General features: G+C 31.8%; 12 protein-coding genes across 34 annotated transcripts in view; 3 read left to right on the top strand and 9 right to left on the bottom strand.

Moving 5' to 3' along the window:
• The window catches only part of LOC139487912 (sodium/calcium exchanger 3-like), a 34,647-nt gene extending 13,713 nt beyond the window's left edge, over nucleotides 1–20,934 (top strand). For 3 of the 7 annotated variants that reach the window (XM_071273141.1, XM_071273139.1, XM_071273140.1), the window contains 9 exons: nucleotides 4,177–4,194; nucleotides 9,514–9,746; nucleotides 10,709–10,914; nucleotides 12,031–12,269; nucleotides 13,560–13,792; nucleotides 14,027–14,132; nucleotides 16,739–16,917; nucleotides 18,291–18,620; nucleotides 19,718–20,934. In XM_071273141.1, the coding sequence (XP_071129242.1) occupies nucleotides 4,177–4,194; nucleotides 9,514–9,746; nucleotides 10,709–10,914; nucleotides 12,031–12,269; nucleotides 13,560–13,792; nucleotides 14,027–14,132; nucleotides 16,739–16,917; nucleotides 18,291–18,620; nucleotides 19,718–19,957 (1,784 nt within the window). In that variant the 3' untranslated portion in view covers nucleotides 19,958–20,934. Of the gene's footprint in view, nucleotides 1–4,176; nucleotides 4,195–6,422; nucleotides 6,474–9,513; nucleotides 9,747–10,708; nucleotides 10,915–12,030; nucleotides 12,270–13,559; nucleotides 13,793–14,026; nucleotides 14,133–16,738; nucleotides 16,918–18,290; nucleotides 18,621–19,717 lie in introns of all 7 variants that reach the window. The other 4 variants (XM_071273136.1, XM_071273137.1, XM_071273138.1 and 1 more) reach the window with 3 other exon arrangements.
• Nucleotides 20,935–28,598: 7,664 nt separating this feature from the next.
• Nucleotides 28,599–39,213, bottom strand: LOC139487911 (Ig-like V-type domain-containing protein FAM187A). Its single transcript, XM_071273135.1, has 2 exons — nucleotides 38,148–39,213; nucleotides 28,599–29,059 (listed from the first exon to the last, which is right to left on the bottom strand). Exons 1-2 carry the CDS (start codon nucleotides 39,179–39,181, stop codon nucleotides 28,642–28,644), a joined length of 1,452 nt encoding a protein of 483 aa, XP_071129236.1. The 5' UTR covers nucleotides 39,182–39,213; the 3' UTR covers nucleotides 28,599–28,641.
• A 1,606-nt stretch (nucleotides 39,214–40,819) lies between these two features.
• Nucleotides 40,820–65,928, top strand: LOC139487910 (protein rhomboid-like). Its single transcript, XM_071273134.1, has 10 exons — nucleotides 40,820–40,926; nucleotides 44,986–45,601; nucleotides 46,247–46,270; nucleotides 48,966–49,130; nucleotides 57,554–57,775; nucleotides 58,358–58,500; nucleotides 59,337–59,449; nucleotides 60,070–60,170; nucleotides 61,569–61,623; nucleotides 64,173–65,928. The coding sequence occupies exons 2-10, from the start codon at nucleotides 45,086–45,088 to the stop codon at nucleotides 64,403–64,405; spliced, it is 1,572 nt and encodes a 523-aa protein (XP_071129235.1). The 5' UTR covers nucleotides 40,820–40,926; nucleotides 44,986–45,085; the 3' UTR covers nucleotides 64,406–65,928.
• A 7,883-nt stretch (nucleotides 65,929–73,811) lies between these two features.
• LOC139487909 (UPF0764 protein C16orf89 homolog) lies at nucleotides 73,812–95,859 on the bottom strand. The gene is made up of 7 exons (XM_071273132.1): nucleotides 95,116–95,859; nucleotides 88,444–88,605; nucleotides 82,134–82,284; nucleotides 79,332–79,449; nucleotides 78,212–78,371; nucleotides 76,295–76,420; nucleotides 73,812–74,278 (listed from the first exon to the last, which is right to left on the bottom strand). Exons 1-7 carry the CDS (start codon nucleotides 95,294–95,296, stop codon nucleotides 74,058–74,060), a joined length of 1,119 nt encoding a protein of 372 aa, XP_071129233.1. The 5' UTR covers nucleotides 95,297–95,859; the 3' UTR covers nucleotides 73,812–74,057.
• Nucleotides 95,860–127,295: 31,436 nt separating this feature from the next.
• On the bottom strand, nucleotides 127,296–147,086 carry LOC139487908 (ubiquitin conjugation factor E4 A-like). 5 transcript variants are annotated; one of them, XM_071273127.1, is made up of 19 exons: nucleotides 147,013–147,086; nucleotides 142,064–142,197; nucleotides 141,206–141,310; nucleotides 139,964–140,067; nucleotides 138,571–138,738; nucleotides 138,039–138,186; nucleotides 137,585–137,796; nucleotides 136,636–136,821; nucleotides 136,282–136,399; nucleotides 135,571–135,786; nucleotides 134,920–135,177; nucleotides 134,149–134,405; nucleotides 133,590–133,747; nucleotides 132,367–132,559; nucleotides 131,680–131,793; nucleotides 130,943–131,194; nucleotides 129,684–129,935; nucleotides 128,999–129,156; nucleotides 127,296–128,312 (listed from the first exon to the last, which is right to left on the bottom strand). In XM_071273127.1, exons 1-19 carry the CDS (start codon nucleotides 147,069–147,071, stop codon nucleotides 128,198–128,200), a joined length of 3,207 nt encoding a protein of 1,068 aa, XP_071129228.1. In that variant the 5' UTR covers nucleotides 147,072–147,086; the 3' UTR covers nucleotides 127,296–128,197. The 5 variants fall into 5 exon arrangements, with proteins under 5 accessions (XP_071129228.1, XP_071129229.1, XP_071129231.1 ...); XM_071273128.1 differs by lacking the exon at nucleotides 147,013–147,086 and adding an exon at nucleotides 146,163–146,199; XM_071273130.1 differs by lacking the exon at nucleotides 147,013–147,086 and adding an exon at nucleotides 146,096–146,176.
• Nucleotides 147,087–148,002: 916 nt separating this feature from the next.
• LOC139487907 (HAUS augmin-like complex subunit 2) lies at nucleotides 148,003–165,035 on the top strand. Its single transcript, XM_071273126.1, has 6 exons — nucleotides 148,003–148,204; nucleotides 153,623–153,736; nucleotides 155,460–155,529; nucleotides 161,984–162,116; nucleotides 162,708–162,816; nucleotides 164,835–165,035. The coding sequence occupies exons 1-6, from the start codon at nucleotides 148,082–148,084 to the stop codon at nucleotides 164,949–164,951; spliced, it is 666 nt and encodes a 221-aa protein (XP_071129227.1). The 5' UTR covers nucleotides 148,003–148,081; the 3' UTR covers nucleotides 164,952–165,035.
• On the bottom strand, nucleotides 165,000–170,726 carry LOC139487905 (gigasin-6-like). Of its 2 annotated transcripts, none has more exons than XM_071273122.1 (5): nucleotides 170,323–170,726; nucleotides 168,432–168,602; nucleotides 167,896–168,156; nucleotides 167,193–167,452; nucleotides 165,000–165,831 (listed from the first exon to the last, which is right to left on the bottom strand). In XM_071273122.1, the coding sequence occupies exons 1-5, from the start codon at nucleotides 170,613–170,615 to the stop codon at nucleotides 165,197–165,199; spliced, it is 1,620 nt and encodes a 539-aa protein (XP_071129223.1). In that variant the 5' UTR covers nucleotides 170,616–170,726; the 3' UTR covers nucleotides 165,000–165,196. The 2 variants fall into 2 exon arrangements, with proteins under 2 accessions (XP_071129223.1, XP_071129224.1); XM_071273123.1 differs by having other exon boundaries at nucleotides 167,305–167,452.
• A 4,136-nt stretch (nucleotides 170,727–174,862) lies between these two features.
• On the bottom strand, nucleotides 174,863–186,581 carry LOC139487906 (gigasin-6-like). Its single transcript, XM_071273125.1, has 5 exons — nucleotides 186,243–186,581; nucleotides 182,794–182,964; nucleotides 180,597–180,841; nucleotides 178,797–179,056; nucleotides 174,863–176,076 (listed from the first exon to the last, which is right to left on the bottom strand). Exons 1-4 carry the CDS (start codon nucleotides 186,548–186,550, stop codon nucleotides 178,977–178,979), a joined length of 804 nt encoding a protein of 267 aa, XP_071129226.1. The 5' UTR covers nucleotides 186,551–186,581; the 3' UTR covers nucleotides 174,863–176,076; nucleotides 178,797–178,976.
• Nucleotides 186,582–197,652: 11,071 nt separating this feature from the next.
• On the bottom strand, nucleotides 197,653–202,783 carry LOC139489886 (uncharacterized). The gene is made up of 7 exons (XM_071276731.1): nucleotides 202,703–202,783; nucleotides 202,270–202,496; nucleotides 201,526–201,539; nucleotides 200,950–201,130; nucleotides 199,275–199,423; nucleotides 198,085–198,267; nucleotides 197,653–197,783 (listed from the first exon to the last, which is right to left on the bottom strand). Exons 1-7 carry the CDS (start codon nucleotides 202,781–202,783, stop codon nucleotides 197,653–197,655), a joined length of 966 nt encoding a protein of 321 aa, XP_071132832.1.
• A 2,962-nt stretch (nucleotides 202,784–205,745) lies between these two features.
• On the bottom strand, nucleotides 205,746–214,693 carry LOC139487904 (uncharacterized). The gene is made up of 5 exons (XM_071273121.1): nucleotides 214,362–214,693; nucleotides 212,672–212,842; nucleotides 210,098–210,358; nucleotides 208,331–208,590; nucleotides 205,746–207,171 (listed from the first exon to the last, which is right to left on the bottom strand). The coding sequence occupies exons 1-5, from the start codon at nucleotides 214,667–214,669 to the stop codon at nucleotides 206,537–206,539; spliced, it is 1,635 nt and encodes a 544-aa protein (XP_071129222.1). The 5' UTR covers nucleotides 214,670–214,693; the 3' UTR covers nucleotides 205,746–206,536.
• A 3,484-nt stretch (nucleotides 214,694–218,177) lies between these two features.
• LOC139487902 (protein flightless-1 homolog) lies at nucleotides 218,178–264,631 on the bottom strand. 7 transcript variants are annotated; one of them, XM_071273116.1, is made up of 38 exons: nucleotides 264,543–264,629; nucleotides 257,826–257,936; nucleotides 257,375–257,527; nucleotides 255,175–255,260; nucleotides 254,447–254,523; nucleotides 252,777–252,861; nucleotides 251,884–251,960; nucleotides 250,933–250,959; nucleotides 249,156–249,272; nucleotides 248,527–248,585; nucleotides 247,274–247,431; nucleotides 246,708–246,792; nucleotides 246,165–246,318; nucleotides 244,089–244,171; nucleotides 243,595–243,662; nucleotides 243,091–243,111; nucleotides 242,635–242,717; nucleotides 242,172–242,222; nucleotides 241,709–241,726; nucleotides 239,929–240,041; nucleotides 239,367–239,552; nucleotides 237,383–237,439; nucleotides 236,982–237,097; nucleotides 236,376–236,502; nucleotides 235,807–235,891; nucleotides 235,249–235,336; nucleotides 234,885–234,998; nucleotides 234,355–234,463; nucleotides 233,768–233,851; nucleotides 232,685–232,781; nucleotides 232,203–232,383; nucleotides 231,567–231,783; nucleotides 231,044–231,081; nucleotides 227,712–227,835; nucleotides 226,818–226,907; nucleotides 225,592–225,684; nucleotides 221,119–221,232; nucleotides 218,178–220,495 (listed from the first exon to the last, which is right to left on the bottom strand). In XM_071273116.1, the coding sequence occupies exons 1-38, from the start codon at nucleotides 264,603–264,605 to the stop codon at nucleotides 220,361–220,363; spliced, it is 3,744 nt and encodes a 1,247-aa protein (XP_071129217.1). In that variant the 5' UTR covers nucleotides 264,606–264,629; the 3' UTR covers nucleotides 218,178–220,360. The 7 variants fall into 7 exon arrangements, with proteins under 7 accessions (XP_071129217.1, XP_071129216.1, XP_071129215.1 ...); XM_071273115.1 differs by lacking the exon at nucleotides 250,933–250,959 and adding an exon at nucleotides 250,867–250,893; XM_071273114.1 differs by lacking the exon at nucleotides 250,933–250,959 and having other exon boundaries at nucleotides 251,857–251,960; nucleotides 264,543–264,631.
• Nucleotides 264,632–271,612: 6,981 nt separating this feature from the next.
• LOC139487901 (uncharacterized) lies at nucleotides 271,613–279,351 on the bottom strand. Of its 6 annotated transcripts, none has more exons than XM_071273111.1 (4): nucleotides 279,164–279,351; nucleotides 278,092–278,174; nucleotides 275,988–276,156; nucleotides 271,613–273,963 (listed from the first exon to the last, which is right to left on the bottom strand). In XM_071273111.1, exons 1-4 carry the CDS (start codon nucleotides 279,257–279,259, stop codon nucleotides 273,943–273,945), a joined length of 369 nt encoding a protein of 122 aa, XP_071129212.1. In that variant the 5' UTR covers nucleotides 279,260–279,351; the 3' UTR covers nucleotides 271,613–273,942. The 6 variants fall into 6 exon arrangements, with proteins under 6 accessions (XP_071129212.1, XP_071129214.1, XP_071129213.1 ...); XM_071273113.1 differs by having other exon boundaries at nucleotides 271,613–273,041; XM_071273112.1 differs by having other exon boundaries at nucleotides 271,613–274,298; nucleotides 279,164–279,346.
• Nucleotides 279,352–288,358: the final 9,007 nt, after the last annotated feature.

The raw sequence follows: 288,358 nt of genomic DNA, 5'->3' as shown, positions 1-288,358 counted from the left end.
CCTTTTATATAAGCTTTGGATTTCAAATATTTTGGCCCCGAGCATCACTGAAGAGACATGTATTGTCGAAATGCGCATCTGGTGCAACAAAATTGGTACCGTTGATTTTATTATAATCCTGTTTATACTGTACAGTTTGATTGATAATAATTGAAAATCATTTATATCTCTACCTTTTGAAGGTTTAATAGAATATTTCTCCAGAGTGATAACCTAAAAATTAATTCGTTGAAATTCGTCAAAAGGTAATATAAAAAAAATAAACAAACTTCTTTACATATGTGAAACCTTTATTAGACATATAAAACCATTTTATTCATGATAAAACATGATAACAAAGATATTTATTTTATGAATTTCCACTTCAAAAGGGCACATTTTCAAATTAGAAATAATGAAAGTACATTGTCTTGTTAGGGCCACCTTTTAATTAACTTTCTCAACACACTAAAGCATATTTTACAATTTGACATTTCTAGCTCAAAAGCAGTTTCGGATGTAAAATCTGATATTATATGCAAATAATCCATCATTTTATTTCAGTACTACAATTGGCACTGTAAAGGCGTCTTAACAGCCTTTTTATGTTTAGTTGGCATAGGATACTAGACTCAACAAAATCAATATGATCTGCAACATTAAATTTTTTCTGGGATTTATATTGTTACCGAACCAATTATAAGAGGTTCATTATGGGTAACATAAATATAGTTGATTACAAAATAATGGAATCGAATCTAACATGACTAAAACTTCGTCAAATAAATTTCTATGAGAGAAAACACATTTTATAACAATAAATAGATGTTAAGAAATGTTCTTTATTGAGGAAACAAGTGTTCGGCAATATTTATCTGAATAGAAACCCCAATGACATACTATCGGTATTATACAAGATCGATTCTGATAACTGGGCTTTGATTTTGATGGTTTCATGTGAGGTTTTATTTGTAAATCTATTTAAACGTGACAACCTGCAATGTTTATTTGTTTTTGTCAATTGTCTACGATATTAAAAGGTGACACGTAGCAAGATAGACGAGCTCTTTTGCACTGATTTCTTAGAAGTGTAAATGAAACGTGTCGTCACATTAAGGATAACGGAAATTGCATTATGATCACAATCCTCAAGACTCTTGAGGGTCATAAAATATTCATGAGCACGAAAGTCTTAAATACTCGATCAATGACGTTGCACAACATAATGTAACGAGATAGCGTAATGGTAATGTTTCTTTTTAAGTAAAAAGATAAAAAGGATAGGGCAACAAGGACACATTATACAACAAATAACATTATCATCGAAACAATTGCATAATGTAAGAAAGCAAATGCATGAACACACCATAAAACAATGACTAAAGGCATCACAAAATATTGATTTAAAAGAAATTGAACTGCAACACCTTGGGATCACTTTAGATCACTTCCGTTTTTGTTGGAGTTTCGCGTTGTTAATTCTTTAGTTTTCAATGGGTTGTTTTCCTAGACCTATTCGTCTTTTCGTCATTTTTGCAATGACGTTCTAAGCTTTTGTTCGACGTATGAGCTATGAATGGCCCTCTTTTATTTAAGGAACTGACGAATAAACTCATCATAGATAACAGAATTAAATTACGTATTTACGCCAGACGCGCGTTTCGTCTGCAAGACTCATCAGTGAGGCTCGAATCCCAAAAAGTCAAAAATGCAAAATAAAGTACGAAGTTGAAGAGCATTGAGGATAAAAATTCCTTAAAGTTTTGCCAAATACTTTAGTTATTGGTTCCCTTGTATATGTTGATTACTTAGTTAGTTTTTACTCTACTGTTTTGTTTCATTGGTTGTTATAACTTTTCAAAATTTGTTTAATGTTTTAATCCAAAATACCATGTTTTCTCTCGAGCAGAATCGAAAAGAAGTTGTTTGTCGAAATGCGCATTTTAAAATAAATTAAAACTTTTTTCTGTCAGTAAATAGTTTGCCCACTAAAAAACTATAAATTAAATAAAAAAACAACCTTAAATTAAAAAAAACAAAAACAAAATATAGGAACTTAAAGTAGGCATATCAGGTCAAATTTCAATGTAAGTTATATACATGAAAACATATGATCTAGTTTAACAATTCAAACAAAGTCGGGCGTGTTATTCAACAAACTATCGGCATTACCATGGGAACCAATTATGTCCCTCTTCTTGTCGACTTGTTCATTTATTCAAATGACATAAGAAAACGCCTATACTGAGCCAGGAATAGGACACAGTTGTTTTTCCATTCGTTTGATTTGTTTTATGTTTCAATGAAACAACTCTCAATCAAAGCCACAATTTATAAAAGAAAACCATTACTTTTTGATTTTGAAATTTATAAAGGGATATCTGTTTTGAATTTTCCTTGAAGTTCTGTATTTTTGTTATTTCACATTTTTCATTATAAAACAAAATGATGTTTTAGATGAGTCTTTTGTAGACGAAACGCGCGTCTGGCGTATATACAAAATTTAGTCCTGGTATCTATGATGAGTTTATTTAATGAGATAACTTCTGCCTTGCTCAGTTTAACAAAACAGTTGACCGAAAAGTCACCTTTGGAATATAAGAAATATGGTCCTAACTAAATTAAAAAAAAAAGAATCGTTCCATTTCTTGCTCTGTATCTAAATTTCTACTTTAAGTACATGAGTTTTTTGTGTTCGAACGCAGTTATAATGAAGACACATCATACTTAGGAAAGGTTATCTAGGAGTCACTTAATTTATTGGTCCGACGTTAGTGACGTTTTCATTACATATGTTTTACGTTATTTACCGATATTTGGAGATCAGAATTTGTTCTTATTTTGACAAAGAAGGTGTTACAGTGAATCAGGAAGTAAAGATCTGTTGTGAGTTAACTTTGTTTTGTATTATCCTATATCTTTTTGATGAAATACAAAAAAGAGTCATACGCCGAAATATCATTGAACTACGTAGAATACATAGTCTATGCCCCTCAAGGAATAGATATGAACGAGATAGATAGATCAGTTCTTATATCAAAATGTTGAAGCTTTCGATTAGGCTTTTTCTAAATAAAATGACAGATATATGAGAAATTGATAAATATAATTATCTTGTTTATCATTAATTTATAAATTTGAAAGTAGCACAATGGGAACACTTATGATGAATCCCCAAAATATGATTTATAGAAAATAATTTGCGGCTGGATCCTATTTTATTTAAACTGAGAAAAAAAGGATGAGTTTGATTACACTTTTTTTACTATACTTGAAATAATATCTACATAAACATGTCGACCATTCTTTAGAAATTGAGAGATCGGAGATTGGTAAGACACTTTATTTTTATACATCTAGATATGCGTTGTGGTATTCAAATAAAACTATTATATATGAGTAGTAAATTCAATTCAACGAACTTGGTTAATGTCATCACGGTCTTATGTTTATGATTTGTCATTAACTGTAATGACAAGAAATGTGTGGTGGAATGGAATATTGGTTTTAAGATTGTTGCAATATAATGCACAAAAATAAACAGCACTGTTGTATTTTTAATGATACATTTTCAGTTAAATCATTGTCTTTTCAGTTTGAAACATTTGTTGGTAAACTGACATTTTTTAGATAAAAGATAAAAAAAAAAAAAAAAAAAAATTCTTATGAAATAAAACTATACAGACCTCGTCTAAAAGCTTAAACGTAAACGCGATTCAATCGAAACTTGAATTGTAAACTGAACCTTTTTCTCAAACTTTAACTCGACGAACTTTAGTTTGATTAGAAGAGTACCAAAACTTTTAATTTTCTGTTTAAATTTCATATGGTATACTTCGTACACTGTTGGATGTATTATTCATTAAGTGTTGAAAGTTAATAGTATATTAGCAAGAGTAAAGGGAATCTGTTCAAGGTTAATACGTGTGATTAATCAAGGAGTGTAAAAAAAGGTATTATCACAAAAATACTGAGAAAAATTCAAAACGGAAAGTCCCTAATGAAATGGCAAAACCAAAAAATCAAACACATCAAAAATGACAGTGTTGTGAAAACAAGTGTGCATTCCTTATGACTATTGAAAAGTGGTATACTACTGTTGCCTTTATGTCTTACGTCAGCAGTTTACCCAAAGTACTCTCGAATTATGTTGATCGTTCAGCAGTATGACATGATACCCCTCTACATTCATTTCAGGACCTAAAGCGGTAGAAGGTAAATAATTGACATCATATATTAATCTCTTTTTATAATACTTCCTATTTCAATTAACAATATAGACATGGAACTTGCACAAGTTTTTTTTTATGAATTTTTCTCTATATTTCTGACTAAAATATTTACTAATTGTTTGCACACAGGTAGATGTTTAGAATACTACACTTTAGTGGTAGGAGTTGTTGCGAATATCTGTAATACTTAATAATGTTTGGACCGCAATCATCTGGTGACTGGCTCATTTCTTGGCATTGCAAACATTTCATTACCACTTTGATTATACAGTGGTAAAATAGATTAAAAACCAATGATTGTAATTTTTTATATATATATTTTGAACTCTTCGGGATAAATAAAAGATATTTGGTGTATTTTTCATTTCATCTTATTCTGCAGTGCGAAGGTCTAGTCGTTTGTTATAAGGCCAATTTATAAACCTACTTTAAAATCATATCTGTTACTACAAAGCATTATATAATTCAGATGTTATATCATTCTTATGTCAAGTAATATTTACTCAATCAATATCTTACAAGGACCTATGCACTCGTTTACTATAACTGATTTAAAATGTACAACATGAAATCCTACACATTTTCCTTTATCTGCAACGTAAATTTATTTGTGCTTATAAGTGTTAATCGCTTAAATCTGAAGTTCTTAAGAAATGCGACCTTTCTTGTTGTTAATGAATCTCATAGGTTAGAAATACCACTAACTTGAAATGGAAATTGAAAGGACCTTTGTCAGCATACCGATAAATTGATGATTTAAGGTTTTTTATAAGGTCATATTTTGGGGTTGTCAAATTGGAGCAATATCATTTATCATACCGTATTATACCGTTGTGTTCATTGTTGTGCGAGTTAAACCCTCTTTTAATGAAGTTTGTACACTGTGAATACGTTCGAAACAAATCAATTGAGATAAATTATCGCCATACGAATTGGCAGAGTATACTATGAAACAAATTGTCTATGGGAATGAATGGAATTTAAAACCATAAAAAGTATGTTAGTCAAAATCTAAACATGTTAATCCTAATATATGACACAGAGATATCATATGAAAATTTAAAAATATCTACTGGAAAAAATTCGAATTCAAAGATTACAATACATTCCCCATCACAATACAGCAATGACGGTTACAGAAATTATTTATGCAACTCATTTTGATAGAAACAATAATTTTTGTCACTTATATTCACACGTGTTATGTATAATTCTTTGATTTCCCTCAACAGTTGATAATTCTTAAAGTCATATGAAACGATTGACTGGTGAAAAGTTATGTTTATCCAATTCTTGAACCATTGAATGTATATATCATAAACTTAGTCTTCTGTCCACGATTTTCTCATCTTTTACGCAAATATATCGTATAATCGTCAATTTTTTTTCTATCTGTCTGCAATAAGTTGAAAAAATGGCAGCTAATTAATTGTCGCTATTTGAAGCCGTAGTTTACCGATTGTCACCTTCTAGTCAGCAAAAAAGCATGGATATTGAGCACGTGTTTAACATGTACAATCAGATAATTGTTTATTTTGAAGACAGATACATGCGTATTGCGATCCCCGGATTTTTACGAGAAGGGTCACGCTAAGGTCACTTTCCATGCGGAAAATATGTCGGCGAATTGCTCCCTGGAAGCAAGCAATTAAAAAAAGTAACCTTCTTCTAAATGTGAACAAATTAAAGAATTTTCTTCAGAAAAACGTATATGTACATAAGTTTTATATCGAAAACTATCCATTTAGTTATAAAAAAAAATGCATCATTTTTCTTTAATTTGAGGTTTCATATGACTTTAATATCGTACTGTATTGTAATTTACTCAAAATAGAACATTTGTCATATTAGTCTGCATACTTTTTAAATTATGCATATGTGAATCACGGGTGTAGTAAATAAATAAAGAATAAAGCAAAAAGGTGGTAAAGATAAAGCACAAGCTGACACCACAGTAGAATTTGTAGCAACTGTTCAAACACGTCAATATTTAATGGAATATCAGACTAGTTGAACAGAACTGGTGAAATGTCTGACCTACATCTACATATACTTTGTATCTTCACATTTTCAGCACTAGAATGTTTTCGCACATATGCACGTTTCTATTCCGAACGTATATGTATTTCTTAAAACAGTCCATTGTTTTCAGCTGCCCATTCATTTTTAAATTGTTTATTATCGTTCATTTTGAAAGTTATTTTTATATAGGTGAAAAGTCAGATACAACTATAAAGGATGTGAAAGTGCGAATCAGGATAGGTATTGAGTCTAAACAATGCATGGTTATCCCCCATAGTTTAAAATGGAATGATCCTTTGAACATGTGCATGTTAATTCATTCAGTGCCGTTAACAATAAAGCTTCCTTTCAGATCGGTTAATAGTGTATGCGTTAACCATAGTTATTATTTGCAGCAGATTGTATTTAGTAAAAGGTAAGGCTAATTCCCAATGATATTTTTTTTACTCACAAGATCACATCATCATTATCATAAATTTTAAAAAAAAGATGATTATAGATTATATCCATGATGTCAGACAAGACTTATAGTGTCAGCAATATTAAATGATGTAAACATGGGACAATCATTACATTACTTTGGATAGTTTCGTTTTTCTTTTGGAAAGTCATTTATGTTCATTTTTTTGGAGACAAATGCTCAAAAAATCCATTTATCTCTCAAAATCAAAGTTTTGACCAAAATGAAACCTCAATATTTATAATATCGTTTTATGTTCAGATATACTACATTATGTTGATTCAGACGGAAAGCGCACATATGGAGCTTTATTTGTAAATTTCAGTCAAAAATAAGTTTTTGATATAATGATCCCAGTGTGAAATATTTATTGGAAATTAGTCCTACCTATATGTATTAATTTTCATGTTGATTGTTTATACCTCCTAGACTCAAGTTAGTTAGACGTAGATTTTTTATCTTTCACTCTTCGTTATGTTAACAATATTTCTGGCAATGCAGAATCTAAAAAGTAGAAGAAAACTAAAACTATTGTTATCTTACTTTAACTATTTTCAATATAAAATCAAAAAAAATCTTAATCTCAGGAAAATATCCAACAATATTTCCAGGATAATATATATTTATATGTTTGAATTTAGATTCTGCACAAACTCTCTGCATGCCTCAATGGTATACTATTATGATTTCTGTATATGAATAGATTACCAAATTGTCATTAATCTGTGATTTCTGGTAAATTATATAGAGTAGAACTGTTTTGTCGATATATAGTCCTGCAACTAAGTGTTATTTATGTTATGGCAAATATGGTGTATAGAGATCTTTAAACCAATTATATCCGGATTGTTCACCAGTGACGACCAGTTAAGTGAACATTACATAGATACGTTTGGTGATATATTGTATGTTTCAAACACTAAATTTCTCTCAGTAAATAAAATGTTTTAACTAGTTTTAGAGAACAATGAACAGGCTTTGAAGTTATTCTTACGTCAAGTTATAGTTTTGTCACTTCACAACTAGTTCATTGCTTCTCCTGTACTGATAAAGACATTACTTTTAACTAAATGCGAGCTCACATATGTGTTTTTTAAGAATATAAATGGAGTTGAAACAATCACCGAGTTGTAAATGTTCATATTTGCGTCATCTCAGGATGGTCTGATGCCAAAATTACCTCTAGGCATGCAAACTGTCATATTCCCGAATGGTTTTTAAGACATAGACTGTTCATCCCTAAAGGGCGATTAGATTTCCCTGACAGTTCATTGTTTCTCAATGAATAAAATCAAACCCAATAGAATTGAAAAAATCTAAATGGTAGAAAAGCTGCGTGTGACTTAAGCCAAATAAATTTGTCTTGTAAATAACTAAATATTTAAAAATAAATATTTACCACTAGAACTGCAACTTTTTGTATGAGGTTTCGAGAAAAATATCGGCTTTTATCACACATCTTTGCCTCTGTAATTCAGACTTAAAAGACTGGAAATATTCAACAAATATACAACAAAAAGTTGCCATATGAATAGCATAAAAGTTTTATTAAAATGATTAGTTTGTTTTTGTTTTCAACTAGCTTCTATAGTATATAACATTAACGGTACAAATTTTTCTACTTTAAACCATCTTCAGAGAATAAGATTCAATAGTCGGGCTTACAATCTCTGTAATTATTGACTTACCAAATATACATGGAACATTATTGACATATGTTTTAATTGGCTTGTAAGGTTAAAATCAAAAAGTTAATATCGGGAAAAAAATCGTCTCATGCTTTGAAATTGCAAATTTATAATAAATCGCTTTAATATTTCAAAAATCTTTATTAACTATGTACCAGCGAGGACAAGTTCAACATGGAAAGTACATCAAATTTGCTTTCTCTTGTATCTGTATGTATTTCATTAAATAACATATAAATTAATTATAACCGAGAATATATCCTGTTAAGGCAATTCTTAACCATCGATCAAAAAAAGCTCTTTTGATAATTAGTTCATTAATGGTAATATAGATATGTGTTTGGTTCGTAATATTAACTTTAATGTTCATAACAACATTTTTTATATATATCCGCATATAATTTTTTGGTCGTATAGAGATTTTCGACAGAAACAAATCTGATAATGAAATTTTACATCATTTTATCTAATTCCACAACGCTTGGTACTGTCAAACATACAAATTTGAGTCCCAATGAACTAGTTATTGTTTTTTTCTGTTGCATCATCGATACAAAAAGTAAATGGCAAACTGCGTTTTTTTATCTTAATTTAAAACATTTGCAGCATTAATCTCAACCAAGAGACAAATTGAGCTGTTCATACTTACACCAATTAAATTTGACAAATAAGTGAGTAAAAAACCGAGGGATAAAATAAAAAAAAATCCTTAAAAAAAGAAATTATTCATTTGTATTCATCCCGTATTATTAAAGGTAAATGCAGAAATCAGGGGAAACATATTCGATAACTATTCTGATGTCATAACAAATAACTTCAAAAACTTTCTTTCATATATATCGTCTCTCAAATGGTAATTGTTTTTGTATTCAACAGGTAGAGTCAATTCAGAATATGAAATGTTCATCAATTCTACAGCTGTCTACGCGAATCAAAAATATAATTCTAAGACATATGTATTTAGTAATTTTGATTCATAAAAGTTGCGTTGTTTGATAATCATGTTTAAATTGAATATAAAGATTTTGGTTCAAGTATGTAATCTATTAATAACCACGTTTTCCTTCCTTCAAACATAACCCTATCATCAAATTTTGTATAAGTATCTTAATTTATTCTCAAATTCACACAGATTTTGACCACTGTCCTGATGCAAGTGCAGAAGAAGAGAGAGCAGAAATCATTCACCTGGCGAAAGAATTAGGTAGAAATAGGGAAATATCAGAGGAAAAAGCAGCAAAGTTGGCCGCTGCTAAAATCGCTCAAGGAGAACACCATAGTTCAATGTGGTATAAAGTAAATGCCAGGCGAGGCTTTTCAGGAGGCCATAAACTTATACCCAAGATCAATTCTACACTCAAAGAGGTTAGTTTCTTATAACATGCTTTTGCTAAACCACAAAATCGTTGAGTGAATGTGCATAATATGCCGGAAATTTTCATTGTACCCTAATGTTTTGAAATAATACAGGTGTTTTAACTAGTTTACAACAGATTTAAATGGTTTTTGCAATAATGTTGTAAAAATTATTACTCAACTATTCAACGAGATACTGATATTGACGTGATGCGACTTATTTAGTTTTGACATTTGCATATTGTATATCACAGGACCCAAATGAAGTTTATTCAATTAGAACATAGAAAAAACTACGTAATACTACCACTATATGAATTAATTGACAAATTCGATTTTTTCCACCAATAATTGACCATGGACATGCAAAACAAAATATTATTGTATCGTATATTGTTTAAAATTTATTTCAGACTTATCTTATATATGTTTTTGCTGTTTTGCTTTATTCGAAAATTTTAATGCGAAAAATATCCAATTTCTACGTAAAATTACGTAGATGTTTTTTGCTGAAGTTGAGCCTTCTACACTTTTATGCAATCTAGTCATGTTAAAGAATTACGAATGTTGAAGCAATTATTCTCGATCGTTTTTCCTCCCAATTATAAGAAAAAAGCTAGTGGTAAGACATTGCCATACAATATGGACAAATATTTTCTAACTAAAATACTAGAAAATAATAGAATAATAATGAAAAATAAGCATTTCGGATCCAGCTTATGATTTTAAAGCAACAGCTATCTGGGGCTTGGTCTCTTAAATTGTTTCATTAAAACAACAGGTTTACTTTTGCAGAGAAAAAAATTTTGTTTGAGCTTTATTTCAAGTGAATGAATATGTATGGACAGCTGAAGAAAGTCAAAGTAATGGTATTATTTCATCACTAATGTGTGTTGTGTTGATTAAATTGATATTAAATTAAAACACAATTTATCATTTTATTGAATCTGTGGATATGCTTTTCATTTCAGCTTTATGAAAATGTAAAAATGAGGCAGTCTCAAATGTTGTCCGACATTGCGTCTACTGCAAGTATCAATTTCATCGATCTCAGTGATGGAGGAACCACTGCTGTAGTCGAGTTTACCGCTTCCTCGTGTGCTGTTCTTGAAAATGAAGGCAAAGTCAGAATAGGAGTTAGGCGTATGGGAAAAATGGATATACCAGTTACAGTACTGTAAGAGCGATTGATGTTAACTAATTAATTAGTGTAAAGCTAAACATTTATCTCAAGGATTCATTTTAATTTCCACTCTCAAAGAGGAGAAAACTTATAAGTTGAAAACAAATTGTCAAAGACATGGAAAAATTAAAAAGTAAAAACGACCAATAGACAAATAGTTATATACTCAACACGAAATATGTTTCTACTGAATCACCTAAATACTTTATTATCTGTTATCTCTTTGTTTTGTTATTACAGCCTAACACCAAATTGTCAAAAGTCCAGTGGTAGTAATTTTTTGGCATGATGATTATTCTAAATAAGGCAACAGTAACTTTCTTTAAATGATTTTCATATCTCACAAATCGATCAGGGTGACATGGAAGGCAATTAACAAAGTTCAAACTATCGCAATATATATAAGAACACAATCGTTAATGTTACAGATAAGACTAGTATTCATATATCTTCAGACCTAAGGATGCGATAACATTTCGCTAGTGAAATGAGACACAGATACATCCCATCGGTCAACCAATGATTGTTGATGAACGTAAATCTTAAGAAGTAACGATTTCAGTCTTATTAATATAATCGTTGGTGCAGTTTTGTATTAGGAGCACACCCCTGTTAATAAAGTCGATAATGTTTAAACATGCTTGAGCGTAGCTTGAGCGTATCACTAGCCCAGTAGCCAGCACTTCGTTGTTGACACGAATATCAATTATATGGTCATTTTTATAAAAAAAATCTTATCTGCAAAAGTATGAATTATTCTAAATACTAAGGATTTTGTTATCCCAGGCATGTATAACCTTATCCGTATTTGGCACAACATTTTGAAATTTTGGGTCATATTTGAAAAATTGTCAAATCTTTATGTCGTACGCTTTGAGAACATATAATAATAACACTAAGTACTCCATTGTTGTTCGATGGATACATTAAACAAATAAAAAAAACCTAGATAGCAGTGAATCTTTGTTTGAATCGACCTTATCTATCATGAAACAATCAAGAAGTCAATTAATACTGTATGAACCATCCTAATGTATAAGTTAAGTTTATCCTTTATCATATATGTCATTGTTAACTTGACATAAATTTGTATATTTTTTCCAATTACAGAGTGGAAACTATCGATGGAACAGCTGACGCCGGTAGTGATTATAAACCATTGAAGGAATATGTAGAATTTGCACCCAACGAATCATTACGTGAGGTATATGTTGAAATTGTGGATGATGATATATGGGAACCAGATGAATTTTTCTTCATTAAATTATATCTTCCAGAGGAAAAAAAGCAAAGCGATGTCGTCATTGGGAAGGTCTCCATAAATCAAATAACTATTATTAACGATGACGGTAAGACTTTTAATATAGATGACAGTAAATTGTCTCGAGAGAAAATTTATATGAGAAATACAACAAACTAGTCTTTTTATATACTTTAAGACTTTATGTTAATTAGTTACTCCTTGTTGTTTTACCTGTCTGTCTGTTTACTGTAACACGCATTGTTCATACTTTTTAAAACGGATACATGCGTTTTAAAAAGTTGGTTTGATATTTTCTTTATTTAGAGTAAAACAAACTGTTTGTATACTTTTTTGTATGCGAATATACCTACTACTATAATCGTGAACAAATGGGACTGGTTATATTCATTGCTACCTGCTTATTTCTTTTCGTCCTACCAATAAGGTAAATAATGTCAAATACTGAATCAATTTATACTCTAAATTTCATTTCCGAATAACTATCTCGTTCAGTTTAATTTTCTCCTAATTGAAAATCAAAACGTTGTGATGAAAGTTTGGCCCGACATTTTTACCGAACTTACTATCAATGTTAAATAACAGACTAAACGGGTATCTTTTTATGAAACAATGAGAAAACATGTCACTAGAAATTTGAGATAAACAAATAGCATCGGTCAACCAATACCAACTAACCACCATAGTTAGAATGAAATTCAAAACAGTGTGGCTGTGGCCATTGATTGACACATTAAATTCATCCATTGACTGGGACAATTTTCATGAACGTTTGTCTGTAACGACCACTGTTCACGACGTACCTACGATAGACATTTAAACTGTGGGGTCACCAAAGGTTTCTTAACGCCTTAAATTATAAAATAATTCAAAAAATTAATCAGGAATAACCTTTATGTTTTGATTTATATAATTGATATAAATCAAAACATCGTGTTATTTCTGATTAGTTTTTCGAATTACTTTATTAAGGTGTTGAGAACCTTTGGCGACCCCATAGTTTAAGTGCCTTTAAACAGTACATAGTGAGCAGTGGTCGTTACATACAAACGTTCACCTAAATTGTCCCAGTCAATGGATGAATTTAATGTGTCAATCAATGGCCACAGCCACACTGTTTTGAATTTCATTCTATATTCAATTTGAAATACCTTATTGGTTTCACAACCTTCTCAAATACTAGTTATCAAAAACCTCATAAAGGTTAAATTTCATATCAGGTTGATATTGTTGGAATATCCTTTTAAAATGTATGAATATGTATGTAAAAATTATAACACATTAAATGAATATAGTAAGTCAACGTAAAAAGGGTCAACAACCATATAGCATTGTCAAAAATCTACTCCTATATTCTTATATTGTTTTGGCATTTCAGAACCTGGGAAATTTGAATTTTCAAAGCCAAGTTACATCGTTCGTGAAAGCAATTCAACTGCTCAAGTAATCATAAAAAGAATAAATGGAGCTGATGGGTCAGTATCGATCAAATGGAAGACAACTGACATGTCAGCCAAACATAACGTTGATTTCATCGGGGGACAAGGTGATCTTACTTTTAACCACGGAGAAACCAGTAAAACATTGTCTTTTGCCATTATGGATTCTATGGTATGATTTTAGATAAAGATTAAATCTAGTTTAGTACAATATACTCTTATAGTTTTAAAATTGTGCTTGTGTATAATTACACCATTACAATTGACCAACAATTAATTTAAAGGGGAGTCCAATGCAAGTGTAAACATTACTATTAAATAGTAAGCTCAAAACAATGGTTTACTGCAATACATTAATTTACATACATAAAGTTAGAAATGTTTTAAAAAGTTTTGCTCTTTTCAGTTACCAGAAAGAGATCACAGTTTTCAGGTAGAAATATTTGGTCCTGATGGAGGGGCACAAGTTGGAAAAATAGGGAAGACTATTGTTACATTAGTAACAGATGCAGGTAAATTCATTAAATACATGTAACTTAGATAATTTTGAAGCCTCGCATCGATTTCGAATACAGTTTTCATAGCACTGACATTGACAAATGCGTCATAACCAAATCTTTCAAAATCTCTTGTAACGCCTCTAATACCTGATAATATGCCTTGTGTGTATTTAATCCATTCATTAAGCTATTCATTACACATGAATTCATTTGGTGAAGAGAAAATAATCGTATCGTCTGCATATGAGTTCAATAGCACTTGCGTTCTTTGTTACTTGCATTTTGTTGAGATAAATTATTAAAAAAAAATTCGTTTTTACTGTATTTCATGAGACTGTTCAAAGAAAGAACGATAATGTCCTGTGAACGGTTTGATTTGTTTTATTGTAAACAATCATGAATTGATAAAGTGAAACTCATATTTTGTTTCTAGTAAAACTGATAATAGACGGCTTGGTTCTTTTCAAATTTCAAGAAAAATCAATTACCTAACTTTAATATATCTAGAGGAAGATAGGCCTTTGATTTTTTTTCAACTACACATTTTTGTCTGTACTCGGAGTAAATTTCTTGGTGTTAATACACCCATAGTTGACCCTCAGTTATGTTTAAAATTTCTTTTGTGGAAAATTGTGGATTAAACATTAGATTTTCATTTTAGGCAAATTAGAGGGTTTGTTTTGTATACATGTACTAAGTCCAAATAATTATTACGTCTGGCAAGGCTATTTTATTATTTTTCTGTGACGCCTTCCTACGACGTCATAACGCTGAAGCCATTTTTTACATCTGGAGTTTGAGTGCAAATTTTGGGGGGAACTTAGACACCTAATTTTGACATGAAATTTTCATTGCCGGTTAGAAATGTTTACGTAGTTACAAAGTCCTACATTTTTTGTGCTTATTGATGTAAAATATTTCCAGAAATATCCAAAAGAAAAGATGAAATAAGGTACGATTCCATTTGAGGTGGGCAAATATTTAAAAAATAAATAAAATAGCCTTGCCAGACGTCATAATTATTTGGACTAAAAGAGGGACGAAAGATACCAAAGGGACAGTCAAACTCATAAATCTAAAACAAACTGACAACGCCATGGCTAAAAATAAAAAAGACAAACAGAAAAACAATAGTACACACGACACAACATAGAAAACTAAAGAATAAACAACACGAACCCCACCAAAAACTAGGGGTGATCTCAGGTGCTCCGGAAGGGTAAGCAGATCCTGCTCCACATGTGGCACCCGTCGTGTTGCTTAAGTGATTACAAATCCGGTAAATAGTCTAATTCGGTAGGTCATGTTCATGAAAGGGAAGGGGATTGTAGTTACGACGTAAGGAACATATCCGATATCATTTGTGAAACGGTTATTCCATAACGGTCAACCAACTCGTGATGGCGTCCGTAAAATTTACGAAGGGATGATTTCAACTTCACCATTTGGAACTCTTGGTTTAATAGCTTCCTTGTGAGCAGCAAACCTCTATCAAGAAAATCATGATAGGAAATGCAAGCACGGGAATATCGTATCAATTGGGAGATATATACCCCGTATGCAGGTGCTGCTGGAATGTTGCTACTTAGAAATGGAAAGTTCACAATTGGAAAGCTGAAATCATCTCTTTTGTCGTAAAGTTTTGTTTTCAACCGACCCTCATTGTCAATTTCTAGATGTAAGTCAAGATATGAAGCCGACTCTTCTTTTTGAGATATTGAGATATTTTTGAGATATTGAGATAAGACGTGGCACGGTACTTGTCTATCCCAAATTCATGTATTTGGTTTTCATGTTACATTTGTTATTCTCGTGGTGTTTTGTCTGATGATTGGTCTGTTTCTGTGTGTGTTGCGTTTCGATGTTGTGTCGTTGTTCTCCTCTTATATTTAATGCGTTTCGCTCGGTTTTGGTTTGTTACCCCGATTTTGTTTTTTGTCCATGGATTTATGAGTTTTGAACAGCGGTATACTACTGTTGCCTTTATTTAACTGTATCTGTAGTATCCTTTATCTCTAGTTCGATTGGATAGATGCGTTCCACATAGTCACCAAATTTTGAATTGTTTAGTGAAAGAACATCATCTATATAGCGGAAAGTAGAGTTAAAGGATATTGCTAACTTCTTATCTTTCTTCCTAAGAAGTTCCTGCATGAAGTCAGCCTCATAATAATAAAGAAACAAGTCGGCGAGTAGAGGGGCACAGTTTGTTCCCATTGGAATGCCGACAGTCTGTTGAAAAACACGTCCTCCGAACGTAACAAATATGTTGTCAATCAAGAAATCAAGCATCTTGATAATATCAGTTTCAGAGAATTTTTTGTTTGAATCAGAGTGATTCTTTACAAAGTAGGATTTATCCCTCCCTAAGACAAGATACTTGTATCTACGTTGGCCATTCTTTTTTATGAAGCAAAGTAATATCAACTCTTTCAATTTGTCTTTTAGTTTGGAATGTGGAATACTTGTGTACAGGGTAGAAAAGTCTAACATGTACTATGATATGTCTTTAGATTAAAAATGATACAGAAACATGTGTATTGGCTTTCTCATGGTAAATTTGCAGCGTAATATTTGACTTGTGTGACAATTGTATTTAAATGTTTTTGAACTTTCAGAATTTGACGGCCTTGTGTCAAGAATTGCAAATCAAACAAAACAGAACCTTGACGGTATTCGTCTAGATACATCGTCATGGAAGCAACAGTTTCATGAAGCCATGAATGTCAATGGTGGAGACATAGATGAGGCATCTGCGTTTGATTATATCATGCATTTTCTCTCATTTTTCTGGAAGGTTATTATATGATTCTATTTTGTACTATTACACTGCGAATGAGACAACTCTCTGCCAAACTCATCCTGCAGCGTCAGCTATTAACCGCCCCGAAATGACAAATGTCAAACAATTCAAATGAGAATATTAATATATGTACAAAATATTGAACGAAAAACAAATATGATTTACGACAACCAAGGAATAAGAGGCTCCTGATTTAAGACAGGCACATACAGGTCACAACATCTTTAAGCAAATTTATCCTAGGACATGTTATTTTTTTTTTTTTTTATTTCAAACGCTTTTGTGACCCAAAATGTGTTCCTGTGAAAAAAGTTCCAGTGGAACTCATATCACAGGAAATATGTTCTGGGTGAACTTTTTTCACAAATAGTTTCTATATAATTTGTTCCCTCTATAAAATAAGTTCCACACTTTACCTGGTGAAATAAGTACCGGGTTAGTAAAATTCGTTCCTTACCTAATGAAATAAGTTCTGGGTTTGTGAGATGTGTTCCTCACCTGGTGAAATAATTTCCTTGTCTGTGAAATATGTTTCACTTGTTAAACAAATTATCGTATATACTAAGCATTTGGCATCAGTGAGTTTAAAGGTATAATTCAAGTGCATTATAAAAATAAGCATTATATTGATGAAATAATAAATAAGAAGTGTAAATCATCCTATTCGGATCCGTGGGAATATAGCAAATGTTTTATTATATACTCCATAAAAACATCACTTCTGAGCCAGAAAAGAGTAGAATAAGAAAAATCATTAAGAAATAAGAAAAAAAAATATAGTAAAAGATGAATATTATGTACTACTTTTAAAAGGACAAAATGACTGATCAATGATAATGTATCAAAAGACATGTAGAAACGTAAGACACACACTGTTTTAAAACTGTGCCATGACCTAAGTATAGGTATGACTTATATGCTTTTGAAATTATTGACCTTCCAAACTTTTGGTCGTTATAGCACCTGGTGAAAGTTACTTGTATTCAAAAACACTTTTCGTGCGAACTGAAATGAGGATTATATGTTTTTTTCTCTTTAGGACGCTGAACTGTTTTGGATTTGAATTACTTTCGAAATTATCAGTAGAAATTCATATAAATGTATTTCAACATTGACTCTTAATCGGATGATACCGTTGTGGATCGACAGTTGAACTTAAGTGTTTTATATCAAGTAGTCGAATATCGATATAAATCCATCACCATAACAGTAAAGTTCATGTCATATATGGTAACATGCACTTTAAATGGAGTAAGCTATGGAAACTCGTAACTATCTATTAAATACAAAAATATGCTCTAACACTTTGCAGATAAAAACAGATTTTAACACTAAAATCATAATATAATGATGTGCTTTTGTTACAGGTGTTTTTTGCATGTATACCACCTACATCTATCGGAGGAGGATGGGTAACATTTGTTGTTTCATTGTTAGTAATAGGCCTTCTAACCGCCGTTGTTAATGACCTTGCTACAATATTTGGGTGTTTAATTGGACTAAAAGACACTGTTACAGCAATCACATTCGTGGCACTAGGCACAAGTATGCCGGACACATTTGCTAGTAAGCTTGCAGCAATCAATGAAAAATACGCAGACTGCTCAATCGGAAATGTCAATGGAAGTAACGCAGTAAATGTGTTTCTCGGACTAGGTCTCCCTTGGCTGTTAGCAGCATGTTACTGGGAAGCGAAGGTAAGCCTATATGCAAATACAAAGTCGTTTATTCGACCCTCAGACATCAGGTTATTTAATGAAACATTAGCGGTCAAATTAAAAAAAAAATCGTACACTATATCGGCACATATAAGAGTTCAAGTTACGTTTTTATAAAACAGGGAAAATACCCTTTACTTTTATTTATGTATGTTTACTTCCCAAAACAATTTTTGGTGTGCCTGTATACGATCTGCAACAATATTTAGGGTTCGCAGTGCTCTTCAACTTCGTCTTTTGTTTATGAAAATTTCTCAAAGGGCAATAACCCTGAACCAACCATTAGCAGTTGAAAGGCAACATGAATCATTTGTGTAAATCATCTGAAAACAAAAATGTATAAGATAGAATGATAGATTATCAAACACCTTAATTATGCATCGCATCAGAGAGGCGGTTATAATCACTGCAACAATTATCTACAATCAAATATACAATATTTCCGAAGTTCATATGATTTAGAAATATCTATATTGCTATATCAAGTCAGAAATATGACAGTTGTTATTAATTTGTTTTATGTGTTTGAGCTTTTGATATTGCCAACTGCTTAGAGACTTTCCGTTAGAAATTTTCTTTGGCGTTCGGTAATTTTGTAAATTACTTTTTTCTATAACAATGACAATCGTGATAATAATAGCACAAAAAACGACGACAAAAAATTGCAGGAATGCCTCTTTATGGACCTTTAATTTACCTTGGATTTCCGTATTTTTTGTTGAATATTGGAGACGGAGTGCGTCTGTCCTAATTATCAACAGTGAGGTAAGTGATATTTTCGAAACCAAAGAGAATGATGCCGCTTACCAAATCGTGTTTGTCCACAAAAATACACATTTGCCAAGGAAGTAAAGAAAGGCGAACACGTGTCGACATATAGGAAATTCAAATGGGAAGGTGGTACACACGTTGGTTGTAATGTATTCAAGTCTGTAACATTGAATCGGTCAATCAAAGTAACAGAAATTGTAGGAATTTATTCCATGTGTACAACTATGATCACAATATGCGTTTCTATTATGCAAGTTATACTATTGAATATAATCTAACGAGGTATTAATTTTTTTCTATTTCAGGATATGCAGTTTGATTACCCGGCTGGTTCACTTGGCTTTAGTGTTGTTATCTATCTTACTTGTGCTTGCGTAGCAATTTTCGTATTATTAGTGAGAAGGAAAATGTCCATGTTTGGTAACGCTGAACTTGGTGGACCTGTAAAAGCAAAATGGGCCACTGGCTTTATTGTTTTTATATTGTGGTTACTTTATATAGTTATTTCGTCACTAGAAGCATATGATCTGATTGAAGGTTTCTAGATGAAAATTATATATACAAGATCTTCAAACTTAATTGAGTTCTCAAATAAAACATATGCAAACAATAAGTGTTATATTTGAATCTCACACTTTGTTGAAAATCGCAAACTTCAATTTCAATTTCAATAAAAGATATTAAAAACCAAAAGCAAAATTGAAACAAATCGAGTTATGAATAAAACACTTTCATTTACATCTTGAACTTTTCATGAAGGGAATACTTTTTTTCAAGCTTTACAAATTACAAAACAATGTACTGTATATTGAATGCGAAATTATTGCGTTTAAACATGATCTTACTTTGGTACTTCGTACTGTCACTTTTCTTTGATCTTCGAAAAAAGTTAAAATGGAGAGATTAAACCCTATATTTATAGTGATACCGGATACTTTAAGAGTGTTCATCCTGTTATTGATGTATTTTTATCTTTTTAAAAATCATTAGTGCTACATATGTTTTTAAGATATCCAGTTATAAGTATAAACATGTCATAAATAACGTCAATAATAAGCATAATCCTGATTGTGAACGTTATTTCTTATTTACCTTGAACAAACAATTGTTGTATTTTTAACATGCACTATGACCAGAAAATAAGTTTATAATTGTGATACAAATGTTTTTTTTACTCATGTTATCTCTTTATTCTACTATAATTGTTCATATTATGCAAATGATATATTCATGCTTGTTTAATTTTTACATCCGTAAATTAAAAGTGCGTCTTTAAAACTTTAATATACATGTAAGAATTTACTTTTGTTAACTAAGCAATATACTTGGATTACAGAATTGAGTATTAATGTTAAAGATCTGCAGCTCACATGAAGTGAAATAGTGATGTGATTAAAAGACTTTGACTGATTCCACTTTTGTTGCATTTCGCTGCAGTATTATCTGTGATAGAATCTTCGTCTTTATATTTATAACGAATGTTACTTTGACTTCATTTTATTAAAAAAAAGTCAGTCTTTCATCTTTATTCTTTTCTTAACAACCAGTGTGAATGTGTTGTGTTTGTGTCTGAATTTCACGATTTATTTTGCTTAATAGGCAAATGTTATGTGTCGCTTGTTGTACATGATTGCCACTTCGAAAACCGTTTCAATAACATGGGTTAAAATGGTATGATCAGGATATGAGGTTGACTTGACTGTTTTTGTGCTATACTTTAATTCAAGTTCGATGGCATAGATGCATTCAACAGTCACCAAAGTATATGAATAATTATTATTAGTGAGTGGAGATCATCTTTAAAGCGGAAGTGAGGTCAATGATTTATTCTTTTCAATCTTCCTGGGATTCTCTTATATAAAATTTGTCTCATATGAAGACATATCAGCATGAAAAAGAATGCCGAATGGTTTTTGAAAAACACATTCTACAAACGCAACAGATATGTCTGGTCCATACAACAATTTAAGCATTTTGACTGTGTAAGTCACAGATGTTTTTAGTGAATCAGAGTGATTAAATTACAAAATATAAAACAAGATGCCTATATCTGCGTTGAATATTCTTTAAAAAAAAACCCACACAAAGTAAGATTATTTCTTTTAATGTGATTTTACATTTAAATTTGAAATACTAATTCAAAGGCTAGCAGAGTCAATTTTTATATACTGTTGCAAGAGGAAACATGCAGAGTGTATTCACTCTAGAATATCTTTTGAGTTTATTGGTATCGACATACTGTTCATACCTCCCCTAGAGTAAGTAATGTTGAAGTAACTCTAAACCCCGTTTGACAATAAATAAATGAAGGAATCACATCAACTGCATAAAGAGCGAGAACGGGAGCGTCGACAGCGTAAGCATCTGTTGATATGCTGCCATGTGAATCCACAATAAAGCAAAATATCATGCTCGGAAAAACGACACAATCAGTAAAACTACTGATTTGGACGTCTATTCTATCCAAAGACTCGTGTAGATGATGAGTTGAAATACAGACATGGAGTATTTTGAGTATGAATAGATATAGGAAGATGTGGTGTGAGTGCCAATGAGACAACTCTCCATCCAAATGACAATTTTTAAAAAAGTAAACCATTATAGGTCAATGTACGGCCTTCAACACGGAGCCTTGGCTCACTCCGAACAACAAGCTATAAAGGGCCCCAAAATTACTAGTGTAAAACCATTCAAACGGGAAAACCAACGGTCTAATGTTCTATATTGTGTGATAAATACTCTATTGTTGAAACCTATCGACCCGCTAGATTCAAAATACAAGCATGTATGATATCGAAAAGATCATTCCACCACATCGTGATAGTGACCGTAAATAAAGGTAACAGTAGTATATACCAGTCTTCAGAAGTCATAAATCGATTGAGAGAAAACAAATCCGAGTTACAAACTAAAACTTACTAAACCGTAATTAGTGACGATGACAGTCGTTCCCCTTTATATCTCTGTTTGATCATTTTTCTGCAAGGAACACACTTTTTTCCAACGATGTTCATATTAAGGGCACATACATGAACCTACCGTATCAATTGAGATTGGTAAACGCCATACGCTGCGAAAGGGAGTTTGTAACTGCTGAGAAAAGGAAGTTGACAGTTGGTGGGGTTCGTGTTGCTTATTCTTTAGTTTTCTATGTTGTGTCATGTGTTGTATTGTTGTCTGTTTCTCTTTTTCATTTTTAGCCAGGCGTTGTCAGTTTATATTCGATCTATGAGTTTGACTGTCCCTTTGGTATCTTTCGTCCCTCTTTTAAAAGGATGCAGTCATCACATGTATCGAAGAATCAACTGTAGTCATCCTTTTGCGGGCATACAATACAGTTATAGAGTAGGTAATGACGTTGCTAACGTAAATTGTTATTTTCGCGACGCCAAACTAAGACTTATCGGGAAAAGATTCAGTTTTCGACTAATTTTTATCATTCAAACTGATCTAACTTGAAAACGAGTTCATGAACCCCTCTTTTTTAAAATGCCTTTTGGTAAGATTACGTGAGAAGATTCTGTGTGCCAATTTTAATGAAAACGTCATTATTTAATATCGGTTGAGAATAAGCTTCTCTTATTGGATAAAAAGGGACCACATGACATTTATTATCCATCAGTAATGAATTCAATTGGTCATTTACAGAACGAAACGTACCAGAAAACCGGTCGTTAACGGATTTTCACATGAAAATGACCGATGGGGCGTGGTTTCCGTCTGTTAATGACCGGTGGGGCGTTGATTCTCTGTTTAGAGAGATGTCCCTTCAATAAAACATTTTCCTGTTTTTAATATTATATTTAAGTTGTTGAATTGTTTACCATATGTTTTGGTAAATTATAAAATTATAGAGAACTTGATTTAGTATTCATATACTGAAAAATTGCACTAAAATGAATGGCATTATTGCTATGACTGGTTTTAACTCTTTGCCATAGAAATCGTACAACTACTCGAGTTTGCTTTGGACATTTTGAATCTATGAGAATTTTCTGAAACATGGTTCCTCAATGAAATAAACATAATAGTTTTTGAATAACTGGTCATTATCGTTATATATGGACTGCCCGTAGGATAGTAGTATTGACTGTGACAGCGATAATGACCTCGCCTTCGGCTCAGTCATTATAACTATCTTAGTCAATACCAATGTCCTGTGGGCAGTCCATATATAACGATAATGACCAGTTATTCCAGAACTATTATATAAATAGTGCATTTTTTTTAATTGGAAAAAAATATACAGCTAAAAATGAGTTTTTTTTTCCTACATTCGTGAACATTTGATACGAGTTATTTAAAAAACAAATTGCACAAATTTAAAGGCCATTTATATAAAACAGAATTTACAATAGTTTAACAAAAACATCGTGTGCTTATCTTTTCAAACAAAAAAGTTATGTATGTCTGTCGAAAGGAAAAATACGTCAACAAATCCTAAATTTTGAGCAAATTTATAAAATTTTGACCCCATTTTACTCAAAAAGTAGCACATGAAGGTATATTTTTTATTACATATTTGATTAAACCAGGCAAAAAATGGCCTATATACAAATTGTCAGCAAAATTCAAATATGAAATCAAAACTGTATCGTATGCCCTTAAGTCCATATCGTGGAAACTATTCAGACGTTTTATCTCACACTCACTTGGATATATGAGAGGGAAAGAACTTTGCAAGATATTTTATTCTTTTTTTTCCTTGAGAAGATTTCATACGATATCTGCTTCATATAAGTACAAAAAACAAGTCCGACAACAGGGGTGCACAATAAGCTCCAAGTGAAATGATATTCCACCAAACCTTACACAATGTTCAACGTATTTTTCCCGGGGTCAGAAATGTGCTTAGTTACATTTTGGTCTTTCGAAATAGATGTAGCATGAAGGGTCATTGAACCATTCATTGTTTTTTTTTCTTTGTCTAATTATCACGAAGGCAGTATAATACAGTCTTATTTTATTCAGAAAGAGTATCAACATCTTTTCCTTAATATTCAGCATTGATTCTCAACAAATCGTTTCAGTAATGTGGGTAATTCAAGTTCGATGGCATAGATGCAACTCTCACCAAAGTTTGGAAATGTTGCGTTTTCTTACACTAAGTAGATTCTACTGCTGTCAATCTGTTGTCCTCTATGGTGATGACTAACGCTTTGTTGTTTTTGGTGCGCATTTCTTTTTCTCCAATCATATCTTGCTGACAATTCAAAAATAAGTTAAACTAAACGTGATTCGTTAATGCAAACACCTCGATTTTCCTGAAAACCCGCAAACAGGTGCCTTCGCCGTTGTTTTTGGTAAAACGATTGTTCAGTCGGAAAGCAAGCCCTTAGAAACGACCGTTGTTGCTACTTTCTTAAGACAACAATGGGACTGATATTAAAACCCGTCATTCTGAAATTGCGTTAATTTCGCGGATTTTTTTTTTGGCGCCAATTTGGAAGTTTATCTTTTTTTCAGTTTCCCACTTGCCATTAGGGTCTGAAATAGATTTATTTCGATTTGTTGAGCATGGAGTTTATTATCAAAAGGAAAAAAAATCTCAAACATGTCAAATTGGCCAAGTTTTAACGATCGTCGTTTAAAATTATTTTCTTCTATTTTTCACAGATTAACAAAGACTATATGTACTATAAGTTATACAAACAATTAATAATACGTATCTCAAAATTAAAAAAAATCATAAAGTATAACGTTCTATTACCCCTTGGGAAACCCCGTTTGAACTAAATTCCAAAAGAAAGACATTTTTTGACAGTGTAGTTTTTCGGTCTTACACATCGATGTCACCTGGCATCTGAACACAGTCAATGTACACACATTTAGGCCACACCAATTTAATTTCTTGTTCTACGGATTTTTGGACTCCAAAAATTGGGGCGAGCGAGCGATTTGAAAATTTTAATAAAAAAATATTTAATTTGAAAATTTTTGAGGCGAAGCTGGAAAAGTAAAGGCGAGCGATTATAATTTTTTTTTGTAAACATAAAATAGTAGGTTTTAACAATATTAAAACTCAATTTATGACTTGTACTTTGAAATTTCTTTAATTTATGAAGTATTTTTCCCCTGTTCACCATGAAATAATTGTATAATTAAATCTGGTCTATGTATGTGGGACTGACAATTGGCCAATTTGCCATCTACATTAAGTCATAATCAGGTTGGGAACAACCCCTTAATGTTATAATCTAAATATCCCATTTATGAGGGGGTCAATATATTAAAGTCATAATATATTTCTTTGTAAAAAACATCTTTTAGTACAAAAGGGCTCATATGTTCCCAAAGAACTATATATCTATCTTGTATTAAATGGTCAAAACATGTCCAAGAATTTTGTAATATTCCTGGACTTGAACCTATTAACACATTTACTTTATAAACAGTTTATTCAATATTATTCAAAATAAGTGGACCCCTCTTTTAGAAAAATTGTTTAAAATAAAAATTATGATGTATTTCTCCTCTTTTTGAGTAAAACAATCTAAATTTTCAAAGGTTTTGAATAGTAGCACTATACAAATCCTTGGTATTTCTATTTTCTTTTCTACAACAGAAAAATTACCCCTTGTCTGAGGGAGGGTTGTTCACAACCTAATAATAACAATCATGACAATCACAGGTCAAATACGGCCTTTTACACAGGGCTTTGATCCAGACCAAACAGCAAGCTTTAAGGGACCCCACACTTATTGGTGTACACAATTCGAACAGGAAAACCAACTATCTAATGTATATATCCAAACGCGAAAATACCAATGAACCACATCTACAAACGATAACTGCTGAACGACAGGCCCCTAAATCAGGTACATAAACATGCAGCGGCTGTGTATAGTTTTGTTTCTCTAGCATACAATATAATCGCAGGTGAAGGCAAATCCTTCAGAAGTTCTTTTTACTTTATTTTAACAACGAACATCTTTTGATAGGGAATATAAGTAAGGGGGAAAGAAACCAATGTTTTGTTCTGTACAGGTATTTCCACTTATATATTTATATTGGAGCACTCTCACGTTTCATGCTGAAACAAATATTTTCACAGATATTTACACAGTGTTATGGGGTGCTTATAGGTTTAAAATCGTTATTAACACTGAGGTTTAGAATGTGATTTTATAATATTTACAAAAAAAAAACGGTGCGGGAAATGGACAAGATTACATTTCCGGATGCGGGAAGCGGGAATATAAAAAAAATAAAAAAATTATGTTTTGAAAAAAATAGGTGCGGGCGGGTCCGTCGAACAAGTAATCAAATTGGTGTGGCCTTAGTATGTTTGTTTGAAAAAGTAATGGCGAGATCAGCTGTGAATATTTGACTGGATTAATTATTCTCTTTAAGTCAGTGAAATGTATGACTTAACTAAACCAAGGTAAGGAAATCTTATACTGTCTTTGCACAACCTTAACTGCTTTTATAGATGCACTGACATAAAACACATTCGTTGTTTAAAATAATACTTGTTTTTTGTGATAAAGGAATCCTGCAAAAGTAAATGAGAAAGTATTGTCTTAAATTTCAACTTAGGCAGCCAACAACCATTTGATTTTCTGTAGGGGTTAGGGGGTGGTGGCTTTTGATTGTTTTGAAGAAAAAAAGTTTGTTTCCAATTTTTGGATAAAAAATAATTTGTTTTGACCCTGAGAAAAAAAAATGTTTGTTTTACCCTCAGCTGCCATTAGATGAAATGCTAAAATTGAAAGAGAAGAATTGTTTTCAACTTGTCTGGAAAAAAATCCATAGCCCCCCCCCCCTCCCTGAAAACAAATGGTTGCTGCCTTCAAACAATCTCTTTCAGAGTATCATTTTAATCTGACAATCATATTCAAAGAATTATCATATGATACTGACATGAGGTGTGACTTAATTTGGACTTGTGATCTAAAACATAATTGTTGACTTAGCCCCCTGAAACTGCTCTGAAATACTTTTATAAATATATTCTGTAATTTGTAAAAATGCATAGTTTTTTTAATGTTATTATTATTTTTTTCAAATAGAAAAAGAAAAATATTACTAAGTCTATTTTGTTCTTATTTATTTTCAAGTTCATGACCAGCACCATTTATTTATTGGTTTAGTGTGTTATTTTTATAATTTGAGTTCATTCATTAGAACTATAACTTGCATGAAATCAATGAGACAACATGGTTATATTTAGTTTGTTCATACAAAACAAGGATTACAAACTAATTTTCCTTTTATGAATTTAAAATAATGAAGATTTTACATTCAGAATACTTTCATTATGATCTCTTTTATGTTTAAATGAAAAAGGTAGGACCAACTTGCAAGTGTCAGTAATGAAAAGGAATTTCTGTTTTTTATCATTTTAATACTGTCTTGATCCATTATTCATGAATATTTAGACTACCCCTTGTATAAATTGAGTAGACATTTATTTCTGTGTTAAAATAATTTGGTTGCAGCAGTAAAAATACTTACCAAAACATGAATATTAAATTAACTCTTGGAATATTAAATTAATATTAAATTAGTAACCCTATTATGGCACATAGGAACACATAGGGCCTATTTCACAGGGACTGAGTTCTGAAAAGTGATAAAATGTGTTTCTCTATTTTTTGGCACATGTTTACAGTATCAAAATATATTTAATAATGTAATTTTTAATAATTTCCACATGTAAATAACAGCATATTGCTTGATATAACAATAGTTAGTTCATGATAGTGTCAAACAAAGGGACGTAACTCGTGAATTACCGTCGGCCCCGCTTCGTCAGAAATATCGACACATCTAACTGGCACATTTGCGTATCTTAGCATATCAACTGGCACAAATTTGACATATCATAGTCCAAGTTATGTTACATAACATAATTTAAATTCAGCATAGCTTCCCGAGAAGTTAAGAAAGAAAATTACGATTTTAATTTTCTGTGACCAATTTTTTTCGTCAACACCTTGACTTTGAAGACACATTTTGAGAGAAAAAAATGAGTTTAATCCATAATTGAGTTGAGTAATATATTTCTTATATACTCAAGAATGTTCACTTAAAAGGAAATTAGTTTTAATTCATGCAAAAAACTACAAATTCCAAAAAACGAGCTTCACTTTTTTTGGTAAAAAAATGCCCATATATGGTAATCACATGACGTCCATTGTTGCTTTAAGAAATGGGGTCAAACAGGGGTCAGCTTTCCGACTGTGTTTTTTGGAGCAAAACCAGATGTGTTATCTCTTTTTTTTTCTTACTTTGTTGCGTTTTTCTTACGTGCTTTGTTTCCAAGTGTACATATGCAAATAAGTGAAAGACAAATAATGGTTAACACAATGCCTGTTGTTGTTATAATCTGATGAACTTTCGGATCAATTCCTGTAGTGATTATCAACTTAACTGTACCAACTAATTTCGCCTGAACCCAGCAACTATAAACAGCGGTATCACTTTTTCGTAGTCCCTTTATGTGCAAACGATTGATAGTATCTATATGAACCCGTCCACGTGTTTGTCCTTTAATGGTCAGAGGATTAAAGGGAATTGATCCATTCTGCCATCTTATCAAGCTTTTTTTCTTTGAAGAATTTGGACATAACAACACAACTCGTTTTCCAGTGTCTGCGTAAGTTACCTTTCGCTTGACCATCGGTGGCAATGTAGGCTTACTTCTGCAGATAGAAAGAAAGTATTAAGCAAATTAAAAATGGACATCTTGTTTTGGTAACCACAAAAGTCTTACGGACCTCTTTTATTAAGTTAAAATGGGAGTAAACACACAAAAATTGACAGACATTTTCATACTTTGCCGGCTGTCCATTATATTATTTTTTTTAATTTGACCAAACCCTGCGGTATATGCCACCGAGTAATATTCCAAGCTACAAGTTTTGTACCTATGACAGAGTTTTGAAACATGAGAAGATATGTCTTATAAAATGTTTTCAGAAATTAAAAAAAAAAGAACGTGGACTTCATACTTTTTCTTGCTGTATACAGTTTCTGAAAGAAAATAATCTTGTTCATTCTATTATATATTTTTAGCATTTAATTGATGAAACCATATAAAGCAAAGTTTAAAAATAAATTGAATCAGGTGAAATTATTCTGTTTATGTAAAAACAGTTACGTTCACTTAAATTTCTTTGCCTAAATAAATGATCTCACAAATCAATTTCTGTCCAATATCAAAATTTGCTTATTTCATTTCAAATTAGGACCAAAATTTGTTTATTTCATTTCAAATTAGGACCAAACTTTGAATTTTGCTGTTATTTGCGATCTAAAATGTCGAAAGATTCCCGTACAACGTGAACCAAATTTTAAAATTAGTTTGTAACTAAAAGACAATACAGTATAGATTTAACACGGGATTTTTCATTTACTAGTGGTCAGTGTATATAAAGTGCGAATCCAGCTAGTTCATTTTTACTGTTATATGCGGGTATGTCTATTGTAGAATAAAGGATCATGGGAAAACTGTATTTGTTTACGTTTTGAAAATATCAAGTTAAAGGATATTTTCATTGTGATATGTCTTTATAATATACAAACATAGCATTAAACTTCAAATAAGTGTTATAAAAGCATCATAATATAGCATATCGATTATTGAAAGCGATCCATTTTAACTATAGATGCGATGAATTATCACTGTTAGTGCAGTCATTATTAATGTAGAACTTTCAAAGATGCGAGGAATTTTTATTGTAGAATTATGTGATAAATGCACTTGCAACAAATGAAAAAAAACTTAGTTGATGACTTTAGGATTTATGATACATGTATTTTCCAATTGAAATACAAACTCCTCATTCATTCTTCATCAAATATATAGCTTTTCAAACTTGTAACAAAAGCGATTCTCAAAATGTCATATTGTATTCTTCAGATTACGTTTCTCCTTGATTTTAACTTATATAGTGAATCACTGGAGCGTGACAGCAGCGGGCCCTCTTAAGCAGTCAGTGGGCCCCTACTTATGAAAAATTCTAGATCCGCGAATGGATACTACCACAGAGGCAAAACCATGCACATTTGGGTTATTGTACACGAAATGCATGCTACAATTCATTTTTGTTGATTTTAGACCCTTTGGAACTCTATGTGGGCTATTTCAGCAACTAGGCAAAAAATCCCCAAACTTGATACATGGTCAGATTCAGCATGTCAACGAATTCCAAATATCTATATTAAAGGACTTTTGTCTATAATTTTGGACCCCACAAAATTGAAAAAGGGACCAAAAATATGAAAAAATGCATGCATCGGATACTTTTGTTATTGAAGGCATGACTGTAACAATAGGATGAATATACAAAAATATCTTTTTCTGGGGTCTCATTGGGGGGTTCTGATCCCGGATCCCGCTTACTGTTTTGTCAGATTCCCGCATTCCGCTTATTGTTTTGTCAGATTCCCGTATCCCGCTTATACTATGCAGTTCTAATTTTTTGTAATTATCCGTGTCCCGCTAGACTTCATTTCCCGTTTTTCTCTACACAATCATTTGACTTTCACCTGTCACGCTTGCAAAAAATCGGCAATCCGGCGTGACGCTTATACCCAAATGCGACCCACTATTTTACTCTATTTTGACCCATATAAAGCCCATTATAAATATATTAAAAAAGTAGCGTAGATTTTTTCATCCCTTTTTATCCCGTCTCGTTTCGTTTTTGAGCCATATAGATGTCGTATGTGACAATGAGACAACTCTCCATCCGAGTCACAATTTATAAAAGTAGACCATTATACGTCAAAATACGGTCTTCAACATGGAGTCTTGGCTCACACCGAACAGCAAGTTATAAAGGGATCCAGTGTAAAACCTTTTAAACGGGAAAACAAAGGTGCAATCTATATCAAGATGTACGTAATTAGTGGTGAAGTGTCATGGAAATGGATAAAACAAGAATGTGTCCTCAGTACACGAATGCCCCACTCGCACTATCATTTTCCATGTTCAGTGGACCGTGAAATTGGGGTAAAAACTCTAATTTGGCATTAAAATTAGAAAGATCATATCATAGGGGACATGTGTACTAAGTTTGAAGTCGATTGGACTTAAACTTCATCAAAAACTACCTTGACCAAAAACTTTAACCTGAAGCGGGACAGACGGACGGACGAACGGACAGACGGACGGACGAACGAACAGACGGACGGACGGACGGACGGACGCACAGACCAGAAAACATAATGCCCCTCTACTATCGTAGGTGGGGCATAAAAAATAAGGATAAAGATCTCTATACGCTTTATAAGAAACTAAATGGAATACATTTGAAATAAATGTTATTTCTATTGAATTTAGTAGAGTGTTTTAAAACCAAACTTTTATCCGTAAGTTAAATTTTATCAAATCTTTGTCTTACTTTATCTATTATTTGAGCAAGTCGGCTAAATTAAGGATTTACAGCTAATTTCCTAATGCATGTAAAGCAAAACTTTGGTTGGCTTGCTTGCTTTGTTTGTATAATTGTTTATACAAACTTTGTAAATAAGATTGACATTTTTAAACAATATGAATAGGCATAGTTTAACCTGTATTTTTAATATTTGAATTAAATTGGGTGTTATCATAATGATTATCCAATAAAAAAAAGCAAGCAAATCAACTAAAGTCTTGCTCTACATGCTTAAAGAAATGAGCTGTAATAGATAAAAAAAAAAATTATAATTACACAGTGAAAATGCACCGCATATACAATACTAATAATTCGCTCCACAGTTAAAATGAAAGAATAGTATCATTATTCGACAGTAAACATGACTAGCATTACGAAATCATCATAGTGGAATGTAGTTAAATATGAAGAAACTGAATGACAAAACATATTCTACGTTATACAACTTTAATAATTGTATTAAAATGAATATTTTTTACTGCAACAACATCTCACCTGTTAGTTATAAAGCACCTGCACGATCTGTTCGTGAAATGTCCTAAAAATTCACCTATTTTGGTATATATTTCACAGTTGGATGGCTTTAGGCGCGATAAATTCCGCTCGCATCTCTTACTTTGTTTTATTAGTATTACACTGTGTCTAAACCACACCGGCAGAATTTGATCGGACTCGATGGTATCTAACATCCGGCACAATGACGGAACATCAATAGACAGAAGAAAGATAGGTTTCTCCTTATTTTCTTATTTTTTTAATGACATCGAAGAATATATATACATAAACAACTATTTTCTATTGTGATATGCAATATTTTCTACAACCGTTCTATATTAACGGAGAAATAAGTCAAAATGCATGTCAAAATGACGAATTGAGTGAACCTTGCCTCGAAATTGTTTAATTTCTCTTTAAATTGTTCACATTGTACGGAAAGAAAGGTACGGGAAGATAGATACTGACACAGAGATTGCAAAACTAGTCATTATGAGCATCTCAATACTTGTATTTATGTGTATGGAACGAAAGAAATAGGTCATGTCAAATAAAAAAACACCGGTTTCGTCATTGTTGTTTACTACACAACACCCGGTTTCGTCTATATATATCACCCGGTTTTTTATATTTTTTTAAAACCAACAATTAATGAAAAGCAACGTTAACACGGATCTGAACATTGTCTTTCGAAAGAAATTAAATATATATGTATTATAAAGTAAACTTGGCGTGTTTACATTTATTTACATAGGTAAATATAGTACTACACATTTTCCTAATGAAAGTCGTATCCGTTATTTCACTGATCTTCAAACTAATTTTAAATGGAATATAAATACTCAATAGCAAACACTGATATCTAATTATTTTTTTAACATTAACATTATGATATTTTTTTATGTAGGGTTTGAGATACATCGCAGTATGTGACCCCCCTTTTTTTTTTTACAAAGAAAACCTAATTAACGCTTAAAAAACAAAATTTAAAACATCACCATAAAGTATGCAGAAGTTAAGATTTATATTACTAAGAAGTGTGTAAAGTTTGATGCAATAATGATAAATCATTTTGAGATATGGCGCGACATGTTAACAAAAAACACACTCCTGTTTTACTTACAAAGTTCTGTAACTCAAAAAGATTTAATTTGATTTTCACTAAAAGGTTTACAAATCGTTTGACCATTTCAAGAAATAACTTTGTTAAGTTTCATGAAAACTAGATAAGCTCAAGTTACGGTGCGACATGTTTACGCTGGACATAAAGATAGACGGATATGTAGACGGACGGACCGAATGACTGATAGATGGAGGAACGGACGGATGGAAGGACGGACGGACAGACGGGTGTATACAATAATACGTCCTGTCAAAATTGGGACGGGCGTGTAAAAACGCAAAGAAATGAAAAATAATCGTAATTAAAGGTCAATAAGTTTTATTAGGATATCGGCCAAGTCGATTTATTTGTATATTTGTCTGCCTTATCATTTTCCTATATAACATTTATATATATTTGAGAAAAATGTATAGAAATCGATAAAAAGAACTTGATATTCGGCATTTATTATAATAAACATAATCCAACTCACATAATCCGATTTCCCGGGTGTTCCTGTTTTCTCATTTCTTACAATATTTTAATTCGGTATACACTTTATAAGATAAGTGGCGAATCTAGATGACGTATAGGTTGCACGCCCCGACCCCACCTTCGGTTGCCAAAACTATATTGATTCCTGTATTTAACGATTTTGTAAAGCAAAAAATAATCAAAATATTGTTCGACTCGCTACGCTCGGCGGTATGTAAAGGTTGTTCGAAATACGCCCACTTTGAAATAAACTGAATCCGTCTGTCCGTATATATTGTCAAAATATATTGACCAACGTCAGTGTACGATCATCATAACACAATGGCGACAGTACAGACTCGGTTTTTTTAATAATGTTAACAAAATAATTATTATTGAATTTTATCGATGACCTGAGACTATTATACTAATTTGTACATAGCAGTATAGTTACAATTAGTGATAAATAAATTTTATTTTAATGCATGGTAGTTGTAATCCTACATTCATTTTCTATGTCGATTATGCATGCATATACATTTGTCTTATTATCAACGTTTATCCTTAAGAAGATTTATTTTTAACGATGGTAGAAAAGATTACATACATGGAATGATTAGATTACTTATAAAGGTGTCCATTCTTTTGTGCGAGAAAATCACATATCAATTGTGTGTTTCGATTTTTAAGACCGTAAACTTTAATTTCAAGTTTAAACATGTTCAACATATTTTCCCATAACTCATATAGAAAATGCATATTTAGAGAGCTTTAATCTCAATATGCTGTTAAAAAAGTTCGGAATGCAAAGTAAAATTAAAATATTTGTGTTCTATAAGAGTAGGAATTTGCTTATTATTTATTTGAATCTGAGACTCATATAAATAATAAGCCGCTGTCCGGTGAACGAACTTGTTTTCGAACGACCCACAAAACTCATTTTGAACGCTGAAGTTAAATAATCAATTATATTGTAATGCGATTATGATTTTTTTTTATTTGACCAAACCGGGTTATTCATTTTGAAATCTACGACGAAACCGGGTTGTATACATTGACGAAACCGGCCAGTTCCATTTTGACATGACCCATTTCTTTCGTTCCATACACAGAGTTACAATTATTGAGATGCTCATAATAACTAAATTTGCAATCTCCGTGTCAATATCTATCTTCCCGTACCTTTCTTTCCGTACAATGTGAACAATTTAAAGAGAAATTAAACAATTTCGAGGCAAGGTTCACTCAATTCGTCATTTTGACGTGCATTTTTACTTATTTTTCCATTAATATAGAACGGTTGTAGAAAATATTGCATATCACAATAGAAAATAGTTGTATGTGTATTTATATTCTTCGATATCATAAAAAAAATAAGAAAATAAGGAGAAACCTAGCTTTCTTCTGTCTATTAATGTTCCGTCATTGTGCCGGATGTTAGATACCATCGAGTCCGAACAAATTTTGCCGGTGTGGTTTAGACACAGTGTATTATGTATTTCTGAACATATACATTTAAACTATTTTTCTTCATTTTCTTCAAAAATTAAAAAAAGTTCGTCTGTTTATTTATCATTCTACATTAGACATTTATGGCATATACAGTAAAAATGATATTTTAGGATCCGCACTTTACATACACTGGTGGTTAAGAATTCATGTTTTTAAATTTGCACATTAAATGATTAACACAATGTTAGAACACTACGTCCGCATGAATCTGTGCTGCTGTTATTGTTAGTATAGATTACAATGGCTTTTACTGTGATCCTGGTGTAAAATGTATCGTGGGAATTAGGCTCCTATTGGCTCATGCAGTGCAATGCCAACCCTAAATTTTGTGATTATCGGCTTTTCTTCAGCTTTTTACATTTAGGAAATAAGGAGCCTAATAGCTTCCAGTGCCACAAGTTTCAATTCATATCAGTTTCTCAAAAGTAAATTTCACAACACGTTTGCAATTTTTAAAAGAAAAAAGGGCATAACTTTAGAACAGTTAATGACTCACTGCCCAAATTCGAAATTTGTCTGCTGGTTTTAATTCTTAGCATTGTGAATGAGTTTCATAAAATTTGCAAGATGTAGAATTGAAAATATAACAGACGGACGGAGGACAGAAAGACGCAAAAACGGTCGGTCATGAGAAACACTAAATTCCTTCGTTGATTACAGCGGGGGAAAAAACATTCTGCTTACGATTATTGTCATCTGAGAAATTATTTATAATTAAGTAATCTTGGGCTACGATGCAGTCCAACACTGTTCAATGTTATCTTACCAGGGTACCAACTGCTAATGTCAAGGAAAAGAAAATAGGCTACATCATAGATTTGATAAAAATGTGCATGCAACTTTAACACATTGAACTCTAGATAACAAACTCAAATCGAGAAAAAAAAAATTGAAATTTTTAGTTTAAATTTAATATATTTATTTATAGTGGATTGGGAGACAAGTTATTTCAACTTTGCGGTTCCGGTTTTCTCCCCGGAGCGGGTATCGAATCAGGGACAACTGTGTTAGTAGTCCGATGACCTGACCACTAAACCCCGGCTCTCATATTTGAACTTTTGAATAGATTATTAAAGAGAATGTTTTTACTGAAAAATTCAGCAATTGTATACAATTTAAATGTATGCTCTAAACCAAGAGAAGATATTTTTCTTAATCGGTAGCACCGAAACATAAGGTAGGCATACTATTTCGGCCACTGGACGTAAAATAGATTTGTAAATAAATAAATATTGGTACTCGACTTCCATATTTTTTAGGTAAAGTTGAGGTATAAATAGTAAGTGAGAAGCATTGTTTCGCATTTTGATTTTACATATTTGGAAGTTATTGTGCAATAAAATAAATATGTATATAACTGAAGAATAACGTAGGTTTCAAAGTGGTTTAGAATATTACACGGAACGGAGTAAACTGATTTCAACACGACCGAGAAGCAAATCTGATTTTTATCAGAGTGCATTTTTTATTAATGCCAAGTTAAAAATCAGACTTTTATAATTAAAAATGCAATCTGATAAAAATCAGATTTTTAACTTGGCACCGTAAATAAAGTATAAACTTGTAACACACACATTTTGTACTTTTGTCCTTTTCCAATATTGTACCATAACACAGAAAGTAGAGTCCACAGCATTCATTCGAATAAATTTGATAGATTTGAGAGGAACCTGATGTGTTGTTCAGTTACTGTCTTATTGACGCATATTTCAAATCTCCTTTTATTCATACAAAAATAAAATTTTGCTAGAAATTCAGTTGGGTGTTTGTTTGGATTGTCTTTCTTATGCTTATACAGATTAGCATCTGCGATTTTATGAGATTAGCATGTATTAAATTTGCAACTTTAAGTCAAGGTCTCAAAGGATTAATTAGTAATGAAATGTTCATAATATATGACAAACTGTGAGAATCTCAAAACACACGCATGAAACTACAATCCAGTATTTTCTAGTTGCTGAATAGTTGAAACCACATCAAGGTTTTACACTACCAAACTATATTGTACGAATATAACATATGAGGTTGTATTAAAATAAAGTAGTGCTATAATAAATTTTCCCCCTTTTTAACAGGATTTCCAATGGAAGATATCGGTTATTGATTTGGTCATTTACGGCAAGTGGGCAGGCAGACGGGCGGTTCGGCCGGGTGGGTGCCAAACAGTGACCGTGTAATATTTGAAAACGCGTTGAAGAAAAATCTTTTCAAATTAATAGATATGTGGTTTTCTGTGACTTACTTAATGAAGGTCAAGTTCGATTTCCACGATTTTAGCTTCTATCGTTGTTGAATTGTAAACCTTCAAGTAGCGGGAAATGAAAGCTAGATTGATGCATTTCTGAACCCCACAAAAACATCTTTTTTTTCTTGATAATGTTTGGGGTCCAGATCTGCCAATATCATTTTAAAGCAGGCAAATCTGGTTTGCGGTCAATCTGACAACCGCTTATTTTTACACAAGGAGATCACAATGCAGTCTTAAAACACATTCATTATGTGCTCATTATGCGTTTATTATCACTGAACTAACTAATACATATTTGTTTAGGGGCCAGCTGAAGGACGCCTCCAGGTGCGGGAATTTCTCGCTGCATTGAAGACCTGTTGGTGACCTGTTGTTTATTCTATGGTCGAGATGTAGTCTCTTTGACACATTCCCCATTTCCATTCACAATTTTATGATATTTTAAAACTTGTAAATTAGTCCCTAAAATTGATTTAACAAAGTCCAAAACACGACCATAAAACTGAAAACAAACTTACTTTAAAGAATAAAATCCGGAATCAATTGTTTCTATAATTTTCCCATTGGAATCTGTTATCGTTAGAAATGCAGGTGTTGTAGGGCATTTCATGAAACAGTCCCCTAATATTGTTTCGCTTTTTCTGTCACGTATTTCCTGTAATCTCTTCACCCCTGGTGGTAAAATTGTAGAACGACATGGTATTCCGTCAGGGTATAAGATAATCATAGGAATGTCCATTGGTTCTATTGGTTCATCAATCTCAATTTTATTTACCATACAAATTCCTACTTTTCGTCTTTTACCGAGCCTATTGCATTGGTTACAATCACTCCATTCGGACCATAGTGTAAACAATTTTAGGTTGTGGTCAGGTAATTCATGTTGTGGTAAAAGATTCTTAATGTCACTCTCTGGAAGAGTAATCCGTTTTTCCCTTTCGATCACATCCAGTTGATAAATTTCTATATATTCTTGAATATTTGATTGGACACAAAAATACTGACCACCATCTACGACATCAACATTTAGAATAACCAGCATCTTGTCGGAGGTAATTTTTACTCTCTTGCTATTTTCCACATAATCCAATTCACCTTGTTCTGCTCTAAGTTGTTGCCATTCTATGTGGTAGCTGGAAGGGTCTTGGTCCGGACGGAAGCAAGAATGACAAGTCATTTTGACTGTTTGGCCTTCTAATGCTAAAATTGCTTTTACATGAATTTTCTCCGAATATGCTGCATTCCTTTCCTCAATACATTTATAATAAGCACTGAAAACAAGCTTAGCTTCCTCTGGAGTAAATCGCCATCCCATTTCTTTGTATGCTTTATAATCTGTTGCGCGTTTCTCCCTCTTTTTCTCGTTGGCATTATGAAGATTTAGGGTACGTACAATCAAATCATCCTCTTCTTCATCAACTTCAATATTATCCGTGGGAATAACTCGCAAGTATTGGACTATAAAAATGGTTACGGCAACGCTGACACACCATATTAGGACTGATATTTTCACGCACATCCATTTTCTAGCGCTCACGTCTTTGCTACTCATTGTTTATCTACATGTGACGTCATATGACTATGTCGTTACATTTTTATGCAGCCTTCGATTATATCGATGTAGTCATTTCGCGATATCGTCCCTAACTATTTCAATCATAAAAAGAAATAACAAATCAAACAATAGCTAGTTGTATTGTCCCAGCATCTGTTTATAGATGTCACTTCAGTCATAGGTACATGTACATAGGGACAATTTCTTTAAGCCCTCCATCTTGTTTTCAAAATCCGTTATTGTTTTATGTTTTCTATTAAAAGATTTATTTCGCGTTTTTTTTATTTATTATATAAACATAAATATATTAGAAATATCTCAGTGCATTAAACATATATTTTTCATCACTTATAATTTTTTGAATCGGTCTATCGCTCCAATTTTTGTTCATTATAGTCTGAAAGAAAACGTATTGGTAATAAATTGGAAGTGGCCTTACCCGAACCCTGCTAACTGTCCTTATTTGCAAATGGAGGCTCAAAACAAAACAATCAATTTTACCAATGGCATAGGATTGTAAAAGTATGAAGGACCAAATAAACAACATTCAAATAAATTTGAAGGCGCAAAGTTTAGGAAAATATCGAACCTAGACCGTTACCCGCCCAGTACCTGGTGTTCCATTACTACTATCCCTCAGTTTGGCAATAATTAAGTATTGCATGATTCAAATTTTATAGTTTGTCTGTAAATTTTCATAAAGCTTGGGTTGTAACATACTCAGAAAAATATAGCCCTCTTTTTTTCCTTCCAAATAATTGTATTTTGACATTCCAGTCGTTTGGTATCAAGTGTACCCCCCGCTGGCTATTCAATATGAGTTGAGCGCATGGAAGCCTTATCATATTTCAAATGATAAAATTCCATTAAAAAAAAAGAATTCGAACAGCTGATTTTTTCTTAAACACAAAATACGATAAAATTTGTCTGAAGTTACTGAAGTGCTCATTTCTCCCTCTTTCTCATTCCTGCCACTACTCATAAATGTGTTTTTCTGTATTTTGTTGTTGTTTCTTTATTCTTTAAAGTTAAAAAGTACGACGTGAAATGATGGCAATGAGAGTACGTTTGTTATTCAATTGTTTTCTAGTGTAGAATACATTAAAAAAAAAAACCTGATCATTTCTCTACAATTTGAATTTAAATAAACAAAAGTGTTGGAAAAGTTAGCAACTTTAACAGAATTGCCCGCTACATCAGTACATGCTGTAACAATTAGAATGTTACTTTATTTCATTTCATTTTAAATCATTTGTGTTTTTAATCATTCTTTATTATGCAGGTTTTTTTTTTGTAAAGTCCAACGTTCTATTGTTTTTCTAACTAAATCAACCACAACGGTAACAGTTACTTTAATTTTGACACCGAAAATTAATGGGTTTACTTTTAAGGGGAAATTGAATCCGACATATTTTTTGTTCTGTATAAATATCCTTCTCTTAACACAGTGCTTCCATGTCTAATTATTTTATTAATAATACGTCCTTTTTATTCTCTTCAGATCTATACATTTAGTATTTCCTCGCTATTTCTTATTTCTAAGAATATTTCCGATGTCATCTCATGAGCAAAATATCGCTTATTTCTCCTTCACATAGGAAATCCAAAGCCTATCAGCTGGAAAAGCAACCCGTCTTATTTAGAATGCAATTCCATCTTCTAGTCTCAGTGTACTAATAGACTCATGGATTATGTATAAAACCGCATTGTAATTAAAACAACAATAAAACCGACAACACATGGTAAGCAGACATTTTCTTTCTTTTATTTGTTTGTATTGATTTTGACGTTCATTTTTATAATCTTGATCTGAACTCATCAGTGTATTGACAATCATGAAGTGTATCTGAATATGACAAATCATTACCGTTTGTTCTATATTTAGAATAGCTCATAAATATTTTACACATCCAATTTATATAGGGTTTTAAATTACAGTTATATATTCACCAAATATGAGCTTTTTATATGATCAGTTAAAACCAGGAACTAGGTCGCTTTTATTTTCTTGCTTGACATCGAATTTTGCTTTCTTTTGGGGAAAAATCATGTCTTATTTATTTTAAATTTAAAGCTTGTGTGTAAAGAAACAACTATTTCTGATACTTCATTACAAAGCAAGAAGTTGTCCAAAAATAGTTAAAATTAATCCGTTTGAATGAGGAATAAAACGATTGCAATTGATATGTTGGTTTTCCGAGATTTTATTTTACACTGTTTGCTAACATACAACCATAAATACAGTAATCAATATCTCTACTTCACATGCTGACTAATTCTGATCAAATTGATTTCTCTGTAGTAAAATGACCACTGGGTTATACCTCCGCTCACACAGTAGAATATTATATTCTGAAATTAATATAAAATATATTTCTATTGGAGTTTTCCTACGATGTCCAGTGTATTTGACGAGTAATTTCATTGCATTGTCATGGTCATACAACTCTAGTCATACAAATTTTACACAAAGAATGAATTCTCAAATTTTGAGGATTGATTTCATACAATATTAAAATATTAAACTATTTTTGTTCATCAATGAATTCCATTTTCTTAAACGTCAAAATGAATTTCATGAAAAGTAGAAAAGATAAGTGACATTGTATTTTTTAAATGTAAACATACTCTGTTATTAGGCAGCAACCATTTTGTTTTCTGGGCTATGGTTTCCAGTTTTTGGAGAAAAAAAAATTTGTTTTTGACCCTGAGAAAAAAAAAAATTGTTTGTTTCACCCTCAGCTGCCACTATATGTAATGCTAAAATTGAAAGAAAAAAATTGTTTTCGACTTATCGCTAAAAATACGCTAAAAATATAGATTGGTTTATTTTGTTTGTCCAGAAAAAAATCCATAGGTTAGTAAGTTTCATATGTGGTTCATGACGCGTTAATGGCGACGTCATTTATTAATATTGTTGTGTTTCATTGTTTATTTTTCAACAAAACGCCGCAGAAAAAGTCCAGCGTCCGATAAATTCGTTGTACGGTTAACTACTGACTCCTTACGGACCCATAGAGGGTGAATAAAATTCATAGGGGACTCGGCCTCCGGCCTCACCCCCTATGACTTTTACTAACCCTCTATGGATCCGTATGGGGTCAGTAGCGAACCATATAACTTATAATATGCTTACTAGTGTAAGAGTTACTGTCCTTTAATTTAAATTCTTCCCTTTATTTCATATTAATAGGGTATTTTGAAAATTGTATACAAATAGGATATTTAGTTGATATTTTTTTTTTATTGTTAACAATGTTGTTTATTATGGTCACAAAAGAGGAAAAAAGTGGTGACCCTATCCCTGAAGTGGATAAAAATGCTATGGTTTGCACCGGTCCCACCTGCCTTTTAAATATTGCCCGGTCCCTAATTAGCAACGGATCGACTGTGATGTAGGTATATTTATTTCATATCGGTTAAGAATAAGATTTTATTATTGGATAAAAAGGGGCCACATGACATTCATTATTCTTCAGTAATAAATTCAATCGGTCATTAACAGAACAAAACGGACCAGAAAACCGGTCGTTAACCAACTTTTACATGATAATGACCGGTGGGGCGTGGTTTTCGTCTGATAATGACCGTTGGGGCGTGGTTTACCTCTGATAATGACCGTTGGGGCATGGTTTCTCTGTTAATGACCGGTGGGGTGTGGTTTCTCTGTTTAGAAGAGAGATGTCCCTTTTAAAAAACATTTTCCTGTTTTCAATACTATACTTAAGTTGTTGAATCGTTTATTATATATTTTCGTTAATTATAAAATTATAGAGAACTTGATTAAGTATTTATATATACTGAAAAATTGAACTAAAATTAATGGCAGTATTACTACGACTGGTCTGCACTCTTTGCCATAAAAAAAATACAACAAATCCAGTTTGCATTAGGCGTTTTGAAATTATGCGAATTTGCCAAAACATTGTTTCTCAATGAAATAAAAATAACAGTTCTTGAAAAACTGGTCACTATTGTGATACATGGACTGCCCGTAGACAGTTGTATTGACTGCGACAGCGATAATGACCTCGCCTTCGGCTCAGTCATTATCACTATCTTAGTCAATACCACCGTCCTGTGTGCAGTCCATATATCACGATAATGACCAGTTTTACAAGAACTATTATATAAATAGCTACTCAGACAAGGGATAGTTTTCTGTAAGCTACAGCATATAATTGTTTTTTTGGGGGGTTGCGTCATAAATTTTAGGTCATATCGAAAGATTCTTATAATTATAGATTAACTAAACTTGTTATTATCTAAAGATTGACAGATTTGTGATTATTCAGTATTTCTGTCGTAGATATAGAAGTCGGATTGAAAGTGCATATTACATCAATAATATATTTCCTTTGAAGTGGCACAGTTAACTATCAACTTGAGGGCTTTTAAAACGGAGAATTATTCTTTTGAGATGTCCAACGTACATAATCAATAATACCTTCCTGGTGTGGTCCACCGAGTGCTCTAAATGTCCTTCGATATTCATTTTTGTGCAATAAGTGGCGTATTTTTTAATTTCACCCAGGCCCATGATATTTTGATCTCTAAATTACCTTTTTGAAGCTGCTGTTGAAATTGGAATGTTCTCCTTTGAGTATTCGTTTATAGGAATTATAAGAAATGGCTTTTACAGTGTTATTGAGATCGACATCTTACGCTTGAAATGTTTACGTGCATGGGAATTACAAAAACCTTTATATTTTCATAACTCTTTGAACTAATAAATAATCAGTGCAATTAATTATCATTTTTTTTGGTTACAAATATCCTATAGTGCATGTTTTCTTATTTTTTACAGGCGTATATACCATTTAGATTATGTCTTATGTATTACATACAGTAACATCACAAACGTTTTTTGTGGGTTTTTTTTTCATCTTTTGGGAGCTCGGCGTATGTCACTTCAAAAGAAAATTACGTCTCGTACGGTTTCCTCCGTGCGTTGTCCGTCCGTTTGATAAAAGGGCGCCTTATTTATTCAAATAATTTTTTTGCAGATTTTCACACTGATAATGTTTTTGGAAGAACTGAATAAGTTTTTTTTGTTGAAGAATGATATAAAAATGCTATGTCTGAGAGGAAGCTATGGGGCACAAACATATATCGTAATTTGTAAGTGTATAACATGTTTGTATGAACATTTTGTCCTCTGAAACTACAATATGGAATGTTTTGAAACTTTTAGGTTCGTTGTAGACAATATGGTTTCCTGCAGATGTCTGCTTCAAAATGAAATATGATGTTGGTTTTCTGTTAGATAACCGGTTGACACCCAATTCCTACTTTCTCTTCCTTTATCCCCTTAATTGACGTGTTATAGACTTTTTGAAGTTGCCTAAGCCATCCATCAACAAACCAACTCTTTCTGAAATAATTTTTAATTGAAAATAGATTTTATTATAACAAAAATATTTTTGGGAAATATTCTTGTTCTCATTACTATACACTAAAAGCAAAACAGATTATAAAAAAACATCTCTCTTTAGAAATATTAATTTTCAAATGTAGTACAATTAGCAATCAAGTAAATGGTCAAGTCGTGTTCATTAGATATAATGCATTTGATGATTCGATACAATATACATCAGAGGATTGTTAAATAAAAAAGCCCGTACTTTCAGTTTGCAAATATCCTCTGAAACATAGATTTTATGGCAGACAATATATATATCTAAATAAAATCTCTAGCAACACTGCTCCGAAACACGCAATCGTTTTTGATTTGGAAATACTTTACAAGTATCTTCTGGCAATTAATCTTTTTTTAAATGCTGTTTCTTTCCGCATTGCAGAATGTACAATCTATTACCGGAAATAATAAACAGTTCGTTCCTACAAGTGAAGGAAGAAATAATGATTACCTTAAAAAATAGAACCAGTAACATTTAGACTATGGCAGTTCACAAGCCGAGAGTTGCATTTAAAGATGTGACACCAGGAGATGAACAGTGTCCTATTCCGTCAATTACACAATCCGTGGACAGTTTCGACTCATCCAGTAAAACAACCCTGCCTTCTAAGCCAGCTGTAAGACCAAAACTACGTCTTAATCTGCCAGGTCACCAGCCATATTTACCGTCGGCATTACAGCCGCCAATATCTGACTTCCGGTTTGGTGATTCAGACTTCACATTTACATCGAGACGGACACCTGTGTTATCAATGAATAAACCTTATATACCAACGACGTCAAAAACAAATATAATAAGTCCAGTGTTTGAACCTATAGCTAAACCGTTGCATTCGCCTACTGTTGGAAGGCATGGACTTGAACTTCACTTCGATAAAGACTCAGACTATTCCAAGACTGAGGTGCCTTCATCAAGACGGAAAAGGTCAAGTGTTTCAAGAGAACCTAATGACATCGACAACGCATACATAGAGTCACTCAGGAAATACCAAGTAGATGTGAGTAGTTTCTTATTATTTACCTAATTGTATTACTTAGTATCTTCTTAAATAGTGTTACTAAATGATTATTTATATATTTTAAATCTGTCTAGAAGTTGAATAATATATCCAAATATCTCTGGGTACACAGTTTTAAGGCTCGTCATCGGATTGAATTTGTTTCTACAGTTTCCATAAACAAAACGCTACACTTACACAATCAATAGAAAACAATCAGCAAATTGTAAAGAAGCATTAAAATAAATGGTCTTTTGTTAGTTTATCATTTACTAGTACGTATTTACCCTTTTCTGGTTTTGAAAAGGTGACTAACTACCGAAACAAGTCTATTTCAGAAAAAAATAAGACAATAGAAATGAAGATTTGATTAGCAAGACAACTTATCTGGCTCCTTGAAAGATTATATAGCTCTAATGAAGAGTTAACACTTCAAAGATAGCTCTTTTAAACTCAATTAGCTTAGAAAATAATTTATTTATTAATTTACGAGACTAATTCCCTTTGTTGAATTTTTGAAGAGCAATTAGTTGTCAAATGACGTATTTTCTTAAAGAAACAGAAAGGAGAAAAGCTCGATTTTTCAGTCTTAGTGCAGTTTACTGTTGCTTATGTCCTTTAAACAAACTTATTTTACATTTTTAGAACTGGAGGCATTTCTTTGAGTGGGTAAGTGTAACTGACTACTAGTATTTTAATTTTTTTTAATGCACTGTTTTGATTTTTCAACTTATTTGATAAGAGACACAAAGAACTATTATAGAAGCTACTCTTTTAGCTGAAATATACTTTTTTCAAAAATAGAAACATGCTTTTGTTTCTACATTGAAGTGTTTCTGAAGCAAATGTTCGCCAGATTCTGATAGTTTTTGCTTCGAGTATAGCCAGTTGTAGATTGTTTAGACTGCAGGAATTATGTCAGTTTCAGATGGGTCAAATTCAGACAGAGGTTAGAACGCCCACTAACATGTTTAGCACTGCCACATTCTGTATGTACTTGTTTCAAGTCAGAAGCCTGCAATTCAGTGGTTGTCGGGTGTTTCTGTATCTCAAATTTGTATTTCGTTCATTATTTTTTACATAAATCAGGCCGTCAGTTTTCTCGTTTGAATTTTTATTACATCTGCATTTTATCATTCCGGGCATTTATACCTCACTAGATCGATGTATATGGGTTTTGCGCATTGTTTAAGGTCGTACAGTAACCTATAGTGTCTGAAATATTCTTCATTTGGTCTCATCCTTTTTTTAACTTAAAAAATAGCAAAACATTGGTCCTTTTTTAATGTGATAAATCAGAGTTCGGTAAAATTATATTTGATAGAGGACACAATTTCATTCTTAGTTTCTTCATTTTTTGGATACGATTGCTTGCAAGCAATCTGTAGACTTATACCATTGACTCTGGGCCATGGCCTCACGTCAACCGTTTTATTCTAAACATTAAAGTACATCTCAGATTCTTATGATTGTCTTGCTTTAAAAGGTAAAAAAAAAAAAAAAAGGATTGAACTTAAACAACTTACCTATAATTTTCTTCTCATAATTTTCATGTTTGATATTTCCTTTGACTTAAGATAGCACAATACAAAGATTTTTCATCCCCAATCAGACACCTTTAAACTGATGTAATTCCACTCATCTTTCTTTAAATTTTATAAATGAGGTACCAAAAGAAAGAAGAAGGATGAATCTTTCAAATTGTGATAATTTCATTATGATATAATTATTACATAATTAATTGTTATGTAATAAGTTGCCATATTATGATGTCCATACTTGAATGAATTTAGCGTCTTTGTTATTCATAACATTCCAAAACATTTTATAGATTCTTGCACAACACAGTTTGATCTCCAAAACTGTGTCTCATATTTTTATTATTGCATTTCATTCTCTCATAAATCTTCAATGAAGTTTGCAACATCCATTCATAAGAGACCACTAAATTCAATTGGGTATAAAATTTGTTCTATTGATGATTTTGGAAATCTGAGACACGGTTTTGGAGGTCAAGCTGTGTTGTACAAGAATTATGTTATGATAATGTCATAATAAAATTATCATAATTTATCATAATTTGAAAGATTAATCTTTCTTCTTTCTTTTGGTACCTCATTTATAAAATATAAGGAAGGTTGAAATGAATTACATCAGTTTAAAGTTGTCTGATTGGGAGTGAAAAAATCTTTGTATTGTGCTACCTTATATGCATGTTTTTAACAACACGAAAAATCAGAATTAAGCAGTATTTATATTTAGTGTTTTTATAAATTTAAAAACACGTCAGAGCCAGAGGGAATCTCTAAGGAGTTCCCCAGTTTTGATAAAATGCGAGAGTTCTCTGAATTCCGATAAATCTATTTCTGTCATATAAGAACTGGAGTGGAGTTTTCTTATATGTCACCGTTATGAAACTGATATTTGGTATTGTACTCTCAGAAAGAAATGGAGAACCATCTAGGTCGTTTAATTAACATTTAATATACGTTCTTGCTCCAAATTACAAGTCTAGGGTTTGTTTGGTTAATTATGCGCATGCGTATAGTTTTCTTGACTTCAAGGGGTATCAGATTGAATGGTTGCTCTGGATTCCCCACTCCATTGATTAATTTGAAACTCGTGGGATCCTTTCTATGTCTGTCTGCTATTGGGGGTTATTGTTGCATAATTTTAAATCATAAGCATCATTTAAATTAAAAGGTAGTCCACATCGTAAAGGTGTAACTACAACACCCCTTCAACCGAAAGAGTCTTCCATATTATCGTTTCGAATTGTCTCCCTTCCGGAAGTAACTTTCGTCAAAATCAAAATACTTATATTTCCCTGAAATACGATAGTGCACGTCGAGAAAATTAACTCGTTAGATGTCGATAAACGTCGTAATATATTAAAAACGATCGCAATTTTACAAAGGAGTGTGTACGGAAAGGAGTCATGCCCACTGAACCAAAGGAAATTAAATATTTATAGAGTTAGAAATGGGGTTCCTCATAGAATTAATAGGTGATAAGATACGAAGTAAAATACCCTCTCTCTCTCTCCTCTCTCAGTGAATGCTGTGGAAAGTAAAATTGGAATTGATAGTACAAAAATAAAACACAATAAGTACATTGTTCATACACTTGTATCCGGGATTGGCTATTCAGATTACGTAAATTACATTTTACATGTGCAGTTGAATTAGTTTTGAAAATAATACTATCCAGCTATACATGTACGTGTGTCAATGAAAACAATGACAATCGTATCCCTCAGAGCAAAATGCTCTTTGATTATATGTAATGTCTTGATTTTCCATTTGCCTTTTAATTTGTTTATTCTATTTAAAAAAAATGTCACACGAGTTTTTTATTTTATCAGCCTGGCAGTCAAAAATCTGGGGAGATAAGAGTTGAAGAAATTCGCAGGCTGTTGAGAAATCCTTTATTTGTCAAAGATATGGACACTCACACAATTGAAGTTTTGCAGATGAAGTGTATGGAACCTGAGAGACGTAGTATGACTTACCAGGAGCTCGTAGATTTGGTAATAATGTAGGATAATTACGATTTATTGATGAATAATAGAATGTCGTATTATGCTTTTCCTTTTTCAGATGCTTTATTATCTCTTATTTCCATATAGCTATTGAAAATGCATGTTCTTCAACGTCCTGATAGTGTAGGGTTTATATTGATCAATCAATTCGGTTGATTGTTACGAAACCAATCATTAGTCTGTCGATCAGGGTTGTTTTCTTTTATAAATTGTTTGATCCTGAATTTCTTTCAAAAATAATTTGTTTCCATTAAAAATCAGAAAGTAAAGCTTGGTTTTTGAAAAAAGGAGTATGAATGTATATTACTGAGACGCTATGCAAGCAATACTCATCAGACTTGTTCATTTTATTTTTTTGTTATTGGATTGAAACATAACTAGTATATGTATGTATAGATACTTATTGCTTTAAAAGTGTTTTAATTAATAATTCAGCCATACCATTTTGTTTTTAAACCACAGGGTCATTAAATTGTTGTCCTCGAACTAAATATAAATAATAGCGACCTGATTTCCAATTTCTCGATGCATATAGTATACATCAATATATTATGCATAACGTCTTTTGTCCTTTTTGGTGAATATTACGGAACATTTATTATACTTATATCATATCTAAGAATGATTTATGGGTTTGAATTTACAATTGTTTAATTTGAGAAGGAAATTAAAAAATTTCGAATAGAAAACATTTCTATAAATTCTTCATCTTTGTCTAATTCTGTCAATAAATTAGTCTAAAATATTAAAACATAGAAAATACTAAGAGACGCTTTAAATAGAACGTGATACAAATCTTTATTTATTTATACTTTGTATATGGTATTTGCTTAATACAAATATTCTTATATATTGTCATTGATAGATACTGCATGTAAAGAATTACTGTTAATCGCAGACTTGGGTACGACTTTAATAAAGCGTAAATATATATTTTTTTTCTGAATTTTAATGACCACAATTCCCATCGGATAAATTGACAAAAGGACAAGGTAATTGTTAAAGCAAGTCGAGCAATGTTCTGTTATGGCATTGAATAACATAATTGTAGAGAAATTCCCAAAGCATGTTGGACCATTCTTATGTAACGTAAACAACATTAATAAGCAATGAATTCATCTAGTTCGACAGGTGTAATACTTTTTTTTATTCAAAACATAATTGTAAATTAATTTTTAATTTTTTTCTTAGAAAAATCATGAAAAAGTAATTTCGCTTTATCGTGTCCCCGGAGATGATGGGTAAATATAAGAATCAATTCCGTTACGATTATGTATTCATGAATTTACTGCGTAACTTTGAAAACATGAAATGGACCGTTATTGACGGGAAATCCAAAATTATAGATGTCACCTGGCATAATATCCAATATTTATAATTCTTTAATTTGCATTGTGCAAAATATCTGAAGTTTAATTTTTAATTTGTATTTAGCAATATTCTATCTCTTTATTATAAAATATTAGTTTTAGGATTTGCAATCTCATTTTGGTCAGCTCACAAACAGAATCATGTAGTAGGTAAGGAAATACTTTTATCATAATTGATAAACATATTTTTACTGAAGAAAAATAACCATCATTAATAAAATCACAAAATAACTGCAAAAAAATAATTGAAAAATTAGAAATAATTAAAGTTATTAAAATAATAATTATTATTATGAGTATTATTACTTTATTTTATGCATCATTGTATTATAAATGTATTTTGTTCGGATTTTTGAAATAATTAAAAAAAAATATACGTGATATGAATGGAAAAAAATATCGCTTCCTAGTATATATACGAAACTGTGTTTTAATACAATAGAAATATAACACACTTTTGTATATTAGAACCAATAAAATTTATAAATTTTAATTTGGTGGACGACATTTGCGCTTTTTGGAAAAACATGTGCAATTTTTTTAAATGGACCTCTTCTCCTTTTTTAACGGATGTTTGCGCTTTCAAAAAAAGACATTTGTGCTTTTTCTGCAAGACATATGGGCATTTTTTTTTACAAAACAATCGAGATTTAATAATCATAACATCTCAGTTATCATGGTTTATGGTTTAAAAATTAAAAATCATGTAATATCACATAAAAAAAAACCAGCATATTCATTTATTTATTAACAGCCGTAAGTTGATTGTTTCATTCTTTAGTTGGTAAGCTACTTTCCCGTTGACCAATACCCTACTTGATTCTTCTTTTTTGTGGAAAATATTAATTCCAAATTCCATGGGAATTTTAAAAGTTGCATATTATTCTGTAAGCGAAAGAAAAAAAGTAAAATCATGTATTTGAAAAACATAAGTATCTCTGATAAGTTTATTTTGTGAAATAAAAATAATCCACTGTGTCACATATAACTATGATCGCACTTTTAAACATTTTACGTCTGGCGTAAACTAACTCGAATAATTACAGCGCCCCCTTACGGTCATTGTCCTCCAGAGGTTAATGGAGTGATCGAAGTGATCGTAATATAACGACTGGATTATTCGGGTTAGGCGTAAACACAAAATTACATCCTGATATCTATGATGAGTTTATTAACAACCACTGGGTCGAAGGAGTTTAAATTCCCCGAGGGTATCACCTGCCCAGTAGTCATCACTTTGACATGAATCATCATGCTTTTCTACCTCAAGAACAGATTGCCTTAGCTGTATTTGGCAAATTTTGGTCCTCAATGCTCTTCTACTTCGTGCTTTATTTGGCCTTTTTAACTTTTTTGAATTCGAGTGTCACTGGTGAGTCTTTTGTAGACGAAACGTGCGTCTTGCGTAAATACAAAATTACATCCTGATATCTATGATGAGTTTATTAACAACCACTGGGTCGAAGGAGTTTAAATTCCCCGAGGGTATCACCTGCCCAGTAGTCATCACTTTGACATGAATCATCATGCTTTTCTACCTCAAGAACAGATTGCCTTAGCTGTATTTGGCAAATTTTGGTCCTCAATGCTCTTCTACTTCGTGCTTTATTTGGCCTTTTTAACTTTTTTGAATTCGAGTGTCACTGGTGAGTCTTTTGTAGACGAAACGTGCGTCTTGCGTAAATACAAAATTACATCCTAGTTTCTATGATGAATTTATTTACAACCACTGTGTCGATGCCACTACTCGTGGAGATTTAGTTCCCCGAGGGTATCACCAGCCTCTTAGTCAGCACTTATTGGTCTCCACAAACTGGAGGAATCTCAAAGAAACTATGAAGGAAGAGTTCTTCGGACTTTCTATACTGTTGACTATAAGATGAACATACGAGGAATATAGTTTCCATTTGAATTGACTGCGGTAAATCAGGTTACAAGTCAACTTATACAGATAAAAAGTGCAAACGTCATTCAAACTTAACTTTCAAGAACAGATTATAGACATATTCTTTTAAAAGAAAGTAGCGCACTATTGAGAACAAGAACTCGGCTTTTTGTTGCGAAAGATGCAAACGCTTTTATATATTAAGAAATACACTAAAGTTGAAGTATATAAATTAAAAAAACTTGTATTTTTTAAAACCTATATATCTGTTGAAAATCAGAAGTCCTAATATATGAGAGTATTTGTGTCTGGTGCAAAGTAATTTATTTTTCGGTTCTTTCTAGGCAGTTAATTATTGTTCAGTTCTTCCCAGGGAAAATGTTTTTTTTTCAGTTCTTCTCAGGCAAAGACATTCATTTTCAAAATCCTTTTGTCAATATTTAACAATTCGCTGGGTTTCACTTTCCACTACATCGCACGAAACTTCTTGTTTTATTCAATCGCATTATTACTTAAAGCAGCGAAGTGCCTGTCGGAAAATACGATAAGTACAAACATTACGCTATGGAAACGTTGTTACCATAACGCTATACTATGTGACGTTATATTATATGCTTTAGCTATCACGACGATTAAACGTATAGAAAAACACAACTCATGGTTTATTAAGATTTTTCAACATTTAATGGTGCCGTGACCAGGATATATATGGATTCAAAGCTGAAGTCAGTTCGTGCTGGACACAAAGGAGCCGTCACGAAGCTACTGGTGAAATTCGACGAGTTAAAGTCAAAAACAGACACAGAAGTTGACGAAGTGAAAACCCTTGATGATGCCGTCACGCAGAAACAGAAAACATTGATTGACCTGAATAGCAGACTTTTGGAACAGACATCGGAGGAAAATCTGAAGCAGGAAATTACCGACTCAGATGAGTATATGTACGAACTTGATCGTAAAATTAGACAAATTCGGAAATTTATTAAGTCCTTTGAAACAAATACTATAATTTCGCATAATACTGTTGGTCCTTCAATGAGCAGACTTAGTCCAGACGCATATCATTTCACACCCGAAGCTAGAGTTGATATGAACAGATGTGCAATAGATTCTATGAACCAGTAGTATTCAATTCACGCCCCTGCAGTGCATAACCGTCCGTCTGAGAATGTCATGTTTCAAGTCCCGTCAGAACCGAGATCTTCAAAAACTAATTACCATAGGCTTCCAAAGTTAGACTTACCCTATTTTAATGGAGATATTCTCAAGTGGCAGACATTTTGGGATTGTTTCGAGTCATCTATACACTACAACGACACATTAACGCCAATCCAAAAGTTTAACTATCTTAAAGCCCAGCTTGAGGGAAGCGCCGCGCAAACAGTAGAGGGATTCGCTTTGACTAATTGTAACTACGAAACCGCAGTCAACCTTCTCAGAGATGGGTTCGGACAACCTAGCAAACTTATACATGCTTACATGAAAGCACTCATGAATTTACCCGCACCAACAAATGATGCTTTTAGTTTGAGGTCTTACGGAGACAAATTAGAATCATACGTACGTGGATTACAGTCACTTGGTCAAACACCAGAGATGTATGGTTCGCTTTTGGTACCTGTCGTTTTGGACAAGTTACCGATTGACATAATAAAATATATTGCAAGAGAACACGGGAGAGATAATTTGATATTGCAAAATTTACGAAAATCAATAACTAAAGAGATTGAAATACTTGAGGCAGGACAGGGAGTCATGGAACCGGACAGATTGCACACCACAACATTTCTCACAATTACACAACCAAGATCACACAATAAAGGTAAATTAACTGACACACGGAAGAAGGTAAATACGCATACATGTATTTTTTGTTCAGGTGAGCACTATCCGACGGAGTGCTCTGAAGTAACAGACGCAAACGCTAGGAATCAAATTGTAAAACAGAAACAGTTATGCTTTAACTGTTTAGGGTCACACCGGATTGCCGCATGTAAGTCTACAAAACGGTGTAAAAATTGTAACGGAATGCATCATACAAGCATATGTAAAGGGAAAGAGGCCAATACAGGTACGAAGCAGGAGCCGAAAGTACAGCAGACAGCTATCAACGTGGTTGAAACAGCAGACACAACTAGTGTATTGCATGCATCACAAGTAAATCCCGATATTCTTCTAAAAACAGCAACTGCACCAGTTATATATAACGACGTAAAAATAGAATGTAACATCTTATTTGACGAAGGAACGCAACGTTCTTTTATCACTCAGAAATTAGCCGATAAACTAGAAATTAAAACAACGGGGAAAGTCAGCATTCAACTGTCTGCGTTCGGAGATCTATCTCAGAGAGTTCGTAACTTGGAAACTGCAACAATACAATTACAGACCGACACGGGAAAAATGTGCGTATAAACACACTCATTGGACCGGAAATTGCCGTCCCGATTCATAACAATATTTCCCAGACTACAAGGAGCTTGCCACACTTAAGAGAACTTAAACTTGCACATTCTGTGCAAAGTACAGAACGTTTTGAAATCGACTTACTCATAGGCGCCGACCACTATTGGGACATTATCGAGGACAAAGTAATTAGAGGAAACGGACACACCGCTGTTCAGTCAAAGATCGGATATCTATTATCAGGACCGATCAATAGAAACATCAAAAAGCCGTCAACAGTTCTTGTAAACGTCATTACAGACAAGAACACAGCTATTGAAAACGAGAAAGGCTATTCCACAGAAAGGTTGCCTTGGAAACATGACCATTCAGATGATATTCCTTCAGGTATGACCGTTGCCAAAAGAAGACCAGAAAACCCATCGCAATGGCTCGTACAAAGTAGATCGTACATCATCCAATTTGAGGAAACTCTCTAAGGAAGTAACTTGCTACCTAGACCGCCTGAACAAACACACCCTCAACTGTTGGAGTCAACAAGCCACATAGATACAGGACAGGAACTTATAAGGCTTAAGAAAATTACCGCTGAGTGAAGTTACCGTGTGTGCTAGAAGAAACATCCACGAATGGACTAAAAGATAAACTGTAATTGTGTTCAGTCAAGGTTAAGGAATTTGATTATTTTATTTCAGATGGACATTAATTTTAAATTAATTTATCTATATTGTGAATTTACATTTTTTTAAATTTCATTACATATTTTACTTTTGTCGGCCCCCAGAATGTCGGAAAATACGCGAAGTACAAACATTACGCTATGGTAACGTTGTTACCATAACGCTAAACTGTGTGACGTTATATTATATGCTTTAGCTATCACGACGATTAAACGTATAGAAAAACATAACTCATGGTTTATTAAGATCCTTCAACATTTAACAACAATTTTGAAGGAAAATTTAACGATTTCCGAAAATTTTGTCGTGTATAGAAATATAACACAGTACAACCCCTCTCCCACCCCTTTGACTTGTATCTATGGTAAGCTTGATTTTACTTCTTTTCGTTGCTCTTACTTGACCGAGTATCAGGATTTCCAAAAACGGAGAAGGTAATCTGTCAAAAACATATTAACTCCGGAGTCAAAAGTCGGTAATATTGAGATTTCTCTCGTGAAAATAATCACAGAATGTTTACAATTAAACGTGTCAAGCTTTGATTTTTTTGGTCATTCCCACTGAAGGCTTATTCGACTAGCGTCTCTAAAAGTTAACATAATTATAGATTCATATCTGTAATTCCTTGTTATGTATAGAACTGTTGTTCTGCTAAATCAATAAACATCAATTATGATATGCATTCTTGGAATATGTGTCGTTTGGGTTTTATGGTGTTCGCTCATGTGAATTTTCTATATATTTTTATTAAAAGAAATTAAAGATGAAAATGTCGGTATGATAGTATAATTTGCAGTTTTAAACGCTTCATTTTAATTACTAGAATATTCGATTGAACAAATGTTTCAAAACTTCTGAGTTCAAGAAACAAATAGTGGTTCTTTATATGACATATGCAACGTACAATAACACCACACTATAGCAATACATTTGCAATATAGTGGTTTTTATCAGTATTGCTATTAAAATGATATGTTATTTTTAAAAAGACGATATTTATTTGAATTAGTTGAAATGAACAACAACAGTAATATGAAATCGTTTACCAGCATGAATATATCGTCAATAGTAAAATACTATTCTTCTATCGATGGTATAATCTGTCAAATAGTTATGAAAGGTACCAGGATTATAATTTAGTACGCCAGACGCGCGTTTCGTCTACATAAGACTCATCAGTGACGCTCATATCAAAATATTTATAAAGCCAAACAAGTACAAAGTTGAAGAGCATTGAAAATCTAAAATTCCAAAAAGTTTTGCCAAATACGGCTAAGGTAATCTATGCCTGGGATAAGAAAAATCCAAAAACATACATTGTTGAAAAATTGACAATTATATTAAAAAAATGCTTGGTAGCTCAAAAATCAAAGTGGTTTTTTTTGAAAAGACGGTATAAATCTTGTATTTCACTTGTATAAATTGTCTTTTATTATCTATTACAATTCGAAACAAATTTTTATCTTTTCTATATGCTGAAATGTGTGAACAGTCGTGTTTCTACATCCTAATTGTCATATATTAACAACACGACGATGAATTATTTTCTTAAACAAACTTTTCCGAAGCTCTCCTTTTCAATTCCAATATGCTTTAAATACTATAAGATTTTCTTTTAGTTTCATTTATACAGATAATTTTGTAATTAAGAAAACAAATGAAATTGATTTTAGAATTGCCGATGACCCTGATCTAAATAACTTCTGACTACTAATTGTAATATGCGATATCGATTAGTTTTTCGATTTTACCATATTTGACGATATACTCTGTAAATATTAACAATTTACATTGATACAATTAACTAACAACGCCCCTTCGATTAAAAAAGTATATATCAATGCATATGACTAAGGAAATAATTTGAAATGTAAACAATTCTGAAACTATTGTTTTTAATGATAAATAAAATAAATAATACTAAAAGGTACCTTTGATAACTATTTATAAAGGTTAGGCATCGTTTCACTGTTTTTTGGCCACCTTCTCTAAGAAAAACTTAAAATATATGACAATCGTAAATATGAGTAAGACCTACATGAATCACTGAATATTGTTCTATTTCAATAGATGAGTAATAAAAGAACACCAAGTTTTAGACTAGCCGTTGATGGTCAGAGTAAAGAAACACTAGCATGTCTAAGTAGGAAAGATAGAACTACTTTTTTTCAAGTGATGGTGCGTGCAGTAGCCCGAAATTTTTTGACAGATGACGTTGAAAGACAGTATTATGCAGATAGATATAATTGCTGTCCACCGCCGATATTTGTTCCAGTCATAACACTTATAGAGGTCAGTCACACATATTTTGCTATCACTCGAAAATTAGTGTCTATATTTGTCTATGGAACTGTGCGCACAATCTCTGAATCCTTGTTATTTTAATTTAGTTTGAAAAAATATAGACGCATTGATACACATGCTGTTTTAATTGTGAAACTCTATTTCGAATGTTTATATTCAAAGGTTTGAAAGCTTATGAAATATAAAAACGTACAACACCAAATTTGATGCTTGAAGTTAAAGGTTTGCTGATAGTAGTTTAAAGTTATATATTATCCTAATATTTCAAAAGTTGTCTCCGGTAATTCATGAAAATAATAATGTTAATACTATTGAATTATCATTTCTATTGTCAAATTGATTTTACAAAAAATCTTCCGTGTCAATCGTGAAAATAATTTTACTCTTGATCACATTAGGATTCCATCTCTTAGATGAAGTTACAAGAAATTTAAAGCGTATTTCAACAGTAAACGTCGTACTGACCATTCTTAAATTTGCATATCAACAATCACTATGATATTTAATGTAGGATGTTGGATAGACATCTTTATGAAAAAAACTCATGTAAGTAACAACTTTGCTTTTTAGATAGCCTTATTTGCTTATTATTGTGTAGAGAATGGTAATATTAACCATAATGGACCATTACCAGTAGAGAGTGTGCTTATCTACAGACCAGATAAACGAGTAGAATTCTGGAGGTTTCTATGTTATACCTTCATACATGCAGGGTAAGTATAATTTTGTCCTCGCTTTTACACTACTTTATTTTAAAGAAAACTTTATTTTTCCCATGTATATTACGATTTGCATACACAAATATTTTGAAACAGGTGTTTAGTTGCTCAATATTTTTTTTTATATACTTTGAGATGTATATATACAGATTACCCAGTTACTTGTAATAAAGAATAACACAAAAAAAAACCAGAATAAATGTTTATCAAGCAATATGTATTCAAAATTCAAAGTTGAGCCTGTTTAAAATAATACTTGTCTGCATTTCATGGACAAAGGGTAAACATATTTTGCTATGTAATACACTATTGGTGATGAGCTACCCAAATATGCACTTTATGCTGCATAGTGAACGTTTGGACATTTCAAGTTGAATAGTTTATATGAAAATAAGGAGATGTTGTATGATTGCCAATGAGACAAAGTACAATGCAATACATTCCAAATAACATTCGTTGTTATACAGGTGTTTTTTACTTAATAAAATGTATAAATCTGTCGTTTGCAGGTTTTCAGCTATTGCATTTGTATGTGCCTTTTCTGTTAGTTTCGAAGAAAATCTAAAGTTTATCACTTCTTTTATCCACGTTTAGTGAATCGCACGTTTCAATTATTCTGCTTGGAAGGAAAAGGACGATAACTCAATACACTTTTTTCAAAAACTATTTGATGAGGATTTTTTTTCCAGTTGTCTCCTTTTTTTCAGTTGAAAGCAGTTTTTCGTCTTTGAAATTTATATTATAGTATAAACTTGCAGACAAAAATCATTCTTATTATGATTAAGTCATATATATATATTTAATTCATTGTTATTTTTCTGACTTTTTAGATGGGTACATTTAATCTTCAACATGGTAGTCCAGATAGCGGTTGGGATTCCTCTAGAAATGATACATGGATGTCTTAGAACTGGTATGGTGTATATGTCAGGTGTTTTAGCAGGTAATGAACGCAATAAGTTACAAAAACACTTAATAACTTGTTAAAATGATCCCCTATTTTAAGTGTAAGACCGTTGCATGTAGAAGATTAAAAGAAAATTCAACATATGATAGACGAAACATTGTTTATGTTCGAATCAGAAAGAAGTAAACAAAATAAGCAATTAAATGTGAAAAAATGAATGCATTATTTTTTTTGCCTTTGATGCGTTTTCTCTTGAAGTTATTATTAAAAAAGTAATTGGCTACACAGGAAAGGTGTATTACTATTCATTAAACAAACAATTATCTCGTTCATACGGGATTTAATCAATGATTGACACCTTTTGTACACAAAAACAATGGCATAACAAATTTCGTGTACTCTTAAACACTGGATATCTTCATAAGCATTATTTTAACAGGATTTGTCACATTATAACTAAAAACTGTTAGTTTGTAAATATTAGGCATATTTTTGGGATAATCAATTTCTTTTCCTAAAGTATATGTCTAGCAGTGTAAATATAGTTATGTAAACTTCGCCAAGAGAAAAGAGAACATTAATAGCGAAAACAAAATGAACTCTCTGCAAATATAGTCTGCGTCAAGTATAAATCAGTTATTGTTCTTAAATGACAGGTTCCCTGGGAACATCAGTATTTGATATGGAAGCATACTTGGTCGGTGCCTCTGGGGGAGTCTATGCATTACTGGCAGCTCATCTAGCAAACATTGTTTTGGTAAGTTTTATAAATAGACTTTTAACTAACATTCTTTTTGATTTGTTTAAACACATATCTCTAGCGCTTACAGTGTTTTGGTGTGTTTGAAACATACTAATATTCCGAATTCTCGTATTTCATAGAAATTGCAGCCTTGTATTGTTCTTGACTATTTGACTTCATGAATCACCATTTTTTGTGACGAAACTTCTCTTTGATTCTTAGAGAAATTATTTCTAAACATTATAACTGTCTATAATCTGTAAAAGGTGTCAAATTTCGGAATAAAAATAAACAACTATGATAGTTTTATTGTTAAGTTATCGTATCTTTGACCCACGTTTCCTTTTGATATTGGATTGAAATTAAAAGAAATAGGCCCGAAACATAACTTCACTTATTGTTAGCCGAGTTGTGCCCATGTCGAAATATACTTTTACTATGATAAGAGACAATATCCGATTGTATGAGGAGGCCCTTATTGATTTTAGGGTCTATAGTGAGTTTGAGGAGGCAGCAGTTATTAATAGAGTCAAATTTTGAAATATTATTGCTTTCAGACATTTTTCTTAAACGACATGTCTAATTTTTATCAACGTTATTGATAATTATGCCCATATGGATTGAGAAAATTCCTATCAAATTGGATCAAAGGTCACAAATTGACAAAAGCTATTGTAAGGTGGAATTATGGGGGGAAATTGTCTCAAAGAAAGATATTATTTAACCAAGTCCAACTTTTACCAAATTCAATTTGGTAATGCCCAATTAGTTGACACACTCACCCTACAGATTTATTAGTTTGTATCTTAAAGGTCAAGGCAACAGCCGAGATTTGGGCAAAAGTTTGGTTTTTCGATGTTATCTAACGAACCAAAAATTATCTAATGTTCTCAACACTTAGCCAGAGAATGACATTTGGATAGAAGTAGACCCTATTAGTTTTTAAGTCTGTAGATCAATAGACAAGGTCACACTACACAGAAGTACACTGAAATTTTGGGAAAAGCTTGGTTTGGGTACCCTATTATTTGAGCAATAAATCAAAGCTTTTCTACTTTTTTCGCCAAACTAAGGCTTTGCTGTACTCGATATATAAATAGTCTCTACAAATAAACAAAATCGGAACTCTGCTTCTGTACCTATTGTGCTTTTGTAATTTTTTATAGTTCTTCAATTCAATTTTCTAAAACTTAAATTGAACTTTATCTGCAGATGTTGATTAAATGTCAATATCATTTAAATATCAAAATAATTCATTTTATCTTTTACTAAATATTATTTCTATGAGTTTCTTTATCTTAAACAGAATTTTGCTAATAACATGGATATTCTAAAATATTTGATGAAAAGAAAGCTTTATTGTTTAATATGCATTTTACGAAAATTAAAAATACATTACTCCTATGTTTACAGAATTATTCTAATATGGAACTTGGCATCGTGAAATTGGCAGCAGTATTGATAATTGGTAAGTATCTGATACCAGTCTTAAAGACACTAGGCTAAGTTTTTTTTAAGTCATTATAATTTTTTTTTCGATATTTGACTTTCCCTTGTTTATCTAAATGAACCTAATTTGTGTTTAAACCTCTTTGAATGAACATTCCTTTTATATATGTAGGACTCTAAAGTGCGATGTTACTCTATGAAATGAATTTAAAATGATTCGGGCGTATTAAATATTGAGATAAATGGTGTAGATTGCCGTTCACACGTTGTAGTCTATCACTTATGGGAACTCCTCCCCTTACAATCATCCTTGTAAATTACAAATACAAAATTCGATTCTTGTCGGAATATGTAACATTTATTTGTTTATCCTTTTAATTTAAACGAGGGAGAAAGCTGATGTTCGGCGATCCTAATTTTCTCACTTTTTTGTAGAGACTACTCATCCATGTTATATTTTCCTGCAATGTACAAACTAATGTTTTAGCCGACAATATATAACTTACGCATGAAAACATGTACCTTTATTTTGCCGACGTTACTTTTCAATAAAAGCAACAATATTTTAACAGGGACCGCAAAATAAACTGCAACATAAACTGCAACATAAACAATGATTCAAATGTATCCGTTTGTTTTCAATAAACGCAGGATACAAGATATCTATGCGAATACTACTTGTATCTATAGAGCCTATACTAAAACGGTCGACTGCAGGATACCAGTTCCTCTGCCAGCTACCGAAATAAAATAAAACTTTGCTTTAGCCAACAACAAACCACGGCTAGGTTTAAAATAATTAAGTCATTGACATTTGGTTGTAAAAATCTTAATCAAATATTTGTAATTTGTCTTCCGACGTGTTCATATTAAGTTTGTATAAACGACTGTTAACGTCATAATCCAAAGTTACGTTTCTTACGTCTATACTTCCACAGACCATTGGACTTTAGCGTATAGAGGAATCACACTTAAGCGTATACCATCGCACTTTAGCGTGACCATCGTACTTTATCGTCACCATCGCACTGTAGAGAGTCCTACATATATATAAAGTGTCTCTAAATAAAGGCAACATGAGTTCAATAGTCATAACTCGATTAAGATAAAAACAAATCCGGGTCATAAACCAAAGCCGAAGGCAAAGCATCAACTACAAGAGGAAAACAACGGAACAACAGATACACTGAACTGCAACAAAAACAAACACCAACATACTGTGGATTCATTAATATTCGTTGGATACCAATTTTCGTGGATTTCGTGGGTACATGATAACCACGAATTTAAATGTTCAACGAAACGTAAATTTTTTATATGCTTTGTATGCAGATATTGGCATAACAACGAAATCAAATATCCACGAAAATGCAACTTTTCGTCAATCCACGAAAATTGATACCCACGAAAATAAATGAATCCACAGTACATAGAAAAGGACGATAGCCTATCAAAAGTGAGGATCTTTTTCTCAGCAGTGCGCGATCTAAGGAGGAATATCTTTAAGGAGATGTGATAATTATTTAGAGTAAAGCTTAAATTGAAGACTACTGAAATACGCCATTTGGTTAGTTAAAATTACTCATCAACCGCATATTGACACTTTAGGGTGGATTCTATAACTGTTGAATGTTCTATCTTGATATTTAAATTTTTATAATTGCCTGAAAATAATTCTTTGATGCTAATATGCTATGGTTGTCGAACTCATCTTTCGGATATCCACCCATAAAGTCATGAAAATGACTGATTCCAGGTTACAAACAAAGCAATTGAAAAAATCTGTAAAACAAGATTTAATCTAGTTTACTAATTTTTTATGTCATTCAATACACATTAAACAAGGATGTGGGTAATGCATGACTTGCAGTACCGAACAAATCATTTTAGATTAACTATTCTTTCGTTAAGCATACGATAAATTGTATCTATAACATTTCAGAATTTTTTTATGATACACGACATGAACTTAACACAGCAATGTGAAGCATGAGAAACCTCAATAACGACAATATAATTGCATGTAAATTGTATTGCACTTATTGAATAAATGGCAACTCAACATTAAAAATGTTTAGAAAAAGACTGATGATTAAACAATGAAAAGCGATAACTGATGAGTGTATAAAACGTAAAACATTTCATTAATACTACTAAGGTCTGAAATCCTACCCAAAATAGTTTCTACCATAAGTTCACTTCTTAATTGAACTGAACACAGCCGATTCAAATGCAATCGTACAATAAGAAAAAAGAGATTACAATGGGTTTTTTTAGCTTTCGTTAGTGAAGAATAGATCACGCGGCATTTATCATATTTTAACGATAAGTATACAAAAAAAAATTCCATTCTCAATTTTTGAATAAGTCTGCTTAATATTTGGACACATGCTACCAAAAAATATTATTTTAATTTCAAAATAGTGAATTCTTATTTTTAAAATAGTAACAAAGCCACATTTCATGCATACCTTTAGGCCCAGTGTCAAATAAACGAATGGACTAATAGAGAAAAGGTGTAAACAAATATTTCACATAATGCTGATTTCAATGTATGTTGTTTTATAGCAAGTGCAGATGTTGGGTTTGCTATATGGGACCGCTATTCATCAGAAGTCAATGATGCGCCTGTAGGTTACACAGCCCATCTGATGGGAGCTTTAGCAGGACTGACAATAGGGCTTGTAGTTCTGAAGAATTTTGAACAGAAACTCCACGATCAGTACATTTGGTGGATTGCATTAGCAGTCTATCTAGGTTGCATTGTGTTTGCTATTTGTTGGAATGTGTTGTATTATTGATAAATGTGTGGGCTCTTTGTCTATGACAGTAATGACATATCAGACCAAATGTAGTAGCAGCTTTAAGAAGGCAAACAGAAGATGTCTTAAAAAGTCAGACTTGTTTTCGATTCATTCGAAAGACGATTCCGGTGAGGATACAAGTACGAGAATTTGATGTTGAAATTTGAATTGTTATGAAATGTAACTATACCAAAGAGACACTACTTATATCTATTATAAGTTTAGTACAAGTACGATACAATGATATATTTATCAAAGGTTTATGAAGTTGAATAATGTTATAAATGATAGCTTTAGTGCACGTTGATGATTTAACTTATATTCATATGATCACATTTTTTATAGTAATTTTAGATTATAACAATCCTTACCTTATCTTCATGGTTCATTGATTTTGTTTGTTTTTGGTGATGTCAACCGTTTATTATTTATGCTTTAAACATATATGAACATAAACAGGTCTGATAGTTAGATTTTTAAATTAAAATCGCCCTCTATTTTAAATATTGAAAGATTGAAATGTCGAGATGTAAGACAATCAATAACAAGACATATCAATATACTAGTGAATCCAAAATTATTAACATTTTCACATACGATTACCCTGTTGATAAAGATTTTCATATGGTACAGCATTCAACCAATTTTGTATATCTGATTACAAAATTAACAGACTTTGTTCTCTTTCAAAGTTAACATCTGGCTTATATAAATAAAAATACTGTTCTCAAAAACTTTAAATCGGCTTATACTTAAAGAAGTGTAGTTGTACCATTGATTTTGGGAATGATCCGCTTTGAGATTCGTTAATATTTGATTCAAAATATGCTCTGCTGTTCCACTTATATTTGATAAAGCAGTGCTCTCGTTTCAGCTGCACGTCACAAGGATTTTAAAGGACCAATGTACTCTTTTGTTTTATTATTTATGATATCGAAAATTAAACTCAAACAGAAGTATAAGGGAACCATACTTTTGTGGAATCAGCAAAAAGTTACCTAATATTAGATTGATAAAGAGACTATGAGTAAACTGAAGTTGCTGCATCATTCCCTATTTCTAAAAAAAATAATACTGTACACGTTTTTTTAATCGGAGCAAAATAAGCTATCTTCTGGCATCATGAGTAACTTTGTATATCCCAAATTACTATATTACTCATTTTCTTATCAACAAATGTGAATTCAAACGTGGGAACAGCTGTCACTGTTCTTTGAGCAATTGGTTTTTAATTCTCGTATGGATTATTTTCAGAACGTTTATTTTCAAGGTTTAACCTAAAGATCATATGTTTTAAATGTAGTTGAGTGTTAAAATATATTGTTATCATAGGAAAATTAATTTAAACTGATAGATTGATATTTGTTTCTGAATCTGTTTTATGCTCTTCTGACAAAATCTATTTTAATTTGTTGTTACTGAGTTGTATGTTTTGTTAAGTAAACTATTAAATTCACATTTCTTGTTCTTTTGACTGCTTATAGAAAGTATTTCAGTGGTAATACAATGTTTCCGTAACTCTAAGGATTTATTTGACATTTACTGATAAATTCCGTGTGTATTCATACAAAGTAAACACAACAATAGAACATTCTAATTTCCCCATTTTCATATTTTATAAATAAATAATATGATTGGTTTTTTTGTTTGTTATTTTGTTGAAAAAATAAGTTACATCGATATTAAAACATCTCATTTGATATGCTTGGCAACCTTTGGAAAATTCAACTGTTGATTTATTACGGTTGTCCTCTAAACACCCAGTCTACATTCTACCATCATCATGATAATAAGAAGATTGTCAATAAGACAACTACTCATAAAGACTAAAGGTGACAACAATTTGTACAGGTAAACATTAAATGATAGCAGCATATCAAACAAATGAAACGAGAAAAATAACTTGTTAATTTGAAGTACAACCTTAATAGTAAACAAAAAACAATTATGGAATACGACAATCCCTGGATTACAAGCTCCTGTCTTTTGAGTGCTCAAGCCGACCTGCGACAATTGTGTAACAACTGGTTATATTGGTGATATTTCATGTTTTTTTCATTCCAAGCCCAGTATACTTAACAACTATTAAATTTGATCGTATACTGTTTCACAGACAAGCGAAGCAGAAAAAAACGAGTACCATGGTATCCCATAATACTACCGTGGAAGCATGTTGTATAGAATTATATCAAAATACCAAATTCCAAGGCAAATTAAAAAAAAGGGGGAGTCAATATGGAAGAACTGACAAATTCAAACGCTATTAATCAACTGAACAAGTAAAAGAAACAACTGCAATATTTCTGACTAAGGGCAAGCTTTTTTTGTCGAAGAAACTGTAAGTAACACCTGGTTTTATAGCTGACTTAACCGCCTACTTGTATGACAGTTGTTTATAGTTTGCAACAGATTGACCTGAACATCCATAGATCATGTCGCAAAGCATTCATGTGTTAAAATGCAAATAAAAGAACTCTTTATCGAATGTCATCACTTTTAATTTACACTTCATTAAATAAAACGTTTCTGTCATTGATTTCGATAGAAATTGAAGATACAGATTCAGCTTATCAAAAATTCAGACGCTCAGCTTTTAATTTTTACATTGACACTCTCCATTACAGAGATGGAAGTTACTTAACACTTCGGTGCACTCAGATTCGTTCCCATATGAAAGATTTTGTCTCATTTACGTAAAAATATAAAATAAAGTAATTCGTATTACTTATATACAAGTATTCGATATAAGAAAACATGGTAGATCCAGACAATTGATTTGCAAATCGGAGGTAGATTTCGAGGAATTTAATAAAAGGATCTGACAATGGATGGATTGATTGATTACTTGTTGCTTGTTAAACGTCCATCGGCAAATACCCAAGCATATCAAGGACGAGAACAAATACTACAATAATTAGGTTTTGCAAGATGATTGACCGGAATAATTGTCAATTTAATACATGACCGAACGTGAAACTCTCTTGGTCATATTAAGCTCCTCCCAATATTGGTACTCATGCATCATTGACTTCAAAAATTTGACTTTAGTCGTTAATAATGAAAGTAAATCCTTAAGAGATGTGCCAAAGATACCAGAGGGACATTCAAACTCATGAGTCGAAAATAAGATGACAACGTCATAAATAAAAAAGAAAAAAGACAAACAGATAAACAATAGTATACAAAAACATAACATAGAAAACTTAAGATTAAGCAAAACACGAACTCCACCAAAAACTGGTGGTAATATCAGGTGCACCAGAAAGGTAAGCAGATACTGGTCCACATTTGGCACCCGTCGTGTTGATCATGTTAGTACTAACCCTGTAACAAGTGTATTTCTGTAGGTAACATTCGTGAAAAGGAACAGTTACGGCATAACGAACATATCATTTATCATCTGTGATATTCCATAACGGCGAACCAACTCGTTATAGCGCTCGTAATATTTACGAAGGGATTATTAAAACTTCACTATTTGGAACTCATGGTTTAATAGCTTCTTTGTTAACAGAATATCTCTAAAAAATAGTATAGAAAATGCAAGCCCGGAAATATCGTTTCAATTGGGAGATATATACTCAGAATGCAGGCGCTGCTGGAATGTTGCTACATAGAAGTGGAAAGTCATTATGATATATTTCTATTATGAATTACAAATACGTTGAACCATAAACGTCAAAATTATACAATCGCGTAGTGGAAATAACTATTTGTGGATTCTTATAAATTCTGTATATAACTTTTGGACTATTTTCAATTTCGGTCTATTTCTGAAATTTATTCTTACATACTTTTGATTTTTTAACCCTATATGCTAAAAGAGGGACGAAAGATACCAAAGGGACAGTCAAACTCATAAATCTAAAACAAACTGACAACGCCATGGCTAAAAATGAAAAAGACAAACAGAAAAACAATAGTGCACATGACACAACATAGAAAACTAAAGAATTAACAACACGAACCCCACCAAAAACTAGGAGTGATCTCAGGTGCTCCGGAAGGGTAAGCAGATCCTGCTCCACATGTGGCACCCGTCGTGTTCCTTATGTGATTACAAATCCGGTAAATAGTCTAATTTGGTAGGTCACATTCATGAAAGGGAAGGGGATTGTAGTTACGACGTAAGGAACATATCCGATATCATTTGTGAAACGGTTATTCCATAACGGTCAACCAACTCGTGATGGCGTCCGTAAAATTTACGAAGGGATGATTTCAACTTCACCATTTGGAACTCTTGGTTTAATAGCTTCCTTGTGAGCAGTAACCCTCTATCAAGAAAATCATGATAGGAAATGGATGCACGGGAATATCGTATCAATTGGGAGATATATACCCCGTATGCAGGTGCTGCTGGAATGTTGCTACTTAGAAATGGAAAGTTCACAATTGGAAAGCTGAAATCATCTCTTTTGTCGTAAAGTTTTGTTTTCAACCGACCCTCATTGTCAATTTCTAGATGTAAGTCAAGATATGAAGCCGACTTAACTGTATCTGTAGTATCCTTTATCTCCAATTCGATGGAATAGATGCGTTCCACATAGTCACCAAATTTTGAATTGTTTAGTGAAAGAACGTCATCTATATAGCGGAAAGTAGAGTTAAAGGATATTACATTACCTATGTAAATTTTAAAATTGATTGTATGCTCATTGAACGACGTATAAAATTTTCTGACGTCAGACACTCAATTCAATGAATGTGTTTGTTTTCTCTTAAATTGTTCCTTTTAAAATTGTTATACGATGATGACTGATAGTATAATTAACTATTTGTGGATTCTTATAAATTCTATATACAACTTTTGGACTATTTTCAATCTCGGTCTATTTCTGATATTTATTCTTACATACTTTTGATTTATTAACCCTACATGCTAGCATTGCCTATGTAAATTTTAAAATTGTTTGCATGCACATTGAACGATAAATTTATGTGACGTATAAAAACATTTCGGACGTCAGACACACAAATCAATGAATGTGTTTGTAGATAGATGTTTTTTTGTTCTGTTAAATTGTCCCTTTTAAAATTGTTATACGATGATGACTGATGTACCCATATTTTGACTATTTTATTTATTGTGTCTGTTTGGTTTACGCATCAATGTAAATATCACGGAATTTGACGAGACTGTCATCAAAGTGAGAGGGTTAGCGCTATAATACTAGGTTTAATCCACCATTTTCTACATTTGAAAATGCCTGTACCAATCAGGAATATGACAGTTCTTGTCCATTCGTTTTTGATGTGTTTTGTTATTTGATTTTGCAATGTGATTATGGACTTTCCGAATTGATTTTCCTCTAAGTTCAGTATTTTTGAGATCTTACTTTTTTCACAATTGGGAAGCTGAAATCATCTCTTTTGTCGTAAAGTTTTGTTTCAAACCCCCTTATTATCAATTTCTCAATGTAAGTCAAGATATGAGTCAGACTAAACTGTATCTGTTGTATCGTTTATTTCAAGTTTGGTAGGATAGATGCTTCAACATATTCACCAAAGATTAATTAATTAGTGAGATGACATGATATATTATATAAAAGTGCTTGGGTAACATACAATTTAACAAGTATTATTTTTAATTTTTAAAATGAACAGGCAAACAGTAATCAGGAAAAAGAATAGACAGAACCATTACTGATGAAACACAGACACTAAATAACGAAATACATAAAAGACAACTCATAAAACCAAACTAAAAAAGCAGCACAAAGAAATGTATAAACTCAGGTGCTCTGAAATTGTAAGGAATGCAAGCTCCACTAGTAACACCCGTCAACTTGCCGATGGAAAAACATCATCAGTATCATTTGGTGACAAGTATCAAAAAGAACAATTTGTCATCTACAAAACATCGAGCATATCGGTGAGCATTTATGATACTAAAATATTACGTAACGGTCCGCAACTCATAATGAATTCCTTAACGCTTTCGAAAAGATGACTACTTGTAAGAGCATATGTTTCGTTACCGATTGGTTCATTGATTGGAAACACTAGTATAAATAAAACGAGATATTTGTATTGACTGTGACCACAATTTTCTGTGAAACAAACATACATATGTTAGAGGGGGTATTTTAAATGTGTTAATACTGTTAAAATAAAATGTACTGCAAGGTATCTGTTATATTTTAAATATTCAAATATACATTACCCCTAATGAGTAGATTTATCTTTCGTAATTTTGGGTTCTAAATGCTCTTCTACTTCGTGTATCATGTATCCTTTCTTACTGGTTTAATTCGAGTGTCATTTTTTAATAGACAAAACGCGCATATGGCGTACATAATTTTAATCCTGGTATATATGATGAGTTTATTACCGTTACTTCGAAGCACAGTCTTAGTTCATACTTAAATAGCTGTTTTCATTTTTGCTAACTTGATATCCATACTTTCTTATACTGAAATGTTAGCATGAAAAAATTACTTCTTGGAAATAATGTATGTCATAGCTTTAAATGGTAGGCATTCCTGTTTCCGATATTTGATTCAATTTAATGACCGATTATCATTCATTACATTTAAAACATCCCTGCGAACAGACACTGAATCAATGTATATTATATGTAGTTCAAAATCCTCATTGAAGGCTAATGTTAGTATAATGATGTACGTCAAAAGAAGAATTAAATTACTATCAATTTTAATATCAAAAGGCGTGTATGGTTTATTTTGTTTACATAATTTGTAGGTTAATTCCCAAATACTTATTAAGAAAGACAAATTACCCAGTACAATTCACAATAAAACTCGATGTAGAAATAACAACAATGTTGTATGGATGAATGAATAAGAAAAATAAGCAGCAGATGATGACAGTTTTATTGAAAAGTTCCCGTCAAATGTATATCATGTAAGGCGGAAAAGTAGAGGTCAAGGTAGTTGACCGATATTCTGTTCTTATAAATCCAGATTTTTTTAGAAGACACAAAAAAGGTATAATAAATTATAAACTGAAGAATCACACAGACTTCTAAAGGAGCGAGACTCGGTTCGTGCCAGACTACGATTTCTTGCTATGGGTTTCTTTTGAAAATATATCATGAAATAAGATTTCAATTAGTAAAAGTTCTGCATAAAATTGTAATCACATATAAAATGTTACACTTGCGAGTTTTAAAAAAAAGAAAAAGATTCAACCAAGGAAGGAATGAAAGGTAAAATAAACAATAAGCAACATAGTGAAGAAATAAACAAAACCACGTTCCCGAAAACACTTCCCTGAACAATAATAAAGGCAATAGTACAACGCTGTTAAACGGTAATACAATCGATTGAGAGAAAACAAATCCGCAATACAAACTAAAACTGAGTGAAACAAATCAACTGTAAGAGTAAAGCAAAGGAACAACAGGAACAATGGAGCGCAACAAAAACAAACGCCAGCATACTTAAGAATTGAATGCTTCTTTTTGTAACTTCATTGGTGTGTAAAAGCGTTGACCGAAGTACAATTTGTATGAAGTGCGGAAGCGAAAAACCAAAAGTTCCAAAAAGTTGTGCCCATTGCAACTAGGTTTTGTTCTGCCTGGGATAAGAACATCCTTATTATTTAGACTGAATCATAATTTTGCAAACAGTATTTTGTCAATAAAATTACTATATAAAAGATAAAAATGATAAAAAGGCGACTAACTTCAAAATAAAAACGGATAGAAGAATAACCTAAACCAGCATATAAAATTCACAACCGCGTTAGCTAAATCGATAAACACACAAATTTAAGTGACGACACATTTGAATTTTCTAAAACTTGATTTTCCAAAAATAGGATAGAATTAGGATAGAATTCAAGATTAGGTTTGTAATGTTGATATAACATTTATTAATAAAAATGAAAATTACAATACTAATTGATATCAAATTGTGGTAGTAATGGATTTAGTTGAACCAAACTAAAATCTAATAAATGAACTGGATGATTAATTATCTTTACCATAACACACGGATATAACAGAAAACATAAGATTTACAACTACAAACGATAAGACATTTGACAAAATCCGATGAGAATAACAAATATTACATCAAAACTTAATACATGAATTTTGGATAGAAAAGTACCGATAAACAATGTCCACTGTGTGAGTTCTTGCTCTTGACCAATCAATCATGGTTGGAATTCATGTTCAGCGTTCGTTGTCATGACAAATCAATTGTTTGCAAATAGCCTCTTCTCCGTGCATTTATTACCATGAGTTGATAAGGTCTTTTTAAATTATTTTCATCTTTGAAATTAAAGTTTTATTAACTCTGAACGATGTAAAGTCAAAGAGATTGTTTTTAATGACAATGTCGTTTGCCTTTACTATTGTTTGATTGATGGTTGGGTGGAATTTTGTCTTTATTTTCTTTAGCCGTAACGCTTTTATAAACGAATGAGTTGAAAACTTTAAACATTATTTGCAATCAAATGTATAATAGGAAATAACAATTGACAAACGTCACGACGTTATTAATTCCATAAACATTAAACAAACTTTCTGAAACAATGTTTTGTCTTTCTTTTTTGTTATCATTTCTTCAAAATAAAATTAACAAGATTTTTCTTTCTGTGTGCGTGGTTTATTTTAATTTTTAGCGTTATTTGGTGAATACTAACCCTGTCATAATTAACTGTCAACATTAAAAAACCAATGTCTAGCTTGTTTTTGCAATTATTATTTTGTATTTCCGACATGGACTTTTCAGTTTGCTTAAAGATATCAAAATTTCAAATGACATAACTTCAAATAATCAAAGTTATTCGTCTGAATCTCTGGAATTGTTTTCTTTGTTTTATAAAACATTCATTTTAGATGTATTTGATGTATTAGGCACTTTACTTTCTAAAGACAAGCGAAAGACACCAAAATCGAAAATAAATTGACAACGCCATTGCAAATAAAAAAGAAGAAGACAAAAAGACAAACAATGTTAAATCAAACACAATTAGAAATAAATCACATGAAGACTGAGCAACACGAACTCCATCAATATTCAGGATGATCCCTGGTGCTCTGGAAGGATAAGCAGATCCTGCTCTTCATGATCCACCAGTTGTTTTCTTCATGTGTGTACAAACATGATCATAAGTCTAGATTCGGTAAGTCACACTCATGGAAAAGGAGGATAATGTTTAGCGTAAAATATCAGTCGTCATACAGTTTTTTTCAATGCGATCAACCAACTCGTGATGGCGTCCGTGAACATTTCAAAGGCATCAACTTCAGCCATTTAGATCTCTTGATTTAATAGCTTCTTCTTGGAAAGCAATCCTCTATCAAATATATTTCATTAATGAAATATTACTTATAGACTTAAGTATTGGAATATTAAGAATAAGTAAAATGTTGATATACAGTACAATCAAAAAGACCATTATGACACACATCAAATATTAAGACAGATTTACCATGATTAAGCATTTATTCTGTAAAAATAATCAGTTCAGATGTTCCATTTGAATTTTTTTTTACATCTATTTTTCATTGGAAATATATCATAACATTTATCTATTACATTTTTCTTTGATACATTGTCCAATTAAATAAGAATATACAATTTTAATACAATAATTTCATGAAAATAATTGTCATTTCGAATAAGGTTTCACGATTTGCTTACAATTGGTAAGTATTTGATCACTTATGCTGTCACGGATTCGCTTGGAATGCCATATATTCCAACATATATCTGATATATTGTCCTTGTGCTGCAACTGCCACTGCTGTTCGATGACTAAGGCAACCATCTCGAAGAATTCTCTCTTCACGTTTGTGACGAACGTGTTGTACAGCCGTTGGTGGCATGGACGGCAATTTCCATTTTTTATGCATGAGTTTTTTGCTTCCTTGTAAGTCTGGTTTTCTGTACTCTAAACAAACAACATATGGTTAAATATTTTAATTACTCATACTTGAATACAACAGTAATGGTTACCTTGAAATTCATTATAATTTTTTGTTGAATTGATTTTTACTATTATCTTTTATTTGATTTTTTTTTTATTAAACTTGGTTTAGTTAAAACATATTGTCTTGTCCAAAAACATTGACATTAGGATTAGACACAAGTTTTGCAACTAAAAACGTCTTCTCCATTACATACAAATAATAAATAACCGAACAAAATAAAATACATAATAATAACATCACACACAATATTCATATGTAGACATGAAATTAACAAGAATTTAAACGACATGGCTCATCGATTTCTAAAAGTCGAGATGACCGTAATTTTTTTTATGATAGACCTAGTAGGTTGTTTTAATCTTGGAATAAATGTTAACTCAAAAGGTAAGTTAATATTTTAAAACAATTTAAATAAATTGTTGGTGTTAACTGATAGGACTTTATAAATAAAATCAAATTGATGATCCATGTCTATGGGGAAAAACTAACAATTTCATTTTAAGTAAAACAAAAAGTTATTACATTATTATTGTTATATATTTAACAATAATGTCTAAACAATATGAAAAGCGATTGGTCTCTTTGAAATAATTCTGCATTTTTTTAAAATTAGCGTTTTTATGTTCAAATTAAACATATCATTATCGTACATAAAGGTTCCAAGTCCTTAGGTTTAGTCATCCATTTTCTACATGAGGAAATGCCTGTACCAGATCGGGACTATTATAGTTGTTTTCCATTTGTGGGATGTTTGAGCATTCGGTTTTGCCATTTGTTAAGAAACTTTCCGTTTTAAATTATCCCTGGAGTTCGGTGTTTTTAATATTCTTTTTTAAATATTTCTTTATTCACAGAAAAAATCACTACTTTTTGACTCAAACAATTTCTGAAATACCTGTATTAATACCATCTGATACAGAATGACAGCATTTTATGCCATTTCCTTCCCAAAACGATAAACATCATTTATTTCTATAAGGCTGTTTAGTGTTCAGACTGATCAGAGTTCACATGCAAAGACTTTTGTATGATTCTTTATTCTATAGACGACAGTTATCTGTATAAATGGTACCTATGAGACCTGAGAATCAACACGCTCGTATTTAAATGACAACAGATTTAACCACATAACAATGGATAAGACACATTAACGTAGTGAGAAATACGTTTTTATTTGGGCGTTCGTTAATCTTTTTTTGTAGTAAATCTCAACTCTAAATCAAAATAATAGATCATCAAGTTTTTCTTTGTATCTAGTTTTCTTTCACGCCATTTTCCTTGTAAACCACCCTAGCTGTTTTTATATCAATGAATCTTTCATTAGTCAGACAAAACGTGATACTAATGAGATTATTGCAAGGTTCATTGAAGTTAAAGCTCTTTCGACACTTAAAGAATTGAAAAATAATCGATTGATATGTTAAAAATTGACCAATTTCCGCATTTTCCAAATTATTAACACGAAAAAAGACAATTTTGCTATGTGAAAATTAGTATTGTTATCATCATCGTTTTTGGTCTATATTTCAACATCTCTATTTATTAAACATGCTGCAGCTAGAAGCTTGGTATAGTTTTTCTTGTCTGTGTTGCTAGTTTAGATATAATATTTCTACAGTGAATGGTTTTTTTTAATTTACATACAAAGTATGTGGCATGTATGTCAGTTTTTCACATTGGTTTATACCACGGTTTTAAATTGTTTACTTCTTGATAACAAACTATTGAATGATGAGATGATTTTAAGATCTGCTGTAAGTGTTTGTCTCAATATTGATATGAATGCATATGCCTTTCAGAGTTGTAATTTGCATAATTTGTAACCATTTAATCACCAACATAAAATAAATCTTAGATACGTTTTAAATGAAATCTTATAGTGATTAAGATAAAAACAACATCACAACTTCACACAATAAAAAAGGTTTAAAGATAGGATCTTGACAGGAGTTTTGTAATTGCTGAAAAAAACCTACCGACTTCCCACTCACGAATTGGATTCCCATGATAACACCCTATAGCTTTATTTTGCCAACTTAGCATTTTTCTAAGCCAGTCCGAAGAGAAAAACTGTCTGTATCCGACCATTCCACACAATGCAGCTGAAATGAAAATGACATTAATAGAGTATAAACAAAAATTTAGGTTCAAAATCCAAAAAAATAATACAATGGGATAATTTTCTGCCCATATCAAATACATTATGCAAGAAAATGGTTTTGATCTCATATATTCGAAAGAAAAAACACATTGGCGATTGTATTTTGATCTCTGAAAATGTATGCACAGGGTAAAATTATATATACTGCACTTCTTACTGGTTTACATGTTTATAATTTTGAATTCACAACTGTAATTCTTTGAGCCGAATTGAAAATGCAATCCCAGAATATTATGATAACAATGACATAATAATATTCAAAATTGACAGTTTACATTTGTTAGACTGAAATCTTTAAGCAATATTCAAAATAAAAAAGTGAAGCAATTTTATACACAGCAAGTTTATCATCAATACTAACATATACTTAAAAACATTAAAAATAACCAAGGTGTCCCTGTAGACAGGATTCACATCATAATTTAAATCAGTTTGAGCTATTGGATTTAACATTGGACCCCTTGAGTCTTTTAAAAATCAAAGCTTTATTGCATTTTCGATTCAAAAAGAAAAGAAACAGAGGAGAAGCCAAGGATGCAATTAAAACATTGGATCGAACACAACCTACACCATGATCAATCAAAAAGATATTATAATCAACATTACACAAAACGCAGCACACACCAATCTGAGCAACAAAAACACCGGGGATTTACTTAAATGAACTTAGACAAAATTCAAATTCAAATCCATGTTGCACATGAACATATTATAAAGTTTAATACTTAAATACAAACGTCCAGAAAAAATATAGAACAACAAAATTTACTACAGTACTGTAAAATTTCTATCATACAATGTAATCAGCTGACAAATCAAGCTGACGCTAACCCAATGGTGATTTTTTGTAATTATGTTGTTGGATTTGTGAATTTTGATTGGCCATTTAGTAGAATATCTTCTGCATCTTATTAGAGTTCGTGATTTTAGCATATAGAATCCGAGTTGACTACTTGAGAATGTGTTACAGTACTAAACTAAGATATTTTGATATTAGATAACAAAGAGCTGTTAAGATATATACCTTACAAATCGCTGAGGCACCAGACTCCCACTTTAAAAAAGGTTTTGTAGTTTCTCAACGTGAAGAGGGTTACAAATATACATATTTTGACTGTGGGTATAAGAACCGTATCTATAAATATTTCTCTATATCTATATATAAACTAGTGTTTAGTCTGAATTTGTTGTTTTATCAACTATTCAATTTTGCATTATTTGTGGATTTTTAAATATTTTTACTGCAAATTTCACTGGAAAGATTTTATCTGGTCTATTTAAATTTGTACCGTTATTGTTATCAATGTTTTAATTTTCCAATACGTCTTTTATCATCTTCAATTCGGAATGCATATCGATGGAAATCTGCAACCTTTACTATACCATAAAAGGGCATTAAGTCCATTTCAGAAATGTGTATACTTATTTAAATTCTTTTGAAAAAAGTTTACGTTCAGAACAAGAAAAATACTTCAGTTGGTCTTCAGACGCTTAACTGTCTTTATCGTAGAGTCATTAAGCGATGGCATCACCTCTCTGCTAGTGTCTCTTTCAACAAACATTAGAAAAAAATAAACTCAAGTTTTCTAATATATGAAATCAAAAGATGCTTCCAGTAATGATTGCATTTTTAGATAATATATATTTGTTTCAACGATAAAAAATGCTGTTGTTTTACTACTCATGCAGTAATGTCAACAAAATCAAAAACAAAAAATATTTGCGCCATTACCTTGTTCCATAAACAAGTCGTGCCTGTCTTCTGGGAAATTCTGTTCTGCAATTAAGGCAGCTTCGTTGAGAATATTGGCACAGTATGTTTCTCGGAGTTTTGCTACTGATTCTTGGTTGTGTGTGAGACGTTTTAGCTCCATCTCTGCATGACATCCATGCTTTTAAAGGAAAAGGATAATCTTGTAATTTATATAAAATATAATGTATTTCTTACATCTAAACAAAGGTGTTTCCTCCCGGCAGTCCATATAATAACAATGTAACATTGGAAAATTCATGCAGGTAGATAAAAAAAAACTGATCGTTATAATTTTTCTTTAAAAAAAGGCAACGCCTATTCACAATTTTACTTTTTCTCATTTCCTTTTTTTAAATACGATTCGATTTAAATACAGGACATGTGTGTGCTCATTGCTTACAGAATACGTTACAACAATTTAGTGTTTACTCCACACAGAAAGCCAAATTAATAAGCTTGCAGGCCTCTTATAATTGTCACCAGGGTTGGGGTTTTTTTTTTGCGTTATCATGTCACCAGATATTTGTATTAGAATTATTCCATCACATATTTATGCGCCCAATGATCAGCCGCGTACACATATTTTCCTGTTGACATATACATGGTTACATCCATTTTTTGTTGATAACACTTATCTTATCGTATTCACTATCCTTGAATGTTTTCCAAGTTCTTAAGAAACATTGTTTTATTTCCAGTATTTTCATTAGATAGAGTTTACATAAATTTCCGAAATCACAGTGATAAAGGATGCCACTGCTGTACCTAAGTTTTTTTTCGGAAAAAATGAAAAAAAAATAATGCTGAATTTTGCATAATTGTATGTCCACTTAATTTTCCATTTTGAAAAAGAAATATATCATATATAAAAAGGTAAAGTTGAACTGTGCACTTTGCTAATTCTGACCTTAAGCTTAATATCTTAAAGTCAAAGATGGCTGTCACTGTAGAATAAAGACGTTTGATATAGAGCTATATGATAGGAACATAGAAATAGATCAGAAGATTAGTATGCATATTCAAGAAGAGAATATATTAATGTAATATGAACAAATTGAAGAAATAAATCAGATTACTTCAAAGAAATCATATCTTGTACCTGTTCTCCTATTTCTAGGTAAAAGAGTTCATGAGTAAGTGAGTAGCCATTATACAGAGGTTTTGTCATCTTCTTCCAACATTTGTCTGACACATCACAGGGAACATTAGACGATTTCCTGCAATAAATACAAACAGTTTCTAAAGATTTATTATACCGCGTGAACAACGAAAGTTTTTGATATTGCTTAATCCCTTTTTGTTGTCAAAAGCTATATTATATATTGTATGCTTTTTGTTTTTAAAGTGTTAAAACAAAAGAGTATGAATAATTTTTAACTTGTAGATATGAGATCGAATGCATTATGAATTATATGAATCGCATTTTTTATGTGTCATAACATATTTGAAAGATATTTTATATGGAGGCTTAAACGAGATTTATACAATTAGTGGGGGGAAGACAGAAACAAATTTCAGGAACCATTGGTATAAAATTTCCTATTTTTCAACCTATAAATTGATGTTTAAGACATTTAAGTCTTAAATCCTTCCTTTTACAGTTTTTCTGTGACAAAAATCTATATTTATTTGTCAGTTAATTAGATTACATGTGATATTGTTCGTCTTCCATTAAACAAAAAGATGACATTCTGTGTAAAGTTGATGGTAATCTAAAATTAGTTTTGGTTGATCTCATCACGTATAGAACCAAATGAACGTGTATCACATCGATAAGACAGAAAAAGTTCCAATATTGACACTTCATTAACTTCTTAAGTCTCCTTAATCCTCCACTGTCAGGAAAGGGCACTATCATAATGTCAGATACTTGTTTATTTTACAGTAATATTGTCTTTCTTTTAGCTTTTCATCTTTAATGTGCCTTAGTTCATGGCTGTTTTATGAGCGTAGAAAATAAGTTTTATTCGGAAACAAATATTGTTTATAATTAAAAGATGCTTTGTGTTTCGATTTTTTATTACTTAACATTTGAAATTGTAGGTTTTACTCAGTTCTTGTTTACTGCCTAGGTTTGAAAAATAAAAGTATCGGGAGCAGGAAATCTCAAAGAGACTTAAACAGAACATTTTTTTTTAGTATTTTAGTAATAGAAATATAAACGGGTAAATTGAATTAATATTTAAAACAAATAAGCACCACACGCACTTGGTGAAACCTATATTGCAACGGCTCAACGCTTCAATCTCGTATGTTAACCTTTATTTCACAATGAGGTTTATTAGATGGGGCAAAAGCTCACACATCAGTTCATGTTTATGGCGTTATTCTTTTGGTTTGTTTCTTGCAACGTAGTAAATTATTATCATAAAGCTATCTATTCAATGAGCTAGAAATTCAGCTAAACTGCATTTTGTCCACTAATTAAATTGAGAATGTTTACGAGGTTTTATTTTCACATATACCCATCCGTATGACAATTGAGAGAAAAAAATGTGTCATATCATCATACTATATAAAACAAGTGTAAGATCACACGAGAAAGATTAAATGAATTTTCATTGTACCAATCTCCAATTCTAATATTTACCATCCCCATTTTTCTTCGGTTTGTGCCCTTTGAACTTAAGGACGCTTAACTATGGCAACAGAATACGCATGCTCGAAAATCCTTTCTGTGATTGGACAAAATGCTGTCATGGTGGGTGATTTGGTTGTGTTTGTAAAAACGTCTCGTTAATTATATCGTGATGGAAAGCAAGCGAAAAACTATAAATATTTAAACTAGATCTTTCAAAGATTTATATTTTTATTAAAATAATTGTTTCTCCAATAGCTCTTTGCATCCGTGACAGCTGTTTATTCGGAACAATTATATAATTTTTAATGTAAACTTTGGTGCACGAACGTACATGACTTTTAGAACGCACCTACGCATGTGAGATTTCCGCGGGGTTTTGGTGAATGTAAACAGAAAGATACGAGGACCGAGAATACTGAACACAAACAGAGAAAACGTTAATTAAATGGTATCTTTGTGCTGCTGAAGTTTATCGAAATGATAGTTTTAAACATATACTCAAATTTAAATACGTCGGATATCTTTTTTAAAGATAGTTCTTGTTGAAAAAGAGCTTTGTTTCAACTAGAATATTCAACGAAATATACTTTAATTTGAATGTCAAACAAGTATCAAAAACATTGTCATCTGTTTAACTACATGCGTTTTATTTACTTTAATTTTGATTGAGCAACATGGTTTTCGTTTTCATTTGAATGATACCTTAACGTCAAGCCTTAGGAGGAGCTTTCATACAGATCAATAGAAAATTTGTTGTGAAGAAATGCATATATAACCTTTCGCTAGTTTCTAAACAGTAGTTTAACGATATTCGAAGACTTTGCCGCATTTTTTTCAAAAGACATCAAAGTTGCTTAACTAGCATCCGTTTTGTCTTATGGATAGTTGTCTCAGTAGCACAAAAATACCAAATCTTTTTTTATAATTATTGACATTTTTATTTTGAAGTTTCCGTACTTTTGTCGTATCTTTCTGACAAATGGATATACATCCTTAAAAAGAAATGTAGAAATATCAATGGTTTTGAGAAAGTTCTTATCGGTAATTCTTCCTATAAGTTTTCATTACTCTTTTTTTTCAATTGTACAATTACTTTTGTTTTCATTTTAACAATAGCTGCTTCTCTCTAAGTCTTATGAAAACGATTCTAGTAACTGATATGTAGATGTTTCGCTCATAGATGAAGACCATGCAATGACCTGTTGTTGCTAACACCATTGTACTTTTGGTATTAGGTATATATTTGTCTCATTGGTAACCCTTTCAATTTAAAAAAAATTTTATTAAAAACTCTGTATGTAACGGTAAAAGTTGTTATACCCTGTTCCAAAAAATTCAGCTAAGCAGTCATCAGACTGGTTTTCATGAAGTGATTCTCCTCTCTTGTATGGCCAAACCTCCACGTCTCCACTGAAATCTTTGCTGGGAAAATCAAGCTCCCAGAATGTCTTTTGCAATATTGTTCCTATTTCTAAAATGAAATAAAAAAAACATCTTAGTAGAGCTTGTACTGTTATCAATTATATAATTATCCTTTTTGTTATTTCTACTGTTGCTGAGTTGGTGGTTGTGGTTGAGTTTTGGTTGAGTTTTTTTTTTTTTTTTTTTTTTTTTTTGTTGTTCGACTCACAGTATTTCACTTTCTCTTTGTATACTCCAGGGGGAAAAGGCATTATTTCTAAATAGTTCAATGAGTAAGATTTTTTTTATAAAGAAGCTTGTATGACGTCCTTGGTTTTATCAATCTGCTGAAGGATAGCAACAATCAATTATCAATATTCGTTGTGTAGTGGAGGAAATAAAACACAAGTACATGTAAAACATATGTACTGTTTGTATGATAATGAAATTGAATATTCAGAACTATGAAATCACTATGAAATGTATGATAAGGAGGATAAGGAAGTCAATCTGATATAGCCATTAAAAATTGAAGTTGATGGCGATTATCCGGTTTGAAAACATCGTCTACTTTCCATTTATGTTAACCTAAAACATTGAACTAAAAAGTAATTATAGCCTTGTATTAGGTAGGTTTCAAGCAAAATTATGCAATTAATTGCATTAAATTTGAGATCAACAAAACTGCTGTTGTAAAAAGGATTACTTTTATTTAGATGAAGAAAAATTCATTACCTTTTAAAATTATATAATAACCCTCAAAATAGATCAAGTTTCTAATTTTTCCAGTCAGTCCTGACATATGGTGACCGAAGGAAGCCCTATACATTTGAACATTTCAAAATTGTCTGATATGGGACTTGTTGTAATAACATTTGTTTAAACCTAAAATATTCAACTAAAACTAATTATAGTTATATTTAAAATCGGAAAAAAAATTTACCAATACTGAATTCGCAATCTGATTTGATTTTGTGGTATGAACGTAAATATATCATCACTTAAAAAAAAAGATGAGCGTTCAGAGTGACAAAGTATAATTCTATTAGGTTTTTGTGTTTTTGAGCAATTATTAAAATCTGTACTCGTGCTGATTTTTAACTTGATTATCATTTATCTATCAACCAACTATATTTGTTAAGTGAAAATGTTAATAAACTTTTAATTCCAAAATTCATCATTAAATATTAAAAATAGCAATTTTATAAATGGGGGTTTTAATGAACAAAATATTCATATGTTTCTTCGCTTGAAAATGACAAAATTTAATCTCATTATCATTTTTTTTTTATTCCGTTCATTTATTTTATATTAAACAATAAATTTTCGTGAACGATTTTATTCGAAAGTTATTATCCAACAAATTTCAAAGAATCCCATAATTTAGATATTTCGATGAATATACCAGGTTATAACGTAGACAGAGCTCATCCTTTCTGAGAGGAGCATCACTTTACAACTCATTATATAAATAACTCTTCAATAACAGTTTGGTGACATGTCTTACTTATAGTACAGGTTAAGCTGAAAATGAAGTTAGATACTCTTTAGGCTAATAAATAAAACAATTTTAAACTTACGCGGAGCAATCAGGTGTTTGTGCTGGGTGAGATCTGTTGTACTATTTTTTGTCATATATATTATAATAACTGTTATCCGTTTCATGAAAATAACTGTGAAAGAATTCAAAAATATGCAATACCCATGATTTTCATCTTTGTAATCATGTCCTAAAAACAGGTATACAATCGAGAATAACTTACAAAATCAAATTTTTAATTATTATACCAATATATGAAAATTTAGATAGATGCTTAATTCAAAAACATCTAATTTACTATCAGAAATAATCATTTATAAAAACGCAATTTACCCAATACAATTTTATAAAAGAATGTTTGACTTCTATTAATTTTGAACTTAAATGAAATCTGTAGCTGCCATACGGTTAATCAAGGAAATTATTTTGTAAAAATAAGAAACGATAATAAAGAATGGCGACGGGATCGTGAAAGACCTGGGATAGGACAATGGAGGAAATCTAATCGTTTTCATTTTGCTTTTTTTCTAATTTGTTCCTGCTTTTGAAATTAAAGCGGACTTTTCACAGACTTTGAAGTACAATTACACCCAATTGCATTTTCGATCCGATACAAGATATTTCAGTCGCAATGTTTGACCACAAAGGATTATTCTTTCATGATCATGTTTCTATTTCCGAATGACAACAGCGTAGACATTCAATTCATTGTAAAAACAATAACCACTGCATTCTGATAACCTGGATCAACTATGTCACAAAGGAGCATATTATGTCAAATTCTTGCATGAATTATTTTTGACGATTTTTAATGGTATATTGAATTGAGTCTTATGTATGTCTTCATTAATTGATATAAATCAATTTTTAAGCATTGATAGTTACATTTGAATGAGAACATTTGCCTAATTCTATTTTCACACTATAGAAAAAAATGAAAATAGTTCCATACTTATTTACTGCATGCTGTGACTATGTTAGTGCACTTGAAACATTGGTTTATATCTAACAGTGCTTGAACCGAAAAACCTGTTGGTAAATTTAACAATCAATGAAACGTTTTGTAGCATTTTTATTGTTTTGATCATTATTTACAACTAATTTAGAGTAGGCTGTTTCCAATATTCCGGATATGGACATTAATGCGACAACGTCAAGTATCATGAATACATGCCATCAAAGATGAGAAGATAGTATCTTACATTTGTTATAAACAATGATTCGATGCCATTACCATAGATTGGTACTAACAAATCAATATCAAAGCAAGTACCTGTAGTAATTAATGACGTCTCGTGCCATTATATTACATTTATTTCTTTTAATTGAAGCTTTTATTTTTATGTTTCTCTTTATTTTTTATGCTACTTTTTCTTTATTTTTATTTTTCACGAAGACATATTACAGAAACAGATTCTATAAACTTGTAATTTTGATCTAATGAGATAATACATTGGTCTCTATCTCAGGGTTCTCACTGAGGCGAGTCAACGTTTCCTGGAGTATGAAAAATCTGTTTGGACTTATTGTTTTAAAAAAGATGCATCAATATATTATCAACTGACCACATGTATCATCGTTTTACTAAAAGAAGTTTTTAAAACACCTATATTTGATGTCATTTTATTGCTCTAATATTTTCATGATGACTGAAATTTTATCTTCTAAATGTTGGACTCCTCATGACAAAAAATGAGTTACTAGACTCGCATTGACAAATCCGTAGTGAGAACCCTGCTTTATTAAAATGGGATTTATGACTAATAATTGTCACTTTTAAAAATATACTGATATCAATTCTTTAATTGCTTATCAAAAACTGTCAATTTAATACCAGATTTTGTATTGTCGAACTTTTTATACTATGAGTTACCTAAAGAGAAGGTAGACATTCTACATTGTATATAAATAATAAGTTTTCATAATGCTGCTAGTGTATCACATGGGGGAAATATTTCATAAATATGTGTCCTGCACTGGTGTATGGAAGGCGATCGCGTGTCTTTCTACCAGCGAATCTGTTTAAGTTATATTCCCTTCTTGCTGGGTTAATTATGATGCAATTTGCTCATCATTCATTCAAATATTAATATTATGGGTCCAGTCGCGTTTGATAAACACATTACAAAGATTAATCGTCAGACGCGTGTTTCGTGGTTTGAATCTAATTACAGTTTTATATAATGTCAACCCTGTCAATTCAAGCAACTTTTTCCTTGCATTAGACGCCAACCTTTCTGTTACGCTTTGAATTAATCTTTGAAATGAATATAGCTTGTAATTTCTAACAATTTCATTTATTTTTTTACGAGAAGTTTGGACTTATAATATTACAATTTTTCTTGTTTTGAATATCATCATACCTGTACATCACGTTATCCGACAACTGCAGATATCAAAATACATATAAAACTGTTTGATAATGAAATTTTATATCACTTTATTAGACATACAAAGTTCCTTGATATATAATCTTGGGCAGCATAGGATAATGCTTTAACATATCAATACACATTTATTTTTAATTTATCACACGACTAATGCCTCGTGCAGTTCTTTATGTACTTCTTGCAACAGAAAAGGTACTTTTACCGATTTAACTAAGATTTACATTTTAATCCTATAGGGAAGTCTCTGTTATCCCACGTTTTCTGAATATATTTAAATATGTTTTTTTGAGATACATGCTTATCTTTTTTTGGTAATCATTGATATAATGTCTTGGTGATGTTAACACAAAGTATTTGATCCCATAGTTGGACGAATTAAGAATGTTGATTGTGGTACTTATTATTTCTTTATCTTAAGAATTTATTTTTATAAAATTATCAACAGTCACCTGAAGTTGCTCAATAAGGCTTTAAAATTTTGCCTGTTACATAAAGACAACTTTCATAATTATAACAACCCTTTGAAAAAGGGGGGACATATTTTTGTTCTACGAATAATTCTTCCACACTTTTTGTCAAGCTTAGTTTTCGGTGATGACTTGAAAAACATTGATAAAACTGCTCCATAATGACAATCCCAATGTGCAGATGTGCACCTTGGGTTTGGAATTTTCAAAATGTTCGCCGTTACCATGGATACGGCAAAAATGTGGAAAAAAACCCAGAAAAAATGAAACTTTCAGAACTTATAACTCATCATTCGAAAGCATGCCATCCATCTTAAGAACTATAAAAATGGCTACCATTGTCAAGGAAACAGTCCAAACGGGAACAAAACGCAAATGAATCCTTAATGAATTAAAAAAAAATCAACCGTTACAGATATGACCCAAACCTGTATCTTCGTTTCAACAGTATGAACTGTAGAATTCATTGCCGTTGGAATATTAAAGACTGTTGCTGTTACTATGGAAATAAGGCTAAAAGTGTAATATTGACCCACATGAGAAAAAACGTCAAAGTAACATTTTCTGACAAATTTTATTTCCGATTAAATGCTATTGAAATGTCATCTGTCTTTAAAATTTTCAAAATGACCGCCGTTGCCATGGAAACAGCAAAAAACAAACAGCATTATACACCTCTCAAATTTGAGACCAAAATTCTGTAATCCAGAGTATGTGCGATCAAATACTAATCTGTACTGCAAAAAAATCTTATAGAATATGCCCAAAAAAAATGAATATACAGTTTAACGTGCTTCTATTCTATACAAAAATCGTGTTTTGAAGATAAATCGCCACTGAGAGAAATAAAAACACTAAAAGTACATATAAGTGACATTTCTGCACTGGCAATAAAGATTCGGTAATCAAACACCTGCTAAAACATACACATTAGCTTAAATCAATCGATGAGCGTGTAATTAAACCGTACAAGATAAGATATATGTATCGTGTGATACGCGAGCTATTGAAGAACAAAACGAACAGTTAGTATGCCGCTCCGTCAATATACATTCATGTTGTCTGTTCCAAGGTCACCTCTAAAAAGACTATTAATGTACTAAGTCCATGATAACATACTAGAGTATCACGTTCTGTCACCTTCTTCCTTGCGCGTGTGTCTAATTTGATGATTCAAAAGAAGTCCCAAACTACATATAGACATCAATCTTATTCTGTGAGAAGAGAAAAAAAGGTTTGGGGGATCAAAGGCATGTATAATGGATGTGCCATTTGACTTTCGTACACTCAAAATGGTTGCTACTACCGTGACAATGTCCAGTACTAGGTGACATCCTCCGTTATTACTTGCAATAGTAACTCTACTTTTTCTTCTTACTATTTACATAATCATTTACTGTGAAAGATGATGGTCATTGCGATCAGTCATGCAAACATATTGATACCATAATACTTCATTTTTTTTTTAATTTTCAGCCGTTAGCACCGTAAATCGAACAGAAATTAGTTTTGACCGTATAGAACATTAAAATATTTGTTAACTAATCAGTAGTTGGACCCCTGGATAAGGTAGCCAGTTTACTTCAGAACTTAAGTAAGTTATAAGCTCGAATAATTTAATCCCTCTCAGTGTCAGATTTTCGCCCACGCGTGCAGTCATATTGGATCCGCGGAAAATATAACGACTGAATTTTTTGGATTAGTAAGGTATACATTTCTTCCATCTGTTATTATGATAAAATGTTCAAATTATTCATTGTGCCATTGATAATGAAAGCCATGAATTAAATATCGCTTCCCTTTATTTCAATGTATGCCATTACTATACGTACTCTGGTAGTAGTAGGGTGTAAGGGAAGCTATGTATGGTATTGCTTTACTGCTGACTTTCCCGGCTAGCTCAGCTAATTCCTTTAGATTTATAAACAAGTTGTTATCAACTACCCAATTCTGAGGATTACTTTGTATTCTTTCTATAAGCACTGACAGTTGGCCTGAAAACATATGAAAAAACAAATATTAATATCAGGAAATAATCTTTTAAAATCCTTTATGTAAGTTGAACATGAATTCTTTCTTAATATTAATTATTATAAACACATAACCAATATTTTCAAAATTATAAAAATCATGTTTTCCAAGACAAAACATCAATTAGTGCACATCAAGTGAATTATTTTAGATACATCAAAAATGTCTATAGAAACATGACCTTGTACAATGTCATAATATACGTATCGATAGGTTGTTGAAGCATTAGCGTTAACTAATGTTTAGGACTTCATATTTAGTCTTTTTATCTAATGATAAAAAATAAATGTAAATACCAATAAAGCAACATTCAACGATCCTTTTATACTGTTAAAATGATAACTTTTTAGAATAAGTTTTCTCGAAGGATCGAAAAGCTTACATGGATCGTATTTAAGTTAACGTGCTCAAAAACATTTGGCAAAATTTTCATGAAGTAAAGCCGTCTAGCAGAGCCACCTTTGATGATTACATCAAGAGTAGTGGCGAGCACCTGTTTCTCTTAGTTGCTATGTGCATGGTCACTGAATAAGATAGATAGTGATTGTAACGACGTCTCTAGATAGAATAATTAAAAGTCAAATTAAATTTTCAGATGATCTTTAAAGTGGTAATTACTATGACATGGTTTGGTTAATACATTACGCAAGTACATTTATATTTAATTGTATTTCATGTTGTTCATTGATTTATTTATTTGTTTTTATTTGTACATACTGGTTATTATCTTAACTCACTATAGTTGAACAAACCTTGACTATGTTTTACCTTATTGTACAGTATCGTCAATGTTCGACGATCCGATAAAGGATTGTTTTAATGAAACTCTTATGTATACATTATAATAATGTTATTAAAGTTTTGTCTTGAATTGATGCCAGCATTGAAAGAGTTATATGTGTTGCACTTGCAGAATTTGAATTCGATCTGCATAAAAAGCTTTTGCAACACTACCAGCTTTGTGCTGGGCATATAAGATCACTCGGCCAACTGATCTGTATATAAAGAAGCCTTCATTAGTCGGGCAATACCTTTTATCACCTGTTTAATCTAATATTACCTTAACAGTACATAATGTATACTGCCGCTGTATCTTTATCTAAATATATCGTATAGCTGTATCTTTAAATGCCTTTACAGACATACCATTTCCAGACCACTATGTATGTTTTTCTATGTTATAGCCTTTGTTTAAGCCAACGATATTTAAAACATATGAAAAGTCAACATGCGGTATGTAACCATCGATAAGACAGTACAATATGCCAAGCTCTACATCACATCGGCTTAAAAGTTAGCATGTGTACTTTTCCGTTTATCAAAAGTTATCAAAGGTACCAGAATTATAATGTAATACGCCAGAACCGCGTTTAATCCACATAAGACTCATCAGTGACGCTCATATAAACATAGTTATAAAGCCAAACAAGTACAAAATTTTGAAGAGCGTTGAGGAGCGAAAATTCCAAAAAGCTGTGCAAAAAACGGCTAAGGTAATCTATGTCTGGGATAAGAAAATCCTCAGTTTTTCGAAAAGATTTTGTAACAGGAAATTTATAAAAATGACCATATAATTGATATTCATGTCAACACCGAAGTGCTGACTACTGGGCTGGTGATTCCCTCGGGAATGAAACCTGCAACAGCAGTGGCATCGACCCAGTGGTGTAAATAGTTATCAAAGGTACCAGGATTATAATTTAATTAGCCAGATAGTCGTTCCGTCTACATAAGACTCATCAGTGACGCTCAGATAAAAAAAAAGTTATAAAGCCAAAAAGTACAAAATTGAACACTATTTAGTATTTACACGTTCAAACAAAATATTAGACAAACGATTACAGGAATAAAACCTGGGATATGCACAAAGCAATCTTTTGAAGAAAATCATTTTTTTTAGTATTTGACACTTTAAATTTATTTTTGGTTAGAAACAATTAAAACTAGTCCAAATCTGAACACGAAGGATATATCATTCAAAGCAATCCGTTCACAATTTTGTATTTAAAAATGCTATCAAATTGAATATGATCAGAAGAGCTTTTAAAAATACAGTAGGAGTTATTTTAAGTAAAAATTATAGCGTTGAACTGAAACCCACCAACTTAAGTGACATTTCAATAATGAAAACGCTTACTCGATCATTGATCAGTTAATGACTCTTCGTGAATATTTAATTACGAATTAAATTCTGCTGCTAGGCGATGCTATACAAACGTCAATGAGGCCCAACATGACTTATAAAATGTAAAATGATGAACAAGTTTTCACGTTATAAGCTCAAAATTGCCACAAGTGTCTCAGTTGTGAATGAATTCAACATAGATTTCCTGAGACTATCATCAAACCCAAATTTAAAATGACAGGAGAACATTTATATCTAATGACACTATTTTAGTGATTATAAACTTAGAGCTAAAACGATAACGTGATTTTTTTTTATTAAACTAATCTTGCTATGTCAGCTGAAAATCCATTTTTCTTTTGAACTAAGGAATGTCAAAATTTTAAAACCGGTGACATAAATATGTGAAACAATATTAGATACAACCGTTTATCTTGCGGTTTACACATCATGCTCTAGTGTGTATTTTTAAATCGTCCACTGTATTTTTTATTAATAAAAACGCCGTCAACAATGCCTTAAAACATAAGTGTGTGCAACATTTTTTTTAAATACGGATTGAACAAAGATATTCAAATCAGATAAATGAAACATTTTCTTTGTTGCTTTAAAATTTATGAATAAATAAATTGAAATAAAAAAAAATAATACAAAACAGAAAAATTGTACAAGTATAGTATAAATATAGAATTTGTAAATAAAAAAAAAATAGATCATCATGAAACCTATTTTCTTCATTGACAGTATAACATGTGGATGTGAAAGACTATTTTTATTTCATGAAGCGAACATAAATATCTTTATTTCAGTTTGGAAACGTCTTTACCATATATGATACTATATCGTGCTACACAGATTTATTGTTTAAAAATAATTGACCCATGTTGTTGAACTTGGAAAACTTCTCCAATTATTTAGTAATGACAATTTTTTTGTTATTTATTTAAACATCCAATACAATAATCACCAGCCCAGTAGTCAGCGCTTCTGTGCTGACATGAATTATCATTGATATGGTCATATTTGTAAATTAACTGTTTACAAAATTTAAGTATTTTTGAAATACTAAGGCTTTTTTACCTCAGGAATAGATTACCTTAGCTGTATTTGGCAACACTTTTAGGAATTTTATACTTCAATGCTCTTCATTTTCATACTTTATTTGACCTTTTTAACTTTTTTGGATACGAGCGTCTGACGTAAATACAAATTCAATCCTGGTATCTATGATGAGTTTTTTGTATGTTGGTTTCCATGAATAGTAACCAAATTATAATATTTTAATACACACAATGCTCATTTCGACTAATAGGTCTTAATGAAGTTTGAGATCAAAATATTTGTAAATTCGAACTAGTAAACAAATATTGAAGGGCTGATTAAACTGAAAAGCCCAACGTAGACACTATCAACGAAAATAATTAAAACTGCACGAGCAAAATAAATTCAAATGGTCTTCTAATTTTATAACCGCAAATTTTATAAAGACAACATGCGTATGTTCAAGCCGAAGAACTGATCTACTAGGTGTTAATAATGTCAACAGTCCTTCACGACTCTAAATTTGGATCATTAATATCGTCAACAGAACTGCCATAGACAGTTACGTATGTATGTTACTAAGAAAACAAAGGAAAACTCAGTACTGGAAATCAAAGCAATATGTTTTTCTTGAAGTAGGGGGCTCAATCTTTCTCTACTGTCAAACAATGTATGAAGAAGAAAGTACAAACCTGTAGAAAAATAATCTAGCATATGTGAATTTTGCCTTGCTTTCGTATAAACATTTTTTAATCGAAGATCACTTTCTTGTACAGCTAAGCCTTCATAAAAGCATTTTAACATCTTTACTACTATATTCGATGTCATTGCTTCACACATAACTAAAGAGACCGATTTAAGAAGATTTGCAAGAAATAAGCGGATACTGTTCCACAAAACATTACCATTATGAATAAGAAGTGATAGGAAGGAACAAAAATACATTTCGAGTCTATAAAACTAAGGAAATGATAGTATTTTTCCTGTTATGAGAACTTTTGGTCATTTTACCTTGATTAGTGAAAGGTTAAATTCACAGAGATCATATGCCGATATATGAAAAGTTCTGCTGTGTAAAGAACAGGCTGTATGTTATCATATCACATGATACTTGATAAAAAAAATACCCTAAAGGAACTGTACTGTCATAGATGTCAGCTTTTCTAAAACCATCCTATAATTAAGAATATTACAATTAAAGTAAAAAAGAATAAAACACCTGTATACATCTAATATGTCTTCTTAAGAAATCCGTTTCACAATGTCTTGAAATTATTAAAGAAAGCATAGAGATATTATTTGTATGTGTTAATCTAATGAATCAAGATTTTCAGAAAACAAAGTTAAATGATTTTTTAAACGAATTAATTTATTTGACATATGATAGGATAAGTATTTGGTCACGCTAAATTTATGAATTTTTGTATAAAATTTTGAATATCTTGATGTTATTTTTATTTGTCAAGTTGTATAGTTTGAAAAACATTAGTCCTTTATATAAATTCATTTTCATTTTAAGGATTTTTCATCATTATTCTACTTTTAGAAAAAATACATCTCGTATCTAACATGACAGTTGAAACTACTGAATATTTTATGGATGGGGAATCTTTGTTTAATTGTGAAACTATATTTCCTTCTACAATCTAAAATAGTAGTTATTAAAATTACATCTGATTTCGAAATTAAATGAATTGAAAGTATATTAAAAATACATGATTTAATCCCACTTGTACATGATGCCATCTCCATTCAGCCATGGGTGTTTAACGCATTGGCACTTTGGGATGGTTCTCTAAAACGACAGTGAATCTGATATCAAAGATAATATCTCCTGTATACATCGCTTTTATTCTTTTGGGAAGTGAATGCATTTCATGACTTTTATCAATACCATTTATCATATATTTGATATGACAGCTTTATAACATAATTAGCATAGAACTCTGTATAGAACTGGGAATATAAAGTGTTATAACTTGTGCATTAATAACAGACCAAACCTGACAATGTTTGTAATAATAAGAGTCAAACAATTCGTTATCCACCATGAAGAGGTCTTATCATGGTGTATTTTATGAATGAAAGTACTTATACTTTGCAAAAATTTGGTGGACGTTACTATTTGTAAATACTTATTTTTTACGATAAGGGTACAAAAAAAACATTTGCAAATAAAAAACAATAGTTTGAGATAGGTTGTTAAGCTTGAATTCATTTGAAGGGGGTTTGGTTTCGAAAATATACGTCAAATCGTTTAAAGTATGCTTACCCAAAGTATAGTTGTTTCTTTTATTGTTATTTGTTAATTAAACACAAAAGTTTTTCCTTTTATTTCTTATCACTTCTTGATTACCAATACCAAATTATGTTTTTGTTCTCTAGATTCAATAGCTCGCATTAAATACATTATTCTATTATACTAAATTATAATCCTGGTACTTTTGATAACTATTATTATCGCCTATTACTTATTCCTTTTCTGTCAACTTTACTCCCAATATGAAAATTTCAAAGTTAATCACTCGAATCCCCCCCTTTTTTTCAAAGGGTGTCCTGTAAAATTACTAAAAGAAAGAAATAAGTTGATCATCAGCTCCTTTGTCTTATATACATTTCGGGTTTGAATAAAAAAATTAAACATTTTCTTACATGAATTTCTATTCATTATTCTATATTTTTGTATAGCAAATATTCAAGACCTTCAGGTATCGCAGATTAAATTTATTCGTTCATAGTGTGTTAATATACGTATTTTGATTGAGTTAAGCCTTCCAATTGATATTTTATCGTGTGTTTTTCTATGTTGTGATGTTATACTATTGTTTCAGAAAAAGGGAGAAGGTTTGGTACCATTAACACGTTTAATCTTGCTGCAAAAGTTTGCACCTGTCCTAAGTCTGGAATCTGGTGTATACTAGTTGTCGTTTGTTTATGTAATTTATACGTGTTTCTCGTTTCTCCTTTTTTATATGTATTAGACCGTTGGTTTTCCCGTTTGAATGGTTTTACACGTCTAGTAATTTTGGGGGCACTTTATAGCTTGTTGTTCGGTGTGAGCCAAGGCTCCGTGTTGAATGCCGTACATTGACCTATAATGGTTTACTTTTATAAATTGTTATTTGGATGGAGAGTTGTCTCATTGGCACTCATACCACATCTTCCTATATCTAAAATGATAATCAATAGGTTTTAAGGCCAAAAATAGTATAAAATAAACATCACATTTGTTTGATTAGGTAAGAATGAAAAATAAAGACAACAATCACACGACAAACATCATAGAAACAAAAGAAAACAATCTTACCTTCTACCATCCGTGTCCCAATGACAGCATCCAAATTTATATTCTTGTGTTCTGAGTAAAGAAATTCTAACGCTGATTTTAGCGAGGCTAATGTTTCATATAAGAGAGCACTGGTTTCATTTGGAACTGACGCACCAGAAAAGCTAAACAAAAACAAAAACAAAAACGAAAATAAGGACATACTGATATTTCTGACATATGTATTAAAATCGAAAAGAATCCTTTTAAGTTTTATTTGTTTTTTCACGAGGCGCGTAGGATTGTCTTCACTTCGATTGGGTAACGTAGACGCGTCATTCGATATTCTATTAACAGCTTATCAAATCGCTTCAAACATTTTTCTCACAGTTTTTTTTTTAATCCTTTGTAATTTGATACATTGTCTTATATAATTTTATCCTCATCTGAATGAACATGAATTTTTTGAATTATTTTTTTTCTATGTTAGTATCTTCTGTCTGAGATAATCCTGCTTCAATATGATCACCTATAATTTAAATGATACATAATGGAAATGTATCGTCACATCTTTCTGATGGTAGTCCCTCTGATGAAATAAAACGGTCCCTTAATTATTTTTAAAGTCAGTTTATTTTTCTCTGGCGTCTTTTAAATCGTTTTATGTTAATTCTACGAAGTATTTCAGTTTATCACGATATCTCTTATTTATTTCCTAATCAATGCTTGATGGGAAAATCTTTCATGTCACAACAAATTGTCATATTCACCATCAATTTACAAATCTGTTATATATCACTGCAGGACTAACGTTATGGCGGTGATAATTAAATGATCACTTTGGTTGGAAGGTGTACATAACAAAAGAAGACAATATGATTGCATGTTAACAATAGATTCAGTTTTATCATGATAAAATGGATTATTTTTTATTTACTAAAGGGAATTTATTTACAAATGCGACATTTCTATGTACTAATGAAAGATTTTACATATAATTTTTATAAGAACTGGTAAATTTCAATTTTGAATATTGATTCTCAACTCCATCAATGATATTAAATATTGATGTGAAATTTATAACCTAAAAGGTTAAACATGTTGTATGTGATCCTAAATGGACTAGATCTGTTAATTACACTGGGAATACAGTTATAAGTTTTTATTTTGCAATATTAAAATTTCAACAGTTCAACCAAATTTCTAATATCGATTACAATTTAAACTTCCGTTTTTATATTGATGATTTAAACAATGTTGAAATCCACGGAAGAGTCTTTCAATTTTATATTTTCATGGTACTTAAAAAAAAACGAAATGGAAATGCAAACAAATTTATTACATTCGACAGTATCATGTTCTATTTGTTTAAATACGAGAAATATCAGAGATAAACTAAATGTCGAATGTGAAAAAATAAACTTTACATATTGAAAAGCCTGCGGATAATAAGTAGAATGACCTAATGTCATACATGTTGTTAGTTATGTCGTCTGCTTACCATTTTGACATTAGGACTCTCAACAATCAAAATCAAATTCTAGAAATTAAACAAAAAAACACTCTATACATAGAGAATGGACAAGTAAATGTTAACATTAGAACAAACGTGAAGCTTAGAATTAAGAATTTTTATTTCAAAACAGTTATTCTACAGGCGAAAGCTATTAAGAATTTTAATTGCTTTCCAAAATGTTCTGCTAATATATTATGAACTTCAGTAAAATAGCTGACAGTGTTATCCGTCAATAAACGTTTAACGGTCCTCCATGATCTTCATATTTTAATCCCCTTTTTGTGTCTGAATTATTTCATTCTTTTTTAAAACTTGTAATTAGGCTGACGTAAAAAAATGTAAAACGACCAGCAATTTTAAAGAAATTAAATTTTACAGAAAAATGCAGATAGAGCAGCCATCTAAACAAAATTCAAATGTGTGCAAAATCGGATTAAAATCATCTATGCTTATCGATAGAAAAAATCCCTTAGTTTATTCAAGGATTTATACACATCCTTGGTTAAAAGATCAATTCCTTTTTGAGTTGCATGTTGATTATTAAATGTCCTACCTTAAATTTCCAATTGTTAGACTATAATATTTTGAAAAACCAAATTGTTTTGAATTGAAAATCCCGAGATCGCAATGACAGATTTTAAAATTTGTATTTCCTACCTTAAATTTCCAATTGTTAAACTAATATATTTTGAAAAACTGAATTGTTTTGAATTTAAAATCCCGAAATTGCAATGACGGATATTGAAACTTGTGTTTCCGAATCAATTTTTTGTTCAGCTGACTTGAGCATTAGTCTCTATATCATTCATTGCATAAATATTACCTTGACTCAAAATGAATATAAACTTCAATTTGAGAAATAATTATTATACAAGATATTCATTCTATATCATTTATGACTAGATTTGTTTGGAATTAAATTACTTTAGATCACTCAGTACTAAAATTACGCACCAGAGATTGTATAAAGTTAATATAAATCAATTTATTGCAGGAAAGTCATATTAAAGCACTCAGGCTCTTTTCTTTAACTGCATCCGACTATTTCAGTACGGTTTTTTGACGAAGGATATGAACGATAGGTGACCCAAGATAGACGAACAATCCTCATCAACGGTTTATGATTTGTCCCAGAAGAGATTTAGATCAGAACTATTGAACAGTGTTTCATCCTTTACATCTCTTTTTATAATATTGATGTTAGTAAATACAACGGTATCAAAACGTATCGTAGTTCACATGTCTATTAGCAATCTACTAGAATTTTTTTTTTTAAATTCTTATAAAATATATTGGACCGCTGCTTAAATACGAAATACGGGTTACATATCTATAAATATAAAGAATGTTTATAATAAAATGCATTTTGTTTTCGCCTGTCCCAAGTCAGGAACCTCTAAAGTTTGTTATACTTGATTTATTTCTAATTTTATATATTTCGGAGTTGAGTATGACGTTCATTGTCACTGAACTAGTACACAATTTCGTTTTAGGGCCATCTGAAGGACATCTCCGGTGCGCAGTATTCTCGCTGTGTTGAAGAACCGGTGACCTTCGGCTGGTTTTTTTACTTTTTGGTCTAGTTGTTGTCTCTTTGACACATTCCCCATTACCATTCTTAATTTTATTTATAATAAAATGAAACTTGTTTACAGTTTAACTACATGCTGCATACAGAGAAACCCCAACGAAACTTTCTTCATATGAATTCTTTGCATTTCAAACCTTAAGTCATTGCATATGAAATGTTTATCAATGCTTAGTCTTTAATTTTATGTTGTGTTTTGTGTACTGTTGTATCTGTTTGTCTTTTTCTTTTTCAGCCATGATGTTGTCAGTTTTTTTAGTTTGGATGGCCCTTTTTTTTCGACCATTCTTTTAGCACAACTTATAAACAAAGAGGCGGCATTTATTAAAGAGACGTAAAAAAACTTTTATGTCGAGGCGAAACTAACAAATAGTTCCATTACCTATTTCAAAATTACCTCTGTCAACTTTCTGTTGTCTGTAAACAAGTCATATTATGTTAGGCTTCAAATGAAGAAAGAAACTTAGTACTTTTCCCCATTTACCTACCCATTATTTCAATATGTAAAACTTTGTCAACAATACCATGTCTTATAATTAAAATGTGAAATACCGACGTCTATAATGTCATACCATATAAGTTCAATATTGCAAATATGACCTGTCGTGTGCTTCATGAACATTTTCTCCATTATATCGAACAAAGAACAAATACCCTAATGAAACAAATACAAAACAAAAATAGCACATCCTGTTGTCCATTTGAGTTGTGGTTCAAAAGGAAGCAACATACAAGCATTTTTCATAATGCATACCTTCCCCAGCGCCATTAACAACTAATGTCACGAGAAATATAAGCGATGAATTGATGCTCAATTACTTCAACACGACATCATTCTGTAGACATACAGTGGAGTTCAATGAACGTCAATTAATTTTTCATCAAAACGGGAGAGTATAATCCGCTATTAAATCATAATACATGACTTCCGTGTAACCGAATCTTATAGATATATAGTATAAATCATTTACTTAGAACCGTTTATCATGCTACCAGAGGATAACACTACAATGAACAAGCTTCCGTTGTTTCAATCGTTTAGAATGGACTTCAAGAAATAGTCTGTGTTACAAACTAAAACTGAGGGAAACGTATCAAATATAAAAGAACTACGACACAACAGAAACTCATAAGTTAAAAAGCAAAATCTATGATCTTTTTAGACAGAATAGTAGTTTATTGATGTTCAAACCTATTAAAATTGTTAAAAAAACCAGCATGAACTCCAAAGAGTAGTCCGACCGATGCATCGACAGCGTTAACGTATCCTGCAAAGCATGTATCGTATCCATGTTCAGTTAACATTTCAGGATTGGGAATAGAACACAATCGATAGATTCAAAGATTCCAGGGCTCTTCTGTTATATCTAAAGAAATAAGACCGCTAATACATTTCTCTGGTGTGTTGATACACACTGTTTCGGCCAATCAATTAGTGAAAGTATTTTATAGCTGACTATGCGGTATGGGCGTTGCTCATTGTTGAAGGCCGTATGGTGAACTATAGTTGTTAATGTCTGTGTCATTTTGGTCTTTTGTGGATAGTTGTCTCATTGGCAATCATACCACATCTTCTTTTTTTATATCGTATATCTTATGTCGAGTCGGTTTTAATAGTCTTCCCTCATAGCTCTGTTAAAGCAGTGTCAGGAGCACATCCGTGTTGTAGATTTATGTATAATGTGAATATGCACATGTTTAATGTCTTTTTATTAAGATATGGATACACCATTGGCGCAGAGGGTTTTGAGAAAATAAAAAAATTGGACAGTAAGAAATTTGATAACATCACGTTTGTCTTATTTTTTAGTTTAAAGTCATCCACATCAATATTAAGAAAAATAACAGGGATATCAATCATACCTATTAGTTTCGGCAGTATCCTTTATCTTAAGTTCACTTGAATAGATGAGATGAAAGAACTCGCTGAAAAGTGGGTTTAAAAGTGGCAAGATATAATCAGTTCTAACATTAACACGAATTTAAAAAAACTTTGCTAGATACTTTTGTCTTTGAGAAGGTCCAGTATGCTTTCTGCTTCGTATCAGTACAAAAACAATTCGGCTTGTGGTTGTTCAATTAATCACTAAATGAAAACTATATATAAAAAAAGAAGATGTGGTATGATTGTCTTCAACAATGAGCAAAGCCCATACTGCATAGTCAGCTATAAAAGGCCCCGAAATGAGAATGTTAAACATTTCAAAAGAGAAAACTAACGGCATTGTTTATGTGTATAACTTTTTACTGATCTAGTGTTGTAGGGAGCAAAATAAAGAGTGCCACTAGTACGGCAGTTAATGATTACCCTATGAAATAAGTTCATTCGTGAGTTTGTTTTGATCATTATTTTTTGTCTATGACATGTCATGAGGGAGTTAAAACCGTACGTTGAAAGATCTTTGTCAACTTATCAATGCATTGTGTAATTGCAAAAGTATGTTATAAATCATGTCAGAAGTAAAAGAACTAATTAAAACCTCATTTCCTTATATTTATTTCGCAAGCAAAGTCATTTTCCTTAACTCCTTTAAGAAAATAAACGTCTGATATGATCATAATTGTATGCAATATGTAAATAGGTTAATCATTACCAGGTATTCTAGATATCATACGCATGAACAAGCTAAACGTTCGAGTACACAAATATATCAGTGTCGTCTGAGGATTTTGATGTTTTGACAACATTTTCTCATACTTTTGACTATCTAATCAGTTTGCTCATGGTTATGATTATACGAAGACTCCAATCTTGATACTTCTTTTCCAATCCTTGGTATAATCTAGACATTACGAAAATGAGTATAATTTTAATTTAAAGCAAAGGTTCTTATTCAACGCAATCATAGGTTTGGACGTTGTTTTCAATTTAGACTTTATATATGTATATATCGGTAGGTTCATATAATAACCATTTGTTGTTGTTCGGTGTCCTTCATTACAAATTTAACATAAACATAGATAGAAATTCAATAACAACTACATTTTGTATACAAAGTTATTGAACGCCATGACTGTCTTCTGATGTTGATTGTTTAACATGTTCAGTACGTTGTGCATTATGTTCAGTACGTTGTGTATTATGTTCAGTAGTATCTATATTTTGTTCAGTAGTATCTAAATTATGTTCAGTAGTTTTCATATTTTGTTCAGTAGTTTTCATATTATGTTCAGTAGTTTTGACATTATGTTCAGTAGTTTTGACATTATGTTCGGTGTTTTTGGTTATTATGTTCAGTAGATTCATTATTATATGGAGTAGTATTTAAATTATGTTCGGTTCTTCTGACGTTATATTCAGTGCATTTTTCATTATGTTCAGTACTGTCGACATTATGTTCAGTAGATTCAATCGCGGGCATTTACAGCTTGTAAACTTGTAGGATGATTTTTTGTAAAAGATTTTATGTCAGGAGAATTTCATAAAAGGTATCTCCCTTTTTTCAAAAGTCCGTTCTTTGTTTCTTCTCTGTCAAATTTAATTATTTTCTTGTTTCTGACCTTAGATCACAATTATTCTCTCCCTTTGCTACATGCATTTTTTGGTAAAAGTCAAATTAAATTAAAAATTTGCACCGCTGAAATCATGAAACAAATATAACTGCTTATAGACCATTATTATTCTAACAAACTATGCTTCTAGGACAATCCATCAGTTCTTTTTCTTTTGATAGCCCTATTAACATGCCAATGGTAGGATTTGGATCTTGTATAAATGACTAAGGCTAATTTAAGGGGTGGTCTGAGGAGTCCTGATCCCGGAATCCCGGGCTCAAAAAATGAAATCCCGAGGTCCCTAATTTTAAGAAAAATAATTCACGGATCCCGTAAGGATAAATCCCGAAATCCCGAGCTTAAAAACACCCGATCCCGACGTCCCGATAAAGGTCCTTCCCCCTCTAATTCTACTCTACTTTTATTTTGCCAAATCACTACTTTTACTTTCAACAACAAATTATAATGACCCATTGATGGGCATTATGTTTTCTAGTCTGTGCGTGTGTTCGTTCGTTCGTCCGTCCGTCTGTCCCGCTTCAGGTTAAAGTTTTTGGTCGAGGTAGTTTTTGATGAAGTTAAAGTTCAATCAACTCGAAACTTAGTAAATATGTTCCCTATGATGAGATTATTCTAATTTTAATGCAAAATAAGAGCTTTTACCCAATTTTCACGATCCACTGAGCATAGAAAATGATAGTGCCGATGTGGCATCCATGTACTATGGCCACATGTTTTACTTATTTGAATATATTTGCAACTGATACGACCCCTTAAGTAGTAAACATTCCAAAGAAAACAGTAGACGGAATACGGACAGTCTCTATATATTATAGTAGTATAATCATAGTTTACATGTAGATAAACGCGAAAAATAATTGTCCTCTCTAATGAGGTGTAATAGTTGTGGTTCTTGCGATAAAAAAAAACATGATATGGAGAACGCTCTGATTGGCTGATATATTTTTCATTTTTGTTATTTATTATACGATTGGTTCTCAATGTACTTGTGCATGCGTTTAAAACCGGGTGTCTTATCCATGACTAAAAGTCAGTATGATGACGGTAACAAAATTCGGATTTTTTCATATCTTAATGAATAAAATATGTTTAAAATCAAAATTCGGATGCCTTTTTTGTCGTTTTTCTCCCAAAATAACTCGATCTGAATAATCATAAGAATGGATGACAAATGCGACTATGCATGTTACCTATAGGACACAGAGCCATGATGATTGATTTATTGTACAAGAGGAAGCGACACACAAAATGAGGTCTTCTCGTTTAATAGTATAGATTTGCAGTACATTATGTTTTACCTTCAGTGGTCCCGGTTTCTTTATAAATGGATTATTTATGTTCAGTAAAATCATCAGTATTATACTCGGTTCAATGAACTATATGTTCAGCGGTTGTATCTTTATGGTGATGCTGTATAAGTCGGGAATTCAATAACGGGATTGTTGGGGATAAAAACGAACGAGGATATTTTTGACCGATGTTTTCTTTACGGACACCTTTCATACTTGATGAAATTAAAATAGAAGAAATTGAAGCTGTATTAAATCGGTTTGGTTTACGCTCACACGTTGGCAATTTTCACATAAAAAAATAACTCCTGATTTAATTTGTAAGAAGTCATGATTGATTGATTATTGTTTTCTGAACGTATGGTAGCAAATATTTCACACATATCTATGACGGAGAGAAGAATTTTCTAACAAGAAACAAACAGTTCCGTGCTTTGTTGTTGAAACACCATTACCATAGAGAGACGACAAAAAGATTAAACAGCAAAATACAAATTATAAAAACATATTCTATAGCTTTTATATTCTTAGAAGACAATCCTTTTCGTTGGTTGGTTGTAGCATATTAAGCTCATACACCGACTTTTTACAAATAATTAAACGATTAACAAAATAACTAATCTCTGCGTTTTCTGCAAACCAAATTTATTATTAATATAAGTATATCATTTGGAATGAAATCTTGAACTGGTCCTATTCAGAACTGGTTCATTGATGTTAGCCATGCAAAATATATTCATTCGTAAGCATCGGTATTTTCCTTCAAAATCACGATATTGCATGAGTTGACAAATCTTGACGTACCATTTCGCCCACTATTGCAGACAAAGTTAACCTTACATTCTTTTCTGCATGTATTGTGTTAGAAATTATAAAAACAGTGATACAACAGTTCGTGAATAGATAAGAATGGTCTGGCCAAAAGAATTACAGAACAAAGAAATAAAGACCCCCTCCCCTTTTCTGTTACACCCAGTCCAAACCCTCAGTTATCATTGTGACGGATAGTTTTGTTTAATATATTTAACTGTTTTTGTCTTCAAAAAGAGTATTTGTACAATGTGTTGTTGATATATGTACAACCAACATACAACAAGGGTTGCCTACTAAGAATATAAAAGCTATAGAAAATGTTTTGTCTTTTTGTCGTCTCTCAGAAAACAACACTCAATCAATCATGACATCGTAAAAATTGAGTCAGGAGTTATGTTTTCCTTGAGAAAATTGCCAGGGGGAGCGTAACTTAAACTGATTTAATACTGCTTCCATTTCTGCCATTTTATTCCATCCCGTAAAAATGATGTCCATGAAGAAAACATCAGTCAAAAGTATCCGCGGTCGTTTTTTTCCCCCAACAAATTCCGTTACTGATTTCCCGACCTTTACTGCATCATCATAATAATACAATCGCTGAACATATAGTTCATTGAACCGAGTATAATACTGATGATTTTACTGAACATAATGAATATGCCACCGAATATAAAGAAACCGGGACCACTGAAGGTAGTACATAATGTACTGCAAAAAATATTGAATCTACTGAACATAATGTCGAAAACACTGAACATAATGCAACATTCACTGATTATAACGTCAGAAGTACCAAGCATAATTTAGATGCCACTGTATATAATAATGAAACTACTGAACATAATAATCAAATCACCGAACATAATGTCAAAACTACTGAACATAATGTCAAAACTACTGAACATAATATGAAAACTACTGAACATTATATAGATACTACTAAATATAAAGCATAAAGCACCTAACATATCAAACAATCAACACAAGAAGACAGTCATGGCGTTCCATACAAAGTACAACTGAAAAGTATGTTGGTGCTTATCTTTATCCTCTTTATATAATAACTCATTTTTTATCAAGTATTCATACTTTCGATCCTACGCAAACAGCTTGCAAAACCCGCGAATATTCAGATGACCTTGGATTAACATAATAAATAAATAGGCATACAAATCTATTTTATTTCTAGAAAATACTTTTGACAATATAAAAGTGATAAAAAAAAATACGTCAATGTTTGTGACATTTATCCATTCATGTGACGCGAAGTGAATACGTTGTATGAGTTGTCCTGGTGAGTTGTCGTATATTCATGTAAGCCGTCCGTTGTTATTCTGCAGTTTATATGTTGTTAGGTACTATTTTATAATTCATTTATGTATTTATCTGTGCAGAGTAATCTTACATTTGTTTGTACTGTATTCCAGACATGTAGTGTTGTCATTTTAACATCAGCGGGAGGTTTGGCAAGCCATAAAGCCAGGCTTAACCCACCTATTTTTCTTATCCTGTACCAAGCCAGGAATATGGCAGTTGTCATCTACATGACATTTCAAAGAATGTTGGTGTTTGTTATTTGTGTAGTTTTTCTGTTGTTCCGTTGTTTTCCCTCTGTTTTAGTTTGTTACCTTGATATCTTATTACAAAATCGAAATGTGATGTCTGTACAGCGGTATACTACTGTTGCGTTTTTCTATATGAACTTTTCCAAATTTGCATAAATTAAATGTACGAGTCTTCATTCTGTATCATTTTACCTACACGTTCTCATATTCATAATCGACATGTGATGCTTTTGTACAGGTGTGTTTGTCTCGAGAGTTATTGCTTTAGTTTTGGTTGTTCCGACTTATTTATAGAAATCTCGTGTAAATTGATAACCTGGTTGTCTAAGTCCTCGAATTGTGGACATTTTGTTTACAGTATTTTTCTACTTGATTTTGTATTTCTGATATCTACATTGTATGCTCAAGTTTCAATATTACCTGTTTTCGAGTTTTATATTTGTTCAAGTTTGTAATTTACTGTTGGTGGATTTACTATGTGAAATGTATAAGTCTGATTCGGAGTTTTGTTGTACTTTTATTTGATGTGTTTAAAATGTCATCTATTTAGATGTCAACACAGATATAATGTTAAAAATAAGATCAAATGTAAAAATGCAAAGGTCGGAAAAAAATTGAATTTACCGACGTAAAAAATAAAATCGGAAAACATACGCTGCTAGTAAATTCAAGGGTATACTCATGCTGCCTGCAACCTGCCTGCTCTAAGCGAAATATAAAGATGCACCATTAATTTTACTTATTTTAGTAGCGATCAATTTTGCCAAAAAAAAACCTGGGGGAGTTTTTTTACTAATTTCTTTCTCTATAACGAAGGAATTTTAGAAAAATATGTTATTAATCATGCCAGTAATAAAGTACTAACTACAAAGCTGATGCTACCCCGGGGACTAACAGTTTACTGATGCTGTAGCAACTTGAAAAGGAATACTCAAATTAATATGAGTGGTTTCACATGAACTTCAAAAGAAACGTCAACAGGGTAAGCATCTTCTGCTATTTGTACTTCCCCCATCATGTGTGATCACATTAAGTCACAATGTCGTAATCGGGAATAGGATAAAAACGGTAAAAATACAGATCATACTATTCTACTAGTATCTAAAGATCTCAGACAGCGAATATATGTCGCTATTGAGCTTAGACATCGACATATCCTTTCGGTCAACCAATTCGTCATGGTGACTGCTAACTAGTGTAGTGTCTGTTTTACTTGTTATTCTTAAATAAACTCATCATAGATTCAAGGACTAAATTTTATTTATACGCCAGACGCGCGTTTCGTCTACAAAAGACTCATCAGTGACGCTCGAATCCAAAAAAGTTGAAAAAAGCCAAAAAAGTACGAAGTTGAAGAGCATTGAGATTCAAAATTGCAAAACATGTCATCTGCTCTTGATTGTATCTTGATGATTGGAAAATTCAACAAACTATTTCTTGGTTTTAGTCTTACATCTAAAGATCGTTCATGCAAGTCGTATGTTTTTCACTGATATATACTTTAATTTTCATTGTGTTTTTTTTCTTCTTTTGATTTCTGTTATACTACTGTCAAAATTTAAATGGAAGCTTTTATGCTAATGTACGTTTACAATCAGATTTATTTTTTCAACATTCTTAGAATACTCAAAATGAAATGGTGTCTTCCTGTCCTGCGTAATATATTCTCATTTTTTAACTATCCATATAGGTGTTTAACTTTATGAGAGAAGGCTGTTAAAAAGTAGAGTCATTTCGACAAAAAGTTTGGCTTTATGTGTTTTGTAACAAAACTTACATGTTTAAAAGCTTTAAAATACTCCATTACCATGTTTTACGGTGGTCAAATGTAGTTTTTAGTTTATAAACATCAACAAAACATCGATTTTTCCTTGATCATAGGTGCTCACTAAAACTAGATTATTATTTTTTTCCTTTATTCAAAATGTACTTGACAGATTCTTGCTTCAACTGTTAGATGCGAGGTATCAGTCAAACATCAATGCGCTTGCTATTAAAAAACAAACGTTACGCTGCAGTTTCATGTTAGGGAAATGTGATCTTTGAAATGTAAACACGGATGTTTGGTCCGGACATTGATACAAAAAATATCACATATCTATTCAATGATTAATAAAAGTTCTGTTTGCTTGTATTAAGTAATCAGATTCAGATTTCTGATTTGAAGGACCTTAAATATGGTCTGCAGATCATATATTATCTCGAATATTCATATCTATGGATAAACATTATCTGAAATCTAATTCAAAATCTATAATTATTTGTTATGTCTCAAATTTGTGACATTAGGTGACTCCAAGAAAATTGAAATCTAATAACATGTAATAGAAAAGGAAAAAAAAGGATGATAAATTACTTTCTGTGAATACCTAATAACCACAATTTGTGTTTGGTAATGATTGCACTACCTAACAATTACAAGGTCTAGGTTGTTTCATATAATAAAAATGTTCCAAAATTATTAAGAAACAGTGTAAAGTTTTATGGAATTCCTTAAACCTCAAATTACATTTTGTCCTAGCTGTTTTCTGTAATCTCGGCAAAACATTCAAATATTGTGTTTTACTTAAAAGAGGCGGATGGTACCAAAAGATATTAAAAATAATTGGTAAAACAAAACGTATCAACCCATTACAAATCCGGTGATAATTTAAATTCGATGACGTAAGATCCTAGGAGAAGAGAATAGGATTATAGTTACGATATTTCAAGATGATGACGTCCGTAAAACTTTAGAGGAGATTACTTAATATTTACGATAGAGAATGCTCAGTTCAATGGCACAATTGAAGGCAGAAATCAGACAGGAATCTTTAATCATGAAATATCGTATCCCATGCGAGATATATAGTCCATAATATGCCAACTTTTCAGTGAGAAGATATTCTGTATTGAGGGAATGGGAATTCAAGGATGATGTTTGTTTCTTTTTGTCCTCTTCAGGAGTCTGTAGTTATCTTAAATCATATGTATTAGATATACTGAGTTGTCATTTGAAGCAAAAAGTACTACAGAAATATATGATTTTTTTTTATTTGAGTTTTGGGCATCATAATAATTTTATACTATTTCTCATTTTGATTTCTCTAAAATATTTTGTGTCAGTACCTTTCAGGAATTGATTTGAACAAGTGACATTACAAAAATACCGAACTCCAAGAAAAATTCAAAGCGGAAATACCTTTATCAAATGGCAAAATAAAAAGCTCAAGTACATCAAACAAATTGAAAAACAACTGTCATATTCCTAACTTGATACAAGTTTTTCCTTATGTAGAAAATCGTGGCTTAAACCTGGTTTTATAGCTAAACCTATTATTTGTACGACACTTGCATAAAATGCCATTGACAACAATGTGTGAACAAAAATACACAGAGACAACAGAAAAATATCAAAATGGGGTTACAGCAGTCAACATTGCGCTATAATCTTAAATACTATTAAAACAAACAAATATATCAACAAAGAAAAACAAAATGACATAAAAACAAAGCATATCAGCAAAAATAAAAGAAAAGAATACAATAATTGATCCCAGCACAACAACTCATTGGGGGACCCAAAAGTACCGAGTCACACCAAAAGGATATAACAAAAAAAGAAATAAATTAGTTAAGGTTATTAATTTACAAAGGCAAATAAAAGAGCACTAAAACACGTAGATAAGACGATAAACATCGTCAGTACCTAAAACCAATGCTGCAAACTAATATCATTTCAATCGTTTCCAAACACATTTTAGGACATTGACATCAGTGTTGCTTAATCACAGGGAATCAATGTTGATCAATGTTCATTGTCTTTTAGTCCAAAATAAAAAAAAATCAACTGTAGTTTTTATAGTTTTGATACTATTAAAAAAAAGGCAACAGCAGTATAACGCTGTTCGAAGTTGTCGTACTGCTTAATTTAAGAAAAGTTTCTACTAGGTATGAATGGCTTAATCAAAGTTTCAGAAGTTAAATAATAAAGTTCTTGCAAAATAAATGTTCTTAAGAAGGTATTCAAATCATATACAAGTGGCCATTTCGATGGTGTGAAATAAACATTTAATCAAAAATCAAAACTCGCTACTGCTTTATGAAAAAGTAAAATTACAAAAAAAAAAAACTCCAAGGTAAATTCAAATCGGTAAGTCCATTATAAAATGTCAAAATCAAAAACTCAAATACCTCAAACGAATGGTTCATACTCCTGACTTTGTACAGGGATTTTTCTGATTTATAAAATAAATATAAACCTGGTTTTATAGCTACCTAAACCTATCAGTTGTATGGCAATTTATATGTATCACTTGCAGAATGTAGGTGATTATCCCCTGTTTCTTCATTTAATTTTGATAATCTATTCTTCATAAGATATACACATTTTAGTCTATAGCATTTCACCTTTACACAATGTTTTTATACTTTGTGTGCCAGTTTTCAATCATGATTTACCACAATACCTTATATCCAGTTTATCTTAAAATAAAGGATCATAATTATGTCCCTTTGGAATGAATTCTTTCTAGAAAAAAATAGGTTTACTAGGATTAAAATAATTATTAAGATATTTGATACAAAAATAGTTTCATCTATGGAATTGTTTTATATGAATTGTCCTTCGATGGGTACAAATTGAACAGTTATATGTACATAGAAGCAACTATGTTATATTCAAGTTTATTGGATATAATATCACATGTATATCAATCATTGTGGTTGGTAAGAATGATGGCTCAAAACTACAATCATTTAAACAATAATCTCAGTGCATTTTTTTTAGAAAAAAAATGTCAATATGAAAAACTTTGAAATGGTACTACTAAAATGACTGCATTCACGTTTTCTGGCATATCTAGGCCAATATTAAAAACATTGAACTTTAAGATAATGTGAATTATGAGAAATTGCATGATCTGGTACTGAGTGACAACAAACGATAAAATCAAATGCTGAATTAAAATTTCCAGGGGTAAACTGTACGCAAAAATTGATTCTCAGGTTTGAGTAACTGGCATTCATGAAAGTAATTGGTGATTCTTCAAATCATTAAATGTTGTTATGTAAGTATTTTTACAACATTTCATCAAAATTAAATATTCTTTCGCTTTAGTTAGATATTTGTTGCATATATTCACAAAAAAGAAGTAAAGTCAGTTGTTTGGTTTTTTCTGTAATACTGAAAATAATTCTAACTCTGTTAAACTTCATCGATCATCATTAGATCATACCCTTCAGCTGGTGTTGTAAATTTCCGTGATCATTGCAGATTTAAGTAATGATTAAAAGCGTCTAAAATATTTTCAGACATGCTTGTCAAAACCTGATCCGATTAAATCAATCTGACAGCGGTTCATTTGACTATTTGTATCAGTTACTTGTCATTTATCTTAATGACGTGTCTTTTGTGGTGATGACTTTGTGTCAATCAAGTCGTTTCTTGGAAAATTAGCAGTATTCAGAGTACAACAATTTGCAAAAAGGAAGTTGCAATTTATTTTGGTTAATTGGTTCTTATTAACTGAAAATCCATTAATCTGATCTTTTTATTATCGCTTATGCTATCCGATTACAGTTTGTTATCACCTCAATGTGTGATGAGTTATGTAAAAATAGAATGTTGTCCTCCTGAATGAGTTTTGCACATTTTTGAAGGCCTAATGATAAATTTGTTTTCAAATCGTTTCCTTATTCAAATGATGAAGTAATCCTTAATATTTTAATATTAGTCATTTTTGTTTGTGGCGATGTCGATTTGAAGCATTGTGAATTTTTTAAAATCATATAGAAAGCAAGAGTTTAAATGAAGTGTTACCTTGTTATTTGACCTCTTTTATATATATTTGTTGGATCGTGATGTCGTTTTCTTCGACTAATGTTTTAGCATGGTCCATGTGAAATCTCCATGCCTTTTCAATCAGAGATAAAATAATCAGTTCGTTCAAAATTCAGAGTTTTAATGAAATTATAAGGTTATTTTAAAAACACTCACATGCAAGATACAGTGGCATGCGATATACATGTATGTGTGAAGTGTGGTTAGTGCTAGATCTATTTTCTTTATAAAAAAATATAACATGCGCATTGTTCGCTTTATTTATCTATAGAGTATTGCTATAGATAATCTTGAGAATGATTTTAAAAGTAGACAGAAAAGCGTCATATATAGTTATCAAAGGTACCAGGATTATAATTTAGTACGCCAGACAAGCGTTTCGTCTACATCAGACTCATCAGTGACGATCATATCAAAATATTTATAAAGCCAAACAAGTACAAAGAGTCATATATTTTTCCCTAAAGGTTGCACTTTGTAAATACAGCTGTTTCTCAAAACACGCCTCTCTTGGGGAGATCTTGAATATTCATAGAAAATTAATTTATTTTGTTAACATACTGGTTCCTAGTTATGCTCTCTGTGTTCCATCTCACAGAGACATAACTTGGGAATGTTACCAGTAAATAATTATGTGCATATTGTTTACATTAAAATCTGTGGTAACCTTTCATTCAAGGTAGGGGTAGTTAAGAAAATTTGTGTTAGTTTAAACTCTGAGAAGTTTAGGGCATATACACGTTGAAAATATGCCGCGCAGTCCTATATTTTGACCTTTGAAAAAAATTGTGGCGCATATGAACTATCAATTCTATGATAAGATTTTTTTCAAAACTTCATAGTAAAAGTGGTACATTTTTAGCAGGAAAATGGGAAATATAGCTATATCGTTAGATCCCTCGTTTTGTTCATATTAAGAGCAATTTAAAAACACGTGGTCACAGTGTTAGTGAAATGAGGTCTAACATTACAACCTTGCAAACTCAAAACTCGAAACTTCGAACGATTGTCTTCTTCTAAAATAATAAATGGAAATTATACTTATCCTTTCGTTTATGATAAAGGGGACACCTGTTTAATCTAATCTTTTAGGAGGTTAGCACATGTCGTCGTTTACATACAACCAATATTTAATCATTTACAAAATCTATTCTTAGAAAATCACTATTAATGATATTTGAAATAAAGTTTGCAAATGAATAAAAATTAGATAACAAGATTATGTAAGTAATGAGTAAATTGTATTTTTCCCGCCTGAAAATTGAAGGTTGCAGTTACCGTGCAGAACAACTGTAACTCGTGTTTTCCTTTTGATGTATCATCCCTGTAACAGTCGTACCTTGCATTTTAATATTGTGTGAGTTTACGAATTATGCATTTAAAAACTGTAAAATGTACAATGCAATGAAATCATCTAAAACAAAAGTTGTTCACATCATTTAAGACCATGAAAAAACATGTTGATGATGATGGAAGTTTTACCTACATACCTAAGTCTACCTAAGTGTTTCCAAACGCAGGAGATCAGTTTGCTCCTCTATATTTGGCTCTGGTTCATCGTCACTAACTACACTTTTGCTACTTTTAAACGACCTTGACTGGCTATACAGCTCTTGCACGATCGGGAAAAAACATGTTTGTGAATCATGTTTTGTGTATCTTGCAGTTCTATTCTAATCTTAATTTTTCACACTATATCCAATGCTTTTTTTCTTGATTAGAATCTGGTTGATAAGCCGGGATTATCACAAAACGATATTGTGTTCTTACCAAAATATCGATGACAATTGATCTTAGTTAAAATGATATTGTTATATCACATAACAAATGGTCTTTACTAATAGTTGGTATAATATTTCATGCTTTCAAAATTACCAAAAAGAAATACAGTAAATATAAGTGTCCATTACTTGCTAGATTGTGGAGTAAGTTTAGGCAGTACAAGTCTGGCACCCACTTGTCTCGGATTCACATTGATTAACAATGCAAAAAAGCTGTTCTATATGCTAATGGTAGACAGTCTATTTTATTTCAATTTTCAGTCTCATTTACGGAATTAATTCCAATAAGTATTACAGATTACAATCATTCAACACACTGTCTGACCACTTAGTTCCAAAAGGTGAAGATCAATAAAATTAATTTATTTTGTTTTCAAATACCATTTCAGTTATTTTTTTTAGTTAATCTAGAAACTATATTCTTAGTAGTAAATCATTTTTTTTAATTTATAACTGAAAGGATATGTTATTTAAGTTCTACCAGAATAGCTTATACCAAAGAATAAAGACGATCTTCATATTGAGTGGCACCAAAAATGTTCGAGGAGATATATCGTTAAAAACCATGCAATTTAAGGAATTATCATACGCCCTTGTAACTAATGATTTTAATGGGAAGATATCATGAAAACAAGAAATAAATTCAAGTATTAACCCTTGGTTACCCTCCTACTCATCAATTTACTGTCATTATGTTTTGATCATAACTTGATGGTCTATCAGTAATTATTGTTTAATAATCTGTCAAACAATTTAGCTTTAATTTGAAGAAATTGATGCGAAACATATTGTTTAGTTGGCTATAATTTTTGTCTCATTATAACTGTATATTGATTTGCTTTTTATAGCATATCGTGCTGTTTTGAAAATCAAGACTTGTTTTATTTTTTTCAAAGTGAAGAAAAACGTGAATCAAATAGAAGGCTGTTTGGTATTTACTTCTTTCACAATTATGTCACACATGTAGCCACAACCCCTGCTTTTTTTACAAGTGCAGCTGTAGCTGGTTACCTATACAAAGCGTTTCGTCCCTGGCTTATTGCATGGTTCGTGATTTCTTAATGTTTGGTTTGCTGTGTGTTGTTTATTGTATGTCCAGCTTTTTGTCATAGGGTTGTCTTCAACTTATGATTTTATTTCAGCCCTTTGTGTCTTCTCCTTTTTACCAACTTAGTGAAGTCCCTCAAATCCGGCATTTCGGTACTGGTTTTGTCTCCTATGTTGTTGGCGTAGAGTCTTTGGTTGCTTACAATAGTATGGTCAACTTATTTTGTATTACTTAATTTATAACAAATAGACAATTATTGTAATATTTTATTGTTCTTTTACGTCATAATTTTTTTTTTTTTTTTTTTTTTTTTTGTATAATAATAATCAAGTTATATATAAAAAGTGCAAATATTCAAGAAAGATTAGCCAAATAATTGTCACAGTTGGAAAGGTAAAAATAGCAGTTTTATCAAGGTTCCATACTTAAACAGTTAATTTTATTGCTCAATCTAAAGGCATGGAAATACAATAGACAGGCACTGCGTCAATAGAACCATTTATCGAAATACAGCCAATAAAAATTTTATCATTCAAATTACTCGTGTATTATCAGTTCCTGCTAGCCCGATGCAAACCGCAACTTCCAGCCGCAAAGTATTCTCACATGTATGATAGGTCAGTCACTGACATGGTTCAATGCCAAATGTATTTGTTAATGGTCTCTCAATTGCCAATATTATAGTAATTGTATCCATTTTTATCATAAAGTGCAAACTACTTGAAATTCAGAACGATTACAACACGAGAATTATTGAAAACTTTTGTTTACAGGATGGTGTAGAGTTTCGTATTTAGATTTTTAAGGAACTCCTCGGGGATTACCGCTTCGGTTTTTTATTCTTTTTTAGATTCCTAATTCTGTTTATCTGTATAACACTGTTTTCTTTTTTTTCACACGCTTCTTCGGTGTTGACATGAATATCAACAATGTGGTCATTTTTATAAATTTCCTGTTTACAAAACTTGGAATTTTTCGAAAAACTAAGGATTTTCTTATCCCAGGCATAGATTACCTTAGCCGTATTTGGCACAACTTTTTGGAATTTTGGATCCTCAATGCTCTTCAAATTTGTACTAGTTTGGCTTAATGAATATTTTGATATGAGCGTCACTGATGAGTCTTATGTAGACGAAACGCGCGTCTGGCGTACTAAATTATAGTCCTGGTACCTTTGATAACTATTTACACCACTGGGTCGATGCCACTGCTGGTGGACGTTTCGAGCCCGAAGGTATTACCAGCCCAGTAGTCAACACTTCTGTGTTGACATGAATATCAATAGTGTGGTCATTTTTATAAATTTCCTGTTTACAAAACTTGGAATTTTTCGAAAAACTAAGGATTTTCTTATCCCAGGCATAGATTACCTTAGCCGTATTTGGCACAACTTTTTGGAATTTTGGATCATCAATGCTCTTCAAATTTGTACTAGTTTGGCTTAATGAATATTTTGATATGAGCGTCACTGATGAGTCTTATGTAGACGAAACGCGCGTCTGGCGTACTAAATTATAGTCCTGGTACCTTTGATAACTATTTACACCACTGGGTCGATGCCACTGCTGGTGGACGTTTCGTCCCCGAGGGTATCACCAGCCCAGTAGTCAACACTTCTGTGTTGACATGAATATCAATAATGTGGTCATTTTTATAAATTTCCTGTTTACAAAATTTGGAATTTTTCGAAAAACTAAGGATTTTCTTATCCCAGGCATAGATTACCTTAGCCGTATTTGACACAACTTTTTGGAATTTTGGATCCTCAATGCTCTTCAACTTTGTACTAGTTTGGCTTAAAAAATATTTTGATATGAGCGTCACAGATGAGTCTTATGTAGACGAACTGAGCGTATTGCGTACTAAATAATAGTCCTGATACCTTTGTTAACTATATATATTCTCTCGTTTTCATGACATCTTATGTTTTTTATTTCTTATTAGTGAGTATTCCCTTTGTGCATTTCAATTACTTATTTCTTAATCGTGTACGAATTTGTTATATTACCATTTACATTCTAAGCAGTCAGGTTCATTTCCTAAACAGAATGAAAATGAATACACCTATTTTGAAATAATTTTAATCGATAATAAAGGTATGGCGTATCAAATTATTAGCCTGGTACCTTTGATTACTATTTAGACAGTGTTAATCAATGTTTCAAACATGTGCTTTTGTTACGTACCAATTTCAATGACACACTGAAACTTTTACTCCGCCGATCCCAAAATAAAAAAAAAATAAGATGCAGGATAAATGCACATGAAATAGAAACTTCGTGCGTTACAGGAAAACATTTACAGAGCAACGAATGCTCGAGACCATGGCTGGGCTAGTTAGTTCATAATGAATGTATGGAATGTATGGTTCTATTCTGATATGATTTCAATGTTCATTACTTTGGTCTTTAGAATGCTAAGTTGTGGTTAATTGTTTCCTATAATGTCATGTCGTGAGAAACATGCATCAATTCGAGTCAATTACTGGAATTATCCACAGATTTATAATACGATGCTGTAATTTGACAAAATTAGTTTTATAGCAGTGTTTTGCATTTTCAAAATATTAGTGATTAAATTCCACCTTGAGCTGGGTTTATTGTTAAGAAAATGTCGAATATAGAAGGTTGCTGTTAATCTTTGTCGGATTTGGGAATGAAATTGTTAGTCTATATGGGAGGCATTTAAAACCACTTGAAGTACATTTTATTATGCAATTTTAAATCAAACAGATTTCTGTAAAATTTTAAGCAGTTATAAAATCGACAAATTTCAAAATAAACGGAATTTTACTAGAAAGAATATGCATGCTCAAGATTCGAATAGAATTTCATGGCCAATTATCAAAATAGAATAATTATGTTACACTTTCCGAATAGAGGCCATGTTATTATTCATCTGCACGTCATTATCGTTCTTCCCACTTTTTTGTTACGCAGTCTTATTTCTTTTTTGGGACTTTAATGATTCGTTCTTTTTATATATAAACCAGTGGATGACTAGTAGGGTTTCAATTTTGAGATATCATAAGATTTCGAGGGGATAGTTGTCAGTCCATCATCTAAAGATAGTGGCGCTAAATAAGGTTTTGAAATTTAAAACAAAATTTAAAGTCTAAAAGTCTAAAACTCTTAACCGAAAATGAACCTCCGTTCTCTTGCTTCCTACTTTACTAAAAGTAATTTATCTTCAGATGAATGATAAATTTATATGACTGAAGATATTTCCTTACTCATATTCAACATCATGTATACAAGTGAGAGCTTTAGCTAGCAAAAAAAAAAGCCGGTTTGATCCACCATTTTCTACATAAAGAAATGCCTGTACCAAGTCAGGAAAATGACCGCTGTTTTCCCGTCTGATGTTTTTAAATTTTAGATTTGGTCATCTCATAAGAGACTTTCATTTTAAATTTTCATTGCAGTTCAGTATTTTTGTTATTTTTCTTTTACTTCGAATGACATTTCAGGAGAAGCCATCTAGCTTGTTTACACAATTTATAAACTATAGATTAATACTAAAACGTCTTTAAGAATGGGTTATGAAGGAAAACACAAACTTATTTGAAATCGGATTCCAATTTACACAGATTTAATCCTTATTATATTTCTCTTAAATCGAGAAAGATGGTAAATCAATATAACTTCAATATACAATTGTAAAGTGCTAGTTTTTCCTGCTTTCTTTATAAACCAAACTAAGCAAGGAAGATTGGCAATAAAAAGATTAGTATATATTTCCAATGTCTTTCAGGCGATCATAGAATGTATTAGGATTAATTTGTCGTGTCTGTTCAAACTTATACTCGCTTTCACTTTATAGATAAAATGTTTTTAATTAATAAATGAAGATTTGTAGTGGATAACAAAAGTAATACCGTACAATTTTTATGTTGCCTATTTTTTAAATGAAAGTCTAGAGAAAAAAAACATCTCAATAACAACTAGATGTAAACAATATAGATCATACGGGCTAAAAAGCTTTTGTAAAGATTACATACAGGGTAGAACCAACTATAAATTTGTAATCAGATTTTACATTTCCTTTGCAATCATAAAAACATATCCTTCATTAATTGTAATAAATGAATGCATATATAGTGTTCATCTTCATAGCTTCAGTTCGGTATCTTTTGGGGTGCTAAAAAATAAGTTCGTGTCATGGTGTATGTGAAACTCTCTGTTATATTGGTGGTAACACATTATGGATCGTTATACGATACTGTATAGCTTTTCATGATATTTTATATAACGGGTTACAATTAATAGTAGAATCGTGTGGCATAAACTTTTATTCTTTGAGCAGGTGACAGTGTAATAAACGCTCCTGATTTACCATAAATAGACACTGAGATTATCGTTCACAAGTGCTTTACTGCATACTCGATTTATTGAATTTCTTCTAAATGAAAATAAAAAATAACATTTTTTCTTCTTCAATAAAAAGTATATTTCTATCGAGCTATCAACAACATTGACTTCTGAAACAATTGAGAAGCAAACCGTTTTTACATTCTTGAATTTTAAGCAGACATTTTGTTAAAGGAGAAATAAACTAAGTTTACAACGTTCAATCTGATTTCCAAATTTCGTAAAATTACATGAAGTAGATAAAAGAAGTTGTGGTATGAGTGCTATACATCTAAGTCCAAATTTGTTAAATTAAACAATTATAGGTAAATAAAAACGGCATTCAACGCGGAGCCATGGCTCACACTGTACAGCAAGCTATAGAGGGCCCCATAAATGAATAGTGTAAAACCAAATCATAACAGGAAAACCAACGACCTAATCTTTTTAAAAACCAGAAACGAGAAACACTTATGAACCACATCAACAAACGACAACCACTGCACATCAGGTTCCGGGCTTAGGACAGGTGCAAACAAGTCCAGCGGGTTTAAACGTTTTCATAGGCGCCAACCTTCACTCAACCTCAAACAATAGTGTAACATCACAGCATAGAAAAACACATTATGAAATATCAATTGAAATACCCAATAAAAAAACATATTAACAAAAACAAGTGAACATACACTGAATGAATAAAATTGATATGTAAATACAAAATTAGCAAAACAAGGATCTTAGATGTAAAACAATAAAAGAAAAACAATCATAACCTGAATATTTTGATGGCATCATTCTAGAATGATGTATGCAAAACATATCAATATTATGAATGTTTAACTCGTACTGTATATAAATGTTATATATCAATAATTTGTTGAATCATACAGGTAATTAACCCGAAATATTAAAGTTCACCTCTTAATGCAGGAATAATCAGCATTAATGTGTCAATTTTAAACTTGACCACTGGTTAATTTCATTGAACTATACTTATATAATTGAGCCAAAAATCAGGCATATATATTTTAAACATAAGTAAGTGGTATTACTCTCACACTTACAAAGTCAACATTGTAAAATGCATCTTCTTCCTGTTTTTATGGTATATAGTTTAGGAGCAACAAACCCCTAATGTGTTAAATCAAGATCATGATGTTGTGACAAATAAGAAACATCATTTTATCTTCTGCAGCATAACAATTTTGTAAAAATATTTCCAGTTTCACACCGTAGTATCGAATAAGCAAACTGATTCACAGACCATGATAGATAGGGTCATCCTTCAAACAAGTCAATATAAAAAAAAGACCTTATTCATAAATGAATTGCTCTAGATATCAATGTCTTAGTAAAAATAAATATACAATTTTTATTTCTTTTTTGTTAGTGTTAGTTATTCATGCATGGATTACATACATTGTATGGAAACACATAACATAACACCAGACGAAACGCACGTCTGGCGTATTGAATTATAAGCCTGGTACATTTGATATTAAGTAAGTAAGTAAGTAAGTAAGTAAGTAATGACTTTATTTAAAGAGGGTGACTCAATTAGCTTTCGCTAATCTACCTTGAGGCCCTCAGAAGGCTAATAACATAAAACTTTGTAAAGTATAAGATAATAGTAACGGAATCTGTTTGTCAGTCAGTTTGCTTGTTTGTTATTTCTTTTAATTATATGTTAATCCATCTGTTCATCTACAATTCTTACTGTTAAAAAAAACTTTAATAAACATGTGCATTATAAAATGGCCCTTCGTATTATGTTTTGTTTTCAGCACAAAACATAACCAGGTGCTCCGCAGGACGCAGCTTTATACGACCGCAGAGGTCGAACACTGAACAGTTGGGGCAAGTATGGACAAAACATTCAAGCGTGATACAGCTCTGAATTTGGATTGTGATCAAATTTTTGACATTACATGGTTTTTTTTTTACACAAAACAAATGTCAAGATTTTACAAATCAATTAAAGATTTCTTCTTCAAACTTTTTAAATCTAAAATTAAATAGTTGACACAGCATAGGTTTCTGACACAGAATGAATGTGGTATAATGAACTTAAAAGTTTTTTTTTGCCTTTGAGCAATTCACTATGCTGTTGAATATTAATCCTCTCAAAAAAATGTTTGAAGAAATTTTCTTTTTATTTATGAAATCTGAAATGAGAAAAATTTAACCCCCCCCCCCCCCCCCCCTTTTTTCACATCCCCGTTTCCCTTTTTCCAAAACTGATATCAATTCAAATTTCTAATGGAGTTTGCAACAATAACTACTCTTTTAAATACATCATAAAATATTAAAATGTAAAATAAAGTGCTTGTTATCACTGAATGGTAAAGATTGGTTGGTAGTAAAAGTGAATATACATTGTTTATTGTATAAAACAATAAAAAAAACTTCATCAGCAACATTTTATATTGGCAAATTTAAATTTAAAGTTATTGGCAAATAAAAATAGAAAATGACATCATAGTCATGTCTGGCAAATGTCCAACATACATTATCTAAAAACATTTTAGATAAGATAAGGAAAAAAAGCTTCATCAGCAACATTTTATATTGGCAAATTTCCAATGAAGTTATTTACATAAAGTTATTGGCAAATAAAAATAGAAAATGACATCATAGTCATGTCTGGCAAATTTCCAACATATATTATCAACTACTATTCTATAAAAAAAGAAAGGTAACTCCAATTGAAAATTAATTGCTATTGCACAATATTGTGTAATTAGATATTTCTTGCTATTGTGCAATACTGTGCAATTGAAAATTTCTTGCTATTGCACAATACTTGATATGGAATCCTGATTTGGACCAACTTGAAAACTGGGCCCATAATCAAAAATCAAAGTACATATTTAGATAAAGCATATCAAATAAGCCCAAGAATTTAATTTTCGTTAAAATCAAACTTAGTTTAATTTTGGACCCTTTGGACCTTAATGTAGACCAATTTGAAAACTGGACCAAAAATTAAGAATCTACATACACCGTTAGATTTGGCATATCAAAGAACCCATTTATTCAATTTTTGATGAAATCAAACAAAGTTTAATTTTGGACCCCCATTTGGACCAACTTGAAAACTAGGCCAATAATTAAAAATCTAAGTACATTTTTAAATTCAGCATATCAAAGAACCCCAAGGATTCAATTTTTGTTAAAATCAAACTAAGTTTTATTTTGGACCCTTTGGACCTTTATGTAGACCACTTTGAAAACGGGACCAAAAATTAAGAATCTACATACATAGTTAGATTCGGCATATCAAAGAACCCCAATTATTCAATTTTTGATGAAATCACACAAAGTTCAATTTTGGACCTTTTGGGCCCCTTATTCCTAAACTGTTAGGATCAAAACTCCCAAAATCAAACCCAACCTTCCTTTTATGGTCATAAACCTTGTGTTTAAATTTCATAGATTTCTATTTACTTATACTAAAGTTATGGTGCAAAAACCAAAAATAATGCTTATTTGGGCCCCTTTTTGGCCCCTAATTCATAAACTGTTGTGACCTCAACTCCAAAAATCAATCCCAACCTTCCTTTAGTAGTCATAAACCTTGTGTTAAAATTTCATTGATTTCTATTGACTTATACTAAAGTTAGTGTGCAAAAAACCAAAAATAATGCTTATTTGGGCCCCTTTTTGGCCCCTAATTCATAAACTGTTGTGACCTCAACTCCAAAAATCAATCCCAACCTTCCTTTAGTGGTCATAAACCTTGTGTTAAAATTTCATTGATTTCTATTGACTTATACTAAAGTTAGTGTGCGAAAAACCAAGAATAATGCTTATTTGGGCCCTTTTTTTGCCCTTAATTCCTAAACTGTTGGAACCAAAACTCCCAATATCAATCCCAACCTTCCTTTTGTGGTCATAAACCTTGTGTCAAAATTTCATAGATTTCTATTCACTTAAACTAAAGTTATAGTGCGAAAACCAAGAAAATGCTTATTTGGGCCCTTTTTGGCCCCTAATTCCTAAAATGTTGGGACCAAAACTCCCAAAATCAATCCCAACCTTCCTTTTGTGGTCATAAACCTTGTGTTAAAATTTCATTGATTTCTATTCCCTTTTACTAAAGTAAGAGTGCGAAAACTAAAAGTATTCGGACGACGACGACGACGACGCAGACGACGACGCCAACGTGATAGCAATATACGACCAAAAAATTAAAATTTTTGCGGTCGTATAAAAAATAAATATAGAGAAGGCAAAAACTGAATATCATATAAAAGTAAGGAGATTTTATATGGTTGTTCTTTTGTTTCAAGATGCAATATAGTATATCTCGTGTGCATATTTAAAGTTTTAATATGATCTTTGTGGAGCTTTAATAACAAGTTCGTGTTATAGTTTTTATAAAATTATCTGTTGTATTGGTGGTCACACGTTATAGTATACTTTTTAGCTACGTGATTTCTAATATAATCGTTTTACTATTAATCCGACTACTAGAAATATCATGTGGAATACAATTTAATTCTTTGAGCATGTGAGTGTTATAAAACACAAATAGACACATGGATTACTATTCAGAAATGTGTTTCTGCATATACGATGTATTGAATTTCGTCTAAACAAAAACAAAACAATATCGCTTAATCTGGACCAAATAAAAGTAAATTTTCAGAGCTATAAACAGAAGTGACTTCTAAAAACGTCATCAGGAACAAACCGCCCCAATATTCTTAAGTCATTTTTTTTCTAATGGGAAGAATAAACTAACTCTAAAACGTCTTTCATAGAAAACAATTATAGTTATTTTTCTGTTTGTTTTCTTCTCAAAACCACTCAAAGTACACAAAGGACCCATTAATAAAGTTATTTTTTCTTCTATCTTTATATGTTCCGAGGACTCCTGTTTCTATCTTGCGACTGTTGATGTCAGTGTAAAAGTGAAATGTTGACTGCCAAAAAAGGTTTAAAATGTGTCAGACTTCATCGTTTGAGTATGAAGAAGCCTTTGTCCAAACTTCGTAAAATGATATGAAGATTTGATAAAGATATTATCATCTGATGTCTAAAAAAATTCTATTCCAGAGAAATTTATAAAATCCTTAAATGTATCTGCTTTACTGCAAAAAAAACAGAAGTCCATCTATCAATACAACACAAAGAAGATCTCAATAACAAAGACGCTTCTGTCCAAAATTGTTATATTTTATCCATAGTTTAAAAATACCTAACATGAATATAGGTCACACCTACAAAGATGGAATCAAAGTGAACATATTATTGGTAAATAATAGCTGAGATTAGAACATTTTCAGGGAAACATTCTATCATGTTACATATGCAAAATAGATCAGTATTATGTAACTTTAACCCATGTGGACAGTTGTCTCATTGGCAATCATACCACATTTTCTTTTTTATATTAATCCATACTGCATATTCATGTTATCTATCAATAATTTGGTTATTGAATTGATCCATTAGAACTGCCTCTCATACACATATAAAGGGGGTTATCTCTTAATGCAGGACCCTACAGCTTTAAATGTGTCCATTTCAAACTTGACCAGTGTTTCATTTCATTAAAATTCCATGGCTTTAACTATTGAACCAAACCTCAGTCTGTTTTAAATATGATTAAGTGGTATTACTCTTAAATTTACCACATGAATATTTTAAAATTCTACTTCGGGGTATGTGTGAACCATCTTCTTACATTATCTGTTAGTGAGACATGGATTTCATACATTGAATGGATACACATAACATAAAACTGTGTGAAGTATAAAGTAATAAATAGAAATAAGAAGATGTAGTGTGAGTGCCAAGGAGACGACTCTCAATCCAAGTCACAAATCACAATAAAGACTGTTTGTCAGCGAGTTTGCTTGTTTGTTGTTTGTTTGTTTATTTGTTAATCTATCTGTTAATCTTTAATTCCTATTGCTAAAAAAAGACTTTGAAAAGATTTGTAGTGTTTAGCTGACTATTTCTGAAGTTTTCAAGCACAAAACATAGACAACAGTTATAGAAGGCAAATGAAAATCATTTAAAAGTGAAAGGATTTCATATTGTTGGTTATACTTCAATTCTGCTAAACAGTATGCCTGGGTGTACTAAGGATTTTTTTCTCTCACATTTTAGCTATTTTCAACTTGTGGATTATAAACCAGTACCTCCTATATATTTTAATGAGAGTTAAGCACAAACCAAAAATTAAATATGATATAGGACATATAAACAGATGTGACAAATTCTTCTCAAATGATTTTATTCGAATTTTTTACATGAGTGATATTTTCAGGTTGATATTACAATAACATTTTACATTATTCTTCAAAACAAACATTATGAAGCAATAAAGAACAAATACAAGAAATAACAATGAAACTATTTCATTTAAAAGATATTGTATACAAAACTGTTAACACTAAGATATGTCTCACCTTGTTTTTAAGACATTAAAAAAAAAATTGACTGACTATGATACATTATGCATGTTCATACATTGTGTATAAACATGGACATTTTGGAATTGATATGCTTTTGACCCCTTTATATAACTGTTAGAACTTCCTTTTATTTACTTAATTAATTAGTAATCGTTTCAATTGATCAGTTAAACATTTTTAAAACAGTCAAGAAACAAGAGCATGTAATTGAAATACATAGCCTCTAATGCTTCAAATACAAAAGGTAACAAAAATCATTGTACTTCATCATAACTATAAAGTGTAAAATTGTGAAGTCATTGAGGGTATGATTTTTTTCAAGCAACGAACTATATAAATGACAAACTTACTAAATTCAATGATCAATCATTAAAACTGATTCTAATAAAAAGGGCAAGATCAGAAAACTTGACGTTAGATGTTAACTAGAGGCTCTAAAGAGCCTGTGTCGCTCACCTTGGTCTATGTGAATATTAAACAAAGGAAGCAGATTGATTCATGACAAAATTGTGTTTTGGTGATGGTGATGTGTTTGTACACCTTACTTTACTGAACATTCTTGCTACTTACAATTATCTCTATCTATAATGAACTTGGCCCAGTAGTTTCAGTGGAAAATGTTAGTTAAAATTTACAAATTTTATGAAAATTGTTAAAAATTGACTATAAAGGACAATAACTCCTTAGGGGTCAATTGACCATTTCCGTCATATTGACTTATTTGTAAATCTTACTTTGCTTTACATTATTGATGTTTACAGTTTATCTCTATCTATAATAATATTCAAGATAATAACCAAAAACAGCAAAATTTCCTTAAAATTACCAATTCAGGGGCAGCAACCCAACGACAGGTTGTCAGATTCATCTGAAAATTGAAGGGCAGATAGATCTTGACCTGATAAACAATTTAACACCATGTCAGATTTGCTCTAAAGGCTGCCGTTTCAGAGTTATAAGCCAAAATCTACATTTCACCCCTATGTTCTATTTTTAGCCATGGCGGCCATCTTGGTTGGTTGGCCACATCACGGGACACAATTTTTAAACTAGATACCCTAATAATGATTGTGGCCAAGTTTGGTTAAATTTAGCCAAGGAGTTTCAGAGGAGAAGATTTTTGTAAAAGATTACAAAAATTTACGAAAAAAATGGTCAAAATTGACTATAAAGGGCAATAACTCCTTAAGGGGTCAACTGATAATTTTGGTCATGTTGACTTATTTGTAGATCTTACTTTGCTGAACATTATGGCTGCTTAAAGTTTATCTCTATCTATAATAATATTCAAGATAATAACCAAAATCTGCAAAATTTCAATAAAATTACTTATTGGGGGGCAGCAACCCAACAACAGGTTGTCTGATTTGTCTGAAAATTTCAGGGCAGATAGATCTTGACCTGATAAACAATTTTACCTATGTCAGATTTGCTCTAAATGCTTTGGTTTTTGAGTGATAAGCCAAAAACTGCATTTTACCCTTTTGTTCTATTTTTAGCCATGGCGGCCATCTTGGTTGGTTGGCCGGGTCACCGGACACAATTTTTAAACAAGATGCCCTAATAATGATTGTGGCCAAATTTGGTAAAAATTGGCCCAGTAGTTTCAGAGGAGAAGATTTTTGTAAAAGCTAACGACGGACGACGACGACGACGGACGACGGACGCCAAGTGATGAGAAAAGCTCACTTGGCCCTTTGGGCCAGGTGAGCTAAAAAAGCTAGAAATATAAAATCTATGTCTTGCCTCCAGTAAAGGGAAAGAAAAAAAATTACATCTAAAACATAGAACTGATTATTGAATAGAATCTTGTTTCGTTTCTCAATACTTAGGGTGGCAAGAACAAATATATAACAACTTTATAAACGAGTCCTGATAGAAGCTCCAGTAAGAACACTGAAAACATATAACATTTACAGAACACAAAACACAATAATTCTTTTTGATATAGCTAATCAGCTATCAACCTATTCCTATATTAATAAGAGAATAATGTTACATAAGTAAATTAATGAATCACATCATATGATTTGCACCCTTCTCCCATGACTTAATATTTCATACCTGAATAGTTAAAAATATGGCTCTTTGGTCATAACCACAAAACAATTTGCATAACTTATCTCATGTATGATAATCATGATAATAGATGAATGATTTTAGAGTTATAAACTACCTAATTCATGTCCTAGATGTTATGAATATATAATCACTGGTTTTGAATATTGCATGATTTATATGACTATGAAACAATCAAACAATTAATCTTATAATTTAAAACACATAATTCATATGAATATGAAATAAACAAGCGATGATTGTACAATTTAAAACATATGATACTTTTTAACAAATAATAACAATTTTACATATATAACAATATATATTAAATAAAACAAATATACATAAGAAACAACAGCAGAAGTATCTGAAATATTAAATGCCTAGAACAACATATTATGTTTTTTGAAGCATTTCAGTTATGCAATGCCAACTTCCTTTGTCTCCTTTGTTTTGCAAATCAATTGCTGTTTGAAAAAAATTCTGAAGAAAATTACCTAATTTGCTGATTTTGTGGTATATGTGAAAAATTTACACCCCGTGACAATAACCTGCTTTAAGGTATTAGTTTGCAGGATCTTAATTCCCCCATAAATATCAATCAAATAGTTTGTAACATGAAAACAGATTCTTGAACCCTATAACTTAAGTTATCAATATATAATTTGTTTATGTACTAAAGAACATTGAAAGAAAATTTCATTGAAATCAGAAATATAGTAACACATCTTCACAAATAATTGACAAAGATTACAGCAAATTGCAGTACAACTTCAAGAAAGACACAAAAGGAAACAACCTGATACTACGGCAAATAACTTTTGACAGAATCTGGCTACTCTTGAAACATTTCATAGAGTCAACTGAAAAATATCTATTTTCTAATTTTTGAACCTGATTGTTTTTTAGTGTTTAATGCCACTTTCAGCACTATTTGCAATTTTGTTTGTGTCTAAACTGTTGCAAAGTAATCTATGGCGTCACTGATTCAAATAACCATGAATGTCAGTGGAAAAACATCATGATTATATATAGTTATTACCAAAAAAAACACATATTCAATGAGTTAAATAACACCATCTATTGTGAGTACACTTAATGACTGAAATTGCAAATAGACCCAGTCAATTAAACTGAATCACATTGTCCTCTCAATGCATGTTTTCTGTATATATCTCCTATGTTCTACTTTCATTTTTATTGCACAAACATACAATTATGACAAACACAAGTTTAACAAATGTTTCTATCACAGAAAATAATATGGTTTCATATTCTTGTAGACAGTGCTAAACATTTCAACATTCTGGAATTCTATTTTTTTGTCTTCTAGTTCTATTCATCTACTATCAACTTTTATTTCGATGTTCTTCTTTCCAAGCTTCAATCTTCTCCTGTAGTTCAGCATGTGGTATAACCATATCTAATGATAATGCCTCCCTGTTGAATGGATCATTCTGATCACTGAAAAAAAGGAAATACAAATTTCTTCAAAGGAAGTCAAAGTTAAAACTCATAACATTGCAATACCATTACACATAAGAAAAGGCCTCCATTTTCCTAAAGGTAAATAATGTGTAACACTGATTTACTGATGGGTCTTAGGAGCCTGTAGCATAGAACTTGTATAGATGCATCTAATTGACTAATGTCTGGTTATGGTAGATCTATATACTAAATGAAGCACATGAGTAAGTTAGATCTATCTACGAAATTGATCATATGAGTGAATTATCTCCATCTACGAAATTGAGCACATGAGTAAATTAATCTATCTAGGAAATTGAGTACATGAGTAAATTGGATTTATCTTCAAAATAGGACACATAAGTAAATTAGATCTATCTAGGTTATTGAGCACATCAGTAAATGATCTATGAAAGAAATTGAGCATGAGTAGATTATATTTATCTACAAAATTGGGCGCATGAGTAAAGGATTTATCTATGATAATTGAGCACCTGAGTAGGTGTCTGATTATGGTAGTCTTTGGTAGATCTGTCAATGAAATTGAGTAAAGTGTTTGGTTATGATAGATCTATCCACAAAATTAAGCAACTCAGTAAGTGTCTGGCAGATCTTTTTTTCCATATTAAGAATCTGAGTAAGTGTTTAATAAATCTATCTACAACATGAATCACAAATAATACCTGAGTAAATGTCTGGCTATGGTAGATCTGTCCACTATATTCCCAGAAGAAGGTAATATCACAGGATCTTTCATTAATGTTCCCATAATTTCATCCAAGAATTCTTCCGGAGGATCAGCAAATAGTTCTTCATCTGCTTTCTGTTGTACTCGTAGTTTCTAAAAAAAATAAAATCTGAGTCATATAAACTTGCATGCTATCTTAAAATGATCATGACACAATCCTTTAGTGGTGTACTGATTGATAGTTTAGTTTGTGAAAACAGGGTTCATTATCATTTATCTATTAGTTGAAATTTGGATTTGACCTAGCTTTCAGTATCTGTGAGTGCTTAAAAAAAGATACTTTGAATGTATTGTTTTTCTGTTAATTGTGTTTGGCTTAATGTAAATTGGATAAATCAAGCCTTTTTCAGCTGATTTTTGTTCTTATGTTGAGTTGTTACACCAACACTGTCTATGATGATGAAAAGAGTTGAACACTCACAAACAAGTTTAACAAAGCCACATCCTTTATGTGCCATATAGGCCTTCCTGTGCTAGGATCATGTAATCAAGCAGTTGCTATTTGTGTTAGAATGCATTTGGATGCTTTTTTGTAGTAATGGTATTATTTAGGCCATTGAATTTCTCTTATGAAGGTAGTTTGAAAATGTAAAATACATTTCAAAACTTAATTAATTTACCTGATTTTTTAAATGAAGATTTTCCATATTTTCTAACATTGAAGCAGGTTTATGTATTTTCTTGAGAACGTTAATAGCTTTAGGAAAGAGATCATCGGAGTAAGATCTTCCATCATTAACAACAGCAATACAAAAGTTAACATCCTCCTCTAAGTTGAGATAAATCTGTGATATGTCAGATACTGTCTCTTGAGGTTTAAACTCATATTCATCTTTGTCTTTCACTTTAAAATTTCTTTGTTTTGGTCCAACCTGAAATAATACATTCATAAATATCATTTTCTAGTAAATTTGATTACTAATCAAAAGGTTTAAAAAGGTTTTAAAAAAAAATATAATGAAGAAATTTATGATAAGCAAGTTAACATCTGTAGTATGTGCGTTTGGATTAATGATGTATCTTTTTGTAGTATTCACTGTTGTGACAGTGAGTAATGTTTTTTTCATAATTGATTTTTATATACTGAGCTGCTCATTATTGAAAAACTCTGTGAACATTTAAAATATTTTACTATGGCAAGCATGAGAAAGTTAAAACTCCCTTAAAATTTCATTTCATTTAATATTTCATGGTAAGTGTTTCTCAGTTAAGTTTTCTTTGTGTACTGTTGTATGTCTGTTTGGTTTTTTTTCTTTTAGCCATGGAGTTGTCAATTTATTATTCAACTTCTAAGTTTGAATGTCCTTTCTTTCTTTTTCTTCTCTTTAAAGTAAGGTTTTGCACTTTGAATATGTTGAAAGCTTTTATTACAGGCATACATGCAAATCAAGGTCTTTTTTATTTTAAGTGGGCATTTAGATTGTTTGTGGTTAAAGTTGAAACTAAAATATGGAAATTGGGTATTACTGCCAAATGAACAACTATCAATAACATCAAAAGAATAACCTATCCTATAGACTCTGGACTTGCAACAGGCATATTTATATGTATGTGGCAGGGTCTAATATGTTGGTGAATGCTAAAACCTCCCCTCACTTTGGATAATAGTGTAATAGTTAAGCAATTTGACTAACTGTATAACAAAATAACTAGTAAAATGCACTTATTAAATCAGGAACCTTTATTTTAAAATAATATAGATTTCTGTGTGGTTGGTATTCTGTGTCTTACTGTCTGAAGGCTTATCAAGTAGCAGAACAATGTTACACGACTTCTTCACCACTTATTTATGTAGAACTATTTGTTTGCCCAACCATTAGGCAGAACATATTTTGTTTATTGTATTTTCGTATTCAATAAAGTATTTACTCATACTTACTAAATTGACCAAGAAGTAATTTAACATTCCTGAGATTCGATCAACCATAGAATTATGACAAAATATTGATTTGATCTCTCTAGTCAATAGTTCTAACATATGTATAGTATGATTTCCCATCACATTATGATAACGAGCTATCATACTAAGTTGTCGTAGACTCATTTCAGCTTCCTGTCTTTGTTCAGGTGTCATGTTGGTCCATTCACCTTGTTCTTTGGCTTGTTCCTTATCTTTGATTTGACTCATGTACTGCATTGAAAATAACAATAGAAAATTTATCTTTTATACTTTTGTTTTTTCCATTTTATCAATTTTAAATCTAAATCATGTATTTTCATTAATTTGCATTCTATTTCAACCATGTTCTCTTAGTAATTTTTTTTTTATCTTCTTCTGTTAAAATCTGATCACTTTCAAATACATGTATATAAAAACTGTCAATATTCAAAATGAATGAACAAAATAGTTTTGACATGTTGTCTCAATAATGAATAAAGGTAAAGTGTTACAAAGGTGAATGATGAGATGTTGATATTAATAGTACTAATTTTACTGTACTAGAGGCATTAAGTTATATTATAACTGTGCTGTCAGATATTGAAAAATATCTGATAATGTGTAAATATTTCAATATAGGTGAAAAATCATATATATTGTTTTGGTATTTTTTATTTTTTTTTAGGTAGATATTTTGATTGAAGTTTACCCAACATTATAACTATAATTAAACTTACATCTAATGCCTCATCTAACAGGAAGATAGCATCGTTAATGAGGAGATTTATAAACCTCAGGAATAAAGGTGCATCTGTTGCTTCTATATTCTCTTCAGCAAATCGGGATAAACTCTGAAATATAATTTAGGAAAATTCTATAATTGGAAAATTACTTCCATATTACTTTAGTTTGTTTATATCTTGGGTTTTTTATGGGATTGTTTTCATTAAATAAATCTTTTAACTACCAAGGGTTATCTCCCCTATCAGAATAAATCAAACTATTTCATGTCATATATAAACAACTGAGATTTTTTAACAGACCATAAGAGACAAAATAGACAAAATGTAAATTAAACTGACAAGAAGAAAAAAAACATGGTTTGAAAACATTTTTATATAAATTCCTTTTTTGCATTAAAACTAAGCTGTTTTACAATAATGTGTTGTATAGCATTCAAATAAAAATATTGAATAATTAACTAGCGAAGTCTCTGATGGCTTCCATCCCCATCTTTTATGTAAATATTCATTGTGTTTATAAAATAATGTTCATTTGAACATTTCACATTAAAAACAGTTATGTTAAGAGATGAGGAATGGAAACTAAGAAAGATAAATATATTTATTTATCAAACAATTATTCACTTATCATATTGCATTCTTTTTTGACAAGATATGTGTTTCTTGTTTTTATCAAAGTACCTTAATGGCATTTCTATGTGATTCTATTTCCCATATATGTTCTAGTACTTGGTACATAGGTCTTCTGTAATTAAACTTCTGTTCAAACTGTACACTTTGGCCTGTCATCTCTATACTAACAAATACATGTAGTAACTTTTCTGCCAAATGGTCAATTAATGGATGCTGTACAAATAACTGCCCTTTATAATATCTGTAAAACATGGGTAAAATCTATTAGATGAACAGGTTGGTAAGAAAAACATTTTTTCTGGATTATGACAGCATTTTTGTAATTGTTCAGATTTGGTTTTTAAAAGTTGCATTTTTCGTTTAGTTTCAATTTTTAAGTTAGCCTTAAAGTTTTGAACAGTGCTTTTCTCATTGTATAATCTCTGGCTTATTCTTTGTAATTGCAGATAAGATCATAAAAAACATACATAGAGATATAAATGTGTATCTGACATTACAAGTAGCAAAACAATTCTAGTTTTACAGCTCAGATAATTACTTAATTTACTTGCTTAGCAATGATAAAGATTCTAAATATTTTATAAGGAGAAGGTCCGGTAAGGACTCATTTTGGCCTCAAATTTCAGTTTCATCTGACGAAAGATTTTGACCACTTTTTAAACACTTAAGTGTCTATTTCACTTGATTCAATTAGTTTATGTGAAATATTTTACTGTAACTGATTTAGTCATTAAAAACGATCCGATTCAAGCTCAAATATGAAAAATCTACCAAATATGCTGAAAAATGTCACTTTACAGATGGTTTTTGTCAAAAATGAAAGTGGCCGCATCTGTGTTCATCCACAACCTTTATATATGTTATGTAATATCATAAAATACAACTTACAGGATGAACATGAATGCGGCCATTTTCGTTTTACACGGAAACCGTCTAAAATTTAACTAAAATGCTAGAATTTTGAAGATTTCAGTAATTTAGCATGACTTAATGGCGCTACAACCCGATATATGTGCATTGCATAGTCAAAAACAGCCCATATTTATGTGGCAGACGCATTCAACTGTCCAATAAATAACTAAAAGTTTACATTTTAACAATTTTGTAAAACTGCTATATTTTGGGGCCAAAAAGGTGTCTTACCGGACCTACTCCTTTCAACTAAATCAGGCAAAATTATTAATGATGTATTAACCTTGATTAACGAGCATGTCTGTACTTTACCACAGATTAACAATCCTGTTGAATAACAATGAAACCTGTTAATTTACCTTGACATTAGAGCTCTGTTCTGGGTTTGATCACTTGGTAACAACATAGCTAAAGTTTCAGCTAATTCTGCTCTCAAATGTGGGTTCTTCATACGATCAGGATTACCCATATATACCAATATCAAGGTCATAAAATGGCTTAGTTTCTCACCAACAAACTGAAAAAAAATAATAGTTATTAGCTGACTCAAATACTACATGTAAATTCAGGAAATCTTAAGAAAATAAATTGATGTGTACAGATGTCTAAAGTATATTTACTTAATACATGTTAATAGGTTGCTGTCTGATTGAAGTGTAGCTGTTTTCCTTTTTCATAGTTACTACAATATAAAGAAGAGATGGCTCATATTCAACATATAATTGGTATAAGGGAGGCAACACACAGCTCTAGGCCTGAACCACTAGCTAGCTCCATGACAGATATATGGTGGACAGATAGTTCATCAGAAGCACTACCAAACCTCTGGTAGTAAATGACTTCTGAAATGACCTTGATTAACCTTTTTTTTGGTTTATCCTATTATTTATACCTGTTGGACACCTTTTTTTAACATACCTCAAAGACTTGATCTTTAAATCGATGCAGGAATTGTGTAAAGTCTGTAATATTTCCCATAATAAATTCAGGAATGCATGCTAGACATTTTGGAGCTTCATCAGGAAGAGGAAGTGTGATATCACTGAAGCATTGTGGGTTGTCCTTTACAGCAACAAGACACATCCATGTTGCAGTTGATATGTGAAAGTTCAAAGACATTTCTAAAAATTTCGGTTCTGTTACAGCTGCCCTAATACTTAAGTAAATGGTCATTCCTGTAAAAAAATATATGTATAATGAGTTACTGAAGGAAAGGTTAATCTATTAAATGTGTGCAATTTGTTTGAAGATGTCAATGTTGTAATTTCTAATATTTTAATAAAAAATGTAATTCAATATGACTTTTTTTTTATAAATGTAATGTGCACATGAGGTTCAGTAACGATAACAGAACCCTTCAATGGAACTGAATTTACTAAACTGCATCTTTTCAATAGTATTACCTACTTGAGGTATAAAAGTAATCAGTCAAAATGCAAAATATCTTATTATAGATGTTTCCAATTCCATGTGAAAGATAATCTAAACATGAACATCTGTAATCCAACTTAATTTTGTGAATACATTATTTCATGATAAGCCCTTCATAGCCGACTTTGAGTTGATGTAAATGTATTTGTTAAAGAAAATATCCAAGTTTGACATATTAATAATATTTGCTATACACAAAAAAATAAATGACCAGCCAAAAATAGTTTGTTTACAGTTATCCTTTCAGATGATTCCTACCTTCTTCCATTTTACTTTTCAGCTGTCTGACTGGTTCCATTGAATCATTTCCTCCTTGGTTTGTAGCATCCTGATATAAACGTTGTATTCTTCCTAAACTTTGATTTAGTTTTACAAACTTTTCATTTAAAGGTTTGAATCCCATGTTTAAACATTGATGAGTCAAGAAAAAACACTCAGATATAAAATTGTAAGATTCTAAAGGTTCCAATTGTTCATTTTCTGGCATTGGTATCAAACATGTCTCTTTATTCAACCCTAAAAATAATAAAATCTCATTCTAAGAAATTTCAATCATTGTCGATACAAAGTAACTTTAAGAAAAATCTATGTTTTAAATTCTTAGTAAATAAATGTTGGCTTCAATCCTTAGAAAATTTCTTTATTTTGAACTAGAAATAGTGGATCCAGAAAATTCCTGATTCTTTATAAAGTAAACCATTCTCAATCATGTCAATTACAACTAAAGATATATTGGCAAAAAATATGTACAATATTAGGAAGTCTGAATTAACTAATTAAATTAGATATCAGTATTGTCTTATTTGCTCAGAAAACTAATTCAACAACTCTATTTGTCTTTTAATTGAGAAAAGGCAAGTAACAATGATGTTTGAATCATAGCAAAAGAGAGACAATTACTTTACTTACCAAAAGCATGAATATTTTTCTGTTGGCTCTTATCGTTGTCATTAACTTCCACAGAACAATAGGTGGGTTGTACTTTAAGAAGTTTGTCACACTGTGGTTCAGAGAAAGGCACAGAAAGTTTTAACATTAAATAACATAAATTTAAACAGAATCCATCATATGCATACATCTGGTTGAATAACTGAGGCATCTGAGCTGACCAAATCTTGGATTTACCTACAATAAAAACAAATAAGTCAAAAATGTAATTAAATCATGAACTTTATAACCACTTGTACCTGGTACATGAGTTTAAGAATGAGTTCATCCATTGATTTTCATTCTTTTTTTGACTGAATAATGTTTTAATTTACTGTGGATTTTATTTTTTTAAAGGGCAGACAATTTTGGAATTGAGGGAAATTTCTATTTTCTTTGATTTACCAAAGTCTGCATACAAGCCTTGTCGTGAAAAGATCAAGAACTACGTTCCCCTTTCATTGTATGTTTGTTTGTCAACATCAGAACGTCAATGCCGTCAGAGTGGGTGGAAGTAAAACTATATGTTATTAAATGGTTGGCTAGAACATTTCTATATATCTTTTATCACCACTACAAGACTATTGAAAACATGTTCTTTTTTCAACATTTAAATTTGAGGTTAACCTATAAACACAAAATACACAATAATTTTGTTAACTTTAAAGAAAGATGAATTAACACTTTACCCACCTGAGTTAGCAGATATACATCTACCTATCCACAGTAGTGTACCATGTTTAGCCTGAGGAGATGATTTGATCAAACCTAAGAAGAAGGTATGAACTTTATCTCCTATTCTTGTCAAAGGCTGCAATAAAAATTACAATACAGATACTAAACGAAAAATTTTCAGCGCAAGTTAATATACATTGTTCAATGAAAAAAATGTGGACATCTGAATCAGGAAAATACATTTTGTAAAAAGTGATACCTAAAATGTATCTTGCTTCATTCTAACAATCTAAGAACGGGATCGAATTCTTCAAAAAATTATACTTTTCCAACTTGATAAAAACAAAAACATATGAAGTGTATTAAAAATACCTGATGAATATTGTTCTCCATAGCATCAATATCTCTTTGTGATTTCGATGCTGGATCTGAGAAAAATTCACATGGACCAAGTTCTGACCTTGGAATAGAACTAAAACAGAATAATGAGCCTAGTAAAGTCTGTTCATAGGTCTTTCCTTTGTTCCAATCTCTTGGTGCACTATGGTCCAGCAGTACCTATAAACACAATATACATTATATAAATATATTTTTAAAATTATAACTTAAGCAATATAATTAATGTACCTTTTAGTTAGGAAACTGATTATGTGTAGATGGGAAAGCTTCAGATATTTGATGTGGTTTTTTTTTAATTTTTATTATTTATAACTTCCAATTTACAACATAACATACACAAATATAATAGCAATATATAATATATAAATCTATAGATATTATCTAATCAATACATCTTTCTATTAGGAAGCAATTTTTTTTTTTTAAATATACAAATATAAGATAGAGATAAAGCAGTTTGAACACCGGAGAGAGACAGAAATAGAGAGAGAAAGAAAATGAGAGAGAATATTGTGGTGAGTTTTCAATATAATTCATCTAGACATTGAATTCTATTTTAGTATAGTTAGTATATATATATAGATATTTGATGTTGATTTTTTTCTCATGAAAGAAGTTGGAACAGTGAAATCAAGAAAAGCAATTGAGATGAGATGACAAATCATAATCTGATAATCGCTATTTTACCTATGACAACGTTGTTAATTTCATTGACAACATGCAAGTGCGCCCTTTGTTTCTTTCGATAATTTTTCATATCACTCGACTGTGTTTATATTGTGGTATTGACATTTTTCATATAAATGAAATTATCAGTAAGATCAAAGGACAATTTCATAAAATAGCGATAATAAATTGAACAGTTATTTTGATAAATGATTGGTCAGTATTGAAAACATATTATACTGATTATGAGACTTACCTTAGCCATTTCTGGATGTCTTGTAAAAAATACCATAAAATCTATATTTTTGAGAACATTTGGATTCATCAAGGTACTATCTTTCATCATACTGTTCTTCAGTGATTCTAGAACTGGTTTAAATACGTCATTTAATGATCCATCTTCTTTACTTTTATCTATCTCTTCCACAACTCGATCAAAAAATTCTACCATAATCACATGACTATATGCTGTAATGTAGAAACACAGATAAATTCATTATCCTTTCAATACCACAAGCATTGGTGTGGTTTTTGAAATTTTGGTCCTTCAAACCAAAAGACATATTTTTTAAGAATTTGTCACTTTTGCATATAAGTTTAGTAACATAACAATTATAAAACAAAGTAAATTCAGGATTTCCAACATACCAGATTACCCTAGTAATTTTTTAGAAGCAACTATCAATCAATCATCATTTGTTCCTACTTACATGATAAGAAACTGTCCTCTGACTGATAAATATCAACAAATTGTTTGGACAAGTTCTGTTCATATAAATCTGGTTGTTGTAGACAGGTCTTAGCATTCATAACAATCACCGCCTTGCATTTATTCATTTCTGCTTTCATCTTTGGCATCTGCAATGAAATTGTGTGTGTTTGTAAATAGCCTTAAGAAAACACAGTACAATGAACTCAATGCTTTGAAACAAGGCATCAAGGTAATGATATAACTCCCAAGATACTATTTAATCAGAACTAATCTCTTAACGTGACAAAGATATTACTCACATAACTCTTATTGTAATTTTCAATAAAACCAGATGAAATCCTGAGAACATTTCCATTAAGGAATATCATTAAAAATATTTGTGGGCACCTTTCTTTATCCAGACTTACTTATTTGAAATATTTACTGTTAAAGAAATCTAAGCACAAGATCCAATATAAAATCATTTCTAACTCCAATGGAGTTTAGTCTACATTTCCAATGGTAATATCTCAAGTAAATCCTATATGTACCTTATTTTGACTTTCCATGTTCTTTACTCTGACATAACACTGATACAGGTAATGAAGAACTTGTGATTCTCCAGCTATTCTTGCAGACTCAGCATCTTCTGTTTTAGCTGATGTTAGTGATACTATATATAATCCTGGCTCTTTCATAAGTAATCTCTCAAATACAGCCTATTGATAGATCATACTAAATGTAATGAACAAGTAATGTTTATACATTCCTTGCAAAAAAAAAGAGGCATCTAGAAATCTATATGGCTTGGTTGACTCCTCAATTTATGTTTTTGTGTGTTAACATTGATATATCTTAATGGTAATAAAAAAATTGTTTTACACAAATTTCTACTTTATTGAAATTCTCTAGTCTGAGTTTCACAGAAAAGAAGCACCTTTAGATAACTAAGCCAGTCAACTGATTCGTCCTGATTAAGAACCAATTGATAACATAGCCAAAGGATCTGTGCAATCGGCAGAGTAACAACAGATAAACAAGTGAAACTGCGAGCTACTGCTCACTGATGATACCCCCGCCGCAAGTGGATAATATTAATAGTGTAAAAATATGCAAGTGTTCGGTAAACAGGAAGTTGTCGAGTGATGAATCTGAAAACGCATCACACGGTATAGCTGACTTATAAAAATCCTGAAACCAAATTTCAGAAATCCTTGTATTGTAGTTCCTGAGAAAAATGTGACGAAAATTTTTAACTTGGTTATCATGTGTAAAATCATACAAGTGTTCGGTAAACAGGAAGTTGTCGAGTGATGAATCTGAAAACGCATCACACGGTATAGCTGACTTATATAAATCCTGAAACCAAATTTCAGAAATCCTTGTATTGTAGTTCCTGAGAAAAATGTGACGAAAATTTTCAACTTGGCTATCATGTGTAAAATCATACAAGTGTTCGGTAAACAGGAAGTTGTCAAGTGATGAATCTGAAAACGCATCACACGGTATGGCTGACATATATAAATGTTGATACCAAATTACAGAAAGGGTGGATGTGTAGTTCCTGAGAAAAATGTGACGAAAGTTTCATGGGACGGACTGACTGACGGACGGACTGACGGACTGACGGACTGATGGACGGACGGACGGACAGACAGAGGTAAAACAGTATACCCCCCCTTTTTTAAAGCGGGGGTATAATTACCCAACAATGGAAAACATATTATCCAGAATGTATAACTTCACCCATCAGGTTGGATACATATCCAGTAACGGGCTACGGCCAGATATAGTAAAAGGAGCTAGGAGTGATAAGGCAATATCATTATCATCAGGCACTGTTAATTTTGAGCAACTTTTTCTATATATTTACTTAGGCTTAGTCAATTTGTTTCAGTAGTACAAATTTGAAGAAACAGTCTGTCCGTTCAACATAATACTTACTTGTTCTAAACAGTCCATATCTAACCATGTTTGTCCCTCTAAAGTCTGTGCTAAGTCTGTCATAAATACACATCTAGATGGTCTTTCTGTATAGGCTTCAGGGTCTGTAATGTAGGAAATATCATGCATAAAATGTATCCTAACAATTAAATTCACATGTAATCACTTAGCTTTTATCATTGTAGTATATAAAACTAAGAAATCGTTTTGTAAAAACTATATAAAGCCTAGCAGTGATGTAACTGTACAAATATAAAAAAAGCATCAAATTTATTCTTTAGATAATGCACTGCAGGCGATTTGGTGTCACGATATCACAGTAGCATGGGTTCGAATCCCGGCAAGGGAAGAACCAAAAATTTGCGAAAGCAAATTTACAGATCTAACATTGTTGGGTTGATGTTTAGACGAGTTGTATATCAAATTAAACATATATATATATATATATTTATTAAATGATATGAGCAAATAAGCCCTAATACGGATAAATCAGCATGTGCAATACTAAAAACGTTCCACTGTCGATATAAATCAAGATTTAATATTGCTCTTCGAACAGGGCCAATACGGAAAAAAACAGGGCCAATACAGAAAAAAGCGGGAAAAAAGCCGTATTAGCCTAGCCCTAGGGCTAATACAGGACGTTCACTTCCGGTTTTCAATTTTCTTACGCCATTACTTAACTCTGGAAGTACCGTTATGCATAAAAACATTGGTATAATATTTTTTAAATTAAAGTCATAAAATAAACAGGTTAAATGATGTGCAATGTTTTGTAATGTCTTAAAGTTTTGAAACGGAAAAAACAGGGCCAATACAGAAAAAAGCGGGAAAAAAGCTGTATTGGCCCATGGGCTAATACGGGACGTTCACTTCCGGTTTTTAATTCTCTTATAATCATTTAATAAAAGTGTTATGAACTGGCTGTTTCTGTATTGGCACTGGTATAGATTCTCGGTCAGCTGTATTGGCCCTCGACCCTACGGGTCTCGAGGCCAATACAGCAAACCTTGAATCTATACCAGTGCCAATACAGAAACAGCCAGTTAATAACACTATAATATATATAAAAACATTCGCTATTTCAACTCTTGAATTTATAAAACAAAAAATGAAATTTAAAATAACATTCAGTAAATAAAATCAAAAATTTGGATAGTATTTTTCCTTGTACCTAACATGTTCAAATGCAAGGGTGATAAGTTTGTTATTGCCTTATAACTATCTTCAAATAATACAGACCTTTTTCAAGAGTTAGCAGAAAAATGGTTTCTATGAGATTGTTGATTTCTAGTTTGTACTCTGCCAGAGATTTCCAGTCTTCAGCTTTCATTTCTACTGCTATAACTACAAAATCATTTGATAATGTTTATCTATACTTGGAACTTGTATAATTGTATATTCAAAACTTGAAACTGCATTTAAATATTCTTTCATTTTTTAATGAAAAAAATTAGACTATCTTATCTGGAGATTAATTTAAACTAGGAGCTTGCTTAATGTTGATGAAAAACTAACTTATGACATGAACTTCATAGGTTGAGTTCCATAATGTCAGAAAATCTTATGTACACCCTATTCAGTAGAAATGGAACCTCTAATCTGCCAATTATTGATAAATGTGTAAAGTATATTATTGATGTTGATGAGTGCTACATTTTAAAATCCACCACATAATCAGGCAATATCACATAATGATGAACTTGATACCAAATTTCAGGAAGCTCTGATTTGAAGAAAATTGCTATTAAAATGTGTATGACAGACAGAAACATTTTGAGATGTTTTTTCTGCATCAAAAACGTCAACAACAACAACAATACTTTATTTAACATTAAGCTATATAACTTATTTTCCCTTAGTTCCTAATCATAGAAAAAGCATAAACAAAAGGGCAAACATATATGGTATATATAATTAAAAAAGTCAAGTATGATGATTAGGTTCAATACAACTTGGTAAAAAAAAAAGAAAAAATACCCATGATAAAATAGTCTGACAGTCACTAGATAAGATATAAAGTTGCTACACTAGCAAGCCAAACATAACATAAATAAACAAGATTAATATGACTACATCCTATTAATAAAATAGACATACCTGGTTGTGATTCAGGTGTTTCCTGTTCTTCCTTAGAAGACTGGAAGCTATAGGGCACATCTCCACCAGTCAGCAAAGCTGCAAATGGATTGTTTGATAAATCTTTCTGTTCCGTCATCTTTTCATCAGATATCCTGCAATATTAAATTAAAAGCATGAATAAAAGGAGATCTATTATATATATATATATATATGTAAGGTATTAAACAATTCAGACCAAACCTTTGCTATTCAGTAAATAAATCAGATAAAAAAAAAAATTATAACACAATCTGACTAATGTAAATTTGACTAACATTTGTATCAAAATTTATGTTCCTTTTGAAAGGTTTGTTAAATGCATACCCATGCTGATTTCTAAAAAAAACTGTATCCCTACTAGCGAACAGAAACCTTCAATATATACATGATGATAATATAAGTACAAGTTATTCAATATTTTACATTTTTTTTTAAATTACTGCCAATTGCATTGAGTGTGTAGTAAAGGACTAGGCTACTGTGAAAGAATGGTAGAATACCTTACCCACCGTGTATCATCAGTACAGCGGATATAGGTACTAACCAAGCGGGCATGATCGATTTTGACCTTACAGGTTAACGAAAATCTTTGTTTTGCTTTATCAGTATTCGATGTACATTTCTCAACATTTGAAATTCCTGCTCCCAAATAATTTTCGCATTGATTTTTTCCTATTTATAAAACAACTTTGATATTCTAATAAGAACAATTTACTTGTACATGCGCAAAAAGTTGTGAATGTCAACACAAACTTTCAATTTCGATACAGTTGTCGAGACATTTACATGCTTTATCTGAAAGAAAGCAAATACAGGGCAAAAATAATAGTTACCAATCATAAACCTACCTGTGATTACTCATTCCTTGAAATGTTTTGGGTAATAAAAGAGTATAAAAATAAAGTTTTTGTATACGGTGTACAACAACTTAACTATGCACCGTACAGAAGGATTTATGTGGTCATCAGCTAACCACCGTACACAACGCTTTTTTTGGGAATAAAATATCGAAAAATAACATATGCATTAAAGATTTCAAGGGTCTCACTAATTAGCGACAACAAGCGACAACAATCGTCAACAAGCGACAACAAGAATTATTTTAGCGACAACAAGACTATTTAGCGACAAGAAAACATTTTTTTATTAAATATAAAGAAATTTGTATTTAATGGTTTTTTTTTAAATATACGAGCAGATATGTCTAATTAAAATGTTTTATTATATAGATAGACGAAGAAATGAAACATTTGTGAGGAAGAAAGAGATAGTGAAGTTTATATTAGTATATTGGTAGATGAAGAAATTTATCATTTGTGAAGAAGAAAGAGATTGAGCTTCTTTTTTTTATTTTTAAATATGAAGAATATGTATAAGATAATGTATGTATCTGTTTTCATCAAAGTCAAAGTATGAATAAACGAATGGAGATATATATGGAGCGGGCATAATGGAATATAATATTTTGATTCATTTGCTTAATACTATGCTCTAAGTGTACTCTTGTTATGTCAATTCGATGCTTTATTTGTAGAACTCTTAGCCACGCTTTGCCATCTTTATTATTTAAGCGTGTTTCAAGACTCCACGACGAGGACGTGGTTCTACCTTGGGGTCCATATAAATTTTTTTTTTAATTTTTTTTTTTTAATTTTTTTTAGTCATTATATAGTAATATGTACATTCCTATCTAACATAATATTTATACATTTTGTACATGGTGGTCCCATTTTGATAAGCCGTAGATTTTTACCACTAAGGTTCACTGTATTTTTGCCCTTTTTGAAGTCGTAGTTTTAGCATTTTTAATACGTTTCCGTTGGCAAGGTTTACGTGCACATGCACTTGTTTTGGGGATTGTCAGCCCACCATCTGTTGAAGTGCACAATGTGAGTTCAGATGTTGGAAAACTGTCTTTGATAGCTTTTACTTAAGCCTTTTTCCTCATCTGAACCAATCACAAGATTGCTATAACTAAGCAAGGTATCACTTATTGTTGTATCAAGCACTGAGGCAATATGAGTAAAAAAACGTTAGAAGGTGTGACAAGCACCATCCCAATGCAAATAAATTGGTCCCATTATTATTGGGTTTGTGTTTTTCCCTTTGCGTTTAAGTTTGTTTTCCTGGAAAACAGTTGTTGTGACAAAGCAGGCGCCCAAATTGAATGTTCTGTCAACACCAATTATTGATGATTTACAAGCACTGGCAAAATGTTTCATTTGGAAATCTACATGTATGTAGCAGATAACACTTGGTGGTTTGCCTGTGGTCTGAACAATTTCTTTCAATAAGGATTCTTGGCAGAATTCATGTTAATAACAGTTTGCATATCATCAGCAACATTTTGTTTGTTTGTCATTATTAACATGATATTTAACGTTTTGGACATATTTTGAGTCACGTGGCTGATGCCGTTCAGATTCAAAGTTATCAGTGAAAATTTGTTTAACCGAGTTGCGTTTTAGATTCTAGCAATTGCACAGAGCACGTACTTTTGCGAGAATAATACTGAAATGCTGACAATTTACTTTATACTAAACATAAAAGTTGAATGGCTTCAGTCAGCTTGGTAGAGCAAAGGAAATGCACACGCTATAAAATTGAAACAAAAACAAAAAAAAGGTCAACTTTCCTTTGAAGGATTTATTGATGATTACATGATAAATATCGTTTAATGAGGCAATAAACATATAAAAAGATGAAAACATTCACATTTCAATTTTCTTTTCCTCTTGTTTGATTTCAGTTCTTTGTATTTCACAATTTGTGTCAATATTTTCAGGACAATGATGCACAAATAATTAATTTTGCGAGCTAAATATATATTATTGCACGAAAAGAGTTTTAAAAAACAAATTATAAGATAAATAATATGTTCTAAAACACAAGGAAAAGTAATCTCATAATACAATAATTAAACGTAATACTGGCTGTTATTCATAATAGATGATACAATATTATGTAAATAATGTTTCATTTTTTTTCTATCAATTTTAACTTTCTTGTCGCTAAAATTATTTTCTTTTGCATATTCTTTTAATATTTATTGCAATAATTAATTTTAATTAAAAAAAAATGTTTTCTTGTCGCTTGTTGTCGCTTGTTGACGCTTGTTGTCGCTAAAATTCTTATTGTCGCTAATTAGTGAGACCGAGATTTCAATGCCAATTATTGAAACAGCTATACTTATTACACACACACAGTGGCCTTCTATCAGAAAAAGAGTTGCAATAAATATAGAATTATATCGGATGAGAACAGTGCCAACTTCTTTGACAAGTATTTGCACATGTTTTTAGTAATCGTTCTTGTTTTTGGAGAATAATGAGACATCTCTAATCATCAACCTACGATCAAATCATTTCTTTTAACAACAATTATGTTAAGATTGAAGTACACATTGATATTATGTGAACAAAACAAAGATTTTCGTTACCGTGCAAGGTCAAAACGCTGACGCCCGCTTGGTTAGAACCTATATCCGCTGTACGATGATACATGGTGTTGCCTAATAATGACTTAATTGCCTAATAATGACTTAAGGGTTCAGCTACCAAGCAAGCTGACCAAAAGATATTAACTTTACCTACACACTCAATGCAATCCGCTGTAAGGGCAAACAAACATAGGGTGAACCTGCTCTATCAAACAAACCCAGGACGAACCCAAATGTTTATAGATCCTTGATTTATGCAGGAAGGCATCAATGCTTATATAAAATAGCCTTCCAGTTAGCAAGACGATTCCTCGTACTGAGGATTTTCGTGCTATTTCAAATGCATTGTGATGTTGCAATTTCCATTGAAAAAACATGCTTTTGTGCCTGTCCCAAATCAGGATCCTATATTATTCGGTGGTTGTCGTTAGTTGTTGTGTTTTGATCCTGCGGCTGCAGACTGCAGTAGTCAGTAACTCAAATTGTTTTATGTTGTAAATAGTGTTACTATACCGGGACCTAATAATTGTCTTTCGTTTGAAATATTTGCTACGTTTTTATATTTCTGTCACCTTTCTTAAGTTGAAATTAGAAATAAATATACATAGAATCAAAGACACGTCAGATTAAATGACAGACCTAAGGACTTCCATAGGAAATCATCCCGAAAAAAAGTAGTTCACCAATAAACCCGTGTTTCCTTCTATCTTTTCTTAAAAAAATAACTAAATTATATGGGAAAACAATCTGAATAAGTTCAATAATTAATTTAATGGTTGATATTTCGGAAACATTTAATGTTATTCCTGTTAGAGGAAAACTGTGCTCGATGAAGTGATCATTTGCTCGCTCTTCTACTGCAATCGAGTTCACCTTTTCGTATCCTGGTTCCCTGTACTACGTTCTATGTATTAACTGATAGCCATACTCTAAATAAGTAAGTAAGTAAGTAAATTTTATTTAGAGTCGGCATATATATACATAATAACAAGCAAAACATGAGCTCTGGTGAGCTCTTTAATCGACTATCACATAAAAATCATGCAGCATCAATGATGATCATGCAGATACTACCAGATACCAAAGATACAAAATGAAATAAAAATGAAAAAAAACCCATACAAAATAATGAAAGCAAAACTATTTGATTTGTGAGCCTCCAGAGTCAAAGTTCATGTGGCAAGCGCCTCTATGTGCATTGAAACGGGGGAATCATCAAATCACTTGAAGATCATAAAATATAACAGACTAAAAGCATAAAAACAATAAATAAATAAATATAAGCACTAGCATTTAATGGCAGGTATATTCAATAAATGCATAAAAAGCAGAGCAAAAGGCCATTATAAAAAGAAAGGAAGAAATTTCAGCTTTGAGACAGCACTGGGTGGAAACGACATGAACTGCAGTAGCATTTTTCGAATTTTTGACCCCCACACCAGGAATTTATGTAATTCCTAAACTGGTCAAAAGAAGTCATGAGTCTAACCTCATTAGGAAGTGAGTTCCATACTTGTGCTGCCTCAAATCTAAAGGATCTTTTACCATAACTTGAGGTTCTAGGTCTAGGTACCTCAGCAGTGTTTACATACCTGGAATTATAAGAATCGTTTTTTATTACAACTAAATCTTGAATAAATATAGGACATTTTTTATTAATTATTTTAAAGGTCTCCAAGGCAATTGAGGGCATTCTACGAGTTTTTAATGATGGAAGGTTTGAAATCTGCAGGATTGTTTCGTATGAGCTCTGATGGTCTTCATAAATAAATCGAAGCGCTCGTTCTTGTATTTTTTCTATTTTTCTGGTATTTTGTTCCCCACAGAAATGCCAAGTCAAAGGGCAGTAACTAAAGTTTGACATAATAAAACAGTAATAAATTGTAAGTTTACTTATCATCATCATCATCATCGTCGTCGTCGTCCTCGTCGTCGTCGTCGTCGTCCTCGTCGTCCTCGTCGTCGTCAATCTAAAAAAGAAGATGTGGTATGATTGCCAATGAAACATCATCATCATCAATCTAAAAAAGAAGATGTGGTATGATTGCCAATGAAACAACTATCCACAAAAGACCAAAATGACACAGAAATTAACAACTATATCGGTCACCGTAGTCCTTCAACAATGAGCAAAGCCCAAAGCCCATACCGCAAAGTCAGCTATGAAAGGCCCCGACATCATTATCATTATCATCATTATCATTATCATAAATTATTTCTTTTCATGATGTTTTTTTTTTGTTTTTTTGTCACAATATATATTTTGTTCAATTTTTTTTTACTGTGTCATTTCTCAATTTACATGTACTCGAAATATCTTGCTACTGTTATTGTTAATGATGTTTTAGACAATAATTAAAGACAATGTTGATATTCGACTGCATGAGTCGACCCCCATAGATTTTTCACCAGATGTTGCAATCTAACAGCACTGAAATGAACACTTTATTGTTTCAAATATTCATCATTATATTCATACGCCTCGCTCTTCAAAATTGAGATTAAAAAAGCTGATGTCAACACTGGCGGAAAGTTTAAAGAAACAATATATAATCTAAATGGATACTTCTTCATCTTTTCGTTCCTTTTCGTCAGAAAACCCATGGAGTGCTACTGGAAGTACACTGGCTCCACTGACAAATGCTTTGAAAATAGCTGAAAATACAGGCCACATTAGAAAGGTTAGGATTTAAGCACTGAAAACTAAGTCTTGTTGCAACTTGCTAAAATTATAAATATTGTTTCTGGTTTATCAGATAAAAGTTTATTAAAGAACATATATACAATAGCCTTATGTTTCACTGTATTGGACACTTAAAAAGTATATAAGATGTGGTACTTATTAAACTACAAAGCCACTGTACATAATGTATATATGTTATTCTTAACGATTTTTCTTTGTCATATATTTTAAATTAAGTCCATATGTACATAGCACACAAGTTCCGGGAAGTTTTACACTCCTAACTAGGAGTCTACTCTCGTATTCGGAAGAAGAAGAAGAAGATTGCCAATGATCATGATCAGACAACTTTCAACCAAAATTCCACTGATCAGCTAATAGGGGCACTATACACCTTATCGCTATCCCTGGCTGACCAGAGAGAATCTATCCCACTTGCACTAATGATGTCAAACAACGATCACTTTTCCATTATAATGGCGTCAGATATTTTGTTTTATGACGTGTGATGTCCAGTAATACACCTTATCGCTAATCCCGGCTGACCCGACCGCTTGAACTGTTGACGCATACAACAATCTTTTTTCCATTGTGGCTTCAGATATTTTGTTTTATGACGTCAAAATTTTACGGGAACCTGTGTGATATCCAGCAATGACGGACAAATAGTGATAAGCTAGGTGTATGGCAAATACAAAATGTAGTGATATGATGTGTTAAATGTACTTTATCATTGTGTCATATGTTTTAGTATGTCATATGTTTTGGTATCATCCATATTTCATCAGTTTCGATTGTATGTTAGACACCGGATCTTCAAGACATGTGACTGTCATGTGTTTTTTTAGTCGTTTTTATTACAAACCAGCCAGTTAAAATTAAAAGGGTTCTTATATAAAATGGTTGTTCAAACTCCATTCTTTCAATATTTTTTTAACAATCCTTAATACATTAAGATGAAAACAGTCTTAGTTTTTTACATAAATTAAGTCACAAATTTTGAAAACTGCATTTTTAATTCAAAAAAGTAATGTCTTTTGTAAAAACCAAGTACCAATCTGAAAAAAATGACAATGTTAAAATTTCAAGCATGAAACATCAACCAAAAACTATTTACAAGATACTTTTAGAACTGAAAAGAATTAAATAACTTTTTTATGATTGAATCAATTACCAGAACCATGACTTTAGAAAATACTCATATCCGAATTTTATAGTCATTTCCTGTCCCTGTACTGATCCAGTTTTTATACGACCGCAAAAAATAAAAAAAAATTGGTCGTATATTGGTATCGCGTTTTTGTCGTCGTCGTCCAAAGACGGATATTTCCAGATAATAACTTTAGTATAAGTTGATAGAAATCATTAAAATTTATACACAATGTTTATAACCACAAAAGGAAGGTTGGGGTTGATTTTGGGGGTTATGATCCCAATGGTTTAGAAATTAGGGGCCCAAAACAAGCATTTATCTAGTTTCAGGACAAAAAGTTGTGTATACATTTTGTAAGTATATCAATTGCTCTGAAATTATACCACAATGTACATACCATTAAGTAGAAGGTTGGAATTAATTTTAAGGGTTATGGGGCAAACAGTCTAGGATTTAAGGGCCAAAAACAAGCATTTTTGTAGTTTCAGGACAATAACTTGTGTATTACTATATGGATCTCTCAGACTTTGTACCACAAGGTTCTATATAATGAAGGGAAGGCTTGGATTCAGTTTTGGGTTAATATCCCTGAACATTTAGGAAAAAGGGGCCAAAAAGAAGCATTTTTCTAGTTTACAGACAATAACTTTTGTTCAAGTGTACAATGTATGGATCTCTCTGAAATTATACCACAAGGTTTCTTACTACAGAGGAAAGGTTGGAATTGAGTTTTGGTGTTCCTTGTCTAAGGGAAAGGGGGTCAATAATTGAGGGGTCCAAATAAGCATTTTTGTAGTTTTCAGTCAATAACTTGTGTTTAAGTGTATAAATCTCTCTGAAATTATACCACAAGTTTCCAAACCATGAAGGGATGGTTAGTATTGACTTTGGGGATGATGACTCAAACTGTTTTAGAATTAGGGGCAAAAAAGTGGAAAAACTAGGTTTTTCTGGTCAATGGACAATTAAGACAATTTAAAAACAGTGTAAGGGAGGTAATTCAAAAACATTTAACATACAATGTTGGGTATGTTTACATTTACCTCCCTTGCACTGCTTGTAAATTATGTATAAAGAAATGTCCGGTTTTGGATTTATTGCAAAAAAAAGGGATAGTAGTTTTCATATTTTTTTTCCTCCAAACTTCTCAAATTTCCAAATTTTTTAAAAGTTTGAAAAATAAATCTTTAATTGCACAATATTGTGCAATAGATTTGGGAGATCTTGATATTTGTTTTGTGTCAGAAACTCATATTATGTCAAAAATTTGATTACAATCCAAATTCAGAGCTGTATCAAGCTTGAATGTTGTGTACATACTCACCCAAACTGTTCATGGTTAGACGTCTGTGGTCGTATAAAGCTAAACCCTGGGGAGCACCTGGTAACTTCAAACAAAAACATATGATGATGTTTTTGACATATGAAAATCACAAAATTATTGGAAACAGTAAAAAATCGTAGAAAGCCTTGACAAAAAAATCAGACAGAGCATGCTTTTGAAATTTTAGTACACAAATGGAGAAAAACTCAACAGTGAAAATGGATATATGTATGAAAACACATCACACGAGGATAATACATACTTACCTAATGATACCTTATGATGTTTTCCGGTACAGGATACTCACAGTCGCTCTTCACCTGACTCATATATATATAGTATTATTATCTCTATAATTTCTGTTGTTGCATCTTGTTATTTCAGCTAAATAATCAGAATTATAGATTTCTTCGTATTCCCAGTACTTATTTAGACTTATTTAGTCTATTTTTAAACACATTAATACATGTAGAAGGAGCTTTTGTTACTTTATCCGGTAGCTTACTCCATGTACTCCCTAATTTAGCAATTCTGACTGCAAAGCTATTTTTCCTCAGACTGGTTTTAAATCGTTGTTGAATGATTTTATAAAATTGAGAATGGAAATGGGGAATGTGTCAAAGAGACAACAACCTGACCATAGAACAAACAACAGAAGGTCACTAACTGTAACAGGTCTTCAATGCAGCGAGAAATTCCCGCACCCGGAGGTGTCCTTCAGCTGGCCCCAAACAAATATATATCCTAGTTCAGTGATAATGAATGCCATACTAAACTCCAAATTGTACACAAGAAACTAAAATTAAAAATAATACAAGACTAACCAAGGCCAGAGGCTCCTGACTTGGAACAGGCGCAAAAATGCGGCGGGGTTAAACATGTTTATGAGATCTCAACCCTCCCCTATACCTCTAGCCAATGTAGAAAAGTAAACACATAACAATACGCACATTAAATTCAGTTCAAGAGAAGTACGAGTCTGATGTCAGAAGATGTAACCAAAGAAAATAAACAAAATGACAATAATACATAAATAACAACAGACTACTAGCAATTAACTGACATGCCAGCTCCAGACTTCAATTAAACTGATTGAAAGATTATGTCTTCATCATAATATGAATATCAGGCACAATCCGTCCCGTTAGGGGTTTAGTATCATACAATCATATAACATATATGAGAAGAACATAACCTGTGTCATGCCAACAACTGTTTTTCAAATAAATGTGTTTAGTTCCGATGCAAAGACCCTCTAAGTGAATCAATATTAACGCCAAAATATGCAATCTTTAATGACTTGACAACAGTATCGTAACTATATCCCTTCTTTTAATGAGTCTATTTAAAGGTTTTGTTAGCTTCTGAGGTGAATACTGACATTTTTGTGCTTTATACAGAATATTTCCATAAAAAATTGAATGTGAAATACCTAAACATATAAGAAGTCTACATGTTGAGATATATTTGCGAATGATGTCCTCGTACCAATGATAAGGGCAGTGGTCATTGTTAGTACTAGCTTTATTTAAAGTAAGTTCAACAGAATAAATTTCTTGAGTATGAACATACTGAAGTCGTCATTATTGAGAGCCTAAATATCATCCAGATATCTAAAAGTATTATTAAATTTGTGAATAGGATGTTGTTCCGATGGGTCTTGCTGATTTTTGTCATAAATTGTAATTCATTGCAATAGGAAAACAGGTCCGCAATAAGTGATGCACAGTTAGTCCCCATTTGAATTCCGATAACCTGACGATATACAGAATTTTTAAAGCGAACAAAGCTAAAAGAGTTTGAACATATATATTCACATTCTGACTTTTTAAATGCCCATTTAATTAGGTGTGTGAATTTTTTCTTAATGTGAATCTGAGGCAATGTGGTATAAAGGGTAGAAAAATCAAAACCTTGAACAGATTCAAAATCACCGATATAAACATGCAATTTATCAAGTACTTCAAACGAGTTCTTGACACTCAAAAAGTAATTAATTCCACTATTTTCGAAGGCCTTATTTGAACAATTTATTATCAGGTTTTTGATTGTACCAAGTGTACTGGTAAGAATAGACAATTTAGTAGTGGAGCAATGGCTTGAAGACAAAATATATCTATATTTGTATGGTGTTTTGTGTAGCTTCGGAAGCCTATACATAGTTGGGACTTTCATTGTATATGGTTCTGCTTGTAAAGCGGTAGCTAAAAGTTTATGTTTTTTACAGATGTTGTTTTCTGAAAATGGAGTCAGCTGGAATGTTGGTGATTTCTTTTTATAACTATTAACTCTTGTGCTATGCCTATTTTCAGTGTTTAAAACTAGTTAAAGATATATATGTTCTAGTTTCTGGATTATATTTTCCGTTTAATATCTTATAGACCTCAATCATGTCCCCTCAAACCCTTCTATATGAAAATGTTGGTAGCCTTAGTTTTTTCAATCTTTCCGGGTAACTTAATTGAATCCCGGTATCTGGCGTGTCACTCTTTTTTTTACATTTGATTTTGTCAATAAATTTCTTTTATTTATTTTTACTACTCATGAAGTCCTCCTTTAAACATTCACTCAACTTATTAAAGTTGTGTTCTAAATGTTCTTGTTCTTTTTATCTTTTTTTTTTATAAAGTTAAATAATAAATGTTAAGTTCATCATGTTTATGTATAAAATTTTAAAACCTTTTAAAGCAAACTCACACAGAAACTTGAATGAGACAGTCTACAAAATAGTTGATGTATTTTTGTACTAAAGGAGAAGAGAATCCAAATGAAGTAGAACTTAGCAATTATCGGTCACAGTGCAGTATTCTGCACCCATACTGCACATATGCTTAGTATTAAAAGGCAACTATATGCCTTATAAATGTAAGTCAATAGATCTTATAAAACAAGTTTATTATTGTATAATAATGACACTTTTTTCTATATATGTATTTCAGAGAATAGGTTTTGATGTGCATCAACTTCAAGATGACTACCATCACAAGCTGCCATCTTTAAAACTTATATCACAACTCAAGTCATTGTCTAAAATGAGAAAAGAACACTACAAGGTATTAAACTGTATTTACTTAACCTTCATAGGAATAAATCATTCAACATATTTACTGTTTAAAAAGGTTACAATGAACTGAATAGAAAAGAGGAGTGCTAATTTATCTTCAAATTAACTTAAATCTGATTTTGGTCTTGGTTTACATTAAGAAGTATAAAGACTCCGGTACATATATATAAAAGGCTATTATTTGAACTTGGAATTATTTTTTCTCATGAACTATTTGGGGAGTCCCTGGGGTGTCACCCCCACCCCCTTCTGTTTGCAAACTCGTAAACGGTCGAGATACCCACCCCTAAACCATATATATTCTTGTATGGGACAATAAAACAAATCTAATGAATCATTTGGGGAGTCCCTGGGGGTTACCCCTACCCCTTCTGTTTGCAAACTCGTAAACGGTCGAGATCCCCACCCCTAAACCATATATATTCTTGTATGGGACAATATAAAAAATCTAATGAATCATTTGGGGAGTCCCTGGGGGTCGCCCCCATCCCCTTCTGTTTGCAAACTCGTGAACGGTCGAGATCCCCACCCCTAAACCATATATATTCTTGTATGGGACAATATAAAAAATCTAATGAACTGTTTGGGGAGTCCCTGGGGGTTACCCCTACCCCTTCTGTTTGCAAACTTGTAAACAGTCGAGATCCCCACCCCTAAACCATATATATTCTTGTATGGGACAGTAAAACAAATCTAATGAAATAAAAAGTGAAAATGTTCTTTTAAAATATTATTGGGAATTTTATTTTATTCGTTGGCAAACATGCTTTGTACAAACATGTTAAGTTTGGTTGACAAATGTGCTTAGTTTGTTTTGATTCTAACCATGAAGAAAGTGATCAATGTCAGGCAACCATGGGAAATACAAATTCTGGGAGCTTTGTTTGGGAGACTTCGTAACAGCATCCTGTTACAATTATTTCTTGTTATTTTTGGAATTTGCATAATTTTTTGTGCTTGAAATTTTAATTAAATTCCATGTTTATTCTGTACTTGAATGTTCTGTGCTGCTCACAACGCTTTCTTTTACAAAGAAGATAGTACATTTTCAATAGAATGTACTGTTCCACGCACAACAGTATCTATACAAAATACATTGTATGGAAAGTTACCAAATTAACATGGAATTTATCAAAAATTTCAAGCACAAGAAATTATGCAAATTCCATAATTAAAAATAATTCCAAGTTCAAATAATAGACTGTTATATTCTCTTTTTGTATTAGGCAGTTTTACAGTGCCTCAACCTACAGAAGATATTTTGTGCTTAAATTAACTATGGTTTGAAGTATCATCAGGCACAAGTCAGTTGTCAGTCTTTATATTTTTCATCTTTTATCTGGACTCAAGGAGAAGATCTCACACACTTAATTTCCAAGGGCTTGTATAACATTTCAGGCATTAATTATTACTGTTTGTATATTTTCTAGCAAAATTTTTAAATAGGTTAAATTTATGTATCGACTTTGAAATAAAATTGGTTAAAAGTGCATAATTAATTTATCATGTGAACAGGTGGCTTTTTATTCTTGAAACTTATTTACATTAATAAAAATAGATATGTAACTATTTGGCTATTGAGGAAATTCAAATCTTTTAAGGGACAATTTCTGCCACAAAATAGAAGATGGTCAGCAACTGTGAAAGTTACCAGAAATAATAATTATAATATTAATGCAATTAAAAAACATGGACCTTATACTTATTTTCAGATAAATTTAGAAGTTCAAGCAAGAATGCAAGACAAAGAAACAAGTGATTTAACACATTTAAAAGTTTTAGGTAATATATACCGAAAGTTTGTATTTTGTTTATATTATTATGAGCACATCCATTTCTTCTTACCCAACAGTGCTGTGTTAGTGGTTACTCTATTTTTCATCAGTCATTTTCAACATCTTAGCACACCATACCATGTAGTAAACTGATGATATAGTTGGAATTATTGATGTCCTATTATCTATAATCATTAGCATGAGTTAAAATGTAGGTACAACAGCACTATCTCTAACTAACCAAGACATTAACACACATAAACTAAAAATAAACATCATACAATTATAAAGTAGCTCAGACTGTTGATAGACAAGACATTGACACACATAAACTAAAAATAAACATCATACAATTATAAAGTAGCTCAGACTCTTGATAGACAAGACATTGACACACATAAACTAAAAATAAACATCATTCAATCATACAGCAGCTCAAGCTCTAAATAACCAAGACATTAACACACATAAACTAAAAAATAAACATCAAACAATCATAAAGTAGCTCAGACTTTTGATAGACAAGACATTGACACACATAAACTAAAAATAAACATCATTCAATCATAAAGTAGCTCAGACTCTTGATAGACAAGACATTGACACACATAAACTAAAAATAAACATCATTCAATCATAAAGTAGCTCAGACTCTTGATAGACAAGACATTGACACACATAGACTAAAAATAAACATCAAACAATCATAAAGTAGCTCAGACTCTTGATAGACAAGACATTGACACACATAAACTAAAAAATAAACATCATTCAATCATAAAGTAGCTCAGACTCTTGATAGACAAGACATTGACACACATAAACTAAAAATAAACATCAAACAATCATAAATTAGCTCAGACTCTTGATAGACAAGACATTGACACACATAAACTAAAAAATAAACATCAAACAATCATAAAGTAGCTCAGACTCTTGATAGACAAGACATTGACACACATAAACTAAAAAATAAACATCATTCAATCATAAAGTAGCTCAGACTCTTGATAGACAAGACATTGACACACATAAACTAAAAATAAACATCAAACAATCATAAAGTAGCTCAGACTCTTGATAGACAAGACATTGACACACATAAACTAAAAATAAACATCATACAATTGTACAGCAGCTTAAGCTCTAAATAGCCAAGACAATAAAACACATAAACTAAAAAATAAACATCATACAATTGTACAGCAGCTCAAGCTCTAAATAACCAAGACATTAACACACATAAACTAAAAAATAAACATCATACAATCATAAAGTAGCTCAGACTGTTGATAGACAAGACATTGACACACATAAACTAAAAAATAAACATCAAACAATCATAAAGTAGCTCAGACTCTTGATAGACAAGACATTGACACACATAAACTAAAAAATAAACATCAAACAATCATAAAGTAGCTCAGACTCTTGATAGACAAGACATTGACACACATACATGTAAACTAAAAAATAAACATCAAACAATCATAAAGTAGCTCAGACTCTTGATAGACAAGACATTGACACACATACATGTAAACTAAAAAATAAACATCAAACAATTATAAAGTAGCTCAGACTCTTGATAGACAAGACATTAACACACATAAACTAAAAATAAACATCATACAATCATAAAGTAGCTCAGACTTTTGATAGACAAGACATTGACACACATAAACTAAAAATAAACATCATACAATCATAAAGTAGCTCAGACTTTTGATAGACAAGACATTAACACACATAAACTAAAAATAAACATCATACAATCATAAAGTAGCTCAGACTTTTGATAGACAAGACATTGACACACATAAACTAAAAATAAACATCATACAATTGTACAGCAGCTTAAGCTCTAAATAACCAAGACATAAACACACATAAACTAAAAAATAAACATCAAACAATCATAAAGTAGCTCAGACTCTTGATAGACAAGACATTAACACACATAAACTAAAAAATAAACATCAAACATCAAACAATCATAAAGTAGCTCAGACTCTTGATAGACAAGACATTAACACACATAAACTAAAAATAGACATCATACAATCATAAAGTAGCTCAGACTTTTGATAGACAAGACATTGACACACATAAACTAAAAATAAACATCATACAATTGTACAGCAGCTTAAGCTCTAAATAACCAAGACATAAACACACATAAACTAAAAAATAAACATCAAACAATCATAAAGTAGCTCAGACTCTTGATAGACAAGACATTGACACACATAATCTAAAAAATAAACATCAAACAATCATAAAGTAGCTCAGACTCTTGATAGACAAGACATTGACACACATAAACTAAAAAATAAACATCATACAATCATAAAGTAGCTCAGACTCTTGATAGACAAGACATTGACACACATAAACTAAAAAATAAACATCAAACAATCATAAAGTAGCTCAGACTCTTGATAGACAAGACATTGACACACATAAACTAAAAAATAAACATCAAACAATCATAAAGTAGCTCAGACTCTTGATAGACAAGACATTGACACACATAATCTAAAAAATAAACATCAAACAATCATAAAGTAGCTCAGACTCTTGATAGACAAGACATTGACACACATAAACTAAAAAATAAACATCATACAATCATAAAGTAGCTCAGACTCTTGATAGACAAGACATTGACACACATAAACTAAAAATAAACATCATACAATTGTACAGCAGCTTAAGCTCTAAATAACCAAGACATAAACACACATAAACTAAAAAATAAACATCAAACAATCATAAAGTAGCTCAGACTCTTGATAGACAAGACATTGACACACATAAACTAAAAAATAAACATCATTCAATCATAAAGTAGCTCAGACTCTTGATAGACAAGACATTAACACACATAAACTAAAAATAAACATCAAACAATTATAAAGTAGCTCAGACTGTTGATAGACAAGACATTGACACACATAAACTAAAAATAAACATCATTCAATCATACAGCAGCTCAAGCTCTAAATAACCAAGACATTAACACACATAAACTAAAAAATAAACATCAAACAATCATAAAGTAGCTCAGACTTTTGATAGACAAGACATTGACACACATAAACTAAAAATAAACATCATTCAATCATAAAGTAGCTCAGACTCTTGATAGACAAGACATTGACACACATAGACTAAAAATAAACATCAAACAATCATAAAGTAGCTCAGACTCTTGATAGACAAGACATTGACACACATAAACTAAAAAATAAACATCATTCAATCATAAAGTAGCTCAGACTCTTGATAGACAAGACATTGACACACATAAACTAAAAATAAACATCAAACAATCATAAATTAGCTCAGACTCTTGATAGACAAGACATTGACACACATAAACTAAAAAATAAACATCAAACAATCATAAAGTAGCTCAGACTCTTGATAGACAAGACATTGACACACATAAACTAAAAAATAAACATCATTCAATCATAAAGTAGCTCAGACTCTTGATAGACAAGACATTGACACACATAAACTAAAAATAAACATCAAACAATCATAAAGTAGCTCAGACTCTTGATAGACAAGACATTGACACACATAAACTAAAAATAAACATCATACAATTGTACAGCAGCTTAAGCTCTAAATAGCCAAGACAATAAAACACATAAACTAAAAAATAAACATCATACAATTGTACAGCAGCTCAAGCTCTAAATAACCAAGACATTAACACACATAAACTAAAAAATAAACATCATACAATCATAAAGTAGCTCAGACTGTTGATAGACAAGACATTGACACACATAAACTAAAAAATAAACATCAAACAATCATAAAGTAGCTCAGACTCTTGATAGACAAGACATTGACACACATAAACTAAAAAATAAACATCAAACAATCATAAAGTAGCTCAGACTCTTGATAGACAAGACATTGACACACATACATGTAAACTAAAAAATAAACATCAAACAATCATAAAGTAGCTCAGACTCTTGATAGACAAGACATTGACACACATAAACTAAAAAATAAACATCATACAATTGTACAGCAGCTTAAGCTCTAAATAGCCAAGACAATAAAACACATAAACTAAAAATAAACATCATACAATTGTACAGCAGCTCAAGCTCTAAATAACCAAGACATTGACACACATAAACTAAAAATAAACATCATACAATCATAAAGTAGCTCAGACTCTTGATAGACAAGACATTGACACACATAAACTAAAAAATAAACATCATACAATTGTACAGCAGCTCAAGCTCTAAATAACCAAGACATTAACACACATAAACTAAAAAATAAACATCATACAATCATAAAGTAGCTCAGACTCTTGATAGACAAGACATTAACACACATAAACTAAAAAATAAACATCATACAATTGTACAGCAGCTCAGACTCTTGATAGACAAGACATTGACACACATAAACTAAAAAATAAACATCATACAATTGTACAGCAGCTCAAGCTCTAAATAACCAAGACATTAACACACATAAACTAAAAAATAAACATCAAACAATTATAAAGTAGCTCAGACTTTTGATAGACAAGACATTGACACACATAAACTAAAAATAAACATCATTCAATCATACCACAGCTCAAGCTCTAAATAACCAAGACATTAACACACATAAACTAAAAAATAAACATCATACAATCATAAAGTAGCTCAGACTCTTGATAGACAAGACATTAACACACATAAACTAAAAAATAAACATCAAACAATCATAAAGTAGCTCAGACTCTTGATAGACAAGACATTGACACACATAATCTAAAAAATAAACATCAAACAATCATAAAGTAGCTCAGACTCTTGATAGACAAGACATTGACACACATAAACTAAAAAATAAACATCAAACAATCATAAAGTAGCTCAGACTCTTGATAGACAAGACATTGACACACATAAACTAAAAAATAAACATCATACAATTGTACAGCAGCTCAAGCTCTAAATAACCAAGACATAAACACACATAAACTAAAAAATAAACATCAAACAATCATAAAGTAGCTCAGACTCTTGATAGACAAGACATTAACACACATAAACTAAAAAATAAACATCAAACATCAAACAATCATAAAGTAGCTCAGACTCTTGATAGACAAGACATTGACACACATAAACTAAAAAATAAACATCAAACAATCATAAAGTAGCTCAGACTCTTGATAGACAAGACACTGACACACATAAACTAAAAAATAAACATCATACAATTGTACAGCAGCTCAAGCTCTAAATAACCAAGACATTAACACACATAAACTAAAAAATAAACATCATACAATCATAAAGTAGCTCAGACTCTTGATAGACAAGACATTAACACACATAAACTAAAAAATAAACATCAAACATCAAACAATCATAAAGTAGCTCAGACTCTTGATAGACAAGACATTGACACACATAAACTAAAAAATAAACATCAAACAATCATAAAGTAGCTCAGACTCTTGATAGACAAGACATTAACACACATAAACTAAAAATAAACATCATTCAATCATACAGCAGCTCAAGCTCTAAATAACCAAGACATTAACACTCATGAAATAAAAAATAAACACAATCATATAGCTGCTCAAACACAAGCTCTTGATAGCCAAGACATTAAAACATGTAAACTAAAAATTAAACTTCATACAATCATACAGACGCTCAAGCTCTAAATAGCTAAGACATAAACACACATAAACTAATACAATAAACATCACACAACTATACAGCAGCTCAAGCTCTCAATAGCCAAGACATTAACACACATAAGCTTAAAAGATACTGTAGAAACATTAATTTTCGTGGTGTTAAAATTTCCTGGTTTTGTCCCTATATAAGATTTCATGGGGATTTAATGTTGTGGTTGTCAGTAAAAGGAAGAGACATTATTGTATATGTAGGTTTAATTTTTGTGGGTGGTTTAATTTTCGAGGATAAACTCTTTCCACAAAATAAAAGGAACTAAATCCTCCAGGAAACATTCTGCTTTTACAGTAAACCTTATACAATCATTCAGCAGCTCTATTTCTAAATAGCCAAGATATTAACAAACAAAAGCTAAAAAGATAAACATCAAACAATCATATAGCAGCTCAAACTCTTGTGCAAATAGTAATCTTCATCAAATATAATGATGGCCTCAGCCCTAAGATTTGTGCTATTGAATATTAATCCCAGCATTAGTAGAAAATTCATTTTGATTGATTCCACAAACCCTTTGGAAAGTGCACTTATTTTAAAGATAATTATCTATTGAATTCATTTAATGCACACATGATCTGATAATTGTATCTTATAAAATTGTCTTTGTGTTGATTGAAACCAAGATGGCTGGATTAAAAATTGATATTCTCTTATGCTTTGTTCATACTTTTGTAATTTATAATAGGAAAAATCAAAACATTATTTTTTATTTAGGTGAGAAGATAGATAAAGTTCAAAGTTTAAATTCACATATGCAGTCAATCATTGACAGTAAGGCACAGCTACTGACCAGATTACAGCAACCATATGTTGGAGAATTCATTAAATTAGAAGCACAGTATCACAGGTATGTCATAATTAGATTGATTATTTTTTTTAAATGCAAGCACTCTGGCTATTTCATGACAGCCTGTTTTTAATAGAGGGAGAAATGATGAAAACAATCAACTATCAAGAGGAAGTCAAAATTAAAGACGGGCATGCTCAGTAGAGATTGGTACTCAACAGTTATTTTTCATTGTGATTAAATTGTTAGTTACAACAATTAGAAGGATCCTTGTTTATAGCTGAAATGATGATTTCCTGAGTAAATTAGATGACCTCTGACCATGTGATACAGGTGACTGTTGAAAAGAGTTCAATTATATAAAGAAAAAATTGCAGATGTTCAGAAAATGACCCTAAAGGGAGGTGACTGCTAAACGAGGTGACCGATAAGGCAGGTTTGACTGTGAGTGTACACTGATCTTCAACAGTTCAATAAACCATTTAAAAATGTGAATTTTTATCATGCTTTACAACCAGTATCAAATATGTAATTCTATTCAGGAAGATAAACAATTTGGATGTAATTTCAAACCACTGGCAAATGATTATAAATTGATTACAAATCATATAAATCATAGATTTTAACAATACATTGTATTTTTCATTTCAGATATGCAAGTGAATTTCTTCCCGAGATAGCCCCATTATTAGCAGATCTTAGTACACACTTAGACAATATATCATGGATGAAATTTCTGAACTTACCAGATTCAAAAATGGTATGAATAAGTCTTCAAAAGAATGCATTTATATTTCATGCCACATAATACACTGATCAAAACTATTTAAAAAATTGTAAATACCTTTATTCCTGTAAAATTTGAGACATGAATTTATTAGTTACTGATTTTTGTCGAGCCTTTCAACTTTTGTTGCAGAAAGCTCGACATAGGGATAGTGATCCGGAGGCGGCATTAGCTCACTTCTTAAAAGCTTTATATTTTAGAAGGTGGAAACCCTGGATGCTTCATACTTTGTATATAGATGCTTCATGTTACGAAGTGTCCGTCAGTCACATGTCCAATGTCCTTGACCTCATTTTCATGGTTCAGTGACCACTTGAAAAAAAAGTTCAAATTTTTTGTAATGTTGAATTCTCTCTTATTATAAGTAATAGGATAACTATATTTGATATGTGCGTACCTTGCAAGGTCCTCATGTCTGTCAGACAGTTTTCACTTGACCTCGACCTCATTTCATGGATCAGTGAACAAGGTTAAGTTTTGGTGGTCAAGTCCATATCTCAGATACTATAAGCAATAGGGCTAGTATATTTGGTGTATGGAAGAATTGTAAGGTGTACATGTCCAACTGGCAGGTGTCATCTGACCTTGACCTCATTTTCATGGTTCAGTGGTTATAGTTAAATTTTTGTGTTTTGGTCTGTTTTTCTCATACTATATGCAAAAGGTCTACTATATTTGTTGTATGGAATGATTGTAAGGTGTACATGTCTAGCGGGCAGATGTCATGTGACCTTGACCTCATTTTCATGGTTCAGTGGTCAAAGTTAAGTTTTGAGTTTTGGTCTTTTTATCTAATACTATATGCCATAGGTCAACTATATTTGGTGTATGGAAATATTTTATGATCTTTATGTCAGTCGCGAAGTTTTTATTTGACCTTGACCTCATTTTCACGGTTCATTACACAGTGTTAAGTTTTTGTGTTTTGGTCTATTTTTCTTAAACTATAAATTATGGGTCAACTATATATGTTGTATAGAAGCATTGTTAGCTGTACATGTCTGCCTGGCATGGTTCATCTGACCTTGACCTCATTTTCAAGGTTTATTGGTCTTTGTTTAGTTATCTTGGTTAATGTTAAGTTTATGTGACAGTTGTAATAAAGCTTAGCATTATACTTAGGACTATCAACATAATATCAATGATTAGTATAGAAGGCGAGACATTTCAGCGTGTGCACTCTTGTTATATTGTGCTTTAAAAGCAAATTGTTAAGTATAAGCTAGTGAAACAAAATTGTTTTAAATTAAGATTAACAAATTCCAACACATAAGTTAGGGTTTTTTTTATTATGAGAGAGGTTTTACTCATTGTTGAAGGTTGTATGGAGATTTATGTTGTTAATTTCTTTGTCATTTTGTTTCTTGTGAAGAGTTGGCAATCATACCCCATTTTCTTATTTTTATCAATTTAAGACTTTTTTTCAAAAAAATAAGTAAGCATAATAAAACTACAAATGGAAATACATGTATACTTGTCTTGTGAATAACATGTCTTCTTTTTCAAATGAATTAAGATAATATTGCATGTATTTCATTGTTAAAATATATATATGGAAGTGTTTAACGACCTTGACTGGCTTTTCAGCCCTCGCATGGTCGGTGAATTTTTTGTTAAAATGAAATAATTGTCAGTGGCAGATCCAGGAATTTTCATAAGTGTGGACCCACTGACTGTCTAAGGGGGGGGGGGGGCTGCTCCGTTCACGCTTCAGTGATTCCCTATTTAAGCAACCAAATTTTTTCCCCAAAAGGGGGGGCCCGGGCGCCCCCCTAAATCCGCCTATGATTGTAGCATAAATTATTCATACCAGAATCATATATTTTATGGAGAATCACTATTTCCATGGTATTTTACCCTTGAAAATAATAGAACAGTATGAAACTTATACAATTAATAAAAGAGATATATATTTTTATTACATTTTTTGGCATAAGAAAATTCTCTCTCAAGCACAATTAGTTATGATAAATGACATTTTATCTTTTCAGGATAACATGCTAACAGAATTAGGTAGTACGTTAGCATCATTACAGACCACATTTCAGTCTTTGTGTCAAATGAGAAACAGTATGACTAATGTTTATTCTCACCAAGCTATAGACTGAGGATGCATTGAATGAAAATCCTTTTTTTTATAAGTTAACACACACAAATTTATACATATGTTTTTATTAAAAAAAAAATTAATACATTGTATACTTTAACAATCCTTTAGCCAAAACTTCCTTCAGTTAAATGGTGTTATAATACAATTACATGATCATTATAAATAGATATACCTATTTTATTCTTGATCAGCTAAACACCTCAAAAGTTTCATTTTACACAAACAAAAAGCAGTTGTCTGATTTCAAAACATTGTCAAATAGATACATAGGATCAAAACAGGAAGGTTCAAAGAAGTTGTATACATAGGGTGAACGCTATTGTTTAATTGTCCCTTCCTTATAAAGATAGGCTGTTCCTGAAAGCTGGTCGCTTTCAAGGTCATCTGATCATTGTGGAATTTAAATTTGAATTTGGAAACATCAAATAATTTTGTAGCTATTCCTGAAGTATCGCCATAAAACTCGTCCTTATTTTCTGAAGGATAGAGCACAAATGTCAAATAACCATATATCAATTTCAGTTTATTCTTCTCTGTGTGTTTGCCAATCTTAATTTTACCATATGCTTTATTTTTATACATCCCAATGTATTCTTTCTGGTTTCTTGTTGTATTTCTGTCTTTTGGGTAGATAGGTTTTACTTTTGGTATGTCGGATTTTAACCATGGTTCAGGATAGGTACATATGGTTGATGTATTTAGATATGGGACATGACCAGTGTAAACATCAAATATATAATTATGTAATGTTAGTCTGTACAGGTAATTTGGATCATTTCCAGTAAATGCTACAAAAATGCCAATATCGGCTTCAGGGTACCAGGATAACATTGCTCTATATCCCCATGTTGAGCCAGTATGAACAACCATTCTGTACCCTAAAACAAGAAAAAATGAGAGTGTAGTGAAATGTTTCATAATGACTACAAGTTGTGTATTGTGATCAGTTTTCATTACAGCTGATTGCACTGAGTGTGTAGGAAACGGTAGAATCCTTGATTAGCTTGCTTGTTAGCTGAACTGTGAAGGCATTACTAGGTTAGGTAAACTAGTTCGACAGATAACCAATCTATCTGTCTGTAGGACTTAGCTACTTCGAAAGGAGAGTAGTATACTATACCTTATAATGACTTCTCGTTTCAGCTAACAAGCAAACTAATCAAGGTTCTACCTTTTCCTACACACTCAATGAAATCGGCTGTAATGGTTTCTATCTATCTATAAAGTCTTCGACATATAAGGCAAAACGGTATACCAGTTGTTTGTGTGTATAAATTGCCCCAGTCATGTGAATATTTCAGTAGTATTTGATTGATTGTTTGTGTTTAACCCCACTTTCAGCAATATTGGCTATATCATGGCCACCAGATTTTATTTGGTGGAGGCCATAGTAAATTGTGACCTTTGGTAGGAAAATTGGTAATCCTATTGGTAAATTAAGATTTCAGTCAAAATCCCCTGTTAGGTGTGGTGTTCAATCCGAGATCATCAGTAGTGATAGGCTAGTGATAGATGAACGAATTGTACAACTCTGTCACCAAAGCCCCTTTTTAATATTGAAAAATGTTAAATGTGTCAAATTTGCCTCGGCTCAGTGTTTCATTAAGTTTTGCTAATTATCAAATCATTTATCTATGCAAGTTGCTGAATGAAAATCCGACTATTCTGCAACATCCATGGGCACACATAGAACGAATTAATCAAAAAGTAAAATAACAAACTCTGAGGAAAATTAAAAAAGAAAAGTCCCTCACCAAATGGAAAAATGAAAAGCTCAAATACATCAAACGACTTGATACAGGCATTTTGTTCTGTAGACTAATGCAGAAAAAATATTTGATTGTTAAAACTGGTTTTGTAGCTAGCCAAACCTCATAAATACAGGATATATTCATATCTCATAAACATTTATGCTCATGAATATGCATTTAATATTGGACACTAGATGTTAAACTATCAATCAACCAAGGTTTGTATTGCTAGAATGACGAAATTAATGAATGCCAGAAATATCGACATTGAACGGACAAAACTAAAATAGTAATGGTCTGATCCTTGCAGCAGCTACATTGAAAAGAGATATTGAGTTTTTAAACTGTTCATGTTATCTTTAATTTGACTCTCGTATTGTAGTTATGTATACAGTAATCATTTAGGTAGTTTTCGAAAGTGTAGTGGTAAGAAATAGTTTTGTTTATGATTTTTCTGGCCTGTTGACACATTTTCTCTGATTACTTGCCTCTATAATATCCCATTCTCCAACCCAGTGCGTAGTTACTTTGAATATTCGTGAGTGGAATGTCCGGCTTGGAGAAGTATTTGTGTGTGTAAGTATAGGGAATTGTATTCACCGGAGTAGTTATATCTATAAAGGCCTGTTCTGAAATCAATCTGGTACCGTCTTGAAGCTTTCCTCCATTTAGAAAGAAACGTGTCCACTTAGACATGTCATTGGCAGTAGTAAGTATGCACACTGATCCACATATTTCACCATATTGCCTGAAAAATGTATATTAGTATTTCATCTAGTTGATATATATCCTTTTTTCTCATTCAAATCAACGTTTTTTAACGGATTTTATTTTTACCATTAATGTGATAGTTCAAAAAAATATTCGATCACAAACGTTGAATGTTATGAACCTAGGATGTTCTAATATATTTTAGGACTACATTTAACCGTATCACAGTAGTCATAATTCAATGATGCGTTTTGGGGTTGAAAACAAACATGGTTGACGCAATAGCATTTTATCATTTATACCTGGGACTATTATACTAGTCCCAGTTTATACATATTTTGTTTTCACTAAGACTAAAAGGTGCCCAGCTCTCTTTCTGTTTTAAATTCTGTATCCGACGATGCAGCTACAATTTTCAGTAAAAATAACTATTGCCTTGTTGGTGTCACTCAAATTTTAGGAATAAATTAGAGTACTTGCCTTGTAAAGTTATATTCCACCGGATGGAGTTCACCGTAATATTCCACGTATCCTTTGGCCAGCAAAATCTTTTCTGGGTCTGCTGTTGTAGCAAATGTTGATGTATTCATCCTTAAAGGTTCAAATATGTGCTTGGTTACTAAATTCTCCCATGAATCATTGCCTATGAGTTCAGCAAGGTAGGTAACGACTCCATACATCAAATTGTTATACATGTAACTACCTCTAAATATACCCTCTGGTTTCAGATATTTAAGTCGACTGTAAATATATAGAAATAAGCAGATGTAGTGTTAGTGACAATTAGACCAAATGTATGTAGATGTAAGAGACGCAAAGAGTTGATATTATGCGTGATTTTGTTTGATAATTTTTTACACTAATCAAAATTTTTTTCATTAAACTTTTTGTTCTTACTTTAATGTTATAATTCTCACATACAATCAATGATTATACTTTTCAAATCTCTGGTACTATGTTCTAAAAGTGTGATATTGTTGTCTGTCATTTTTTCTTAATATCACTGTTATACTTACGCTAATAGATTTTTCCGGGTAAGATCAGTGTCAAATCTCATCTCATTGTGTTTCGGGATACCTGTTTTGTGGGAAAGTAAATCTCGTAGTGTGACGAAATCAGATCTTAAACTGTCGTAGAAAATCTTCTTTCCATGTAGAATTTTCTTTAATCTTGTATCCAATGTATAGCTATTTAAAAGAAAAAAAAATCAATTTGTAAACAAATTAAGTGTAGTACAAGCTCCAACGGTTAGATCACCTATTGAATAAACCAGAAATCTTTTTACAATCCACATTTCCCAAAACTTGGCGTCCGTCGTCCTTCGCTGCGGTCATTCCTTTTACAAAATGTTTCTCTTCTGAAACTACTGAGGTAAATTCAACCAAACTTGGCTACAATCATCATTTGTGTGTGTATTCAGTTTTAAAATGCGTCCGTTGACCCTATCTGTCAATCGACATAGCAAAAAAAATTTCACCAAGACAAGTTATAAGCCAAAATGACGGAAATCATCAGTCGAATCCTTATTGGAATTATTGCTCGTCAATAAAGGCAACAGTAGTATACCGCTGTTCGAAGATAACGATTTTAGATTTTTAGACTAAAAAGACAGACAGACACTTTGAATAGCAAAAATTATCAGAATACAAGATCTTGAATAAGACAAATTTTGATGAGGTTAGAATCAACAAAACAGCGATGTGTTTTTTCATGAATTGTATTGCTATCTACACTGTTGCTTAGAGTTCATTGTTGAAGGTGCACATATACTAAGATGAGCATCACAGATTCTTTAAGGTCTTTGGTTTATACTGACTGTGTACTAGCAAGTGACTTACAATGAACAGAACACAACAGATACAAAAACAAACAAAAAATCAAAATTCATTCAAAATCAATCATTATCTTTTGAAATGATCGTTACACTGGGGGGAATTTATGCTGTACTAGGAATTTAATAAAGTAATGTGTCTGTTTCATACTAGCCTTTTGTTAATGTCTGAGATTCATAGTAATGTCTCCCTAAACATTTTTTTCTAACAAGCCATTTGTGGTTATGACATGTAATGAAAGCTTGGTGAACAGTCAGATCGAAAAACAATTGATAATAATATGTGTTATAACATGAAACGATTCACGAAAGAGGGACGAAAGGTACCAGAGGGACAGTTAAACTCATAGATCGAAAACGAACTGACATCGCCATGGATAAAAATGAAAAAGACAACCAGATAAATAATAGTACACAAGACACTCCATAGAGAACTACAGACTAAGCAACACCAAAAACTGTGGGTGATCGTAGGTGCTCTGAAAGGGTAAGCAGATCTGCTTCACATGTGGCACCCGTCGTGTTGCTCCTGTTATTACAAACCCGGTAAGAAGTCTAATTTGGTAGGTCACATTCATGAAAAGGGAAGGGGTTGTAGTTACGACGTAAGGAACATATGAGTTACACGATATATTAACCCAAACACATGTACATACACATCAGCTATCGTACCGGAAAATCAACGGCCATTCAGATCAATACAACTTCCCGATGGTAATTTTACAGTGCTATTGTGTAAAGTTGACACAAATACGAGCTGTTATATAACTTCAAAATCAAAGGAAAGGTAAATAATTACCTCGACTTGCCAATTTTCTAGGATGTTTACTCAATCATTGTAATAAAGACTAACGTCCAAGGCTGCTTTGTGTTGTTTAACGACATTTACTACCCATAAGGGTCTGGTCATTGTTTTCCTCTAATAGTTGATGTGTTCCCTCGATTTTAGTTTGTAACCAGGATTTGTTTATCTCAATCGATTTGTGACTTTTGAATACCGGTGTACTACTGTTGCCTTTATTTCGTTATAGATAAAAAATATTTTCTGATATTGAATAAATTCTTTAATAACTTACTTTGTCTTCTCCTCTATAAGCTTTGTAAGCAGAACACTTGCGAAAGCTTTTGACAGTGATGCTATTTGAAAAAGTGTATCCCCTGTCACAGGCGTCTTCTTTTCTATATCCTTAAATCCATATCCTCCAACGAACAAAACTTTATCAGATCTGACAACAGACACCGTCAGACCTACGGTTTTGTTAGATTTAAACTTGCAATCCAAAGTGTCCTTTGATACCTGATCGATTCGGACGTTTTCACTTCCATTAACACAGAAAACGAACGAGTATAACAGAAAAACTCGAAACATTTTTAAGTATGCGATACTGCGTTTTCATAACGATGCAAGAATAAATGCAGGCGTATGTGATCATCTGCCATGCATTTATAATTCCTGCATCTGATGATACTATAAATAACTAATGATAATAATTTGTACATGTATATGATCATAAACTTGATATCGCATTGTCATATCAGACACTAAAACAGGAGGACAATGTACTATGTGCGAAGCTAACTGCAATAGAGGTAGATGTCTGCAAAATGAACTGATGTGGAAATATTTCTGGCACCAAATGGCTTGCATAAAATACTGGTATTTTGAAAACTATAATATTAAACCAGAGACATATAATCTCTGATTAAACTTAAGGATTTTGAACATATTTAGAGGCGGATTTAGAGGGGACAGGGGGCCCGGGCTCCCCTTTTTGGGGAAAAAAATTGGTTGCTTATATAGGGAATCACTGAAGCGTGACTAAAGTGGGCCCCCTCTTAGGCAGTCAGTGGGCCCCCACTTATGAAATTTCTAGATCCGCCACTGATATTAGACTATTTGTCAACATAAAGCTGTGCATGAATACATGTAATAAATTGCATGACCATGGGATAAATATAACACAGTAACTTTTGGATAATAATCACTGACATTTTTATACTACTATGCAATAAGTTTATATATCATAATCATGGTAATCTAAACAACAGTGTAAGTCTAGATGTTAACTCATTCATCCATTCTTAAATTTTACGGCCGCCATCACAGTTGGTTGAACGCCATCACTGATGATATCGGATATGTTCTTTATGTCGTAACTACAATCAATCCCCTTCACTTTTCACAAATGTTACCTACCGAATTAGACTTCTTACCAGGTTTGTAATAACACGAGCAACACGACGGGTGCCACGTGAGGAGCAGGATCTGCCTACCATTCCAGAGCACCTACGATCACCCATAGTTTTTGGTGTTGCTTAGTTTTTAGTTTTCTGTGGCGTATCTTGTGTACTATTATTTGTCTGGTTGTCTTTTTCATTTTTATCCATGGTATCTTTCTTCCCTCTTTTAGGGAAATAAAGAATATTTGAACGTTACTTTCAGTATAAACCAGTGAAACGCCCTGTGAGTATGTATGTATTCAACATTATATTGTTACCTCGCCTTTTTATCCCCTCCCCCATTGTTGTTTCTTCTTACCCAAATGAGCAACAGTCTTTTATTCCGTAAATAAATGTTTCTGTACATTTATTTGAGGTATGCAGCCTTCATAACAGACATAATGTTTTTGTGCAAGAAATTCTTCTCCCCTCCAAATCTGTCGGAGCGAAAATTTCAAAATGTTGAGCCCTACTAATTGTCGATATGTGTCAAAACGGTCAGACTATTTCTTTTAGGAGTAATTTCCCTTAAATGATGAATTTGGCTGTTTTTTTTTTATTCTTGTCGATTATAGAGATAGATAGAAACTTTAAATTGAAAAAATTATCGACAAGACAAGTGCTGCTATTCGAAATCGTCAGTCGACTCCTTATTAGAGATATTGCCCTTTAATGAAGATTGTCACCAATGTTTAGCATTGTTACCTGATATCTAATAAGATATAATAGCTCTATAGTTACATGAATATGCAAAAAGGGTCAACAAAAGGCGAGATCTACAATTAAGTGTAAATGTTAGAAATCGTCCAACTGCTCCTTATTTGAGTTATTGTACCTTTAATGACGTTTTTTTACTATGTTTGGCGTTTTGCTTTATATGATGAATATAATAATAGATACATAGACCATTTCATCACAAAAATTATCAACAAGGCAAGATCTACGAACAAGTCAATTTTGCCTATACATATTTAGTAAACTATCACTCTTTATGGGTGTGATTGACCTTAAATGAAGATTTTCCCCAAAAAATTGTGTTTTGAGAAAAAATTAAAGTCATAAGAAACCTCAAATTAAAAAAATAATGCAATATCCATGCTTTTTTTGTTGATTGTTGACAAACAGGTGACAATCGTTAAACTTCGGCTTCAACACACGAACCTGCCAGATTATCACAACAACACTGACCGATTGAGAAAAAATTGGCGATTATTCGAAATTTATGCGAAAAAATGATAAAATCGTGCACAGAAGACTAAGTTTATGATGTTTGTATGCATTGGTTCAAAAATTGAAATAACACCTTTTTTACCGGACACTCGTTTCTTATGACTTTAAAGAAGACAGAGATAAAGTAAACAGACTAAATGATCAGCAATACCAGATAAAAAAAGACAGAAATGAATTATATTATCGTCTACAATGTTTGAGAGTGTCCTTTGTAGAGATCGTTTGAACCTCTTATTGAATCCGTGCAGTACAGATACTTATATTTGTTCAATTCAGACATGTCTTATTGCTTGATTGTTGCTTGCTTGTTGAATGCTCATATATTACATTTCATATAACAAATGTACATGCACTTTGATTATTAACTGCCTTTTTAATTTCAATATGCCATTTTTTTTCTTTCCAGTGCAGTAAGTTATGGCACACACAAAAACAAGATTTCTTCTCCTTTTTCTTCCCGGTTACGAGTCGAACTCTATTAAAGTAGATGGCTTGTAATCGGTAACTTTTTTTAAATGTTAATGATACACACATACATAAAACGCTAAAAATAAATAAAATATTTTAAAATACACATGGATTAGGGTATTCATCTCTTAACTACTGCCTTTTGTCTTGTTTATAGCAAGAATTTTATTTATTATTTTATTTTATTTACGAATGATGTTCTTGTACCGATGAAGCAATTAAGTAAATATTTCGACTATGTATATATTGACTTAATAATCAAAGATATACAACACTATGCAAACCATTTTTCTTTCATATATAATAAACATCTTATTTTTAAGATAACATGCTTCAGAATTTTTTTAAATGATTTATTTCAATGCTTCAGAATTAGGTAGTACGTTAGAATCATTACAGACCACATACCAATCATTGGTAAAAATTCGGCTTTGAGCTTTCCTGGTGAAGGTAAATCATGAAAAACCTGTCAGTCAGGCAAAGATTACCTTGGCTGTGTTTGGCAATACTTTTAGGAATTTTTGGTCTTCGTTGTTCCTCGTCGGCTTCGAACATAGAGCAGACAACAGCTGAATGCCACCAATGGGTCTTCGATGTAGCGAGAAACTCCCGCACCCGTAGGTGTCCTTCAGCTGGCCCCTTAAAAAAATATATACTAGTACAGTGATAATGGACATCAAACTAAACTCCGAATCATATACGAGAAACTAAAATTAAAAATCATACAAGACTAACAAAGGCCAGAGGATCCTGACTTGGGACGGGCGCAAAATTGCGGCGTGTTAAACATGTTTACTAGCAGTTAACTGACATGCCAGCTCCAGACCTCAAATAAACTGATTGAAAGATTAAGTCTTCCTCATAAGAATATCAGGTACAATCCTTCCCGTTAGGGGTTTAGTATCATACTATCATAAAATATATGAGAAGAACATAACCCGTGTCATGCCAACAACTGTTTTTCAAATAAATGTGTTTAGTTCCGATGCAAAGACCCTATAAGTAAATCAATATTCAAGCCAAAATATGCAATCTTTAATGACCTGACAACAGTTTCGTAACTATATCCCTTCTTAATAAGTCTGTTTAAAGGTTTTGTAAGCTTTTGAGGTGAATACTGACATTTTTGTGCTTTGTAAAGAATATTACCATAAAAGATTGGATGTGAAATACCTGAACGTTTAAGATGTCTGCATGTTTAGTTACATTTACGAATTATTTCCTTATACCGGTGATAACATTTAGTAAATGTTTTGACTAGTTTGTGATATCGAAAACCCTGGTGTAATAATTTTTCAGTAACACACAAATTTCTCCCGCTAAAATCTATACGTTGTTACATACACGAGCGAATCGTACAAGTTGAGATATATAAACACCATAAGCTGGTGACAAGGGAACGTCACCATCTAAAAATGGATAATTAATGATAGGAAATGAATCTTTTATCATAAATTTTTGTATTAAGCTTCCCGTTAATGATATAGATATCAAGATCGAGGAAAGGGCAGTGGTCATTGTTAGTATTAGCTTTATTTAAAGTAAGTTCAACAGGATAAATTTCTTTAGTATACATACTGAAGCCGTCATTTTTGAGAGCTTCTGTTTCACATATGAACAATGTATATTCTCACCAAACTGTATGCTAATGATGCTATATATGAAAATCTTTTTTTTAAATAAGTTAACACAAACAGATTTTATTTATATGTTTTTATGAAAATATTTTTTAGTACAATGTATGTTTCAACAATAACAATATTTTTAAAGGAAAGCTCTTCCTAACAGTTGAAGTATGTAATGGAACCATTACGTTTAGGTCATTGTTACACATATACGTATTCCTTCTTTGTTTGTATATATTTTCTGAATCTTTTCATGGTGAATTTTTGTTAAGATGTTCATGTGAAGACAACGTGTTTGTTTACAAATTTATTTCAATGTCTGATTCTATGTTTTGATGATATTTATTTAAACCAGAAGTTTTAACATATATGTATTTACAATCTTTATATGCAATAATACCTGAAAACTCTATAATATTTGTGTTGGCCTACAACCTTTATCTGTTACTACGATCAGTACCAATAAACCCAAATACATTTAAAAAAAAGTCAATGAAATGGCAATAAAACATTCAAAACGAAATAAAAAAATGAGCTCAGTAAAAGTTTAAATGATCCCCCACTTCAAGTAAGTGCCTATATATAACTAACTCTGCGTCAGATGATCACTTCTAATGTTCCATTAAAACAAAATAAAAAGCAGATATTTGATTTAGAACAATATCAAACAGACACATAAGATCACAACAGGAAAACTCATAGAAGTTGTATACAATGGATAAGCGTCGTTGTACAGTTTTCCCTTTTTGATGAAGGAAGGCTGCTCCTGAAAGCTAGAGGCTTTTAAAGTCACCTTATCATTGTTGAATTTGAATTTGAATTTGTAAAAATCAAACGATTTTAGAGATATTCCTGTAGTGTCGCCATAAAACTCATCTTTAGTTTCTGAAGGATAGAGCACACATGTCAAATAACCATACTTCAATTTCAGCTTATTCTTCTCTGTGTGTTTGTTAATCTTAATTTTACCATAGGCTTTATTTTTATACGTCCCAATGTATTCTTTCTGACCTCTTGTTGTATTTCTGTCTTTTGGATAGTTAGGTTTTACTTGTGGTATGTCGGATTTTAACCATGGTTCAGGATAGGAACATATGGTTGATGTATTTAGATATGGGATATGACCAGTATACACATCAAATATATAATTATGTAATGATAGTCTATATAAATAATTTGGATCATTTCCAGTAAATGCTACAAAAATGCCAATATCAGCCTCAGGGTACCAGGATATCATTGCTCTATATCCCCTTGTTGAGCCAGTATGGACAACCATTCTGAACCCTAAAACAAGAAAAATTGAGAATAAGTTTGGAGTGAAATGTTTATAATATCTATTTGGTTGTAAATTGTGATATTAGCTGATATTACCAAGCATTTGATTGCTGATTAATTTATCTCTAGATCACAAACTTTTAGCTTTTGTCATCACTAAGTCATAGCATCTTCTTAGTCAAATTAACGTATCCAAATGGAATCTATTTCTCCGTCAAAAATTTACACAGTATTGCATACTAAGTGGAATCATTAAAAACGAAGTGGGTGACAGGCCTTATAATTTAGGAATTCGTACATCCTTGGCTTACATTTTTTTGGTTACAGTATTCCTGATATATTCATAACCGTTATGGCCTATTTACCTTCCGGAGCACCTGAGATCACCCCTAATTTTTGGTGGGGTTCGTGTTGTTTATTCTTTAGTTTTCTATGTTGTGTCATGTTTACTATTGTTTGTCTGTTTGTCCTTTTCATTTTTATACGCCCTTCAAAATTTTGACGGGACGTATTATGGTATACAAATGTCCGGTGTCTGTCTGTCCGTCTGTCCGTCTGTCTGTCAGGCGTAAATATGTCGCACCGTAACTTGAGAACGACTTATCCAAATTTCATGAAACTTAATATAGTTGTTTCTTATGATGGTCAAATGATCTGTATACTTTTTGGAGAAATAAGATTTAAACTTTTTGAGTTACGGCACTTTGTAACTAAAACAGGGGTGTGTTTTTTCACATGTCGCACCGTATCTCAAAAACGATTCCTGATTATGGCTTAAAACCTTAAAGACTTCTTAGTTATATTAATCTTAATATCTGCATACTTTTTGGTGATGATTCAAAATTTCATTTTTGACTTATTGAGTATTTTGTAAAAAAAGGGGGAGGTTTTTTTTACATGTCGCGCCTTATCTCAAAAACGATTTATGATTATTGCTTAAAACTTTACACATGTCTTTGTTATATTAATCTAAAGATCTGTATACTGTTTGGTGATGATTCAAAATTTCATTTTTGAGTTATTGAGTATTTTGTTAAAAAGGGGGAGGGTTTTTTTTACATGCTGTGGCGTTTCTCAAAAACAATTTATGATTATTGCTTAAAACTTTACACACTTCTTTGTTATATTAATCTAAAGATATGTATACTTTTTGGTGCTGATTCAAATTTTTTATTTTTAAGTTATTGAGTATTTTGTTAAAAGAGGGACGAAAGATACCAAAGGGACAGTCAAACTCATAAATCTAAAACAAACTGACAACGCCATGGCTAAAAATAAAAAAGACAAACAGAAAAACAATAGTACACACGACACAACATAGAAAACTAAAGAATAAACAACACGAACCCCACCAAAAACAAGGGGTGATCTCAGGTGCTCCGGAAGGGTAAGCAGATCCTGCTCCACATGTGGCACCCGTCGTGTTGCTTAAGTTGTTAAACAGGGGAGGTTTTTTTACATGTCACGCCGTATCTCAAAAATAATTTATGATTTTTGCTTTAAACTTTACACACTTCTTTGTTATATTAATCTAAAGATCTTTATACTTTTTGGTTTTGACTCAAAATTTTATTTTAGTGATATTTAGTTTTTTTGTAAAAAAAAAAAGGGTTGGGGGTTTCACATGTCCTGCCGTGTCTAAAACAATATATGGCTATTGCTTAAAACTTTTTCGGAAACTATTTATGACTATTGCATAAAACTTCCACACAAGACGTCGAGCGTATCATGCGCTCATGGCGCAGCTGTTTATTAGCCATGGCGTTGTCAGTTTATTTTCGATTAATGAGTTTGACTGTCCTTCTGGTATCTTTCGCCACTCTCTGATTGCTTGCTTGTTGGTGTTTAAAATAACGCCACGTTCAGCACTGTTGGTCATATCACGATGGCCATATTTTAAGAGAAAGCTGGAGTGTCCAGAGAACCACAACTTTCGACAGGAAAACTGTTAAACCTATTTGATTTGGTTTGAGTCGAAAGCACCTTCAAATAACACAGACATAGAGACTTGTGTGTGTGGCCACATGTGGGGTTCAAACTGGGTTTTGCATTGACAGCCTCGGTGTTAACAAGCTAGTGGTACATTAGATGAACCATTTAGACCATTCCACCATCGAGGCTCATATTTTAGTGATGTAAAATATGTCAAATCCATCTGAGTTTAGAAATTGATTTTTACTAAATATCAGATGATATTATCGAAGCGCGTTACTGTATGAAAGTTTCACTATTCTTTATTTTCAAAGAGCACACATAACAGGAACAATGTGAATTATAGCAATAAGTAAACTTTAAGGGTAGGCGTAAATAAGACTGCTCACCAATTATTAAAGCAGGGTATATTTATGTCTAATAAACATGTTATTTTTTTAATATTTGCCGCTGGGTATTAATAAACAATCAATCCATCTATCATGATATATATTATAAGAATGACGAACATGATGAATGCCAAAAATAAGACTCATTTTGACGAGCGCATCCGACATGACTTTTAATTTGTTTTTGAAATTTATAATCAATTAACTAAACTGTTGGGGTCGTGTATGGGACAGACAAAAGTAACACAAAAATAATTGCTCTAACGCTTTTAGCAGATTCATGTAAAGAGATAATAAGATAACTATATACATGTATCAATTACTAGTAAGTAGTATTTGAATGTACAATATACAAACTTGGTCAATATTTTTCTCTGTCCAAATGACACAATTTATCGGAATACTTGCCTCTATAATATCCGATTCTCCAACCCAGAGCATAGTTGCTTTGAATATTCGTGACCGGAATGTCTGGTTTTGAGAAGTATTTGTGAGTGTAGGTATAGGGTATGGTATTAACAGGAGTAGTTATGTCTATAAAGGCCAGTTCTGAAATCAATCTGGTACCGTCTTGAAGCCTTCCTCCATTTAGAAAGAAACGTGTCCACTTAGACATGTCATTGGCAGTAGAAAGTACGCACCCTGCTCCACATATTTCAGCATATTGCCTGAAACAGATAATGTTTTTCAACAAGTAAACATGTAATTGCTCAACGTTCAGTTTTTATTCAATTCACATTTTATAAACTTAAAATCATTTTCATAACAGCGTAGACAACCGCAATACTAATTTTGGTAAACATACTGAATCATTTACCTTTAATTTGCTTGTCATCAGCTATCGATAACAGTGGTTTTGTGCTCTCGCAGTCTGTCGAAGCCCTTCCAGAGGGCATTTGAATATAATAAAAGAGTTAAGAACATGCAGGTGCACGAGAAGAAAAAAAAGAAAGTTTAAGTATTCAACATCGAAATCAACACACAAGGTTTAGTCCTTTGCTATTTATTCGTTTCATTTTATTTAGTCGTTTTGAACCTTTGGCGACCCCATAGTGTCTATAATACGTACAATATGACAAGTGGGTGTGACAGACGAACGTTTTACTAATCTGACCCAATCAGTTGATACCCTGAGCGCGTCAAGAAATAGTGGTCTTATCTACGCTGTTATGAAAATGATTATATGTTGACGTACAGTATTTTCTTGTTGGACTGCTAATGGCTAAAAGAGGGACGGAAATACCAAAGGGATAATCAAAACAAACTGATAAACCAGTAGCGACTTTCATAGACCCTTCATATATATATATCATAAAATCTTGAATATTATCTTGTACTTTGAAAATATTGCAACGTAATGTTTATATGCTTAACAAATATTTTTCATATGTTATGAAACCAAATGAAAAAACAGATGTTGCCATTTTTCCTGTGAGTGTGTTTATTTCCACACCATTTAATCTCTTTGTACTGACGAGTCTTATGTAGACGAAACGTTTCAAATTATAAGCCTGGTACCTTTGATAACTATTTACACCACTGGATCGATGAATAGGTGGGAACATTTTGTCCCCGAAGGTATCACCAGCCCAATAGTCAGCACTTCGGTGTTGACATGAATATCAATGATATGTTCATTTTTATAAATTTACTGTTTGCAAAAGTATGAATTACTCAAAATACTAAGGATTTTCTTATCCCAGGCAAAGATTACCTTCGTCGTATTTGGCACAACTTTTTGGGATGTTGGGTCCTCATTTTTTCAACTTTGTACTTGTTTTTGGCTTCAAACTATTTTGATCTGAGCGTCACTAATGAGTCCTATATGTAGACGAAACGCGCGTCTGGCGTATCAAATGATATGCCTGGTACCTTTGATAACTATTATTTACCTTTGGTAACTATTATTTACCTTGTTATCTCTTTTATTTACCTTTTTATCTCTTTGATTTACCGTTCTTTTGTTGTACTGTTACAGCACTGTCCAAAGTTACGGGGAAAGTTCATACTAGTTTTACCACGCCACATACTGTATGTGCTTATCCTAAGTAAAGAGCCTCTAATTTAATGGTTGTCGTTTGATGATGTATATCATATTTGATTTTCGTCCATTCTTTTGTACATAAATCTAGTTTTCTCGTTTGAATTGTTTTACATGCGTCATTTCAGGTTCTTTTTCAAATTTCATGAATAAATGATAATACTTGCCTTGTAAAGTTATATTCGACCGGATGGAGTTCACCGTAATATTCCACGTATCCTTTTGCCAGCAAAATATTTTCTGGGTCTGCTGTTGTAGCAAATGTTGAGGTTCAAATATGTGCTTGGTTACTAAATTCTCCCATGAATCATTGCCTATGAGTTCAGCAAGGTAGGTGACGACTCCATACATCAAATTATTATACATGTAACTACCTCTAAATATACCCTCTGGTTTCAGATATTTAAGTCGACTGAAAATATATAGAAATAAGAAGATTTGGTGTTAGTGACAATTAGACCAAATGTATGTAGATGTAAGAGACGCAAATAGTTGATATTATGCGTGATTTTGTTTGATAATTTTTTACCCTAATCAAAATTTGAGTTCACCGTAATATTCCACGTATCCTTTTGCCAGTAAAATATTTTCTAGGTCTGCTGTTGAAGCAAATGTTGATGTTTTCATTTCTAAAGGTTCAAATATGTGCTTGGTTACTAGGTTCTCCCATGTATTTTCCCCTATTATCTCAGCAAGGTGAATAACGACTCCATACATTAAACTATTATACATTTAACTACTTCTAAAAACACCCTCTGGTTTCAGATATTTAAGTCGACTGAAAAAGAAAGCATGTTTCTTTTATCTTTCTTTTTTTTATTTAAATTTAAGAAGATGTGAGATGATTGACAATGATACGACTATCCGCCATAGTCCAAATGTACGTAAATGTCAGAGATGATAGTATGTGTGAATTTTTTTATAATTTCATTCTTGTTTTAAATGGTTTTTAATTTATAAAACTTCTATTTTAAATGTTATGAACCTTGCATACAATCAAGGATTACTATACAGATTTTGCCAAAAAGATTTATACGAATATATACTACTTATTATTACTGAATTGATAAAAGAATCTAAGGATTCCTTTGAGGGTATCACCAGCCCCAAAGTCAGCACCTCTTTGTTGACATGAATTATCAATGATATGGTAATAATTATAAATTAACTTTTAACAAAACTTTGAATTTTCGAAATTGAATTTCTAAAGCTTTTTTTTTATCTCAGAAATGTATAACCTTAGCTTTATTTAGCAAAACTTTTAGGAATTTTTGGTCCTAAATGCTCTTCAATTTCGTACCTGAAATCACTCCCAGTTTTTGGTGGGGTTTGTGTTGCTTGTCTTTAGTTTTCTATGTTATGTCTTGTGTACTATTATTTGTCTGGTTTCATTTTTATTTTTTAGCCATGGCGTTGTCACTTTATTCGATCTATGAGTTTGGCTGTCCCTCTGGTATCTTTTGCCCTCTTTTACTGATGAGTCTTTTGTAGACGAAACGTGCGTCTGGGGCAAATATAAAAAATTTCAATCCTGGTATCTATGATGAGTTTATTGTCATTCTTTACTCGTTTATCTATTGTGAGCAGTGAGCACGGAGCGAGTCATGGATGATGTTACGACACTCATTCCGATTAAAAATTGACGGGGACAATATGTAGCTGAGCAATGATTTCGACTCTAGGTTATAAACGATGTTAGGGTCTCATGTTATAACATGGGAACTTGGGCCAAAAAATGTATTCGGAATTACTGCAATTTCATGACTGTGTATTTTCATGAGTGTATTGGCACTAATATCAAAATATCTAGATAAAACACATAGTTCCGGGTAGATATTTTGTAAACATATCAAATAAGAGGGAGTTCAGTATTATGAAAAAAGATAGGAATTTGTTCTTTAACAGAATGATTATCAAAGATACCGGTAATACAGTCAAACCTGTTTTAAGAGACCACTTAAGGGAGAGCAAAAAGGTTGTCTCTAAGGACAGGTGGTCTTTTTTGAATACAGGTTCAATTTAAATAAGATATACTTCAGATTGATCTAAAATTGTTGGTCTATCAAAACAGGGTTTTGCTTAATACAGGTGGTCTTTTAAGCATGTTTGACTGTGTTTACAATATCAAAACCTTTATTGACACATTAGAATTTTTATGAGCGTAAAGGCAATCAATTTTGGGGAAAAGTTCAGAATAACAATATACAACTATAATTTGAACGATTTCATACTTAGGACTGCAATATGGAATTGTGTTACAATCCTCTGAAATTTTAAGTAATTTTTTTACAGGTAAAGCATGGTTAAATACTAGAAGTGGTATTTTGCGCTCTGTCATTTTTTCTTTAGCATAGTTATACTTACGCTACTAGATTTTTCCGGGTTAGTTCAGTGTCATATCTCAATTCATCATGTTTCGGGATACCAAGTTTGTGGGACAGCAAATCTCGTAGTGTGACGTAGTCGGATCTTAAACTGTCGTAGAAAATTTTCTTTCCAGGTATAATTTCCTTTAGTTTTGTGTCCAAGGTATAGCTGAAATGGAATTATGTTAAATTCATAAACGATTACAGTGTCGTACATTTCATCAACTGACCTTTTCAAAATGATATATCATAAATAATTGTCCAATTCAATTTTATTATGAATTTTCAGAATATGACGTTTTTAACTCACCTGGCCAATAGGTCAAGTGTGACTCTTCCCGTCACTTTCCATCCGTCGTCTGTTTTCCTCGTCCGTTAACGAAATATATACTAATAAAGGCAATATAAGTATATCGGTGTTCAAAAGTAATTATTCGATTGAGACTCAGAGAAAACATATCCGGAAAACAAACTCAAACCTAGGGAAATACATAAACTGTTAAAGAGGGAAACAAAGGAACAACAGGAACACTGAAATACAACAAAAGCAAACACCAACTTACATAAAAACCAACTATTTGATAACAACAGCCATAGTCCTGACTTGGTACTGGACATTTTAAGCAAAATGGTGGGTTATGTTACTTTTAATACTGGCCTTTTCATGATGGTCTGAGTGCCATAGTCATATCTCATTAAGCACGTTTCATTGAAAAGATATTGGTGATCATAACATATATTGAAAGATTGATTTAAAGCCAAATCAAAGACAAATTCATAATGATTGATTGATTGTTGGTTGCTTTACGCCGCATGATAAATTCATAATGAAATGTTTTATAACATGAAAGGATTTATGAGTTACAAGATCTTTTAACACCAGAAAAATGTATATAATAAAGAAATACAAAGTTAAAAGACATACTTTGGTAGCAGATTATAACCAGGGAGGGCTTAAAATGACCGACATAAAAAGCTATTTCTCCTCTCTTCAAATAAGATGGGTCTCTAGATTGCTACAGGCAAAACAAGAAAATTGGACATTGATACCAAAATTATTTTTAAGTAAATTAGGTTCTAATTTCCTCATTTTTAGAATGAATTTAAATAACCAAACTTTAAAAAAACTAGATAACATAACTAAGGACATTCCAGAATTTTACTTAGAAATAATAAAAAGTTGGATTTTATTTCATGAAACGAACATTACAGAATTGAAAAACTTTGTCGAAATAAGAAAGCAAGTTATCTGGGGTAATAAATTTATAAAATTTCAAAACAAGCCGCTTATTATGCATAACTGGATACACAGTGATTTTATTTACATTAACGATATTATTGACGATAATGGAAAAATTGCCCAAGATAAAATATTTAGAAAACTGCGAAACACTAAAAATTGGATAGCAGAAATTTCAAAAGTAAAAAACTCAATTCCAACCTCATGGCTAAAAATTCTAGCTACAGAAGAATCCATCAAATCAAAAGTAAATTTTAACAGATTATTTATCAATATAAACAAAGAAAACATTAAAATTGAAAATTTAAGCAACAAAAACGTGTATCAATTGCTCGTTCAAAAAAAAATTTCTCCAAACATTGGCATAAATAAATGGAAAAATGAATTAGAAATAAATTATGACTTTACCAAATATATGTTTAAGTTTATACACCAACATTTAAAACTTAATAAACTTAAAATGTTTAGGTGGAAACTAATAACTTGCATTTTACCGAATAGAGATAATCTCTATAAATGGAAAATCGTAACTAGTCCGTTTTGTCAACTTTGTCAACTCAAAGACACGTATCAACACTTTTTTATCGAATGTAAATTTCTAAAAGAATTTTGGGAAATCATTAATAAAATCTTATCTCAAATGAATTTTAACAAAAACATTAACTTAAAAGACATTGTAATAGGCTACAAAATAACAGATAATGAGTATATCGAATTCAATATAATTCTGACACTTATAGGATTTGCTATCTACAAATCATACTATGTATCCGATCAGAGAAATAAATCTACTAATGTATTCAATCTGTTTAAAGTTGAACTGGACGAATACTTAAGATCCTACAATCTACAAGAATATACTACAGTCCAAGTGCTTCAAACTTTAATTTCTCCAAAATAAAACACTCTTAAAGAAGATATTTCTAGAACACTTTAACTAAATAAATAAAAATAAAGAAAAGACTCACCTAAAATGTTTAAAATCCAAATAAAAAAGAAGTAAAGTAGCCTAATTCAACATACATCCATTAAAAAGCATGCTCTCTCTCACCTTTAAACAAGGTAAACCTTCCGATCAAGAAAATCGATGTCACACACTCTTAAATCATGTAATTTTTAAACGAGATAATTGACACCAAACATTCAATTTCGGATAAGAGTATTAAATGGGCGTTATTTAATTTGATTACATGTATAGAAGGAAAATATATCATTTATTTCAGATCAGGGTACTGAATTGTATTACATTATTATTGAACATTGTATTTAATTGTAATATACTAATATAAAATTTAAGAAAAAAATACTTATCTATATGAAACCCTGTTCTTATAGATACTAACTATTTCAGGGTACCTTACAGTTAAAGCTGTAGCGGTAAGGTCATTGTTAACAGCTTTAGTGCAATAAATTTATATTCAAGTGTTAAAAAAAAAAAAAAAAGAAAAATGTATATAAACATCTGCCTTTAGTGCTTAACAGAACCATCGTACAGTTGACATAAATAAGAGTTGTTATATATCTTCAAATACAAAGGTGAGGTTTACTTGCTTGCCAACTTTTTATGATGTATGCACAATAATTGTAATAAAGATTGACATGTGAAGGGTGGTTTGTGAATAAGTGCAGCTATCTTCAGTATACTATCATAGTTTGTATATTGAAGGCAAAATATCTGTTTTTAGTTTTTCCCTCGAACAAACCCTCTTTGAACGAGTGGCAGTCCACATTTCCGACCTTATCACGGTCCTGCCCACATTGCAGATTTCAAATTCGAGAAGTTCAAATGATACAGTGTTATCTTTTCCCTTCGAAGAAGGCACTAATTATTAAATTAGCAAAGAATATACGAATATTCAAAATGTGCTGCAGTAGGTATTTTATTTTGTCTGTTTCGGAAAAGAAAAACAATTGATTTTATTAGAAATATTAACTTAATTGGGTTTCTTGTTATTTCAGTTAAAACAAAGCAAATATTTCAGAAAATCAAAATCAACAATTAATGCCTTCTTCAAATCTTCCTGCAAAGGACAGTACAATGTTTGGTAAGGCTACGACAAACTGCTGTCTGAATGTGCATATCTTAACATCGTTTTAAACGGTAGTTTCAAATTAACATATGGCTAGCTATTCAAGACAAAATGAAACAATGGCTCATTAACTTAAAAAAAATCTTCTCAAATTGACTTAATTATCTAGTAACTTACTTTGTCTTCTCTTCTATAAGCTTTGTAAGCAGAACACTTGCGAATGCTTTTGACAGTGATGCTACTTGAAAAAGTGTATCCCCTGTCACAGGCGTCTCCTTTTTTATATTTACAAAGCCATATCCTCCAACGAACAAAACTTTATCAGATCTGACAACAGACAGCGTCAGACCTACGGTTTTGTTAGATTTAAACTTGCAATCAAAAGTTTCCTTCAATATTTTGTCGATTTGGACATTTAGTTGACCATTAAGACAGGCAACGACAGAATATAACAGAAAAAATCTGAACATTTTGACTTGTAACATACAGTGTTTTCATTACGATGAAAGAATGAATTAAGGTGTTTTCGGTAATCTGTCATGTATTTATGCATCTCGAGCAACTATTAATAACAAATGATAATTGGTACTTGTATATGATTAATTACATGACATCGCATTATGTCTTATCAGATGAAATAATCAAGTTGACAATATACTATTTTAAGCTAACAGTAAGAAAGTTAAATATTTGCAAAATGCGTCTGAGACGTAGAAATATTTTCTGGATTCAAATATCTTCGACATGTAACAAAGGTAGTGTGGCTATTATAATATTTAATAAAGGAGCGAAAGATACCAGAGAGACACGCCATGGCTAAAAATGAAAAAGACAAACAGAAAACAATAGTACACATGACACAACATACAGCCCGTACCAGAGTAGTGATCGAATTCGTGTTTCTTTACCTTCAGAATAAGCTACGTTATCGACAAACTTATTTCAGAAGTGACATGATTTAATTTTCTTCATCGACAAAATATTTCATGTCCAACGTGTAAGTTTTCATTATTTAAGTCGAAGTTTTTTTTAACACAGTAAAACATTTTTTTATAATCAACCTCTGTCATTGGCATTTTCATTTTAACGGTAAAGGATTAAATACGGGATCTCCGAAATTTCTATCATTTGTTACGAGGAAATCATTATTCAATCGAACATATGTCTTTGTTCATGACACATATTATGAAATACAAAGGAGTTGAAATGATCAAATACTTTTGAACTGACGGAAGCAAAAATACATTATCTAGAATGTGTGTTCTGTCATAAACAATGGCTTCGTCGTGCGAATCGACGAGATCATGTTACATGTAACTGATCTTAGCTGTAGAAACAGTTGGTGCGACCTTGATAAAATCTTTTTTATCGACTCCAAGTCCTAGGAGTCGATATTAAGAATTGAACGATGGACAGTCAGTGCGTGAATTTTTCTTGCTACCTGATTGGAAGATATTACGAGACGTGAATAATCAAAGTTTATTGGTTGGTTAGGACAATCCAAACCTAGTAAATGTCCTTCAATCCCGTAGAGTATCGGATTTGTCCTCTCTATTTTAGCAATTAGATTTTGCCTGGTCATTATTCATGCATATTCATGATATTGGTACACAGGTAACTTTTATCTATAAATAGTCGAATGTTCTGGAGTTTCGTAAACAACAACGTTAAACGATATATACTACTTCATAACGTGTGACCTCACGTGTGTGGTAAAATTTGTTGATTGATGCACGTGGCTATTCTTACTAGTAAATGAATAAATCTACAAAGCGAGAGTACTTTCCGTTTTCATCAGCTAAGAGTCGACTAGCCCTTTTTGAAAGGCTAATGCTTGTCAATTTAATATAAGCGATAAATATTCATGACTACAATGATAATGAATTTATTAGAGTCACATCCACTGTTTCTACTGTAAACAGGAACTCGTCGGTTAGTGTAATGAAGACATTTTTAAAGATTGAGATTGTTGGTTTATTCATTACACTTTCGAGGTATTAAAATTATTTCAGTGTTTATTTAAAGTTAAATTTATTTTCAAATCTCTTCTGTTTAAAATTGTCGAAACTTCCGTTTAAGATTTCTGTGGTAAACTATCTATTCTATAGTTAGGACCATTTTATAATAAATACCCTTTTGTACAAGAATACTTTCTTTATAAAAGTATAGATCTGCTGGTTATAGATTTTTTTTTATAACTTTCATTATTGTGACGATGCGCTATGAAATTCAGATTAATTTATAAATGAAGTTGTATATAAATTTTTGGTCATAAACACAAATCTTTTAAACAGTTCGACGAGTGCGTCAATGTTACAATAGTCTGTTTACTGTAAGTTACTTAGCTTGGCCCGATTCATCTGTCATTTATGGAAACTAATTCACCACTTTCTGAGACATTCATTTTTATTTCCCCATCAGACATGGAGCTACATTTGTAACGAAAGGAACACTCTCAAATTAAAGAAATTTGACATGATATACTGAAACTTTCTTATAATCATTTAAATACTGATTTTCTTAGATATGTGATTTTTCATGGTCAAACCTTTTCATTGTTAACGGATATTTTGAGATTTTTTATTGTAAAAAAATGGTGTTTTGTAAAGAAATCAACATTCAAAATTTAGAACTTCATGAACATGTACAGGAAGCTGAATTATTTCAAATCTATGTACTACTTAAAATTGTACTTCGATCTGTTGCGTCCTTAAAATGTTCTGACCGTCCTAAGATTTAATGTACGGAAATGTTTCGGTAAATTAAATTCAAATCCGAATTGAATGTTTATGACACACAAAAAGAGAAACCAGAATCTCTTAATGACCAAACATATGTACAGGTTGGGGCGATTTAGAGCTTTTCAGAAGGAGTGAGATTCCACCCTTGTTGAAAGCCTTGTGGAGACCTCTAGATTTTTAAATTCCCTCCGTTTTTCTCATGGATGGAGTGTGGTCTCTCTTTAAATTACCCCATATCTTTTCATTTTCCTATTTACCGAAGGTTCCATGTGAAAATTTCTATTGGATCATATCTGTTAAACTAAATGTACAAAACAAAGCCGAACTAGAAATCAATTTTTTTCTAATAGAGCACCTTACATTATCGTCAATGAGTACTAGTAATCATACACAAGAAAGAAACCCTGAACGGGTTTTCAGCAATAATGTTTACCTATTTAATAGTAAGTAAATATTAACATGTACATGTATTTGATAAAGTACAGATATAACAAAGAAACTGCCTGGTATCCGACGTAAGAGTACACTTTTTACTGCACGCGTAGTCGGGTGCGTTCACTACGAGGACAAACAGGAAGTAGACAAATGACAGACCTGAAAAGGGGAGACACGGTACAATTCATCTTGATAAAGCTTCAGACCAAATATAAAACCAATCCGACATACACAAGCCGATATATATTTGACAAAAATTTTATAGACCGGACTTACAGACGTACAGACAAGGGTAAATCTTCGATTTAATGTTTACTACCACAGAAACAATGACTGCGACTCAGATAAATTCATTATGAATAGCATAAATATTCATTGATTGAATCACAATGATCATGACTTTATCGGGGTCGCATCCATCGTTTCTACAATAAATAGACCTCATCGATGTGCTCAATGAAGATATTATATACTGCTTGCACTGTGAATATTTATGGGATTCAACACTGTAATAGTTTTTCTTTCGTCTAATACAGAATACCCCATATCTTTTCTTTTTCATACCTATCTGTTTATTATGTCCCCGGGATTATGTCAATCATACATTGTTGCAATACCGACATGCTTGTACTTTGTCACAGAAAAAACTGAAATAAATTTCCTTCAAATCGAAGTAAAAAATACATATGTACCATTTGAAATGTTGAAGACAAAATGGCTCTATATCTTAAGTTATTGACGAATATTTGAAATTTAAACCTCTATAAGATGTGATGTACGGCATTTCATTTTATCATTGGTAATGATCCTTATCTAACAGAGAAGAAATATTCATAATTCTCAGAAAGTTTTCATAAATATTGTTAGATACCACTAATCGTTCCAACAATCAAGACAACAGAGACAAACAGGGAAAAAAATATGAAAATGAAAAGATGACTTAAGTGTTAGCATGTTCAGGGAGACGGCACTCAATTTACAAAAAAAAATAATTGATGTTTTAAGAAACTGTAGAGGTTTCCACAGGTTTTCAACAAGGGTAGAATTCAAAACCTTGAATATGAAAGCCTCGAAAGCCATGATACTTTTTCTGTGCGGTAGTTATATCTACAAAATCCAATCATGTACACGACATATAATACTTGTATATTCATACATGTATATTCATACATGTATATTTATATATTGGGAATTTATTTTTTGTTTCCAAACAGAATTATAAGGTTATGTATAAGTGCCTCCGTTCACTGCACAATTATAAATTGTCTTCCTAAAGACCAGCAAAAATAAATGGCACAAGTTCACGTAGTCATAAAAAAGTCGTATAATTTACGTTATCGAACAAAAAATCAGAAATATGGAATGTATGTGAATGGTTAGGAAATCCGTTTCCCCTACATGTTTTAAAAGTCAAAGAAAAATGTTTTCCCTGATACAAACGTTTTAAGAACCAGCTTTGTGTAACTTATAGACACATTCGACTGGATATAATGAAGTTAATATGTTTACTTTGATTTGAAATTATCTTTTAGAACATTTTTAGTAATTGAGAACCTATGTTGTTTATAGGTAATAGGTGAAATGTTGCATGATCCCTCAAAATGTCAGCAAGCGCAGTTTTCCGGACGATTTTCATTTGTACACTTCTAAAAACTGTCAGGTCCTGGCCATTATATATTTTGGAGAAAATCTTTTTTACTGATTTTTACTATAAAAAATATTCTCTGTTTGTGCCATTGCAAGAAATCGTTTTGCTCGTTATTTTGTCATATTAATAAAAAATCTATACAACAAAATATTTTCCCGTTTAAACTGTACTTGAAAAAAGTCTGGCATGTGAAACGGACGAAGACATATTCTAACAGAAGTACAAATACCAGTCCTCCCTTTTGTGTATACATATGAGAAAACATTTCAAAGTTATTGATTGAATTCAATTCCATCACACATACGGTACACATTGTAGTCCGAAAAAATAAAGGACTTCATTCCTATCAAACACCTTTTTAATTGTTTACCAGTATATTTCTTTTAGTTTTGGGTAAAATTGTAAAGGAAATAATACTATCAAGACGTCCATCCATAAATCTTTTTTTCTGTTCTGACTTAGAAGAAATTACTACTTTTCGCCCAATCGAAATGGTGCATGGACATATTTTGGTTCATATTATTAGAATTATTTTCAATATTATCGGTATTAAACTTGATTATCGACACATGAAAGTTTGTCAGCATTGTCAATCTTTTTAACGTTGAAGTACTAATAGTTCGGTCACTACTCAATTAAGTTTGTCGATAACTTAGCTAATTTTGACGGTAAAGAAACATAAGTTCGATCACCTCTCTGTTACAGGCTGTAGAAAACTAAAGACTAAGCAACACGGACTCAACCAAAAACTGTGGATGATCTCGGGTGCTCCCGAAGGGTAAACAGATACTGCCTCTCATGTGGCACCCGTCGTGTTGCTCATGTTATAACAAATCTGGTAAATAGTCTAATTCTGTAGGTCTCATTCATGAAAGGGAAGGGGATTGTAGTTATAGTGCCTAACAAGATTTTGTGAGGTAGACGAAATTGACTTTAAAACGATCGTATTGACTTTTGATGTGCAGAAATAGGCAGATCGGACATATTTTGACTTTAGTTACTTACTTCTTAAGTTTGGGATTAATTGTAATCAACATATTCCAATGAGACTGAAAAATGCTTTTTTTTATTATGATAAATAATAATTTTACCTGCCGTAGTCGTGCGTAAAATATATTTCGGTATTTCTCTTACGATAATGACTTGTTTAATGGAACAAAACGTATTATTTGTAAACTTTCTCTTAACTCTTCACAATAGGCTTTTCAAAAATAACCTTTCAACTGTATATTCCGAAAATTTTGTGAAAATCGAATAAGTGGCAATTCTTAGCTTTCATACCTTAACTTTCATTGATAAAACATAATATTAACTCGTCCAGTGTCCAGTTTGAAGGTCATTTTAGTTATTGTACACATTCATGCACGTTCTAATTAATCAATAGTCATGTATGAAAAGCATAAACAAGTTTGAAGGTAAACTAATAACAACTTAATCCAATCAAATTGCCTACGATTCAATAACAATGACCAGTCCACATCATAAAAATGTAAAGGTGTAAACTGGGTAGGGAGAAAATGTCAGATATATTAAGTTCATTATTTTGCAATAACGAGTAAAAATTTGTTAACCAATAGATTTGTTATAATTTCATAAACATGTTATGTATTGGTATAGTTTTTGGATCTTTCATTAGCGTATTTAAGGCTGTAGAAAGTTTGGCCTTCAAAAGTCAACATAATCATTGACTTTATAAAGAAAATTCGCCTTTTTAAAACATTGAATGTTTCACAAATAATACGCGACAACAAAGCAAAATCATTTCTTAAAACACTGCAAAAAAAATAATTCTGATTGATGCAGTGGTATTGTCATAAATTGCACTGGAGTGAACAGTGGTACATCAAACGTCGAATTCCCTCACACAATGTTATCACACACTATAGGCAGCATTTATATAACTTTTAGTAAGTGTGAACACTCTTGATAATTTATCATAAACATTCTTTTACCTGCATTTTCATTTTGTTACCACTGCCACCAGTATCATAGGATTACACGACTAGACGGACTTTTATTGTAACCATTATATGTCAATTATATTATCTAACTGCTCAATATCTAAAGCCAGAGGTTTTTTTTAGTGTTGCTACATAAGTCCCTTCATATTTCCATATGAGGAAAGAACCTTATTAGTGACTGTCTGTAGACATACTGCAATATTTTACCCTTTAGAAAATGTTGAGATGGTGTTAGTCTTTGTATCTGTTAAAATAAGTCTTTTCTTTACTTGTCTTGTTTGAAAGCTTGGAATTTTGTATAAACTATCGTCTGTCAAGGAAAACTGTATGAATATTCGATTAAGCTAGTTTTGGGAATCAATATCAGGAATTAGGTTGGCACACAAATATTGGTAGAATACCATTAAGACAAGAGGTACACGTCTGTATTGCTCACCTGTGGAAAAAATCGCACTTTGTTCATTAGCTAATTTGATTTTAAATACACAATCTATAACTACTCTTTGTTTTGCTGATCATTTTAGCAATTTACATGTTTTACCTGTCTCCTATATTTTTAGATAGTAGAAAAAAAGTGCCAAAAAACAGTAAAAATCTACAATTCAGTGCAATCACTAACTAGGATTGTGAAAATTTCAGTGTAGATAATCTTTGCAAATAAACTTTTGACCTTGTTTCTTTAGTTTTTAAATAACAGCAAACCAACGAAAAAAAATTTCCATGTAAAAATAATATTTCTTGACAATAACCCAATAACAGGTTCACATATTTTTCTAAAATTTTCATGTTAATAGATCTTGTTGTGCTCATCATTTTTGCAATCCCCTTCCCTTTTCACGAATGTTACCTACCGAATAAGACTTCTTACCGGGTTTGTAATAACATGAGCAACACGACGGGTGCCACATGTAGAGCAGGACCTGCTTACCCTTCCAGAGCACTAGTGTTGCTTAGTCTTTAGTTTTCTATGGCGTGTCTTGTGTACTATTATTTGTCTGGTTGTCTTTTTCATTTTTATCCATGGTTTCTTTCTTCACTCTTTTAGGGAAATGAAGAACATTTGAACGTTAATTTTCAGTATAAACCAGTGAAACGCCGTGTGAGTATGTATGTATTCAACATTATATTGTTGCCTCGCCTTTTTATCCCCTCCCCCATTGTTGTTTCTTCTTACCCAAATGAGCAACAGTCTTTATTCCGTAAATACATATTTTTGTACATTTATTTTAGGTATGCAGCATTCATAACAGACATAATGTTTTGTGTAAGAAATTCCTGTGTAGGAAAGCTCCCCTTTAAATCTGACGGAGCGAAAATGTTCAAAATGTTGAGCCCTACTAATTGTCGATATGTGTCAAAACAGTCAGACGATTTCTTTCAGGAGTAATTTCCCTTAATAGTTAAATTTGACTGTGGTTTTTTTTTATTCTTGTCGATTATAGAGATAGATAGAAACTTTAAATTGCAAAAATTATCGACAAGACAAGTGCTGCTATTCGAAATCGTCAGTCGACTCCTTATTAGAGATATTGCCCTTTAATAAAGATTTTCACCAATGTTTAGCATTGTTACCTGATATATAATAAGATATAATAGATAGACAGTTACACGAATATGCAAAAAGGGTCAACAAAAGGCAAGATCTATAATTAAGTGTAAATGTTGGAAATCGTCCAACTACTCCCTATTTGAGTTAGTGCACCTTTAATGACGATTTTTTACTATTTTTGGCGTTTTGCTTTATATGATGAAAATAATAATAGATAAATAGACAATTTCATCACATAAATTATAAACAAGGCAAGATCTACGAATAAGTCAATTTTGCCGATATATTTAATAAACTATCACTATTTATGGGTGTGATTGACCTTAAATGAAGATTTTCCCCCAAATTTTGTGTTTTGAGCAAAAATTAAAGTCATAAGAAACCTCAAATTAAAAAAATAATGCAAATGTTTTTTTTATAACTCAATGGATAGTTTTTAAACAGATATATCATGTTAAGGAGCGGTATTTGCGAAAAATACCAGTCGAGAGAATGTTAAATTTCGCGAGCCGTATAAAAAAGCATTGATGATCGTGACGTTACAAGCGTCCAGTCGGATAGAGTATTTTTTTGGCAAATACCACGGCAGAGAGGGTTAAAAGGCATATCCTTTTGGCAAATACCCCGGCGGCGTTAAAAAATTAATGATATTCATTTGATAACAGTAAATTGGTGAAAACTATTATTTGATCGTACATGTTAAACACGTGTTCAATATCCATGCTTCTTTTGTTGATTGTTGAAAAAACAGGTGACAATCGTTAAACTTCGGCTACAAAACACGAACGTTAATTACCTGCCATATTTTCACAACACCACTGACCGATTGAAAAAAAAATTGACGATTATACGAAATTTATGCGAAAAAAATGATAAAATCGTGCACAGAAGACTAAGTTTATTATGTTTGTATGCATTGGTTCGTTTCTTATGACTTTAAAGAAGACAGAGATAAACTAAACAGACTAAATGATCAGCAATACCAGATAAAAAAACAAAACTGAAATGAATTATATTATCGTCTACAATGTTTGAGAGTGTCCTTTGTAGAGATCGTTTGCACCTATTATTGAATCCGTGCTGTACAATAACTTATATTTCTTCAATTCAGACATGTCTTATTACTTGATTGTTGCTTGCTGAATGCCCATTGTCATATATTACATTTCATATTACAAATGTACAGTCACTTTGATTATCAACTGCCTTTTTTATTTCAACAATGCAAGTCATTTTTTACCTTTCAAGTGCAGTAAGCTCTAATTCCTTTCACGGATTTGGCTATACTTTTTGGAACTTTTGGATAATTGCTCTTCATCTTTTATATAAGCTTTGAATTTCACATATTTTGGCCACGAGGATCACTGAAGAGACATGTATTGTCGAAATGCTCATCTGGTGCAGAACAAATGGTACCGTTATTGTTATTATGGCACACACAAAAACAAGATTTCTTCTCCTTTTCCTTCACGGTTACGAGTCGAACTCTATTAAAGTAGATCCATACATGTCATAAAACGCTTAAAACAAATCAAATATTTTAAAATACACATGGATTATGGTATTAATCCCTTAATTACTGCCTTTTGTCTTGTTAATAGCAAGAATTTTATTTCCAAAGCAAATGAGTTTAAGTATGTTTTGTAAAGAATATTGCCATAAAAGATTGGATGTGAAATACTAGTACTTGAACATATAAGATGTCTGCATATTGATTTATATTTACGAATGATGTCCTTGTACCGATGATGCAATTTAGCAAATATTTCGACTAGTTTGTGATATCTATATATTGACTTAATAATCAAAGGTATACAACACTATGTAAACCATTTTTCTTTCATAATAAACATTTTATTTTTAAGATTACATGCCTCAGAATTTTTTTAATGATTTATTTCAATGCTTCAAAATTAGGTATTACGTTAGAATCATTACAGACCACATACCAATCATTGGTAAAAATTCGACTTTGAGCTTTCCTGGTGAAGGTAAATCATGAAAAGCCTGTCAGTCACATAGAAGTATTTAATGTGTTTTATTTTCATTTAGCATGTAAGATGATAAACTATATGACCAATGTATATTCTCACCCAGCTGTATGCTAATGATGCTATACATGAAAATCTTTTTTTTATATAAGTTAACACAATGGATACAGATTTTATATATACATGTATGTTTTTATGAAAATATGTTTTAGTACAATGTATGTTTCAACAATAACAATATTTTTTTTAGGAAAGCTCTTCCTAACAGTTGAAGTATGTAATGGAACCATGACGTTTAGGTCATTGATACACATATACGTATCCATTCTTTGTTTGTATATATTTTCTGAATCTTTTCATGGTAAATTTTTGTTAAGATGTTCATGTGAAGACAACGTGTTTGTTTACAAATTTTTTTAATGTCTGATTGTATGTTTTAATGACAATTATTTAAACCAGAAGTTGTAACATATATGTATTTCAATCTTTCAATGCAATTTAAAAACTCTATGATATTTGTGTTGGCCTACAATCCTTATCTGTTGCTACGATCAGTACCAATAAACCCAAATACATTTAAAAAAAAATGTCAACTTGAAACGGCAATAAAACAAAAATTTCAAAATGAAATAAACAAAATGAGCTTATTAAAAGTTTAAAGGATCCCCCACTTCAAGTTAGTATCTTTATATAAGTAACTCTTCTTCAGATGATCACTTCTAAGGTTCCATTAAAACAAAATAAAAAGAAGATGTTTGATTTAGAACAATGTCAAACAGACACATAAGATCACAATAGGAAGACTCATAGAAGTTGTATACAATGGATAAGCGTCGTTGTACAGTTTTCCTTTTTTGATGAAGGAAGGCTGCTCCTGAAAGATAGAGGCTTTTAAAGTCACCTTATCATTGTTGAATTTGAATTTAAATTTGTAAAAATCAAACGATTTTAGAGATATTCCTGTAGTGTCGCCATAAAACTCATCCTTAGTTTCTGAAGGATAGAGCACAAATGTCAAATAACCATACTTCAATTTCAGTTTATTATTCTCTTTGTGTTTGTCAATCTTAATTTTACCATAGGCTTTATTTTTATACGTCCCAGTGTGTTCTTTCTGACCTGTTGTTGTTTTTTTTGTTGTCTTGTGGATAGTTAGGTTTTACTTGTGATATATATCAGATTTTAACCATGGTTCTGGATAGGTACATATGGTTAATGTATTTAGATATGGGATATGACCAGTATACACATCAAATATCTAATTATGTAATGATAGTATAATTTGGATCATTTCCAGTAAATGCTACAAAAATGTCAATATCAGCCTCGGCGTACCAGGATAACATTGCCCTATATCCCCATGTAGATCCAGTATGGACAACCATTCTGTCCACTAAAAGAAGAAAATTTGAGATCAACTTTAGAGTGGAATGTTTTATAATATCTATAGGTTGAGTTTTGTGATATTAGCTGATATTTCCAACTATTTGATTGCTGCTTAATCTATCTCTAGATCACACATTTATGTTAGCTTTTGTCATCACTAAGTCATAGCATCTTCATAGTCAAATTAACGTATAAACACCTGCTGATCCAAATGGAATCACTTTCGTAATAAGAATTTTGCACAGTATTGATTACTACGTGAAATCATTCAAAAAAGTCTTTGGTGACAGGCCTTTAGGAATTCGTACATTCTTGGCCTATATTTTCCATTTTGGGGGGTTTTAGTATTCCTGACATATTCATAATCATTGTGGCAATTTTAACTTCTAACCATTTAAACAATGAGAAGAAGGCAGAGCTGTGTTGAATTTGTCCTGTCTTTGTATAAGACATAATGGTAGGTGATATTTTCTCAGCATCATATTCGATACCTTAAGATAAGATAAACAAACCGTAAATATCAATAACAAAGTGATCTAACTATTGTGAAAGGATAAAATGTTATAATAAAATATTCTTATTTAGAAAGTGGTTCCTATTTACAGTCAATAAAATGGTTTAAGTCATATTTGTATTCTTGAAGATGTAGTATTGCTGACTGTTTTTAATGTTTTTAATACGAAACAACAAAAACACTGAAGTGCAACCAAAAAAAAACAAAGGACAATGCAACACATACGAAACGAACGTATAACCAATAATAACAAATTCCATCTAAACTCTATTTTGTTAAAGGAATTTGTACCTTAGTTGTTATGCCCCATCTACGATAGAAGAGGGGCATTATGTTTTAATGTCTGTGCGTCCGTTCGTTCGTCCTTCCGTCCGTTCGTCCCGCTTCAGATTAAAGTTTTTGGTCAAGGTAGTTTTTGATGAAGTTGAAGTCCAATCAACTTGAAACTTAGTACACATGTGCCCTATGATAGGATCTTTCTAATTTTAATGCCAAATCAGTGTATTGACCCCAAATTCACGGTTCACTGAACATAGAAAATGATAGCGCAAATCTCAGGTTAAAGTTTTTGGTCAATGTAGTTTTTGATAAAGTTGAAGTCCAATCAACTTGAAACTTAGTATACATGTTCATTTTCTCATTCTCATCCGTATATTATGGACACATTCTTGTTTTAAATATCTAAATTAACAGAAAGTTTTTATGCTTTAATCAAATTGAACGATTTGTAGATCTTGAAGCAAGAAAAACCAAATGGTTGTATGCGTGTACAAAATGGCTTAGTCATTGACATATTTAAGGAATGATTGATTGGATGTTTGTTGGTCAATACTTTTCTCTGTAACAATGACACAATTTCTCGGAATACTTGCCTCTATAATATCCAGTTCTCCAACCCAGTGCATAGTTGCTTTAAATATTCTTGACTGTAATGTCCGGCTTTGAGAAGTATTTGTGTGTGTAGGTATAGGGTATGGTATTAAAAGGAGTAGTTATGTCTATAAAGGCCTGTTCTGAAATCAATCTGGTACCGTCTTGAAGCCTTCCGCCATTTAGAAAGAAACGTGTCAACTTGTGACATGTCATTGGCAGTAGAAAGTACGCACCCTGATCTACAAATTTCAGCATATTGCCTGAAACAGATTATGTATTCCACCAAGTCAATTTCTAATTGTTTTATTTCATTCACATCATATAAATTTATGTTGCCGTACAGTATTTTTTTGTTGTTACTAAGGGCTAAATAAGTAATGACTTCCATAGACCCTACATGTGTATATCCTAATATCTCGATTATTATCAGGGATTTTTAATTCAATGCCGTTTTGTCTCATTAATTCACCGTTTAAAGAACATTTCAGCATCAGTATCAACACTTATATTTCTAACTTCCGGAGAACAATGTCCAACCATTGCATAGTAATTAACAGTCAGTGACACGTTTTGAAAACAAAAACAAAATTATAGTTTTTTATGTTCTTTTTTTTTGTCGCAATGTATAAGTACCTTGTAATGTCGACTCTGTGTTTTTGTTATATGTATTTCTGCTTAGGATGGAACTGATTAGTTATAAACTGTTTACAATTTATTTATTTTTTTGTTCTTATGTTGTACTCTTATACCACTGTCCAAGGTTAGGGGAGAGTTGGTGCTGTGCGCCTTACTGCTAGTTTCGATGCCACTGCTGGTGGGGATTTATTTCCCCGAGGGTATCACCAGCCCAGTAGTCAGCACTTTTTGTGCTGACATGATTTATCATTGATATGGTTATATCTATAAATTAACTGTTTACAAAATTTAGAATTTTTGAAATACTAAGGCTTTTCTACTTCAGGCATAGATTACCTTAGCTGGATTTGGCAAAAATTTTAGGAATTTTGGTCCTCAATGCTCTTCAACCTCGTACTTTATTTGGCCTTTTTAACTTTTTGGGATTCGAGCGTCACTGATGAGTTTTTTTTGTAGACGAAACTCGCGTCTGGCGTATATACAAAATTTAGTCCTGATATCTATGATGAGTTTATTAACTAGACACATTATGTATGGACCTGTCCCAAGTCAAAAACATGTAATTTAGTGGTTGTCGTTTGATGCTGTATATCAAATTTGTGTGTATTTTGGGGGTTTTTTTTTGGTTCATTGTTTTGTACATAAATCAGGCCGTAACTTTTCTCGTTTTAAATTGTGTTACATTTATAATTTCGGGGTATTTTATAGCTGACCAAGTGGTATGGGTTTTACTCATTATAGTAGGACGCCGGTATAGTGACCTATATTTGTTAATATTTGTCTTTTTGGTCGCTTTAGGAGAGTTGTGTTATCAGCAATCATACCATACCTTCATATTGTTATAGTTCATGCACAAGCATTTTATCATTCATATTTTTTTCTACTGTTTTATCAAAATTAAAAGGTGCTCAGCTCCATTCTTTTCCAAATCCTGCATCCACTGATGAAGCTCCTTTTTAATCAAACTTTCTATTGTCTAGTTAATGTCATTAATATTTTATAAATAAATAATAATACTTGCCTTGTAAAGTTGTATTTTTACGTAAATGTTACATACAATCAATGACTACTTTATCAATCATTTATATACTATACTAGAAGTGGACCATTGTTGCCTGACAATTTTTCTAAATCTGTATGTTATACTTACGCTAATAGATTTTTCGGAGTAAGATCAGTGTCAAATCTCATCTCATTGTCTTTCGGGATACCTGTTTTGTGGGACAACAAATCTCGTAATGTGACATAGTCTGATCTTAAACTGTCGTAGAAATCTTTTTTCCATGTGCAAATATACCAAGGAGAGTAAATTAACACATACACTTTAATTTCTACGATTTATTAAAGCAATGATGATATTTACTGTGTATTATCAATTGTGACTTACAATGGACAGAACTAATCAGAAACATTAACAACAAAAATCAAAATTAACATAAAAGCAATTATTATCTATTGAAATGAGCTTTACAGGGCATTTATGCTTTACTTGGAATATATAATAAAGTAATGTGTTGGTTTAATACTAGCCTTTTCTGAATGTCTGAGATTCATAGAAATGTCACTTAAACAATTTGATTTGAGCATATAAAAACATACAAAAACCTTGGTTAACAGCAAAATCGAAGAACTAAAAATGAAATGTGTTATAAAATGAAACAATTTATGAGTTACAAGACCTACTAACCTCATAAACATGTACACAATCATCAGTTGACACACATACGTGTTATAATATAACTTCAAAAACAAAGGAAAGGTAAATAATTACTTCGACTTGCCAAACTTTCTAGGATGTTTGCTTAATTATTGTAATAAAGACTAACCTCCAAGGCTGCTTTGTGTTGTTTAACGACATTACTACTCATGAGGGTCTGTGCATAGCTTAAATAAATGCAACAGTAGTATACCGCTGTTCGAAATTCATAAATCGATTGAGAAAAAAGCAAATCCGGTACACGAACTAAAACTGAGGGAAACGGTTATGGTGCTTATTTGCATTGAATGGGTAAAATGAGATATATCACGAACTTTGTTTCTGTCTTATATAGTTTTGAAATTAAGCACAAATTAGCTGATTCAATAAAATATATATAGATACTGTTTTAACATCATAGTTTCTCACATTTAAAGACGAATATCACAAAATGAAGGCAATCGCTCACTGACTGATTAAAATAGTTCATTTATATGTTTGTTGGCGTTTGTTAATGTTGCACTTCAGTCTTCCTGTTGTTCCGTTGTTTTCCTCTAATAGTTGATGTGTTTCCCTAGATTAAGTTGGTAAACCGGATTTTTTATCTCTCAATCGATTTATGACTTTTGAACACCAGTATACTACTATTGCCCTTATTTCGTTATAGATGAAAATCATCTTCTGATACTGAATGCATTATTTAATAACTTACTTGGTCTTCTCTTCTATTTGCTTTGTAAATAAAGGCAACAGTAGTATACCGCTGTTCAAAGCAAGACGCTTGCGAATGCTTTTGACAGTGATGATTTTTGAAAAAAAAGTGTATCCCCTGTCACAGGCGTATTCTTTTCTATATCCACAAATCCATATCCTCCCACAAACAGAACTCTATCTGATCTGACAACAGATACCGTCAGACCTACGGTTTTGTTAGATTTAAACTTGCAATCTAAAGTGTCCTTTAATACTTGATGTGTACTTGGTGTAATACATGTGATAATCTGCCATATATTTATAATGCATGCATCTGATGTAAGTATAAATAACTATTAATGATAATTGGTACTAGTATATGATCATTTACTTGATATCGCATTGTCATATCAGACACTCATGTGGCCTCATGTGCAAATGCGCACGAAGAGGATTAAGTAAGTAAGTATCAGACACTTAAACAGGAGGACAATGTACTAGTTGTGAAGTTTACTGCAAGAGAGGTAGATGTCTGTAAAATGAGCAGACATTGAAATATTTCTGGCACCAAATGGCTTGCATAAAACGCTGGCATTTTGAACGCTGTTGCATTAATCCTCAATGCTCTTCAACTTTGTATTTATTTGGCTTTTTAACTATTTTGATCTGAGCGTCACTGATGAGTCTTATGTAGACGAAACGCGCGTCTGGCGTATAAAATTATAATCCTGGTACTTTTGATAACTATTTACACCACTGGGTCGATGCCACTGCTGGTGGACGTTTCGTCCCCGAGGGTATCACCAGCCCAGTAGTCAGCACTTCGGTGTTGACATGAATATCAATTATATGGTCATTTTATAAAAAAAATTTACAAAACTTTGAATTTTTCAAAAACTAAGGATTGTCTTACCCCAGGAGTAGATTACCTTAGCCATATTTGGCACAACTTTTAGGAATTTTTTATCCTCAATGCTCTTCAACTTTGTATTTATTTGGCTTTTTAACTATTTTGATCTGAGCGTCACTGATGAGTCTTATGTAGACGAAACGCGCGTCTGGCGTATAAAATTATAATCCTGGTACTTTTGATAACTAATTGCATTAAACTTACGTATTTTGAACATATTAGATTATGTGTCAATATAGAGCAGCGCGTAAATTCATGTATTATATTGCATGACCATATGATAAATATAACACAGTAGCTTTTCGGTAAGACCCTAAGACATTTTTATACTACTATACAACAAGTTTAGATATCATAATCATAGTAATCTACACAACAGTGTAAGTCTAGATGTTTAACTCATTCTTCATATTGAAAAAAGTTCAAATTGCTTAAAAAAAAGTGCCAAATATTATGACATAATTTTAGTTCCAAATGGTGAAGTTGAAATTATACTTTCTAAAATTTCACGGAAGCCATCCCGAGTTGTTTTTCCGCTGTGGAATATTCGTTTTACAGGTGATATGTTCTTTATGTAGTAACTACAATCCCCTTCCCTTTTCACGAATGTAACCTACCGAATTAGACTATTTATCGGGTTTGTAATAACCTGAGCAACACGACGGGTGCCACATGTGGAGCAGGACCTGCTTAACCTTCCTGTACACCTGAGATCACTCCCCCTAGTTTTTGGTTGGGTTCGTGTTGTTTAGTTTCTAGTTTTCTATGGTGTCTTGTGTACTATTATTTGTCTGTTTGTTTTTATTTTTACTTCTTGGCCATGGCGTTGTCAGTTTATTTTCGATCTATGAGTTTGACTGTCCCTCTGGTATTTTTCGTCCTATTTTTAGGTAAACTTAATACATTTAAACGTTAATTTTTAGTATAAACCAATGAAAGACTATGTAAGTATGTTTGTATTGGGCATTGTATTGTTGCCTCGCCATTTTATCCCCTACCCCAATGGTTGTTTTATCTAAGCCAAATGACCAATAGTCTTAATCCGTAAATAAATGTGTTTGTGTCTTTTTTGGAGGAATACAGCTTTCCTGACAGACAGAATGTTTTTGTGTAGGTATAAAATTCAAGTTTAGTCTATTATTTTGAAACCCGTTATAAATAGAGAAAATCTGACGGAACGAAAATGTTCAGAATGTTGAGCTCTACTAATTATCTTATATATATGTCAAAACTGTCAGACGATTCGTTTAGGAGTAATTTCCCTTAAATAACAAATTTTACTGGTTTTTATACTTGTCAATTATAGAGATAAATAGTAGCAACTTTAAATTGCAGAAATTATCGGGAACACAATTTCTGCAAATAATTCTTATGGTCGAACTCGTCAGTCAATTCCTTATTAGAAATATTTTCCTTTAATGCAGATTTTCACCAATCTAGATAGGAACATGAATAAGCAAAAAGGATCGGCAAAAGACGAGATCGACAATAAAGTCTAAATGTAAATAAATTTCCAAATACTCCATATTTCAATTATTGCATTTAAATGACGATTTTTGATCATTTTGTTTTTGCGTTTTGTTATATGATTAAAATTATAATAGGTAAATAAAACAATTCAAATCACAAAAATTATCAGCAAGGAAAAATCTACTAACAAGTCCAATGTGGCGATATATCCAGTAAGCTATTACTTTTTATGGATGTGATTGACCTTAAATTAAGATTTTTTTACCCACTTTTGTGTTTTGAGCAAAAATCAAAGAAGACAGAGATAAACTCAACAGACTAAATGACAAGCAATACAAGATCAACAAAACAGAGATTTTTGTCATGAATTCTATTATCGTCTATAATGTTTGAGATTGTCCTTTGTAGGGATTACGGTTAGTTACACCGGATCTTTAGAGCCTCTAGTTCTTATTGAATCCGTGCTATACAGAGACTTGTATTTGTGCAAAAGAGGGACAAAAGATACCAGAGTACCAGTCAAACTCATAGATTGAAAGGACAAGCAGACAAAAAACAGTACAGAAGACACAACATCAAAAACTAAAAACTAAGCAACACGAACCACAATTTAGACAACGTCTCATTGCTTGATTGTTGCTTGTTAAATGCCCTTTGTCATATATACATTTCATATTACAAATGTACAAGCACTTTGATTATCAACTGCCTTTTTTATTTCAAATATGCAAGTGCAGTAAGTTATGTCACACAGAAAAAGATTTGAAGCAGATGACTTGTAATTGGTATCCTTTTTAAATGTTTATGACATACTGACTCAACAATCAAAGATATGCACCACTATGCACACCATTTTTCTTTTATAATAACGACATTTCATTTTTAAGATAACATGCCTCAGATTTTTTTAATGATTTATTTTCATGCTTCAGAATTAGGTAGTACGTTAGCATTAATACAGACCACATACCAATCCTTGGTAAATATTCGGCTTTGAGCGTTCCTGGTGAAGGTAAATCAGAAAAAGCGCACCAGTCGCATGCAATTATGTAATGTGTTTTATTTTCATTTTATTTGTCAGATGATAAACAATATTACCAATGTATATTATCACCAAGCTGTATTCTAATTATATATGCATGAAAAAAAAATTATAAAGGGAACAAACAAATATTTATATATATATGTTTTATGAAAATATATTTTTAGTACAATATATGTTCAAACAAAAATAAAAATCACTTTTAAGGAAAACTCTTCCTAACCGTTGTAGGATGTAATGGAACCCGTCCTTGTATACTTTCTAAATCTTTTCATGGTGATTTTTTGTTAAGATGTTCATGAGAAGACAACATGTTTGTTTACAAATTCAATTATTTTTCCATACATATAGAAAGATGCGATATGAGTGCCAATGAGGAAATCCTCCATCCAAGTTACAATTTATAAAAAGTAAACCATTATAGGTTAAGGTACGGCCTTCAAAATGGAGCCTGGACTCACACCGAATAGCAAGCTATAATATCTGATTGTATATTTGAATGACATTAATCTTAATCTTAACTATTTGTAACATATATGTATTAACAATCTTTCAATACGATCACATATAGGTGTATTCCATTAAGAAAAATCTATGATTTTTTTTGTTAGCTGACAATTTAATCCTTATTATTAGCTATGATCAGTACCGATTAACTCAAAGACAATTAAAAACAAGCCAGAAGGCAACATAACTAAACCTATAGTTGTTAATGTCTGTGTCATTTTGGTCTTTTGTGGATAGTTGTCTCATTGGCAATCATACCACATCTTCTTTTTTATATTTAAATATGAAATAAACATAATGAACTCATTTAAATTGTAATTAATACCCCAATTCAAGTTAGTACCTATATATAACTTATTCATCGTCAGATGATCACTTCTAATGTTCCATTAAAACAAAAACAAAATCAGATGTCTGATTCAAACCAATGTCAAACAGATACATAAGATCACAACAGGAAGATTCATAGAAGTTGTATACATAGGATAAGCGTCGTTGTACAGTTTTCCCCTTTTGAGGAAGGTAGGCTGTTCATGAAAGCTGGAGGCTTTCAAGGTCACCTTATCATTGTTGAATTTAAATTTGAATTTGTAAAAATCAAACGATTTTAGAGATATTCCTGTAGTGTCGCCATAAAACTCATCCTTAGTTTTTGAAGGATAGAGCACAAATGTCAAATAACCATATATCAATTTCAGTTTATTCTTCTCTGTGTGTTTGTCAATATTAATTTTACCATAGGCTTTATTTTTATACGTCCCAATGTATTCTTTCTGTCCTCTTGTTGTATTTCTGTGTTTTGGGTAGCTAGGTTTTACTTGTGGTATGTCAGCTTTTAACCATGGTTCAGGATAAGTACATATGGTTGATGTATTTAGATATGGGATGTGACCAGTGTACACATCAAATATATAATTATGTAATGTTAGTCTGTACAAATAATTTGGATCATTTCCAGTAAATGCTACAAAAATGCCAATATCAGCCTCAGGGTACCAGGATATCATTGCTCTATATCCCCATGTTGAGCCAGTGTGGACAACCATTCTGTACCCTAAAACAAGGAAAATTGAGATGAACTTTAGAGTGGAATGTTTTATAATATCTATAGGTTGAGTATTGTGATATTAGTTGATATTACAAAGCATTTGATTGCTGCTTAATTTAATTATCTCTAGATCACACACTGATGTTAGCTTTTGTCATCACTAAGTCATAGTTAGTCTGTTTGTCTTTTTCATTTTTAGCCATGGCGTTGTCAGTTTATTTTCGATTTATGAGTTTGACTGTCCCTCTGGTATCTTTCGCCACTCTCTGATTGCTTGCTTGTTGGTGTTTAAAATAACGCCACGTTCAGCACTGTTGGTCATATCATGGTGGCCATATTTTTAGAAGAAGCTGGAGTGTCCAGAGAACCACAACTTTCGACAGGAAAATTGTTAACCCTATTTATTTGGGTTGGAGTCGAAAGCACCTTCCAATTACACAGACACAGAGACTTGTGTGTGTGTGTGGCCACATGTGGGGTTCAAACTGGGTTTGCACTGAAAGACTCGGTGTTAACAAGCTAGTGATACATTAGATGAACCATTTAGACCATTCCACCATCGAGGCTCCTATTTTAGTGATTTAAAATATGTCAAATCCACCTGAGTTTAGAAATTGATTTCTACTAAATATCAGAGGATATCATCGAAGCGCGTTACTGTATGAAATTTCACTATTCTATATTACAAAGGGCACACATAACAGGAACAATGTTAAATGTAGCAATAGGTAAACTTTATGGGTAGGTGTAAATAAGACTGCTCACCAATTATTAAAGCAGGGTATATTTATATTTGATAAAATGTTATTTTTTTTAATATTTGCCGCTGGGTATTAATAAACAATCAATCAATCTATCAGGATATATATTATTAGAATGACGAACATGATAAATGCCAAAAATATGTCTCATTTTGACGAGCGCATCCGACATGACTTTTATTTCGTTTTCAAATTTATAATTAATTAACTGAACTGTTGGTCGTGTATGGGACAGACAAAAGTAACACAAATATAATTTCTCTAACGCTTTTAGCAGATTCATATAAAGAGATTATAAGATATGGTATATAAAGGTATCAATTAAGTAGTATTTGAATGTGCAATATACAAACTTGTTCAATATTTTTCTCTGTCCCAATGACACAATTTCTCGGAATACTTGCCTCTATAATATCCGATTCTCCAACCCAGTGCATAGTTGCTTTGAATATTCGTGACCGGAATGTCTGGTTTTGAGAAGTATTTGTGAGTGTAGGTATAGGGTATGGTATTAACAGGAGTAGTTATGTCTATAAAGGCCTGTTCTGAAATCAATCTGGTACCGCCTTGAAGCCTTCCTCCATTTAGAAAGAAACGTGTCCACTTAGACATGTCATTGGCAGTAGAAAGTACGCACCCTGATCCACATATTTCAGCATATTGCCTGAAAGAGATAATGTTTTTCAACAAGTAAATATCTAATTGCTCAACGTTCAGTTTTTATTCCATTCACATTTTATAAACTTAAAAATCATTTTCATAACAGCGTAGACAACCGCAATACTAATTTTGGTAAACATACCGAATCATTTACCTTTAACTTGCTTGTCATCGGCTATCGATGTTTTACGCTATCGCAGTCTGTCAGAGCCCTTCCAGTGGGAATTTGAATATAATAAAAGAGTTAAGAACATGCAGGTGCACGAGAAGAAGAAAAAAGAAAGTTTGAGTATTCAACATCGAAATCAACAAACAAGGTTTAGTCCTTTGCTATTTATTCGTATTATTTTATTTAGTCGTTTTGAACCTTTGGCGACCCCATAGTTTAAATGTCTATAATACGTACAATATGACAAGTTGGAGTGACAGACGAACGTTTTCCTAATCTGACCCAATCAGTTGATACCCTGAGCGCGTCAAGAAATGGTGGTCTTATCAACGCTGTTATGAAAATGATTATATGTTGACGTACAGTATTTGCTAATGGCTAAAAGAGGGACGAAAGATACCAAAGGGACAGTCAAAACAAACTGTTAAATCAGTAACGACTTTCATAGACCCTTCATTTGTATATCATAAAATCTGGAATATTATCTTGTACTTTGAAAAAATTGCAACATAATGTTTATATGTTTAACAAATATTTTTCATATGTTATGAAAACAAATGAAAAACATATGTTGCAACTTTTCCTGTGTGTGTGTTTATTTCCACACCATTTTATCTCTTTGTACTGACGAGTCTTGTGTAGACGAAACGCGCGTCTGACGTTTCAAATTATAAGCCTGGTACCTTTGATAACTATTTACACAATTGGGTCGATGCCATTGGTGGGAACGTTACGTCCCCGAAGGTATCACCAGCCCAGTAGTCAGCACTTCGGTGTTGACATGAATATCAATGATATGTTCATTTTTATAAATTTACTGTTTGCAAAAGTATGAATTACTCAAAATACTAAGGATTTTCTTATCCCAGGCAAAGATTACCTTAGCTGTATTTGGCACAACTTTTTGGGATGTTGGGTCCTCATTGCTCTTCAACTTTGTACTTGTTTTGGCTTTCAAACTATTTTGATCTGAGCGTCAATGATGAGTCTTATATGTAGACGAAACGCGCGTCTGGCATATCAAATGATATGCCTGGTACCTTTGATAACTTTTATTTACCTTTTTAGCTCTTTTATTTACCGTTCTTTTGTTGTACTGTTACAGCACTGTCCCAGGTTAGGGGGAAAGTTCATACTAGTTTTACAACCGCAACATACTGTATGTGCCTGTCCCAAGTAAAGAGCCTGTAACTTAATGGTTGTCGTTTGATGATGTATATCATATTTGTTTTTCGTCCATTCTTTTGTACATAAATCAGGCCGTTAGTTTTCTCGGTTGAATTGTTTTACATGCGTCATTTCGGTTTTTTTTCAAATTTCATGAATAAATGATAATACTTGCCTTGTAAAGTTATATTCGACAGGATGGAGTCCACCGTAATATTCCACGTATCCTTTTGCCAGCAAAATATTTTTTCGGTCTACTGTTGAAGCAAATGTTGATGTTTTCATTTCTAAAGGTTCAAATATGTGCTTGGTTACTAGGTTCTCCCATGTATCTTCCCCTATTATCTCAGCAAGGTGAGTGACGACTCCATACATCAAACTATTATACATGTAACTACTTCTAAAAACACCCTCTGGTTTCAGATATTTAAGTCGACTGAAAAATAGAGCATGTTTCTTTTATCTTCCTTTTTTTATTTAAATTTAAGAAGATGTGGGATGATTGACAATGATACGACTATCCGCCATAGTCCAAATGTACGTAAATGTCAGAGATGATAGTATGTGTGATTTTTTTATAATTTCATTCTTGTTTTAAATGATTTTTAATTTATAAAACTTCTGTTTTAAATGTTATAAACCTTGCATACAATCACGGATTATTATATAGAATTTGCCAAAAAGATTTATACGAATATAAACTATTTATTATTACTGAATTGATAAAAGAATCTAAGGATTCCTTCGAGGGTATCACCAGCCCCATAGTCAGCACTTCTGTGTTGACATGAATTATCAATGATATGGTAATTGTTAACAAAACTTTGAATTTTCGAAATTGAAATACTAAAGCTTTTTTTTTTATCTCAGGAATATATTACCTTAGCTTTATTTGGCAAAACTTTTAGGAATTTTTGGTCCTAAATGCTCTTCAATTTCGTACCTGAAATCACCCCAAGTTTTTGGTGGGGTTCGTGTTGCTTGGTCTTTATATATATATATATAATTAGTTTTCTATGTTATGTCTTGTGTACTATTATTTGTCTGGTTTTATTTTTATTTTTTAGCCATGGCGTTGTCACTTTATTCCAGCTATGAGTTTGACTGTCCCTCTGGTATCTTTTGCCCTCTTTTACTGATGAGTCTTTTGTAGACGAAACGCGCGTCTGGTGCAAATATAAAATTTCAATCCTGGTATCTATGATGAGTTTATTGTCAGTCTTTACTCGTTTATTCATTGTGAGCAGTAAGCATGGAGCAAGTCGTGGATGAAGTTACGACACTCATTGATGTATGGCTATTATTTATTTTGATTTTATTGAACCATAAAACTAATTTTTGACTCTTCACATTGAATAATCCGCGAAGCGGATTATGTAAAATGTGAAGAGTCAAAAATTAGTTTTATGGTTCAATAAAAGCAAAATAAATTATTGCCATTCATTATAAATAAATTTCTATCAAAAATAAGGCTCAAAGAACTTTTTATATTATTTATATTAACAATAACAACGTACACACATGTTGGCGTATGATTACACAACGTCAGAGTGGGCGTGTCGCCATCAAAATTGACAACATTGAAAATAAAACTAATAATTTTAACCAATCAGAAGACAGTAAAAACGCCAAATTTATTTATTTCCGATTAACAATTGACGGGGACAATATGTAGCTGAGCAATGATTTGAACTCTACGTCATGAACGATGTTAAGGTCTCATGTTATAACATGGGAACTGGGGCCAAAAATGTATTCGGAATTACTGCAATTTCATGACTGTAATTTCATGAGTGTATTGGTACTGATATCAAAATATAGAGTGTATTGGTACTGATATCAAAATATAGATCGTTACATTTGTTGTTTTTATAGTTATTAAGATGATAACACAATGTTGACTGCTGTACCCCTATTTTTGACATTTTTAACTATTGTGTCTGTTTGTTTTGTACACGCATCGGTGACAATGTAACGGAATTTGATGGGACTGTCATACAAGTGAGAGGTTTAGCTAGCTATAAAACCAGGTTCCATCCACCATTTTCTACATTTGAAAATGCCTGTACCAAGTCAGGAATATGACAGTTCTTGTCCATTCGTTTTTGATGCGTTTTGTTATTTGATTTTGCCATGTGATTATGGGACTTTCCGAATTGATTTTCCTCTGAGTTCAGTATTTTTGTGATTTTACTTTTTACACATAGTTCCGGGTAGATATTTTGTAAACATAACAAATTAGAAGGAGTTCAGTATTATCAAAATAGACAGGAATTTGTTCTTTAACAGAATGGTTATTAAAAATACCGGCAATACAGTTAAACCTGTTTTAAGAGACCACTTAAGGGAGAGCAAAAAGGTTGTCTCTAAGGACAGGTGGTCTTTTTTAAAATACAGGTTCAATTTAAATAAAATATACTTCAAATTGATCTAAAATTGGTGGTCTTTCAAAACAGGGTTTTGCTTAATACAGGTAGTCTTTTAAGCATGTTTGACTGTATTTACAAAATCAAAACCTTTATTGACACATTAGAATTTTTATGATCGTAAAGACAATCAATTTTGGGGAAAAGTTCAGAATAACAATATACAACTATAATTTGGACGATTTCATACTTAGGACTGCAATAAGGAATTGTGTTACAATCCTCTGAAATTTTATGTACTTTATTAACAGGTAAAGCTTGATTAAATACTTGAAGTGGTATTTTGCTGTCTGTCATTTTTTCTTTAGCATAGTTATACTTACGCTACTAGATTTTTCCGGGTTAGTTCAGTGTCAAATCTCATCTCATTATGTTTCGGGATACCTAGTTTGTGGGACAGCAAATCTCGTAGTGTGACGTAGTCGGATCTTAAACTGTCGTAGAAAATTTTCTTTCCGGGTAGAATTTTCTTTAGTTTTGTGTCCAAGGTATAGCTGTTATATGGAATTATGTTAAATTCATAAACGATTACAGTGTCGTACATTTCATCAACTGACCTTGTCAAAATGATATATCATAAATAATTTTCCAATTCAATTTATTATGAATTTTCAGAATATGGCGTTTTTAACTCACCTGGCCAATAGGTCAAGTGTGACTCTTCCCGTCACTTTGCATCCGTCGTATGTTTTCATCGTCCGTTAACGAAACATATACTAATAAAGGCAATATAAGTATATCGGTGTTCAAACGTAATTATTCGATTGAGACTCAGAGAAAACATATCCGGAAAACAAACTAAAACCGAGGGAAATACATAAACTATTAAAGAGGGAAACAAAGGAACAACAGGAACACTGAAATACAACAAAAGCAAACGCCAACTTACATAAAAAACCAACTATTTGATAACAACAGTCATAGTCCTGACTTGGTCCTGGACATTTTAAGCAAAATGGTGGGTTATGTTAGTTTTTTTACTGGCCTTTTCATGATTGTCTGAGTTCCATAGTCATATCTCATTAAGCACATTTCATTGATAAGCTATTGCATGGTGATCATAACATCAAATAAAGATTGGTTTAAAGCCAAATCAAAGACAAATTCATAATAAAATGTTTTATAACCTGAAAGGATTTATGAGTTACAAGATCTTTTAACACCAGAAAAATGTATATAAACATCGGCCTTTAGCGCGTAACAGAACTATCGTTGTCATAAATAAGAGTTGTTATATAACTTCAGATACAAAGGTGAGGTTTACTTGCTTGCCAACTTTTTATGATGTTTGCACAATAAATGTAATAAAGATTTACATGCGAAGGGTGGTTGGTGAATAAATGCAGCTATCTACAGTATACTATCATAGTTTGTATATTGAAGGCAAAATATCTGTTTTTAGTTTTTCCCTCGAACAAACCCTCTTTGTACGAGTGGCAGTCCACATTTCCGACCTTTATCACGGTTCTGCCCACATTGCAGATTTCAAATCCGAGAAGTTCAATTGATACAGTGTTAGCTTTTCCCTTCGGAAAAGGCACTAATTATTAAATTAGCAAAGAATATACGAATATTCAGAATGTGCTGCAGTAGGTATTTTATATTGTCTGTTTCGGAAAGGAAAAATCAATTCATTTTATTAGAAATATAATCTTAATTGGGTTTCTTGTTATTTCAGTTAAAAAAAAAAGCAAATATTTCAGTAAATCAAAATCAACAATTAATGCCGTCTTCAAATCTTCATGCAAAGGACAGTACAATATAAAAAAGAAAATGTGGTATGATTGCCAATGAGACAACTGTCCACAAGATACCAAAATGACACAGACATTAACAACTATAGGTCACCGTTTGGTAAGGCTACGACAAACTGCTGTCTGAATGTGCATATCTTTACATCGTTTTAAACGGTAGTTTCAAATTAACATATGGCTATTCGAGACAAAATGAAGACCAATGATCATTAACTTAAAAAAAATCTTCTCAAATTGACTTAATTATCTAGTAACTTACTTTGTCTTCTCTTCTATAAGCTTTGTAAGCAGAACACTTGCGAATGCTTTTGATAGTGATGCTACTTGAAAAAGTGTATCCCCTGTCACAGGCGTCTTCTTTTTTATATTTACAAAGCCATATCCTCCAACGAACAAAACTTTATCAGATCTGACAACAGACACCGTCAGACCTACGGTTTTGTTAGATTTAAACTTGCAATCAAAAGTTTCCTTCAATACTTTGTCGATTTGGACATTTAGTTGACCATTAAGACAGGCAACGACAGAATATAACAGAAAAAATCTGAACATTTTGACTTGTAACATAGTGTTTTCATTACAATGAAAGAATGAATTAAGGTGTTTGCGGTAATCTGTCATGTATTTATGCATCTCGTGCAACTATAAATAACAATAAATGATAATTGGTACTTGTATATGATTAGTTACATGATATCGCATTATGTCATATCAGATGAAATAAACAAGTGGACAATACACTATTTTTAAGCTAACAGTAAGAGAGTTAGATATTTGCAAAATGCGTCTGAGACGTAGAAATATTTTCTTTGACATGTAACAAAGGTACTGTGGCTACTATAATATTTAAAAGAAGGGCGAAAGATATCAGAGGGACAGTCAAACTCATAAATCGAAAAATAAACTGACAGCGCCATGGCTAAAAATGAAAAAGACAAACAGACAACAATAGTACACATGACACAACATAAAAAACTAAAGACTAAGCAACATGAACTCCACCAAAAACTGTGGGTTATCTCGGGTGCTCCCGAAGGGTAAGCAGATACTGCTCCTCATGTGGCACCCGTCGTGTTGTTCATGTTATAACAAATCTAATAAATAGTCTAATTCGGTAGGTCTAATTCATGAAAGGGAAGGGGATTGTAGTTACGCAGCCTATATTTATATATAACTTTTAGCAAGTGTGAACATTCTTGATAATTTATCATAAACATTCTTTTACCTGCATATTTATTTTGTTACCACTGCCACCAGTATCATAGGATTGCACGACTAGACGGACTTTTATTGTAATCATTATATGTCAATTATATTATCTAACTGCTCAATATTTAAAGCCAGAGATTTTGAGTGTTGCTACATAAGTCCCAACATATTTCCATATGCCTGTCTTGAGTGAAGAACCTTATTAGTGGCTGTCTGTAGACATACTGCAATATTTTTCCCTTAAGGAAATGTTGAGATGGTGTCAGTCTTTGTTTGCAGTCAGGAGTCTACTTCGTCAAAACTATCTCCCCATTACGCCAGTTAGGAGATAACTGTATTGTATTTTAAACTCCGACGGCATCAATTGGGGATTTGATGGTCGCAAATTAAGTTTACTGGCGACGCGTTAGCGGAGACAGTAAACGGGTATTTGCGACCATCAAATCCAAAATTGATGCCGTCGGAGCTTAAAATACAATATTGTTATCTCCATTCTAATGAAACTGACAGAAAACAACGTTAAAACATGTATTTAAAATCTGTCATATGCCGTCTGCGCTTGCGCGTACGTCCCATAACATCAATTGTCAATTGATGCCATGTAAGAAAGTGGCGTTATCCAATCAAAATGAACGTTACAAACGTTGTTGCATTAGAATTCATTTTCACAATCGTAGAAATTGAAGCCATTGTAGGGATGACGCGTTACAAATATTGCTCTTGGAAACCGATTAATTTATCCACATTGCACCATTACGATCCTTATATGTCAGTTGTATTTTAAAAGACAAATGTATCAACTAGCTAATGAGCATCAGTTAATAATCTTGTCTGCATTGATTCAACTTAAACTATTGTCTGATCGGTTGTCAGGTGGAATTTTCGAAAATTCATAAACATTTAAAAAAAAATATTTCGTGGAAGGGCAGACTAGATTTTTTTTAGTGTATGAAGACTATAAACCCTAGTTATCACACACAAAAAAATAGAATTTTTCGAAGATATGCATTTTCATCATCCAACTTGAAAGACTGTCGTCAAGTACGTTCAGTAAAAAAATAGCTATTCGAACACACCTTCTCTGTTTTTGTGACTCATTAGATAGGTATTTCACATGACCCATATATTTCATCTTTTAGTACTGTGATTTTTTTGTGTTATAAAGTCAACCTGTAGCTTTAATATATAAAAATGATAGAATCTGAAGCGAGACGATGTATGAAATATTCTTACTTTGTACGATATCAAGACAAAATACTCAACTCAAACACGCAATAACAGAAATAGAAAAGGTGCACTCGATTTTCTCTTTTCTATACAATTGTTACCCATTTTTTGGAATTTTTTTTTCTTCAGTCACATAATGGAAGGGCAGACACGAAAACTACTGAACTAATAGATTGATATGTTTTCCGTCCGTGGTAATTTTTTCATAAAAATCGGAGGTTATGCATTTTCTTCATCCAACTTGAAAGATACCCATGTCGTCGACTTGATATCTAATTGTTCTGCTTAACTATGTTCTAGATAAATTGAAAACTTATGCAAATGGTGTTTTTAAAATAAATTTTGTTTATTTCTATCAACTTTAAAAATTTTGTCACTATAGTAAACAATACAGTAAACATTTATCGCCTTCTCTAACAAAGAGCTTCGATTCTTTTGTTCTATTTCAACCTGGTTTCCGACTGTTTGTATGTGTTAAAATAATTCTTTTCTTTACTCGTCTAGTTTTAAAGCTTGGAATTTTGTATAAACTCTCGTCTATTAAAGAAAACTGTATGAATATTCATTTAGCTAGTTTTGGGAATCAATATCAGGAATTAGGTTGGCACACAAATATTGGTAGAATACCATCAATTTCAAGACAAGAGGTACACGCCTGTATTGCTCACCTGTGGAAAAAATTCCACTTTGCTAATTAGCTAATTTGATTTTAAATACACAATCTATTACCACTTTTTGTGTTGCTTATCATTTAAGCAATTAAGATGTTTAACCTAGCTGCTATATTTTTAGATAACAGAAAAAAAATGCCAAACAAACTTGCAATTAACACTTTTAACCTATCTCCTATATTTTTTCACAACAGCCAGAAACTGCAAAAAAAAATATGGATATTTCAAGAGCAATTACTCCAGAATAGGTCAACAAATTTTGTTTCTCCATTTTTCAGGGTGAATACATCTTGTTGTTATTTTTTCTTTAATGTAGATAGAACTTGTTTGGCTACCATTTTTTCCCTGTCACTTTTTTCTTTAATTGCTATGTTAATAGATTAACCTGGATGAAAATCATGGTAAGAGAAAATAAGCTGCATTAGATAGAATTCAACCTTTAATATGCAAATGGTTATCAGTACATCTGTTAACTAAAGGGGCCTCGGTGGCAGAGTGGCCTAGGTAGTTAATACTGTAATCACTAGCCAGTCAACACTGAGCTTGTGATTTCGAACCCTGCTGGTTCGGCTGCACTTGACTCCAATCTTAATTGACTAGGATTGTCAGTTTTGCTATCGAAGGTCAGTGGTTTTCTCTGGGCACTCAGGCTTCCTCCACCAAATAAAAACTGGTCGCCACAAAATATCCCAAAGGCGGTGATTAAAAGTGGCGTTAAAACACCAAAAATTTTTAAAAATCTGTTAACCAATTAGAAATATCTCTGTGCAAAGTCTATAACTGTTTAAAAATTGAGTTCATGTACATGTATATGTGAACTTGCATAAGATCAATTTGTATCTGACACAGCTCATATGTTAACAAGCCAGTGACTACAGGGATTCAATAGTTTTTGTGCAGTCTTTACCCCCAAAATGATGTGTTAAGCAAAACATTATCAAAGATCAGCAATAAAAACAGACAAGTTCTAGATATTTATATTAATTTATTCAGCCATTTTATCATAAAATGGAATGAGAATATTGAAGGATGACATTTATAACATAGTAACAGGTAATACAAACAATCCTTCAAACACAAACACACACTGATACAGACATGTATTGCACTTCACCATTAAATATTGTAAAGTATGGTATTCTACATTAAGCTTAATGCTCAAGAACCATAGCATGCATTTATTATTGCTATTTTGTCATTTTTAGATCAAAATGCAATTATTATCTTTTGATTCTGACAATAATCCCTCTTCTTTCATACAAAAAATTCCAAAATGTGAGTTAAAATTGTTGTGATAACAATTTTACAATAATAAAAACATCGAATAATTTTTAAATTTACAGTAGTTGTTCCCTGCTTCCTGGCAGAAAAAAAATAAGGAAGGTAGGTAAATAGTTTTAATTTTGGAAAATAAATTGCAGATGTTAGACTAATAAAGGTGTCACACCAAAAAATATCCACAAAAAGTGTTGGGGTAGGTCAAGAAGCAGGAAACTATAACTTTTGGGCATAAATTGACTCTAAAGATTTTCTAATTTCATTTACTAGTATAAAAGTTTTTAGATATGAAAAATACTGAAAACCATTATCCTTCATATATGTGAGTTATTATCTCTATGCAAGTGCAAATTAAGATTTTACTGTTTATGGAAATCTACACCACTACTTATTTACTGTATTTTTAAAAGTACATTTATTCATATTTACAAAGGGTACTTGTCATAGCATTTGTGGGTATTTTTAATAGTGAAATTTCATACCTAAAGAAATACTAATTTTACATAGATTTATAATAACGCTTATGTGCAAGAAAATTGGTACCGTTAATTTTATTATGTCATATTATAAATTTACGTAAAAGTAAAAAGCAAATACTAAGCGTCAAATACCTAAATCAAAGATTATAGGTCCTTTAAATATAATTTGCTTAAAAACATACCCTATGAAATTAATCATATTAATTTAAAAATGGTACATAAAATGTTTTGAGACTTAATTTGAAAACACATTAAATTTTGGAAGAAGCTGAAAATTACAAAGCAATAATTATATGTCAGCTTAAAAGCACCATTCACACAATGCTTCTTTTATTGTATACATAAGTAATGAGCCATTTTGAAATTTTTGAAAAAAACAAATCTTGACTTGAACACATTTTTTAGCAATTGGTCATTATATAGTTAGAATGTATTATGTTTTCATATCTTAAACAGCAGTAAAGACTACTTCTAACATTTAAAAAACAAACATTGGTTCTGTGTATTTGGCAATCTATTCAAAACTAGAGTTACTGTGAGAAAATCATCTTCCACAAAATGAGTAAAAGGTAAAGTCTATAATTTGTTTAGAATAACCACCATCATTATTTGAATCATCAAACCAAATATGCACAATGTCATGATTCAGAAAAAGTTTCAATAAATTCAAATAAAGAGTTTAGGAGTTACAGATACAAAATAGGTAATCCTTAAAAAAAATCCATGATTAGCTTAAGGAAACCCCAAAAGTTAAAAAAAAGATTAGAATTTTTTTTAAATAGGAAGCTCTCAATGTATTATCTGGTGAAATTTCAGAGAAAAATCTGATCAGGGATTTAGTAGGAGAGGATACAAATAAGTATAGTTTGTAAAATAAGGCAAATTCCATGTCATGTCAAATGAAAACTCCAAAAATAATTTTATCAAAATTCTGTAAGGCAATTCAGGAGCAGTTGCAAAAGTAGAACGGAAGGATAAACAAAGTATAATACCGGTAAGTATTTACTGAAACACTGAAACTATCAAATTTTTCATAATTGTGTCACCATGAAAAATTGTTACAATAAATGATCGTAACAAGAGACTTATCAACATGACGGAAAACTTGATATTTCTTACATATATTAGTTGCATTGTTGAAACAATCAAGGGCAATAACTCATAAACAACTAAAATGTTAATCACTAAAATCTGTTGTGACCTCTGTTTTGTCATGAGAAACAACATATTAAAAACTTTAAAAGAATTGGATCAAGCAATCTCAAGTTATCATAAACAAGCATCAAGTTATCATAAACAAGCTGCAAGTTATCATATATGAGCATATATGGGACAGCAAGATAATAAATAAGTATCATGGAAGACAGTTATTAAGATATCACATTAGCTTATATTTATTCAATTGGCTCCTTGTAAAGACCCCAGCCATGGAAACACTTGGTAAACTTCTTATGTTCTTTGTACTTCATGGCAAGTAAAAGCTTCCTTGGCTTGTCTGGTTGTTTGTTCCTTAGATGCTGAATATAAACCTGTAACAGAAAGGTAGTAATGAATATATATGTCAATGTTACATTGTGTGAAATAACATTGGACAAAATACTATTCATACTATTTAAAATCTATAACAATGGTGGGTTTGTGTTATAAATCAAGTTAATATAGCATGCACATCAGGAGGAGAACATAATCTAATAATAATATTCATCCTGCTTTGTACTTATTTGACACACTGCTGGATATTTAACGTGCTAGTTTAAAGGTTCATAGTCATGATATATTTTTCAGACTCTTAACTGACCAGTATTTCCATAAAAGCTGTGAGATTAGCAAAGAAACTTCTTATTTTCAAGTCTTTGGTTGACCCACCAGTTTTAACAATCCCCTTCACAAGAGGCAAGTACAATGCATGGAGATCACAGACACAAACAGAAAATTTGTCTAATAAGAAATCTTTATATCATATATAGATTATATAGCTCTTCTATCTACTGAAACATCAACCTTTATACAAAAAGAAAGCATTGCTGTCATGGGAATAATATGCCCTAATATGGCATTCTGTAAAATTATATAGTGAGACAAAATAATTTTGACTATTCATAATGTTATCAAATATACAGTAAAAATTGAAAGAAATGATCAGAATAATTACCTGTGCACTTTTAAATGTTAATTTGATTTCTACATCACTGGTCTTTTTACCAACCCAAAGGAAAACTTGTTCACCATTATCTAATATCATACCATCATCATCTGCTAAATCATCCTACAAAAGCAGTCAGAAAAGTTCATTTGTGAAATATGTGCATGCTGTTGATAATCTTTCTCGTTCTCTTAGAAAGAACAATAATTGAGCTTGAGCTGGCGTCTGTCGTCGTTAACTTTTACAACAATCTTCTCCTCTGAAACTACTGGGCCAAATTAATCCAAACTTGGCCACAATCATCATTGGGGTATCTAGTTAAAAAAAATGTGTCTGGTGACCCGGCCAACCAAACAAGATGGCCGCCATGGCTAAAAAAAGAACATTGGGGTAAAATGCAGTTTTTGGCTTATAACTCAAAAACCAAAGCATTGAGAGCAAATCTGACAACGGGTAAAATTGTTTATCAGGTAAGGATCTATTTGCCCTGAAATTTTCAGATGAATCGGACAACCTAATGTTGGGATGCTGCCCCTGAATTGGTAATTTTAAGGAAATTGTGCTGTTTTTGGTTATTATCTTGAATATTATTTTAGATGAGATAAACTGTAAACAGCAATAATGTTCAGCAAAGTAAGATCTACAAATAAGTCAACATGACCGAAATGATCAGTTGACCCCTTTAGGCGTTATTGCCCTTTATAGTCAATTTTTAACCATTTTTCGTAAATTTTAGTAATCTTTTACAATCAAAGAGCAGATTGCTCTGAGGGATACGATTGCCGTTGTTTCATTGACACCGATGTATAATACATGTAGCTGGATAATATTATTTTTAAAACTAATTTTTACTGCACATGTAAAATAGTTACAAAATAGCCAATCCCGGATAAAAGTGTATAAACAATGTAATTAGACCTATTGTGTTTTATTTTTGTACTATCAATTCCAAGTTTACTTTCCACAGCAGTCACCGAGACTCGGAGTGAGAGAAGGTATTTCACGTCGTACATTATCTTATTATCTTATCACCTATTTTCCTACGTTATTTCTAGGAGGCACCCCATTCCTAACTCTTTAAATATTTAATTTCTTTTGGGTCAGTGATCATGACTCCTTTCCTTACACATTTATCGGTTTAAACTGCATTCGTTTTTAATATAATACGACGTTTATTGACAGAACGAGCTAATACTCGATATCAGAATTCACGGAAGTTACTTCCGAAAGGGAGACAACTCGATACGATAATATGGAAGACTCCATTTCGCCGAAAGGGGTGTTCTACGATGTGGACGATTTTTATTTTAATTTAAATGATGCATATGATTTAAAATTATGCCACAACAATAACCCTCAATAGCGGACATATATAGAAAAGATCACATGAGTTATAAATCAATTAATTGAGTGGGGAATCTAGAGCAACCATTCAATCTAAAACCCCTTGAGTTCAAGAAAACTATACGCATGCGCATAATTTCCAAAACAAACCCTGAAGCAAGAACGTATATTAAATGTTTATTAAACGACCTAGATGGTTCTCTATTACAATCTCAAATATCAGTTTCATAACGGTAACATATAAGTAAAACTCCACTTCAGTTCTTATATGACAGAAATAGATTGATCGGAATTCCGAGAACTCTTGCATTTGACCAAAACTGGGAATTCCCTCTGACATGTTTCTAAATTTATAAATATACTAAATATAAATTACTGCTTAATTCTGATTTTCCGTGTTGTTAAAAACACGCATATAAGTCAAGGGAATTATTAAACATGAAGATTATGAAAAGAACATTATAGGAAAGTTGTTTAAGTTCAAACCCTTTGTTTGTTTTTACCTTTTAAAGCAAGACAATCATAAGAATCCGAGATGTTCCTTAATGTTTAGAATAAAACGATTGACGTGAAGGAAATGCTCTGAGCCACCGGTATAAGTCTACAGATTGCTTGAAAGCAATCGTATCCCAAAAATCTTCTCCTCTGAAACTACTGGGCCAAATTAATACAAACTTAGCCACAATCATCATTGGTGTATCTAGTTTAAAAATGTGTCTGGTGACCGGGCCATCGAAACCAAGATGGCCGCCACTGCTAAAAATAGAACATAGGGGTAAAATGCAGTTTTGGCTCATAACTCAACAAGAGGCTGTCACAACGACAGCAAACCGTATTTATTAATATTTATTTGTGTCCTGGCAATATCACAAGAACCATTACTGATGAATGGTGAAAGTGAAAATCGTCAATATCAAATTTAACCTCCATTTTGTCATCAGTATCAACATCTTAAAATTTGAAAAGCTTAGATTGAATGATTCATGAGTAAATGCAACAACGTGAATGGAAACGTCATTTCACAATCTTTCAAGAACCATAACTCCTGAACAGTAAAAGTCAAAATCATCATTATTGAACTTGACCTCTAATTTGCCATCAGTAACAACATATAAAAATTTCAAAAGCTTTGGTTGAATGAATCATGAGAAAATGCACGGACACAGTTCATGCGTAAATGCACGGACACGACTGGAAACACCATTTTTCAATCTTTCAAGAACCATAACTCCTGAACGGTAAAAGTCAAAATCGTCATTATTGAACTTGACCTCCATTTTGTCAACAGTAACAACATATTAAAATTTGCGAAGCTAAGGTAGAACAGTTCATGCGTAAATGCACGGACACGACTGGAAACTCCAATTTTCAATCTTTCAAGAACCATAACTCCTGAACGGTAAAAGTCAAAATCATCATTATTGAACTTGACCTCTAATTTGCCATCAGTAACAACATATAAAAATTTCAAAAGCTTTGGTTGAATGATTCATGAGAAAATGCACGGACACAGTTCATGCGTAAATGCACGGACACGACTGGAAACACCATTTTTCAATCTTTCAAGAACCATAACTCCTGAACGGTAAAAGTCAAAATCGTCATTATTGAACTTGACCTCCATTTTGTCATCAGTAACAACATATTAAAATTTGCGAAGCTAAGGTAGAACAGTTCATGCGTAAATGCACGGACACGACTGGAAACTCCAATTTTCAATCTTTCAAGAACCATAACTCCTGAACGGTAAAAGTCAAAATCGCCATTATTTAACTTGACCTCCATTTTGTCATCAGTAACAACATATTTAAATTTGCGAAGCTAAGGTAGAACAGTTCATGCGTAAATGCACAGACACGACTGGAAACTCCAATTTTCAATCTTTCAAGAACCATAACTCCTGAACGGTAAAAGACAAAATCGCCATTATTGAACTTGACCTTCATTTAGTTGTCAGTAACAACATATTAAAATTTTAAAAGCTTTGGTTTAACGGTTCATGAGTTAATGCACGGACAACATTTGATTGCCGCCCGCCCGCCCGCACGCCCGCCGTACATCCCCAAATCAATAACTGACATTTTTGTCACAAAAATCCGGTTAAAAACCAAAGCATTCAGAGCAAATCTGACAGGGTAAAATTGTTTATCAGGTCAAGATCTATCTGCCCTGAAATTTTCAGATGAATCGGACAACCCTTTGTTGGGTTGCTGCCCCTGAATTGGTAATTTTAAGGAAATTGTGCTGTTTTTGGTTATTATCTTGAATATTATTTTAGATAGAGATAAACTGTAAACAGCAATAATGTTCAGCAAAGTAAGATCTACAAATAAGTCAACATGACCGAAATAGTCAGTTGACCCCTTTAGGCGTTATTGCCCTTTATAATCAATTTTTAACCATTTTTCGTAAACTTTAGTAATCTTTTACAAAAATCTCCTCTGAAACTACTGGGCCAAATTAATCCAAACTTGGCCACAATCATTGTTGGTGTATCTAGTTTAAAAATGTGTCCGGAGACCAGGCCAACCAACCAAGATGGCCACCGCTGCTAAAAATAGAACATAGGGGTAAAATGCAGTTTTTAGCTCATTACTCAAAAACCAAAGCATTTAGAGCAAATCTGACAGGGTAAAATTGTTTATCAGGTCAAGATCTATCTGCCCTGAAATTTTCAGATGAATCGATCAACCCGTTGTTGGGTTGCTGCCCCTGAATTGGTCATTTTAAGGAAATTTTGCTGTTTTTGGTTATTATCTTGAATATTATTATTGATAGAGATAAACTGTTAACACCAATAATGTTCAGCAAAGTAAGATTTACAAATAAGTCAACATGACGGAAATGGTCAATTGACCCCTAAGGAGTTATAGTCCTTTATAGTCAATTTTTAACAATTTTCATCAAATTTGTAAATTTTAACTAACATTTTCCACTGAAACTACTGGGCCAAGTACATTATAGATAGAGATAATTGTAAGCAGCAAGAATGTTCAGTAAAGTAAGATGTACAAACACATCACCATCACCAAAACACAATTTTGTCATGAATCCATCTGCTTCCCTTGTTTAATATTCACATAGACCAAGGTGAGCAACACAGGCTCTTTAGAGCCTCTAGTTTATTTAATATCTCACCTGACAAAAGTCTGCACATTTTTCTGAGACTGTAAAATATCCTTTCTCATTGGAACATCTAAACAATCTTGCACAGTTCATAAATGAATTGTCCTATAAATAAACAGAGAATTTTATTAACATAACACATTGAATAAAACCTTTCAATGTCTAGTTATGTCACCTGATCAACAATGTATTATTGGTCGCAAGACATTTGAGCGAAAAATTAAAACTAGTAGGGGACATTTGAGCGCCTACATTAGAGCCCATTTAAGCGCCGGATTAATCCGCTCACCTGTATTTTCGATAGCCCATTTTAGCGAAAAAATTTACCTAGTTGAATAATGCTCACCTTACTATATATACCATGAACAGTAATTTATATTGGTTTGATGTTAAAGTTGTTTATATTTTTATCATGGAAATACAAGTTGTTAAAACGAACAAAGGAAAAAAAAAGTTTAATTTGTGATGGATTCCGATATAAAATAAACAGACAAAAGACTGCAAAACTAGATTAAGGACAGACAAGAAAGCATCTATTATCATAAAGCAAACGAACACCCACAATCATGAAGCTGATGAACAACAGATTGAACGCCACATCCTCCGTACACGAGTTAAACCAGGCTAGAACAGACTTTTAACATGTGATTTAGCCTTTTAGACTTTTAGGTCTGTATTTTAATTGAAAAGTTTTATATTGTTTTATATTGTGCTGTCTTGAGTCTATTAAACATTTTATAATTTATTTACTAAAAAGGGTTAAAAATATTTCGCTAAAATGGGCTTTGACAATTTTAATTTTTCGCTATAATGAGTTAAAATTCTGGCGCTCAAACGTCTTTTTTTTCGCTAAAATGTCCTATCAATGCACTCAAATGACCTCCGCCGGTATTATTTATGCATAAATACTTTTAAAGCAATTTTTCAGTGAAAACAATCAAATTTTAATAATAATATACTGGAAAGATATAATGCAGGTGATTATATTTTTATTTTTTTACTGTAAAAACCAAATGGGACCTTTTGATCAAAATATTCATTAGGCAAACACCAGTTTTTCATGCATACAAGGGGCATTATATTTTCCAAGGATATTAAATTTCCTGTTTTACAAAAGGTTGTGTACAAGTCTACAGAAACTATTTACTTCGTTGAATATTCTTTATTCACAAAATCAACAAAATCAGTACTCCACAAATAATAACGAAACCAAAGTATTCATAAAAGATAAAACTTACATGTTCATATGGTTTTTTACCACCTATTCCAACCCAGAAAAAGTTTTCTGGTTCTTCTCGCTCATTTATCATCTGTACAGTGTAATTATCCTAAAAATAGAAATAATGAAACATTCCTAAGAATTTTAAGAATATGCATTCTAGTTTTCATAAAAACAGTAGTTTATATTTTACAGTGTATTAAATATCAAAATTTCTCTAATTCGTTGTGAATTTATCCCTTTCTGCACCCATTGTATAAAAAAAATTAATCAATGTGTGGTTCGTTTGATCTCAGTTTAACTTTGGTTAAAATCCAATTATGACGTCAAATTTTTCTTGCTTTCCTCTGAATTTCCTATTGTGACGGCATGAAAAAAGGCGACCATGCCTGATGACGTCACATAGAAAGAACACATCTTTTTGCAGATCATTCTTAAAGAAGGAATAATTTTGCCTGCATATTGTTTGAAAATCATTATAGAAACAGATTCAACAAACAAATCTCGTGTAATACAATACTTATCCACTCTCGACAGTTAAATTTTAAATATTTAAAAAAAAACGCTCGGCAAGCCTAACGTTTTAAATTTGAAAATTTAACTGTCTCAAGTGGATAAATATCGTATCACACTCGATGCAGTGGTAGAATCTATATAAATTTACAATTTCATTCTTTTCATAAAACTATTTAGCAGATATAATAACCTGGTAGCTACAACATTCATATAGGACAGACAGCTTACAAAGATATTTGGTATATTCATTTTTAACCTGGGCCAAGGCAACATTTATAATGTTTAATTTCTATGTACCAAGACTCCCTGCTCTTTAGGAAAGCACTTGACAACAAGACCAAGTACGTGGTGAAATATAATTGTGGAAAAAGTCAATCAATATGATATTTTTACTTACAGCATACATCATATAAGCTATCTTTTCTGCCAGAGTTGCTTCTTCATGTTCTGCCTTACCACCTATCCACACATATACAACACCCTTCAAATCTTCACTGTCAAATGGCACCATCAGTATAAAACTGTAATTAAATATGTATCCAAAACATTGAACTGTTTGTAATACAGGGTTTGGCAAAATGTTTCTATCCATAATGGAAGAAAACTGGAACATTACTTTATGACATCATCACTTACTAATTTTTTTCCAATAATGTTGCAGTTTGCTACCTAAGAAATGAAATTCCAGTCTTTGTCCAAATAGTTAAAAAAAAATAATGTAAAATCGTATCTGAAATATGAGAAACCAGGTGCTTCGCAGGGCGAAGTTTTATACGATCCCAGTGGTTGAACCCTGAACAGTTGGGGCAAATTTGGTCACAACATTCAAGCTTGATTCTGTCTGAATTTGGATTGTGATCCAATTTTTGACATAATAGAGGTTTTTGTCACAAAATTAATGTGGTCAAAAATCTTACAAATCTATTGCAGAATACTGTGCAATTGAAGATTTCTTTTTGAAACTTTTCAAAATTCGAAATTTGAAAACTTTTGAAAACTAGAGGCTCTAAAGAGCCTGTGTCGCTCACCTTGGTCTATGTGAATATTAAACAATGGACACAGATGGATTCATGACAAAATTGTGTTTTGGTGATGGTGATGTGTTTGTAGATCTTACTTTACTAAACATTCTTGCTGCTTACAATTATCTCTATCTATAACAGTACTTTCTGTGGAAAATGTTATTGAAAATCTTCAAATTTTAAGAAAATTGTTAAAAATTGACTATGAAGGGCAATAACTCCTTAGGGGGTCAATTGACTATTTTGGTCATACTGACTTATTTTTAGTTCTTACTTTGCTGTACATTATTGCTGTTTACAGTTTATCTCTATCTATAATAATATTCAAGATAATAACAAAAAAACAGCAAAATTTCCTCAAAATTACCAATTCAGGGGCAGCAACCTAACAACCGATTATCCGATTCATCTGAAAATTCCAGGGCAGATAGATCGTGACCTGATCAACAATTTTACTTCCTGTCAGATTTGCTCTTAATGCTTTGGTTTTTGAGTTATAAGCCAAAAACTGCATTTTACCCCCATGTTCTATTTTTAGCCATGGCGGCCATCTTGGTTTGTTGGCTGAGTTACCGGACACATTTTTTTAACTAGATACCCCAATGATGATTATGGCCAAGTTTGGTTAAATTTGGCCCAGTAGTTTCAGAGGAGAAGATTTTTCTAAAAGATTACTAAGATTTACGAAAAATGGTTAAAAATTGACTATAAAGGGCAATAACTCCTAAAGTGGTCAACTGACCATTTTGGTCATGTTGACTTATTTGTAGATCTTACTTTGCTGAACATTATTGCTGTTTACAGTTTATCTCTATCTATAATAATATTCAAGATAATAACCAAAAAGAGCAAAATTTCCTTAAAATTACCATTTCAGGGGCAGCAACCCAACATCGGAATGTCCGATTCATCTGAAAAATTTCAGGGCAGATAGATCTTGACCTGATGAACAATTTTTCCCATTGTCAGATTTGCTCTAAATGCTTTGGTTTATGAGTTATAAGCCAAAAACTGCATTTTACCCCTATGTTCTATTTTTAGCCATGGCGGCCATCTTGGTTGGTTGGGCAGCGCACCGGACACATTTTTTAAACTAGATACCCCAATGATGATTATGGCCAAGTTTGGTTAAATTTGGCCCAGTAGTTTCAGAGGAGAAGATTTTTCTAAAAGATTACTAAGATTTACGAAAAATGGTTAAAAATTGACTATAAAGGGCAATAACTCCTAAAGTGGTCAACTGACCATTTTGGTCATGTTGACTTATTTGTAGATCTTACTTTGCTGAACATTATTGCTGTTTACAGTTTATCTCTATCTATAATAATATTCAAGATAATAACCAAAAACAGCAAAATTTCCTTAAAATTACCATTTCAGGGGCAGCAACCCAACAACGAAATGTCCGATTCATCTGAAAATTTCAGGGCAGATAGATCTTGACCTGTTGAACAATATTACTCCAGTCAGATTTGTTCTAAATGCTTTGGTTTTTGAGTTATAAGCCAAAAACTGCATTTTACCCCTATGTTCTATTTTTAGCCATGGCGGCCATCTTGGTTGGTTGGCCGGGTCACCGGACACATTTTTTAAACTAGATACCCCAATGATGATTGTGGCCAAGTTTGGTTAAATTTGGCCCAGTAGTTTCAGAGGAGAAGATTTTTGTAAAAGTTAACGCAGGACGACGACGGACGACGACGGACGACGCCGGACGCCGGACGCCAAGTGATGAGAAAAGCTCACTTGGCCCTTTGGGCCAGGTGAGCTAAAAAAGGAAGCCCTTCAAAAAATGGTAAACTAAAAATCCCCCCCCCCCCCCCAACTTTTTGAAACCCCCTTGGAGCAATAACCCTTAAACTTTCCATTGCAGTATTGAACCTTGTAGTACAATTTCAGTTAAATCCATACACTTAAACACAAGTTATTGTCATGACTGTTTGGAAACTAGAAACGTGCTTCTTTTTGGTCCTTTTTTGGCCCCTAATTCCTACATATTTTGGGCAATTAACCCAAAACTTAATCTCAGCCTCCCCTTTGTTATATGGTACATTGTGGTACAATTTCAGAGAGATCCATACAATTACACATAAGTGTTATTGTCTTGAAACTAGAAAAATGCTTGTTTTGACCCCTTTTTGGCCCTTAATTCCTAAACTTTGGCCCCATTACCCCTAAAATGAATCCAAACCTTCAACTTGTGGTTTTAAACATTGCGGTATGATTTCAGAGCAATTGAAATACTTATACACAAGTTATTATCCTGAAACTAGTAAATACTTGTTTTGGGCCCCTTTTCGGCCCCTAATTTCTAATCGGTTGGGACCATCATCCCCAAAATCAATCCCAACCTTCCTTTTGTGGTATTGAACCTTCTGAAAAAAGTTCATGAAGATCTATTCACTTAAACTAAAGTTATTATCCGGAAACCAATGTGTCTTCGGACGACGAAGACGCAGACGACGACATCATACCATTATACGATCCCAAAAAAATTTTTGGGGTCGTATAAAAATGATAATTAATTCTGCTATGGTAAACGATTCTTTTTTTTGAAATATTCAGATCTTTATAATGACATTTTTTTTTTAAATAATAGTGTTTCTTCAGATATCTCATATAACCGATATCTCAAATTGTCTATTTTTGAATCGATCTTTTTCTTGCATCAAATAAGCATTTATATCTTAATCAGTCTATTACTTACCAAAAGCAAGAATTTAGCTGTGATGCATCTGGTTTTACCTACAAAATGAAATTAAAAATCATAATTTCCTGGTACTTGATCATCATTCATTTAATGACAGCTTGCTACCAAATTATGCATTTAATATATTGAAGAAATGCTTTCATAATCACTAGAAGGCATGATGACAGTGAAAGCATTTGATAGCCATGTTTTTTTTTCAATTCTAGTTCATTTCATGTCTACATATTAATATTGTTATGATGTTTTTATTATGTATTTTATTTTGTTCAATTATTTATTTTTGTATGTAATGGAGAAGACGTTCTAAGTTGCAAAACTTGTGTCTGATCCTATTGTCAATGTTTTGGACAATGATGTTTAAACAAAGCATTTAATATGACTAAATTATCATTCCATGTCAATATGATAAATATAATGGATAGGGTATACAGTAAGCTTGTGTAAATGTTTAACAAAAAAAATCAACAATTTCAAAAGAAAAAAGGCTATTTATGTCGAAGCATGGAAATATTAATTATACCTGTATACACCTGGTAGCAATAGGACTACCATTAGCTCTTAAATAAAACAATTCTACATTTGGTTTAGGAGCTTCTTGTGATGGTAACTTTCTCTTTCCCCATCTTATTACAAACATCCTCTTGAAATGTGATAAGAATTTTAAGTTTTCTTGCTGTTGGTGTGTCCTCACAACTTCTAACTTGTCACCAAATAAACCTTCAAATTTCTTTTGTAAACTGAAACAAAGAAAGATACACACTTATGTACATAAAGGAGGACAAATATCATTACTGTTTAATCAGAAGACTAAGCCATATGCATCAACTGTAACCACATTAACACTTAAATATTTTCGCATGCAGCCCTTTCTAGCTTACAATGTGTCAATTTATTTTAGAGATTTCTTATTTTGTTGATATATTCTGATAAAAATCAAGTCTGCATATATTCATGACTTCTTATTCACTTTATTTTTTGTACTCTGAAATCACAAAATCTAGTCTGTTTACAGTTAGCCATCAAATGTTTAAAGCATCTTTTTTCCTGTCAGAACTAGAGAACACATTCATAAAAACACCATGACGTCTAAAAAAGCTATCCCATGTTCGAGACATCTTTTTCATGCTAAACCATGACAACACATTCATATACACACCTGAAAGTGAAAGTAAGCCACCCCATGTTTGATGCATCTCTTCCCTGCCAGAAATAGACCACACATTTAAAATCTTCTTCTGGTGGCTCTTCATTTTCATCTTCTTCATCATCATCATCATACTCAACAGGTAACCAGTATCTACACAGGAACACATAACAGTCTTCTGTGTGGAAAATACCTGTAAGAATATGTCATACAAATACATTAGACATTTGAAGTGCATTAACACTGTCGAAGACTGACTTAAATTAATCAAATCTAACTATTGAAACAAAATAGCCATCAACATTGTGAAATAAGTGATAAAATTCAAGCTCGATTTTATATAAAAAAAAAAATCCTCATAGTTTTTGCTTTCAGGTTTCAGTTACAATGGTAAGATAATAAACTACCACTTATTTTTCTCCAGATCTTATAAGATATCAAAAGAAATTAAATGAGTTCTAACTGATGAAAGTAATTTGCATAAAGTGTATTACCCAATTCTTCATCAGGTAATCTGACAAATTTCTTCCCTTCTAATACAAAAGCTTCCATTCCATCTAAATCTTCATTCCAATCCTGCATCATCTGTTCCTGTAAAAAATAAGCAGTGATAAGAATCCCTGAACTTCTGATATTAATGAAACAGGGACCTTCACTGAGATAGCTGTGTCAGTGGAGTAATTGTTCACAGCGTGCAATAGTGTTGTTGAATAAAAAATTAAATTAAACAAGAATGTGTCCATAGTACATGGATGCCCCACTCGCACTATCATTTTCTATGTTCAGTTGACCGTGAAATTGATGTCAAAACTTTAATTTGGAATCAAAATTAGAAAGATCATATCATAGAGAACATGTGTACTAAGTTTCAAGTTGATGTAACTTTAACTTCATCAAAAACTACCTTGACCAAAAACTTTAACCTGAACTTCGCACTATCATTTTCTATGTTCAGTGGACCATGAAATTGGGGTCAAAACTATAATTTGGCATTAAAATTAGACAGATCATATCATGGGGAACATGTGTACTAAGTTTCAAGTTGATTGGACTTCAACTTCATCAAAAACTACCTTGACCAAAAACTTTAACCTGAAGCGAACGGACCCACGGACAGACGAACGGACGGAGGCACAGACCAAAAAACATAATGCCCCTCTACTATCGTAGGTGGGGCATAAAAAATAAGTGGAGAAAATAAATTGTCTCTGTACTTGCTCCTCATTTCATGAGGTTGTTTATATGTTGCATGTTGAGATAAATTGATAATGTTTAAAATGCAAAACTTTTTTGATAGTTTGTCAATTTTAATATAATTTATTAAAAAAGGAAACCAAAATTTCAATTTAGTTTTTTTAAAGAATTCTCTATCTATAAGTGTTATAAATGTAAACTCAATTTAAATTTGAACTTTTATGTTACAAAATAATTATGCATGTAACAGTAGGTATTTGTGGACTTTCCACCACTGTGTTAACAGTTACAGAACTATAACTTATTGTTTTCTCTGAAAAGATACATTTAAAATGAAAAAATCTATGGTAGACCATTTATATTAGAAATATATATGAACTTACTGCTTCTTCCATAGGCATTGGAGGTTGTCGGGGCATAAATAATGCTGAAAGATCAGTCTTCATCTTGTCTCTTTCCATAATCACCTAAAATATGTCAGAATAATGTTTCAAATATTACTAAGTTTTTTACACAGCCCATTGGTAAAGCCAAAATAATTTCCCCTTCATCTTTTGCTATTGTATTTTGTTTAAAGTTCGTTAAGGTTCATCAAAAAGGATTTATGAATTCAAAGGTTATATTTTTCAACCAATGATAAATATTAAAGAATATAAAAGTACATTTATCTCTAAAAATACTTGAAAGACAAGATTCATTTTCATTATGCACATTATTCTTTGACTTAAGATTTGTTATAAATTGTCAGACCATGTCAGAATTGAATTTAAATCATGATTTGTTTTTTGTATGCACCATTTCCTAAAGTCATAATGATAAAATTTCACATTTTTTCCCTTTGAATAACAATAGTTGAAAAAATAAATGCACAAATTTCTGAATTTACAGTATATTAAGTTTTTCCTCTAATGATGCAGGCTAATATAAAGAAAGTATGTTTAAAATACAGTAATAAATGTGTGATGTTTACCTTTAGATCAGCTCCTCTCCTGGTAATAGATTCTGCAGTTCTTGTAAAATCAACAGGCAATACATCATCCCAACCAAAGAATTTAGTCTTAAATATTTGAGATTCTGTCCTGAAAGGCAAAATCAAACTATTCATTCTAATCAATGGCTTGGTTTTCTATTTTTTTATTATATAATTTCTATCTTCCTTCTATCAAGATATGAATCACCATGTAATTACACAGTATGATCACAAATAAAAACATTTTAACAGACGAATAGAGGTATTTTCTTCTTTTCATTGAGTTGCATACACCTTATTGCTATTTGTCTGCCAAAACTGGACATAACAAATGTTCCGGCAAAATTTTGGAAGTCATAATATAAAAATCTGACGCCACAATGGAAAAGTGATTGTTGTATCACATTTAAAGTTCAAGCAGTGCAGATTCTCGGGTCAACCAGTGAAGATTTCCAAATAGCAATAAGGTGTATTGATTTTTTCACTCTTTACACCCACCCCAAATTCTTTTTTTATCAGATTGAACTTACCCCTGTAAACATCTGGTCACTGTACAATAATCTGGTCTGTCAATCATAGAGTTTAATTCATACGAGAGCTTTAAGGCTGCAGCTCTGATCAGTCTGGTAGACTTCTTTCCTATCCTTTAATATAATAATACATATATTTTTCAAACATCATCTGAATTTTATAATAATGAAATCAATATCATTAGCATTCCTTCTTTATTTTTATTTTTTAATTAAAACACATGATCATAATTATATTTAAAGCAGTAAAATTAGAAGCAAATATCTTTTCCTTTCATTTTTCCCCACCTTAAGTTATATTCTATTATCTAATAAAACTCTATATTCATATGTCATATGGTAACAGTATCAAAAGACTACATACCATACAAAGAGATCAGATTTACAATCCAGTATATACACATTTTTTGTGTCTAATAATTTCTGGACAAGCCTTCCTTTTGGTATTTCAACTGAAAAAAAAAATAACATCAACATTTTGGAAGGTCTTTAAATTCTTGATATTTAAGATGAAATCTACATCTTTTCATAAAGTCTTCTAAGTTATCATCAGATTTATGTTCAGGAATTATAATTACCATATGTAATATAAAATAAATAATTTACTTTGACTTGAAAATAAAAAGTATCAATTGAAGTTTTGCCAAGATTATCAAGTAATTTGCATCATGCTTACCAGTATTTCATATATTTTCATACTATGACTACATTCAGTAACATGTCCCATTCATGGACCCTAATGTAGACTAGGAAGGTAAGTCATAAATGGGGCCAAATAAGCCCTAAAATCAAATGTACTTCAAACTGTCTGTGATTTGTAGAATCAAATTTCTGATTTTTTTTGTATTACTCTTTTATACAAATATATTGTTTAGTTGTTGATATATTGACATGTAACACCTCCTTATATTCCTGTTCTTACCCTGTGGTAATTCTAAATATCCCATTCCTAATCCTACTTTGTAGAGTCTGGGTTCTGCTGGCTCAAAATCATCTGGCACAATTTCCTAAAAAATTAAGACATGAAATATTGTAACCTGTAACAAACTTTTTCCTCTGAACAGTCTGAAGTTTCAATTATGTATGCAAAACTTCCTACATCATCAAACTGTATGTACATGTATGGCTATGCCATTAAAACATACATTAGACAAAGGGAAGGTTACCTGAATTTGCTACTATGGGTGGGTGCGACATATGTATATATAGTGCATGTTTTAAATGTAATCACATCTCTAAAATTGCTTTTATGGACAGTTACTCTACTTTCCTAGTGCCTTCCATTGGGTATCATGTGGGGTTTAAAGGAACATAATTTTAATTAACTATTATGCAGTTTTCAATAAAAGGCATACTTATATTTGCTGGTTAAAATTGTGCTGTAATGATGATACATATATTTTTTTCTGAGCACTAAAACACATTCAGTGTAGATCTGAGAGATAAACAGAAATGTACAGGTGAAAATATATAAATTAACTATTGACGTACCCCAATGAAACCATCTGGTTGTGCTCCTAACGCTTTCCAAAATGCTGCTTCTTCTCTTGCTTGAGACTCCATATGTATTTCTGCTTTATTCTTCCGTTCATTTTTATTGATCTTTTCTGCCACCAATCTAAAAGTATGAAATTAAGTAATATAATTTATCTCAGAGATCACAGTTCAGTTATACATAATTCAATTTTAAATCGTTATCAGTGTATTCCAGCAGTTTATTTTGGTTTTTGCCATTGAATTTTGACTTGGACATTTGATTATTAAGTTTCCTGAAAGTTTGGATTGAAAAAGTGTTTTCTAATAATGAGTGACAGCAGACTTCAGTTATAGTCAGACATGTAGCAAATGTTTAGCTTTTAATAACCTTCAGTGTAAACATATGGTGAAACTAATAATATGGAGTTATCATACATCATGTGGACAATCAGCCATTTTTTCAAGCAAGTTACATATCTCTAGAACAATATAAGGACTATTCAAATATAAAACGACTATAAGAGGGCAGTAAGGAATTTATTTTTGAACATGCATCAGGTTTAATCCATTTATTTATAGATGGTCAGACAAAATTATATGTATATATCTGTTATATCTCACCTTGTTTTGGTCCTAATAGTCCCTCGGGCTAGCTTGCCAACCCATACAAATATATCATTGCCATTGTCCATCAGATATACAAATCTTCTGTCTAATGACCTGACACTAACATCAACCTAAAATATCATTTAATCATACAGCATTTATATCAAAAACAAATTACATGCTTTATTTGAGAAAATTTGTAAGAAATTAAACAAACTATGATGGAACTTTACATTCATGAATGAATCCTCATGATCATTTATCTACATTTTATAAATAATTCAAAAATAATTCAAGATGGAAGTGTTGCTTGGTTGCTTAAACTAAATGTAATATTATATCAAATTTAACATAAACTAACTTAAAATCAGGGTATAATAAAATGTGATGCATGTCTAAAATCAAATTACGCTTACCCTTTCCATGTGTATAGCATGTGCCCCTGAAGCTCTGTATAGTTTAGTTTCATACTCCTATAAAAGATCACAATCCTATTTGTATTAACTCTTTGCATTAACTTATTGTTAAAATTTACATTTCACTGCAAACATACTATTTTGATATTTTAAAACATTGGTTTATTTTTTAATTAATTTAGTTTTTTTTAATTCTGTTGTCACATCATTTTTTTAAAGCAATCTGAAGTCAAAAAATTACTTCATAGAGTGCCAGTAAAATTGAAGAAGCTTCATAATGTCTTATTTTTACCTTCTTTATAAGGAATGTCTTAAGGATGTTTGCTTGTCATGTTTTAAAATTTTTGTCAGATTTTGAATCCTTTGGTTTTATCCATTCAAATGCCTTAAAAATTTTGCCCATAGACCCCCATTTTACTTTTTAAAATTCTTTTACATGCATAATTATAAGCCATCTGTAAAAGTCTTATAAAATCTTCGTTTTTTTAATAGTTTTTGAGAACTTAAACTTGGCAATCATAAAGCTATGAAAAATCAAGAGCGAACATTTTACCGCCAAAATTTCAATGGCTAATATCACCCTCTCAGTGTAGGACAGTCAGGCTGGCCCGAAAATTTTTTTTTGGGCCAGTAAAAAAATTACTTCACAGGCCCAAAATGCCAATTGGTAGCCCAATTATTTTACTCAATTTTTTTTTCGTGTTGAGCCATAAAAAATGAAAAAAAAATCAATATAAATTGATGTTCTTAATTCTTCAATCAAACCTTGCCGACACATAACACAAAAAAACCACATTCCCAGTCTTCATTGTCACTGAATTAATGAAACCTCACTGTCTAGTGCCTTATATAGATCAATATAGGGGTTTGAAGAGGAAAAAATTACCTCTCATTTCGTGAGAGTAGCGAAAAGTGAAGTTTCATTACCGTTTTGGTTGCATAGTGATGTCGTGTCCATCGGTGAAGATTTTGTTGTTTCGTTTAAAATTAAACAGTTTTCTGCAAATTGATCTATTAAAATTAGTACTGGGAATTTCCGCGATATCTTATCCGGTCAGTCATTTCAAAAGTTTGTATTTCAGTACAAAATGTCAGTGCAAAACAAAATCAAAAGACATTTTATAAACGTAATATTTTCTTATCACTTGTTTCTGTCCTTGGGGGTTCGTATGAAAAATATTTTGACAGCTTCTCAGTTGTATCCGTGTTCCGGAGTTCTTTTCAAAAAATCCCTTGTCCTTGTTTGGTTTAGTGGGTCAGACGAGATTTTACAGTCAATGACTGTCGTTATCTTTTATTAAACACAATTTGTTTAGCGACCACCATTGCCGGTAGAGCCTTTTTTGACCCACTAAACAAGCAATATCACGCACGACGTGTTTGTAATCCGCCATTTTAATATTCTATGCATTGCACTTATTCTTCTTCTATATGTATATCCTTCCAATTATGGAACACCTCCTCAACTTGTACGTTTTAACGATGTGACCAGAGGATTTCCGAAAATGATTGTTCCGAAATTGGGGTGTGTTATTTATAGGAGTAAATTTTACGATTTTGAGAATGATAATGAACTCGCCCAATGATTAATTTTTGGGTCAGTAACTATCTATCTTTTTACAGTTTCTAATCGCCCAATCAAGGTTTTGGTCGCATTTGGCGACCAGGCGACCGGCTGTGTCCTACACTGCCTCTGAAACAAGCACATTGACCTATTATTTTTTTTTTTTTTTTTTTTGGTTTCTTTATTAATCCCCTATCAATATATACTAGTGTTACGAAAAGCTTGGTATTTTGAAACTGAGTGGCAAACTTCCTTAAATTTGTATTGTTGTTTTTGTCATGCAGAAGAAAGAGAAATCTTTAAAAAACAACATAAAAAGATATGTTTGATCATTTTTATTTTAAACTAGCATGTTGTACAGATAAATTATCACAAAAGAATATTTCTCCTTATAAAGTAAAAAAATATTGAATAACTTACAACACTATCTACACTAAAGAAACCACTGGTAGTCCTACCACCTTCTATGTAATGTACACCATTTTCAAACAAGTCCATAAATTCTTCAGATTCATCCTCCATTTCTTCTCTAATCGTCCTACATTCTGCTCCCAGTAAATTACGGAGGTTTACAGCATGAATGGCTGAACAAGCCTTCTTATCCAGCTAAAATGGTATTATATTTATTGTACAGAGTCAGCATCCCAATACTTATGTTTTTTAAATTTAGGCCTAATTTGTGTCCAATTTTTGCATGAGAACTTTGAAATATACTTGAGGGAACTGATATTTTGAATCAATTAAGTTCAATTCAACAAAGCTAAAATGCATTTTACAAACAGAAATTACACCTCGACTGACAAAATACCTGGACTTTTCAAAGTTTTCAACAAAACCAGAAACCTGTGTGAAGTTAACTATTGCATCAGTACATACATTGAATATTCTTTAGTTGTGTTAACCGAATACCTATCTAAACAAAATGTTTAGTCTTGACTGAGTTTAGTTTTGACACATTTTACTGTAGTGTGTAATAACCTACCGTTGTTGTTTTGCCTATCCAATACCAGATCTGCCAATCCAGGCCGTTAGACTCATTTATGAATGTCTTCAGTACGATATAACAATCTCTCTCATAAAACTTTCCCATCAATGCTGAAAAATAAAGCATTTCAGAGTTATTTCAATTTATATTAGCTAGGAATTGAGACCTCATTGGTTTTTTTTCTAATGGATAAGTTTATATCAATAATGTGAAGACAATCACTGGATCTATTTTAAGTAATCAAGTATTCAAAATTTAACTATGAGCTATTTCTAAGGAAGCTGATGTATCTCTTATAACATGATGTAAGTTATACTATAATGAGGAACCTTATCTTAACAGAATTCATTAAAAGGAAAAACAGTGAACCATGCATGAAAAAACAATCTTATCCCAGGCAATCAACAAAATTGAACATTCATGCATTTTTTTTTACAAAAGTAAGTCCAGAAAATCTGCAAAAACAGAAGCAAAAATTTATAACCATACACAGACCCTGAAACAACCATTCTGAAAGGATCTAGAATAGTTTTAAGAAAATAGGTCATAGCCACACATGCATGAAATATTCTTCAGTAAAAGGTAAATGTTTGTGCTTAAAGTTATACCTCTGAATGTAAAACTTGGTAGTTGATGCATGTACTTTAAAAAAATTTTGGCAGGTTGAAATTAGTAACTAATAATTCTTTTTCTTTTATCATCTTACTTTTGTTACTAGTAAAATTTATTACAATGAAGCCATGCATCATTCATGAAGAATGATCTTGAAAATTCACCAAATAGTTGAAAACATGCTCTTGAAGCAAACAAAGTCTTGATATTTATGTAAGCTTTTATCAGGGTTTATTCCAACAATTTCATTGTTGACCTTATCATTAGGATGTTAGATTTGAAATATACTGTTGTTATTCCAAGGATCCAGATTTTCTTTGGGGGGTGGGGTGTAAATAAATATTATTGGAAATAAGAGTTCATTAAACATGTTGTATAGAAACTACTTATAATTACATTACTGAATTTTTGACTGGCTGCTCATATTAAGTAATTATAAACTTCTACAGTAAATATATCTTTTTAAGATATGTTATCGTATTTGTTAAGAAGCTTCATAAAGGCTAAACTTGTCAAATTTAGAATAAAAATAACTTTATGTAAAAGTTGCTGAAACAAGAATGTGTCCATAGTACACGGATGCCCCACTCGCACTATCATTTTCTATGTTCAGTGGACCGTGAAATTTGGGTCAAAACTTTAATTTGGAATCAAAATTAGAAAAATCATATCATAGGGAACATGTGTACTAAGTTTCAAGTTGATGTTACTTTAACTTCATCAAAAACTACCTTGACCAAAAACTTTAACCTGAAGGTCGCACTATCATTTTCTATGTTCAGTGGACCATGAAATGGGGTCAAAACTATAATTTGGCATTAAAATTAGAAAGAGCATATCATGGGGAACATGTGTACTAAGTTTCAAGTTGATTGGACTTCAACTTCCTTGACCAAAAACTTTAACCTGAAGCGAACGGACGGACGCACAGACGAACGGAGGCACAGACCAGAAAACATAATGCCCCTCTACTATCGTAGGTGGGGCATAAAATTACATGTATAAGTATCCGCCCAAAAGACTTTACAAAATCATCTTTTCCCTGCAAAAACTGTAAATGTGTTAATGATATGTAAGGCATTTAGCCATTCTGTCAAATTCCGACAAAACAAGTCCTCAAATAGAAGACTTATACATAAATGCAGAACATTACAAATAGACTTACACTTCCTTCTCGTAAAAACTGAAAATTAATCTACATAAATCAACTTGGGTTTCCTTTCCTTTGAAAGCAACAACCTTAAATACTAAATTGTCTTTTTTTTTTTTTTTAAACCCAGTATATTCCAATAAAACAATAAGTATCCTTTTCTTTTTTCACTTAATATAGAGAATTTTACTTTCAAGAGCTTATAGTCAAACCATGTACAATACATATGCTTATAAAATATTGGTGTTCATGCTTTGTGTTTCTAATGGGCTGCATAAAATATTCATTGGAACTTTAGTAGATGGTCAAACCATACTATAAATTGAAGAATTGTATATGTATATATCACAATTAAATATGAAGTTTATATTCCGTGTGGACTGAAGTTTATAAAATGGTCTATATTTCGCTAGCACTGGAAAGGAGGGATATAAAGCAAAATATTAAATAATCAATTATAATATATATAATACTATACCTTCTTCTACTGGGTTTGGTAGAAAGTTTTCTATCTCCCAACACTGAATCCCTGAAATTGAAACATAGACATATGTATGAGTTTTCTAACAATTTCATATAAAATATGTTAACCTTTAAAGGATAGCAAGACAGTAACATGGGCTTTAACAAATATCTGTGTGAAAATATGCACTTACAAATGGTCAAAATCATAAAAGAATTTTTCTTTTAAGCATACATCTGCATGAGATTATGAGTCTTTAGCATTCAAAATCAAACTGCAATCTTTTTTAAGAGCTGGATGACAAAACTTTAGCACATCTGGATCCTAAAGTATGTACACAATTACTAAAAAACTTTAATGCCTCAGCTTTCAAATATAGATATAGATATTCGAATAGTGAAAAGGATTTTAAGAAAAACTTAAATTGATATCATGCAATAAATTCAATTCTCATTCATTATGAAATCTATAAATATACCTGGTATTTGACCCACGTCTTCATCATAAATCTCACTGTAATCTAAATGTGGTCTCTCTAAATTCTCATTCCATTTCTTTGGCCTGATGTACAAAAAATAAACTCAATTTATGTGAATAAATCGCAATCAAACTTATAATAACAAGCAGCAAGACATTATTCCAGTTGTTCTAAATCTTATGCAAATTCTAAAAGAAGCTTTACTTCATTTCGAAAGCAATTTTAAAACGGCCATTATTATTTATTGACTGACATTTTGCAACAAAATCTGTTTTTGAAAGAAACAAACATAACAAACTATATTAGTTCAATTATTGAAAGGAAAAATGAACTCTGTTGCATTTTTTCTTACCCTTTTTGAAATCTCCCACTCCAAGCTTTAATATCTTCCATGCAGGAATTTAAAAGACATAAAAAGTATTCAAAAACTGTAACCAAAACATTTGAAATGCTTACCAAGACCAAAGAGCTCCTCTACTGATCAGAAGGAAACACAAAAAAAGATAACAGAATATGCACAATAGTAAAACACTTTGGGTATTGTAAGACCATGTGCTTTTATGACATTAAACAAATAATGATCTATCTTTCATGGGGCATACAAGCTCAAATCTCTGAAATTGTTATCAGTTATTTTATTTTAAATTGAAAGAAATGTCATAAACTCAAAGCTAAACACTTTTTATTCTTTTGTAGATTACATTCAGAAATATTTTAAATTTGTAATTATTTCAAGGTTCTAATATAAAGGAGTAAAATTAACTTACATATTAAAGCAGCACATGCACCTTAAACGATGTTTTTGACAAATTTTAATTGTTTAATCTTACATGAACTGACCAGGTTATAAGCTCAGACACACCTTAAAATTATACACATTTTGTCAGTTATGAATTTCATCAGACTCAAGTATTTCCTATAGGCATGTAAGTAATCAATATTATATATAGTGTATCTTACCGGAGTGGATTGTCATCTTCTAAATCTATACTTCCCTCTGCCTTATCCTTGGCTACATCCCTCATACCCTATAATAAATATTGTCAAAATTAAACATAAATAGTTTCCTGTTATTGTGTACACCTCATTTTTACAAAATTGTGGCTTATATATCAAATGGACTGAATATTTATAAAGGAAATTGAATTATTTCACCTGCAGGTTCTCAACCAGAAGACATTTTATTTCATAAAGTAATGCAGATTGTTCATTTATGGATACTAGAACTCATAGATGACACAGTCAAAATTATATCTCAACAAAATATTCAACTTTATACTACGTGACAATTATAGATTTTTTGACAGGGCCAATCATATTACCACTAAATATAAGAATGTTAAAAGCAGCATCCCAAAAGCCATAAACATAGGAATCAGTAGAAATTTATGACAATACATACAATAGCTACATGAGCTATATGGCTTGACATCAGTATTAATCTAAATAAATACCTTTAACACTTTTTCACTTTCTTTCTCTCCATCTCTCCTCTTTCTAAGTCTCAATTTTCTTGCGACTGCATCTCCTTTTTGTGCTAAAAATATGAAATATTCTTTTACCTTCCTTATTTTCAGGTATGTAATTTTTAGTTAATGGAATTTACACGAATCAATCTCTTTTGTCTTCTCTAACAAGTTTTTAAATTAGAATCTTGGACTGAAAATTGTTAACTAGTTATCATTAAACAATTATAAAAATGTAGTAGTAAATATGTAGGACTCTAAAGTGCGATGGGGACGCTAAAGTACGATGGTCACACTAAAGTGCGATGGTCTACGCTAAAGTACGATGCCTACACACGCTAAAGTGCGATGGTCCGCGAAAGTATAGACGTAATAAACGTACTATGGATTATGACGTGAACAGTATTTTATACAAACAAACAAGAATGTGTCCAAAGTACACGGATGCCTCACTGGCACTATCATTTTCCATGTTCCATGGACTATGAAATTGGGTCAAAAGTCTAATTTGGCTTTAAAATTAGAAAGATCATATCATAAGCAGCAAATGTACTAAGTCTCAAGTTGATTGGACATCAGCTTCATCAAAAACTACCTTGACCAAAAACTTTAACCTGAAACTCCCATTTTCATTTTCTATGTTCAATTGACCGTGAAATTGGGGTCAAAAGTCTAATTTGGCTTTGAAATTAGAAAGATCATATCATAAGCAACAAGTGTACTAAGTTTGTAGTTGATTGGACTTCAGCTTCATCAAAAACTACCTTGACCAAAAACTTTAACCCGCAGACGAACAAACGAACGGACGGACGGACGGATAGACGAACGGACGGACGGACGAACAGAGCCACAGACCAGAAAACATAATGCCCCTCTACTATTGTAGGTGGGGCATACAAATGAACATGCCGAAAGATTAATGTAGAATATTTGATTAACAACTTTAAAGCAAATGTCCATGACTTATTCAGTTTAACCATGATAACTGTGTTTTGTCGGCTGAAGCAAATGTGGGTTTTTTCGGTGCTAGAAGAAGGACTTTTATCCTGCAGTCGACCATCTTACTATACAGATACGAAAGTATACGCATAAATATCCTTTACCCTGTTTCTATTTGAAGCTAACGGATACATTGAAATCATCGTTTATGTTGCAGTTTACTTTGCCGTCCCCGTTCAAATATTGATTTTAATGAAAAGTATAAAGTCGGTAACTGGTACGTCATGTTTCCATGCGTAAATCATAAATTGTCTGCTGAAAAATTAAAACGAATTTTGTATTTGTAATTTAAAATGACGACTTTGAGAGGAGATGTTCACATTAGTGATATACTGTGTGAACGGCAAGCTACACCAAATATCCAAATATGTGATACCGGCCTGAATTTAAAAAAAACATATACAGGATACATGTATACAGATTTTTGTCACACCTAAATTACCATTTTAGCAATTATTACGTGGTCGTTCTTCTTAAATTTAAAACAATGATCACTTAAGACTACTGGTAATTATAAAGCCTATCAAATATGTCATAAAACCTTGTACTAGCTTTCGCAAGAAGACTATTTTTTAAATCCGTGTTCTTTAATACTTTAAGCCCTTTTTTAACATTACACTGTTAGTCCATCGCACTTTCGCGTAATTAACCATCGTATTTTAGCGAACAAACAGCCACCGCACTTTAGCGTGATACACCATCGTACCTTAGCGTAGACCATCGCACTTTAGCGTGACCATCGCACTTTAGAGTACCATTGTACTTTAGAGTCCTACAAATATGACAAGTTGAGATTTATAAATCAGTAAAATTGACAGTGATGTTGTTGATAAACTTTTGTCAATAAGCCAGCATATGACCTGTCTATTCAGGGGTTTTATAATTGTGTTTTTATACACAGTTTTCACTTCTCATAACCTAACATAAATTGTGTTACTATATTACGGCAGAATTGTACTGATAGTCTGATAAAGAACAAGGCCAGCTGCTAAGCAATCTTATGTATTTATTAACCTAGAGACATGTGGATATGTAGTGTCACATAGTAAATTAATATTTACTTACGTGGAGACTGGTCTGCTGTTGGTGGGGCAGGGGCACCTGCTAATCTAAGCTGTGTATTCAATGAGAAGTCAATATTGTAGTATTCATTTCCTTTCCTTATATCAGCTGGCTTAGGTGGCATAACTAATCCTTGATTTTCTCTAACATCTAAGGTCTAAATTAATGGAAAAAAGATTTTAAGTAAAATGAATATTTTTTTTACAAAATCAATCTAACACTTGAGGTTATATTTTCGAAAAGAAATTACTTTCAAAACGATTAGGCAAAGCAGTACTTTTAAAACCATCAAAAAAACTTACAAATCCTACTTTTTCTCTTGATGTAAAAACTGAAGCATCAAAAGCATAATCAATAAAAACAGAATTTAAATTATATTTCATTTTAACTTTAAAAAAAGATATATTTTCAAATCTGTTTAGAATGAAACCATGGGAAACAAAATTACTTAAACTGACAACTCCAATAAAAAGATGAAACTCCTAGAATACTCCTAGAATACTTCTCACCTGGAATACTGTTTTATAAGTAGATCTCAAAACTTACTTCTAATTCCGGTAATAAATGCAGAATATCTGGGAGTGTCACCAAGCGATTACCATTCAATAATAATCTTTTCAATTTTCCACACCTGCAAAATATAACTTTTTGTAGATATATATTCCATGGTCATTGTAATCTCTTTTCATTTGTAAGCCATTCTTGTTAAATATGCCAAAACCTGCAAGCTTATTTTTAGACCGTAGAAGACGTTTTTTATGCCAATATATGTTTTATGATTTAACTTTTGTTTTATAGTTGGTTTTTGAAAATGTGTAAATACTAGTTCCATTTTAATCCATCTCTCATAATTCTTTTTAGAATGGCATTAATAATTTAATAAACTTATACAATGTAAAATGTGTATACTGTATTATTGATGGTGAAACGTTAACAAATTATTATTGTATTGTATTGTTGATCTAATTATTGTCTGCAATTGCATATTTAATTTGAAGCAGAATGATGATGGAAGTGTTTAATGACCTTGACTGGAAGCAGAATATCAAAAATTATCATAGATCTGATCAGTACTTAAAAAGGGAACCATTATTATGTTAACATATATTAACCTGCACAAACCCTCAGGTATCATCTCAAGGTTATTATTAGCAGCACTGAACACCTCTAGATTGTGTAGTTTACCAATATTAGCAGGAATACCCTCAAAATCTAACTGATTACTGTTTATATACAACTTCTTTAATGCCACCAGTTTGTGTAAAGAGGACTAAAAATAGCATAAACTGAAAATGTAAACTTTGCCAAACCTTATTACATTTATTCATGAGTGACAAACTAATTAATCAATAATTAATAGCTCAAAAGTTTCCAATACACCAGGTCAGAATTAGTGACATGAAACTTTCAAAATGAATATACTGCATAAGACTTTCATATCTATAAATCTTTTTGTTTTTTTTATAATTTTGGGAAAATGAATTTTTACTATAAAATCTGTTCTTTACAAAAAGGCAGCAACTCTGATTTAGTTAAATATTACTTTGATGTATACTTCTTTCATAATTTGAACTGGTTTTTGAAATACGGTATTAATTTAACAACATCAAAGGCTTAAACATAACGTATTTTTATTAATGAATCAGAAATAAATTCTAATTTTAATATATTGTATATTATTTGTCATATTGTTAGTATTCCTGACTAAGGATAATGCAAGATTTTTTGACACGTGTCAAGATACAAGTGTATGCAAAGAAAATACAATTTTTATAATAATTTTTTTTTTGTATTGTTTTTTTTTCTGACCCAAAAGAGCATCTAAATTTAAAGATTTATTGAGCGATTGATTGCTGGTGTTTAACACCACATACATCACTTTAGCCCATACTATGGCAGTCATTTTTTATTGGTGGAGGAAACCAAGACATTGAAATTTACTAGCAGGTTGTACCAATGTTTATAAACAAATGCTTATGTAAAGACAATACTTATTATTAAGGCATTTATTCCGATTTTGTCATTTTTGACTAAACTGTGTGTTTTAATTTTTGTAATATTGAGATAAAACCTGTTTAAGTCAGATAAAAAAATTCAAAATGCAAGTTATAATTATTGCAATTAGTTATCAAAAGTACCAGGATTATAATTTTATACGCCAGACGCGCGTTTCGTCTACATAAGACTCATTAGTGACGCTCAGATCAAAATAGTTAAAAAGCCAAATAAATACAAAGTTGAAGAGCATTGAGGATCAAAAATTCCTAAAAGTTGTGCCAAATATGGCTAAGGTAATTATATTCCTGTTGCATTTTTTCGCAATAATTTCTGAATTTATAGTAACTTAACTGATAAATCAACTTACTGGTAATGCTGTCAACTTGTTTCTAGATAAATTCAGTGTTTCTAAATTCACCCAAGTATCTTTAATAGAAGAAAAAATGCATAATCATTATTACAAATATACTCTTTAAAATATTGAATTTTATCTATACACATTAGTTATTATTTTTCATATGGGGAAGACAAATGAGTAAATAGTTTTATAATATCACAAAATATTTTACCATCTACCTATATATGTAAATTTGAACAACCTTGACTGGCTATTCAGCCCTTGCACGGTCTGCTTACCACCTACCAATAGTTATCCTTAAAATTATATAGTGAAGTGAAATATCCACACTAATCAAGTAATTTGATTGGCTACCATAACAGTGGTTGTAAGCCTATACTCTCTGTCAACAGAAATTTAAGTTAAAAACAGGACACTCCTGTATAATTTAATTGTTATAAAGGCTTTACAGTGGATACTTGATAATGCTATATGAGAAAATCCCCAATAATATATAATGTCTGTATGCAATTCCTCATTTCTATTTTCAAATAATCACTGAAGGGGCTGCAAATAAAACCTAGATCTAAAATTTCAATTGTATATTATCTTTAAAGAATTCACCAATATATTTAGAAATAAAAAGATGTGGTATTTACCTATAACAAGGGAAAGTTCTGTAATCTGATTGTTGGACAAATTAAGTCGCTTCAATGGCGACAGTTTGTACAAGGTCTCTGGTACTCTTGGCAAATCATTGCCAGACAAATCTATATCTACAAAGTATCAACCAAAACATTGAATCAATATGTGAATATTTAAATTCCATCAGTAGGTAATTATTCCCTAAAATACCTGACAAAAAAACCTTCTAAGCTTCATGCAGTAAAATAATTGCCTCCTTATCCAAAATTTCATTAGAATTGCCAACCCATTCAGAAAGAAACAAATGTATAATGCTGTCAGGTAAGTGAAGGTGGTTTATTTTGTAGGTTTCAAAATAACAAGCAAATTGTAAATGACAATTAACACTCAATAAGAATTTTAAAAATGATATGATTTCTTTGCACTTTTTATGGCAATGTGGTCTTAAATAATATGGACATACATATGTGGAATGTTTCTCTTGATATAGCGATTATAAAGACTTTTACAATAAAGCTTATTATGTTTGAGAGGCATAAAAATTTACTTTTCCTTGTATAGACTAGCTTAATGATATGAAATCTTTTAACACACTATAAGTACCTTGTAAGTTAGTTAGTGTGTCTACACATAATGGAAAGTTGTTCAGTGTTCTTTGTGTATAAGTACCTTGTAAGTTAGTGAGTGTGTCTACACCTAATGGAAAATTGTTCAGTGTTCTTTGTGTATAAGTACCTTGTAAGTTAGTGAGTGTGTCTACACCTAATGGAAAATTGTTCAGTGTTCTTTGTGTATAAGTACCTTGTAAGTTAGTGAGCGTGTCTACACCTAATGGAAAGTTGTTCAGTGTTCTTTGTGTATAAGTACCTTGTAAGTTAGTGAGCGTGTCTACACCTAATGGAAAGTTGTTCAGTGTTCTTTGTGTATAAGTACCTTGTAAGTTAGTGAGCTTGTCTACACCTAATGGAAAATTGTTCAGTGTTCTTTGTGTATAAGTACCTTGTAAGTTAGTGAGCGTGTCTACACCTAATGGAAAGTTGTTCAGTGTTCTTTGTGTATAAGTACCTTGTAAGTTAGTGAGTGTGTCTACACCTAATGGAAAATTGTTCAGTGTTCTTTGTGTATAAGTACCTTGTAAGTTAGTGAGCGTGTCTACACCTAATGGAAAATTGTTCAGTGTTCTTTGTGTATAAGTACCTTGTAAGTTAGTGAGCGTGTCTACACCTAATGGAAAGTTGTTCAGTGTTCTTTGTGTATAAGTACCTTGTAAGTTAGTGAGTGTGTCTACACCTAATGGAAAATTGTTCAGTGTTCTTTGTGTATAAGTACCTTGTAAGTTAGTGAGTGTGTCTACACCTAATGGAAAATTGTTCAGTGTTCTTTGTGTATAAGTACCTTGTAAGTTAGTGAGTGTGTCTACACCTAATGGAAAATTGTTCAGTGTTCTTTGTGTATAAGTACCTTGTAAGTTAGTGAGCGTGTCTACACCTAATGGAAAGTTGTTCAGTGTTCTTTGTGTATAAGTACCTTGTAAGTTAGTGAGCGTGTCTACACCTAATGGAAAGTTGTTCAGTGTTCTTTGTGTATAAGTACCTTGTAAGTTAGTGAGCGTGTCTACACCTAATGGAAAATTGTTCAGTGTTCTTTGTGTATAAGTACCTTGTAAGTTAGTGAGCGTGTCTACACCTAATGGAAAGTTGTTCAGTGTTCTTTGTGTATAAGTACCTTGTAAGTTAGTGAGTGTGTCTACACCTAATGGAAAGTTGTTCAGTGTTCTTTGTGTATAAGTACCTTGTAAGTTAGTGAGTGTGTCTACACCTAATGGAAAGTTGTTCATTGTTCTTTGTGTATAAGTACCTTGTAAGTTAGTTAGTGTGTCTACACCTAATGGAAAGTTGTTCAGTGTTCTTTGTGTATAAGTACCTTGTAAGTGAGTGAGCGTGTCTAGACCTAATGGAAAGTTGTTCAGTGTTCTTTGTGTATAAGTACCTTGTAAGTGAGTGAGTGTGTCTACACCTAATGGAAAGTTGTTCAGTGTTCTTTGTGTATAAGTACCTTGTAAGTTAGTGAGCGTGTCTACACCTAATGGAAAGTTGTTCAGTGTTCTTTGTGTATAAGTACCTTGTAAGTTAGTGAGTGAGTCTACACCTAATGGAAAGTTGTTCAGTGTTCTTTGTGTATAAGTACCTTGTAAGTTAGTGAGTGAGTCTACACCTAATGGAAAGTTGTTCAGTGTTCTTTGTGTATAAGTACCTTGTAAGTGAGTGAGTGTGTCTACACCTAATGGAAAGTTGTTCATTGTTCTTTGTGTATAAGTACCTTGTAAGTTAGTGAGCGTGTCTACACCTAATGGAAAGTTGTTCAGTGTTCTTTGTGTATAAGTACCTTGTAAGTTAGTGAGCGTGTCTACACCTAATGGAAAGTTGTTCAGTGTTCTTTGTGTATAAGTACCTTGTAAGTTAGTGAGCGTGTCTAGACCTAATGGAAAGTTGTTCAGTGTTCTTTGTGTATAAGTACCTTGTAAGTGAGTGAGTGTGTCTACACCTAATGGAAAGTTGTTCATTGTTCTTTGTGTATAAGTACCTTGTAAGTTAGTGAGCGTGTCTACACCTAATGGAAAGTTGTTCAGTGTTCTTTGTGTATAAGTACCTTGTAAGTTAGTGAGCGTGTCTACACCTAATGGAAAGTTGTTCAGTGTTCTTTGTGTATAAGTACCTTGTAAGTTAGTGAGCGTGTCTACACCTAATGGAAAGTTGTTCAGTGTTCTTTGTGTATTTCTCATCTGCAAAGTTTCTAATGATGTCAAAGCTGGAAGCTGTCTGTCAAAAAATTATAGACAAAGTTTATTTCATTTTCGAATTATATTTAAGAAATCATTTTAATGCTTCTCATTATGTTTTCATCAAATAATAATAAATGACAAAAACAGAAATAATCACATAGTTGCCATTTTATACTGTTCTGGTACTGGTAGTTCTCATCCTTTAGTTTATTATTAAGCATGTCTGAAACATTACAAGGGCATCCATATATCACCTTAAGGACAGAATTTGTTAATTTTCAAAAATGTAACATGGCTATTATTCATAAAAGTAACATACCACAGATATGAATATTTCATATATTGGTACTCAATTATTGTGTATAGTGGCTAAGATATTTAAGGAATGACTGTAATATTTTTTCTTGTCTATGAAGAAATAACATCCAAAATGTGGTGAACACTGAATAATGCGTGTAGCGGGTTATTTTAAAGTGTGCACCACATTTTTTATGTTATTTCGAATAGACAGATAAAATATTACAGTTATTTCTATAATTTAATTCTAAATTCCCATTTGAACCAGATAAAAACCATGAAAAAACGTTGATGACGTCACGGTCACATGACTAAATTATGTCTATGGGCTGATAAACTAAACAACGTCAGCCAATCAGAAGACGTGTTACATCCAAAATTAAATTATTGTATAATGGCATGAGCTTAAGAACAGATGTTTTGCTAGTGGGATGAATTTATTGAGAAAGTTAAAGGAAAAACGTCAACTTTAGTGATGGTACAATTGAGCAGGGTGCTATGCTCAATGTCTAGTGAGAGGACTTCACAACCCAATAAAGGACAGACTAAATCATACCTTAGCTGTGCATGTATCAGTGGATTATTGTTCAGTATTAATGTCTGTAAGTTTGTTAATCTTCTCATCTGGGGTGGAAGTGTTTCTAAAATAAAACATTATAAGTTCAGAACTTGACAAACACATAGTCAAATGAGAGAAGATAATTACAGTGCAAGCGTTCAGACCAGTCATCTTTTCAGTTCAGACTGTACTTCTAAAGTGACACCATAAGATGGCTGTATCTGTTGTTATAGAAAATATACTTCCAAATTTAACTTGAAACAGGAAAGGGATTTATATCAAAAATACTAGTTTTAAAAATACTAGAAATAAATGTATGGAACACAACCTTTACTATTAACCCAACAATAAGTTGCCTGATTGGTCTGAAAATTTCAGGGCAGATAGATCTTGACCTAATGAACAATTTCATTTACAGCAGATTTGCTTTAAATGCTTTAGTTTCAGAGATATGAGCCAAAAACAACATTTTACCCTATCATGTACTATTTTTAGTCATGTCGGCCATTTTGGTTCGCGTGCAGAGTAATCGGACAAACTGGATACCCTAATGATAATTGTGGACAAGTTTGGTTAAATTTGTCTCAGCAGTTTCAGGAGAAGATTTTTGTAAAAGATGACAAAAATTTACAAAAAATTGTTAAAAATTGACTATAAAGGGCCATTACTCCTTAAGGGGTCAACTGACCATTTTGGTCATGTTGACTTATTGTAGATCTTACTTTGCTGAACATTATTGCAGTTTACAGTTTATCTCTATCTATAATAATATTCAAGATAATAACCAACTAGAGGCTCTTCAGAGCCTGTGTTGCTCACCTTGGTTTATGTGCATATTAAACAAAGGACACAGATGGATTCATAACAAAATTGTGTTTTGGTGATGGTGATGTGTTTGTAGATCTTACTTTACTGATCATTCTTGCTACTTACAATTTTCTCTATCTATAATAAACTTGGCTTTTATGTTACAGAGGAAAATATTTTGTAAAAATTTACCAAATTCATGAAAATTGTTAAAAATTGATTATAAAGGGCAATAACTCCTTAAGGGGTCAACTGACCATTTTGGTCATGTTGATTTATTTGTAGATCTTACTTTGCTGAACATCATTGCTGTTTACCTCTATCTATAATAGAACTCAAGATAATAACCAAAAACAGCAAAATTTCTTTATAACATATCAATTGGGGGGGGGGGGGGGGGGGGGGGGCAGCAACCCAACAACCAGTTGTCCAATTCATCTAAAAATTTCAGAGCATATAGATATTGACTTAATGAAGAATTTAACCCCCTTGTCAGATTTGCTCTAAATGCTTTGGTTTCAGAGTTATAAGCCAAAATCTACATTTTACCCGTATGTTCTATTTTCAGCCATGGTGGCCATCTTGGTTGATTGGCCGGGTCAACGAACACATTTTTTAAACTAGATACCCCAATGATGATTGTAGCCAAGTTTGGTTAAATTTGGTCTGGTAGCTTCAGAGGAAAAGATTTTTGTAAAAGTTAACGACGATGACAGACGACGACAGATAATAATATTAATGAGTATTTTCCAAACATACTGCTTAAATAGGTAATTCTCACATTAACTTTAATTTCAATCAAACAAGTCTACTTTCATTTTAAAACACAAGGGAAATAACTGAGAATAAAGTAACCTTACCTAGATCATTATCACTGAGATCCACAAATATTAAATCAGTTAGGTTGATAAACAGCTGATTTGGTATCATAGAAATACTGAAAAAAACAATGATAATTCATCTAAGAATGTTTCAGTTTGTGCAAAAGCTTTGAAGAAATACAGCTTATAATAAAAGTAACTTAAAACTAATGTGCAAAATACCCTTATTATGCAAGCTCACAACGTCAATCTCCTTATATCAAAAAAGAAGAAAAAAACAGGAGTCTCTTTTGCAACAAAATGGCCCTTTTTGAGTATCATGAACTCATTGAAGGTTAAGATAAGTGTAAACTTTTTTAAGATCAACTGGAATTTAACAAGAAAAAAGAACATTATTGAGACAACATAAATAATCATGGGATACTTGTTAAAGTCATACACATATTATACAAATCTCAAAACATTTATTACAGAATCTGAAGTTGAGAAATATAATAACTTACTAGATGTACTGGTAATATCTGAAGTTGAGATTTTATTCAGATAATTTATCAAACCAATTCTATATGATTTTTTCAGATGGTTTTGGAAATCTAGAGTCCAGTTACTTTGCATTGTAATCCTCTTCTTTTTTGCTTGAAAGGCCACATGGTTTATTAAAGCAGATTCCTTGATAGTTACCTAGCTCCAGTAAATCAAGTACAATATAAACAATAGATTACCATGTAAGTTGATTACATTTCTCCTCAATACTTATTAATACTTACTTATTGTGAGCCAAATTCAACACAATACAATTCTTGGCATTTTCTAAAAGTGGTGGAACATCTTCCAACTTATTGTGACTCAAATCCTGTAAAGTAAAATGTAACATTAATTTTTAACAACAACGTTTTCTTTAAAATGTTAACAATTTTCTAATACATAAATCATCAAATTGTGTTAAAGTCTAACAATAATATTTACCAAATAACAATTTTGCCTCAGATTTTTATTTTCTGAGGTACATGTAAATTACATTTGTTTGAAATAGTATCTTAATACTTTTATAACTATATATATTATTTTAGACCACCTGCCTTCAAAGCACTTCAAAACTTATGATCAGCCAGTAAAGAAAAAATAGTAAAACATGATGACACAAATGTGCAATATGGATAAAGGACATTTGGGTACTGTTTAACTAGTCAATTATACTTTTGTATCCTCTAAAGCCCTTTTAATGATGAATGAATAGGTCACTGAAACATTGCTGTTAAATATGTTTAATGATAAAGGAGTAGGTCACTGAAACATTGCTGTTAAATATGTTTAATGATAAATGAGTAGGTCACTGAAACATTGCTGTTAAATATGTTTAATGATAAATGAGTAGGTCACTGAAACATTGCTGTTAAATATGTTTAATGATATATGAGTAAGTCACTGAAACATTGCTGTTAAAATATGTTTAATGATAAATGAGTAAGTCACTGAAACATTGCTGTTAAATATGTTTAATGATAAATGAGTAAGTCACTGAAACATTGCTGTTAAATATGTTTAATGATAAATGAGTAAGTCACTGAAACATTGCTGTTAAATATGTTTGATAAATGAGTAGGTCACTGAAACATTGCTGTTGAATATGTTTAATGATAAATGAGCAAGTCACTGAAACATTGCTGTTAAATATGTTTAATGATAAATGAGTAAGTCACTGAAACATTGCTGTTAAATATGTTTAATGATAAATGAGTAAGTCACTGAAACATTGATGTTAAATATGTTTAATGATAAATGAGTAAGTCACTGAAACATTGCTGTTAAATATGTTTGATAAATGAGTAGGTCACTGAAACATTGCTGTTGAATATGTTTAATGATAAATGAGCAAGTCACTGAAACATTGCTGTTAAATATTTTAATGATAAATGAGTAAGTCACTGAAACATTGCTGTTAAATATGTTTAATGATAAATGAGTAAGTCACTGAAACATTGCTGTTAAATATGTTTAATGATAAATGAGTAAGTCACTGAAACATTGATGTTAAATATGTTTAATGATAAATGAGTAAGTCACTGAAACATTGCTGTTAAATATGTTTGATAAATGAGTAGGTCACTGAAACATTGCTGTTGACTATGTTTAATGATAAATGAGCAAGTCACTGAAACATTGCTGTTAAATATGTTTAATGATAAATGAGTAAGTCACTGAAACATTGCTGTTAAATATGTTTAATGATAAATGAGTAAGTCACTGAAACATTGATGTTAAATATGTTTAATGATAAATGAGTAAGTCACTGAAACATTGCTGTTAAATATGTTTGATAAATGAGTAGGTCACTGAAACATTGCTGTTGAATATGTTTAATGATAAATGAGCAAGTCACTGAAACATTGCTGTTAAATATGTTTAATGATAAATGAGTAAGTCACTGAAACATTGCTGTTAAATATGTTTAATGATAAATGAGTAAGTCACTGAAACATTGCTGTTAAATATGTTTAATGATAAATGAGTAAGTCACTGAAACATTGCTGTTAAATATGTTTAATGATATATGAGTAAGTCACTGAAACATTGCTGTTAAATATGTTAAAACATTAGACGAGTTTTACTATATACCCATGCATATTGCATTATAATTATAAATTTCTTATTACAGAGAATAAATGAGCTGAATAAGACATTGTCAACAAGCACTATGTATAGAAGTGATCATTATATGCAGGACATGCAGAATGTTTTTTCTCCGTGGTATTGGAATAGTCTTTGTTGTACAGGTCTATGTCATTCTTGTATATGTATAATACCTTACAGAAACTTCCCAGTATGTAATGAAAGTGTTTATACATTTTCATCATAATAAAATGATCAATTATTGCTGTGATAAATGCTTCTAACATAAACTTTGTTACACCTATAGGAAAGATAGTTATCAAACAAAACAGTTGAACTGCCTTTTTTCAAACTTACCACAACTTGCAAATCTTCCAGATCAAATATTTTACCAGGTATGCCTTTATCTGTTATTTGATTGTGTCGACAATTTATTGTCCGTAAAGCACTCAATTTTGTCATTTCATCTCCAAGATCTTTTATGTTGTTTTTAATACACGAAAAATGTTCCTATAGAAATACAAATTATGAAGACATAAATATATTTTATATACTAACTATGCATCACCATGAAAAAGATTATACACACAAATGTACACTGAAGGCATCAAAAGTTTACATGTCATGTACATGTATGTCTATATTAAACAGTAATCTCTTACATCAGTCTACAAATTATTCAGGTATTAATATAAAAGTTACATATATGTACATACATTTGCAAAACTCTTCAAACTTAATTCATGTAAATTTTAGTGAACAGAAAAAAAAAAAAGACTATTTAAAAGGACAATTTCAGTTAAATTACCAGTTTTTTCAGTTTGTAAATTTCCTCAGGCATTTTATCCAAATTTGTTTTGTTAAGTCTCAGCCATCTTAATCCTGACATATCAGCAATCTCTACTGGAAACTTGTCATCCTAAAATAAGAACAAATTCTTATAAGTTCAGACTATATAAGTACCGGTACATGTATCACATCAACTATTCTCAAACAATGTTAATGTATTTTTTATGGCAAATTGAATATCTAATTTTTAAAGTGTGAATAAAAGATTATGTTAGGTGAAAGGTAAATGTGATTAGACAGCACCCCACCTCCACCAGTCAAAATATAAGAATGATTGTTGTTTGCTTAGCATCCACCAAAATTATACATCTAAACATGCTAAAGGTCACCATATAGCCTTCAATGTTGGAGAATCATTTGTATATCTTTAATCTTAAGCTTCAGTTTTTATAATATTCTCTTAATTCAATTTGGAATTTGGTTCTTAGCAAATTCCTATTCAAAGCATATTTTCTTTAAGCTAGGGCATGAACAAGATTTCAACTAAATTACATCAGTGCTCCAGCAAGAAATCGAAAGGGGAAGGGTGCCAGTGGAGGGCAGGGCACTTTTTTATGATAGGAAAAGGCACTGCTCATTTCTTTTGTCTACATTTATGTGATTATCACAAGTTCACATTCTATTTTTTACTGTATATGTTGTTAATAAAGATGCACAAGTTGTTGTTTTGATTAATCATTCTGTAAAATTTGCATTAGAAAAGTCATTCAACCCATCACTATTTACCAAAAGAGGCAAAATAAACTTACTATCCCCCCCCCCCCCCCTTCCTCCTTTCCAAAAAAAACCCAACATATACTAAATATCTCATAGCTTAGCATACATGTGACAAAAGTGTATAATTTCAAAATTTTCAGCTAGAGTTTGGCCCTCGAAACTTTTTTTCATTGTTTGTGTTTAGGAATTATTTAGTATAGCTTCATCAAGTTGATTTGTCATGATAATTAAACTTCACACTACCCATTTTTGTAGGATTACAACTTAACATCATCCAAAGAGTTATTTCTATATATTTCTAAATTGACAATGTATAGAATATTGATTGCTAAAAGTATGATTATCAAAAATAATTTTTTTGGTATGTTCAAAGACAGTTTATATCCTTAAGGTAACATTCTTATATAATTTTGTATTCAATTGGTAATTTATTCCTATTTTAAATACTAGATAGTGTTTTAGGAGCACAAATTTGTAATAAGCTAAATCAGGGGAAGTAACTCCAAAATTAATTTCCAACAGGTTTACGTTAGTTAACTACTGTCTGCTTGTCGCTCACAAGTTGATATGGACCACTTTAGTGTGAAGTCATAGTTGTATTTTGATGACTTAAATTCTATTCTAAATTCATGAAAGTCTTCATTTATACACTCTTCCATTTTGACTTAGTGATGCAAAAGACTCCTTGACACATTTATCAAATTTATGACAGAAAGGTACATTGTCTTAATTAAATGACCTAGTTATTAACACATTTGAAGTCTTATCCACTGTAATTGATTATAATGACATGATTAACTTGGGGGCAATCACCATATGTCATATGTGATTGTAATGACATGATTAAGTTGGGGGCAATCACATATGTGTAATTTAACAAGAAAGGCAATTTTACCAAAACGGCACATGGATTTTTTGGAAAAAGGCGTCAGGGCAGAAGGGCGCAGAAGAAGGTACCCAGGGCGCAGCGCCCTTATATCTTCGGCTTAGAAGACCACTATACATTATATTCCATACACTTAATAACCATGATAACATGAATTATAAAATTGATATTGCTAAATAAAACATATATTGTGTATGTTGATCAACAGACTATTTTGTAGTCATTATCGTAATAACTTAAAGTTATCCATCATTGCGACACTTAACATTGAAATACTGTTAATACTATTACTTTATGTCAGATTTACATTTCTGTAGGATACACAAACATGTTTTTAAATAGTATTTCAAATAAAATGTCTGTAAAAGTTTTGTTTTAAATGTAGCTGAATTTTGTAATATACATGCAAATGTACATGTACATGTATATGGCCAAAAAATTTTAAGAATGATCGTGTCTTTATCTTTATCAGTCAGGGGACTTACTTAAACAAGTGATTTTCTAAATCACTGATTCAAGTAACATTACATGTATTTCCATAAAGGTTGGAGGTTAGAGTTGTCTTTCTTTAATAATCACCTATTTAAGTAGTACAAATTAATCACTAGAAGAAGTGATTTAATATTAGTGTAGCTTTAAATATAAAATACTAATGATCCAGGGACTAATTATGTTCCTAAATTTATCAGAACCAACATCTGTGTTGTCTAGGATGACCAGGTCATTTCAGGTGATGACCTTGTACTGAATCTAGGGTAATGACATAAAAATCACTTGTTTAAGTATCAGACCAGAATTTCCTTCCCAAAAATCACTTCTTTAAGTATCATTCTTGTAATAACCCCCACTAATTTCAACACCCCCGAACAGTGAAATTTTTATAGAGAACAGTAGAATTTTATTACATAATCTGAACGATGAAACCTTGAACTTCACAGGAAAATTGCTCCCACTGCTGTGAAAAATCTTTGAAGAAAGTATCAGTTCATTATGTAAAGCCATTATTATAGCATTTTTTCAACTAAAATAGAATTTTCAGGTAAACGATTGCATCAAAGGCATAAACCTTGCTACTTAAAAGAAGCAAAAAGTTCATATTTTTCAATTTTACTAATAAAAAAGATGTTATTTAAACCTATTTGTTTAAAATTTAAAAAAAACCTACAAAATCCCAATTTGTGACAAAACCTCGAATTTGCTACTCAAATAAGTGATTTAATATTATTTCATATATGTTATGCATTTATGTAATATATTTGCTATGTAATAATACAATCCAGTTTCTATAACTAATTTATTAACAAGTACATCGTTTGATGGTCAGACTACAGAATGACAACATGTGTATAAGAACTTCAATTGATCTATTTAATTACATGTTTATTTAAGAATGTGCAGACATGTGAGAGTTGCTGATCTGTCAATTATAATTACTGTAACAGATGATACGGTAATAAAGTGAGGTGAACTTTATAACAATTTATTATTAAAAATTTCAGCACATTTGGTTTTATTGTTTCATAGGTGGATCCAGGGGGGCCTGGGCCCCCCTTTTTGTGGGAAAAATTTGGTTGATTATATTGGGAATTACTGAAGCATGACTGGAGCGGGCCCCCTTAGGAAAAGTTCTGGATCCGCCACTGTGTTTTCACATAGCTTAATCAAATAAAAAGTTCTCACTACAAGTTTTTTACAGATGAGTCATTTTTGCCATGAGTTCGTATTTTGAAAAAAAAACATTGTCAACTGAACATACTCAGACAAAGATAAATATTTCATTTCTACTTTTTTGTCATAAAATGATAAATTTCTAGACTTAGCACTAGACTATATAGTGTGACATAGAAACCAGAAATGAAGCAGCTTTCATCCCTCTAGTGTGAACCCTGCAAATAAACTTATTGAATTTCTTCTGGAGTTTTTGATGTGTGTTTATTTAAACAATAGTTACAAACACACCATAATGTGTAAATGAGTATTGTAATGACTAATGTATAAGCTAGTAAACACAAATCTGAAACCGAATCCAACATAGGGATATGTACACACAGTGGGGGTCTTGATCTTGATCTTGATCTTGATCTTGATAGGTTTACGGTGATACATCCAAGGATATTAATACACCGCGCGTGCGTCAAGTAATTTACTTAAGTTGGGCCCCCCTTACAATTTCACTAAAGGTTTTAGCTGGTTCTTCTGCTGTCTGAATTTTGGTGAAGATATCCGGTGGTAGTAGGTTCCAGTCTTTAATGGTATTTGGGATAAAACTGTATTTTAACGTGTCTGTTTTTGTTTGAAGTCGGAGGAAATGTTGACTGTGCATGTTCTTGGTTGTACGGGATGGTTTTTTCAGTTGGTCAGATGGTAAGTTTGCTTGACCATGTATATTCTTGCAGAAAAGAATTAATCTGTTTTGTGTACGACGGTCTTTCAGTGAGGGTAATTGTAGCTGATCTAAAATCGCTGTCATACTTCCTGGTTCGTAATCAGTGTAGTTTGATGTTATAAACCTAGCCGCTCTTTTTTGTACATTTTCCAGTTGGTCTTGGAGATATAGTTGATGTGGGTCCCAGGCAGTGCTTGCATATTCTAGGACAGGTCGTATCAGTCCTTTATAGGCCTGGAGTTTAACTTCAAGTGGACATGCGGATAGATTTCTTTTTAGTAAACCTAATGTCCTGTAAGATTTATTGCATATCTCCTCTATGTGCTTACCCCAGTGTAGATCATTCGTGATGTTAACTCCTAGATATTTTATTGATGTTAGAAATTGGAGTTCCGTATTTTTCAAGGTGTATTTAAATGATGTTGTTTTCTTCTTGCGACTCAATGTCATCATGTTGCATTTAACTGGTTGAAATCTCATTCCCCAATCTGTCGCCCAGTTACCTAGGGTATCAATATCCTTCTGTAGTTCAGCACAGTCATCTTCAGTATTAATTTCTCTGTAGCATACACAGTCGTCTGCAAACAGCCTAATTTCTGATGTTACGTTATCTGCTATGTCGTTGATATGGACTAGAAATAGGATTGGACCAAGAACCGTTCCTTGAGGAACTCCTGATAGGACTGATGATGTTTCCGATTTAACTCCGTTTACTATCACACACTGAGATCTGTTAGATAGAAAAGCGTCAATCCAATTCAAGATGTTTTTGGGCACGCCATATTTGTGAAGTTTACTTTTTAAGAGCTCGTGCGGTACGGTGTCAAAAGCTTTTTCAAAATCCAAAATAAATATATCTGTTTGTTTCCTTTTATCAATAGCTGTTGCCCAGTCATGTATAACGTTGATAAGTTGGGTTTCACAGCTGTGTCTTCTTCTAAATGCATGTTGTCGGCTATTTAGGATGTTGTGTTTTTCAAAGTGCTGCATTAGGTTTGAGCAAATGATGTGTTCTAGTAATTTACAAGTGATACATGTTAGGGAAACTGGTCTGTAATTGCTTGGGATGGTTCTGTCGTTCTTTTTGAATAGTGGGCATATATTAGCATTTTTCCATTCGTCTGGGATGGTTCCTCTGTTGATGGATTGTTGGAAAAAGTGAGCCATTACCTCTGATATGTTAGGTGCCAGTTCTTTAAGTACTCTTGGATGTATACCATCAGGGCCCATCGCTTTTGATGCATTAATATTTTTTAGTATTTTTTCTACACCCTTTGTTGTTACTATGATGTTTATCATTTTGTCTACAGGAGGAGTTTGGTATGGAACAGATTCATATTTTGTCTCTGTATATACACTTGTAAACTGAGTGTTCAATGCCTCAGCTTTTTGTTGGTCTGTATCGGCGGTCTTATTATCATGAGTCTTAAGTGGTGGTATTCCCTGTTTGTCTGCTTTCTGGTTGTTGATATATTTCCAAAAGGGTTTAGAGTCTTGTTTTATATCGCCTATTAAGTTGTTGACATAGTTGTTGTGGGCTAATTCAATTTCTTTGTTAATATTGCGTCTTAATTCTTGCCATTTTCGTTTTATTCTCATGCTGTTGTTTCTTTTATAGTTGGCATGTGTTCTGTTCTTTCGTTTTATCATGGTCTTGATGTTTTTATTTATCCATGGTATTGACTGTTTTCCTTTTAATATTTTAGTTGGTACATTTATTTTGGTGGTTTCTAGTATGAATTCTTTTATCATGATCCAGTTTTCTTCCACATTTCTGTTATTTTGATGGCCATTGAAGTATTTGTCTCTGGTAAAGTCCCTTGAGTCATCTCTCATCTGATTGTAATTTCCTTTCGAGTATTGGTAGGAGGTCCTTTCTGGTCTTATTTTTCTTGGTATTGTGCATCGCAGAGTACCCATGACTATGTCGTGGTCGCTCAACCGATCAGGTGAGTGGATGTCTGTGAACTGCCCTGGTAATGTTGTTATTAAAAGGTCTAGTGTATTACTTTCCCTGGTTGGAAATAGGATGAGTTGTTCAGCACTAGCTTCATTTAGTATGTCTATCAATGCTTGGCCGTCACTACCATTAAGGCATGTGTTGGTATCTTTATTTAGCTTTGTCCGCCAATTTATTTTACGGTAGTTAAAATCACCCAAAATGTGAATGCATGGTTGTTTGTTTGCTTTTCCTAGTTTCTTGATTTTATCCATTTGGTCCTTAAGAAGTTGTATTTGATCCAAAGGGGCATCAGGTGGTCTATACCAGCTTCCTATGTAATGCTGTTTTCCTTGCAATACTATTTTGCTCCAAATAGATTCTGATCCATTTTCGAGGATCTTCACAGGTGCTGAGTCAAGGTGTGTTTTGACGAGTAACATTGTGCCTCCCCCATTGCCTGTTCTGTCGTTGCGGTATATATCATAGCCCAATGTGTCTGGAATTAATTCATTGGTTGCAATGCTGTTATTGATTTTGGTCTCTTGCAGTGCTACTATGTCTGGGTTTTCAGTTTGTAAGTATGCTTGCAGTTCAAGTTTTTTTCCTCTTAAACCATTGATGTTGATGAATCAATGGGGGTCGTAAAAAGCGGTTTTATAACATAGAGATTTGTTCTAAAGTGTTTGCTGGGTTTGTATGTTGAATACCACCCTTTTAAGTTTTCATATGCTTATAAAAACATTACCTGGAAGTCATTACGAGTAAAATCAACACCGCGAACGAACGGTAGCACTCCAGTGGCCGCCATGTTGAATTTGATAATTTAGAAAAACCAACGACGGACATTTAATTTCCGTGTTTATTTATTTTTTAAATTTTTGTACATGTGACAAATGTTTTACTTTTTCATGTTTTTATGGAAAATAAATCAGTTTGGTTAAGATTAGTGTCTAATGTGCTATAAATTGGAAAATTGGAATTAATTACATTGGTTAAGTGTTGATATATCGACAAAAACATGTAGCCTATACAATGTGTCAAGTATCAAAGTAAAAAAGAGGCGAAAGATAGCAAACTCGTATTAATGAGACGAAATAAACTGACATTGCCATGGCAAAAAAGAAGGCAGAGGCTATTTTACCAGGTAAAAAAATGCCTCTCAAATTCTATTTGACCAGCTCCGGCAAAAAAGCCTCCTTAGAGCTATTTTTAAGTCCCAGAGCCGACAAACTAGCGAATTATATATAGTTTTGCTATTTTGTCTGTCTTAATTCAGATTTTCATGAAATCATCATAATCCTATTAGATTCTAGTTTTCAAATCAAAAGAAACACTCAGCAACCTTTAAATGCTTTGAAACGTCGCACGCTACTGGTGTTATTTTGGCCGTCTGAGACTACTATCTTATAGTAGTCTCAGTTTTGGTGAAATCGTGGACAAGACACATTCATGTCATTAATTTATAAATATCAAAATTGATATTCTAAAGTGTTGTATATCATTTTAAAGCCTTTAAATTCTACTTTCCGAATAATGCAATTTTGTATATGTAACAGACTATTTTCATTAGGTAAAAATCAATAAAACCTTCATTTTTGGATATTATTTTCTTGTCCCGCGTTACACTTTAAGTTTTGGGAAATTCTGAATATCTTAAAAAACGATAATATATAAAATTCCACCAAACGATATAAATGTTTTGTCTAGAACAAGCACGTCATAAATGGTCGATGATGTCATGTCGGTTTCTTTCTTCGAAAAGACTGAATTTTGAAAAAAGGGATAAATATGACACAAATAATGTGTCCCATGCACATTGCCGTCATTTTTCTAAATTGTCCCAAAATAAAGGGAAAACAGAGCAATCACCTTGTCGTAAGTGAATCAGTAATTCTTATACTAGTATTTTGTACCGTGAAAGCTCACCCTTTCACCTCATGCAATAATGTTTTATTCGCTACATAAAAAAAAAGTATAGGGGATAAAAGTACAAAAAAATATCTCTATTTTAATATTAATTTCCAATAAATTTAATCTAAATCAGTTACGAGATATCAGATAAAACTATAATGTCCGATACAATGTCACCACATACGATTTTGACGTTATGTACAATGTAACATATATACAATTGTTACGTCTAATTGTTATCTTTACATTTTTCACAGACGATCGGAATACGGCAATATTTTGGTTGCTTGTGAAGAAAACTTTTAATGTTTTAGGTAAAAGCTCTATCAATTCATTGGACGGGCAAGATTTCCTCTCGGAACTGAAGTGTTTTCCAGAGTTTATTATGATCGACACTCCCAGCTGCTATAATACACTTTAATAGAAAGAAAAACAGCTACTGATCCCGCTGGTTCCCTTTACTTGTATATATTTGTGCAGAACTCAATGACACTTCCATGCTTAATACATGTATATCGTAGTCCATTCGCCTCGACATTCTGGATTGTATAAATGAGTTCATTTGCAGTGCGTAGTTTATTAAAACAGAATATATGATTGCTTTTGTAATGACATTTTTATTATTCAAATCTTCAATTCCATTGACATATTAATTCTTAATTTGTTAATAAAAAAATTAGTATCTATTATCTAAGGAAAAGGATGAATCTAAATTTTAAGGTATTTCCCTCATAAAATCCGTCAAAATTTATTTTAGAAAGCCATCTTAAAAATGTGCATTCTAAATAAACGTTTTTATTTTTGGCTAACGTCTTCAAGCGTGTAACGTTAAATGCAAGTGTTGCAAAACTAGTGTCTTTCTTTATTAGACTTGCCAATGCAGACATGCATTGCCGCATAACACTTATATCTTGTAACTTATATAAAAATATAAAAGAAGACCTCAGTATATCTAATAATATATATGTTACTAGGAAGACAGACTCCCCCTTACACACAATCACATAGACAAAAAATAGCACACAAAACAAAACATTGAGACTTAGATACACGAACGACGCCGCTAAAAAAGGGGGTGATCGCAATAAGTGCTATGGAAGGGTAAGCAGATCCTATTCCGCATGTTGCTCATTTACGTACAAACCCGGTGATAAGTCTTATTTGGTAGCTCATTTTCGGGGGGAAGGGGGACATGGTTACGAGGCTTGGAACACTGATATCCGTCGTCATCTGTGATACATATATTCCATAACGGTCAACCAACTTGTGATGGCGTTCGTAAAATTTTCGAAGGGATGACTTCAACTCCTTACTTCAAACTATGTTTAGTTGCTTAATGTGACTGAGCAGCAAACCTTTATCAAATAAACCATGATGGTAAATGCAAGACTTGGCATATCGCATCAACTAATGCTCTATATAGATACTCCATAATATGCAGGCGCTGATGGAATGTTGCTGCATAGAAATGGAAAGTTCACAGTTGGGAAGTTGAACTCATCTCTTTTGTCGTAAAGTTCTGTCTTCAACCGACCCTCATTGTTCTAGGCATAACGGTTACCGGTAATATATGAGGCTGACTTAACTTGAACTGGTGTGCCCCTTATTTCAAGTCCAATGGGATATATGTTTTCAACACAGTCAGCAAACTTTTAATTTTAGCTAGAGACTATCATATACTATAGTAAAGCGGTAAGTGAAGTTAAAAGGATAATGTTAGCTTCTTTTTATTTCGCATAAAAAGAACCAATATGAAGAAAGTCTCGTGTGAACAAATGAACAAGTCAACAAGAAAAGGAGTAAAGTCGATTTCCATTGTAATGCCGATTGTTTGTTGAGAAACACTACATTCAAACTGAACAAGCATCTTGTTAGTGTCAGTTTCAGAGATTTTTTTGTTTGAATCAGAGTAATTAATGTTTTTGCGAAGTACGATTTATCCCTTCCTAAGAGGAGCTTCTTCTATCTAATTCATAAGATATTTAAAGGTGTAAACCCAAAATTAAAACATTACTACATACATTTTACCACACAGTGAAAGCATTTTTTAACTTATTGAATTGGAATTTGGATCACTTTAGATTTAAAAAAAAAAGTTGACTGACAAAGGAGATTGTTATTTTGACAAATTATGCAAAGAACTGCAAACTGAATCAGTTCATTCCAACAGCCCCAATTTGAACAAAAAATTTGAACAGTATAAATTTAAAGTATTATCAGTTGTGGTATTCGTCTATAAACGATGACAGAAAAATATGTCATTTGAAAATAAACTATATATACATTTCAGTAGGAGAAATATGAGTTTTTAACCTTATCTGTTTGTAGGCAATAGGAATCTGGGAATTCAGATCACAGGTACTTATGGACAGGATACCTTTTCTGTATGATTGCTTTGTTTAAGTGGACATTAAATTTGAACCAGACATTGACTGTCACTGGGAGGACTTTTCTACTAACGAATTGTGCGCAATACGTTTCTGGACCCATAACATAAATAGCATAGAAGTATGTGCATGATCCACCAGTATTACTGAGTTTAGTGGGTTTTTTTCTAAACTAAAAAATAAAGTATGTTCTATTTACACTTTGAATCATACTAATGTGCCGGTGTCACGGTATATTTACATGAGCAACCCGAAGGGTGCAACATGCGCAGCAGGATCTGGTTACCTTCCCGGAACACATGAGATCGCCCTTGGTTTTTTTGTGTGCTTCGAATTGCAGAAGTTTAAAGTTTTCTATGTTGTGTTTTTGGATACTGTTGGTTGTCTTTTGGTCTTTTTCGTTTTTTGCCATGTAATTTTCATGCAATTTATTTTCGACTTATGAGTATAAATGCCCATTTGGTATACATGTATTTGCTACCAATTAATGATATTGATATATAAAAAAAACTCCAGTTTGACTCTACCAATTCCGAACAAAATCTATTTCTTCCTGTAGTTTCAGTGACGTTGTTGAATGAATAAAATTGGGAATAAATATCATGGGGAATGTGTCAGAGAGACAACAACACGACCAAAGAGCAAACAACAGCCGAAGGTCACCAATGGGTCTTCAATGAAGCGAGAAACTCCCACACGCTTATAAGGACATTTCATTATCATAGTTATGTTGGCCTTGTCTCACTTACTCATGGTCTGTTTGCTTCGACTCTTTTGCATAGTTTATAGTTTAAGTGTGAGATCGTTCAAGTTTGAGGAAAACCACTCATGGTAAGTATGATATTTGGTATGTAATTATTAGTATGAACCAATCTAATTTACATGGACATTATTTGGCCCGGCCCCACCTCCTCAGACATGGTTCAAATAATAACTTTGAAATCTGTTCAGTAGATATAAGTTCAGGTTTGCTATTAGGCATTTGAGAACCATTTATGCTAGGTTAATGATATAGGCGAGAAACTTGGTTCCGCGGAACCCTTTACGATTTATGTAACTTTGTGATATATGCATTCTGTGATGTCACAGTCGAGCAAAAAAGAACGAGATTGTGACTACAACATGAGAAAAGAATCTATAGTCATCTGTGAGACATACTCCTATATATAGGAGATCATGATAGAAAACAAACACTTTGGAATGTTCTTTAAATTTCGAGGTATACTCCATATGCAAGAACTGCTGAAGTTTTACAACATAAAATGGAAACTCAACTATGGGAAAATTAGTTATCGATGTTAATTAGGGTGTTGTATTTACGGTTACCAAATACGAAGTGATCCTGTTTAGTAATTCCTAAGCAATAGCTGCTGGACAGCCAGAAAAGGTATATAGCGATATAGCTACCTACTCTCCAGCTTTAAGAATGTGGGTTTAATAATGTGATTTTGAAGTTTTGTGAAATGCTTCATATGAATAATGCAAGGACAATCGAATTCCAATTCCAATACATGTATGTAATACAAAAATATGGAAAACAATTTTGAACGTAGTATATTCTTTTGCACTCAAAAGTTAGGGAGCTACCATTTGATTTTTATGGGGGGGGGGCTAGGATGAAAAATTTTGTCCTGCTTTTTTTTTTAGCTATAATCTCTGTCCTGCCTTTTTATTTTTCACTCTGTACGGTCCTGCCTTTTTTTTTTTTTAGTTTATCCTGACTTTTTTTTGCCTAAATTGTCGTCCTGACTTTTTTTTTTGCAAGTGTCTCATCCTGCCTTTTTTTTTTAACTCAAAACTCCTGTCCTGCCTATTTTTTTCAAATTTCATCCTAGATTGTTTGCATGGTATTTCATCTACATCCATCACATGCCGGATTTTAAGGTCATCAGAAACAGACCAAACCACAAAAACTTTAACATTGACCACTGAACCTTGAAATTGAGATCAAGGTCAGGTTATAATCATACAAGCTAGATATACACCTTATATTCATTCCACACACAAAGAATTGTCGACCTACTAGTATTGTTTGTTGCAATGAGAAACAGACCAGACCACAAAATCTTTACCATGATAATGAGGTCAAGGTCAAGTGAACTTTGTCTGACAGACATATAGTCCTTGCAAGGAACCCATATAAAAAAGATGGTCATCTTTGCATTATTTTTAAGCAGTTGCTCAACAATGAAAATTAGGCTACGGACAATGGACAGAATGATAAGTCACCTTCATACAAGGTATCATGACTATTGGTCTTCTTTTTAAAATGTAAAACTCTATACCAGGTGAGGGACTTGGTGGGGCATCGACAAACAGTTTAACCATGCCACATTCTGAATGTGCCTTTTCCATGTAAGGAACCTGCAGTTGAGTGTTTTTAATTTATTCTTATTTATCATATTTGTTTTTCTTTTTCTTTTTTTGTAGTTCTTCTGGTATTGTGCTGATGTGACACTGTCTTAGGATTGGGGAGGTTTGATGCCTATTTACATGTTTAGCCCCTACAGATTCTGAAAGTTCCAGACTTCAAGTCAGGATCCTGTAATTCGGTTGTTGTCTTTCATTTATTGTTATATACATGTACATAAATTAGTTTTTTTGGTTTGAATTGTTGTACGTTTGACATTTGATAATGGCTTCCATTATGCCATTTTGTTGCATGCAAGACGATAAGATCAATCTGTTTCATGTTCATGAGAAGTCAAAGGTGAGGATGGCTTCAGATCTTGGGAGATATCCAATTAAATTTAAAATATGAAATCCCTGTCCTAAATAAATTATCAAGTCTAATAAAATCTTCTAATCTCAACCACTGACACTACTTTAATATTCAAAGTTCACTCTATTGAGGATTGTGTCAATAACAAAACCATCCACAGTTTAAAATTAAGTACCTTCAAAGACTCAAAAGATTTTTTTTTTTATAAAAAGACCTTAGTAAACTTGAAATCCATCAACTTGACAATAGATAATTTGTTGGACCATTGCCATCACCTTTGTTCTATATAACTGCTTACAAGTTACTTTACATTTGGCAAAAAGTCACAAAGAAGAAGGTTCGCAATCATATCCATGTGTAATTTTAACCCTCATATTTAAAAGATTTGTCATTTGATATGTTCCTACTAACAGTACAGGGGGTCATGTTTTCTTCTTTTAAACTAGTAAAATGCTGAATAGGTACACATTTCCACAGACAAGCACATCACCATACTACAAGCTGGTTTTATATCTGCAACCCAGCCATTTAGAATTTTACTGAAAATGATTCCATTGTGACTGGTGATATAATGACCATCAAAGAGTAACTTTGTCTTTTGTGTGGTTCCCAATTAACTGACCTTATCACAAAGTTATACTTTGTTGATGCTGCTGCTTAATCCAAAACAGTATAGCTATGTCCCCCCTTTTGACTCTGTCAATGAAAATGGCACAAAAGTTGTCCCTGATCAAGTCCTTTCCACTGGTCATACATTTGTACTGCCTTACTGGTCAAAAAAGATATATTTCAAAAGAATTTTTCATATTTTATTAAGCAAATATCACAATATGCTATAAAGTGTATGTATAAACATTGAGCAAGAAATAACGAATAAAGATATCTTGAAAACAAAAAAGAAATTCACACAAAGATATATGTTTCTTAGAAAAACAAACATTCAAGTTCGGTTAAAAAGCCTTTTAAAGCACAATTTTAATATAATCCAAAATCAGAATATTAACCAAAGAGGAAAATTGTTTTAGTTTAGTTCAATTTTTTTTTCAAAATTTTACAGAGAATCATAATTTAAATTCAAAATCAGACCAAAATGAAAATGAATTGAATGACCTGTTATGAATAATAAATAGTCTTTTGCTTTTTAGATTTTCTGAAATAACTATATTTTGTGACAAAATCAATTGTGAATTTAAAACCCAGTGTGGACATGAAATAGAGATTCTTTAATAATACTGACATATTCTTACCCATAAAAAATTCTGATCATTTCAGCAGAAAAATAGTTTGGTAACATATAATCATACAATAAATATATAAGACATAACAAAAATACTTGGTGCACAGCATAATAACATTACATGAGTAAAACAATTATTGCATCAAACATTTATAATACTGATGATAATAAAATATAACTCTGATTAAAAAAACAGTGCAACAATAGAAAAATATTTCTTAAACCATAGGTCTCATTTGATTTTTAAAAGATTTTAAAGAATTATGGCCTAGGTGTAATATAACGAATTTGTTGTAGATCATTAAAAGTGACTGGATGTCCCTTTCCACTCAATGGTGTACACTGTCCTATTCCATTCAGCTCACTCCTCAAACCATACCAAGAACTAGCTACAACAGGACCATTTCTACTGTGATCATATTGTTTTCTATCTCTTCTTGTTCCTAACCAGTTGTAAGTGCTCCTAGAATTTAGATTTCACAATGAATATAACCCTTATCACAATCTGTATAGACACAGCAATATTACTTTTTCTTGTTTTCTTATATTTTTAAGAGAGAGAAACATGACTTTATTATAAGTTTAACAGAATTTCATGGTGAAGCTGAATATAGATCAAACAAAAACAAATAATGACTGCATAAACACTACTTCTCAGAATGTTATAGTCTTGGACTCTTGGTTATATTTGTATCCTAAATGATACAGTCTCTATCAATGAAAACTAATGTTGGTATGCTTATAAAAAATCTATCAAATATAAAAGTAGCTGAACACATCAAAATATATAAAGTAAGTATTAATATTTCTCTCTCAAAATACATCATTAAATATGAAACACTTCAGACTTTCAGGTGTGGTTTTCTAGGAGGTAGTTGAGTATGTTTTGGTGGACGTTCCTTAGGATGGATGAGGGGATGGACTTTATCTTCTGGATTGTTGTCAATTCTCCTATGATATATTCTTTCGACTCCGCCATTAATTGATCTGCAAGTGAAATAAGTTTTATTTCTATAAATTCACCACCCACTAACCATGCATCTAAGGGAGATAACTCAAAACTACTCTAAATGCTACCGAAGTCCAATTGAACAGGTACAGTCATCACAGTGTCAACAATAGTGAAAGGGACATCCAAAAAACTATAGGATAGTAAAATTACATTATATGCATATTAATACTTTAGAAATTAGTAGTACATTAATACTGTAATGGCAAAATTGACTAGGAAATATACTTACAATTATAAAAAATAAAGATATATAAAAAGCAGATTGATCAAAAAAGAAGAAAAAAATACAAGTTATGACAGCCAACAAGTAAAGTATATGGTTTTACTCATAAATCACATTATAATTTATCTATATAAAAAAAAATTTAACTAGTAAATGTGAGTAAGGCAAGACATCTAATGAACAACTGACTTCTGTTGAGCTTTTAAAAATAGTATTTTCTATTCTAGCTATTATTTTACATGATTCTTCTACTTAGCACCATGCATTTTTATAAGAATTGTAAATTTGAACAAATGAATAATGTACATATCAAGGCATAGACAATTTGATTGACATACAATAGTGTTAACCAATACCACTGAACTGAAAAAGTGCAAAGGTCAAACTTTAATTTTACAATCTGTGAAAGTTATGACAGGTGCTAACACATAATAAATATCCCCCCTTTTTTCCCTTATAAAAATATGACAAATTCTTATTTACTGATCTTAAAAACAGTAACATAATTGTACAGATAAATGCATTAGTGAAAGTCATATGGATGCAATATTTTAAAGACGTTATCTCTATCAATATTCCTTATTGAATCTGGTAAAGGTTTAGGAGTTTTCAATTGATGTTTCTTTGCTGGTTTATTCGCCTTGGCCATGTGATCATTTGGTTGTAAGACTTCTCTGAAAAAATCAGGTTGTTGTTGTTATTTGTCTTTTAAAAATTACATCCCACACCACAAAAACTACAATACAAGTATTTATACAAGATCTAGTCCACCGATTCTGTTACACGATTATGAGGGAATTCGCCATTGACAGTTTTTACAATGTCATATTTATCAGACATGAGGTTCATCCTACGATTGTTCCTATTTTCATCGCTTGTGTATGTTGTATTTTCTTTGTGTGGATAAATGACTTTGTAGGCCAAATCACAGTGAGGTGCATGATTAACACGATTGCGATATCGAATATTAAAACCATCCTCATGAAGTCTGAATTTCTTAATATTTGTCCTGAAATTTCGAAATTGCACAATTATACATTTTTCAAAGGGTGCAAGCTATACATCTAGTTTAGCTAATGTTAAATAAAAGGTTAAATATAGAGTGTAAATTAATACTTATATCTGTAAAAACTAGAGCCAGCTTTTATTAGTATTAAACATTGTAAGTGGACTAGATCTTGTAGCAGTTAGAAATTTAGTAAATTTTACTAAACATTACCAGAAGAAAGAAAATATCAATGAATTAAAGATTTGTAACTAAATTTATATATATATACAAGTACAACAAAACAACCTACTGAAACCAAACACCGTTTCATAAAACTTCTTTTAAACTCTTAAACATTGTGGACATGAGACGGGCTTAGAAACAACAGCCCCCCCCCTTTTTATCTTCAATAATTGCATCTTCATGTTTGGTAATAATATTTTACTACAAGATGCACAATTATTTCAGATATTGTCAGATTTAAAAAAAAATCACCTTAATAGGTAATGGATGCATGACTTGAATTCTGAATTTACAATGTTTCATGACAAATTGAATCATGATGATTAAATAAGAAAGATCTTTTAATAGTCAAGGTAGTTAAATAACAGAACTTTCCCAAGTTGACTAACATACAAATTGTAGAACAGTTTTAAATATTTAGATCAGTTATGAGTTTAAAAGAAGTTTTACCAAACATCGAATATTCAACCTCATGAAAAGCAAAATGACAAGAATAAAAATATTATAAATGCTAAATGTAAATTATCCCACCACTCTAGTGTACTTTTAAAACTGTATATAATACAAAACAATTTAGATCACCTCAAGAGATGCTTTTCTTTCTTACTGCTCTTGGGGTTCTTACTTCATAAAAAGAAAATCAAGTAACAAATTTAGGCAGCATATCCACCCTAAGATCCTAACAAAATTGAAAGAAGAATATACAGAAAGATTTTAATAGAAATAAAAAAAAATGAAAGTTTATTTAAAGATTTTTATCATGTTTCCAGCACAGAGAGCGCAAAGTTGATGCTTGAAATTGTAGGCTAAGAATCAAAAGAAAAAATAAAACAACTGTAAGGAAGAAATACATATTATATAGTCATTGTATCTAAGAATGTAATATTTTTCCTCTCTATTTTTGCACTAGCATATGTATATTAGCTTGACAGCAAAGCAAAAATATAAAAACAAGCAAAAAATAACCCAGCCCTAAGCAACAATCCACTCAGTGAAAGGCAATATCTAAGAATCTTGTCAAACAACTACCTGGCATGAAATGTAGTCAAAGATGAATTCAGGATAAATATCTTTTGATTTAACATAATGTGAAGCGTATGAATTATCTGTTCTATTTGAAACTTTATTATTCTTTTAGAAATTTTGAAAATAATCCTGGACTCTATTTACCCAGAACCTGAATTCTCTTGTTCTTTCAATTATTACACACACACATAGAAAATATATAACTTGCAGACTTAAAACCATGTATTTTGTGTCCTGATAATGTGTGCAAATCAATTTAAATATGACAATGATAGTAATTTCAATTACATTAAGCATTTAGCAAGCTAGGTATTATGGTACAATCGTTGTAGATTATTTTTGAAACTTTCAGACAAGAAAATAATAATTCCCATTTAACTGAAATTTTTTGAAAAAAAATAAATATTTAAAGTGTACATGAATGCAAATTGATCAACGTACATTTTTAACAACAGCTCCAGGATACATAATACGATAAATTGGGTCAACATGCAGTGGAGGATTCCCCTGATCTACCATAACTCTATAAACAAAATTGGGGTCATGAACCACTTCCTTGAAAACCACACCCTCTTGATATTTGAATGGTTCTTTCACCATTGTATGCTCTCTAAAAATGATAACAAATAAAACATAATTATGTTACTTCAGATATGAAAGAGCTCATAGTAAGAAATGTTTCATTCAAACCCAGCCTGACAGCATAAATTTTTCATTCATATTAATCGGTCTTACCGCAGAAATGTTTCATTCAAAACAATGGCTCTATCAGGTTGAGGTTATAAGGTAGACTGACAGTGGGGAAATAACAGCCATCTTTGATCAGTGATTAACTTTCTCATTTTGTGTAGCATTAATTCATGGTGCAATTAATTTCATTATTTATTTTAACAAACACTGTGGTATAAAGGAGAAGTTATCACAAATACATGCTTCCATTTCTATATTGATATATGGGCTTGACTTCTAAATACAGTTAGATGGCACATCATTGTAATCACAAATGTTGGCTTATTCTGCCAAAGGTGGACAGGAGGAGATAGATAGACACTACCCGACAGAAAAGTTCATCTTACAATCACTGTGTATATATCCAATATGGTTGACTTATTACTTTATTATGTCAATATTTGACATGTTAGTATTTTAGAAACAGGCCTTAATATAAAAGCATGGACCATTGAACCATGATAGGTCAGATGAATACTGTCTGACTGACATACATGTAGAAATAAGATGTGGTATGAGTTCCAATGAGACAACTCTTCATCCAAGTCACAATATATAAAAAGTAAACAATAATAAGTCAAAGTATATGGCATTCAACTCAGAGCCTTGCCTCTTTTTAAACAACAAGTTAACACATGAATACCTAATAACCTAGCAATGATTCCAAATCTAACATTAACAAAGAACCAGAAAATAACATCTGAACAGTAGAAATGTATTTAACACAAATGTACTGTACCAGTCCAGGAAACCATATTTGAACAATGTTAAAATGACATTGTTGCTAAATCATGATTGAAGAGTAAAGCCTGACATATACACATGCAGTTCAAAATCAGACTAATCAGTGCTAATGCAGCTGTATACCAAATATCATTAATATATATCATAATCATAGGTCTTTATTGTGAAATGCCCATAGTCAGAAAACATTTTGGGTTAAACTGGATTCCAACAACAGATATGTAACACCCATGTCATGCTTCATAAGAAATCGCAGTCAAGACAAACCTTGATTATTGATAGCTGTCCTTAAAATGTAACATTATCAAAATTTAAAGTTAATTGGTCAATTGTTTTTTCTTAATATATTGCAGGAAAATTTTGATGCTTAAATAAAACAAATTAATTCAACAGAAAACATGCAAGAAGATGCATTGCAGGCATTATAAAAACCTCTAGCCACATTTTATTTGAACAATTTCAACAAGTTCAAAATATTTTGTAAGTACATGTACATAAGCACATACAATTGTTTGTGTTTCCTGGGAGACAACAGTACAGGAAACATCATAGCATAACTGATCAATGTGATAGACATCCATTTGTACACCCTTATCAGTAAATAAATATATCTTTCTATCTATTTGTTAAGTGAACTACTTTACTTTGTTTTCAAGTTGTTTGATTCAATTAAATAAAAAAACCTATGACATTCTGAAAGTCGAAAGATATTGCAAACAGAATGAAAGAAGCTTTCATTTCATCTGAAGACTCAGTGTCTATCACAGTGATTAATTTATAATGTTGTTTTTTTTTATTGTGGATATTATCATGATTATTCACAATATAAAGATACATGTAAAAATGTATGTATTATGGTGAGTGTTAAAACATAACGCTTTGTTTATTTCACTATTGTAGGACAACAACTTCAAAGGTATATTTCCCAACCTGTTCTCTGAGAATTTAATGCAGGTAATGGTCAAAACTACTTCTGCATATTTTCATTTTTCTCTTTAAAGGCTCAGAATTCTATAAACTAATTATATCTTTTATAGAATTTTAACTTTCGAAAATATATAACAATACTAACCTGCTTTGGTCAAAATGACCAGGTCCTGAATATAAAACTGTATCTTTCATATCAGCAACTCCATATCCGGGCATTTCATTACTCTGCAATGTTGAATAATAAGCCATGCAATCGTTATTAAGCGAAATCTTGTGACATTGATATATGTCCAAACCCCTAAGAAACTGAAACTGTACTCATCTCAAATTATCATTTCAAATTTTTGCTAATTGTCACTACTCATTTAGAAAGACATTTTTTAAAACTATTTGGAAATCTGTTCACCTTGACCATATAATCTGGTCTGTTTGATATCAAACAACAATCATGTGTTTTGTCCAGTAATGGCGGACACATACTTAGAGTTGAGGTTATCCATGCTATCAAGGATTTAGATTTTAAAGCCAAGGTTTTTGTCTAGACAAACATCACAAAATTTACTAACTTCTTGTTCTTGCCTCCTTAAATAAACGTATTTACACTTTTGGTATTTAGCTGTATTGTGCCTCCGAATGACCTTATATCACCTCCAAATAACCTTTTGACGTCAAGCAACAATCACTTTTTGGTTGTGACGTCATATGCTTTGAATTATGAAGTCAAAGTTTACGGGAACCTGTGTGATGTTATGTAATGGCGGACAAATTTGCATACAAGTGTAAATACGTCTATTAGGAGCACCCCCATGACTGAGTTATGGCATATATAGGAGGACATTTGTAGCCTGTATCCGTACAGATTAATGTGAGCATTTGCCTACCCAATTCCCCAGCCAGTCAGTGACGGGTTTATTACCATAAGAGGGTTACCATTTGCACTTGGAAAAGTTTATATAAAAATAAATAAATTTTTTTTTAAAAAATTACCCATGCTTGGCGTTAGAAGGTTATTTGGAGACAGATCTAAGGTCATTCATAAGACAAAATTTAGCTTAATTTCAAAAATATCCATAATTTAACTTGTTACCATTTTATTGACGACCGCTGCCCTGCGAACGTATAGCCTTAGCGTGCGATTGTGAGCGAATGGATTCAATGCCGTACCAATCTCGAATAAAGCAATCAAGACCTGCAAATACAAATAAAGTTGTTACCTGAGGTCCATCTAAAAGGCGCATTTGGGCATCTCTCTTCCGTTCTATAAGTCTCTGCTTTCTCAATGCCTCGTTATGATATGCAGACTCTGCCATTCTGATATTCTGCTCGCTAAATGGGAATAAGAACGAAAAGTGGCTTCTGGTGTTGTCAAAGAAACGCACATGCGCGACAATTGATTCCCAATCAAACGCTGCTTACTTATTTCATTATTTATGGCTATCTTTCAAACGCTACTAAAACTTTGATTAATACTGGGTAGCATAATTTGTTTGTTTGATCCAAATTAGGCTATGCAATGTAAAAACCATTATTTTTTTTAAGAATACGGAAAAAGGTGTCAGACCACCAATTAAAAATCCCTATCTGTTCAACCAAATTTTGCAATTTTCACAGCTTTCTAAATATTTACCTTAAGTTTAACTTCAAGGAAACCAGGTATATCCTGAATTGTACATGTATCACCTTCCTACATGCCAATTTTCAACCAATGTTTAAAGTCTTGTAACAAATTTCTGATTTTGAAAAGACAGGTACTACCAAAATAACTCCCGGTTTTCTGGAAATCTTAAATTAGTGTACTATGTAGCGCATTAATCCTGAATTTTTAATGCAAACTCATAGACAAGTGAATTTTGGCTCAAAATGGTCTAAATATATTTTCCTTTCACCAAAAGTTTCATTTCTGCAAATTTGTTTGTTAGTTTAAGTAAACAATGACATCAAAAGCACTATTTTGTGTCAAAGTAGGACTACTTTTACATACGTTCTAAATTGGAGGGAGTAATTGGTGGTCTGACACCAAAAGATATAACAGAATTTATGCGAAAATCAAATGTCTTTGAAATCATACGGGACATGATCTAATTATTGGTACACACGTAACGCATGACGTTATAAGAATAATTAAGATAGTAATTATGACCAATAAATGAATCAGAGCCAAAAACAATATGATATAAGATAAGATAAGTTATTAAGATTTATTTTCAATTACCAAATAAGGGCCCACAAGGGGCATAAAGAGAACAGACAGACAGACAGACAGACAGACAGACAGACAGACAGACAGACAGACAGACAGACAGACAGACAGACAGACAGACAGACAGACAGATAGACAGATAGACAGACAGACAGACAGACAGACAGACAGACAGACAGACAGACAGACAGACAGACAGACAGAATATTTTATTATACTGGCACATACCAATACAGAGCAGCATCAAAATATAAGTATAGAAATACAAATAAAAATTTGAATCGAAGTTAAAATATCGGTATCCAGCCATAACTGCATATGATATACATTGATATATGAGACACTTTTGCTTAAAAACTTATTATAACATTCACTTACAAATATATGAATAAAAAATTTACAATAAAAGAACATACTATACACAATATTTTCTGCGATTAAACATAAAATATAAAGGGAAAAGAACATTGATATAGATACAGCGAGAATTTACATATATACAATTACGATAAAAAATAAAACCTTTGGTTTATAGTATAAAATATATGTATATGAGAAATTAATACATCTAACCAGAGACATATATATGTCTCTGATCTAACTTATATTGACTTGAATAAATTTTCCAACAGCATTAAGAACCTGATTGTCTTCACAGCTTAATAAATATATAAATGTTTGCTGTTGGTTTAGTAAACTGAGTAAAGTTCTAAGGTATTTTATGGCAAACAAAGTCAACGAGAGCATTTCTATCAGAGGTTTTCACATGAAGTTAAGAAATGGATTTCATTTTCAACACAGCCAGAGGAGCATTTTTTTGCAAAATCTTTCATTTCGCGGAAAGTTAGAAAAACGACCAAATTCAATCTGAAGCTTATGAGCAGATAAAAGTAATTTACAAATAGCTCTTCTAAATCAAAGTTCTTAACAAATGAGAGATAATTCTCATAGCCCAAATTTTGTTTAAATTTGAAATAGGCCTAATTTAACAATTTTCCATCAGAAGCATTTGTTCAAGGCTAACATACCAATTGCTAATATATTTAGTGTGAATTGAATTGTTACAGCGCATTTCATTGAGTGTGTAGCTAAAGGTAATATCTTTGGTTAGCTTGCTTGTTAGCTGAACCGTGAAGTCATTGTTAGGTTAGGTAAACTACCCCCACTTTAAGAATAGACTAGTCTGACAGAAAACCAATATATCTGTCTGTTGGACTATGCTACTTCAAAAGGAGGGTGGTATACCTGATCTAACAATGACTTCACGGTTCAGCTAACAAGCAAGCTAACCAAAGATATAACATTGGCTACACACTTGATGAAATGTGCTGTAGATATATTCAAAAAAATATATTGTCCGAAATGTTTCAATTTTTAAAAAAATCTTATAATTTCTTTACAAATGAGAACCAAGAAGTTATGTTAGATTTGTGAAGCTCTTGGCTGTATATATAAGCATCCTTCAACATGCTGAATTCAGACTGAAGATTTTCAAATTTTTACCAGTATTTAACAATTGACTTTACAATATCATAATGTATGGGGAAACGCCCCAGTTCCGATAATACAGCAAAATTTACACTTCTTTTGTGCCGGTATACACCCAGTGTAATTTTGAGAATTTGAGATAAAGTTTCTCTCTAGATAAACTCGAGCAGATACTAGTGATCACTTATGAAATCTGAAATCAGAGACTACTATTACACAGAGATTGGTCACTTCCCGTACTGACCAGTCAAATTGTCATAGTATTCTCAGAAATATAGAAAAAAATAAGACTGCATAGGAGCTCCGAGGGAGATATAATACGGTACACCTTATCGCTATTTGCCAAAATTACAAAATAAAAAGAGAAAGCCGATTAAACTACAATGCCGCTGACTGGAGATTCACATAGAAAAAAACCTTTCCACAAATGTATTTAAGATTTAAAACTATCAAATTCGTTTAATAATTAGTAAGGAAATCCTTTTCGGATGATCAGTTTGATCACCAATATGTGTAATCAGTAACAAAGATAATTATGACAGAATAGTTTCCCCAAACGTACAAGCCAGTGCTTTGTTTCGTCATTGCAAACAAATAAGAAGAAGTATTGACCCACAGGCAATTGTCTCAGAATATAATTGTAGCAAAGACCCAAGCTTACTATCATGTGCTTGACAGTTGCATACCACACTATATATATGACAATTATATTTGTTGATGGGAGACATACATGTCATACATTAAGTTCTTTAAAAAACATATCAGAGGACACACGTTAGTATGTAATTCCAGTACACAAAAAGCAAACATTTGTCGAAGAACTTAATCATGCATGACCTTTAAAATATATACACATTCGATGTATTATAGATATGAGGTTTATCAATAATTTGAGTCAGATGTTATTAAAGGCATTTGAACTTTTGACACAGATATATGTCTCGCCGTTATGTTTATTTGGTAGTATATTGCAAAAGCTGAAATTAAAATTGGCAATACGTTAACATATGAACTATACAGAACATTCAAAGTCAATAAACTATGATTAGACCAAATTGGAAGATGTTTATGCTATATATTGTTTCACAAAATGAAGAGGTTTTTTTTCATTCGTCTTTTTTAAATGTTCTAAAACATATTAGTAAAGTTTTCTTTTTGGTGAGAATTGTCATTCTAGTTGGAAGAACATAGACGCGGGAACACTGCTATTGAAATAAAAAAAAAACTAAAAAAAAACGAAGACAAAGACAAAGACAAACAAACAACCGATATGCCACCAAAACATTGCACACGAAAGGAGTAGGTCCGGTCCGGTCCGGTAAGGGCCGATTTTGGCCTCAAATTTCAGGTTCATCTAACGAAAGTTTTTGGACACTTTTTAAAAACTTAAGTGTCTATTTCAATTGATTCGAATAGTGTTGTTGAAAGATTTTAATTGATTTGGTCATTAAAACGCTCTGATTCAAGCTTAAATCTGAAAAATCTATCAAATATGCCAAAAAACGTCACTTTTCAGATGGTATTTGTCAAAAATGAAAGTGGCCGCATCCGTGTTCATCCTCAACCTTTATATATGTTTTGTATTATCATCAAATACAACTTAAACATTTCAATATTATGAATGAACACGAATGCGGCCACTTTCATTTTAGACGGAAACCGTCTAAAAATTAACCAAAATGCTAAAAAATTTAAGATTTCAGTAATTTAGCATGACTTAATGATGCAAGAACGCGATAGTTTTGCATTGTTTTGTCAAAAACAGCTCATATTTATGTAGCAGAAGCAGTTTACTTTCCAAAATATAGCTTAAAGATTACATTTTCACAATTTTCTAAAACGGCTATATTTTTGGGCCAAAAGGGGTCTTACTGAACCTACTCCTTTGAATATTCAGTAACATAACACATCATGGCCAAAGTGCTCTGAAAACTCGTGTTCTTTCATGGAATGGTATTATTACTCATGACATGCAAACTTTCAAATGCAGAAGGAACATACGTGTATGACATTGGGAGTTGTTTCATTGAGCATTGTGCATGCAGACCCAGCGATCATAAGGTTGGATGCAATATATAAACGTATATTTTTGAATACCGATTGTAGTACGCAAGTCATGCGTTTTTTTTTAATAATGTTAGTAAGGTAAATACTCTCGTTAAATAGACATATATTTAGTAAGATTACGGATTTTAACTTAATTCCTAATGCAAGGTGAACAACCATATATTGGTTTCAGTTATATTTGTATGTCCCAAGTATCGGCATTATTTTTCCTGGTCTGTGTGTCCGTTCGTTCGTCTTCTTCCGTCTGTTCGTTCGTCTGTTCGTTCGTTTGTTCGTTCGTTCAGTCTCTGTTCGTTCGCCTGTTCGTCCATCCGTTCGTTCGTTCGTCTGTCTCGCTTCACGTGAAAAGTGGTTGAGGTAGTTTTTGAATGATGAAGTTGAAGTCCAATCAACTTGAAACTTAGTACACATGTTCCCTATGATACGATCTTTCAATTTTGAGGCCAAATTAGAGTTTTATCCCATTTTCACGGTCCACTGAACATAGAAAATGATAGTGCGGATATCCGTGTGCTATGGACACATTCTTGTTTGAGATATTTTGGGAGCTTTAAGCAGCCTATTCTGGGTTCTTATCCCATGTAGATAATTCAATATACCCGGCGTTTCCTTTTGATATCAAACTTGAAGTATTTTATGGGTTTTATTCCCATAGAGAGAAAATAACCTGAGATTACTTGTATCATTCAAATCATACCATAAACGAAGCACCGAGTGACAAGTAAGTGGATTGGACTAGGATCCTGGGGTTCGACGCGGAAATTTGTGTTTTAAAGAACATTTTTAACTACCGGCATCCATTATGAAAATCATTGCCAGTGATCCGCGTCTGTGCATGGGTTGTTCATACTCTTATATTATGGGTCCGAGGCTGATTGTTAACCAGCAGCAAAACCACCCCATAATGATTATTTTTTATGGGGTTCAATTCAACTGTCGCTTAGGGAAATCCTTTTCTATTTTTTGTTTGTTTTGTTTTAATTTTAATGTTCTTTGATATCATAACTTTGTTTTTTAACTTATTTATACGTTTTTGTTCTTATTCATACAATGTTAAAATAACATTTTAATATGATGTGCTTCTTTCGCTTTGTGTCTACGTGCCTTCCCATGTTAAAACTACAATTAAGTATATATATATAATATATAGCTTGCATCAGTTATTTCTTAATTAGTTCATATATGCTTCCCCTTTTATTTAGATTTTCCACGCCTGACGGGTAGGAAATATATATATCGTAAAAAATACGTAGAAACTGTTCTTTCTTAAACTTTCCGATGCCAACAAAAGTTGATGTGAGGCTGGCTTTTCAAAAGCATTATCCATCAAAATAATTCAGTGCAATCGAAAATACCTTAGTGTTTCGTGAACTAGCGGTTATTTGTCTTTTCGTCGTTTTTCGTATTCATGATTGCCGTAGTTGTTCGGTATTTTGTATAAATGATTGCCGTAGTTGTTCGGTTTTTTTTTGTATAAATGATTGCCGTAGTTGTTCGGTTTTTTGTATAAATGATTACTGTAGTTGTTCGTTTTTTTGTATAAATGATTGCCGTAGTTGTTCGGTTTTTCGTATTCATGATTGCCGTAGTTGTTCTGTTTTGCGTTGACTTATGATATTTCACAGTTCCTTTAGTGGCTTTTATCTCTTTGTTTGCTGATTACCACTTGCATATATGCTCGACTCTAGTTTAATGCAGATTATGCATATGAAGACATAATGATGCAGATTATGGAAATGAAGAAATGTTTAGCAAGAATCAGGTAACTTTTAACATAGGGTTGATTTGTTGTTCCGTTTTTGGAAATAGCCAGGCCCGAATTCAGACGCGCCTCCTCCCTCTTTCCCCGAATAAATGTCATTTAAATGTACCAAATAATAAACATGTTTTTCTCTTCAAAATATAGTCCAACAACTCATAATTCTTAAGAGCGCCCCCTAACATCAAATTCTAGGTCCGCGCCTGGTAACAATACCACCGTGTAGAACGCCAAATGCGGGGTGTTGGCTATGTTTGACACGGGGTGGCAATTTCGAAGCGAAGAAAAACTATCAAAGTTCAAGGCCCACGCGACATTATATCAGAAAACGGGAGCGATGAGAGATCGGTTTTTAATTAGATTGATCACAAGCAGAATTACCTAGAGTTGTCAACTTGAAAAAAATCCAGTTACGTATACCATACTCATATCAGAGACCTACATCTCGGTCTTGGGTACCATGATAGAACTATACATATGCATGTGTCTGTTTGTGACAGAAAGGAGAGACATGCTGGTCACTGTTGTTCTGAAGTCGACTTTGTATTGGTAACATTTAAAGACGGGTCCGCAGATTGCCTGTTGCGAGGGTAAACCATATCAAATACGCTCGTTTTGCACAATCAATATAAATTGCCCACCCTTCGTCTTGGTCGACCTCATATATCTGAACTACTTATCATAAAATTAATAATAAATTCTTTATTTTCAGAGGGTTAACATTACAAATTTTTACATGTGGCTTCTACATTTACATATAAAAAACACAGTTTTAAAAAGATAATAATGCATAAACATTCAAAAGGTAATAAATTAGCAAAAACATACTTGCACACTTGATAAAGGAGCCCAAAAACCAAAAACCAAAATCTAATACATAGATGGATTCAGCTTTTCAAAGAACCTCATAAAATCATAAAATCATTTTAAAATCGCGATGACATTATCGAATGCAAAATAGCATTCCTTATTGCTTGTTATAAATTCAATTCTTCAATGAATTCTCATAAAAATATTTCTTTTAGACTGTGACATAAATTAATAATATGAAAATGTTCTGTCGTTCGAAATATATATATCAGTAGAAATTCATTAATATCTATGCACACGTACAGAAAAATTTGTTAACCATGCGGAATAATATCTCAAGAACGTTTTGGGGGAAATATGAATGCCTACTCAAATCCCGCGATCTATTTAAAATAAAGAATTATTACAGAAGAGTGGCACCATTCACTTGCACTGCACAATCATTAGAATAGTAGAAAAGAATGATATACAAATGGATGAAAATTATATATTCATGTTTTACTGTTATACTAGTATACAAATATTAATATAATATATAACAACAAACCAGAGTATACTTATTTGTATCGCTACAACTTTAATAGTTATAACGGTGAGATTGAATTCTCTGTCATTTATTCATCATCAATGCACGCACGAACTTGTCTCAGATTTTTAAAAAAATTTATTATACCTCACTTTCAGGTATACAGATGTGATTTTTTTTTTAGACAAGTGTGACCATCAACAAGAACTTGCAGTCATCCGATGTTCAGTATTTCAGTACTTTCATTAATCTTTCTTCTAATGACTCTGTTAGAGCAGTTTGCGTAAGGAGCTCACTCCTTCATGCGCGAGCATAACGTACCATACGACGGAGCAGAGGACTAAACAATATATAGAGAATATATGTTATTTTTGCCCGAGTGATTTAGATCTTTTATTTAATTCATGATATATTTTTTTTTCACTGACCCCATCACTCATAATATTTGATTTAAGTGGATTTTTTTTTTATCTTACATTGATCTTTTGATGTCATCCTTTAATCAACTCATTGCCGTTTCATCTGAAACTGTGAACATATATTTGTTCCGCATAATACTTGTTCCCCCTGGAACAAAACTATGGATAACAAAAGTTACATAATATTAATTCCACCTTCATAAGATATTTTCCTGGAACTAAAATATCATATGGTTTCATAATATTTGTTCCTCTAAAAAAGAGTGTCATTTGATTTTTATGCCCCACCTACGATAGTAGAGGGGCATTATGTTTTTTGGTCTGTGCGTCCGTTCGTCCGTCCGTCCGTCCGTCTGTTCGTCCGTCTTTCCCGCTTCAGGTTAAAGTTTTTGGTCAAGGTAGTTTTTGATGAAGTTGAAGTCCAATCGACTTCAAACTTAGTACACATGTTCCCTATGATATGACCTTTTTAATTTTAATGCCAAATTAGAGTTTTTACTCCAATTTCACTGAACATGGAAAATGATAGTGCGAGTGGGGCATTCGTGTACTGAGGACACATTCTTGTTTACACCTGATTAGATCTGAATTAACCGGCTTGGAATCTGAACTTAATTGATCTATGTTTATATTAGTTGTACTTGCATCATTCCTTTTAATAATATCTATAGATATTGTAATAATAGTTAAATTTAAAATTTATTTCTTGTCCTGCACATGTATAATGGGGGGGGGGGGGGGGGGGGGGGGGGGGGAGGGGTCCCGATCCCGAAATCCTGGGTTTAAAACACAAAATCCCGAGGACCCTAATTCAAATAATTCAAGTTAATCCCGACATCCCGAAATTCGAAAAAAAAATAATCCCGGATTCCGAAAGGGTCAATCCCGAAATTCCGAGCTTAAAAATACCCGATCCCGTAGTCCCGATAAAAGTCATATCCCGGTCCCCTCTCTAAGAGTAAATCATTGATATTTGACAGATATTAAATACAAATATTTTATTAGCACAAACTCATCAACAATAAATGGTTAAGGCTCATGGTATATCAATTACATAGTTGGTCAAACATAATAAGTATTACAAATAATGAGTATATTAATATGTAATATTATAAACAATGATTATGAATTAGACATTTT

This window comes from Mytilus edulis, chromosome 9, assembly GCF_963676685.1.
Source record: "Mytilus edulis chromosome 9, xbMytEdul2.2, whole genome shotgun sequence".
Lineage (NCBI taxonomy): Eukaryota > Metazoa > Mollusca > Bivalvia > Mytilida > Mytilidae > Mytilus > Mytilus edulis.
The sequence above is the reverse complement of the archived record's forward strand: the minus strand, read 5'-3'. Positions and strand labels throughout refer to the sequence as shown.

Excerpts from the sequence above, each read along its gene's own strand:
- LOC139487911 (XM_071273135.1), bottom strand. The coding sequence starts at position 39,181 with ATGAGTAGCAAAGACGTGAGCGCTAGAAAATGGATGTGCGTGAAAATA. Across the intron at positions 29,060-38,147 it reads TCCGGATTTTATTCTTTAAA|AAGTAAGCCTACATTGCCAC; the intron begins GTAAGTTTGTTT and ends TTCTATCTGCAG.
- LOC139487910 (XM_071273134.1), top strand. The coding sequence starts at position 45,086 with ATGGCAGTTCACAAGCCGAGAGTTGCATTTAAAGATGTGACACCAGGA. Across the intron at positions 59,450-60,069 it reads TATGTCAGGTGTTTTAGCAG|GTTCCCTGGGAACATCAGTA; the intron begins GTAATGAACGCA and ends CTTAAATGACAG. Across the intron at positions 60,171-61,568 it reads ATCTAGCAAACATTGTTTTG|AATTATTCTAATATGGAACT; the intron begins GTAAGTTTTATA and ends CTATGTTTACAG.
- LOC139487909 (XM_071273132.1), bottom strand. The coding sequence starts at position 95,296 with ATGTCCTTATTTTCGTTTTTGTTTTTGTTTTTGTTTAGCTTTTCTGGT. Across the intron at positions 76,421-78,211 it reads CGACTTGTTTATGGAACAAG|CTGCATTGTGTGGAATGGTC; the intron begins GTAATGGCGCAA and ends TTTTCATTTCAG. Across the intron at positions 74,279-76,294 it reads AATTCGTGAGTGGGAAGTCG|AGTACAGAAAACCAGACTTA; the intron begins GTAGGTTTTTTT and ends TTGTTTGTTTAG.
- LOC139487908 (XM_071273127.1), bottom strand. The coding sequence starts at position 147,071 with ATGGTAAAAGATCCTTTAGATTTGAGGCAGCACAAGTATGGAACTCAC. Across the intron at positions 137,797-138,038 it reads AGAGGACAGTTTCTTATCAT|CATATAGTCATGTGATTATG; the intron begins GTAAGTAGGAAC and ends TCTACATTACAG. Across the intron at positions 131,794-132,366 it reads CACATAGAAATGCCATTAAG|AGTTTATCCCGATTTGCTGA; the intron begins GTACTTTGATAA and ends ATTATATTTCAG.
- LOC139487907 (XM_071273126.1), top strand. The coding sequence starts at position 148,082 with ATGGATACTTCTTCATCTTTTCGTTCCTTTTCGTCAGAAAACCCATGG. Across the intron at positions 148,205-153,622 it reads ATACAGGCCACATTAGAAAG|AGAATAGGTTTTGATGTGCA; the intron begins GTTAGGATTTAA and ends TATGTATTTCAG. Across the intron at positions 162,117-162,707 it reads TTAGAAGCACAGTATCACAG|ATATGCAAGTGAATTTCTTC; the intron begins GTATGTCATAAT and ends TTTTCATTTCAG.
- LOC139487905 (XM_071273122.1), bottom strand. The coding sequence starts at position 170,615 with ATGTTTCGAGTTTTTCTGTTATACTCGTTCGTTTTCTGTGTTAATGGA. Across the intron at positions 167,453-167,895 it reads GTGGAATATAACTTTACAAG|GCAATATGGTGAAATATGTG; the intron begins GCAAGTACTCTA and ends TACATTTTTCAG. Across the intron at positions 165,832-167,192 it reads GAGAATGGGATATTATAGAG|GGTACAGAATGGTTGTTCAT; the intron begins GCAAGTAATCAG and ends TTCTTGTTTTAG.
- LOC139487906 (XM_071273125.1), bottom strand. The coding sequence starts at position 186,550 with ATGTTACAAGTCAAAATGTTCAGATTTTTTCTGTTATATTCTGTCGTT. Across the intron at positions 180,842-182,793 it reads ACCCGGAAAAATCTAGTAGC|TCGACTTAAATATCTGAAAC; the intron begins GTAAGTATAACT and ends ATATATTTTCAG. Across the intron at positions 179,057-180,596 it reads GTCGAATATAACTTTACAAG|GCAATATGCTGAAATATGTG; the intron begins GCAAGTATTATC and ends TATCTGTTTCAG.
- LOC139489886 (XM_071276731.1), bottom strand. The coding sequence starts at position 202,783 with ATGCCAGCGTTTTATGCAAGCCATTTGGTGCCAGAAATATTTCAATGT. Across the intron at positions 202,497-202,702 it reads AGACATCTACCTCTCTTGCA|ATTATCACATGTATTACACC; the intron begins GTAAACTTCACA and ends AATATATGGCAG. Across the intron at positions 198,268-199,274 it reads TTATAGACATAACTACTCCT|GTATCGAATATGATGCTGAG; the intron begins TTTAATACCATA and ends TCTTATCTTAAG.
- LOC139487904 (XM_071273121.1), bottom strand. The coding sequence starts at position 214,669 with ATGTTACAAGTCAAAATGTTCAGATTTTTTCTGTTATATTCTGTCGTT. Across the intron at positions 210,359-212,671 it reads ACCCGGAAAAATCTAGTAGC|TCGACTTAAATATCTGAAAC; the intron begins GTAAGTATAACT and ends TCTATTTTTCAG. Across the intron at positions 208,591-210,097 it reads GTCGAATATAACTTTACAAG|GCAATATGCTGAAATATGTG; the intron begins GCAAGTATTATC and ends TATCTCTTTCAG.
- LOC139487902 (XM_071273114.1), bottom strand. The coding sequence starts at position 264,605 with ATGGCGGCCACTGGAGTGCTACCGTTCGTTCGCGGTGTTGATTTTACT. Across the intron at positions 232,384-232,684 it reads ATTACCTGATGAAGAATTGG|GTATTTTCCACACAGAAGAC; the intron begins GTAATACACTTT and ends ATATTCTTACAG. Across the intron at positions 221,233-225,591 it reads AATGTGCAGACTTTTGTCAG|GATGATTTAGCAGATGATGA; the intron begins GTGAGATATTAA and ends CTGCTTTTGTAG.
- LOC139487901 (XM_071273107.1), bottom strand. The coding sequence starts at position 279,259 with ATGGCAGAGTCTGCATATCATAACGAGGCATTGAGAAAGCAGAGACTT. Across the intron at positions 278,175-279,163 it reads GCCTTTTAGATGGACCTCAG|AGTAATGAAATGCCCGGATA; the intron begins GTAACAACTTTA and ends TCAACATTGCAG. Across the intron at positions 274,299-278,091 it reads GGTCATTTTGACCAAAGCAG|GACAAATATTAAGAAATTCA; the intron begins GTTAGTATTGTT and ends TCGAAATTTCAG.